Source organism: Bolinopsis microptera, chromosome 5 (assembly GCF_026151205.1).
Source record: "Bolinopsis microptera isolate Bmic1 chromosome 5, MBARI_Bmic_1.0, whole genome shotgun sequence".
NCBI classification, from domain to species: Eukaryota; Metazoa; Ctenophora; class Tentaculata; order Lobata; family Bolinopsidae; genus Bolinopsis; species Bolinopsis microptera.
In genome coordinates this window covers 10,229,352-10,517,709 of record NC_087076.1, presented here as the reverse complement: position 1 = coordinate 10,517,709, position 288,358 = coordinate 10,229,352, and the positions used below count along the sequence as shown (strand labels likewise).

At 39.0% G+C, this 288,358-nt stretch overlaps 15 protein-coding genes and 1 long non-coding RNA gene across 24 annotated transcripts in view; 10 read left to right on the top strand and 6 right to left on the bottom strand.

The window, feature by feature from the left end:
• LOC134815872 (uncharacterized) overlaps positions 1 to 1,223 on the top strand; it is a 1,356-nt gene extending 133 nt beyond the window's left edge. The window contains exons 1-3 of the long non-coding RNA XR_010160320.1: positions 1 to 64; positions 342 to 459; positions 1,161 to 1,223. The exon at positions 1 to 64 is cut by the window's left edge and continues 133 nt beyond it. This is a non-coding gene — a long non-coding RNA (uncharacterized LOC134815872). The remainder of the gene's footprint in view (positions 65 to 341; positions 460 to 1,160) is intronic.
• Positions 1,224 to 16,154: 14,931 nt separating this feature from the next.
• Positions 16,155 to 30,086, top strand: LOC134815108 (cyanocobalamin reductase / alkylcobalamin dealkylase-like). Its single transcript, XM_063823585.1, has 6 exons — positions 16,155 to 16,272; positions 16,746 to 16,863; positions 17,046 to 17,176; positions 26,570 to 26,787; positions 28,617 to 28,774; positions 29,487 to 30,086. Exons 1-6 carry the CDS (start codon positions 16,159 to 16,161, stop codon positions 29,606 to 29,608), a joined length of 861 nt encoding a protein of 286 aa, XP_063679655.1. The 5' UTR covers positions 16,155 to 16,158; the 3' UTR covers positions 29,609 to 30,086.
• An 86-nt stretch (positions 30,087 to 30,172) lies between these two features.
• Positions 30,173 to 40,249, top strand: LOC134815176 (uncharacterized). Its single transcript, XM_063823687.1, has 9 exons — positions 30,173 to 30,311; positions 30,528 to 30,624; positions 30,798 to 30,914; positions 31,313 to 31,452; positions 31,669 to 31,834; positions 36,113 to 36,247; positions 36,619 to 36,783; positions 36,944 to 37,032; positions 38,903 to 40,249. Exons 1-8 carry the CDS (start codon positions 30,183 to 30,185, stop codon positions 36,994 to 36,996), a joined length of 1,002 nt encoding a protein of 333 aa, XP_063679757.1. The 5' UTR covers positions 30,173 to 30,182; the 3' UTR covers positions 36,997 to 37,032; positions 38,903 to 40,249.
• LOC134815275 (uncharacterized) lies at positions 32,171 to 35,255 on the bottom strand. The gene is made up of 3 exons (XM_063823787.1): positions 33,916 to 35,255; positions 32,660 to 32,767; positions 32,171 to 32,495 (listed from the first exon to the last, which is right to left on the bottom strand). Exons 1-3 carry the CDS (start codon positions 34,496 to 34,498, stop codon positions 32,413 to 32,415), a joined length of 774 nt encoding a protein of 257 aa, XP_063679857.1. The 5' UTR covers positions 34,499 to 35,255; the 3' UTR covers positions 32,171 to 32,412.
• A 6,933-nt stretch (positions 40,250 to 47,182) lies between the features above and the next one.
• Positions 47,183 to 48,291, top strand: LOC134815939 (cyclic AMP receptor-like protein A). The gene has a single exon (XM_063824552.1). It carries the CDS (start codon positions 47,192 to 47,194, stop codon positions 48,257 to 48,259), a length of 1,068 nt encoding a protein of 355 aa, XP_063680622.1. The 5' UTR covers positions 47,183 to 47,191; the 3' UTR covers positions 48,260 to 48,291.
• A 7,573-nt stretch (positions 48,292 to 55,864) lies between these two features.
• On the top strand, positions 55,865 to 57,698 carry LOC134815759 (uncharacterized). The gene has a single exon (XM_063824344.1). The coding sequence runs from the start codon at positions 55,877 to 55,879 to the stop codon at positions 56,963 to 56,965; it is 1,089 nt and encodes a 362-aa protein (XP_063680414.1). The 5' UTR covers positions 55,865 to 55,876; the 3' UTR covers positions 56,966 to 57,698.
• Positions 57,699 to 64,580: 6,882 nt separating this feature from the next.
• LOC134815178 (uncharacterized) lies at positions 64,581 to 66,871 on the top strand. Its single transcript, XM_063823689.1, has one exon. It carries the CDS (start codon positions 64,645 to 64,647, stop codon positions 65,653 to 65,655), a length of 1,011 nt encoding a protein of 336 aa, XP_063679759.1. The 5' UTR covers positions 64,581 to 64,644; the 3' UTR covers positions 65,656 to 66,871.
• A 188-nt stretch (positions 66,872 to 67,059) lies between these two features.
• LOC134815756 (transducin beta-like protein 3) lies at positions 67,060 to 69,512 on the top strand. The gene is given in 2 exon segments (XM_063824337.1): positions 67,060 to 67,819; positions 67,822 to 69,512. Coding segments are annotated over 2 exon segments (2,301 nt in total). The 5' UTR covers positions 67,060 to 67,074; the 3' UTR covers positions 69,378 to 69,512.
• Positions 69,513 to 69,702: 190 nt separating this feature from the next.
• On the top strand, positions 69,703 to 75,786 carry LOC134815755 (peptidyl-prolyl cis-trans isomerase FKBP8-like). 3 transcript variants are annotated; one of them, XM_063824335.1, is made up of 9 exons: positions 69,712 to 70,511; positions 70,620 to 71,104; positions 71,439 to 71,580; positions 71,786 to 71,984; positions 72,460 to 72,534; positions 72,905 to 73,008; positions 73,575 to 73,750; positions 73,939 to 74,097; positions 74,773 to 75,786. In XM_063824335.1, the coding sequence occupies exons 1-9, from the start codon at positions 69,713 to 69,715 to the stop codon at positions 74,857 to 74,859; spliced, it is 2,226 nt and encodes a 741-aa protein (XP_063680405.1). In that variant the 5' UTR covers position 69,712; the 3' UTR covers positions 74,860 to 75,786. The 3 variants fall into 3 exon arrangements, with proteins under 3 accessions (XP_063680404.1, XP_063680405.1, XP_063680406.1); XM_063824336.1 differs by having other exon boundaries at positions 69,712 to 70,534; positions 70,643 to 71,104; XM_063824334.1 differs by having other exon boundaries at positions 69,703 to 71,104.
• LOC134815757 (aminoacylase-1-like) lies at positions 75,503 to 112,206 on the bottom strand. 4 transcript variants are annotated; one of them, XM_063824338.1, is made up of 9 exons: positions 112,053 to 112,206; positions 84,745 to 84,826; positions 84,441 to 84,553; positions 84,110 to 84,180; positions 83,604 to 83,787; positions 78,903 to 79,018; positions 78,609 to 78,728; positions 78,036 to 78,190; positions 75,503 to 76,366 (listed from the first exon to the last, which is right to left on the bottom strand). In XM_063824338.1, exons 1-9 carry the CDS (start codon positions 112,200 to 112,202, stop codon positions 76,140 to 76,142), a joined length of 1,218 nt encoding a protein of 405 aa, XP_063680408.1. In that variant the 5' UTR covers positions 112,203 to 112,206; the 3' UTR covers positions 75,503 to 76,139. The 4 variants fall into 4 exon arrangements, with proteins under 4 accessions (XP_063680408.1, XP_063680409.1, XP_063680410.1 ...); XM_063824339.1 differs by lacking the exon at positions 83,604 to 83,787 and adding an exon at positions 82,373 to 82,556; XM_063824340.1 differs by lacking the exon at positions 83,604 to 83,787 and adding an exon at positions 81,518 to 81,701 and having other exon boundaries at positions 75,762 to 76,366.
• On the bottom strand, positions 90,143 to 91,102 carry LOC134815758 (glutathione S-transferase Mu 1-like). The gene has a single exon (XM_063824343.1). The coding sequence runs from the start codon at positions 91,064 to 91,066 to the stop codon at positions 90,365 to 90,367; it is 702 nt and encodes a 233-aa protein (XP_063680413.1). The 5' UTR covers positions 91,067 to 91,102; the 3' UTR covers positions 90,143 to 90,364.
• Positions 112,207 to 116,337: 4,131 nt separating the features above from the next.
• On the bottom strand, positions 116,338 to 134,806 carry LOC134814983 (centrosomal protein of 135 kDa-like). Its single transcript, XM_063823377.1, has 24 exons — positions 134,629 to 134,806; positions 134,316 to 134,414; positions 133,990 to 134,154; positions 133,498 to 133,893; positions 133,214 to 133,303; positions 132,738 to 133,108; positions 132,391 to 132,529; positions 132,145 to 132,270; positions 131,807 to 131,950; positions 131,499 to 131,609; positions 128,398 to 128,629; positions 127,203 to 127,351; positions 126,376 to 126,618; positions 126,112 to 126,252; positions 125,857 to 125,967; positions 119,597 to 119,728; positions 119,268 to 119,375; positions 119,009 to 119,145; positions 118,739 to 118,874; positions 118,370 to 118,560; positions 117,686 to 117,975; positions 117,371 to 117,556; positions 117,051 to 117,169; positions 116,338 to 116,863 (listed from the first exon to the last, which is right to left on the bottom strand). The coding sequence occupies exons 1-24, from the start codon at positions 134,797 to 134,799 to the stop codon at positions 116,783 to 116,785; spliced, it is 4,068 nt and encodes a 1,355-aa protein (XP_063679447.1). The 5' UTR covers positions 134,800 to 134,806; the 3' UTR covers positions 116,338 to 116,782.
• Positions 134,807 to 139,946: 5,140 nt separating this feature from the next.
• Positions 139,947 to 182,873, top strand: LOC134815651 (rap1 GTPase-GDP dissociation stimulator 1-B-like). Its single transcript, XM_063824205.1, has 15 exons — positions 139,947 to 139,977; positions 160,409 to 160,510; positions 160,950 to 161,096; positions 161,780 to 161,938; positions 162,732 to 162,824; positions 163,484 to 163,612; positions 163,783 to 163,860; positions 165,615 to 165,779; positions 166,772 to 166,895; positions 167,185 to 167,315; positions 175,655 to 175,864; positions 179,164 to 179,283; positions 179,777 to 179,869; positions 181,179 to 181,300; positions 181,868 to 182,873. The coding sequence occupies exons 2-15, from the start codon at positions 160,412 to 160,414 to the stop codon at positions 182,004 to 182,006; spliced, it is 1,809 nt and encodes a 602-aa protein (XP_063680275.1). The 5' UTR covers positions 139,947 to 139,977; positions 160,409 to 160,411; the 3' UTR covers positions 182,007 to 182,873.
• LOC134815435 (uncharacterized) lies at positions 147,630 to 149,602 on the bottom strand. The gene is made up of 4 exons (XM_063823969.1): positions 149,158 to 149,602; positions 148,921 to 149,034; positions 147,870 to 148,704; positions 147,630 to 147,633 (listed from the first exon to the last, which is right to left on the bottom strand). The coding sequence occupies exons 1-4, from the start codon at positions 149,600 to 149,602 to the stop codon at positions 147,630 to 147,632; spliced, it is 1,398 nt and encodes a 465-aa protein (XP_063680039.1).
• On the top strand, positions 151,768 to 153,740 carry LOC134815433 (uncharacterized). Its single transcript, XM_063823968.1, has 4 exons — positions 151,768 to 152,212; positions 152,336 to 152,449; positions 152,666 to 153,500; positions 153,737 to 153,740. Exons 1-4 carry the CDS (start codon positions 151,768 to 151,770, stop codon positions 153,738 to 153,740), a joined length of 1,398 nt encoding a protein of 465 aa, XP_063680038.1.
• Positions 182,874 to 199,367: 16,494 nt separating the features above from the next.
• On the bottom strand, positions 199,368 to 286,211 carry LOC134815579 (uncharacterized). 4 transcript variants are annotated; one of them, XM_063824118.1, is made up of 20 exons: positions 286,063 to 286,196; positions 285,768 to 285,787; positions 279,153 to 279,203; positions 277,503 to 277,776; positions 259,868 to 261,189; positions 259,581 to 259,657; positions 259,262 to 259,348; positions 251,139 to 251,246; positions 250,121 to 250,175; positions 246,502 to 246,526; positions 245,491 to 245,614; positions 244,780 to 244,876; positions 227,275 to 227,385; positions 204,598 to 204,656; positions 203,000 to 204,440; positions 202,767 to 202,822; positions 202,431 to 202,640; positions 202,042 to 202,212; positions 200,546 to 200,697; positions 199,368 to 200,311 (listed from the first exon to the last, which is right to left on the bottom strand). In XM_063824118.1, the coding sequence occupies exons 1-20, from the start codon at positions 286,170 to 286,172 to the stop codon at positions 200,155 to 200,157; spliced, it is 4,707 nt and encodes a 1,568-aa protein (XP_063680188.1). In that variant the 5' UTR covers positions 286,173 to 286,196; the 3' UTR covers positions 199,368 to 200,154. The 4 variants fall into 4 exon arrangements, with proteins under 4 accessions (XP_063680188.1, XP_063680189.1, XP_063680190.1 ...); XM_063824119.1 differs by having other exon boundaries at positions 259,581 to 259,654; XM_063824120.1 differs by lacking the exon at positions 285,768 to 285,787 and having other exon boundaries at positions 286,063 to 286,211.
• Positions 286,212 to 288,358: the final 2,147 nt, after the last annotated feature.

Below are 288,358 nucleotides of genomic sequence, written 5' to 3'. Positions count from 1 at the left end.
AGCTCGTTTACGGACAACACTTCCCCTGGAACTGGATCACGATCACGAAAGATAAAACCCGAAGGTGACCTACTCTGATCTTGTTATCTCAGCTTCTCACAAAGTAAATTTATCATAATTTCCGCATACCCCTCTAAGTAAGACAGTGCTAATTTAGTCGTTTACTATTATATGTTTCGATGAAATTTTCGAATTTTTTTAATAGACTCAGTTTCTAATGAAATTAAATCGTGAAATCATTTTCTAATGTCATTTATTGTTAACTTGAATGCAACTTGGTTGTGAAATAAGTTATTTTATTTCTGTGCAAATTTGTAGACTTATAAGTCAACTACTTGCAGGATAAGATTTTCAACAGAACCAAAACTCAAGAGCAGTACCCAAAACAAAGATGTGGTTTGCAAGGGAAGCAGTGGTCAAATATCCTGTTCAAACTAAACAGAATTCTCGTCAGATCCGGTAAAATTATAATGATTTGATAAAATTATCGATGCAAATGACAATCTTTTAGCTTACAAAATCAGTCAAGCAATCTTGACCATATTGTTGCAGATTTTGAACTATACCGCCGCAACCACATATAATGACTTAAAGGAATACTTAAACCAAGTTTGGGAATCACTTCATGTCTAGAACCGATGTAACAAATGTTCCACTTTTGTCCCAATAATCCTCCTGGGTATCCCATATTCAATTTGGCGACCAATTTGGTATTATATTTTCGTTAAAGCTCCTATCAAAATTATGTACAATTAGCACACGTACCTTACCTGAATTCTCTCCAAGAGAAGTGGGCAAATAAAATAATATATTGTTGTAATATTTCATCTTCATGACCGAAATGTTGTAACGAGATGTACACGATCGCTTACTTTGTCATTACTTTATTACAGTAATCTATAAATAATCATACTTTACACACATCCCTTTACACGCTGTAGGGTGAACACTGCACATAGGCGTATCATTCCACTTAAAATTCAACATTAACCATGTACACGCACTAATTGCCCATTTTTGTCGAGAAATGGTACATGAAAATGTAACCATTTATCGACAGAAATACGAACGAATACCAACCTTCCCAATAACACCAGTTTGTATCTAAACATTTGCTCCTAATAGCAACACTAGACTGACGTAATTTGTTATATTTTCAGTTACTGATGGACTGACCTGCCATTGTGTGATACTGATAGTGCGCCGAAGGACCTCTCTGACATGAAAACGGCTATTTCTGGAAGATAATGTACTGCTGCGCTGGGAATAATTTATACTCTATGTTAATGGTCTCCTTCTCCTTAAACTGTAAAACATACACTAATATATAGGTGAGAACATATTAGAATTTTTGGAATATATGGCTTACAAATACAATTTAGTCACACTGCAGTAGGCTTAATATTCAATATTGTAAACAGTCATAATTGTCGGTAAAGTTTTGGTAGTAAAATCAGTAATGCATCATGTCCCAAACCATCTGATATTGATAAACCGAGTTTCAACATCTTTGATCAATTAAAATGAATTACTTTCAGTTACTGCCGAAATATTCTTCTACAAATCCTCTACAATGATGCCGAAGGCTTGAACTTGAAGATTGAGTCTTAATAATAATAAGGAAACAATTCATAGATGTTGCTCCTATCAAAGAAATTAAGATGATATTTCCAGTTCATAATGATACACTGTGTACTCACAGCACTGGATTTAGAAAGATAACCATTATATATTATAATCCGTTGTTTCAATATTTTGTTTTCTTTGTTGATATCACTAACTGATCGATGATCTAATTAGGTTTGATTTCTAACATAAACTGTGATCTGAGAGAAGCCTAATATCAGTGTGTAATGTATTTGCAGTACTGCGCCGTGACGTAATAGGACAAAAAGTACCTGCCACCAATGGTCAACACCAAAAGCGCGGCGTACTGCGCGCGACCAACTATTTCGCCCGTACAATATATGGAACAGATATTTTACGAGTATCACCCGTTAATGCGCTATCCGAATTGGCGCTGTTTATATCTCCGCCAAAAGCATCACATTTTAGCATTAATGCGCGTAGTTTTCTTAACTATTTTCACAGTCGCGCCTTCCTGAAGTTACATTAAACAGCCTCTTTTGCTTTCTAACATACCAGTTTGGAAGCAAAATATTATTTAGATAAGTACCAGAAACCGAATTCGAACTCGGCACATTAATAGCATGGGAGCCGATATTATACTGGAGCGATATTTAGTAGAGAATAAACCGGTATACCTATGGTGTACCGGTACCGGTATACCTATGGGGGCTCGATATTAATACAATTTTGTTAGAACTCCTCCCCACTCCCGTATTATTGAGAATAAATTTACTTTTCCATACAATTGTGCACTTCAGTCTTATAGTAAACCTCAATTGAAGAAATAAACTGTAATGCTGCAGACCATAGCAACCATCTAATGCGCAACGATCCAACGCGAAAATTTAAATTCACATTTGGATATAATGCGCGTGAGTGCTTACAAATTTGCTTTTGTCGGAGATATAAACTGCGCCATCCGAATTTATCTTTTCAATAAAGAAAACGACAAAATTCCGAGATTCGCGAATCTCGGAATCTCTAGTATACTATTATATTTGCATATTATCACAAAAAACATTAGATGTTAGATTTTTATATCATGTTATATGTGTTGTGTTCACTTTATGAGTATAGTGAACACACAATGAGTTACTTTGGGTTTTGACAAAGTGAAACGATTTAAGTAGAGCTAAAGTAGAACTGAAGTCTTCGATATTACAACTTGTTTTAATAATCACAAAATCACTAACGCAACCGCTACGTATATACAAAACAACAATTACTACTAACCACGTGGTTTAAACGCGTGGTCTGATCGGCAGAACTGCTTGTGAAGTAACTGCCGACCTAAAGAGTCTGTTTATAAAATATCGTCTAAACTATAATAGAATACACTACAAACTATACTACAAATATCTTACATACAACATATACTCCCCCCTTTTTTTTTAAGACTGGCCCCCCAGTCGGGAGCGCAGCCGGGAGCTATGTACAGACATACAAATTAAAAAATACACAAACATATAATACAATTCAACTACTTTATAATAAAATAATTTACATTTTAGTATCCATGGAACATAGGCCCCCCCTTTTTTAAACACTGCCTCTGGCGGACCAGGGGTGGCTAGGGCCATTATATGCACGATGAACACTAACATATAACGACAAATACAATCAATCAATAGAAATACAACTATACAATGCAACTATAATATAAATTAAAATTAAAAAATGTTCGAGAGAAATGTCCATATGATATCCCTCGTCTTCGCTCCTTCCGGTTCCTAGAAGTTCATCGTTGTTCTAGGTTGTACGGCCCTTCTCCTTCTACAATCTTCTGCAGTGTGACCGTGTTTTTTGCAGAAGCTGCAAAAGTTCGCCTTCAAATGGTTGGCCATTTTCTCGACTCGTCTTTCCAGTTTCGATAGTCTCTCGGCCATTTGACTATTGGCCGCTGCCATGGTGATGCTTCTACGTGATTTCTTGTGGTGCTTTTTATCTGCCTTTGGTGTTTTTTCTTTTTTTCTTAGTTTTTTCTCTAGTTTCCTCTTTTTTTCTCTAAGTACGGCACAATCGTCTGAGGAGGAGGAGGAGGAGCAGGAGGAGGAGGAGGAGGAAGAAGGGGGCGATCTTCTTAGGTTATTATCGGAGTCGTTGTCAACAGTGACAGATACTACCTGTTCCAGAGGCTGTTTGGATGCGGAACTCATTGTGGTAGATATAGAAAATAGATAGTGATACGAACTTGAAAGTGGAACAGCAGATCTAAGAGTGAAATAGCGATGGACAAGACGGTAAGCGTCTCCTCTGCATGTAAGCATGCTTCACAGAAACTTCTGCTTGTCGGCAGCCTTGTTTCAGTGTGATAGCAGTCATCGCGTGCAGTTATTGAATGACAATATCTTCATTCGGTTGACCACCCTGGGTCTGGAGACTGTTGGGTTGTTCCTGTTCATTATTTGGTGCCCGCAGATACTGATCTTTCAATTGGTGAGTTATGATACAGTAGAGACAAGCGACACTTGCACACAGTATGACTCCTACTGTTACTGTTAACAGGATGCCGTGTACCCAAGAGATAGTTTTCTTCTGAGCTTCCGGTACTACGAGCTGTTCGAGGGATTCTTTTAGTCGTGTTATGTTCTCGACCGAGGTGCTCAGTCGTTTGTCCCAAGAAGTAAGAGCCACGTTTGAGCCATTGTATATGATGTTTGTCGAAATGTAGTTAGGTTCCTCCACGAGTAGTCCCTCCATTTGTATATAAGAAACTCCTCTCCATGGTATGAATTTTGTTCCATACTTGTTAGGTTTTAGGAGTTTCATTCCCTTCTTATTGTCATTCTTTTCGAAGACCTGTATGTCGTGAACCGCGGTGCCTATTAATATGCCGCTAGCATCGTATATGTACTTCGGGGAACATTGTGTTTCTACTACCTTACAACTCGTTAAGTTTGTCAAGCAGCTAGTTTGTTCGCTATTGTCAAATATTTCCGCGAAACACGTTGTGACTGTGTCTGAAACAACACAATTTGTTTCGTCTACGGCATAAAATTTGTCGTTTATAGAATATATCAATTTGGGTATCTCGAACAGTAGGCAAACATGATTTTTAATTATTCCAACTTGACGGGTAATGTACATTGGGAATAGATGTTGAGGTTTGAGCGCTGGATATTCTATAACTTGATGCACATTTAACGTATTGGAATAAATATCGAAGTGTGCTTGTACGACAGAAATAGTAGCAACTTTGTAAAAGTTGTACACGTTTTCGGAGTAAACTGATCCTTTGAGCATTGGGTGTTCTATTAAGACCAGGTTGAGGTCTTCCGGTTTGACAATTTTAGGTGTTAATTGCGATCTCAGACGACCCTTAGTAAGAGGTTTGAACAAATTGTCCAGAGTGTTAACCCATCTGTCCACGTACTGCATTGCAAGCAGATCTCCAGTGGTTTCAAGTATTTGGCACTGTACCATTTGGAATTTTGCGTCAATGTCTTCCTGCGACTTTCCGATCATTGAAATCAGCTGATCGTCCCATTCAATCACGTTTTCATCGAACTGGTGCTGTTTGGTGATAAAATCGCTGAACTTGCTGTCCAGTTTATCAATATGAGGCCCCTTCCAGCCATTGCCACCTGCCACCTAATTTGGCAGGTTTTACATTAAGACTGATAATCAATTTGAAGTCTTAAAATGATTCCTGCAAAATTAACCGAAAACCTGCCTATTTATCGTATTCGTGCAGAGATTTATCTCACGTAATTATTTAATCGAGTTGTTGATTTATAGAAAAGCCTGCAAAATTAACACAAAACCTGCCTCACCTTTCACCTACTCTCGGCAGGTTTGCTCTATTTTGGCAGGTTTTCCGTTAAATATAAAGTCGAATGCTGCAGATTTAACGCAAATCCTGCGTAAGTTGAGATAATTTGAATCAACTTGTGGCGTGATTAAACCTATATTGGCAGGGGTTTTGGATAATTTGAGTGTACAATGTGGAATACTGTAATGATCGTATAACCTTATTACTAGGTAGGGTGTAGGAGTAGTTGAGACTTGGTTTGTGCAAAGCTACAGAAGTACAGAATGCTACATGCCTACATGGCTCTATAGTTTATACTTTTATACATGCAGTCACTAGTCAGTGGCGAAACGACCGCCCGACACTCCGGCAACCCCTGCTATGCGGAAGGGGATGGGGGGGGGTGCAGCTGCGGCCTCTTAGGTACGTTTCGCCACTGCATATTATCCACTGTTACCAACACGGGGTCTATGATAAGTTTGAGTATAAAAGTACAAAAACCGATTATTGGAAAATAACTGTTTGCTTAACTTCAGTTCTTAGGTTGCCATTTTTAGATTAGATTGCTATGTTCTTAAGTAGTGAGGACAGCACTTTTTCAGTTGCAGTGCCTCTACCTGTTCATTGTTCACATTGTAAGATTTAGTGAATGAAGTGATTCTGAAAGAATCTTCAATTACAATTAATATAATAGTTCTAAATATGCAGTTATTTTCAGATTATGAGATATTTGATCGGAAATTTGTCACACGTTAAAGTGACACTTAATAAGTTGGACCTTAATCGAAATTCGTATTCACGAATTGGAAATAGCTCGTACTATAATTTATAGGTTGACCTCCCACATATGCTCTAAGGGGGAGGTCAACCTATAACTCAAATTATTGCTATTTACCAATATTAATTGATCACTGATGTGGCACTTTCAGCGGAAAATTAGTAATAGAAAGCGGACAAACCAGTTTTGGTGAAGGATGTATATCTTATACTCTTATAGTAGTTGTACACTGTACAGCAATGCTAAGGTAATGAGGTAATGCTGTAATGGGACTACTGCGGACCCTCTACCGGCCAAACATATTATCTCATTATTGAAGGGTGTAGACTGTAATATAGATGTAAGAACTTGCTAAATTGGGAGGTGACTGTTTTAAAATGATCAGATGCTTGCTTACTAACTTATTAAGAATGAGAGGTAATAGTGATTTACTTTATCTTGACAGGACAGTTAAGTATTTAAGCTTAAGAAACCACGTGGAGCTAAACGGTGCAAGTGATATAATACTTGAAAATTGACCCCCCCCCCCACGAGCTCGCCATTCACAACGCAGTTGCTTCATGCCTGCCTGCCTAGGTCGAAAATAAACTAGTAGTACACTATGGCTCAGATCATATCTCAAATTGGCAATGTTACGTATTCAAATTAACAGTTCAGATCACGTCTCTAATTGGAAATGTGTTGTATTGAAATCAGATCACAATTTCGGAGAAATGTCGTTTTTTCTGGTACCCTGAGTCGGACAGATGTCGCTGTCGGACAGATGTCGCTGACAGGAGTCGTGTTACCCAGTAACCCTAACCCTGACCCTAACCCTGACCCTGACCCTGACCCTAACCCTAACCCTAACCCTGACCCTGACCCTAACCCTGACCCTAACCCTGACCCTAACCCTGACCCTAACCCTGACCCTAACCCTGACCCTAACCCTGACCCTAACCCTGACCCTAACCCTTACCCTAACCCTGAATTGACCCCAGTGTAATTACATGGGGGGTCAATTGTTGGGGGTAGATTGCATCAGGGGGTCATTTGTCGGAGGGGGGGGGGGGGGGGGGGGGGGGGGGAGGGGGTCAATTGTTGCGGTACCGTACTATATAAGTATATAGCGTACTATACCTCTCATTTGGAGATTCAGTGCCATGGTTTTCAGCTTTTTATCAACTCCGGCCAATTTCTTGACTGCGCTAATCAACTCGGTTTTATTGACTTTTAGTTTTGGTGCCAAATAAGCAAAATTCCAAATAACTTAAGAACTTAAAAGAAAGATAAAAGAAACCTGCCAATTTATAAATTTAACGCTGCCATAATAAGATTATAGCATTATAATCTATTTGGCATGGATTGATAATTTTATAACAAATCCTGCAAAGTTAATGGAAAACCTGCCGATTTAACTTTATCACTGCCGTAATCCATCCGGAAAGGATTGATAATTTTATAGCAAATCCTGCCAAGTTAATAGAAAACCTGCCAAATAACAAATACCTGCGCTGTTGATGCAGGATCACTAGTCAATTAGGCAGGTTTTGACATAAAAAATTAAGAGAAAACCTGCGGATTTAGTGTAATATACTGCTGATCTGGACAGGGTAAATTAGATTACTAGGCAGGAGTGGTAATTTCGCAGTCTTCGCTATTAACTGGGCAGGTTTTAGGTTAAATTCGCAGTGGCAATGGCTGGAAGGGGCCTAATATGGTGTTTTAGGGTTCCGTAACTTATGCCCCCTAGTACTAGATCAACGATACCTAGACCAATGCCAAATGCGAGGATACCTCTTTTGTTTCTATTTGACCTGGTTTCATTTGATTTTGGCATGGGCCGTGCTATGTTGTCGAATAGCTTAACATATTCTAAAGTGGTTTTTCGGATCTCATTGTTGAACTTTTGTTGCACATCGTTTTTACAGTTCAGAAACTGTGACATATTCGGAAGTTTCACTTTTCTGAATAATGATAGCATGTTGTTTGTGCTGAACGTTATGTACCCTTGGGGCTTGAGCATTATTCCATAATTCTCAAGTATTATCGAGTTTGGCATAGTGGCCTCTGCTTTTGGTTTTTCTGCCGTTGCTAGTGATAGCAACATGAACAGTGCTATCCAGATGACAATTTGATGTCGCATGATCGCTTACGTTGTGGGGAGTCGTCACAACTGTGCCGTATTGATTTGTTGCGGATATCGTCACAACTTGCTTTTTATACTTTAGGTTTCTGCTATGAAGCCAACGCGGCTTGGAAAAATTGAGATCAGAAATGACACAATTTGAAATTGTTCTCTATTGATAATAGTGCTATATCGGCGGCGCTTGGCACGTGTTTGTATGCTTTTGTTGTTCACTTATTGTTCACTTTCTTTGATAAGCAGACAAGTACAACCCCCGTGGTTAGTCGATAAGACGCTTATAAGGAACAAGTTCGCTATTAATAGCAAGTAATTGTTACCACGGAGTTGTAGTAAACAAATTTTGTTTTCTTTGTTTCAACACGATTCTGACATGCATTTAACAGTTTGTTTTCGTCTTGTTTTATGTGTGAACTTTGGAGTTCATATGCACTTTTAGTAAACTGTTACCATCGCCTTAATCACAGCAAGCATATTTAGTTGTTGCTAGCCAAGAAGACGTCCATAATTACAACATCCTTTGTTACAATTTTAAAACTTTTAGCAACTTCTTCTTTACTGAACAATTTCTTTTACAGCTATAATACACTTTATGCTGACCACTTTACGTGGTTCCAAGAATTCTGCAGAAGCAGAAGTGGTGACTGTTATTCTCCACAATAATTGACAAAAAGGAGGTTTATAAAAATGACCTAGATAAGGTGACGGAATGTACCAAATCTGCTGCATTCTGGCTGCGCTGGTTCTTGTTCACACCTGACTTCTAAGTCACGGACGGTATGATAAATGTGACTAATAGTAATCGTGGCACAATTTAATTTTGGTTGTCTTCGACTATATATCCTGGGTATCTATCAGGTTGATTTCTTATCCGAACAGGACGTGCGTGATTTTCAGGTTGTGCGGGCAAAACCAAGCCATCAACTTGTATTACCGGTCGTCCATCATCTGGATCTTCAATTTGCCGATTAATGTCATTTTCAGGTAGAGGATTATTCAATTCTTGTAGGTCAGCCTCTTCAGTTTCCATTTCAGGGAACTTGAATTCATGATCCCACTCTAGTTGTTCTGGAGGATCGAAGTTTCGTGTAGCCACGTCTTCACCGTTTGGCTCCAGTCTTAAAAGATCATGTGGCACTATTGGATGTATTCTCGAATTTCCTGTGTCAAGTTTGTAAACGTAATCTCCTACTTTTGACAAGATTCGGAATGGTCCATAAAAGTTGGACATAAAGGCGTGCTGTCCCTTTCTTCTCGGGCGCCACAAGTAAACCCAGTTTCCCGGTTCAAACTGCTTAATGTTCACTCTGTTGTCATACTGTTGCTTTGCAATTTCTCTGCTCTCTTTTAGATGGAGTTCAACCCATCTATAGGTCGATCGGAGCAATTTGTACAATTCGTAAGCATATTCACTTTGTGTCTCAAATTTCTTTTGAGGGAATGTCCCGAAAATGATGTCCGATAATTCTTCAGGTCAGGGTTTAGTTTCTGAGTTTTATTCGAAGTTTTTGGGCGTTTTCCCTCTCCTACCCATTTTCTCACAACTGACAGCACAGGGTCATTTTTCTGCGCTTCCAACAAGACAGTTTTTTCAATGATTTGAAAGCTTGTTGACTGCTCTTTCGGCGTGTTATTTTGAATGTCACTTTCGCTCGGACTGTCTTCGGGAAGTGTTTTCGGACGCTCCTCACCTTCTGGTGTGTTTACATTATGTAATACTGAGTTTATTGCATCACTCTGCGGTACTGGTTCAACTGTGATGTTATTTGCAGTGGTTATATTCTTAGTAGATGTGGCAGGTTTCTCTTCTATTGGAGCGTTTTCAAACTTCACCTTTTTATCGTAGTTTTCAAATTCTTCATCATTTTGCCTTGGTATTCTACTGGGGCAATCTGCAGTATTTTTGCCGCCGCTTATATGTTCGACTACGAACTGGAATTGACTCAGAGTTTGGTACCATCTCCATAGAGGTCCTTCCATGTGTCTTGAGGTTTCCCATGATAATAGTGGTTTATGATCAGTTTGAATGAGAAACGATTTGTTGAGTAAAAATACTCTAAACTTTTCGCAATAGAATTTCATCGCGTAGAACTCTTTTTGCCACACTGACCAATTTATTTGGGATGGCGATAATAAGTTTGAACCGAAAGCTATTGGATGATGGAAACCATCTTCACCCTTTTGCGCTAATATGGCGCCGATGCAATAACTACTTGCGTCTGTTCTGAGTGTAAATTCCTTACTTAAATCTGGGAATTGAAGAATTGGACACTCTACGATTTTCTGCTTCAGAGAATCGAACGCATCTTGTTGTTCGGGACCCCATCTGAATTTTACATGGTTTTTTAACATTTCAGTTAAAGATCTGCTAACTTCGCTGAATGATCTCACGAACTTGCGGTAAAATGAACACATAGATACAAAACTTTTGACTTGCTTCTTAGTTCTTGGTGTACTCATCTTGGTGATCCCTTCGATTTTTTCGGGATTCATTTGCACACCTTTTTCGGATATCTGGTGACCCAACCACATGATTTCTGTTTGACACAATCTTGTTTTCTCAGGTTTCAAAACAAGGCCAACTGAACTTAATCGTTCAAAGATGAGTTCAAGATTTTTAATCATCTCTTCAAATGATTTTGACGCTGTTGCTAGGTCGTCGAGGTATTGAACCAATTTTATCGATTTCAATCCTAGAAACAGATTCTCAATTTCGCCTTGAAAATGGGAGCTTGAGCTTGATAATCCCAATGGAATCCTTTTGTATTGGAACTTCGCCACTCCAGGTATTGAGCTGGATGTTATGTGACGGCTGTCTTCGTGCAATTCTAGTTGGAAATATCCTTGTGACATATCAAGGCTTGACCACAACTTGCAGCCGTGCCACAAACTTGTCGTGGTGTCCATATCTGGTAACGGCTGGAATGATCGTATCACGTGCTTATTGACAAGTCTTAGGTCTGAAATTAAGCGAAATTTGGTGTTGTCATCTTTTGCGCCCTTTTTTGCAATCAAGAAGGCTGGAGAATGATATGGCGAGTTGGATGCTTCAATTATATCTAAGTCCATTAGCCGTTTTATTTCCTTCTCAGCATGTGGTCTTAGTGCCAAGGCTATGGGTCTGAACGGCGCCCTTATAGGCTTGTTAGTATCCAGTATTATCTTGTGCGGTTTTATCTTCGCAGGTTTGATAATTCCTCCTTCATTTATCGCGAATACTTCACGGTATTTAGCAACGAGCTTCTTGAGCTCAGATAATTGTGCTTTCGTGAGGTGATTTATTTCATCTAGTTTAAGCTTCTTAAACAGATCTTGATCATTGTTGTTTTTGATTGGATTATTCTCCTCCGATGTATTGTAGCAATCCGATACATTGTTACATGCTGAATCTGTAATACTTGTAACAAGGTTCACCGTGTTAGTATCAATCGATTTCAAGGAACCAACTGTTTGATTCCTGTATATGATTACCGTGTAATCATTCGGGTTTACAAGGTCGATATGCGTCTTGCCTTTTTTAAGATTCACGAGCGAATCTTTCGAGGATATTTTATACTTCTTTGCGAGAAGACCTTCGCATGGCTCGTATATGCCAGTGTACGAACAGTATTTCTGTTTGTTGGATCGTTTACTCTTCACTCTACAGTGCACGTTATGCACCGTGGTTCTCGCAGGTATCTGTATAGTTTTGCTTAGCAGAACTTTGAGCTCTGGATTTGTCTTGTTCTGAACTTGGAACAAGGGGACCTTAATATCGTCGTCTAATTGAAACGACATTGCTGAAAAATTCAGAATACATCTATTATCTATCATGAAATCTGTACCAATGAGTATGGGCTCTTGCAGGTTCTGCACTACTATTAGAGTAGCGTTGAACGTTTTGTTAGCAATTTGAATTTGCTTCTTTATAGATCCCAAAACATTTAGTTTGGATCCTTCGGCACCAACTATTTGGCCGTTATAATCCTCCATGTTTACTAATTCCTCTTTAGGGACTATTTCGCTCCGTACTAAAGAGAGTGTAGATCCTGAATCTACCAATGCATAAACGTACGTGTTAAATAATTGAGCTTTCACGTACGATCTGTGTTTTGAATTGCATGCTTGTTTTCTAATTGATTTTGCATGCAAACAACTATCATTATTAATAATTCTACAAGAGGTTACTTTATGTTTACTTTTGTTCCTCTTATCTAGCTTGACCGAAAAGGGTTCGTGGTAGGCGCTTGTGGATTTTGAGCTGTCTGGTTTTGAACGTAGCTCTGATTGGTTTGAGTTCTATTTTGATCGGGACTAGGTCTATTGAGATTCCAGCATTTTGCTTCTGTATGACCACTTTTGCCGCAGTATGTGCAGTATGGTCTCTGCTGTGGCTGTGACTGATATTTCATTAGATCCCAACATTCACTTCTGTAATGACCGTATTTTCTGCACTGGTAACATTGAATGTTCCGTTTATCAGTATACTGTCTTCGGTGTTGACGGTCTGAGGTTTGGAAGTAGGGTTGCATTTCTCCCTGTTGTGCTCTGCTATTTGTCGGTAATTGTTGACCGTACGGCGTTTGATCATCCGTATTTTTCATATGCTGCATTACAGGCGGATGGAATTGTTGATTTCTATTTCTCCCCGCAGTCATTACCGCGTTTACAGTGTCTGGATCAGAGCTTTTGTTGTTAGTACAATTGCAATTTGCACACGACACTTGATAGACTTTTTCAAGTACTTGAGCTTCGCTTTCTTTTCTGATGTATCTGCGCGTTTGCAGCGCTTTGCAATGCCTTGCTGCAGCTTCTACTGCGTTAGTTAAGTTATCGAAGTTTTCTTCAAGTAACTTTACCCCTAATTCATCATTTCTTACTCCCATGAGGAAGCTTTGAATCAGTTGTCTGTTTTCTCGAATGTTTTGCTCTTCAGGAAAAGCTTCTAGAGCCATTTTTTCAAGCTCACTAGCGTATTGTTCAACACTTTCACCTTCATGTTGTTTTCTGAATCTCAACATATATTCGGCAGGGATTCTCACGCCTTGTCTGTTCTTGATGGCTGTTCTTACTAACGTTTGTGTTGCGTTATCGAAAAAATCGTTCTTCTGAGCGTTTGTTAAGTTCAGGCTTTCGATAATCGTAAAAGCTTTGTCATCCATGAACGATAAAAATGTTCTGTAAACATTATTTGCATTGATGTTCAATAATTCAGCATAGTTTCGAAACTGTTTTAGCCATGACGCAAAGTTTTTCTTCAGTTGGTACAATTCTGGCGATTTGGCGACATTGGCGACGTTTCTGTTTTGATTTTCTGCCATTATTGTGACGTCTCAGTGCGGAGTTATGATTGTACTGCACTGGTGTAGCACAGCAGATCTCGATTTTAGAGTGTAACTCACACTTTGGTCGTTCTTGTCTGGTTATCGTCAGACTTTTTGACAGGATTATAACTGAGAACGTTTGTCTGGATATCGTCAGACTGTTATCAGTTTTCTCTTATCTGTTGGTCAAACTCGGAGTTCGTCGAGTTCGCGCCAGTTTGTTGTGTTCACTTTATGAGTATAGTGAACACACAATGAGTTACTTTGGGTTTTGACAAAGTGAAACGATTTAAGTAGAGCTAAAGTAGAACTGAAGTCTTCGATATTACAACTTGTTTTAATAATCACAAAATCACTAACGCAACCGCTACGTATATACAAAACAACAATTACTACTAACCACGTGGTTTAAACGCGTGGTCTGATCGGCAGAACTGCTTGTGAAGTAACTGCCGACCTAAAGAGTCTGTTTATAAAATATCGTCTAAACTATAATAGAATACACTACAAACTATACTACAAATATCTTACATACAACAATATGGTTTACAATTTGGAGCACTTCGACGCGCCGCGCATACTAGCATTCTTGCTTCGCATTAATTCGCATCGACGATGGGTTGACTTGTATCACGTTGTGACACCCACGGTCGTTTCACTGACGCATGACGATACAGGGGGAGCCGCGCACTTCGTGCGCGGCGGGTCATACAACGTATGACAAGGGTTGACATGATCGTCAATCAAGTTTACAATATACTGCAAAGGTTGATTGACAATGTCAACCCTTCTAGATCGTTGCTCTGCGCGGAATTGCTACACGTTGTATACCTCTCGTGCACGCGAAGCGTGCACGCCGGCCGGCCGATCAAAAGGGGTTGCAGCGTGTGTCAAGCGCGGAAGCAAAGTAACGATCTCGATGCGAAGCAAGTTCGTACAGTGCATCGAATAAGCGAAGTCCTCCAAGGCAGCAAAAATTTTATCTGATGAGTTTTTAGCAGCACCAAAAGGTTAACAATTTAAATTCAACCCTTAAGCGGGCGTGCTAAATTGTAAATAATCACTATACACTCGATCTTCGAGATTTTTCTAAAAGAGCTCCTGATAGTCGAAACCTCCTCGAACCGATGTATTTTCGAACGCTGATTCCGAATCACCCCCATGATATACGGTTAAAATTCTCCCCTGACGAGATATTGGCAAAATCTTCCAGTGCATCTTCCATCGTTTGCCAATTAGGACCCCAAAACTCCTGATGTTTGCAGGTTTTATTTTACTCCAAAGTCTGTGGAAAACTGGTCATGGTTTTCACTGTAACATAATGAAACTTCTGAGTTGATGGTCATGTGACAAAAACAAAAAAGTTAAAAATTCCATTAATTTATGTTGGAATTCCTTTTCTTAAAAAGTCATTATTTTACTAAAACATGACCTTCATTCATAAAATCAGTGCTGCGAATGCAGATTGCACACAATTATCCCGAGAACAGAGTTTAAACAGTGCTGCAATCAACCTGAGTCAGGATTTTTTCGATCATTTTATAGCTTCATTTTACCGAAATTTAATTTGTGTCTTAAAAAGTGGTAACCTGATCTTGTTGAAATTTTTTAAAATTGACCCAGAGATTTTTTCTATTGAATGAGAGCATTGTTATGGTTATGATACCTTCCGGGAATTATATCCAACAAAAGTCTTGGACACTGAGAGCTGATAATTTGCAGATATATCCCGCAATACAAGGGAAGCGAAGGTATTATCAGCATAGACTCAGACTGGCTGGTGGCAAGTATTAAAACAAATAACACTGGCGTTCTATATATTACACACTATATTGTATGATGCGCACGTATCGGATTACACCCCTTCCAATCAGAACCGGAAAATATTATAATACATAACACCTTGGCAATTTCGTGCCCGCGCGTTCCCTCCAGCAAGTTGTCGGGAATTATCGCGCTCAGCACTCAATAGCCTAGGTATTATTATATTATAACTAGCTGATTTTTACTGCAATTTAAACAAGGATGCTTTAAAAACTCAATTTGAAATCAGTGGCGTTACGTTGCCTGTTGGCGCCCGCCGCCCCTCCTCTTTTGGCGCCCCTCCCTAAAATTGAACAAATTAGATGATTTTAGTGGATACTCCGGTAAAATCTCTAAAAAAGTGTGTTTCTAGAGCAAAACACACAGTTTTGCTAACTTATCGTAGTTAGATTTTTCGAAATCGTCCCACATTCAATGCTTATGATATTGACTTCTAATTAGTTTCTTAAGCTGCTGCCTCTATTGACCGTAGTATTTCTTTAATGTTCCTACACATTATTTTGTTATTTAGTGTCTCAAGTCCTAAAAGTTGTTCATCCTTTAGAATATAATTAGTGTGGATTAATTTTCAGGTTTTCTTGTGTTCTCAATTGTTTTTTTCGTGGCACAGTAGTGCATTTTTAAGTTGTTGTGCCACTATAATGTAAAATTTTGGATTATTATTTGTATTTATTATTTTAATGGAATTAGCTCCTCCCTTGTGACAATGGACAGTAAGTTATAATTATTTTATTTCATAGTTAGCATCATGACACTGCCTGGGTGGATCTACATAGGAATCTTTGTACATGTTATAATAGCCCTTGTGTTCATATCTTCTCTACTCTACTATCACTACAAATCTAATACTGTTGCTGTCCAGGTAATGTTGAACATGATTTATTATATGGAACAATAACAGATTATATAGCCTAGTTTAAAAAATGGAATTATAAGATAGTGACTGGTGCTTTGAGGGTTAGGCAGCACTGTTGCACTGAGTAAAAGTTAAACCAGTCAATTTTGAATGCTCTTATATAATTAAATCAATTAATAGTGGTTTGAATTTAACAAATTAACACTTAAAATTTGTCATAAACCCTTATCAAGTTGCTTTAATCAGTATTTACGTCCTCAGTTTACAAATCAGTGAAACACAAACAAATCAGTGAAACACAAACAAATGTTATAATTCTGATAACTAGATTAGTTCATATTACCTAGTCATATAACCTAGTCAACAACAGTGTCACCTAGTCTAGGGAGTAGCTAAGGATCCATTGGATCTATAGTAAACAAAGTACTATTAACTATTATTAAACTATAGACAAATCCTGGTTATACTATTTATTGCAGATCGCTACTAAAATAGACAAGTATCTAAAAGAGTTTGGTTATGATGCTGCTCCTTTTCTACCAGAATGGTACAACAAGCTCTCAACTATTGTAAAACTGGACTATCCTCCAAATACAGGTTTTATGATATTTTGTTGGTAATGGTTAAAGTTACTTGTTGTCTAGTTAGTTGTAAGTTTGAACAATACATATGTTTGTAGACATCTTTATCCCCTGGGAAGAATGAACAGTCTGGCGAAACTAAAAAATCTCATCAGAATTTTGCATCCATTGAATTTTTCACTGTGCTTATCTTTTCAGTGTGTGTGGTGGTGTTATCAAATGCAGACATGTTTGACAAGACATTACCTTGTTACATCAGTGAACATGATCCAGAACTGAAGAAAGGGACTGATTGTGTTGATTTATGCACCAAGCACTACATGACAAAGGTAAGAGATGTAATCAAGTAGACTATGTTCTTTTGATTTAAGTTGACTGAGTTTTATTAATTACAACTACAATATGGAAATGTCGAAGTTCAACAGCTGAACATAAATAATTATTCTTTTTACCAGCTAATAATATGGATAATGTTATTTATCATTAATACTTGATGGATTGCACCAAAAAATTAATTAATCTTCCAATTGATATCATATAATATTATCACTTTATCATTGGTATAGTGGGTATAGTAAATGACAATCACTTTGATATGCCTCTTTGTGAAAAGTAGTACAAATTGTGGTAGGAACCAAACAACAATGATAGGTAACAAAAGATTTATCGAATTGACACTGTGACAAGACGTTGCTGTTGCTCACTTTGCCGCACTTCAGAGTTTCCCGTTCTTTCAACAGTTGATAAATCTTGTAAGATCAGTGAGGCTCTGCGAATTGTATCGGAGCAGTTGAAAATATTTCCGATTATTGTCCACAAGTAAGACCTAAAGCTGGTCACAGTAAGGGTATAAATATAAAAGTTACTCATGATATTTAGTTGTAGTAAATATTTAAGTACCCTCCAAACTTGAGGACTGATCAAGACTGCTGATTTCTCTGGCGCAAAAGACTCTATAAGCGAGCATATAACATAGGGCATTTGAGAGATGCAGAAAACAGCAGCAGTCAGCAACGCTGTCACTACTCCTTGCCATCTTTCATTCCCATGACCCCTCCGGGAAACTCCCCTTGCTTCAAATAAGGAGTTGAGTGTCGGTATAGTGGTTGCAATAATGGCAACAAGAGGAGCGTACGATGACACTGCCATAGCAAGTGGATGCAACAATCCCCAAACTTCTGATGAAAATCTGTAGGTACATGTGTTTGTGTTATAGTAGTCTGAGGAGATTACTCTGTATTCAAAAGAGATGTCATCCTTTCCTATGAGCAAAAACAAAACTGGGAAGATTAGTAAAGATATTGTCCAGATAATGGTACAATGAATGTGTCCCAAACTGCATGACCACGTTCCTGAACGAAGAGGTTTTTTAAGCAGGAACAACTTACTCGTGATCATTAGACACACAAAAAGGTTGCTTGCTGGAAAGGCTTGGTAAGTCACATAAACTCTAGCGTAACACATGACATGATGTGATGTGAACAAACCCTCAGTGATCCAACTTTCTGTGACCAACGTGACCAAGTTGGGCAGTGACACAAACGTCACCAGAATCAGATCACAGACTGAAATATGCTGGATTATAGACACAAGAACCTTGTTCAGCTTGATTGCGTTGTGTTTTATTGACGCGTACAGTATGATTGTATCCCCGATAACGGAGGATAATATCACAATAGCATGGTAGATTATCCAGAAGTATCGCTCTGTAGAATTCTGTAATCCGTCCAATGAGGAGTCGTTGGAGGTGTTGACCATTTTCATTGTAACAAAACTGATATGAGGAGATTTGTTAGGTAAGTAAATGTAGATAAGGGAGTATCTAATGGTATGCAAAATATGAAATATTTACAGAATATATGTCTAGTGGGGATGCAGATTATAGTTGTGAAGTACTGTACTGCGAATGAACTGTGAATGTACTGTGAATGTACTGTGAACGTACCATTAACACACGATGTTTTCAATACACTAGCTCGACTTCCAAAGGTGCATGCACTGCAAAATCGGTTTACAGAATAATAAAATTTAATTTTGCTGAAGTAGATTAAAGTCATGCAAGTTATTAAATCTATTATATTACAAAACTTCAAAAGAAAACAATAGAAGTAATATTATATAACTTTATCAGATTAAGATTAAAGCTATTAAAGTCACTAAATCATACAACTTCAAAAGAAGACAATAGAAGTAATTTAATATAACTTTATCAGATTAAGATTAAAGCTATTAATTAAAGTCACTAAATCATACAACTTCAAAAGGAGACAATAGAAGTAATATAATATAACTTTATCAGATTAAAGCTATTAAAGTCACTAAATCATACAACTTCAAAAGAAGACAATATACAGCCTAATAATTTTATAATACAATATAACTTATTCATGACTCTTCTTTATCACTGCGCAGTTTTCTATAAGCCCCTCTAACTATTTAAGTTAACTAAAGAGTCAAGTTTGTTCTCATTACAATATTCTATTCCTTCCACGACAGAGCTTAATAAACCTGGATTATATGGACAGTGGACTGTCTCTCCCTACAAGCATGCAATTCGTCAGCATCAAAATTATCTAGAATTATTCTGCTGCTTCTCTCTAAATCACCATGGCGCTCGTATTTAAAGTAACGAACTATGTCATGCTATTATATTACATTATATTATATTATACTAGAAAGGCAGTTATCACAGGGAGGAAACTAATTGTATTCTTTGAAAATAAGATTTTATCGCATTAAAAAAAACGTCCATCCCAACTGAAGATAAAGTCGATTAATTATATATGTAAAACAGTCCACACAACTAAACGTGATAATATGATGTAACAATAAATGTAACAAGAATCATTGCGTGCGCACATAAACCCGAGCTTCTGTTATATTAACAATTTTACCATATGCTGCATATTCGATTTATCCTCACTTCCTCAGTTTAAAATCCAATCTCCAGTGATCGCGCGCATTTGTATTATTAATGAGTCTGATTGTTGGAGTCAACCCTGTAATGGTGATGATATCACAAACTTATGGAGAGATTCCTAGTCATGTTTAGAGAGCAGTGCAACTGATCATGGCACGAGGCACGTACGTGTTTACTACTTTAACATGATTTAAGAAAATGTCACATTTTAACAAACTTTAACATAATTTAACAAACTTCAACATAATTTAAAATTATTTTCAGAATGAAATTAGTAGTTATTGATTAAATCAGCTTTAGGAACGGGCAACAAACAAGAATGAGTTGATTTTAGGGACAGGGTAGCCTATGTACTATGTAGGGCCATGCCAGATCTTTTAAAATATAAAATATCAAGAAAATGTAACTGATCCTATTGTTGTTGGACGGTGGTTCTAATGACCAGTTTACAAAAGTAATGAATATTAAATAATATTAGAACCTTAATAAACTGAAGAATTTAACCTCTTTTGGCGCACTGCACACAAACTTTAAGGGACCAACAAATTGGCTCTTGATAATTTGACTAGACGTAAAAAAATCAACAAAATGTGTAGATAAGCGAGCAATTAACTTAAAACAAACGAAAAAACGGTTTTACACATTAACTTTTCGATAATTTATAATTTATTTAACTACACGATATATAACTCATATATAATATAACTATTATAAGCGTTACAAAGTAAACGATGTTATTGTCCAACTGAATAATAACATCGTTTACTTTGTTACGCTTATAAAAAGCTCCAATAAATGTTAGTAGAGCACTTTGTCGAACACGAGAAACGAACGTGTTATCGGTTATACAATATACACGCACTATATATTATAAATCCTTATATTAATATGTAGGTTTAAACCTTTTTAGTTGCTCGGTAACCCTTGCTGATCACAATGGATATATAATTAAAATATTAAATCATTAGTACTAGCGGTATACCCATCCTATGGACTATTAATCCTGATTTGAAAATTAGCGGCCGTTATGTGACAATAAAAAACAGCGCCTCAGTTCGTAATAAGTAATGGAGAGATAATATATAATAATACACTATTATTATATAAGGTCCGTGCCTAACGTCAAGTGTATGCGAATATGCCTAAACAATACACATACAAGCAGCTATTAAGGAGAAGAAGTGAAACATTCTGTGGTTAATAATAGTAAATAATAGTTAAATGTGCTAATTATCACAGTATATTACATTTTATAGACGAATCCTTTATCATTATGATGTAATACTTCAAACACAAGGATATGTTTTTTAATAATCTTCCGAACCATGATGAAGGGCAGTTTCATTGAAGGAAATAGGATCGGTTAATCCAATCTTACAGTGGCATAACATTACCAAACGCCACCAAATGTCAGAACAAACTGAACACAGCCACCTGCCACAATAATCAAACACCATCACTCACTCTAAAAGTCGAGACGTAAAATATCAAAACACGCTAGTATGATTAATGAGTCTAGGGCTGTATAATAGGGCCTATAATGATTGTGACCGTTAGGAAACCTTCCAGACATATTTAAGGGCACTTTGGGGAAAGATCGGGAATCTGACACGAGTCACGTGTCAACATATTACTATTAGTGAAAGGATAATATGTAAATATAATGGGATACATTGGGATACTAAGATTATGTTTGCGTTTCATTGCTCAACAGCTGTTCGAAGGATCAAATTTAAGAAAGGGATACATTTCTGTGTTTAAACTGGTATTAGTCAGTTGGGCACCATCGTATATTAATCTACGTCTCATTGGCCATATCACAATACCTTTAACATTAATTAAGAGGTATTGTTCCTTGTTGTGGTTGAAATTTATGTTAGCAAATTGCTTGTTAACAATTGTTAACGAAATAAACAAATTGCTTGATAAATTTGTCATTTTGAATCCGTTTCGCGGCATCTTTTCAAAACATATTCCACATTAAATGGAGTGTCTACCATTGAATTATCAATAAGTTTAACTGTATTAATAGGGGCTCAACGTTACCAAGCCCCATCATTACACAAAGACAGCTAAAACGCAAATGAAATCAACTCTAAAGTCATTTTATAAACGAAACCTGCCAACGAAACTCCAAATAGGGGACGAGAAGTTTGAATAAAAACCTCATTCCCATCAATGTGGGAATTAGGACAGGTGTTTTTAAAAGTGGTGATGCTGTTTCCGTTATTATTCTTGATTTGATTTCATCAGTATAACAGACACTTTAGACTAAACATAACCTTGATTTTAAACAAAAAATAACGTTACACAATCGTATTAGTGAAAGGCTATGATTTCTTTATTCTTGGAAAATCACGGTTTTTAATCAAATGACCTCGGCAGGGGGTGAGATGGTCGTAATTTCTACGACAATCTCTTAACATAGTCCTGAACGATTCAAGCTAGCGTAGTAGAATAAGAGATAATAAGGAATCTTATAAATCGAGCGGAACACTACAAGATATTAAACGTCTCAACAGTGACACAACAAACTGAACATAGCCACAACATTTAATTAGCATGTACCAAGACTGTCCTCAACAATACAGTATTCCTATAATATGATATGTGTATATTATGTGTATATTATGTGTTACATATTATAGGAGAAGGTTTCACACATCCCACTCACACGTGTTATTTCAAAGGGCCATAACTTTAGTAACATGCACGACACACGTCTTTAGTATGTAAATATATAGTCGTCTATACTAACTACCCAGTGAACATCTGTTGCTACAAGAGCCCATGCTTTGCCACGGTTTGATAAATGATCTTCTGGTTCTACGGGCCAATCCCTAATAAAAACAAAGACACCCATAAGATACTATCCGCGCTAATGAAGCTTAGGTGATGACAAATTAAAGTACCTGTTCTACCTTTTTGGAAGCTAAATGAGGCTCACAAGTTCAAACTAAAATATCATCAACCTACTTTTAAGAGAGCTCTTGGGCGTGGCTAAAACTAAAGGAAACTAGAGCAAATGTAATGTTTACAAATTACTGAGCTACCAATTAAGTTACTGAAAATATATTATTCCCTTGGAAGAAACTGGCTCCCCTAATTCGTCCTACACAAAATTAGGCACAAGGTACAAATTGGTAATAATGGTTTAATAGTCCTCTAGAGATTGATCACGAAGTATATATAATACTTTGTGATCAATTTCTAGATTGATCTAGAATTAATATATCTTATTAACAATTAAGAGTGCTAAGAAGCTCATTTATTGAAAGGGAAATCTCTAATTAACTGTCCCGATTATTAAATAGGCACAGGGTACAAATTGATAATAATGGTTTAATAATCCTCTAGAAATTGATCACGAAGTATATATACTTTGTGATCAATTTCTAGATTGATCTAGAAATAATATATATTATTAACAATTAAGAGTGCTAAGAAGCTCATTTATTCAAAGGGAAATCTCTAATTAACTGTCCCGATAATTAATTAGTTTTATCGGTTAAAAATACGAGGAAATTCAAATACCGTTATTAATCAAGTAAATAAACGTTAATCGGGGAGAGATTTGGCCAGTCCCACGTATAGTACAGCATAGATTGTCCAATGCTGATCTATTAAATTCACCTAATGAACAAAGTAAAATTTCTGCGAAATCCAGTCATTTCCAGACATTAACAGATAAACAACATTATTTATTGTCAGATTCTTGGTATTTATCCTTTATAACTATATAATAGTGAATCCCTACTTTGTAAAAGATAAATAGGGATCATGCTTAACTTTATAAAGGAGCACGCTTAACTGCAGTTAATTTAAGTGAAGTTGAGAAGTTACTGGAAGTGTCGGCAAATCATACTACAACAATCAAAATATTATGATAATTTAATAATGTAACAATCATATACTACAGTAACGATAGTAAATACTATAACTTCTTAGTTTGTTAACATAAGCCTGTGGTTACCACTACCTCACTACCCGCCTAGCCTGAAACAAGTTCTATTTAAAGTTTTAGAAAACACAGTGCTCAAGTTAACAACAGGCTGTAACATGTTAAACCTGCCCTAGACCTTCATGCTGCCTAACCAGTCACGTCCTTTTATTTATTATATAAATGATCCACAGTAAGTTAAGTAAGTTAAGTACAAGTTTCGTGGAAGAGGTCCTGCCTTATAAAATAACAACGAAACGAAATTTTAAATTTCCTAATGTTAAAAAAACATTTCACACGGTCACCGGTCTGAATAAATTACGGTTTGAAATATTACCAATCTGGCTCTATCAGGTACTAAATTTATAGTGTCACTATAGAATTTGGGCAGTTTCCAAGAAGCCCGACACAGCTCTGTAACATTCCACAGTGTATAATTGAAGTTTCTGAGAAGCCCGACTAAGTGAAATTCTACAGTGGAACTCCATCGAAATATGTCACGATGGAATAATATACCCTAAAATATTCCCTAAACACAACCCTAGTCCCCTGTAATATGCTCCGATGCAATTTTAATGAGCACTTTTGGGCTTCAATTTCTCGATCATGTTTAAACTTTTTCTAGGTTTTTTTTTTACCGTTACCGTACAGATAAAACGGCGAATAAATGAAAAAATAGAGTGAAAAAGGGAACTTTTGAAAAAAGGAAACTTTTATTGAAATACATTTTACCGAGAAAAAGCAATTCGCTGACGCTCGTGTTTATTTTATTATAGGACCACTAAGTTCTGTTTGTGATCTAGTTAGTGTTAAACATTTAATTAATAACTTTAAAGCCTAATGTACGTCAAAATCTGAGGATATAACTTAAACCATCCTTGTTTGCGAGAAAAGCCTTATCTGACAAATTGATACTTTTAGTAAATTCCAATTTCAGCCGTGTGACATATAGCTTATGACGCAGAGCTGAACCATATTAATCAACTTATCAAACTTATCCTTGCTGCTTGGAATGAACTTTTTTTAATTGAAGAGACAGTACTCGGCACTGACGCCTTGAAATGTTTAATTACAATCAATTTACAATTTACAATATATAAATATAACACTATCAAGATATTAAAATAGTTCTTAATATCTTTTAAATTAATTTCGAACAGTGACACAGGGTCTGAAAATGCGCACAGATATTTTATCAAGAAAATGGCAGTGACATTGTAAAAAAGCTTCTCCTCAATACTAATATATAACTAGAATAAAAGGGACAAATAATCTCTAGATTCTACAAAGAAAAAGCCTTTAAAAAACCTCCAAACAACTATAATATTACATTATTAGGGTTACGATCCAGAAAGACGCTTCTAATCACACAAACTCGCCGCTTTTATGAGAATCTATCACAATACAGGAGGTAGTCTTTAGCAAAAGAGACAATAAGAAGTACTAAACAGATGAAAGAGTAAAGACGAGACCAAAATCTGTCAGGGTTATAATACAAATGGGGCAGTGTAATAGCAATTAACAAAAACACGAGAATATATCACTTAAACACGAGAACCGGGCCATTATGGGCTACTCATTACTCAGTAATACAGACAAAAGTTACCAAAGACACGATAATATTATGTTAGTAACACATCCATACTATTTGTTTGAAAACAGTATAGTAACCTAACATGACTTCACTAACGATAAACACTGAAAGAAAATAAAACGGTTTACTCCCTTTATGCCCTTAGCTGAGAGAGATCTGATTTTTAACTGCCTATAACATGTGAATAATGTATCATAATATTGTTAATATGCAATGTGTATATTATAGTATAATATACACTATGTAATTTGTAGTTATACACAATGTATTATGTATAATGGCTTACAGGGAGGGGGTGGAGTCTAAATCGGCCAACATCTTGCTTGCCTAATATAGTAATATGTGATCCACAAGGAACAAACACTCGAAGAAATATAAACAATGCTGCACAGAGTAACCTTATATCTTTATTTAAATCAAATGCAAATTATGTCTATCGCGCTGTTCTTGGTGGCACCTGGTACAAGGTTACGTTACTTTATAACGTAACTATTAAATTAGTTAAATTATTAAATAATTAGCAACTGAACTGCAGATTTGATTATCACGTTGTCTCATAGAGATAAAACTGTGGTTCAGCTGATAAAATCGTAACTGGAAACGCTATTATGTTCGATTACAAGCTCACGGTAGTTTTTGACGCGACTTGTGCTTTTCTGCTAATGTTTTACCCCAATTATGCGGTCCTTAAGACTTTATCTGTAGGTCACGTGTTCGTTTCCCGTTTTATTCTCCACTTGTTATAAATTCTTATTATTTTAACAACTATTTTAAATTCTTAGCCGTTTCTCTAGGTCTTGTTAATTGGATAGTTCAGGACTACGTAAAATTATCTTTAAGTTAGAACAACTAATTTAACGACTATTTAAAGCTTGTTATATAGATAGTGTCAGTATAATATAATAAACGTAAATATTTTCGAGAGTAAAACGTCTACGAAGCTGCTAGCTTAGCAGTGCTGCAAGAAATGAATTATCAAATTATTCCTGGTGTATTTAGAGAGCATCTCACCGGTCATGGTTATCTAACTTGGTCAAACAACTTTATCAAACATTTTTATCAAACAACTGTCATAGTCATACGTCATGACGTATGACAACACCAGCTGGGTTGTGGTTTTGATTTCGATAGACATAAATCCAGAGAGATAGCATGTAATTACATGACAAATCCCGCCTAATTCAAACAATTAAATCTCGAAATCACCAATTAACACAATATTACAAAGTAACTCAATACGAGATGACTAAACAATCTCTCTTCACCAGGCTGTCGAGGAGCTATTCCCCGGAGAAGATGTGGACATTATCTACGACTGGGAGCTCCAAACAAACTCGAGACTACCCAAAATAAACATGTCAACTGCGGGTCACGCGGCGGGACAAGCGTTTTATAACCGGCCTGAGGAGATCTCGACGCCTACTTGGGAGCAGACTAAAAAAATGTTTGGGTGCTCTATTAGTCCTAAATACAGCGGATGGTTTGGGTTAGTCACGATTAAAGATTATTCTCGAGAATACTGGAGATAATTGTATTTTTGAGAATCTGGTAAACTGTTATTGGATGATGGTACAAATTATTGTCCTCAGTCGTCGATGCAATTAAGATTCTAGTATGATCAAAGGATTCAAAATCACACGATGAGAGACAAAACTGCTTAATTCTCATGCAACCAATATGATTGTTATTGCATAATATTGCACTAATGTTCTTTCAAAATATTAAATATTATGCCACGTTGGCATTTAATATCTATATTCTATATTTAAATAACATACAAGGTGTCCCAAAAAACACGAAAAATTGATTTTTGTTAACAATTTTCCAATTAACGGCTTCCCACTCCGCGACGCGAGGCATGTGTTGTCATGTTCCGAAATCTGTGTCAAAGGTAAAAGGCAAAAATCCATCAGGAACCCCCGTTCATTAGGTATACGTAATTGTCTTTGAAATAGAGAACGCTTATAGAGCCGATGTTACCGGTCTTATTCAATCTATTGCACAAAGAAACAAAAACAAACTCGACTACCAATCTTTCAAGATTGTAACTCTTTCATTAGTTTTCCGGCAGCCCGCACAATCAACACGTGACATAAATTCAACGACATTCATGTGAGATTTTCGGATCAACCCGCCCGGCGCCCACTGCCCAGCTTGCTAGGTTACTAGGTTACTAGGTAATCACCTGATCAACTGGACAATAAAAACACGCTACTTGATGGCTAACAGGACAAAAGGATAACGCGGACTAGGTTTAATTCTCAAGCTGTGGTCATCAGATCTATATATCATTAGAATTGACTATGACTGCAGTAGAATTACCATAATATTAATAATTAACATGTTAAACATTCTTATTATACTATTATCATACTATTATTATACTATTATAAGTAAGGTTTGCAGTTGGCCGGCACACCAAATAAAAGAGATAAACCTCTCGAATGACGTTCTGTGCTCCACTAAATAACAGCATATATAATTCACCGGGGTAAGCTTACGGTTATATTCCCTATATTGGTTTCAAACAAATCGCTTTTAGCCCTATAATAAGAAAGTCAAAAGCAATTTTGTTTTTTTTAATGCTGGATTTCTCTACTTTTTAAAACAATTTAAAAGACGGAGTTCTTAACTATAATAAACTACGTACATGAACGCAATATTGTTTGATCCATGACGGATTATAGATTATAAATCTGTAAAGCGAGTAGCCGCGTGTGGCTCTAATAAGCTAATACGAACACTACTATTTATTGTGTCCAGTACATGGTAGCGCGGTTAGGGAGCTACAAGTTGAGTTGGCAATCAATAACTTATTGTTGAACTGAAAGCTGTAGACAAGATGTTTATTGCAGGGTGTTAAAATACCCATACGATAAATAATACCGCAGACAACCTTATTTTGAAGTTCACTCTAGTATCAGCTCATTTCAAAGTCTTTGAAATGCGTTCACTGCAAGAAGTGTGAACTGCACCCCTACTATCAGCAGCAATAAAAGATATGGCTTGCAACCTCTTTAAAGCGAGCCCTTTCTTCGTTTGGCATCACACAATCTTCACTTTGTAAATATAATATAAATAATATTGGACAGTTTAATTTTAAAATTTGTACCACGTCCTTTTAAGATGAACAAGAGGCCTACAACTTTTACATGGCCTCCAAACTCCAAAGGTCATACCCGACACTCGCTGGGAATAATATAAGACATTTCCAAACAATTCTAGAGTTATTTTAAAAAATGACTTGTTCGTGTTTTTTTGGTAGTAGTATATAGCTATATAGTATATAACGACTACAAGTTCCTCTCCTCCCAGTTACCGAGCAGTGTTAGTATTCAAGAACCACCAGGACGACACTATACAATATCTGCCACCCCACGACGCGGTGGAGACACAGGAACAGAAAACTAAGCTCATGGAGTGTTTTAACGGTGACTGGAAGGACCCAGCCTGGAGAGATATCGTGTTTACTGGTCAGTAGTTTCTTATTGTGAGACACTGCTGTGGGGATTATAACTTATCACCACTACTCTAGAGAGAGAGAGAGGCCACTCCTCTATGTCCTTGTTTTGTAGTTTAGCTTTAGAGGCTTGGAACGCATGGGCAACTCTTATCTAAATTACTCTAAGTCAAAATTATACTATCTACCTGCTTTAAACACAATCTGAACTTATACAAAGTGGGATTCCTGCTCATAAAGACTGAACAAAAGGGAGAACCCAGATGATCAGTACTATTATAAATATAAAGCTGGAGTTGTGTGCCGTTATTTTCACTAATCACACTTAAGTTTCTAGCATAAGGTGTTGCTGCTGTATTATAATACAACTACTTTCTCCCTTTGTCTACTGCGATAAGGACAGTAGGATCATTGTAATATTCAAACTCATTCGTCAAACTCGTGCAATATATTATTGAGCAAATATATGTGTCGGTGTTATTAGTTACCGAATCGTACTGCAAGGTCTTGACATTATCATAGACAAGATACCGATGGAACTAATTTGATCCCGAATTTCACGACAGCACAGACCCTAGTAAAAAACGTGATATCTCGGCTTATTTCGATTTAGCTGAAATTGAATGATTACGGGAAATCCACATAATTGACATACACAAGATACATTATACATTATACATTATACACAATATACATTCTTATCCTGCTCTATTAAACTGTTTCAGATAAAAGATACAGTGTAGAGCAGCTGGATTACTTTAATACTCTTCCTGCTGACCGCATCCCTAAAGTAAAGGCTTTAATGGACACATATAACGAAGGTGACGAGTCAAAGAAAGAACTTTAGTCTATACTACGAGAAACTGAGAAAATATAAGTAATATTTTGACAATTATTAACTTTATTTTCGTGCTGTATTTAAATATTAACTTTGTTTTCATGCAGTAGATTTGAATTGTTTTATCTCAGTGGATAAATTATTTTGTAATCAAAATGAAGGAAGATGGATGGCATTGTCTTTATATTTCATGATGTGACAATGTCAAAGTGAGCATGGGAAGGTAGTTGTTTTGACGCGTGAAACCTTGATTCATTGATTGGTCGAATGCTGTCACGAGTTAATATTATACAAATATGTTCCGCCTTCCCAGATGTTTTCAAGAGTGTTATCGTTCGTTCGTAATTTATTTCTTATATTCTCGTTTAAGTGCGTTTTAAGATTTCCCAATTATTCGCATAAAAATAAATGTCTGTCATTTTCCTCTACAGCTATCTAGAAAAGCTTCCAACATGATTTAACTGTTATCACACATATAATTTGCTATAACAACATGTCCTACTTACTAACTAGTTTTTAATAATCCAGATAACCCTAATAATAAATAATAATAACAAATAAAACACATCCTAGTAGTGTAACCATGTCACTGTGCACGTGTGGCGATGTTGGAGTGTACAAGTGTCCCCGGTGTGAGCTCCCCTACTGTTCACTATCTTGCTACAAGGGACATGCTCACACTCAATGTTCAGAGTCCTTCTACAAACAACAGGTTATAGATTAGTTGCAGTATTTATTTCCACCTAGATGTAGCGTTTAGAAATTTGTTTGTTTAACTATATAACTAATAACCCATTACTCGCCAATTTGGATATATAATATTTATAACACTTATTCGTTAAGTAACAATTCAAATAATTTGAACGTATAGTTACATTATAAACCTTATAAACTTACAAAGTTTATAGTTATAACACGTAATTTGTAGGTAGAAGAGGAGTTGAGAGAGAGGTCTGTTACAAAAGAAGAACAAGATAGAATGTTAGAAGTACTACAGAGAGAGCATACCCACTCTTCTGATGAAGGTATCTAGATACTGTATAGAACTATAGAGCACATCTTCGTTTATAAACGAAGATTTCAAAAATATAAATTTTCAAAAGTTTAAATACTTTTGAAACACTGATTGATCATTGATTATGGCAACATTTAAATTTGTTTTCGAAATTTGGGAATGTTTTATAATCTGTATTCTCAGAAGACGAAGTTGATTTGAAGGAACTGCTACAAGGTATGGAGATTAAGAGTGAAGAAGAGTTATGGGGGATGTTAACTGAACAAGAACAACAAGGGTTCATTAAAAGTATCAAGACAGGTACGCACTGCTTTGTAGATATATCTGTTGATTCTAAGTGTTTTAATTCAAATGTTTTCGCCATTAGGAGAAGATTTCTCTGATCATTCATTATTGATGACATCATTATTCACGTTTAGAGACATTTCTCATAAAAATATAAGTAAAATTCATCTTCAGTGAAACAGCTGTCAGTTTTGAACAAATCTGCGAAATCACCAGTTTCCGCGGTTCAGTTCCGGTATGTTTTTGCCATATATCTGGACGCGATCTCCGAACGACATAATTATATAGAAATGGAATTTGTTTTCGCGCTAAAGCATGGTTGATCGCGCACCAGACAACTGCAAGACCGCGTTTTTCAGAAATTTTGCGTTCGTTGTCTATTTTACTCACATGATTTATCTCAATGTCACCAGGATCTATCACAACGTTACTCAAGCCTAAAGAATTCTGGTGGACCAAAGATAATGTTGTGTATAAGCCTACTAAAACAGCAAAATTTGAAGACCTCTGCTCAAAGGAACCCTCCATTCACATGAAATATCTTCTCTTGCACGTGAGCAATCTCATCTTCATGAGCTTCAGAGTCTAACATCTAAATGTTATAATGATTCAATTCTTATGTTTATGAAGATTCAATTCTTATGTCTGTAAAATACATGTTCGCCTCATAACTAATTATTCCGACCTCTCCCCTAAGAGACCATGTAGTCTGAGTAAACACCTCCAAACTAACGACCTCTCCCCGCTATCTCACGTTTATCTGCACCAGGTGATCATGTCGTATGTGCACGTGGAGCTGATACACCCTCTCAGAACAGACCTTGTCCCGGAATATTGGGCTGTTTTCACTCAATTGTGGTATTGGAAGAGTCCTAACGTGTTTATCACTGCCGAGGCTGCGTGCATCGCCCACACTGATATAGCAAACAGTGCTGGTAAGTTCTCTTGTGTGACTTGCTTTCGAGCATATTGTTTCAAAGTAGTATTGAATGATAAAAACTAACTATTACTAGCAAGGTCATATTTACTGCATCGAATATATATTTTTCCATTCTTCGTAATTTAGTATATGTAGATTGAGTCTTGAAGCTTCAATCTCACATGTTCAACTGATTGCCTGGTTGAACGACCACCGAGGATTTGTTACCGAACGGCGACCTAGTTTTAGTCATAGCTATAATTATATTGTGTACAGACCCAGTTGCATCGGTGTCTATATAGTTGTTTCTGGTCATGAATAGACTTTGGATATGTAAAAGTGATTTGTAAGTTCTTGCATGCATTACATCCAGCAATAATCTTTTTTGAAAAAGAAATAAAATTAAACTTGTAATAATAATAATACACAGGAAAAAAATCATCCGCTGCTACCAAGTCATGTTGATGACATAAACCAAAATCGGCAGAGAAAACAATCGTAAAGCTTTATAGTTTATAGTTAATTGAAAAAATATTAAGAACTGATCTTCTTAGACGATAGGCAGCGTAAGCAGATTAATTATTATATTCATGTTCAATCATCGCAAGGCTCGTCATTGTGATTCGATCGTAAATGCTTGATTATACCCCTGGTCAACTTAACGCCGATGAATTCATCTGAAAATTTGAGTGTTAGACCGAGAGGGGTTGCTACTAAAGGTCCTGATGAGATGAATTTATGAATACGTGATCTTATTTACGTACAAAACACGATAAGATACAGGTAATTGAAAAACATTTGAAAGTGAAAACTGTAAATTGTAAAAAAAACATTTACTTACCGAACAAGTCAAAAATATCTCTCTGTTCGCCGCACTCCGCCTTGTTAACATCATGTTTTCTAAAGTGGTCTATAACGTTATCAGTGAGATTCACGCCAACAAACTCATCTGAAACAAGAGAATGTTGCATTGCGACTTGCGTTAGTTAATGACCGACAACTAGGAACCTCTCATTCCGGGCTCCCACAGTTGTCACATCACCCAATCAGTGACGTATCATTTGTGATGTGATCCATATTATAACCATCCTAACAGCCGGACAGCCAAGAACCTGGGTAGGGTTCACAATTCACATGACAGTTTAGTAAGTAGCTGTGTATTGTGAAGTATATTAAGAAGTTTTTGAGCTCTAGGCATGTGTTCACATAACGGCCGTGACTCGTGAGCCAGGTCACGTGTGGCAGTGCAATTGTTTCATATTCTAGCTCAAACTAATTAGATCTCCTTCAAAGTTTTAAGAACAATTTCAAAGTTTGGCACCGGTAGTCTCTTAATAAGTTTCACTTCTTTGTGTTTTCAGTCTCGACATTCCCTCATCGCATCATGACTAATATGCACTGAGTACTATAGGGCTACTGGGGAGGAGTTTGTTGACATACCACCACTATTGTGCACCAAAGAAATATATCCATTATATTGGTTCCGATGTAATGAGGGACAGTCTAAACTTCAAAAGTTTGAGAGTTCAACAGCTGCATTGTGCATAACTATTGTTATGCAGCTGTTACGTACCGACTCAAAAAAGGCTGAATCCCCGCCTAGAAAGAAAACTCATCTCACAGTTTTCTTAGTAACACTAACTGTGTTTTGGAAGAAAATATGACCCACCATACACACAACGTATCTCCAGAGGTTCTTAGTTGTAGGGGATATGTAATGATTGGTTTTTAGTTGTCGGAGCTGATTGGATTTCCCAAGCTTGCATGTCAATGAGTTAACTAGGTATAATTGCCAGGTTCCTAGTTGTCCGTCAGCCTGACGGACAACTAGGAACCTGGCAATTATAGGCTGGATCATTAATTTTTGAGCAACTACTTTTACTTTTGCATAAAAGTTTTGAAACGCATAGGATCCCATTGTCTGTTGCTATAAACGATAATCCAACAGAAACTTAATTACGTTAAAACTGCACTGATTTGGGACTGGCCGGAAAGTGCCAGGCAATGCTTATTGAATAGAAATTGAAAAGAATGTATTATTATTAGAAACATACCTGGTTGAATAATGAATACTTTACAAAGCTACTAAGTACTAACCTAGTAAATCCCAAGATTTACACGAAGACTTCAATTCCTCAAGAAGTTCCTCAGAGAAAACGTTGTTGAAATAGGGCTCAGTATATAGAATATCCCACCTCGTGATGTTGCTGAACTTCCTCGCCCCTTTCAACTGAGATTTAGTGTCTGTTAATTCTGCAGAGCATGTGTTAGATCTGGTGACTTCAGACTCCAGGCTCACTTTAGTTCTTTGTAACTCTTCTTCAGTCCGGTTACATCTGCCGGTTACAGACTCCAGGCTCACTTTAGTCCTACTCAGCTCTTCTTCAGTTCGGTTACGTCTGGTAGTTTCGGAGTCCAGACTAACTCTAGTTCTCTCTAGCACATCTACAGCTCGGTTTAGTCGCCCTGTTACCGTTTGTAACTCTCCCTGTGTGCTATTCAATTCACTGGTGACAACTATGAGCTCATCTTTTGTCCTGTTTAGGTGAGTAGTTACCGTATGTAAATCGTCCTCAGTTGTATTGAGTTTTCCAGTGACTGCATCAAATTCTTCTTTCATCGCATTTAGTTCTTCATTCATTGCATTTAGTTGCACTTCTTTTTCATCGAGCAGCATCATTATGATTTTCCTATATCCTGCATCACACGCAGTTACTTCAACAACAGACCCAGTTCTTGATTTGGCTAGCACATCCTCCCAGCGAAGTTGTCTGCTGCTGATAGTCTCCTCTACTTCGGCACACAAACCACCATCTGCTATTCTTTTTATTGTCTCTGAGCTAAGGATTTTATTATAAAGATTAAATCTGTATAATTGACCACCAAAGATATGACCACTATAGACAGAGTTACCAATTTTACCAAACCACACAGTCCCGCTAGTGTGCAGTTGTCTCCCGGATGAAGTCTGGCCGCTAGCTGCTAGTTCCCCGTCCAGGTAGAGCTGAATAGTCCGTGAGGAGGAGGACCAAGTCAAACAATAATGGAACCATTGTCCGACTGGGTAGTGAACTTACTCTGTGAGTCCTCTAAAACCATATCATCTAGTACTCTGTTGAAACTCCCGTCAGATGCAGTCAGTATCTCGTAATAACTGGAACTTGTCTGGTAACTAAACACGACTGGGTAGGTGGATGAGGTGTACACTCTCTTTATCCATGTACACAGGGTGAAAGAAGTACGGAACGGGGACATGTCGTAGTTAAAGCTTATGTAGTCGTTTGTAGTGGTCCCAAACTGCAAGGCAGTGTACTTTCTATCCACCGCGTTGGTTACGGGAGATACAATGCAGATTGTGAGAACGAAAAGAAGCAGCATTGCGAAAAGTTTCAAGTCAGATATAAAACGTGGGTTGATTTCTCGGGACTACAAGGTTAACAGTAAAATGTAATCTAGAGAATCTGTGGAGCTAGAGTTATTACTGCAAGTGTGAATTTGGACTGAACCGGAAAAGTGTTAGCGTTATATAATCGAGCAGGGTGGCACGACTCCGTCCAGCTGGCATGAACCAGAAACCTGACGATTTATCTTACATATTCTGATATTTATCTTACATATTCTGTATGTTAATACCAGGATTCACCCCAAGTTCAGTAACATGAAATTCTGATAACATTACTCTCGAGTGATTTGTGGACTTCTTATAATTATTATGGTCTAGAATGTTATCTCAGATGCTACTTTACTCGATAAATTAAAGATATTTTGAGTTAAGTGGCGCAGTTCCAACTTTTTCAAAATTAGTTAAAACATATTGCGAAATTTTCAAAATGCGCGTTATTTAGCTAAGGAGAAAAGTGTTAGTAGATGTGCTTTGTGCTATGGTACAAGTCACATGACTTAGGTATCTCATTAGGAGGCTCTAGCTTTGAATTAGTAATCTGACCAGATGAATATCTGACAGGACTTAGATCAGTAAACCCCCGACTTAATATTTACTGCAACACAAGTTGATTTATTAATAGCTACTTAATAAATACATATTTTAGGAATTGCAACTTGCCTCCTAACGAGTCCAGGCTTATCTTCCTCAGCACTCACACTGTAACTGGGCTTCCATGATACAAATGTACAATGTACATGTAGTACAATGTACATTGTACATGGGTAGTAAGTCGCACCCTAGTTTCATGAGTTTCCATGGAGGCCCTTGATAATAAACTATAATAAAATGTGAAGTTGTTCTTGTGAAGGTTTGGTTAAGTTTCCCCTCTCTCTAGATGATAATTTGCAGGGTTACAAGATTTCGTACCGTTGAGTGGAGTGTTCGAGAACACTTGCAAGCTCCTGAGACACGGACCGCTAGCAGTGGAGAGAGTTTGTTGTGAACTTATCAGAATCCTGACTAAAGTCCACAAAACAACTCCTTGTAAGTTAGACTTGTTAGTGTTGATGTTACTAATTTATGTGCATTATATGCACATATGTTGTCTAATAATAAGTGTTAGTACGTTTTGCTTCTACTCCTTGTAGAGCTCTATGTGGTGTACAAATTTCTGAACGAACACTGTTGCTAATAACCACTTACAATGCTAATAGCCACTTACAATGTTTATCAATTTTGTGTGAAGTAGTTCTTACATACTTAGTGCATATTATGTTACACCTTTTGTCATATATCCTCGTTTTTAGTCTTCATTATTTTCGTTAACGTTTGTAATTGTACTTGTATTCGTACAATTATGTGTTGTACAATTGTACAATCGCATTTGTAATTGTATTTGTAATAAATTACTGCAGTAGAAAAGGGAGAATACACGAAGATAAAGAAGAAACTGCAGTTCTATTCCTCCTGGAGTTTATCAAAACACAGCAGTTCTTTAGCTGTACTCGCTCTGGAGTTGCAAGTTTACATCACCAAACTTAACAGTGATACCAGAAAGTTTACCGCAGATCTTGACTCTGGTACGTGTTGCTTCAAACTTTACCGACATTTTCTAAATATTTCGTGACTGCTAACCCCTCTTTTCTCTACAATATGTCTCGCTTTTGTCAATAATTCAATTCTGGAATGCACCGCCCACCGGATTTTGCTGCGGTGAAATTATTTTCTTTGTCTTCTCAGGCTGCAAGGCTGAGAAACATACGAGACCACTGATAGAAGAACTAGAGAGCTGAATCCCAGAGAGAGAGAGAGAGAGAGAGAGCAGCTACGTACGTCTGCTATCCATTATTAACAGCTAGCAGCTGGTACACGTGTTGATTATTACTCGTGCACTGGTTGTTGTAATTACTCCCTCACTGATTGTACTGATTGCTGCTATTTTGTTGGATTTTATCATGTTTGTCTAGTACTTTTCTAGTAGATTTCAAGCACTAACCTAATGAGGGGATGGTAATCAAGAATATTGCTCCTTAGTATTTAGTGGTTACGATTCAGCTGGCTGGCCATTTATGCGACTATTAATTTGTATATAGGTAGGTAGGTAGGTAGAAATCAAAGGAGTATTTATGTATTTATAGAGGTAGGTAGAGTAGAAATCAAAGAAATACAAATTTAAAATTATACCAATTTCTCCCAAATTTTGAATAATTTTGAATACAGATGGCACATAGTGCCATCAACTGAGCTACAACGAGGTTCAAAGCCACAGCTATAAAAAGTGGGGGTAGAACAGTTTTAGAATTTGCTAGCACAGTATTAATCTGAATCATCTTTGTTCCAATATCACGATTCACGTCGTTCTTACCTGCTAAATTACAAACTCACAAAGTCTAGTGAATTGTAAATGTTTTGTGTTAAATATAATTCTACCAGCAATCATGCCATAACAACGATACGTTGCGGGATTGTTTCGACTGTTTCTACTAATTGAATCATGATGAGCATCATATCTTAGACGGATATCCTTTATTATTCCTTTATTATTCTTTTATTCCTTTGTTATTCCTTTATATTTCTATTAATACTACGACATAATATCCTATACTATCCCTGCATTTAAAACGTTATAGTAACTCCTCATGACCTGATAGCTTCTAAAACGGTGTAAAACATAGTGTGTGTGTGTGTGTGTCGTTCTGTCGACTTGTATAAATTATCAATCTTAGTATACACTTGTACTTAGCTATTTTATTCAACGTTTCACGTATAAGTATAATATAGCAGTAACCGTATTACTATTTACTCGTCATAACTCATAACCATACCCCTTGCAACACAGTATTGTGTCATAGAGGTGAACTGTCCTTACAGCTAGTTATCTAGCTAGTTTCTTTGTCTCAACACCTGGTCTCAACACTTTAAGTTCGTCCAGCTTCTTCCTCCGATTATCTTACTCTGATTCCAGTCCGTTGTTAGACTTCTCAGTAGTTAGCGTTTTGTTTTTCAGAATATCCACAATTAGATAACTTAACATCTGGGGAATCATGTGTCTTTTGTTTTACGTCAGTTAACATTACAATATAATATTATAGTTGACGAATATCACAGATTCAACATGAACCACTGTCCGTGTTTCTATAGAAACCGGGTGACTTGCGAATTACCCGCGACAAAAGAAGCTCGTCAAATATTTATTTGGAGAGTATTTGTGAACAGATCGGTGGATTTATTGAGCCGATCTTATACACCTGCTCGTACTAGCATCTGGTCAGTGTTGAGACTAGAATGACATCGTAATTCCCCTTAATGTTGATTTACTGTATTTCTTTCCTTTTATCGTCAAGTTCTCTTATTCTCACTCTTGTATAGGCTCAATTCCATAATATTTCCTGCGTGGTATGTAACGCAGATGTTCGGTCTTTTTTCAACATCTAGCTAACTACCAACATGTCACTATCTGATAGCCGATTGCTCTGTGGTATGATATTCAGGAATATTCCTATAGGCTTGTGTCGTTGTCTGTTTGTAATGTTTAGTTAGTTTATTTTTTATATTTATGATGATGGAGGCGGAGAGGGAGGGGGGGGGGGGCTGAGACTTCATCTCCTCCCCTGAGGTTTGATTTACAAAATTATAGGTCTGTTATACATATTTTATGACACGTATTTAGCTATGTTAATTAAGTTAACTTCCTACCAGGTAAGTAAGTACAATGACTACTGATACCTACTCACTGGAGATGAGAGACAAGTACTCTGTGGACCTTGACGTGACAGCCAGAGTGTTCCTAACCCTGCTCTCAGTCCTCACTGTAATCTGTGGAACTGTGGGCAACTTCCTGGTCTGGTACGGCTCCATATTCCGCTCTGCTATCAGGATGGAGCCGTGTTCCCGGGTCCTGATAACCAATCTGGCCCTCTCTGATATCGTCATCTCCCTGCTCCTCTTCCTCCTCTTGCTATGACCCTGGGGGCCGGTAGGTGGGTTCTGGGGGACTCTCTCTGTCAGTTTCAGGGAGTTGCTATCCAGATAGCCATGTGTCTGGAGATCTTCATCATGATGTCCCTTAACTGTTACAGACTCTGGGCAGTTCGTAAAACACCAGGAGACAGGGACAAGGTTAAAGTTTGGCAGATTTACTGTTACCTGGGGGTGGTGCTGCTGGTTTGTGGCAGTCTCCCTCTGGTTCACACTGCCATTAGTAACGGAGAATTTCGGACTGATTTTGATAATAGAGTGGGGATCTGCCGGCTGTTTCTGGTAAGAGACTACAAGCATAACATCCTCGACATGTGCTATCTAGTTCCTCCTCTAGTCATATCCATTACTGCCAGTAAAGTCCTCAAGTGTATCCTGTGTTACTCTTCACAGAGATCTGGTAGTGGCAACCCAAAAACACAGAGAGCCATATCTCTTGTCTGCTGGGCCATGATTATATCCTATCTTCCTTGCTACATAATTCTGGTTTGGGAGATTGCACAGTCTAGCATTCCTAATGCAGCATACTTGGCCCGGGCCTTTATAATGTCCATCAACCTGATGGTGAATCCTCTAATCTACTTCATATATAGTTCAAGCTTTAACAGCTTTGTGAGGACATTCTTTTCGCTGGACATTAGAAGAGAGCGAGGTCAATTGGCAACTGATTCTGCACAGGTTCCTGAAACTTCCAAAGTGTAGAATATGAAATGGGTTTTGTTCTAATTTTTAATTGTTATTTCATTTATTTATCTAATTTACTAATGTAAAAGTGGTTTTCAGTTGCTCCACAAACGTTTACCTTTCATGATTTATCAAACTATCAAAGAATTGCACCAAGAATTTCGATTTTACCATACCGGTCCATATTAGTTAATTCCTGACTATCCTAATTGCTGATACTAAATACTAATGGATATGTGTCTCCCGGAAGAGAATGAGCACACAAATGTTACGATAAAATCTGATACATATCACATAATATATGCTTAGAGTGTTTTATTAGCTTATTATTAACTTAGCACGCTCGGATCCCGCCTAGCATGAGAAGTGGGCCGGGCTGCGTCTGAACACATGTAATAATAATATCGGGCACGAAGATTTAATTATATTTATAAGGAGAAATCAAACTGAAAACGAATGCGCGCAAAGAGAATGGCGAACTACTCAACTAGGTAAAGTGCAAAGTGAGTCATTGGGAATGGGATCATTTGTTGTTCATCTTTCAGGGAAATTTTACCTACCTGTCACCAAGATGTAACTAGGTCGAAGGGAAAATTATGTCTCACGCAGGAATTAGGTCTCAAGCAGGCGCGGCTTTTAATATATTTATATATATCACGCGCCTGCGTAAGACCTAATTCCTGCGTGAGACCTAATTTCTCCGTTCGACCTTGTACGTTTATAACCTACCAGGACGCGCGCCGAGTTAGACTCGTCGACGGTCCTAAAACAAATATTTTACGAGTATCGTACCCGTTAAAGTTAGACCTAGTTACATCTTGGTGACAGTTAAACACTGCTAAGTTTGACACAATTTGCTCTTCTCGCGCACGGGATTAGGATGTGTCCACTCATAACCCATGTGTCTTCCGAAACAAGCGCGTCACGTAGTTGGTAGTACGCGAAGGCACATGGGTAGAGCATAAAGAAAATGTATGGACAATGGAACGTATAGCAATTTCACATAATTATAACCATGAGTCTTCGTGTACTACGTGGCACGCGAGGGCTCTAGTTATATTAGAGCAATGTAGCAATGCTTTAACTTGCTAAGGGACCATCCACTTGACCATCTAAGCCGAAGTACATGATACAATTGCAATATGTATGTTAATATACTACAGCACAAGGACGTCCGGCAAAAAGTTCACCTAACCATTTGTAGCGCGATGCGTTACTGTGCCGCGCCGCGCACTCAATGAGGCTTCTCACAGCGACATCTCTAGATCGGCGAGATGCACTACTGTACCGCGCCGAGCTGAGATGAATTGATATCGTCAATTAACCTAACCATGTGCTTGGGCGCGCTTGTTTCAATTTCACAACACACACAAGTAAAGGTAGGCGGGCGCATGCTACTGCAAGGGCTCTGGATAGAGCAAGGCAAATAGGGAGGGGTGCATGGTGGTTTTGGAATTTCGGACAGGGGGCTGGGGGAGGTTGTCATACGTTGTATGACCCGCCGCGCACGAGCGCGGCTCCCCCTGTATCGTTGAAACTCTACAGGGGTCTACACTATAGTGAAACGACAATGGGGATCACAGGGGGTGGTTTCTTAAAATCCGGACGTCCAGAAATTTTTTACTGGGCCGCGCTCAGCCTGTCATTCCACCGAATCTCTATTTATGAACATAATAGCCTGAGGTCCCCTTAATTGACGATGTCAATTCATGGCAGCTCGGCGCGGCACAGTAGCGCATCTCGCCGATCTAGCCAGAGAAGCCTTATTAAGTGCGCGGCGCGGCACAGTAACGCATCGCGCTACAAGAGGTCCCCAGGTAAGAAATTTTGGCAGAATAAACGAAAAAGTTAAATTTATTTCAACTTTTTGAATTTTATTTTAACTCTTATAATGTTAAATTTCATTAACTTATGATTAACAATAAATTTGAGTTGGTTTTATTTCAGATTTGTACTCTTATAAGTAGCCTGGAATTAAAATCCAGATGTCCGTGAGAGCGGGTGGTTTTGAAAATTCGGACAGCACAGCTGGAGAAAAGTTCATATAGCCATGTATCCACGATCGTACTGTATGATCGAAGGGCTCTGCCACAGGGGTGCCATAGTTGCTCTAACCAGAGCCCTCTTTGTATCACGTTGCGACCCCCCACGTTTCACCTGACGATACGAGGGGAGCCGCGCACGTCGTGCGCGGTGGGTCATACAACGTATGACAAAGCCCTCTCGCTTGCAGTAGCGCGCGACCGCCGGAGGCGGCAAAGTGAAACAAGCGCGTCAAAGTGAAACAAGCGCGTCACGCAGTACGCGTAGGCACATGGCTATGTGAAGTGCCATAGTCCAATGAAACTGCTGCTGACTCCTGCAAATGGCGCGCGACAGCAGCAGTTAGTAGCAGTTAGCAGCAGTTTCTTTGCACTATGGCACCCTTGTGGCCTCTGTCTGGTTTGTGGTCAGAGCAGGGGTAGGGGTGGTCTAGCTGAAAATTTAGGATTTTGGTGGACGTCCTCAATAGTTAGGTACCTGGGGAGCTCAGGCTATCATGTTCATAAACAACCAAAATATAATAGAGATTAGTCGGAATGACAGGCTGAGCGCGGCCCAGTAACCTAAATTGATGGCCGGGCCCCTAAGCAGCTTCACCGAACTTTAATTGACGGTGTCAATTCTACATTGTAGGTTTACAACCTACCAGGACGCGCGCCGAGTTGGACTCGTCGACGGTCCAATATACGGAACAGATATTTTACGAGTATCACCCGTTAAATTCTACACAGCTCGGCGAGGCCTAGTGGAGCATATTGCCGATCTAACGAAGTGGTTGCGAGAAGCATGGGTCATACGTTGTATGACCCGCCGCGCACGAAGTGCGCGGCTCCCCCTGTATCGTCAGTGAAACGACCGTGAGGGTCGCAACGTGATACAAGAGAAACATTATTGGATTTGCTACACGTTGTATACCTCTCGTGCACGCGAAGCGTGCACGCCGGCCGGCCGCGCGCGCTTCGCGCGCGATCAAAAGGGGTTGCAGCGTGTGTCAATACTGCCGTTTTCTCAGAAAAGGCAGTAAGTCCATATTTGCCATTTCGAGATATTGCGACTTTTGCGTTTATGGTTTTTTCTCCGTTTACTTTTTGCGTAAGATCAAAAGTAAACACGTTGAGTTATCAATAATTAGTCAAATTTTAATTTGTCAAAAAAATTAAAGCTTTGAGCCGTCCATAAGCTTAGATATAACCATTTTTATGCCAAATAATCGAGCTTATTTTTCATACTGGATGGACTTACTGCCTTTTCTGAGAAAACTTGGACTTACTTCCTTTTCTGAGAAAAATCTCTGTTCAATATTTTTCTGAGAAGGAAGTAAGTCCAAGCTTTTTACTAAATTTTTGAGGTTTGGATCTATGTATTTTGGATTATATTGTCAAATATAAACAATTAGGTAAATCTAAATCGCTCCATATCATATAATAAATGTTTTTGAATAGTAGTATGCCCTTATTTAGGCAAACTCGCCAATTTTGAAAGATTTCAGTGCATTAAATGATATCTTATCGATATTTTGATGAAAATGAACTTGATCTAAAAGATATTCCTAAACTAAACATTCTCTGCGATTATAACAGCTCAATAACTGCTCCAATGTTTATGTTTTGCAAATAAAATACATCCGGCGTTTTTGAAAATCGGCCATCAAATTTTTTTTGAGGCCTAAATGAAAATTTTGATCACTTAAGTAAAGTTGAAATGTAATTATACATCGATTCTGAAAATTTCAAGCGAAAATATCAATCGGCAGTAAAGTTATGTTCTTTTTGGGAAATCGCTTTCTAAAATTCCGCTTTTAGCATGCTTTTATAGGAAGTAAGTCCAGCTACTTCTTCCTATCACAGATAATTTATCTCAGAAAAGGCAGTAAGTCCACGGAATTACTTCCTTATCTCAGAAGATTTTCAAGATTTTCTCAGAAAAGGCAGTAAGTCCGGACTTACGTCCTTCTCTCAGAAAATAATTGGCCAAAACCGAACATAATGTTTCTCAACTGGGACTTACTTCCTTAGAAATTGCATGCAACAATGTTTCTATACATTAATATGTAGCTCATGTTGTAGAGAATTTTCCACTGAAATTTTTGATACCAATATTGTCATATTTCGAAAAATTGGACTTACTGCCTTTTCTGAGAAAACGGCAGAATATTGGATGCGTGGCGCGGTCCAGTAACGCATCGCGCTAGTGCAAAGTGAGAGTAGCGAGTAATGGACTAGTTCACATAGCCATGTGTCTATGCGTACTACTACTACGTGAGTTGGACTCGTCGACGGTCTTGGATGTTGCATGTTGGAATATATTTAATATGTTGAATAAATATTTTACGAGTATATTACCCGTTAAACTGCAAACGCGAGGGCTCTAGTTAGATCACCTAAATAGTAAGGGGTCGTTCACAAATATCACACATATTACGTAATCAGCCAATTTAATACGTTGTATGACCCACTGCGCACGAGTGCGCGGCTCCCCCTGTAACGTAGAAACGCTTAGTGAAACGACAATGGGGGTCAAAACGTGATACAACAAATTTCTATTTGAGTTGAGTAATTTATGCAACCTCCATCGCACTGAAAAAAGTGCGAATGCTTGTTCGGAATCAGCGTCCGAAACTACTTCGATTCAAATTGGTTTCAACAGTCGGGGCCCTTTTAGATTAATCTTGAAGACCGAGTGTAGAGTGATTTAGCATGCTTCGTGATCGACTTTGACGAATAATTGGGTATAAATATAATTGGGGATTCGTGACTGAGGATTAAATAAGGAGGCCCTTCTGAAAGATCACGAATTTGACTTTTTGAAATTTGTCCTTTTGAAAGTTGACCTGGTTGAATGTGCAATTTTTAGTAATTGTAATGTATAATTTTGCTCATTCATTCTTCAAATTTTGGTCAACTGCTGGGCAGCGGCCAGCGATGGGTTGGCCCCCAGCCCCAACCCGACCCCAACCAATTATTTCATCCTCTTATTTCGCTCAACAGGGGCCGCCCCAAGCTCCCCCTAAACTGCTGATGTCTATTCACCGATGACTGCATACAATATACCATATTATATATATATATATATAATACCATTACCATAGCAGAGAGTTAATTAATTAATTAAATTATTCCAAAGTACATTACAGTTACACACAGGGCCTCGTGTATGTAATGTATCACAGGCGACAGCAAACAAAAACAAAAACTTATAACATGGGTGAAACAGGACACCACACGTGTACGATCTCAGCTGCGCAGTATCATAGCAGTCAATAGTTCAAATTGCAAGGTGTCCTGGACGATCAAATTATATAAATTACCTGTAGTGGATGCGCTTGATGTGCTTTGTACCGTTTATAATAATTAACTATGTGTTAAAACTGCACGGCTTAGTTGTCAAAACGAGGATTGGACACCCTACAACACAAAATTTCACAAAGATCATGCATGCGCTTACATTCGAACGTTTGAGTGAATAAAGAGCTTTATATTGCCTTTAGATATTTCCGACTACTATTACTAATAACTATTTCTATTTTCAATCACCAGCCATCAGATAATAATTTTAGGGCGTCCACAGACGCCTAGACACCCTCAATAGCCGCCTCTGGGTTACTAACATCTCATTTAACAATTGACACATTGACCCTTATTTAGTGATGTGCCGATAGTTTATCGAAGAGTAGAGACAAGATAATACATAAAGTTGGGAGTAAAAAGTTAATTGTGAAAACAGAATGGTCAATGGTAAGCGAACCTTCTGAATCAATACTGGTTGTAATTTTTGATTATTATAAGTGTTAATATAATGAGACCTGACTAATGAATTTAAAACTATAGTTTAACTTGACAACTTTTTTCAGTGTATTCCTTTGAAGGGGTGGTGGTGTTTATATTATTGGTGATCTGTACTTGTGCATACATTAGAACTGTTCCTAGGCTAAGACAGATATTTCTATCAGAAAAGAATGGAATATTTGGAGCATTATATAAAGGTAAGCACAACTAATAATTAACTGTATTTAAAATCAACTGTCAAATATTATCAAGGAATAAATACAAGATTTCAGTCTTTACTTCATGGCATGTTAAATTGAAATTTTTAAGAATTGGCTTTCATTTTGAGTGTTATTATAACGTAAAAATTTACAGCATCGATTATTGGAACAAGACTACATTGGGGAGTATCTACAGCATGTGTCACTATGGCAGTATATCTTCTGATTCTGAGATAGAGCTCAGGATTACCTAATACATCTCCCATAGACGTCATTTACTCAAGTGCATGTGCATTGTGCATGCTTTTATTCGACATTTAGACATGTTTGCCTTGATTCAGTATTTTTGACGAGTTTTTCGTTTTTAAGGTATTTTCAATAATATAATGACACTCTAAGTCCAATTTTGCACAAAACGTTTAGCCATTTTAGTGCTAAAATTTAAAGTTGATATATACTGTAACTGAACATTACTTTTTTTCTAGATCCAGTATGCATGCGGATTCAAATTTTAGTGAAATCTGATATAATAACTTATTGAATAATTCAAATCACATTTTAATATGAAAAGCTTTGAAAGCTTATGTGTGTAAATATATATTATGATGCTGCCTTATGAATATGTGTGTAATGAAAATGATTCGGTTGTCATTTTTGTTTTTAGTTCCTGCTAACCAGATAATACCTGATTGTAATGTTAAATAGATGGTATCCCTGAATAGATAAGCAGGTGACTTACTAATCATACACTGTTTAATGCATGAATTTAGCTTTAAATAGTAACTACATCAAATCAAAGTAGGTGATAATGCAATTAATTCATTTTAATTTGCTGTCTAGATCTTAGCTTATTACAGCCAATTTTGATTGGTATGGTAAAAATGTATTAAAACGTTTTGGATATTTAAAAATGCAACAATTTGCATGACAATGCTGAATAAACTAACTTGAATTTATAGTTTGGGTTTACAATTGAAATATTTCGAGTTTTCAATTTTACTTGTATCACTGTCTAGTTAGTGTCTATAGACAAAATTGGTGCTCACATAATATTACGTAATCACTTATTGGCCAACCCTCTCCGTAATCAGTTTAAATACATGAATGGCTTTTGTGCTAAAAAGCTAAAATTACAACAGCGTTATCATTCATAAACCCCCTCTCTCCAGATTCCCCTCAGTGATTATATAATTATATGTGAACGCCCCCTTATATTCAAATTGTTAGAATTTTGTGATTTTTATTCAATGTAGTAAATAGGTGATTCATAGTAACTCCACTGCAGGTTAGTTAATGACATGAAAGGAACTGAAGCTCCAAACAATTGGCTCATTGCTTGTGAAAAAGAAGGAGTAAATCAAGCTCACAGCAGCGATCCAAAATGCAGAGCAATTTTTTATGCCAGAACAACTTCAGCTGCCCTCTCAGCACTGGGATGTTTCTTAGTGCTATTTATCATAATAGTGTATAAAAAATACACTCGGTTTACCCAAAGGCTGATAATGTATCTGTTACTTCCTACATTTGTTATCTCTGCCGCTTCAGTGTACCCAAATATAGATGATATCAGTATTCCCTGTGAAGTTGCTGCATTCTTCATGAATTGGGGCACACTCTCTCAGAGGCTCATCATTCTTTGCATTGTAGTTCATTTGCTGGTCTTCACATTTAATCAGACTAGGCCCAAGTGCTTGGAGCTCCTATTTCACGTTGTAACCTGGGGATTGTCATTTTGCTTCAGCATCATACCTATTCCTGGTCATCATTATGGTTCTGCGGGAGTATGGTGCTGGATTAAAGGTGTAACACACTACGAAGATGAGCTAAGGTTAGGTTGCTTCTACATCTGGGTTTGGTGTTGTGTTTCAATTGAAATTGTTTGTTTTACCATTGTTGTAGTTCGTGTTAGGAGGCTGCTCAGACGTTTTCAAGGAATGTCCTCGTCCAATCCAGAAGTAGAAGAAACAAAGAGGCGCTTCAAGAAGTACATTTATCCACTGATGCTCTACCCGCTAGTGAATTTTATTCTAGCTATCCCGGTCACTGCAAATCGCATACAAAACTGGGTCAATGAAGGACACCCTGTATTTGGGCTGTTCTTGTGCCACTCAATTGTTTTCCCCCTGTGGGGCTTCTGCAATGCAATGTTGTACTTCATGAACAAAGAAACCCTCCTGCAACTGCATCCCTGCAATGTCTGGGAAGGTATTATCTCTTGGAGAAGAAGCTCGTCCCAAAAACGTCAAATATCTAGTGCTTCAAATGATCAGGCCCCTGACATTGACTTTGCCTATGCTGGTGGTGCTGTAACCAATCCTTCTGCTCTGCATTCTGCGACAATGGACTCTGAGAGTGACATGGAATGAGGGGAATTCCTAGCCCTATAGTAAGTTCCGGCTATTATTAATTTTGTTCGCTTTATCAATATTATCTGTATGAAAATCATAATTAAAATACAGGCATCTCTTCATGGAGTATGTATTACATTCTTAATAAAATTTTCATTGATTGATATAGACTTGATATAATTGTATTAAGTTTTAACATTTATTAATTATTGTGATCTGATGTTGTGATCAAGCAAAACCTTTATATCTTCATAATATGCTTGAGTGTATCGCACCAAAATTATGTTATTTCTTAATGTCATGATTTTTAGTATGAAGAGTTTTTTTACTTGATTTTCACATTTTTACACTGTTTGTTTGATTTTTAAATTCACATTTTTGCGATGGATACACGATGATTGTTATAACATATTATATATATATAATATATATACAACGGCGTTTCTTTCTCATTTAGCAAAGTGCTCAACTAATGGCTAGGAGCATACTATAAGCGTGTCACTGAAGATTGTTGTTCACACATCCATGAAACTTTTAGTTTGACGATAACATCGTTTACTTTGTTACGCTCATATATATAATAATATATACATATATAATATTTTTTTGGTCAGCCACAACAGTCAGTAAAACAACGTGTTGACTTCAAATGTCAATTCGAACAATTGAAACAAATCAAATTGGCGGGCAAACCATCCGTTTCATGATATGTATAAAACAATACCAATCATCAGTGCCAAATAGAATAATGAATTGTAGCGCTATGACATGTTGCTCCTTTATAAAATAATTTTTATCGATCATGAAACATTTTCAAAATTATCAAAATTTACAACAACAACAAAATTCTAAACAGTTTATTATGTCCGTCCAAAATTTAGAATTGTCTATGAAGTAAGGTAGTAAGACATCTTTGGCTTTTAAAGTTGTATACTGCGTTGGTAGAGAAAAATTTGAGTCGAAGGAGCATAACTAATAAATAGTTGTTGCTTGGTTTCCCAAAAGAGAGTGCTCGACTGCAGTTAAGCAGGAGCATTATAATTCGAACAATTGAAACAAAGCAACAACTATTTATTAGTTATGCTCCTTGGACTCGTCGTTGTTGAGCACTCTCGTTTGATAACCAGAATCAACAATTAACTCCCAAATACGGATCCTAATTCTACCAGCTTCACGGAACTCAGTAAAGAATTTTCCTCTACCACTACACGAAGGCCAACGCAGTATACAACTTTAAAAGCCAAAGATGTCATACTTCCTTACTTCATAGACAATTCTAAATTTTGGACGGACATAATAAACTGTTTAGAATTTTGTTGTTGTTGTAAATTTTGATAATTTTGAAAATGTTTCATGATCGATAAAAATTATTTTATAAAGGAGCAACATGTCATAGCGCTACAATTAATTATTCTATTTGGCACTGATGATTGGTATTGTTTTACACATATCATGAAACGGATCGTTTGCCCGCCAATTTGATTTGTTTCAATTGTTCGAATTATAATGCTCCTGCTTAACTGCAGTCTAACTTGAAAACCATAAATAACTGTCAAAAATTCTGGGGACAAATGGTGAATTACGTCAACGAGTTGACTTCTAGTCCCCACGATTTTTAGTCCCCATTAGTCCCCAAAAGTCTCCATTGGTAGTCATTACCCCCCCCCCCCCCCCCCCATATATATATATAGTCAAGGCGTCAAGGCGTTGTTTTACTGACAGTTGTGGCTGACTAACAATATATAATATATCTATATTATTATATATTATACTAGAAAGCCCGTGGTAACAGGGACGAAGCTAGTAGTATTCTTTGAAAGAAAGTTTTAATCGCATCAAAAAATATCCATCCCAACCAAAGATACAGCCGATTTAAATATAAAACACTTTAAACACAACGTAATTACCACAAAACCGATCAAAATGACGTTAAAACAATCTTTGCACGTGCATGTGTGGATTAAAACACCGTTGCTATGGAACGTTTTGGTTGTTACCTAAATTCCTATTTTTCATCTAATTTGCACCTGGGCGGTCTTACAGACATACAGACATAAATAATTCTCTGAATTATAGTAGAGATATACCTTACTCGGGATTATTATAACCGGGATAAAGTGGTGGGTTTTGGAAGATTCCGCCATATTTTTCCCGGTCAAAAATTTTACCAGTCATAAAAAAACCCGCCGACTCAGATTATGGGGTTCCAAGGGGGTGGTGATCATCATATTTTACCTGAAGTCTCATATGTGGCTAGAGAAGACTTTTGAAGCAGTGGATGGAGGGCTGTAACTTTATTGGCGGATGCTACCATAATTTTGTTATAAAAATCACAATTTGGTTATAGAAATCAGATGTCAGGGTGGACCGTGATTCTCACTTTTCTTGCCCACGAAGTGAGTAAACTGTGCCACTATTTTATGGTCCACGGTGGATTGATTACTGGAGCAGTTGAAGATGCAAAGCCAAGACGTTCCCCAATACCAAGCGGTGGGCAGGAAATTAAGCTCCGGCTGACCTTCAGAGCAGTAGCCCCATTAGCGGACAAAATGAAAGTCTTGTTAAGACAACAATACAACTTCGAATTTGACGGTCAGCAGCAGGGGGATATCAATAATGATAATGGAGGGGACATTAGCGATAATGAGAATGAGAATACACTTTAATGAAGATTTGACTTATTATTGCTATAGATTTATTTTCCTTTAAATACTAGACGTGTCTTTTTTTCTATTTCTGAGTAATATCAGTAACAGTAAATTGAAATAACTTCTTTAACAAGTAACAAAAACAGAAATTTCGGTTGAAAATTTGTTGACATCTGAAAAAAAACCTGAAAGGTCGGCCACCGGTAAATACATGACCGGGATAATTTGGCGGGTTTTGGGAAATTCCGCCATATTTTTCCCGGTTATTAATTTTCCCAGTCATAAATTAACCCGCTATAATATTCCCGAGTAAGGTATATATAATGTGAACTTATACTTTGCATGTTAAATAAGATCATGGTAAATAAATTTTGTTTGGTATTGGCACACATACTGCAGCAGCAGGCTGGGGGGGTACCAATGGCATAAATGGCATAATGGAGAATTGGCCAATAAAAATTTCCATTTATGCCATAAAACGTATGCCATTTATGCCATTTTTGATATAATACATTTCTAGTTTATTTATTTGTCATATGAATCTTTAACGATCATTCCAAGCGTTATAAAGCATGAAACATGTCTCTTATTCAAGTACTAATAATAATTTGCGAATTTAAAGTCAAATATGAAGACCTAAATTCATGGCATAAATGGAGAATTGGCCAATAAAAATTTCCATTTATGCCATAAAACGTATGCCATTTATGCCATTTTATGCCATTGGTACCCCCCCAGCAGGCTGAAAATTCTGAATTTGACTATGTTAGTTGAAAGAAGAATCTGTCGACATTTTATGGAAACCTTTAAAATATTCAGTGGTTTAGTAGAATATAAATATAGCTGCAATATTTTCCATATAAGTATATCAGGTATAAATATTATTATATCAAAGAGTGTTAATAATTTAAAGATAAATCTATAACATTTTAAGAAGAATTGTATCTAAAATTAATGTGTTATGATCAAAATCATTGGAAAGTGTCTGACAAGTAGAATTGGAGGAGATACCTATTTGGAGAACTAGAGTAACCATTATGATTAAATTGATTATCTGTGGTTTCATGGGGGGGGGGGGGGGGGGGGCTCATGTTTTGTGCCCGTTTTTGTCTGTGCAGTCCAAAAAACATGAGCCCCCCCTTTCATCCATATTCAGCATAGAATACATATAGAAGATATACTAGGGCTTTTGGTCCAAATTTGAAATGTCTGATTTATTGAGATTAAACTAATGATACATTTTTGTGAATTTGTAAAAATTTCCTGGCATTTTTCTTAGCGGTTTCTATGTAAATTAGAGTTTGAGAAACTGGAGTATGGTTTGACATGTAACATCAACTTTTTTGGAACATCTGTGATCTGTCATTGAACTTGAAGTTTTTTCCCTGGAAAACACTTTTCTCTACGTTTCATGCTACCCCGATCATTATGAGCCGAAATCATTGTTAAATGCTATGATATCGGGTCAAGCACCTTCCTAACTACTTACTTTAGCAGCCAGATACCCGATCCATTCCTAAATTTGATCACTATCAGAGTGAAATTGAGTGGAATTTGAATTAAAATATTGTCAAATTGTTATTATTCTAGAGGGTAAAAAAGAAAATTTTGATTACGTCATCAACAGCCAACCCCCCCCCCCCCCCGTAATCAACTGTAATCATTTGGGAACCCCTCCCCCTCGGCTGATTACCTTACTCGGGATTATTATAACCGGGATAAAGTGGTGGGTTTTGGAAGATTCCGCCATATTTTTCCCGGTCAAACATTTTACCAGTCATAAAAAAACCCGCCGACTCAGATTATGGGGTTCCAAGGGGGTGGTGATCATCATATTTTACCTGAAGTCTCATATGTGCTAGAGAAGACTTTTGACGCAGTGGATGGAGGGCTGTAACTTTATTGGCGGTTGCTACCATAATTTCGTTATAAAAATCACAATTTGGTTATAGAAATCAGATTTCAGGGTGGACCGTGATTCTCACTTTTCTTGCCCATGAACTTGAAGTGAGTAAACTGTGCCACTATTTCATGGTCCACGGTGGATTGATTACTGGAGCAGTTGAAGATGCAAAGCCAAGACGTTCCCCAATACCAAGCGGTGGGCAGGAAATTAAGCTCCGGCTGACCTTCAGAGCAGTAGCCCCATTAGCGGACAAAATGAAAGTCTTGTTAAGACAACAATACAACTTCGAATTTGACGGTCAGCAGCAGGGGGATATCAATAATGATAATGGAGGGGACATTAGCGATAATGAGAATGAGAATACGCTTTAATGAAGATTTGACTTATTATTGCTATAGATTTATTTTCCTTTAAATACTAGACGTGTCTTTTTTTCTATTTCTGAGTAATATCAGTAACTGTAAATTGAAATAACTTCTTTAACAAGTAACAAAAACAGAAATTTCGGTTGAAAATTTGTTGACCTCTGAAAAAAAACTTGAAAGGTCGGCCACCGGTAAATACATGACCGGGATAATTTGGCGGGTTTTGGGAAATTCCGCCATATTTTTCCCGGTTATTAATTTTCCCAGTCATAAATTAACCCGCTATAATATTCCCGAGTAAGGTATGTAATATATGTGAACGACCCCTTATTGGCCAGCCCCCTCCGTAATCAGTTTAAATGTAACATGAATGGCTATTTTGCTAAAATTACAATAGCGTTATCATTTATAAACCCCCTCTCTCCCCCTCAGTGATTACATAATGTGAACGACCCCTAATCTTTAAATTGTTTAAGTTTATTTAATGCAGTATTAAAATAAAATACCAGTATACATTAATATTACAGTCAGTGTCTGTAGGTGATTCACAGTAACTCCAATGCAGATTTGTTAATGACATGAAAGGAACTGAAGCTCCACACAATTGGCTCATTGATTGTGAAAAAGAAGGAGTAAATCAAGCTCACAGCAGCGATCCAAAATGCAGAGCAATTTTTTATGCCAGAACAACTTCAGCTGCCCTCTCAGCACTGGGGTGTTTCTTAGTGCTATTTATCATAGTAGTATATAAAAAATACACTCGGTTCACCCAAAGGCTGGTAATGTATCTGTTACTTCCTACATTTGTTATCTCTGCCGTTTCAGTGTACCCATATATTAGTGATAGCACTATTTCCTGTGAAGTTGCTGGATTCTTCATGAATTGGGGCCTACTCTCTCAGAGGCTTATCATTCTTTGCATTGTAGTTCATTTGCTGGTCTTCACATTCAATCAGAATAGGCCCAAGTGCTTGGAGCTTCTATTTCACGTTGTAACCTGGGGATTGTCATTTTGCTTCAGTATCATACCTATTCCTGGTCATCATTATGGTTCTGCGGGAGTATGGTGCTGGATTAAAGGTGTAACACACTACGAAAATGAGCTAAGGTTTGGTTGTTTCTACATCTGGGTTTGGTGTTGTGTTTTAATTGAAATTGTTTGTTTTGCCCTTGTGGTAGTTCGTGTTAGAAGGCAGCTCAGACGTTTTCAAGGAACATCGGTGTCCAATCCAGAAGTAGAAGAAACAAAGAGGCGCTTCAAGAAGTACATTTATCCACTGATGCTCTACCCGCTAGTGAATTTTATTCTAGCTATCCCGGTCACTGCAAATCGCATACAAAACTGGGTCAATGAAGGACACCCTGTATTTGGGCTGTTCTTGTGCCACTCAATTGTTTATCCCCTGTGGGGCTTCTGCAATGCAATGATGTACTTCATGAACAAAGAAACCCTCCTGCAACTGCATCCCTACAATGTCTGGGAAGGTATTATCTCTTGGAGAAGGAGTTCGTCCCAAAAACGTCAAATATCTAGTGCTCCAAATAATCAAGCCCCTGACGTTGACCTCGCCTATGCTGGTGGTGCTGTAACCAATCCTGCTGCTCTGTATTCTGCGACGATGGACTCTGAGAGTGACATGGAATGAAGTTGGGAACTCCTAGCCCCAGTCACTTAACTTCTTGATTTTTATCATTCAATAAGTACTGCTAAGTGCTAGATCATACGATTCTATACATATTATACCATAGTACATGTTAAGGCTATTATTGATTTTGTTCGCTTTTATTTATCAATATTATCTGTATGAAAATCATAATTAAAATACAGGCACCTCTTCATGGAGTATGTATTGCATTCTTAATAAAATTTTCATTTATTGATATAGACTTGATATTGTATTAAGTTTTAACATTTACTAATTATTGTGATCAGATGTTGTGATACTAATTATTGTGATCAGATGTTGTGATCAAGCAAAACCTTTATATCTTCATAATATGCTTGAGTGTATCACACCAAACTTATATTATTTCTTAATGTCATGATTTTTTGTATGTAGAGTTTTTTACTTGATTTTCACATTTTTACACTTTTTGTTTGATTTCTAAATTCATATTTTTTGTGTCGGATAATATTTTACATGATGATTTTATTATATAATGTGAACTTTAACTTTGCATGTTAAATAAAATCTGTAAATTAATTTTGTTTGGTATTATCACACATACAGAAGCAGGCTGAAAATTCTGAATTTTACATCAGGTATAAATATTATTATTGTACTTATATCAAAGATTAAGTGCAACATTAAAAGCTTATCTTATTGGAATGCCCTACCAGTGGCTGTTAAGAACCTTTATCACTTATGTTCGTAATTTAAAGTTTAAATGTGAACAAGAGTTTGAGAAACTTGAGTAAGGATTGACATGTAACATCAACTTTTTGGAACATCAGTGATCTGTCATTGAACTTGAAGATTAGTCTATCATGATCTTAAATGATTATTAATTACTTTTGTAGTAACAAAATACCTTTCGTTTTACTCACAAAATGAAGTACCACAAACCAAACAAAATGCAGAGACAAGATCACTTGAACTTTACATAAATATCAGAATAACATAATATTAAGTTAAATGGACTCATAGGTTTGTTTGCTCTCTTCTTACTTCATGCTTTTTTAATTTCAATCCAAAACAGGACTACTAGTGTTAGCATGGCTGAAATTGGAAGGTCTGCAACCTGGCTCACAAACTGCACCAACACAACAAACCCTGCCCATAACAGTGACTACTGGTGTTTTGCTATCTTCTACGGAAGGACTGTTGCTGCCTCTTTGTCCATTGCCGGCTGTTGCCTGGTGCTCTTCGTGATAGTGATCTACAAAAAATACCGGAATTTTACTCACAGAATGATAGTGTATGTACTTCTGCCATCAATTGTTCTGTCCCTGATCTATGTTTACCCTCATCGGCTGGATGACACCAGTCGGTACTGTCAGATAACAGGATACCTTGTCAATACATGTACACTTGCTCAGAGGCTGCTGATTCTCTTCATTGTCATCCATCTACTGGTGTTTACAATCAATGAAAGGAGACCAAGAAACATGGAACATGTTTTCTTATCGCTCGCTTGCATTGTGCCGCTTTTAATCAGTGTTTTTCCCTTCATTGGTGAAAACAGTCACTATGGTTATGCGGGGGATTGGTGCTGGATCAAAGCAGATTCTGGATACGAGAATTTGCTAAGGCTGTTTTGTCTTTACCTTTGGATGCTCTCCTTTATAGTGGTTGAGTTTGTATGTTTCGTAATTGTGATTGTCAAAGTGCGCAGACACCTACAAAGAATCGAAACCACTAGTGAAGATAGCCCTGCAGTTCTACTAAAGATCAGGCAGTACAAAAAGCAAGTTTATCCTCTGCTGTGCTATCCTCTTGTGAACATGATTCTAGTTATTCCCGTTTCTGCCAACCGTATTCAAAACGCGATTGACAAGGAGAATCCAATTTTTGGCTTGTACATGATGCACTGCACGATATACCCTCTCTGGGGTTTTGCCAATGCAATGATGTACTTTGTTAGTAAGGAAACTATCAGAGAGCTACATCCTGGCAGCCTCTGGGAGCAACTGACTACTTGGAGAAGAAGCTCCCGCTCGCGTTCATCACAACAGCGGCTGTTAAGTTCGCCTCAATCACCTCAACCGGAGATAAATAAAATATTCTGCAAGGCTGGCAGCAAGGGAACTATAGGCCGTGAAGCTCTATATTCTGCAACTATGGATTCAAGTGATATGGAGTGACTTTTACAGGACCTTTTACATAATATTATGTACATGTAAAAAGTGTACTTTATTGTGTACAATGTTGTGCTCTTCTAGAAGAACTTGATTGGAAGGACAGTCACAATATTCCTTATTCCTTATTTAATTATTTGACATTAGGATTTTTGTTATTTCTACAATATGGTTTTTAAAGTTATTTTTGATTTTCAAATGATTGAACACCTTCCAAATGATTTCAGCTTTCTTACAAATTATTTTATTTTTGTTTTAAATTTCACAGCTTTTGAGACGAATTTTTACCATACTGTTGATGATTTTTTTACCCGTGATTAAAATTTTTCTTGAACGTTTTGCTGACTTTTTGAGTGATGAATCAATGATAATAAAATATCTTAAAAGATTCGGTTTGCAAATTATTTATTGGACATGATGCCGTTCGCTTCTGCTTCATTCACTTTGCTGTCCTAACTATTTACATGTTGCTAAACAAAAAATGACTGAATTTGAAAGATCTTTTCTTTATTACCACGCTATGGATATTGGATACATGATAGTTATTTTTTATTTTAAATGACTTCACCTTTTTTAAATGATTTCGTGTTTCAGCTGTCTTAAAATGTATTTTTGTTGACTTTTGATAACTTTTTAAAAGACATGACTACTCACCATAATTAACTTTTTCCTTAAACCCTCCTGTGACTTCATAATCATTACTTGCTGTTTAATAAATCAATCTTAATATCCTATCTAAAAATCTAAAAACAAAAAATGAAAAAAAAGATTCGTTTAAATTAATTTTGTTTTATATAGTTTGTAAATTGTATATTGGACATGAATATGATGTCCTTATATGCTTAATTCACTACCTGTCCTAACCATTTACTTAATTAAGTATAGGGGGGGGGGGGGGGGGGGGGGGGGTCCAACCCGATGTCCGATATGAGGGTTGATGAGGCCAAAATCGGAATCGGAAAAATCGGAAAATTGAGAAATTTTAGAGAATCGATCTCTAAAACCTCTCAGAAGTGAGGAAGTGATAAAAAACCCCTAAATATGCTATATTGTTATGAGAAAACGAACTAATTGGACATTCCAATAGTATGTTTTATGTGTTTTTCCACTGCAGGGGCTAGTATGCTCACTACTAGTTGGAGTTGTCATGTACTCCCAGACCCGAGTGCTTTGGCCTCTTGACGTGAGATTGATTGTTTCTGCTCATTAATTTTATCCCTGTTACTTGTTATTATGTATTAGTACAACACTGCCGTTTTCTCAGAAAAGGCAGTAAGTCCATATTTGCCATTTCGAGATATTGCGACTTTTGCGTTTATGGTTTTTTCTCCGTTTACTTTTTGCGTAAGATCAAAAGTAAACACGTTGAGTTATCAATAATTAGTCAAATTTTAATTTGTCAAAAAAATTAAAGCTTTGAGCCGTCCATAAGCTTAGATATAACCATTTTTATGCCAAATAATCGAGCTTATTTTTCATACTGGATGGACTTACTGCCTTTTCTGAGAAAACTTGGACTTACTTCCTTTTCTGAGAAAAATCTCTGTTCAATATTTTTCTGAGAAGGAAGTAAGTCCAAGCTTTTTACTAAATTTTTGAGGTTTGGATCTATGTATTTTGGATTATATTGTCAAATATAAACAATTAGGTAAATCTAAATCGCTCCATATCATATAATAAATGTTTTTGAATAGTAGTATGCCCTTATTTAGGCAAACTCGCCAATTTTGAAAGATTTCAGTGCATTAAATGATATCTTATCGATATTTTGATGAAAATGAACTTGATCTAAAAGATATTCCTAAACTAAACATTCTCTGCGATTATAACAGCTCAATAACTGCTCCAATGTTTATGTTTTGCAAATAAAATACATCCGGCGTTTTTGAAAATCGGCCATCAAATTTTTTTTGATCACTTAAGTAAAATTTAAATGTAATTATACATCGATTCTGAAAATTTCAAGCGAAAATATCAATCGGCAGTAAAGTTATGTTCTTTTTGGGAAATCGCTTTCTAAAATTCCGCTTTTAGCATGCTTTTATAGGAAGTAAGTCCAGCTACTTCTTCCTATCACAGATAATTTATCTCAGAAAAGGCAGTAAGTCCACGGAATTACTTCCTTATCTCAGAAGATTTTCAAGATTTTCTCAGAAAAGGCAGTAAGTCCGGACTTACGTCCTTCTCTCAGAAAATAATTGGCCAAAACCGAACATAATGTTTCTCAACTGGGACTTACTTCCTTAGAAATTGCATGCAACAATGTTTCTATACATTAATATGTAGCTCATGTTGTAGAGAATTTTCCACTGAAAATTTTGATACCAATATTGTCATATTTCGAAAAATTGGACTTACTGCCTTTTCTGAGAAAACGGCAGAACACTAGGGTTATATTTTGTAGTCCGGTCTTTAAACATACCATAATATCACTAGTACACTGCACCTTAAATGTATAGTCAAGTACATTTGTATCGTAACACATGCTTGGCTGGGGGATCATGTTTTGTGTCCGTTCGGTACCCTGTATTTTCAAAACGGACAAAAAGTAGGGCGGACAAAAACAGACAAAACATTTAGATGTCCTCCTCCTCCTAAGTCTTCCTCCTCCTGAGTCCTTCTCCTCCTCAGTCCTCTTCAGTCCTCTTCCTGACTCCTCGTCCTCGTCCTCGTCCTTCTCCCCAGTCCTCCTCACCCTCCTCCTCAATCCCCTTCTCCTCCTCAGTCCTACTCCCAGTCCTCCTCCTTCTCCTTCTCCTCCTCCTCATCCTCATTTCTCCTCCTGATCCTCCTTCTCCTCCCCATCAGTTCTCCTTAGTCCTCCTCATAGTCGTCCTCCTCCTCCTGAGTCCTTCTCATCCTCCTCCACCTCCTGAGTCCACCTCCTGAGTCCTCCTCCTCAGTCCTCATCCTCCTCCTCAGTCATCATCCTCTTCCTCCTGAGTCCTCCCCCAGTCCTCCTCCTCTTTCTCCTCCTCATCCTCCTCCTCCTTCTCCTCCTCATCAGTCCTCATCCTCTGTCCTCCTCATAATCGTCCTCGTCCTCATCCTCGTCCTTAGTCCTCCTCCTCCTTATCCTCCTCCTCAGTCCTCCCCCAGTCCTAATCCTCCTCCTTCTCCTCCTCCTCCTACTCCTCCTCCTCCTTCTCCTCTTTCTTCTCCTCCTAATCATTCCTCCTCCTCAGTCGTCCTCCGCCTCCTCCTCGTCCTTAGTCCTCGTCCTCTTCAGTATTCCTCCTCAGTCCTCATCCTCCTCATCCTCCTCCTCCTCCTCAGTCCTCCTCCTCATCCTCCTCCTTCTCCTCTTCCTTCTCCTCCTAATCAGTCCTCCTCCTCAGTCGTCCTCCTCCTCTTCATTAGCCCTTGTCCTCATCCTCCTAGTCCTCGTCCTTAGTCCTCGTCCTCATCCTCCTCAGTCTTCCTCCTCAGTCCTCATCAGTCTCATCGTCCTCATCCTCCTCCCCAAGTCCTCCTCTTCCTCAGTCCTCCCCCAGTCCTCCTTCTCATCCTCCTCATCCTCTTCAGTCGTCATCTTGTTCCTCCTCAGTCCTCCTCTTCCTCCTACTCGTCAGTCCTCCTCCTCCTCCTTCTCCTCAGTCCTCCTCCTCCTCCGCAGTCCTTCTCCTCCTCGTCAGTCCTCCTCCTCGCCAGTCCTCCTTCTCCTTCTTCTCCTCCTACTCCTAAGTCCTCCTCCTCCTCCTCAGTCCTCCTCCTCCCTCTCATCCTTTTCCTCCTTCTCCTCCTTCTCCTCCTACTCCTAAGTCATCCTCCTGCTCCTCAGTCCTCCCCCAGTCCTCCTCCTCATCAGTCCTCCCCCAGTCCTCCTTCTCCTCCTCCTCATCCTCAGTCCTCCTCCTCATCATCCTCCTCAGTCCTCCTCCTCCTCAGTCCTCCCTAAGTCCTCCTCTTCCTCAGTCCTCCCTAGTCCTCCTTCTCCTCCTCCTCATCCTCAGTCCTCCTCCTCAGTCCTCCTCGTCCTTAGTCCTCCCCCAGTCCTTCTTCTCCTCATCCTCAGTCCTCCTCCTCAGTCCTCGTCCTTCTCCTTTTTAACAGTCCTCCTCCTCAGTCTTCCTCCTCGTCCTCGCTCTCGTCCTCCTCCTTCTCGTCTTCCTCCACACCAATCCTGCTCCTCTTCCTCAGTCCTCCCTCTCCTCTTCAGTCCTCCTCCTCCTCAGGCCTCCTCGGTCCTCCTCTTTCTCCTCAGTCTTCCTCCTTTTCCTCCTCCTCCTCATTTCTCTTCCTCATCCTCCTCCTCCTTCTTCTCTTCCTTCTCCTCCTAATCAGTCCTCCTCCTCAGTCGTCCTCCTCCTCGTCCTTAGTCCTCGTCCTCATCGTCCTTAGTCCTCGTCCTCATCCTCCTAGTCCTCGTCCTCATCCTCCTAGTGCTCGTCCTGGTCCTCCTCAGTCTTCCTCCTCTGTCCTCCTCAGTCCTCCTTCTCCTTCTTCTCCTCCTACTCTTAAGTCCTCCTCCTCCTCCTCAGTCCTCCTCCTCCCTCTCATCCTTTTCCTCCTTCTCCTCCTTCTCCTCCTACTCCTAAGTCATCCTCCTGCTCCTCAGTCCTCCCCCAGTCCTCCTCCTCATCAGTCCTCCCCCAGTCCTCCTTCTCCTCCTCCTCATCCTCAGTCCTCCTCCTCATCATCCTCCTCAGTCCTCCTCCTCCTCAGTCCTCCCTAAGTCCTCCTCTTCCTCAGTCCTCCCTAGTCCTCCTTCTCCTCCTCCTCATCCTCAGTCCTCCTCCTCAGTCCTCCTCGTCCTTAGTCCTCCCCCAGTCCTTCTTCTCCTCATCCTCAGTCCTCCTCCTCAGTCCTCGTCCTTCTCCTTTTTAACAGTCCTCCTCCTCAGTCTTCCTCCTCGTCCTCGCTCTCGTCCTCCTCCTTCTCGTCTTCCTCCACACCAATCCTGCTCCTCTTCCTCAGTCCTCCCTCTCCTCTTCAGTCCTCCTCCTCCTCAGGTCTCCTCGGTCCTCCTCTTTCTCCTCAGTCTTCCTCCTTTTCCTCCTCCTCCTCATTTCTCTTCCTCATCCTCCTCCTCCTTCTTCTCTTCCTATCAGTCCTCCTCCTAATCAGTCCTCCTCCTCAGTCGTCCTCCTCCTCGTCCTTAGTCCTCGTCCTCATCGTCCTTAGTCCTCGTCCTCATCCTCCTAGTCCTCGTCCTCATCCTCCTAGTGCTCGTCCTGGTCCTCCTCAGTCTTCCTCCTCTGTCCTCCTCAGTCCTCCTTCTCCTCAGTCCTCTCCTCCTCCTCATCAGTTTACACAATTTATTGTTACTAAAATGTTTTTAAACGCATTTGAGTCTGTAACATATTGACATGTTACTGTTACTGACTCAAAATGTGCCCGAGAATTTTTTTGTTTAACAGAGTTTTACTCTCCAGTACTATGGAAAAGTTGTTACATGATAAATAAAGATTTTGATAAATAAAGTGATTTTCATCCCTTTTAATGTTATTGAAAATTGTGTAGACTATTCTTTGTATCTAACTGAGGATTGGAAGTTTGAGAAAGGACCATAGTCATTAACCGTGCTACCCATTTCTGCAGATAGCCTGTTACAAATTGTGGAGACAATTTAAATCAAAAGTTACTAAAGCGTTCGCTATTTGTTACGATTGTTATTACCAACCGTACCTCTTTCAATTGTGGACCGGGGTGGATGTTTCTGTCAAACAAGAGTTGGTACGACATTGTGTTGTTTTTCGGACGAAACGATTCTTGTTTGGAACAAGATACCGTTTTGGGGTTCTGGGACCACCACCAATCGATTTCTTGTCATATTTAAGTACAGAAATAGCTACCTATATCGCCTAGAAACCTCAGAGGGAAGATTTAAATTTTCCCGATTTTTCCGATATGAGGGTTGATAAGGCCAAAATCGGGATCGGAATGATCGGAATTGATCGGGTTGGACCCCCCCAGTATAAAATGACTGAAATTGAAAAAACTTGGCTGACAAACTGCACCAACACAACAAACCCAGCCTATTATAATGACTACCGGTGTCTCGCTATCTTCTATGGAAGGACTGTTGCTGCCTCTTTGTCTATTGCTGGTTGTTGCCTGGTGCTCTTCATGATTGTTATCTACAGAAAATACCGGAATTTTACTCACAGAATGATCATATCTGTTTTGTTTCCAACCATTGTGATTTCTTCGGTTTACTCATATCAGAATAACATCAATAGGACAGGAATTTATTGTGAAGTCTCCGGGTTTCTTGACAATTTCTGTACTCTTTCTCAACGTTTACTAATTCTCTGTATTGTTATCCATCTTCTTGTCTTTACCATTTATGAGAAAAGACCGAAACATCTTGAATTGATTTTTCATTCGGTAGTATGGCCGTTCTCGCTATGTATGAGCATCATTCCCATATATGGTCATCACTATGGTGCTGCAGGTACATGGTGCTGGATAAAAAATGAGACACCGTACGAGAATTTGCTGAGGCTCCTTTGCTTTTATTTGTGGCTCATAATGTCTGTCCTCATAGACATCGTGTTCTTTGCTATGGTCATATCCAAGATACACTTGCAGTTAAAGCAATTCCGTTCTGATGGCTACTGTTCCATGATGAGGACTCAAAAGAAACGGCTGTACAGAAAATACGTCTACCCTCTCTTGCTTTACCCTTTAGTAAACTTTGTGGTAGCAGTTCCAGTATCTGTTAACCGGTTCCAAAACTGGATAAGCCCGGATAGTCCAATGTTTGGATTGTACTTCCTTCACTGTACTCTGTATCCACTCTGGGGATTCTGTAATGCTGTCATGTACTTTATGAGCAAGGATACACTGCGCCAGCTTCATCCATGTGCTATTTTGGACGAGATCTTGACCTCCTGGACTAGGAACACAGCATCTCTAGAGCCGTCAAGTACTCAAACAGGGGATTTTCAATATGTTGACGAACATTATGCTGCTGACTCCAATTTGGTAAATGCGAATACTTCCGCTGTACTTTCGGGAGAGATGAACACATCTGAAAGTGATATGGAGTCACTTCACCATTAGCAAAATAATCATTGGTTTTGTTCATAAGATTGTATTTTTATAAAATACTACCAATGTTATAATAACAGACACTACAGCATGAACATTGCATTATACATACCGAGGTGTCTAGTCATAATATTGTGGTGTTAAATTGCCAAAACTATGTTATGTTACACTCGCAGCAAGACTTTTTGTGTGTTAGATGTTTGTCTTTCCTCTGGTCTGCCAATTTAACGGTTTTAAAATGTTTAGTGATTTGTTTTATAACGGGAAGAATTTGATTGTGCTTTTGTATTTTGAACTTAATTAATAGGTTAATACTTTAATATCCAGGTACGGTATCATTAAAATATTATTTTTGCACTATCAGTTGATATTTTGACTTCAGACTAGGTGTGGCATTTGATTAAAACATAAATTTTACAGTTAATTATTTTTGTTTGTACTCTGTAGATTTGATATTTGATACAGTTTTTGATCCTTTTTTTCTTACAATTAGTATTATTCAAATGTCTATAAACGTAAGAAACATAGTGTGCCTTATAATTTGTAAGATAAAATAGCACAGCTGATTCTGCCGCCATTTAATTACATTCAAGGAAGTACTTAATAAATCCTCCCACTCAGGTATATGGCTTCAACAGGAACTTAACCTGACAAAAACCCACTGCTGACTAACAGACTGCTCATTTAAAATGTCGTCGTGGTTGCATCTGTGTACCGACGATAACAAGGACAATGACGATTACCGTTGCTCTGCTATCCGCACAGGCCGTCTGATCGCAGCATCTTTGTCCCTTGTGGGGTGTCTTCTAGCTCTCCTTGTTATTATTGTTTACAAAAAGTTCAGGTTCTTTACCCAGCGTCTCGTCATGTACATGCTTTGCTCTTGTATGCTGATTGCTTTGTTAAGTCTGCACAACCTTGCTGGTGACAGTCCTGGTTGCACAGCTAAAGGTTTCTTTCGGAACTTTGCGGGTGTTTCACAAAATCTGTGGATCATCTGCATTGACATTCATCTCCTTATAGTCATGTTGAAAAATGGGCGGCAACAACACTTGGAGAAAATCTACCACGGCGTTGTATGGGGAGGAGCTTTAGTGCTGAGTATAATTCCTCTGATTGGTAACCACTACGGGCACGCTGGACTCTGGTGCTGGATAAAAGGAGGTAGTGACTACGAGAATGTCCTGAGAGTTATTTGTTACTACCTTTGGTTAATGTTACTCGTGTTCGGTGGGGGAGTTATCTACATCTACATCGTGTACAAGGTCATGAAGAAGATCAACTCATACGACGGAACGTACAATCCAGAAACGGAACGCAGCAAGGCACAGTACAAGAAGAGCATCAGACCGCTGCTGCTCTACCCCATAGTGGATCTAGTGTTAGCGAGCATATCTACTGCTAACAGGATCCAGAACTGGGCTAATCCTGGGAACCCTGTTTTTGAGCTGGCACTTCTCCACTCCATCGTGTCCCCGTTGTGGGGGTTTGTCAACGCGCTTGTCTTCCTTCTTAACAAGGAGACCCTGAAGCAACTCCATCCTGTTACTTTCTGGCAGGAACTGCGACAGTGGACCAGGACAAACTTCACATTCACAAAGTCGGTTGATACTAGAGCTAAAAACCTGGAGTACACGGTGAAGGACGAGAAGCCACCTGTTACGAACGATGCTGAACAGAGTTTCGGAGAGATGGAATAGCTGTATTGGTAAATTTGTGTTCAGAAATCCCCCCGTTTTTATAGAAGAGAAAGATGTAATAATCATTAAAGCATTGCCGGGGACCAAAATAAGAACTTGAATATATTTCAAATTTTGAATTTGTAATTATTATATATTTCACTCGATAAAGGAACAAAAAGCTTCAAGATAATGCATCGTTATTAATATATTTGAAATCCCCAATTTTACTACCTACTTATTTGACTTAGCTTGTAATGAGTGTAAGCCATTATTTCTGAAATTTTGAATTTGATCACCTGTTTACATTATTTTACTGTTAGATAACACTCTTATACAATATACATACATACAATATTATAATATAATACATAGTATGTACCGATTTAAGTTCGAGGCAACATTTTAAACATAATTTCTTTATAGTAAACTTTAGCATATTTTTACCAACCATCTTCGTGGTTTTATTCTAATCCTGTCAATAACGTTTTGTTTGGTTATTCCATGTTTGGTGAGCAACTAAAGCGATCAGAATATAATAGTTCATAATTGCATAAAATGTGGGTTTCGATTATTTCATGTTTAATATCATTAATCAGAACAGACATTTTGTACATAAAATTTGTAGAAAGTTAAATTCTTTGCACTTGATTGTTAAACACCGAACTCTGGACCAAATTAGAACTAAGCTTGATGTAGAACTTATACTGCCGGTTACTGCCGGTAAAAATTACAATTTATATGATTTAGTAAAACTTGGTGAAGTTCGGAGTTTGCCTGCTGTCACGTGCACACGAAATGTATTGTATTTTAATTTCTATTGTCTTATTTTACTTGTTTATTTTGATAGGTGCTGTGTAGTGTATAATGTTTTTAGTACAGTGTTATCAAATTTAAGGTACACTTTGTATTTTTAATCTATTGTATGAACTTAACTTTTAAATCGATCGTCATCATTGATATGGAATGTTGTGTACGTGTTTTCTTACAAAAAGTAGAAACTTTTTACTCACTGCATTATCATGCATGTTCAATCATACATAATTGATCTTAGACGTATTATATTCTGTAAAACTTTAATATTGTGTAATATAATTAGGTTTGAATGTGAATAGTGATATTATATATTATGATGATAATGTTAATGTGATGAAAATATAAACTTTACCCGTAAAACTAATATAATAATCTTATAATGAAATGAGACTATTTGTTAATGAAAAAGTAATATTTTAACTTTTACAAAACATGTCCTTTATTGCTTTCTCGCTTTTTACTAATCTCGAATTATTCGACTATCAGTGAAGAAGCAAACATTTGCATTTTACTACATTTGACATTTTCGTACGATTTAAACGCTCAGCACTCTAGATCTGCAATAATTGATTTCCCGAGGTTGCAATTTAACGAAACATTTCAAACTTCAGGTTCGTTTAAAGGATGGTAAAGGGCAAAATATTCGACGACAGTGGCACGGAGGTGAAAATGAAGAAGAGTTTTAAAATCGACAAGAAACTGGAACCATTTTACACAGGGGGTGGGCTCCACCTCAGTCCGGATCAGGAGTACTTGTTCTGTCACTGTGAAAATCTCGTCAAAGTGGTTGAAATCTCCACCGGGCAAGCTGTTCAGTGTTTTGGTGACGAGGAGGATGCTGCTATCACCATCTGTGGTAATAACGAGCTCTTGTTCACAGCTCACCGAGCCTCGCTGTTGATAAAACAGTGGAAATGGAAGAGTTCTGGAGATGAGGCACTGGTCAGATCGTTTAAAGCTCACCCAGTCCCGGTAACGTCCATGTCTATGGATTCAACATACTCACTGCTGGCTAGTGGAGCTACTGACAGTGTCATCAGAGTATGGGATATAGAGAACAACTACTGTACCCACCAGTTTAAGGGAAGTAAAGGTGTGGTCACCCTCCTACAGTTCCATCCTAACAAACTACATCTCTTTTCCTCATCCGACGACCTACTGGTCAAGATTTGGGATCTGGAGACTTCCACCCTGATTCACGACCTGAAAGGGCACGTTAGTCCAGTCACCTCTCTCGTGTTTCCCAGTGAAACAGCCATGATCTCCGGGGGACGTGACAAGGTCCTTAACACTTGGGACCTAACATCTGGTAAGCTGAAGGAGACACTTCCTGTGTTTGAGGTTATTGAGGGTATGGCTCTGTGTGAGGACTTGTTGTTACAGCTGGTGATAAGGGAGTACTTCGTGCATGGGACAAGGCCAGTAATAAGTGTGTTCAGCAACAGGATCCTCCTGCTTTGAAAAGAGAGTTTGTGAACCTTATTTCGTATAAATCTGGGATACTTGCTGTTACTTTCGATCAGAACATTCTCATCTACAACAAAGAACTTGAGGTCGAGAAGAATTTGATAGGTTACAATGATGAGATAATTGACATTAAGTCAGCATTTGAGGGTCATCTTGCTCTCGCAACAAACTCAGAACAAATAAGAATTGTTAACCAAGACTCCCTCGCTACCAGCATCCTTTCAGGTCACTCCGGAACAGTCCTCTCCATAGACACAAACCCTGAACACAACCTACTCGCCAGCAGCAGCAAGGACTGCTCTGTCATCATCTGGAAGTGTGATGAGGGCAGCTACACTCAAGTAGCTACTCTAACAGGACACACCAGTGCTGTAAGTGGGGTGGCTTGGTCTCATCTTCCTGAAAACATCCTCCTGGTGAGTGTCAGTAGTGATCTTACTCTTAAACTCTGGCAACCAGCCAAAGGTAATGTGGACAAGCTTCATAAGACCAAGTGTGTGTACACCATAAAGGCTCACGAGAAAGACATAAACTGTGTGACTGTGTCGCCCAATGACAAGTTTATCATAACGGGCTCCCTGGACAAAACAGCTAAGGTTTGGTCGTCAGATAAAGGGAACTTGTTGGGTGTTCTGAGGGGTCACAAGAGAGGAATCTGGTCTGTTAGGTTCAGTCCTGTTGATCAATGTGTGTTGACCAGTTCAGGAGACGCCTTGGTCAAGCTGTGGAGGTTATCCGACTTTAGCTGTATCAGAACATACGAAGGACACTCTTCGTCCGTGTTAAACTGTCAGTTCACCTCGTACGGTAGACAGCTAGTATCATGTTGTGCTGATGGTTTGATAAAGGTATGGAACACTCAGACCTCGGAATGTGTCACCACACTGGATGGGCATGCTGATAAATGTTGGGCACTACTGGTAACTGAAGATAGGATTGTTTCAGGGGCTGCAGACTCTTTGTTGTGTTTCTGGAGGGATGTTACTGCCGAAGAAGAGGATGAGGAAATAAAAGAGGAGCAGTTCCAGAGCGAACAGCAACAGGAACTCAGAAACTTACTGTTTGATGGAAAATTGGCTGCTGCATTTTCTTTATCCCTGGCTCTGAATATGCCTTATAAATGCCTAGGTGTGGCACAGAAGATTCTTGAACTTGACGATGGCACCACTCAACTTAGAAATCTTATCGAAAATCTTCAGATGGATCAGATTGAATCTCTTTTAGAATATTTGGCGACTTGGAACACAAATTCCAAGCATACCATAATTGCGCAGAATGTTTTGTTTGCCTTGTTAAGTGGTGGACAAAGTCGCTCTTTTGCGAGTAACCCTAAACTAAGAGTGCATTGGGAAGCTCTCATCCCGTATACTGAACGTCATTTTGAGCGATTAACTAAGCTTCAACAACAATCTACATTTTTACAATATACATGGGATAGGATGAAATTATCTGAGGTTTGAAATTTTTAGATCGAGATTATCCGTGATATATCTGGGTTCTTTTACTAAATTATTTACAGAAAGTCTTAATGTCACTGTGCTGTGAATTTTTATTAATTTATTGACATTCTTACATTTTAACTTTATTCTATCTGGGCTGGTTGTTTTAATCTTTTCTGATTTGAAACCTTATATATTATAGTACACAAAATCGAAGCAATACTCAGCACACTTACTTCAAGGGTGAATAATTTTGTCTGCTTTTGAGAGTAAAAAGGTAAAGCAATAATTTTAATTCAGAGTTATCAAAATTGTATCGATATCATAATATCATAATGTCTAATCTTGTAGGTCGGATGTCCAAGGATGATACAAGCATATCTGTATTAACGTCAGAAGAGCAAGAAAAAGAAACAAAACTGCTAGAAGACATGGAAGGGCCTAGAATCGATGTTGCCTTAGAGAAAGAAGAAGAGAAAGCTGCCAGCGACACAGTTTCAGAATTACAACCTTCTCATCCTGAAAACCATCCAACAAACCCCTCATCATCTACCATGGAATCATTTACCATGGTCGCGGATCAAAACGTAGCTGAGAAACCGCATGATGATGAAAGTGAGGGTGAAGACTTCAAAACACCCAGATCTGCATTATCTCAGGATGAAGCTGAAACGAATATTGTCGAAGAAGTTGCTCCGTCCGCGTCAGATTCACCGTCTATAAATGTCAGTGGAGAAGTGGAGGTTGAAATAGACCCTTCCAACTTTGATGAGGAAGTGCCAAGGTCATCGTCCTCATTTGATATGATTGGGGATGATGAAGTAGAGGACCTTGCTGACGAAGAGCCTGTTCTGCCTGCTTCTCCGGTGCCTGGTGTTAAATTAGGACATGACATTCCTGCAGACTCCAAACAGTTGGCAGACCTTTTCAAGTACAAGCAAGCTGTGATGCATCCTGATGAGTGGTGTCAGTGGTCCACAGCGTCTACCTGCTCTAACGATACCATCGCTCAACAGAGGCTGTTCAGTGAGAGTATTCTGGCTGAAGCAGCTGATGATAATAAATCAGTCAAAGATGACATCGATGAATCGATTGATGAAGGTACTAAAATGGTCGAGGAATCCGTCCCAGAGGCCAACTTCATTGAAGCAATTCCTGAAGTTGAAGCTACCGCTGAAGCTGAAACTAGCCCCGTTGCCGAATCTCCACCTGTTTTCGAAGCTACACCTGTTGCCGAAGCTACACCTGTGGCTGAAGATGCACCTGTGGTTGAAGCTACCACTGAGGCTGAAACTAGCCCTGAGGCCGAATCTATACCTGTAGCTGAAGCTGCCCCTGAGGCCGAATCTGCACCTTTGGTGGAAGCTGCACCTGTGGCTGAAGCTGCACCTGTGGCTGAAGCTACACCTGTGGCTGAAGCTACACCTGTCATCGCTGAAGAATCTCCAACCGGATTTCTGCCTGAATCTGAACCTGTACCAATTGTCGAATCAGAAACATTCTCCATTGTTGAAGCTACACCTTCAACTCCTGCTACCACCGAAGGAGATGTCAAACCAATCGATCCACCTCAGAAAATTGAAGAAGTCCCGGAAGAAAAGGCTGCAACACCAGCTGAAGTTGCAAAACCAGAGGTCCAGGCCCCAGCTGATGAAGAGGAGTCTGTGCCCAATGAGGTGGAGGAGAAGGAAACTACTAAAACAAATGAATGGATAGAAATACTTGGAAATGATTCCCTCAAAAAGAAGGTTGGTCCTTCTTCCTGAGTTCTTTATTTAGAGACCCTTTTGTTATCGTGATGTTGTAGTCGTTTAACGGGCCAATTTACACACTAGTTTCTGGCATTGGATTTACCTATCTTATATAATGCTCAACCTAATATACAATTTGTAGGCATTTGGCTTTAAATAATATAACAGAACAACAGGCTGCGACTGGGCCCGAATATTTCCTGATTTTTCAATATTCATCCTTGTGCAGAACATCATAAAATATAATATTAGAATGCACCAAAACGCAACATTGTGTTGATTCTGGACCCTGAACCTATTACTACCGCATGAAATAACAAATATCGTGCAGATCAAGAAACACGGAACAGGAGAGAACCTGGAAAAGGGCCAGCAAGTGAGGATGAAATACACACTGATGTTGGCAAATGGACAGATGGTGGATGAGGATTTGGAGATCACATTTCAGCTTGGTGACGGGGAGGTCATTGACGGTACGTTTTGTAATCCAGTTATAACGAGTTATGTTTTATAAGAAAGATTATCTACATTTTTGAATTTCGACTTTCCATTTCGACTTTACATTTCTACATCCATTTTTATATAGAATCCGGGACAGCTTAGTGTCATAAAAAGCTTACTTTCTAATTATTAATTGATGTCTATCACTAACATTTTGTAACACCACAATTCTCTCAGCAATCGACCTGACGGCCAACCTGGCTAAAGTAGGAGAAGTGTACGAAGCGCTGGCCAATGCCCGGTTCGGTTACGGAGTACTCGGCAAACCCCCTCACATTGGTTCAAACTCCTCACTCCTCATACTTGTAGAGATAATCCAGGCGGAGGATACTCCTAAAATCAGCAACATGTCGGAACTGGAACGTGTTAATATTGGGTGAGTAACGGCGGAATTGTTTTATTTTTAGACCGTGATATACCAGGTGTTTCGCAGATTCTCGAAAGTGATAGTATTTAACTATTTAAGTCATGTATAATTATAAAGTGTAAATCAATTTCCCAATTTTAACCGGAATAATTAAATAATTTCCTTCCCACGACAGCACTGGTAAATCGGACTTTTGATGTTGCAAATTTTCTGAGTGATTGTATTTATGTGTAAATGTTCCATTGTACAATATACTTGTAAAAGGGTGTAAAAGGAAGTACAACTTGAGTATAAGTAACTTTAGTATGAGTAGAAAAGTTAGAAATATCGGAAATGGTGTTGTAAAGTTTGTTGCAAGATTGTCACATGACCAATTCTACTATAGCAAGTATGGTACTAGTACAACTCAGAGAGAGATTGTAAATATTATTATGAAATGGATCTACAAATGTTCCCTCATCACGTGACTAACTTATCATTACAGTGACCGGAAGAGGAAGATTGGTAACGATCATTTTGCCAGACAAGATTTCGACAGAGCTTCAAAGAATTACACAAGGTACTTACTGCTTACAGTGTTCTCATTTTTAATTGGCCGCTGAGATGAGCATAAATTAATCAATACATAAATCAGATAATATGACAATATTATAGTACCTATTAACCTATTACCGGGGTATGCTTATATTGGTAAATCAATTCTATTATATATAGATATATATACATATTTTCTATAAATAGAAAATGTCACCCACATGAATGAAGGTGAAATTTTCTCATGTGCCTTCTGCGAGTCTACATAAACTGACAGTTAACATTAAATCGTTCAAGTCACGTGACCGTGGCAATGAGCGTGCAATTTAAGTTATTTGATATATTTGAAGACATTCCAATGTATGTGTCAAATTAGTGACATGATATTATTACAGTGCGTGTAAGTACTTAGATCCGCCAAGTTACGAAGTGACGGGAGAGCCTAGTGGTGAAATGAGGGATCTGCAAGCTAAGACGTGGTGCAACCTCGCTCTTTCTGGTATGAGCATAGAACTGTGCAGCAATTATTTATTTTGTATATTATGTATTATGCACTGTGAAAAAAGTATTTATGCATACATTTTTTAGCGCATACTGATATCCTTTTTCTTCATTTCCTTCTACATTATCATCTTTATACGTTACAGTTAACGGAAATGTTCATTATTTTTATATTTTAAAACACACTCATTCTTATCGTTACGATAAATACGATAAATGTATGTCAGTTTGTTTCGTAATGTAACTGCAATAAAAATAATCAGCTTACAGTAGCGACACCATTAATATCAAAAGTCGTTGCCATGTTTATCTAAGTTTGCATTACATAATGTTATGTTTAAAGCGAGTCCCTTGTATTTCTTAAACTTTATCTCATAATATGGGCGGGGTACAAATATCATATTTCATTTCATTTCAAATGTAAATATTTTTAACGTCATAACCAGCATGGCATTCTATTTTTAAGATTCCACTGCTACCACCACTCCTAAAATATTACAATTTGCTCACAAATCAAAAACAAGTCCATGATGAACCACTAAACTATCCCTAACTAACTCACAGAGTTGAAGAAAGGGAACCTAGGAAGCGGAATCCAGGCAGCTAACAGAGCTTTAGAGGTAGACCCCAAGAACACAAAGGCTCTGTACCGTAAGGGGAAACTTCTCGAACAGAAGGGGGAGCTCGAGGAAGCGGAGAAGGCTCTGAAACTGGCTGTTCAGTTGGAACCTAACAGTGTGGTATGTTGCTGGGTTTTTGTTTCGTTTAGCAGTGATGAGAATTTCCTGCTTTGCTCTAAATGTTTGATATAAATAATACAATTATGCAACGAATATGTTTATCTGGATTATAGTTTAGGTGAAGCAGCTGCAGTTTTAAATTAACTTTATATTTGATTTATTTTGTAATAAATTCGCATTTTTATCAGGGTTGTAAGCAGTTCCTTAAAGAATTGACGAAGAAGATAACAAGTCAGAAGAAAAAAGAGCAACAGATGTATAAAAAAATGTTGAATTTGGAGGAGGAAAAGACAGAAAAAGAAAAGAAGGTGACTTCCTTTGGTGAACAAGAGACAACTTGGATGGAGGTAATTATCTTAATAAGGTCACGTTATCATGTACTGTTATGTGTGAGTTAACTAATTTTATGAGGGAGACAAAAGCGATAATCGAAAGTACACATCCACATGCGTGGGACGTTGGTCTAGAAAAAGTGTATAGGACCAAGGCGCGGAATCCCATCGATAATTTTGTTAACAAAAAGCGTTTTTCCAAGTCAGCATTAGTGCTGCGCGTTCCCGAAACGTCATTTTATACGCAAGCGCTTCCTATCTTTGTACGTACAGTGTTGTTGACAGTCTTAGAAATGGCGTACGTAAGATCGTATTGCAATGAACACGATAATATATTGTCTCTACTAGTATCAATAGACGGAAAAACAACATAAAATGGGTTAAGTATAGGCAAGAGTATATTTTGGTACTTGGTGCCAAAACATTGGGAGAGAGAGGTGAAAATGTAATGAAACTCAATGGGTCATCTTAGAAATCACTGTTGCATCTATCATAAGCTATCATAAGCTTAAAATTTTGAAGCATATAATGTGAAAGCTGAGACGATTCACGATGGCGGCAAGAAGCAGTCTAAAAATTTACTTAATCGTTTTTGAGACCATACATTTTATTTACATCTTGTACCCGTTAATTGTTTGTTATCAATATCGCCTGAAAATCGATAAACTCTCCTTATCTTTAAAATTTCAGGGTGCAATACCGATGGTGGCGGGCGCTGTGACGATCGGCGCACTTGCTGTGGCTGCTTACAACGGATTTAGATCCTTCACCGGATAAATCTGTTATGTTGGGCTATCAGAGACCATCTTTGGCAAGAAACTGCAATTTCCTTTGCACTTATTTACTAATTTATTCAAATTCTTTTATGCTTAAAATGTGAGCGTTGATTATTTATCGTAGATGTTTAATAATAACACTTTAAATAACTTTTTTCTAAATGCTGGAAATCGGTTCATTTGTCAGATTCTTTTTGTTACTGTTGTACATTTTTGACGATTTGCTAAAATGAAGAATCGCTATTTTTTACAAAAAGGCCTTCAAATTTATATCGATCCAGATCTAAGTTTTCCAATAAGGACTTAGTTTTACATTTCGTGGATGTAAGCTGTCTCAAATTATATAAATCTTGATTAAAGTACAGGCAAAATTACTCGTTTTTATCGCCGAATTCTCTCATATTATATCAACTGATTTGAACTCAGATTCCAAAACACCCTCATATGAGAAAATATTAGAATGCGTGCTTCTCGAGTTTTGGGGAAAATTGAACACGCGTCCTCATCACTCATGCCCATATTATGTTTTGGTAAAACTAGATGTTTCGGTAAGGACCATGGTCAGGGAACATGTTCGAGGCTTTGGGATCTCACAGTGAGATTCTCACTTAATGTAAATCTCATAATGTAAAATGTAAATCACGTTAATTAAAGTTTGAAAATACAATTCCACAGTTAACTGTATTGAACTTGAAGTTGAAAATGTGCGCTCATAATTTAATAACCAACCAGAATAATGTCCATCCACGTAATGTCCGCCCAAATTAAGTCCGATAAGGAAGTCTGAATGCAGTTATCTGATTCTTAGTGCTTCACAGGTGTTAATATTCCGGCTTATTTGTGAGATTGTTTTTGTTACTGTTGTGATTCTTCGATAATTCGGAAAAAGAAAACCTCTGTTTTCTGTAATAATTAATTTTTTAAACCATTCAGGAATTATCCATTATTCTATCAAAATCGAATTTTAAAATAAATGCCACACGGCTATAAGTATAAATGTGAGTTAAAAAGGTTGAACGATGTCAAATTAATAAAATAATTGCGCGTAGGCCGTAGAGTATAAGTAATATAAAAGTCATAATAGCTATCCAAAAGTATCTCCCTAGTCAAGGGTGGTACTGTCCCATATGTCCCGTGAATTGTGGTATTTATCCCACATGTCCTCAGTACCATGTACTGTTGATATCCGAATCTTCGATTTAAAGTTCTCTGTCATTAGGACAACTCGGACAGAGCTACCGCTTCCCAGAGTACATAGTTCCAGAAACATCAGACTATCTCTTAACCACTAACATTAGCTAAGTCCCGTATCACTGTCCCCAAAATATCAATCCCCCGCATGAACGTGTCCACACCAAGCCACTCGTTATGATCATGGAGAAGGATGGGAGTGTTGTTAATGGGGGAGAACCCGTACGCAGGGATCCCCTGAGCTCTCAAGTACCTGGAGTCTGTTCCGGCCGGGAATATCTCCGGGACCAGTTTGACGGAGTGCTTTTTGCACGCACCTGAAGGATGTATTCTATGGTTAAGGGAGGTGGGGGGGGGGGGGGTGGGGGGAGGATAACTATATTAAAGTATATCGCAGGCGAACAATTTATAATTGCAAAAAACCTAAATTTTAATATACTTTAATATACCCAGAAAAATAAAGATAACCATTATACCCAGAAAAATAAACGTAAACAAAAACTTAGTTGTAGTGAACGCTGAACTTAGTCGTACTGAACGTACGTTCCAATCATTTTGTAGTGAACGTTTGTGAACGTTAGTGAACGTTAGTCAATATTTTGATAAGTTACAGTAAATAGACAATAATGAATAAAAATAAGTCACTAGTAAGTATAGCAAATAGTAATGAAATTATTGCTCCATAATTCGTGAATTGTTCATATAAGACGCAAACTTGCGTTAACATAAATAAGGTCTCGCTGCTTGTCAACTGTGAGGCGGTTTATTTTTTTGTTTATAACCCAGTCGTACAAGCTCCAATTCGTCTCACAGGGTGAGGCTGATGTCGATTGCGACAGCGCTTTCATTGCAAAACTCTGTAGTTCGGGTACCTCACAACCGAAGTTGCTCCACCAAGAGACTGGATCGTCAGAATCTTGGCTAAAACTTGAGGCAGCGTCAGTAGAGAATAAGCCTCTTTTCTCTCGGTAGAACGTGTACTGCGAAATTATCTTCTACTTTGTTGCGCCGTCACACCACGTGTCCATGACATCTAGAAACTCCTTCCAGACATCCTGATTCGTGTGCTGATCATATCCCTGATAAACCGGGTGAGCACAAAACCCTACTGAATGTAGGGGGAATGGAGCTCGAGCCACCTTTTGTTGGCAAGACTAACCATATCACTTTTATGGTTTCTATTGCGGAAAGCAAAATCAAAAATTTGCTAACTTTAAGGTGAACAGATAATATTTGTAATAAATTACACCGATGAAACCAACAGGAATCTTAAGACTATTGTCTGAAAATCTAAGCAAGACTATTATCGGCTCGAGAATTGAGCATAAATAGTCGACTTCTATCCAGAAATGGGGGTCAAACACTAAATCTTTAGCGCACTCAAACAAATTCTTGTAGCATTACTTTTATTGCTAACAGACTCAGTAAGGGTTGGATCAATATAAGTCTTAATCAAAGTATCCTTGGAACCCTTCAGTCTCTCTAACATAATAAACCGGGTGGCAAACCGAGTTTCCCCTGGTTTTAGCAAATTGACATGAATATGGGTTCTTAAAGTTTTTACTTTTAGAATCATGTCATGATTCTTCACATTTGTAACTATATGTTACAATTCGACAATGTCTCCTTGGTCCAGCTCAACTTCCTGACATCCTCGGCAAGTAGATCGAACTGGTGGGTTACACAGCATGATCCTATGATGTGTTCATAATCAGCTTCGATTAAGCGTCGTAGAGATTTATTGACATTTGGATTGTCTGTTACAACGTGGTAAATCCTGTCGGCAAGTGGCAATGGAAACGCTAGTACTTTGCCGGATAATTGGGCTATGTCCAATCCGGCATATCAATTAACGTTCCTTATGTTCCGAACGTTAAAATCTTTTAGCGAACGCGTTCACAAACTATTTTTAGTGAACGTTCCGTACGTTCACTACAACTAAGAACAAAAACATAAAAAAAGATATTCGGGTTTTGAGACACTAACCAGTTATGGCGTTCCACCATTTGTCCTTAGGATCGATTGAGGAGAGTGCGTCATTGTTGGACGAAGCAATGAAGCTCATCTCCCCTCCGCCAGCTTCGTCAATCCAGGATTTAAGCAGGTTCTTGAACTCTTCGAACGCGTACTCGTGACTAACTCTGTGTGAAACATAGCGGTTAAAATTAGTGCTAATAATAATATTTTTCTTACGGCAACTTATTTGAGAGGTGATCTAGCAGTTTAGAATCAAAAGTAGGTTAAATAATAAATTCTTCATGGTCATAGTTCGTCATTACTTTAAATAGACTGTTTACTGCGCTTATATTTATATGCGCTTTTATGAGCTCAGATTCGATGGCCACACTATCAACCGATAACCGGTAATATCTCGATTATTTCTAAACATTTATCGATTATCGTAATATAATATTTTGGACCGAAAATGTAAACCCTGGTTACAGGTCCGTTCTAAGATATCGATCATGGTTATAATTGTTGGTTACAAATAATGAATAATAAAACTACCTACGGAGACGATTTTTCAAGTTTTAATATAAGATAGCATGAAGTATTAACCTGCAGTCTAGAGTGACAGTAAACTCGCTAGGAACCACGTTAGGTGTAGTCCCACCGTGGATCATGGTCACATTTACTGTGGTCACCTCCCCTAAAGTCATACACGCGTCAGCTAGTAACCTGCACGGGGGATGTTGATTAGTTTTATCATATTTAATAAATCGGGAGGAAAACAAAATGAAAAGAGTTGGTTCAACTCCAGATTCTTACTCAAGAATAGTTTGTTAAGAAAACTTCAAGATCATTAAACCGCAGATTTAATTCGACTGTTTTTTAAAAACAGCAGCCATTAACCTCTTCCTCTGATTCTCACGATAGTCCAAGGCTTTGTTGACCAGCTTCCTCATCTTCTCGACGGCCGTGTTCTCGATAAATCGTGAACCGTGACCAGGGTTGCCACTGAACGTCACCTGGAGAGTTGATCAAGCTGTTACATCAAGATAATATATGTATAGTCAACTTTGTGTTACACACGATTGATGGCACATCGATGTTACATGTTTTCTCTTTTGTAGTGGGCCTTGAGATATTTATAATATTAATATTAATAATAATAAATAAGGCTAAAATGTTAGCCTCAAAAACCTATCTTCAGCTTTGTGGATTTTACATATTTTGTCGAATTCACTGCAAAGAAATAAAAATGTGTAGTTTTATCATTCATCTAATATGTAAGAAAATTGTGCTGTTTATATGAAAAATAAATGAAGAAAAATGCTCCAGCTCAATAATATTTCAATTCAAGAAATCAACAGAATACTTTTACATTTAAATTTTTATAAAATAAATGTTCATTCATTTCATTTCATATAAAACAACAGATTGACGACGTATATCATTAAAACAAAAATAGGTTGCAAATATGATAATACAAATAAAAAGAGCAGAGATATAAGTCTTGAGTTATATATTTTAGAAAATTCAGAAAGGAATCATGTTGATCAGGCCGCATTGAAAACTTGAACCACCACTGTATAGCCACTGAAGCTAACACTAACAGCGCTGAGTGATGACCATATGCACTTAAGAAGGCGACTAAAATGAGGCCAATTAAATAGTGATTAGTATGGAGTTGAAGGGTTCGGTGGCCCTAAGCAATACAATACCATGCAACTTTTAGATATTGAATCAAATTGTGATATCCTAGTAGATTTGTAGTTATCATTGATTAGTGACTTTAGAACACCACATATTACACACCAAATTTATCATTGTCGGAGATTTGAGAAAGAAGGACAATCGGAGAAATTGTTGATTGTAAGGCACGGAAAGTTTCGTACAACCTTAAAGCTTAGCTTACTTGAGGCCAGAAGACATGCCTTTCGCCGTAAAACACGGTCATGGCACCATCTTCCCTGGCAAGACCCTCATCCAGTGCTATTTCTATATTCAGAGCCTTCAAGTCATCACTTTCAGTTAACAATTTCATTCCATGTCCTCCACCAACTTCCTCCTCCGGTACAAATGACAGGAATAGAGTCCTCCTGAGATAGCAAGTATGCAAAATATAAGGTTTTAGAGGTCCCACTTTTTACTAATAGTTAGTGTAACCAGCCTAAAATGCACAGTTCGTCCATTACCGAAGCCACGGGATTGAACAAGTGAAGATGACCGTAATTTGTATCCTGAAGATTGCTCGGAACCATCAAATATCCTGTCTGTGTCCAGTACTCACTATACTCAGCAGCCCAGATGTTCTTGTATCTCTGTTTAACATTTAAGTTTCTAGAAAAGCCTATTGATATATCAAATTTTACTGAAAACTTCATGCGCAACATCAAATTAATGTGATGTGCCTCAAAGACAAGACAAACTCCATGTGCTTGTAGCCATGGCTACTGTTAACGACAAGGAGTTGGAGGACCTGCTCGGGAAATGTTCTGCTTGGATACATAGAGCGATGGAACAAGTCGGGTGCACTGCTCCAGTTGACGTTACGTCAGCAGTGTGTAAACGTGCGATGAAGGACGCATTGTTTTATGAATCGTTCCACTTTGTGCGGTTTCAGGCGGAAAAAATGAAACAGCTGAAGGCTAAGCTGAGCTCCATCAAGAGCCAGCTAATCGAGAATCAGACGTGGGTAATCAGTTTACAGGAGCAGATTATCAACAACAAGGACAAGCACATCGACGCAGTAAAGACTGTGACTGGTCAAGTCTTCAGTGGATTGCAACTTGAAAGAACAATTCAAGTCATACAGTGAAGCTGCTGCAGAGAACGTTATGGTCTGCCAGACTGATAGTTTGGCAGATCCGGCTTCACTGAAGCAAGTCCGTTGTCCAGGAGGAGGATCGGAGCAAGAACGTTGTATTATTCGTACTGCCAGAACAGAAGGACGAGAATGTTGAAGAGCAGGTACAGGAGGTATTCCAGGAGACTAAAAGTAAAACCTACTCTGCAGGTTACTAGAATAGGAAAGATTCGTAAAGAGAATTCGAAGCGCCCAGTCTAGGTTTCGTTATCAAGTCACAGCGCTGTCCATCAAGTGCTATGTCAAGTCAAGAAGCTGCGCCACTCAGCGACTTACAACGATGTGTATGTGAGACCAGATCGCTCCGAAGAAGAGCGATCTCAGGACAGGCTCCTGGTTCATGAACTGGTGGGGAAAAGAGAAATGTAACCGGATAAACTGCATTTCATACGATCGGGGACATTTCACTCAAAAGACAATCCAATCGAGTGATGATGTGTGTTGTGGCTGTGGTACGTGTGCGGTTTTTAAAGATGGTGAATGTTTATGCATACCACCTTGCACTAGCTTTTCTCGTTTTCGCTCCATATGAACATACAAAACTTCATGCACCGTCCAGCTTTCAATCAATCATGCGTTAAATGAACCAACATCAAGCAAAGAACACAAAACCAAGCAACAACTTTACAACTCTCAGCAAGTTTTCAAATGATCTCACGTCAGTCCAGTAGCAGTGTCTCTCTGCGTAGAAGACCACCATATCACTGTTCTCTCTGGCCAGGCCCTCATCTACTGCCATACCAACATTCCACGATTTAAACTCCTCACTTTGACACAACAAACCCATACCATGTCCAGTGTACGTCTCTTCGTCCGGCACGAATGATAGGTACAAATTCCTCCTGAGTTTTTAGAATGCAAGGTACGAATACCTCTTGGGCCCTCCTTGAAAGGGGCTAAATAAAAGTTGTGCCTATTTAAGTATTTTAATCAGTTGATAATATCATTCCAAGGCCTGAAGGCCTCCACCTTCACTGGTACAAAGAAAGGTATAGAGTCTTGAACTAAGATAGTAAGTATGCAAAGGGTAATGTTTTAGAGGTCCCGCTTAATGTCAGTGTAACCAGCCAAAGGAACTTGGTTTGCGCACTAAATCACGTAAAACTGTGAAATTTGGAAACAGGGCTTGGTCGGTTACTGAGGGGAAATCAGAAACGACACCTCAAGATAAACATCTCAAGATAGACAGTATTTGGATTAAATGCACAGTTCGTCCATTACCGAAGTCCCCGTGATCACTTGAACAACTAAAAACGACCATCAAATATCCTGTCCTTGTCCAGTACAGCTCTCGCAATATTATCAGCAGCCAAAACATTCTTGTACCCCTGTTTAACTTGTAAATATCAAATTTCACGCTTCAAGATTTCTATTCCAAAAACTTCATGCGTAACAGCACATTAATGTGATGTACCTCAAAGACAACAAAATGTTAAATGAACGAACATCGAGCAAAGAACACAAAACCAAGCAACAGCTTTACAACTCTCAGCAAGTTTTCAAATAATCTCACGTCAGTCCAGTAGCAGTGTCTCTCTGCGTAGAAGACCACCATATCATTGTTCTCTCTGGCCAGGCCCTCATCCACTGCCATACCAACATTCCACGATTTAAACTCCTCACTTTGACACAACAAACCCATACCCAGTCCACTATCTGTTTCTTCATCCGGCACAAATGATAGATACAAATTCCTCCTGAGTTTTTAGAATGAAAGGTACAAATACCTCTCCATTTTATGGAATGATAGGAACAGTTCCTCTCCAAGTGTTTGAAATAATAGGAACTAATTCCTCCCGAACTTTTGAAATGATGGGTATTGTCATAGTGTATACTATACATCCCTATTTTGAATGACTGTCACTCCCCGTCCACTGGCTGATAATCATAAATTTCACATTGGTCACGGAGTGCATTGTAACAGTCAGAAAAATTTAAACATAAAGTCCATAAAATCAACTGGTTTTGAAAAAAATCCGGACAGCCCTCTTGGAATTTTGGAAACAGGTTTTATTTAAAAAACGTTAGAGTTAGATCAAAGTAGCGCCTATTTATTAGCCTTCAAGACCTCACTTTCAGTTAATAATTTCATCCCATGTCCTGCACCAACTCCATCCTCCGGTACAAAAGACAGGAATAGAGTCCTCGGACTGAGATAGCAAGTATGCGAAGGAAGAAAACAAAATTGTTAGTATTTTAACGGTCCCTTCTTTCACTAAGTCAAGTAAGGCAATATTGGGAAACTATTATGCACATAAAAGAGAAAGTACCAGCCGCCTTGTTGATTGTTGATGCTTCAGGTCGTAGAAAGATTTGTGGGTGTTTATGTAGCATTTTAATTTTGTTATCAACATTTCTGAGATTTGGCAGTGCGTTAATGTTTGAAGTATGGATCTATTATACATGACTTTGTCGAACTTTATGGTGACCGTAATGATTTTTGGGGCATGATACAGTCAAATCTTTAAAAAGCTTTGCTTATGCTGTCAGAGCATTATGATTAACGTATTGGCTCTGGAATACGTTATCAATCATACATAGTATTTTTTATCATAGAGGTCGCTCCTAGTCTATCGATCTGAAAACTGACGGGGAAGACGTAGCATTATATCAAACACGTGACGTTGATTCTGAGTTTTTATTAGTCAATGAGGGAAGCTAATCGGCTAATTTCTGTCACGTGTCAGAAACAAAAGTTCACTTCCCTACCAGTATTCAGATCTAAACACTAAAGGAGATCTTACATTTGTCCACTGTTTGTGCCTTTCTCCGTAAAACACGGTCACAGCATCGTCCTCCCTTGCCAAACCCTCATCCAGTGCCAATCCAACATTTAGTTCCTTGAACTCCCCGGACAGTGCGAACAACTGCATCCCGGTCATACCCCCGATCTCCTCGTCCGGCACCAGGGACAGGTACAGGTCTCGCCTGGGGTGAGGAAACTACACTCAATATCTTAATTTATTTACCCCTCATCCCATGATATATGCTCCATTATTCACTACAAAAAAAGGCTCAGCTTCTTGATATAAACCACATTTAACCTGATATCAGCATCAATTTGGGTCCGTGATATTGTGCTCAAGCCAACTTTGTGTTGCACCGGTATCATAATTACTCGACTTTTAAACGCGAACAAAAAATCGCAAAAATCTAAAACCTGTTTCCAAATTTCCGGGTGAAATACAATTTGAAGGTACCTTAGATTGACAGATTGATGATACAGAATATGCAAAATATGTACACTTACCTCAACTTAGTACCAGAATCCTTGATCCGTCGAACAGCCTCTAGATGCTGTATACACACACACTTCATGTCCTGAAAGAAAAAAGTAGTGACAGCGTAATATGGAAAATGAGATGTGACGGTTTAAGAACTTTTAAACTTTTAAAATTTAGAGCTAACCGGCTTCTCGCGGTCAAATAGGACTGCTTAACTTTGTTTTAACTATGAATGGAAACTAAAGTATATAGCTATATTATGAGAAAAAATTAATCAAAGAGTACGGTTAACAAGAAACTACCGTTTCATTTTAAATATGTATGAATTACACTCAAAATAATATTTGCAAATCTTACTTGGGTGCCTCGTCCGTATATCTTTCCATCGTCAGTGATGTGGCCCGAGAAGGCGTCCACAATCCACTTGTCCTGCTCAACTGGCACGACGTCCACGTGGGAGTTCAACAAAACTGCAACCAAAGATATTATAAAGGAGCACAATCGTCTGTTTGCAAGCCATTGATATTATAAAGGAACACAATTTTAAAATAAACATCATAATTCAGAAAAGCAGAAAGAACATTGTGAAAACACTAAACAAGAGAACAAGAAACTTTGGAGAGAAAGTTTCACAATTTCCTCAAATTTATAAGGTACAAACCGGAAGGTAGTTCAGGGTTAGTTCCGGGGAGTTTGACTACGATAACAGGCTTTCCAGGGTGGTACTCCTTGTCAACAACCACCTGGGGCAATGAGGAAGGTTATCAGATGTAGAACAAGTGAATGGAACCGTAGGTTTCTCTAATAACCAAATTCCTTACAACCCAAACAAGAATTGCGCCCGTTGTTTCGTTTTGGCGGACGCTAGATTTCCATTTCACATTTACTATAAATTTAAGTATAAGCTCCAATCAGCTCACTTCAATCTTCATGATAATAATATTGATAAATTATGCATCAAATACGGGAAACACTTGAAATTCAGTTCAATTGCCGTAGAACTTAACTTGTATCTGTAATTCAAGAAATTATCAGCTAAGGTAAACTATACTCGTGTACACATCAATACACTACGCGTGCCACGTACAAATTGGGCGTATTACCTAATAGTAATATTATACATTACATGCATCATATACATTAAAACACAGTCGCGCCGCGCATTCTTAGATCACAGGCTATCTATACATCACATCTCCGCAAGCAATCCTCGCGCGCGCGCAACTTTTTCGTCGCATGGTAACTAACGAAAGGACTGACGACATATTTAAACCCACCTATCTCGTTCTCCAAAATCCACGTTTTTCTGCAAAAACATCCATTCGTAACCTTTCACTATTGCCTTTTTTCAAAAGGGTGAAAAGGAAAAAATCAGATGATTTTCTTAGAAACCCATACTTTGATCTGTTTATTGCAAAGCAGTGTTCTGGAGTGACACACTGTCTCGCCAAGACAATAGTCGGGTATATATATATATATATATATATATATATATATATATATATATATATATATATGTCCGTGGATTATACTGACCAGCACATACAATGGAAAATAATAGGCCGGGTCTGTTCGTGGTTAAAGAACAGCATAATCGATCCGCATTGTGCTGATATCTTCATCAATTTGTTTGATATTGGTGCTAATACGAGGAAGTAGTTGTAGTGTAGTAGGGGGGGGGGGGGGGGGGGGGGGCCTGTAGTAAGAAAAGCTGAGTTCTCAAACTATCTACCATTTCCAACACAATTTCAGTCAGCGAAAGGCGAAATGTAGTAATCTCCTTCTCAAATGATAGGTAATTTTGTTCTTTGTTTCGCTTGCTATGACCGGGCGATTCAGACTACAGTACTTTACCACGGAATTGGGGAAAGGGGCAGCCGCAGTAAATCAGGGTTCGCGGTAAATTGGGTTTTGCTTGTCCATACAAGGTATGTAAAGCTCCGTTTGTAGTAAAGGAAATGGTCCCGGTAAATCGGAAACGCGAGATTTGCTGTCTTACATTTTTTAACTATTTTTTAATGAACAGATTGATTGTACACACAAATCTACGCGAAAAGAATTTTACTACCGACTGGATGTTCAGCGCAGCAGGAACTGAAAATAAAGAGCCGCGCTATGGAACTCGAAACGACGTGAAGCTAAATATGTTGTTATTATGGACTTTAACAGCCTTGCTGACATCGCTCATATGAGACAGCATCATTCTTATAGTTACTTTCAAAACAAAGCTATCAAACTACACAGAATTGTAATCGCAGTTATGCAACATTTGGCGATCTGCGATCTACTTCAGACAGTCTTCGTAGTACTTCCAAAACTCTCGCCTTGATTTTTTTAACGCTGGGTGGTGGGTAAGTTTTTCTGTAATCTCCAGGAATATGTACGCTGGCTTGCTTGTACAGTGACTATCTTGCTAGAAGCCGTTTTAACGACCATGAAGATCATGATAGTAAAGAATCCTTTAAAAACAGGATCCTCGTCTTCAAAATTTGGACACAAGATCTGTACAGCAGTGTGGATCCTTTCTCTGGGTCTACATGCACCATGGTTGATTATGATAATATTAATATGATTACGAGAGGAAAATTTGTCTTTAGTTATTGATATTCTTCCTATATATTGTGTGAATCAAATTATTTGTATTACCTTCCAGAATGGTACTTACATTATCAGGTAATAACTTGTGGTTTCTGTCCCTATAATATCTGTCCCTACAATATCTGTGCACATTATATAGGACAAGCATCTAATGACGAAGAGTTTAAAAACTCTGTTATATCTGAGTTAAAGTAAGTATAAATTAATCCGGGAATCAGGATGTTGACGGATGTTACTGGTCTAAATTTCTTCGAAGTAGCGCGCGCCGCTTTATTCTCGAAATGGCCCGAGGCAAGTGCTACGAGGTACTGTAGCGCGCGCCGGGCTAGTCCATTAACAATGGACAAATCAGTATGGTATTCCTGAGGTCTAGCATTGGGGTTTGGTCGAGGATAAGTCAGTAGTAGGAAAGGGTTGAGGACAGGGAAGAATCAGGGATAAGGAAGAGCCAGGAGTAGGGAAGAGTTGGGGACAGGGAAGAGCCTTAAGGTTTAATTACTCACACTGTGAGCTGGTCACGACTATCTCGAAAACTGAAATATGTCCACTTTCCTTTGAGAGTCGTATAGAATCCCCTTCAACATCACAGAAAAAGGTGTACGTCTGATCTGAGATTTCTAGTCCGTGTGTCACTTGGAGGGTTCCACAGGACTTCTGGTGTTCTTCTTCTTGGTACAGTGACACATCTACATTATTATGACTGCCTTTGCAAGATATGTAGTTGCTCATGGTCTTCACACACCAATTATTGTCGTACAAGTCAGCGTTGTAGAAAACCTGGTAGATCACAATTTTGTGAATGAAGTGACTTTTCCCGAACTCTACTTTGAACCAGACTTCTCCATCGACTGCCTCGGCAGCTGATTCAGTCATTAGATCCCTGTCGACCGCAAAGGTTTCTTTAAACTTCTGATTATTGTCCAACGTCTTCGACTGTGTGACTCTCAGTGCTGATATCTCCCCTGGTGACCATGGTAGAATGTGTTGAACTTGAGTAGTAACTCCAGTTAACTGGCAAGCTGCCAACACCATCATCAAGATGATCCTCATTTTGTCGAATAGGCTGATTCTCTATGTGTGCAGCTGTTGCAGAGATACATACAACATCAAATAGCTTTAAAGAGTAAAAATATATTGTGAGTTTGACTAAATAAAAGAGGACACTAAATCTTTATTCATAAGTAGTAACTGTAAGTACCGACCCCTCCTTGTTCAACTATTCTTACACAATATACGGTAAACTTGGATTAGGAACCGACCGGTCTGGGGTTTCGGCTGCCGGACCGGAAACGACCGGATATCAATTTATTTTCCGGTTTGCCGGATTTTTCCGGACCGGAACCGGGTAATAAGAAGATGGAATTTCAGACTGCTGGAAATCAAAATGCCCATTTCAAGAATTTACTGCGATTTGCGTAACACAAATGTAGATATTGTTCTCGAAGTAAAGCCCAAAATCCAGCTCTCACAAGTTCGTGGCGTCGATATAAGAGAGGATTATGTCCATAGTTGTTTATTAGCACAATGGCCTTTGTTCTAATCCTTGGTATAAGGGGAGTGAGCACCCTCTGCTTGCAATGCTCATGAATAAATTATTATTTTGTCATCAGTCTGGAGTTGTTTATTAGCATAATGGCCTTTGTTCTAATCCTTGGTATAAGGGAAGTGAGCACCCTCTGCTTGCAGTGCTCATGAATAAATTATTGTTTTGTCATCAGTCTGGATACCTGCTTTGACTCTTTTCTTTGTGTTACACAAAATCTTAATTAAACGGGCCTTTAAAATTCGCTGACAGATCATAACTCATTGGGTATAATATGCACTATTCTGTTATACAGGTCCTAAGAGAAAGGTCAGAAAAAAAGTATGTCTTCCATTTTCCAACTCAATTGTAGACGCCAAAAGTAACCGAAGCAGAGCAGCACATGAGCACTCAGCAAATGAATCTATTTGTTATCCTTGCTATAGAAAAATAAACAATAAAAAGTAAAACTACTAGCGGTTATAATCGACCACACGTTTACTAAGTTGGCTAATAACTCATGACACTTAAACAATTTACGGTTGAACTTAAGTTTTAACTTACCTAAGCTATAAGTATAGTTTTTTGCGTTCGATCTGGCTCTATAATAGGGGTATAGGACACGAGGGCGAAGGACACAATGGCGGTAATTTACGAGTTGTAACTGTATAACGTTAGTTTGTGAAACTTAATTTATTTCGAAATAGAAGTTGACCAACAAACTAGGGCCCGTACGCTCCAACATTGGTAGCTTTTGGCCTGTAAATTAGTCAAATATCAATATTTTGAATGAACTTAACTTTGTATGAAAGATAAGCCTAAATTCTACATTCTCTGTGAGTTATAACTCTAATAAGTATATCTATTGAAACGTGGAAAATAAGGCGAAAACAGAAAAGAGCACAAAAATCCAAAAATGAACAAAATTACCTGTATCCTAATTCGCGAAAGTGTTCTCATTAAAATTGAAATACCTCAGCTAGCAAGTAGCATTACCCCACAGTTGCTAAATATTTTCAGTTACAATCAGTCAATTTCTTATTGATCTTCATCTACTGGTTCAGGTACGTTTCTCTCTCCAGTGTAGTCCCAGGCGTAGGCTGGGACTAATGATGGGGAAAATGATATGGTGACCTAAATTTTGGTAGTCCGAAAATATGGTGTTCTTTTCGGAAAACCACCGACTTTTGTACCTTTTAAATATGTCTCGTAAGGTACTCCCTAACAGTAAAAAGTTGTCGACTCTTCCTTAAGCTAATTAAGATAACCCGATTCATCTCATTGCTACGGCCCTTTCAAGAAACCAATGCAAAACCACCTACTGTACCACGTCCACGTCGAGAACTCCATCAAGCCACTTCATCAGGACAGCATATTTATCCCAACCGGGCCCCACATCCAGTCACACAGCAGTCTGACTGCCAGGAAACTTTGGATTTGAGAGGAAATTCGGTGCCAAAAAGGAAATGTGTAGAGGACCTGACCTTTTTAGAGTGGAAATATTGGACTGCGAGAAAATTTGAAATTTTCTGGATGTGGTATCCCAAGTCCCAACCTCATTTCTTAATCTCTTGCTGTCTCGGATTTCACTCTTTCTTAAAGTTTTACAGGCAAACACTTTCATGACCACCCTTATAGGCGTAACAGAGGCGATCTGAATTTGTTCTCACCCAGGAGCGCCCAGTTTAACGGGTAAATCATCTGCTCACAAACCATCAGGTCTCAAGATGCCTCCAACAGATAGCAGGGAAAGTAACATTCCTCCCAAAATTTTCTTGTTATACAGAGTTAACCATTTGTAAATGCCATTTCAACGATATTTCTACGACATTGACTTCTAGAAAATCACAAACGTGGTCAACGTTTTGAAGATATATCTAGAATTTATAATTTTATCTATGTTTCGACAAAACTTTATCGCCAACAAATAAGAATTACGTATCTTGAGTTAATAAGATGTTTTTATAATATACATATAACATTGCTTAAAATTTTACAATCTTTCAACAATATTTGATGATATAATGATGAAAATCTAATTATTATACTTATAGGCTACAATCTTACAATGAGTATTTTAGTAACAAATTTTATGGTCAAATAATCGTTACAATTAGAAAATGGTACAAGAAAAATTACAGTATTTTGGAAATGATCTTTATCATTCTTTCTTTCCGCCATGCCAGGCTGCCATGGGAGCGTTAATGTAGTTCCCTTCTTTGTACTTTTCACTTTCAAACCATTCCTTCAGATTTGGCAGTTCCTCAAACCTCTTCATAAAGGCGAGCACGTTATCATTTCCTTCAAATGTATGGGGCACGAAACTCTTCAGATGATCGAGAAACTCGTACAAGAGAAAGTCCACATAACAAGGTTTGTCTCCGAGCAAGAAGGGCTTGGTCAGGATCTTATTAAACTTGGGAACCCTCTCGCTGACTCGCTGAGCAAATCGACCCTTCAGGAACTCGTGGTCGAACTTGCCTATTTCTGAACCGGGGAAAGGGCCAAAAGCATTGTAAGGGTTGTAACAAGCGCTGCTCATCTTGTTACGCAGGTCGAATAGCTCCTGTTCAACTATCTCAGCAAGGACAATGTCATCCGGGTCAGTTGGAAACATACCAAACTTCCTTCCGAGATACCTCATGATAGTTATGCTCTGAGTTACTTTCTTGCCGTCATCCTCAATGAAAGGCAGGTTTCCAAAAGGCATATCATCCGCATCTCTCATTTTCATCCAGTCCCCAAACCCCTCGTTACTTATTTGTAGGGTGTTCTCCTCCCAGGGCTCGTCTTGGTATCGCAGGATGTGTCTGATAGGTTCAGCCAGGCCTCTAACAGACCAATACGTGAGAGTTATTGTCATGATCTGTAGGATTTGAAGTCAGTCTAAAAGAAATTCAGCATTATTATTAAATGTTCATACCGTTTATATCGATCAAACCATGGAAGAAGGAAACAATTTAACAAGGTTCATGTAACAGCAAAGTGCGTATCAACTTTCGATATTTTATGGTTATAGGCACCAAATATATATTTGGAAAAAAACAACTAGCTACACCCCAACGAATATAGTAGATGCAACTGTCAAGAAAGTGAATATTAAGATATGTGTGACCCTCAGATAAATACGACGACGATCAGAAGAATGACCAGTAAACGAAAGGACGTACGTGTCGTATGTTAAAATCTTCGATCGTAATCAAATTAACATGGCGATAAGTGTGAGGTGATACAATGATTAGGTAGTATGTATGTTATACAAATACTTATTCGGGTATTAAGGGATAGGATGGCCGGATGGGGCATTATATCAAAAGTGAGAGGTCAATAATAAGCTATCTAGAGCTGTCTTGCCAGACGTATATATTTGAAAAATTGTTAAGGGGGGGGGGGCCAATGGATATTTTTTTGTGAAACTTGATTTCGAGATAGTAGTTGACCAACAAACTAAGACCAGTGACCGAACTTTTGAGGGGGTCCCGGACCCCAACCGCCAAACGGTGCGCGCAGGGCAGCCACGCCTATATTTGGTCCAAATTAGGCCCAATTTAGCCAAATACCCTGAACATGCCCAAAACCAAGGTTTATGGTGCTCTACTTGTAGCTAGTGGTCTCCTGAACTCGTATATGAAATTTCATCAAGATTGGACGAAAAATGACTGAGTTATGAGCCAAAAACCATATGCCCATATTTGGGCATACGCACCAAATTTGGTATATTTCGGCCCATAAATTGGTCAAATATCAATATTTTTGAATGAAACTTACTTTATATGAAAGGTAAGCCTAAACTACATATTATCTGTAAGTTATAGCTTTATATCTGTTTAAATGTGGATACTAAGGCGAAAAAACCACAAAAAAGAACTAAATTGCCCATATCTCGGTTCGCGATATTTGCGGAATTGATCTCATTAAAATTGTAACAACTCAATCAGTTTTCAAAATTTTTGCATGAAATTTTCGGAATCGACTCGAAATCGCATTTCCACCTTATTTTAAATACGGATTTTTGATTTAGGCCTCCAAAAAAATTTGGCGGCCAAATTCTGAATTTTTGTGAGATAATTTTGGAATTTGGCCGCCAAATTTTTTTGGAGGCCTAAATCAAAAATCCGTATTTAAAATAAGGTGGAAATGCGATTTCGAGTCGATTCCGAAAATTTCATGCAAAAATTTTGAAAACTGATTGAGTTGTTACAATTTTAATGAGATCAATTCCGCAAATATCGCGAACCGAGATATGGGCAATTTAGTTCATTTTTTGTGGTTTTTTCGCCTTAGTATCCACATTTAAACAGATATAAAGCTATAACTTACAGATAATATGTAGTTTAGGCTTACCTTTCATATAAAGTAAGTTTCATTCAAAAATATTGATATTTGACCAATTTATGGGACGAAATCTACCAAATTTGGTGCGTATGCCCAAATATGGGCATATGGTTTTTGGCTCATAACTCAGTCATTTTTTGTTCAATCTTGATGAAATTTCATATACGAGTTCAGGAGACCACTAGCTACAAGTAGAGCACCATAAATCTTGGTTTTGGGCATGTTCAGGGTATTTGGCTAAATTGGGCCTAATTTGGACCAAATATGGGCGTGGCTGCCATGCGCGCACCGTTTGGCGGTTGGGGTCCGGGACCCCCTCAAAAGTTCGGTCACTGGTCTTACTTTGTTGGTCAATTGCTATCTCGAAATCAAGTTTCACAAAAAAAATACCCATTGGCCCCCCCCCCTTAAGATCACAATTTCAGACGAGAGCTTTCATATTTTGTTCACGAGATTGAAACAAGAATAAAGTTAAGAATAACTGCACCATATCATGAATATATCATGGAATACAAGGTAGGTACCTACTACCTAAGACGTAAGTTGTTTAGACTGACATAATGAAAGTAGTTAACGATACGCACTACCCAAGTATACGCATGATCTACAAATCCTGGCTGGATCAGCCCGTGCAGGAACAAGAGAAAGTCAGCTAGTCAGCTACCCTCACCTAAATAAATAAAACTCAGAAACATGATCTGTAAATACGAACGTGTCAGGTGCGAATCTGTTAAAAGTCTCCCTAGTAATCGAGTTGATATGTGATGTAAGACAATGTGGTACACAGTGCAGCTGTGATAACTGATAACCTACCTACGTGATGCTAGATTTTAATAAAGTAAACTAGATTAAAAAGTAAATTTGAGGACCTGCATCTCAAACAGGCACTCCCTCTTTTCTACGTAAAGACTAAGAATTAGGCCGCTCTAACAAGTAATCTCTAATATATGATACCAACTTATCAACGGACCCAATTAGGCTCCAACAAACAAAGAAGACACTGCCTTAAGTTAGCTTAAGAATTTAAATCTTTACTCATAAGTAGTAAGTACCCACCCCTCCTTGTTCAACTATCCTAGCACAATAATATACGGTAAACTTGGACTAGGAACCGACCGCGACCGGTCTGGGGTTTCGGCTGCTGGACCGGATACAACCGGATATCAATCACCGCACCCCGAGAAACTGAAAATCATGAGCATTCAAACTTAAACCAAATTAGAGAGTTATACCCAGTTTACCTGGGGACCCCAGGTAAACTGAGTTATAACTCTCTAATTTGGTTTGACATAATGAAAGTACTTAACCAGTTAACGAGACCAAAGTATACGCATGATCTACAAAACCTCGCTGGATCAGCCCGTGGAGGAACAAGAAAAAGTTAGCTAGTCAGCTACCCTCACATAAATAAATACAACTCAGAAACATGTCAGGTGCGAATATGTTAAAAGTCTCCCTAGTAATCGAGTTGATATGTGATGTAAGACAATGTGGTACACAGTGCAGCTGTGATAACTGATAACCTATCTTCGTGATGCTAGATTTTAATAAAGTAAACTAGATTAAAAAGTAAATTTGAGGACCTGCATCGACCTGCAACGATTAGGTTAGCGTTATCGTCTATCAAAATTTTAAGGATTAATTTGAGGGAGCAATTGTAATTAGGATTTAAATAACCGCACCCCGAGAAACTGAAAATCATGAGTATTCAAACTTAAACCAAATTGGAGAGTTATAACCGAGTTTACCTGGGGACCCCAGGCTATTATAACCCAGTTTGAGTTAGTCTAGAATTTCAGTTAAACATCCGAGATAAATATGATAAGGTGCTTCTTGGAAATGTGACGTTAAATCAGATTAAATCACTGTCTGTACGTTTAGATTGTGTGTAAGGTGGTGAACATTAAAATTGAACATAGAATTGTAGATAAATATGATACGCTTCTTCTTTAGAATGCGGCGAATCTCAAACCGGCACTCCCTCTTTTCTACGTAAAGAATTAGGCCGCTCTAATTTTTTAGAGAAGAATTAGGCCGCTCTAACAACTAACAAGTAATCTCTAATATGATACCAACTTATCAACGGACCCAAGGCTCCATTGTGGTCCATAAAACGACTATGAAATTATCAATGATTCAAAATTCTCACAAAATGGCAATCCATTTAAGATAATGCAGCAAGATAAGAGTTGTTCGAGTATACTTGGCTTTCTTAATCGAATCAATAAAACTTCCATTCAGACGGCTGTGAGAAATGTTGTCACTGACTCAGACTTTATCATAACCTCAAATAGGCAAATTCTGAAGAATTGAGCCGTTGCAATAAACCTGTGATTCAATGGACCTGCACAGATGAGCTATTTGAACAAACAGTGAACACTTAAACTAAACCTTAGCCAAACAGAATTCAAATGGATACCCAGCAAACTACATTACAAACTATCAAAAAGTTGACATAAGCGTTGACGGGATCGCAAGCTAAACATTGTAAGGTAAACATTTTACAATGTAAACATTGCAAAAGTAAACGGCTCTCACTACTAAACACTGTTTAATAACGCACGTCGCCCACGTACAGGATAAAAACTTATGTATTATCGTATCGACAAACACTCGAACATTCTGAATGATGCGACTTTCTATAGTTTAATAAAAGTTGGCAACTCAAGAATAAGGACTTATCTATCTAGCTGCTGGTACTTTGGAATTTAGTTAAAAGACAACGAGTTAAAAGGAATATTGGAACAAAAACTACGACTAGATAAAACATGCACAAACACAAACAACCTCGGCAAATCTTATTGCCGTCCACCTAAAATATTTCTAATCTTAAAAAGTCAGGCTTTTCCTTTTTCTCACCCCTTGGCAGTAATTTTGCAATAATTGTTTTTCGCGTCAACCGAACTTTCAAGTGAATGGGAATTGGGATAATACACAAATCGGATATTTAAAAAAGCATACCTAACATTCGGAAAAATCCCCACTCCCATGCATAGCGGGGTATCAGGGGCGGTCGTTACGCCACTGGACCGTTCGATCACATATAAAAGCGTAAACAATATAGCAGAATGTAAATTCACATGGAATTTACATCTATTGATCTATAAGTCTCAACTAATAACTGAGGAATGTGTGGATCACTCCAAAGTTTGATGTTACACTCGATGTTCTCAATGATTCATTTATATAATTCATTTATAAAATTTATAACAAATTAGGTTACCTTGTAATTCAGTAAACACATTTTCCTTTCTCAAAACATCATTCTACACTCTTGTTTAAAGCTCGATGTTCTTACTTGCATTTCAGGGCTATTTGTAATATTTTACGGCTTTGAGGCAGTGGCGAAACGTACCTTTGTGCCGTCGATTGAAAGTTCCGGAAAATGCAGTCAATCGATTCACCGTGACGACTGATTTTACCATTTTTATAGAACGATGGACAACTACCTGAAGAATGGAGGAGAAATGTTCGACAAATACTGCTCCACTAACAAACCCATAATGCTCCCCCAGCACCCGATCAAACATATATCGACATATATCCTGACTAGGACCAACTGGGGTGTGGTCCTAGCTTCAGAGACGAACTACAACGTCAGTCTGATTATGCAGCAGAAGTTGTGGCTTATAGGGCTTTGGAAACAGTCAATGGAAATGTTATCGTTCTCCATAATTTTGAGTTCACGCACCATCAGTATCGTTTGTGTGATGGAGGTCAAATTTGGGACAAAAATAAGTGCAGAGGGTGCAAGAATCCATGCAACAGGGAAGGCGAGAGTGATTTCGTTATTCTTGGTGAGGATTTTTGTGTAGTCATCGAAGTGAAAAACATGTCACATGTTGACCCTAAACTGGAAGTGATTGATAAAGCTGCGTGTGACAAACAGTTCCGAGCATTGGTTGGCACGTTTCGAAAGTCACTGGAGCAGAGAAATAAGATAGCTTCTCTGGTAAAATCTATTGATGAGTACGCAACCATTTTGCAGTTCACAGCGTATCCTAACTTCAGTAAACATTTTAAAGGACAATTCCAGTGTATCAAGAAGACGGAATTACATCTAACTGATTGTGAAATATCTACTATTATCTTTAAAGAAGACATTCAGGGTCACAATTACATGCACGATAACTTCTGGGGATCAAGACCTACCGAAACATCGGTTCAACCAAATTGTTTTTCCAGATTTATAGGCTGTTTGTTGGGTGGCAGTGATAGTACAGATAACATCTCAGATAACAGCTCAGATAGGGACATATCTAATTTCAGTGTCTGGTGGAGTTACAACGTAACAAATGCTATAAAATCAGCCAAAAAAGCGCAGGGTGGACCAACAAGAAGCACAGCCATGTCCAGCAAAAATCCTGTTGGCTCCGTGCCAGATAATCATCAAAAAGTTAGAAATATGTTGCTGGCTATCTGGGCTACTGACAAGAATAACTGCGATCAATCGAGATGTAGTTTGGCCAGGTGCATAACAAACATTGATAGGCGTCTTAAGGAGGGACTCATCACTTTTGAATCGAGGGGAGGGAAGAAACGTGCAAAAAATCCAGGAGTTGTTAAGGCTCCAAATGTTATCAAAAACTATCTTGGAGTTCAAAACCTTACAACAGAACAAAACAAGGTGTTTCATTCTAACGAGAACCTCTTGTGGATCAACGGACCCGCAGGGGTGGGAAAAACTGTTATCTTAAGCGGTAAAATGATACAGCTCATACAATCTAACAAGGAAAATAAAGTTGTTTTATTCGGGGTTACTGGAAAAGGAAACAACTCATGGATCTACGAACATGCTTTAGTCAAAGCTGGTGTTAAATACGAAGAGATAATGACAGATAAAGATAATCACACCACAACTGAAGTTTCTTATCTCATATCACAGAGTGTATGTAGGGTGGTCATAGTGATGATAACAGGTTATCTCAACATCACACAGTTTACATGCATGGTCAGTTCAGTTAGAGGTTTTAATTTGTTGATAGACGACATACAGAGAGTGTTATATTATAGTACATCGGAGGAATGTGATGTTTTGATGGAAACGCTGACAGGATTATCAGAGAATTGTAATGTTTGGATAGCTTGTGATATGGTTCAGGCTTCCGGCTTTGTGGACACACGAGATATTATGAACTTAGCCATGGTTATCTCTGAAAAATTACAGATAAATCAGAAGGCTGCATTATCAATGAATCTGAGAAATACGTTTGATATATCTAATATCTTATCTGTGATAAGAGATCGATTCATTACATTGTTTTCAAGTAGAATGGATATTGTAGATATGATTTTACCGCTACAAAAACCTGGACATTTCATACATGGACCAAAGGCTGTTTTGCATGTTTTAGATAATTTTAACGTAGAAATTATTGGCATGATATTGAATGAAGAATTAGACAAATTAGAAGGATTAAATAATTCTAATATAGGTATAATTTATTATAGCACTCCTTACAATGATGTGAAAACATTAATTGAAGAAACTGTTAATAAGCGATCTCCTTACAGTAATGAAAGACGCAAGATTTCACCGTGTAGCATTAAATACAGCTACTCTGCTGAGTGGCCAGCAGTGGTTTTAATACACGAAATGAGAAGTTTCAGTAAATTAGATCTGACTAATCTATATTTGGTGATATCAAGAGCACGTGTTCACTGCTCTGTTATTTTATACCCAAGAGGGGTTGAGACATTACAAACAGAATTCTATGGTGACATGTTAGATCTGTTAGATAAAATGAAAGATTATATGCATGTTGTGCGGCATTAGTTTTAAAACTACGAAGAAATAGTTTTTTGTATCGTTGATTTTTTTGGATTATGTTCTTATCTCTTCTGGATATTCATCACACAAAGTTTCTGTCTTCCGATTAAAAAACAAGAATTTACAAAAGTACGAGACAGTATTTAATATCTTGCCAATACAATTTGTTTTCATATGATCTAGTTTCAGAAATAAAGTTAGAAAGTTATTTTCTTTCATAAGGGTCACGTCGTTCCATCCCGGACAACCGGACTTAACGAGACTTATGCATGCAGAAAGACAACTAAAAGTAATCGGTCCCCAACATTATGGACTGGAATAATAAGACAAACAGTATCCGTTATAAACAAAATGGCTACATTTTGATTCAAAGATATTTCTGCGGTTTTTAATGTTTAATTTATGGAATGCATAACTTCACATGCACGCACATAAAACTTGCACTCTTGCAGTCACATACAAACAAATATGTCAGAATTGGATTTGAAACGAACTGATAAACTTTCTATTATTATGTAAGTTACATTAATTTCAGTATCAGTGTGCAATCAATCCAGTGTGCAATCAATCTCAGTGTGCAATCAATCTCAGTGTGCAATCAATCACAGTGTGCAATCAATCACAGTGTGCAATCAATCTTTCAGTGTGCAATCAATCTTTTCGCTTGTGAGTTGATATCAGTTGTCTCTTATCAGTAAATAGGTAATTGCACTGCCTTTTACTGTGCAGCTTTGCTATACACGAAGTATACACAATATGGAATTTTCGGTCAGTACACTTCACGAACTGGAGAAACAGATTGAGGACTTATCAGACTCGGTTTTAGCGAATCTTAATTGCAGGAAACTAGAGGACCTCACTCATGACTTGTTCAAGCCAAAAGGCGTTACAAAGGATGTAATAACCGAAATAGTTTTGAAGATGGGGTCTATGATATGTAAATCGAGAAATGTTTTGAGATCAGCAGCAGAGACGCTTGACCAACAGAAATCAGAACAGATAAAAACTCAGAACGAGCTCATCCAATGCAAATCTGGTAAACTAGCTTCAGTGAAGGAGACAGTGAAAACAGAAATGAAACTGTTTACAGATGTTGTGAAGAATAACAGCGTAGCTTCTGATATCTCTCCAGCTAAAATCAAAATGGCTGTGAAATCGGCGATTACAGAAGATGATCGGTCGAAAAACTTTATCATCTTCGGGGCCCCAGAACAGCTCGAATGTGAAGAGCAAGAAATGAACGAACGGGATCTCGTGGGTGATATTTGGGGTTTTATGAATTTCATTGGAAGGCCGACTATAACAAACATTGAGAGAGTGGGAGTAAAGAAGTCTGACAGCCCTCGATCACGGCCGATAAAAGTTACTTTGCGAGATCCTGAAATTGTACGTGAATTTCTGAGCAGAGCAAAAGTCTTGAAATCGGTTGATGTGGCAGACTACAATTTCAACTACAACAAACTCTACTTATCTCCAGACAGGTCGCAGGATGAGCGAATCTCTCGCCAAAAGCTCGTACAGGAAATGAAAGAGGGAATCAAGAAGGACCCGAGCAAGAAATATTACATAAAAAACAATAAAGTTTGTGTCGCTGAGTGACTAATTATTTGAGAAAGTCAAGCATTTGTGTATGTGTGTGACGTTAATTTCATGGAGTTAAAACTTTTTGTATAACTGAGAACAGAGGTTAGAGGAACTACTGATAAGAGTATGATTAGACTGTGTTGCGTTATCAGTTGACTTTTTGCATCACTCTTCTAGATTATACGTAATAGGGTAACTTAGTTATAGAATAGGATTTTAGTTGTTGCAAGCATTGCACTAAGGTTTTAAGTTAGGTAAGTAGGCCACGAACTGTTGAGCAAACTGGGCTGGAAGCCCAAGCAATATGCAGTTCTGGTCTTGAGGCTATTTTACAATGTTTTATAACATGTGCTTGCAACTAGATCTTGAATGTCGCGTGCCCCACGGGGATTTGATTTATTCATACAATTTATTATATATTGGTTCCAAAGCCCTTATGGGTACCAGCAAAAACTGGTTTTCAAACAAACAAAAAAAGTATCAATTCCAAATCTAACCTTTATTTGACATTGTCAGCGAGGATCATCATCCTAAATGCTTTGTTACACTAGTCTATAAGCCTCACACGCGGTACACTACATCAAAATATGTTCTGATTTATGAGGTATGAGGTAATAAGACGATCGTTACTCGTTAGTAAATGTAGTTATGGCATTAGTATTCCAAGCTAATGACATGTATTCAGAGCCTCTATGCAGATTTTACTGAACACCACAATTCTTAAATTTGACCTTGACCCTGAACAGATTAAACTGTTTAGGGTCATATTTTGATGTAGTGAAGCGTGCGTGGGAGGCTAGACAAGTGTAATAAAGCCTTCAAGATATGAATAAACGGTAACTCGGTAATCTGCTGATGCACACCTCGGGCACACCTCGGGCACACCTCGGGCACAAACTCGGGCACACCTGGGGCACATCTCGGGCACATCTCGGGCAGAAAGCAAACCTCGGGCACACCTCGGGCAGAACCACCTGGGGCACACCTCGGGCACACCTCGGTATTTAAATACTTAAATATACTTTAATATACTTTAATATACTTATATTATCTCCATTCAAAATGTTGAATCATATTAAAGTATATTAAAATGTAGGTTTTTTCAATTTTGACCCGGGGATATACTTTAATATACTTTAATGTACTTTAATATACTTTAATATACTTTAATGTACTTTAATATACTTTAATATACTTTAATGTACTTTAATATACTTTAATATACTTGTATTATCTCCATTCAAAAATTTTGAACCATATTAAAGTATATTCAAAATTTGGCCGCTTAATTTCTTTCAAGGTCTCTAATGTATAGATTATATTTACCTTTCATGTAAAGTTAGTCTTGTTCAAAGATATTGATCAAGAATAACTTGACCAATTTATGGGCCAAAATATATGAAGTATGAGTTAAGGGAACTAACAACTGGCTTATCTTGTAAATCCTAACGAAAAATATAAATCTACTAATTGTAGGTAGGGTAAAGCACATAATTTTGTCATTTTTTGGCAATTTTCCGACTGTCTGATATAAACCATGGGTTTTAACCTCGTCTGAAATTCCGATTTAGATGAAACCTCCACCATGTTATAGTAGACAGTCTAGGCAGGTTCTAACACAAAAATGATCGAAATTGCTGGGGTTGAAGATGTTCAAAAAAATTATTTTGAAAAAATGACAAAATTAGGTGACTTTACTTAATTTTGTCACCCCGAACCTAATTTTGTCACTTGAAGATTGTGCAAAAAGTAACCGTTTCTCGGTATTTTAGACTACCTGGATGCATCATTCGAGCGCTTTTTCACCAACATTGACCTCAAAAATCCCAAAGATATGATGTTTTCATAGTTTTGTAGCTTGATGAAAAGATGACACTTTTTGGGTATCTAATCTTAGAAAATAGCCCCAAATGCCCCTGAAACCACTGGCATCTTGAAAAACGATTGGTTCTAGGCCTAGGTTGAAATTTTCATGTCTGTAGATAGATCACTTGCTTAGTAATTTCATCAAATATTTTTTTAGTCATTTTAGATTGAAAAAATCAGATTATCCACCTAATATTTCTCGGCGAAAATATGCTATTATAAGTGTTATGCTATTATAAGTGCCTTATACATATCCTATGGGCAAAAAAACTTCAGAATAGTTGTATAAGGCCATTTTAAACACAATCTGTGATTTACAAGAAATTTGAGAAAGGTCGATTTTTTTGACAAAATTAGGTACTTTTGGCAAAATCGAACCTAATTTTGTCACCCTCTGTAACTTGAACAATCATTGCGCTAGAGACTTAAAAATTTGTACGTATACTTCTGCTGTAGAAGATATTTGAAATATGCAATGGCATGAAGCTAGCTCAATTACTTTTGAAATAGCAATAAATCAAAATTTTGAAAATTCCTTAAGAAAACCTTAAGGATCTTATTTATTTTTCGGGTTAACAGTTTCGCCTTCATTTTTGACACAGATGCAAAAGAGCTAGAAACTTAAACTTTGTACGAGCAGTTTCAGCAAAGTCTAAGCTTTCTTTTTATACACAATCCTTTTCTTTCAAGCTGAAATTCCGAGCCGAGGCAGTTTTTCAGAGCAAAATGACAAAATTAGGTACCCTGACAAAATTATGTGCCTTACCCTATATTAAAGTATATTAAAATGTAGGTTTTTTTCCCGATTTTGACCCGGGGATATACTTTAATATGGTGACCCCCCCCCACATTTTTTGGTGTGGAAACGGTGCGCTAGATGGTCACTGAACTTCCTGTGAGGTCATTTGAGTTGGCCAACACAAACCCCTGTTTTGGTGTATGCCCCCTTAACTTACTTTGTGTTAGATTCTTGGCCTAAAGAGTTAAATCTTGCTTTGTGTTAGATTCTTGGCCTAAAGAGTTAAATTTTGCTTTGTGTTAGATTCTTAGCCTAAAGAGTTAAATCTTGCTTTGTCTAGGACCGGGAGCGAACGAAATACGCCGCGAATGTGGTGAATATTCAGATGGTTTTCAAAAAGGGCTGGTGGTTATATTGCAGCAAGTGTTCAGTACAGCCCACTAGTCACAGCGCTGTTCTCGATATATGTAGTAGGTACGAATATTACCCGTGATCTCGCAGTACCTCTTTTTCAATGTTTTATTGGGCAGTGGTTCTTTAAAATATACAGTTAACTCACTATTTTTCTAATAGTTTTTCAGTTTTCACGATACATATTTTCCACTATAGGTGTAACTGTATGGATCAATACTTAGTGCAATTCACATGAGTTTAGACAAGCTTTGGATGGTAATTAGTAAATGGTACTGTGTGAGCGAAGCTCGCTTGGGCCGAGAATAAACTTGCTACATTCTCTAGGAACACTGCCATTAAATTTTATAGGGCTTCGTTTCATTGGTGCGTACGTTTACTAATAGAGGCTTGCCGCCTGCCGGCTCATTTCGTTCTCATAACATAACAACTGATAAATATATTCTATTGGAAATAAGATTAACTGAAATCTTGATACAAGTTGCGTATCCCAAATATCAGAGATATATTCGCGCGCGAAAAGTGGCATGCAACGTATGTCAACTGAAATCAATCGAACGACTTAACCAATTTTTCCAACATAGCACCAAAACAGACGCAGAAACTGCTCCTACAATTTTCTGTTGTTAATTTGTCTTGATCCTTTCATTGTGTTACATCCAACCTTATTTCTTTAGAGAATAAGGCACGGATCAAAAATGGTCGGGGTATGTATTACAGCCCCCGGTATATTGATCAAACAGATTACAGTGTTCTCAGTTATACTGGTTGGATCAGTCCTTGCTGATTGTGAGTACTATACTTTTAACCTTTGTGATTAACCTAGTTAATGATTCCAAAAACAAAATCGGTGTCAAAACAAGATTTGGAAAAAGAAAGATTATCCGTTAAAAAAATTAAGTAAGAGTACGTCAGCCAACTCCTTTAATCAGCGATGTTCTTCAGATGAGTACGAAGTCTCAATACTCACATCCTATCATAGTGATGGTGGCTCCGACTCTGGCTTCTTCTACACTTTTGTGGGAACCGAGGGTTTATCGTCCGAGTATGATGCAAGCACTCCTTATAGACAACGAGGCAAAGTAGATGTGTGGACATTCACTGACAATACTAACATAGGGAAGTTCAAGTGCTTATCTATAAAGATGGTGGGAACTGATGGCTGGTTTTTCAATGTGGTAATTTTGATAAGATTTTAGAATAAGACTTTATTATATTAATGAACTCACCGTAATGCAACACTAGATCACCATTATGGCACTAAAAAATGTTTCCAACGAACTTTGTACACCGATTTCACTTTATTTATTTTTCTGCCACCAAAAGACCATTTTGAAAAAATAACATATTTTGTGACGAGCACAAGAGTAACAATAAGTAGAAAACTACCGACGCTAAAGTCTTTAAAGGATTTTAGAGTCTCTAATAACATTTTCCAGGCTGATATAACGATAGACGGCACCAGAAAACCAACAATTACAAATCCCCTTCTCGGCGGTCTCCTTGATAATGATGTAACTGTAGACCTTTGCATTATTGGTAAGTGCCAACTGGTCTTCCTCTCAGTGAGTTCAGCTTCTAACAGTGCGACTCTGCTTTCAGTTTCACCAATCTTCTTAAATCCAAGCTCAGTCTTCTTAAATCCAAGCTCAGGTTAAAATTATCTGCCTTCAGACCTTAATTAATCGGACAGCTACAATTCTTGAAATATCCGACTTCAGAATGCGCGAGGTTACAATTGGAAGACGGTCTTACGGACGATGCTGTGATTCCGGTCCAGGAAGGAGACGTAATCACCTTCAAATGTAGCAAACTTAAACACCTTAATGGGGCACGGACAGCTACCTGTGTTAGTGACACTGACTATGTGTTCTCTGGAGAAAGTCCAAGATGTGTCAGACCGAGTAAGATAATGTTATAATAAATATTCATATTTTTTATGATGCTGTTGTCTTGGGTTGGAGTCAATGCTAAGCAGTATAATATGGGGATGTTTAGTGTTTAGCATTGATTTCAAAGTTACCAATATGATTTCTTCACAATAATTTGCCTAATTTTTAGATATATCTACTACTGACTAGACTGATAATATCCTGTTAACAATTATTGTCAGAGGAAACATATATAATAGGTAGGGTGGGTGCGGAGTCGCAAAAACAATGAGCCTTCATAAAGTTCCAGAGAAAATTGGCATTTGGCGCTTTTCGGGAAATTTTGGGACTCATAGTTGTATTTTTAGTTGGGAGATTTTGGAACTCGTCACTGCAGAGTGCAGCGTGAAATACCATTTATTGTTTACCATTTATTGTTTCTACACCAGCATATAGTGATAAAATTAATGTAACCATCAAGTCAACAATAAGTTAATTGCTAACACATACAGAACCTGGCATCTTGAAAAGGTGATGTACGTATTGTGATTCACACGAGAAGATTCTTAGCGACTCCCTAGTCCTTTTAATCACATAATGGGCCAAACAATACTACGCTACAAGGAAACGATACAAAAATAGCACAAGTATATTCGACACGTCCTATTGTGAGCCTGGCTCTCTTTACTATCTACTCTGTAGAACTCTGTTCATTAAATTGTTTGTTCTGGCTGAAACTTTTGACGATCAGCACCCGTAGGTTATAGTGCTTCTACCTTTCTAGGGCCAAAATGTGTGTACGGCAAATCGGTCATCCGTCAATGATAACTTTAGTGTCCGGCGTTCGTCCCTTAAACGACCCTTAGTCGACCCCTAAGTTTGCGCTAACCGTGCATTAACAGAGCGACCCTTCAATCACCATCAACGGGATACCAAGATTCCCTAGTCCACTACTTCAACTTTAGACTGTGAAAATGCTTCTAAAATGCTCTGCTAGGGTGCTCTACTTGCATCCCCTCATAACCGTGAGTATAACTCCGTTGACTGTGGAGCACAGAGCTTCATTAGAGAGATTTATGTGTGCCAGCTAACTGTGTCAGAAATGATTATGGTAATTCTAGTGCATTCATAATCAATTCTTATGAGCTAGATAGATCTGCTGAGGATAACTTGGTCCATGTCCTATTGTTCTCTCAGCGAATTGAGGAGCTTGTAGAGTGTAGACGGGCTTGCCATTTGAAAAGGTAAAAATTTATAGTACCCCTCACCAAGTTGAGAGAGCTGCTCTTGCCTATAATGACTGTATCTGCAACCATCCGGCTATTTCTGTGTGAGCTACTTTGCTTTGGTTACAGCGGACCATTTTATGATTTATTGTTAACTTGTCCTGATATGATCTTTTCATTGCGTTATAGACCTGAAAGTGAACATACTTAATCAATATTTGTTTAGAGAATAAGGCACGGATCAAAAATGGTCGGGGTATGTATTACATCCCCCGGTATATTGATCAAACAGATTACAGTGTTCTCAGTCATAATGATTGGATCGGCCCTTGCTAATCGTGAGTACAATACTTTTAATTGCGATTAATTTCTGGAAAACAAGTGTAGAATCCAAAGAATTAACTTGTGATAAATTTTGCAGTGATTCCAAAACACAAAAACAATATCGGTTTCAAAATCTACATTTGGAAAAATAAAGGTTATTATTTTTAATCAACGATGGTCGTCAGATGAGTACAAAGTCTCAATTCTCACATCCGATGTTGAACATGGTGGCTCGGACTCTGACTTCTTCTACACTTTTGTGGGGACCGAGGGCTCATCGTCCGAGTATGAATCAGACATTCCTAATCATGATGATAGACAAAAAGGCAAAATAGATGTGTGGACATTCACTGACAATACTAACATAGGGAAGTTGAAGTGCTTATCGATAAGAATGAAGGGAGAAGATGCATGGTATTTCAAAGAGGTATTAATGATGAGATTTTAGAATACGACAGCATTAAAAACTGAGCTATGCTATATTAATGAAGTCATTGTAAGGCAACCATAATCATGGTGTGGATCACCATTATGGCACTAAAACAACGCCAACGAACGTTATACACCGATTTCAATTTATTTAGATTTCTGTCCACCAAAAATCCATTTGAAAAACTAGTCAGCACTCGTATATTTTGTGACGAGCACAAGAGTAACAATAAGTAGAAAACTACCAATGCTAAAGTTTTCAAAGGATTTTAGAGTCTCTAATAACATTTTCCAGGCTGATATAACGATAGACGGCACCAGAAAACCAACGATAACAAACCCCCTCCCCCACGGTCTCCTTGATGATCATGCAACTGTAGAGCTTTGCATTATTGGTAAGTGCCAACTGGTCTTCTTCTCAGTAAGTTCAGCTTCTAATAGTGTGAATCCACTTTTAGTTTCACTAATCTTCTTAAATCCAAGCTCAGGTTAAAATTATCTGCCTTCAGACCTTAATTAATCGGACAGCTACAATTCTTGAAATATCGGACTTCAGAATGCGCGAGGTTACAATTGGAAGACGGTCTTACGGACGATGCTGTGATTCCGGTCCAGGAAGGAGACGTTATCACCTTCAAATGTAGCAAACTTAAACACCTTAATGTTGGGGCACGGACAGCTACCTGTGTTAGTGGCACTGACTATGTGTTCTCTGGAGAAAGTCCAAGATGTGTCAGACCGAGTAAGATACTGTTTATAATATATATTTATATTTTTTATGATGCTGTTGTCTTGGGTTGGAGTCAATGCTAAGCAGTATAATATGGCAATTTTTAGTGTTTAGCACTGATTTCAAAGTTACCAATATGATTTCTTCACAATAGTTTGCCTAATTTTTAGATATATCGACTACTGACTAGACTGATAATATCCTGTTAACAATTATTGTCAGAGGAAACATATATAATAGATGGGTCCGGGACTCTAGGGCGTAAGACTCTAGGGCGTGAGACTTTAGGGCGGCGCCCTAACCCTAACCATCACCCTAACCCTAACCCTTATCCTAACCCTAACCCTAACCCTAACCCAAACCCAAACCCTAACCCTAACCCTAACCCTAACCCTAACCCTAAGACCCTAGTGTCTTACGCCCTAGAGTGTTACGCCCTATAGTCCAGACCCCATAATAGATAGGGTGGGTGCGGAGTCGCAAAAACAATGAGCCCTCATAAATTTTAAGTTCCAGGGAAAATTGGCATTTGGCGCTTTTCGGGAAATTTTGGGACTCATAGGTGTATTTTTAGTTGGGAGATTTTGGAACTCGTCACTGCAGAGTGCAGCGTGAAATACCATTTATTGTTTACCATTTATTGTTTCTACACCAGCATATATGATCTCAAAACAAGATTTGGAAAAAGAAAGATTATCCGTTAAAAAAATTAAGTAAGAGTACGTCAGCCAACTCCTTTAATCAGCGATGTTCTTCAGATGAGTACGAAGTCTCAATACTCACATCCAATCATAATGATGGTGGCTCCAACTCTGGCTTCTTCTACACTTTTGTGGGAACCGAGGGTTTATCGTCCGAGTATGATGCAGGCTTTCCTTATAGACAACAAGGCAAATTAGATGTGCGGACTTTCACTGACAATACTAACATAGGGAAGTTCAAGTGCTTATCTGTAAGGATGGTGGGAAAAGATGGCTGGTTTTTCAATGAGGTAATCTTGATAAGATTTTAGAATAAGACTTTGTTATATTAATGAACTCACCGACACCGTAATGCAACACTAGATCACCATTATGGCACTAAAAAAATGTTGCCAACGAACTTCGTACACCGATTTCACTTTATTTATTTTTCTGCCACCAAAAGACCATTTTGAAAAAATAACATATTTTGTGACGAGCACAAGAGTAACAATAAGTAGAAAACTACCGACGCTAAAGTCTTTAAAGGATTTTAGAGTCTCTAATAACATTTTCCAGGCTGATATAACGATAGACGGCACCAGAAAACCAACGATTACAAATCCCCTTCCCGACGGTCTCCTTGATACTGATGCAACTGTAGACCTTTGCATTATTGGTAAGTGCCAAATTGTCTTCCTCTCTGTGAGTTCAGCTTCTAATATAGTGCGAATCCACTTTTAGTTTCACTAATCTTCTTAAATCCAAGCTCAGGTTAAAATTATCTGCCTTCAGACCTTAATTAATCGGACAGCTACAATTGTTGAAATATCGGACTTCAGAATGCGCGAGGTTACAATTGGAAGACGGTCTTACGTACGATGCTGTGATTCCGGTCCAGGAAGGAGACGTTATCACCTTCAAATGTAGCAAACTTAAACACCTTAATGTTGGGGCACGGACAGCTACCTGTGTTAGTGGCACTGACTATGTGTTCTCTGGAGAAAGTCCTAGATGTGTCAGACCGAGTAAGATACTGTTTATAATATATTTAGATTTTGTAAATTATTGTAGTCTTGAGTTTGAGTCAATGATAAGCAGTATACCACGAGGCTGGTTATTGTTTAGCATTGATTTCAAAGTTAACAATATTATTCCTCCAAAATAGTTTATCGAATTTATCAAATAAATCCCTTATTTTTGAAGTTCAATCGATACTCTGTGGACCATGAGTGGACCGTGGGTGAAAACTGAACATTAACAAACTGCAGAATTATTAGCAAACGCTATTATTGTTTACTAGTGTAACCCGGCCTTCGGCCGGGATTTCACTGCCGCAGTTAAATAGGGTAGGAGCATTTACCCGTTGAGTCAAAAACCGCATTAGGTGAGCAATTCTAGTCGGAGTGCCCTTACGTATCCAATGGTATCTTAAACAATAGTAATAGTATCTTAAACAATAATCAATAGAAATTAACCCTTAACACCACACCCGCCTATCATTTTTGTGAACACGCATAACATTGTCGTATGAAAGTATGAACTCTCTCTCTGCAGTCCAAACAGTGCCCCCTCCCCTAATAAGATTATAATATAGACAGCGAATCTTACTCGGGTAACTCAATTACACTAATTATGCAGCTACATATGCGAGCCCCGTAACTCTTACCGTTCTGCCCAAGCCATTTTATGTAACATTTGTGGTACAAAACCATCAATTAAACCACTTACCAACGACCGATTTGATGAAAGCAAGCTTCTAAATTCGGGATAGCCTGTGGCAGGCAACGCCCGATTCTAATGCTTCTACAGACCTACACAAGTGTAAGTAAGTAGGTAAATATTTCATGCTAGGCATGTGGCACCCATTACGGTAACCATTCATTGAGTTTTTGCTTTTTCGCTGTACTATATTGCACAGCTCCCCATTTAACCCTCACACACGATTTCTCGAGCATTCGGCTGGGTGGACCGGGAGGGTGCATAAATCCTATGGGATCCTCAGCAGAACGTCGACGACGCTCACCCCAAAAAACCTTTATCATTTAACTTCGTCAGAGTTTTGTCGGCACTTTCTTGAAAAAATCAGTCCCGCAACTCTTACCGTTTTCTTGATTAAGCCGCTCGGAAATTACAAACAGACAGCCAGACAGACAGACAGACAGACAGAAAACACACATTCTGGGATTATTAGTTAGATACTTGCTCTTGTTGAATAATTGAAGATGAAAGGAGACTAGAGGAATTGAGGGGCAGGAGTCTCACACAATAATAATAATATAAAAACACTGACATTCCTGAAATACCAACAGTTGTCACCTTTTGAGAAGAACAATCCCCTTATGAGTGCCAGTTAGCTCATCTTGATAATGTTTCCGATGTTGTAAATTGAATATCATGGGACGAATGCAACCTTACTCCCGCTAGGTTTAACTTACACACAGTATTTATTTACCACCGTTTTCCTCTGATATCAAAATTCGGTTAACAAAATGTTTGCCGCAAATGTTTCAAATAATCACCCGAAATTCGCCAAATTTGTGGCACACAAAGCAATTTTAGGTACGTATGGAATTGCTACTTGTAATTATTTGTGAAGGCCATGAATTTAAGTGCATTTGCTTTCTTGATTCAGTTATTCATGGAATGAGTAAGGAATTACATTGAAATAAACAAACAGCTGAGGAATATCAGATCAAGTGATCTGATCAGACAAGCTGGTTTCACCTGACACACCAGCCAATCACTAGCTTCCAAATTGCAGAGATTCAGGCCAGCTGATCATCAGGTCCGGTCTGACATCTGATAACTGATAACTCCTTGTTGTATCACGTGATCTTATCAAGAAGGGTGGTATAAATGTGAGCAAAAACAATATCAACATTGTCTAATTATTGCTAGCTAATATTTACCACCTCCTTGATTCGAACATAATTCTACAAGAACCTCTAGATAGTTGTACCAGCACCAACTTTCACTTACTCACTTCTTACTTCTATAACTTCACAACCAGTACTTCTGACTTGAACCTACTTCACAGTTTAACAACCCAGAATGTTCCAATATTTCCCACCCATCCTGTCAGGCACCCTCTCCTCTGACCCCACCTCACCTCAAGATGACATGAAGAGTGTGTTCTCGTTCTACATCAGGGAACCCACCAACATCAACCCTTTCAACCCCACCTCCATGTCAACCCCCAGGAAATCTCACCACGTCTCCATGCCTAACCTCCCTGCCAAACCCACTTCAATGAAACTACACAACGTCTCCCTGGATACCAAGAAGAAGAGGAAGAGTGCTCCTCTTGACAAGACCCCATCTCTCCGACCCTTCCTGATCCGAATACAAAGCAGTGCGGGTAACCTCGAGAACACTAAGGATACTCTCAGCAGGAAGGAGTTTACCAAACCCTCTAAAGGGAGAAGATCCACAACCGGGGGTCAAGCAGAGAGAACCAGAGCTGGAAATGTTAGGGGTGGTGTGTTCTGGCTGAAGGGCTGTACTCTGGGTTTGAAGAGAAAGCTGTCCTGCAAACCTGTCACTTCTGATGATTCTGTCATGACGAAACAGCGCGCTTATTACTTTATTTGAATTTTTTGTTAGGTTGAAATTTGAATGTTAAAATGTTGACAAGTTTAGTATTGCTTAGAATGATTTTGTACATTTTTTAATTTAATGTAATTGAGTATATTACACATGTTGTTACCCTAATAATTTGTTTATTTCTGACCAATAACTAAAGTTTATTGTTCCACTTTCTTAAGGCGGGGATTTAAGTTGATGACAAATACTATCAAACCTCTGATTTCAAAAGGGAGAGTATTCAGATCATAACATATAACGGTAAAATATAACAGTAAGCATCTCAAATAAACGCTTACCTCAAGCCCAATATCAGCCACATAGTCCAGCAGCCAGAGTCGAGATTCTTTGTACGCTGGGTCAGGGTGAACAGTTCGTATCTTGAGGAACTCGACAAACTTCTGGACCTCTGGAGAGTGTTCCATCCGAGATTTCTTGGGAGCTGACATGCGGCTATCTGGTGGGTTAGAGTTAGTGGGTTGGTAGACTGATGCGAGCTTCGCTTGTAAGAAATATGTATTGTTTATATAGATTTGTAAACAATTTTCAAATTTACTTTGATAATGATAGATCTGAAAATACATTTTTTCTTTGGAATTCTAGCAGAAGTTTGGAACGGAAAATTACTTGAAGGCGATTCTCAGATCTTTAAAAAATTAAACGATCTGATAGACCCACTCGGCGCTTTCTTGATAACTACCAATACCAACAAGTCACAAAAGTGGTCATATTTTCCGTGGTCGAATAATTGACGGATAAAAGTCACGGTAGAATATTTCAGGCATTTCCCTAAGTAAACTTAAACCATAAAGTTTCAAATAATAGTCCATCGTAATATATAAATATGAGACAACATAATGCATATCATTACTCATTAGTAGCACAAGCCGGTCTTTATAGACTTAGTACCACGTGACCGGAATAAAATAGATTTAGATCCCATTAAACCTGGATCAATTTAACAACCATCCATGTATAATAGGTTTAACCACACAAATCACCATGGCAACCATCAATAATCACTCTCAATATATATCCTGGATGACCTCTCCGTCGTTTGAAAGTAGCCGGATATTTTTCGAGCGTTTTGCTGAGTACAATCGAACAAGCTGCAGTTAATTAAATTGACGTGTCACGTGACTTTAACGAAGCTACAATCACTGGTCCACCTGAAATGTCTCCAGGTAAGAAAGTTATTAAGTTATTACCACGTACCACGAACTGAGTCCGGAAATAACTCTAGAACGTGCACAAGATACTTAGATTCGAGCTAGAAACCGATTGTTCGTTGTAACCGTGTAATTTGACGTTAAAGTGTTCTGACTTTACCAGCTTATTGTCCGTTTCTTAAGTCTAACATCCTCAGTCTAGAATCGGCTGCTTTTCTGTCTTACGATAGTTATTTTCGACTGTTTGGCGTTAGATCTCGAAAGATCAAATTGCGCATGTGAGGTAAACATTTGGGGAGACGATCATGCGGCTGTCCAAAGAATCTCAAATCCTGGACCTAAACACCAAACAACTGAACAGAAGATTGGAGAATGTTCTCGATCAGAAACTGCAGGTCAGCTTTTAATCACAGTTTTGTTATTTGATGCCGTTGTGTACCAGCTAATCAAGGTTTATTGATCTATATGAGGTTCGTGTGGACGTCTTCATACCAATTACATCATCATACGATCGTAAACTTAAAGTGCAAATTATTGTTTGCAGGGTCTTAAATCCCGGACTTCCAGGCCGGACTTTATTTGAACTTAAACAATTATCTTTTAACCTAGTGCGTTTGGTATCCAGAGGTCACCAATATAATGCAGTACAATTATCTGGTTCCAAGACACCAGACGCCGCCAGTAATTGGTTTTAATTATAATGCCTAGAATGACTGGAATGACTAATGACCCCGCCTAGTAAGTGGTCTAAATACTGTTACCCAGGTGTTGGACACACTGAAGGAAGAGCAGAGAAGAGGCCGTGAGAGAACTATGACACAGCTTGTGTTGCGGACTGCCAGATATCATCACAGATTAGAGGTAAGAAACCCATTAAGGTACTGTACCATAAATCTCAAAACGTTTGAATTTGATAATGTGCAGTTTTTCCCCCCGAATATATCATTTGATAACCATCTACATTAAATAAGTAGTAATGAACCAAGTGCCCCTCTTATATCAATCGAGGTAGTGTGGAAGAGCCAATGTAATGTTCACTATATACTGAAATGGCATCGATCAAAATAAGTCACTGAATCCGTTATCATCCAAAATATCCAATAACAAGACCCCCAACAGGAGCTACAAGAACAAGATTTACATGGCCGGTCAGTAAAACCCGGGCTGGGCGTGCTAAAGGAAGATAAGAGCGTAGAGACGACCAAACTGCCGCCCATCCAGCAGCACAGCAGCCTCAAAACCAAGATGATCACCCTCGTTCACACCAAACAGAACCCCCTCTTTCAGCGACATCTCAGATTACCACCTTTGTAATGAGTGTGGTGGTGGACTTGTTCTTATTACGAGTTATAGGAGGCACGTACAATGTACTGCATGACAGAACTGAGTAAAACTGAGTTAAAACTGATTGTTTAAAGAAGAACGGTCGGGCTGTATTCTCACTAACATTGCAGTAACAGCTGTGATGTGTTCACTTCCTTGATTAACACTGTCTGATGAGTAGACGGGTTAAATTAAATACCAACTCTGAGTACTGATGTATATGGTGTACTTTTAGTGTGTACAACTACATGTATTACATGGCGTGACAATAAGATGATAAATAATAATATTACGTTATTTCATATATCTTCATGGAGACACCTTGCACTCTATAATGAAGAATAATGTATATTTATAGTATGCTGAGGATCAGATTCTGTATTATATGCATGAGTTATCTCAAATTCTATCGTATTGAATCAAGAACTATACGGAACTTTTCAAGAAAGCACAAGATGGGTACACGATTACATTTACCTGAATACTGTTTCTTAATAAATCGAACCGTACGAGGTGTTAATATCTGTTGGCATGTCTTTTTATAACTTATAACGCTTACTTAACACAATATTAATATTAATATTAAGGGGACCATTAGTAGTTTAAATATTTAATATGCCCCTAAAACAGTATACAAAACGAAGCAAAAGGAAGTCAAAGCATGCTCTCATTCCACAAGGCACTGTTTAATATTGTTCAGAGGTGATTCTTCCGTGGTGACAATTCACACTTCACATGTGACAGTTGACACTTCACATGTGACAGTTGACACTTCACATGTGACAGTTGACACTTCACATGTGACAGTTCACATTGCATAATATGATGATTGGGCCTCATCAGGGGGAATATTCACGAAATTTCAGAACCATTCAGTATAATCAATAATATTAATTGTAATTCTCCTACTTTAAGTTTACAAGCGTACTCTAGATCTATAAAACGGGGCACCGCTTAGTCTACAATTTTGCTAACTAACAATAGAATACGAGGTTGGTTATGCATCAGATTGTAAAGTAGTTATCATGTTATCCATTGTCTCAATCAGCTCCCAATAAGATTACATAATGACAATGTGAATGTGACTTTTTAGTTAGACCATCATGTCCTTTAAGTCTAATATTATCGTTACTTCTGGCTCACGGAACGTTATCAAATTTCATATGCGACTCAAAGTTGTTCGATAAAAAACTAAATTGAAAGATATCCTGAATTGCAAATTCTATCTTTATGAATATCTTTCTCATCCAGTCGAAGTTCTTTTGTCGAACTTTAGTACGTGTCGAACTAGAGTCCAGGTAGCGCACTCTAGTTCGACAAAGTCGACCTTTAGATTTTGTCGAACTACAGTACGTGTCGAACTAGAGTGCGTGTCGAACTTAAGTACGTGTACCCAGGGGGAAATGTAGTGAGATAGGGTATTACAATAGAAATGTGTGTAGTATATAGTATATTGAGCTATCAAATAAAGGGGAAGTACTGCGCAAAATAATGGCCTGACGCAAAGTATTGAACACTCTTAGCGAGTAATTATCACTTAGAAGATAACGATTTTGTAGTGTTAAAATACATTGTGTGAATAGTTTGTAGGTTACAGCAGAATAAGACAAACAGATTGGAAATGCTGACAATTTGGAATCTATTACATAGACCATAATTCAATTCCCGCTCTCGGCACATCTCACCCTTGCTTTTCACGAAAATGTACTTCCTTACTGCCTTAATCCAGTTAGCTGCATGATTGGACCTCTGACCCAACACAGAGAATTATATAGACCATAATTGTCACTTAGTCACACGTTGGCTTTCGCCACGATTAGTGAAACGACAATGGGGGTCACGACGTGATACAAGACCATAATAAGACATGACAAACTCCTCACAAATTCAAAAGGCTTCAAGAACTGGAAATTTCAAGTTTAAAATGTTTGTTGTGTCAGAAAACACGGCCTTGAAAAGGGTGATTTGGCGGGGAAAGAAAGTAAAAAGGTGGTTAATTACCACCTGTGATTCACAATAATGCGCCGGTTTCTGAGTAAACCCAGAAAATTATGTTAATAATCTCGCATATAAAAGAGTGTAAATTTGATCATGATATAAATTGAATAATTTATTATATTTTACATTATAAATACACTTGAAAAACATTTGTTTTGTCACATTTGGCGTTAAAACATTCAGTAATGAAAAGATGTGGAAATATAATAAGGCAATCGTAATGAAAGTCATTATTACCATAACATGTCATATTGATATCGTAACGAAACCCTTAATAATAATAAATTACAGCCCGCTGTAATACAATCATTAAAGCTCTAATGTGATTACTTCTGACTCTGATAAATAAAAATATCATGCTTTATATTATTGTATCATACTCACTGTACTTAAATTCACGTCTTAACAGCGAGTGTAAGTACATACTGTATGATAATCTGAAACTAAGAAAGCACTATTAAAGTAAAACAAGTTGGTATCCTTAAGATTTGTAGTGAAGAGATTGTTGAAGTAGATTAGGAAGATATCATTAAGAGATACTATCTCTGAGATTGACGGCTTGATCTTTGCGAGGATCTGATAGCTTGATAAACGCTGTCATCTTCATCGCCGTCAAACGTCTGTAAATTGTTAAATATAATGTCATTTTGCAATGTCTTTATTTAAAACTTATTGGGTATATGAGCGGGCACCAATTAAACTGCCACTAATCAACTGATACTATGAAATTAATTAACGTTTAAAATATAGTTCAATCAAAGATGGTTCAATTAGACCGCTGAACATTACACTGTTCCATTTACTCACCGTTTCGCTATGACCGGCATCATCCTCAACAACTATTGAGCTTTGTCTAGAGACATCAGAGGGTTCAGTGGTAGTAGTGGTAGGGGCGGTAAAGGACTTCCTTTCTTCTGTCATCGACGCTACAAATAAGTAACAAAGTAAGTACTTGAATAAGACTTTAATATGAATATTATATCTAAATCAAATTCAAATAGACAATTGGGTTAGCATAAATGTTGATGGACATGTAAAAAAGATAGGGATATCTACCTTAAATCACTGTTACCGATATATCTTATTATGGAACGTAAAATAAACAACTCAAGGTCCCAAAAACTTACTTTTTGTCTTGATGGCGATACTATCCAAGCTAGAGTCAGTAGGACGTTCCAACTCGCTCCTATCAATGGTGGACTGGTCCATGGTGGTTTCAGTGAGGGACGTCATGATGGAGCTAATATTGGAGGCCTGGATACTGATGTTAGAGGGCGCTACTGTGCTCGGTGTTTTGTTTTTCATCGTCCTATCTGGGCAGGAGGTGCGGATTAGTTATAAACAAAATATGGAAACTATTATACTTGTTAATGTAACTGATTAGGAAGGAACATTATTTAATTTTCTTATTTGAAGCTTACAGGAATATGGTGTAAACTTACTTATTTCCTTCATGATCGAATCATCAGTTTCGTCATTCGATGAAATATATCTCTTGGCCCTGGCAGAACGAGACCTTGACCTGACAACACTGGGTGACAGAGTGTGCTCGTAAAACACAGGTTCTGAACGGTACTTGTAGTCAGACTGGATGTCGGGCTGAGGCCTGCTGGGTTCAGATGGTCCTGATTTGGGCTCAAACAGGGCCTCATGTCGAGATGGTGACGGTGGTTTGGGAGTCAGAGATTTGAGCTGATGCTGCAGAATGTTCGATTCGTTCTTTGCTTTCTCCCTGAAATAAGAAGGTGTTACTTTACCAAATCGGAGTTGTACCCAGTGGCGGAACAAAGGGCCCTGCAGACCCCACTACGGAGGGAGAAATTTTAAAACTTGTCTAACTTTGAAACCAGATTCCTCTTTCTCGTAAATCTCAAAGTAATTAGGAAGTCGAAATCTATTATCTAACGTTGATGTTTATCGGTGGTGAAATACTGACTATACTAAGGCGGCAAGATCGATTCGAAATCCGTTGAGAATTCGGCGCGTTTGTTTAATTATTGCGCGAAAAAACGCAGAACTCACAGTGTTTTGCTACCAAGCACACAAACACAAAGTCGCGCGTTACATCAACCTCTAAGTGACCGCCCCATATTTCCGCTCTAAAGTATAAAGCTTTTAATCCAAACCTCTCAAATTGCTCGTTTGTTATTCTCCTCAGAAGATTCTTGTTTTGTTCTTTAAGTCTCTCGTAATCATCGCAGACAACTCTGTACTTCTCACGCACCTCGTGAAGCTCAGTCTCCTTTATTTGAACCTTTGCCTCTAACTGATTTACCCTCATCAGCTTGTCTCCGACTTTTGACTGGTTATCATACTCCTGAAGATATATGTGATGAGTAATGCTTGTAATCAAATTAAGATTGGGTACATTACCAGCCTCCACCACTGCGGGGGTTTTCAGACTATCAAACATGTTAACATTTATAATATACAGTGTCAGACAAAAGAAAAGAGAATGTCCAATTCCCGGGTCGATTAAACGATTTCAACATTACCTGCTGTCGGCCAGTTTTGATGATGAACTCCAAGTTTCTAGCACAATCCTTCTCGGCAGCAACCTGACGTTTTAAACTCTCGCAGTCAGACGTCAGGTTCTCTATTACACGCTGCAGTTGTTCTACTTCTACACTCCTGCGATAAGATTATCACGTGATCTAAATTATGAAACTGTAATTGTAGCTTTGTAGGCTGAGACTGTGACAAAAGTAGGATACTTTCTGCCTTTATACCCCCAATTAAGCATGATAAATAGTTTAGTAACGGACCTGTTAGCTGCTTGTCTAGCATGAGCCTCACGCTGTCCCTCTATCTTGTTGTTGATCTCTCTTACAGTCTCTAAATCAAGTAAAATGTGTTTCCTTTCCTCCTCGTGCTGTTTTACCAGACTCCCGTATTCATTTACCTGAATACCAAATAAGAGAGATTAAACTCTGAGAATACAATTGATGTTACCTATCTTACTGTCTTGTCAACAGACTTCTTAATTTACTTCAAATGGCTGAGAGCGGAATACAGAACAGATACCTGTGACTCCATATCACCAATGTGATTCTCCAAATTCTCGTTGTGAGCCAGAACTTTCTGTATCTCCAGGGTTTGTTCTTTTAGCCGGGCTTCTAGAGCGTTCTTTACCTGACAAAGCAAGGGGTTTATTAGCAACAAGGAGAAAACATTCAGATTTAAAATGTATGGATGAAATATAATGAATTTCTTAATCCCCGAGCTGTTACTATAATATTATGTATAATGATAATTCCCTACAAGTAAAAAGCATATGTCAAGAAACTTAATGATTGCCAGGATTCAGGAATATGTATCCCACTAGTATAAATAAATAAGTAAATTATTCCTACGTCAGCGGTTGCAGCGAGATCCTTCTGCAGGCTGTGGCAGTTCTCGGCACTAATCTTAGCTTCTCGAGCTATTCTATCGCATTCCATGTTCAACTCTCGGTACTTCTCAAATATTTCCTGGTTATCAGCGTCCTGTGAATAATGCGGTTATTTATTTTTATGTTTCATTGTAATGTTTAGTTCGCCGTGATTCCAATTTACTCATCTAGTGGTGGGTTATCGTGATGTATCTCATACCCTGTACTTTCTTTAGGAGCATATTATGGAAATAAATAAAATATCGAATGTCCTATGATATTAAAATAACGTGGATCAGAAACAAAGTTTTAAACTTTACGGAAGGTGAAATTCATAACGTGATTGAAGTTTGGACATTACAATATAGTATATCATAATAAACACTGTCTAACGGGGACATCACGTACGCAGAATTGAAATTTATTCGTGAGTAGCAGGGTCAGTTGTAGCTTCGGGCGGGATATTATTAAAAATCCGGTCATTTACCATGATCGCACGAAATGTTCCTAAAATAGCTGGATCGTAGTGTGCCTGAAAGGCTGTTGTACAGATAAATATGAACTATTTAGTGTATATTTCCTTAATCAGTTAGCACAGGGCCGAATAATTTCAGGCGGAATTAAGCGTAATATTCCATCTATTAATATATGAGAGTGTAATGGTCATTAGTACTTGGGTCTGAATAAATTGAGGATTGAGTAGGGTAAGAGAGAAATAGCTGTTAAGTTAGAGAGTAAATCACAGGTGCTGTTAGAATTAGGTCTCCCTGAACGGAATACGTAGTTACTGGTAATTTAGATATTGTTGATAATGTTGAACTTAGGGAAGTACTTTCCTACGGTTGTAAATACAGGATTCCCACATTTAAATCTCCAGATGAGATATATATGTCAGTTACCGAAGCTGTCGATAAATTTATAAAATCAAAAAGTAGAAAGTACTGTCAAAAAGAAGTAAAGTTCAGCGATTGGAAGGAAAAAGTGTTATCAATAGTTTCCAATCGTATTGAATATTACAAGAAAAACTTTCCTGAAACATTTGAAATAAAAGAAAACACACTGGAAAAAGATGATGTTAAAAGAAGTCTTAAATTGCTGAAAAGTAAATACATTATTTGTAGTATCGACAAAGCTTCTGGTAATTTTTCATTTATTTGTAAAAAGTTTTATGTAAAAACTCTTGTCAATGAAATGGGTTTTGATCCTAATACTCTAGAATGTATAGGTAATGATACATATAAACCCTGTAGCGAAGACGAGACTCATTATGTCAATAAAATATCTGAGAGTCTAAAGGAGAGATTTAATGTACAAGTTGAAGATAAAAACTTGCGACTAGCACGCATCTTCTGGAACCCTAAGCTTCATAAGAACCCTTACAAGGCGAGGTTCATTGCAGGTGCCCGTTTTTGCGTTACGAAACAACTTAACGTCCAAGTTAACTGTTGTCTGAAACTTTTGAGGAAATACTTCAAGAAATACTGCGAGGCAATCTACAACAACAGCGGTATAAACATGTTTTGGAGCATAGATTCCTCAAGTGAATTCCTTGAAGCTATCAAAAATAGCGATGTTTATAATATACAAGTATATGATTTTACTACTCTTTATACCAGATTAGACTTGATTGAAGTAGAGAATATGATTAATGAAGTTGTTGATTTAATATTTTCAGACCGTAATAGATATATTTGTATTTCTAAAAGAGACAGTAATACATGTTTCTTTTCCAATAAAACCTATGATTCTCATGCCTGCTTTAGTCAAGATGACCTAAAAGAGGCTGTTAAATTTATTATTTATAACACTTATGTCGTCTTCGGTGGGATTGTATTCATACAAACCAAGGGTATTCCTATGGGTGGAAATTCAAGTTCCCCTATAGCTGATCTCACTGTTGGCAAAAAGGAATTTAATTATATGAAACGTTTACTTCAGGAAAAGAAAATGGGATTAGCAAAGATATTATCCAATAATAAACGATATGTTGACGATTTATCTATTATTAACTACCTTTACTTTCATAAATTGATTAAAGATATTTATCCTAATTCATTGGAGATGGAGCGAGCTGGTTCCAATAATAAAATCATTAACTACCTTGATTTAAATATTAATATTTCCACAGAAGGACTAGAAATATCAGTGTATAACAAAACTGATGATTTTAATTTTCATGTTGTATCCCTTACATTTCCTCACAGTAACATCCCAACCGAAGTTGGCTACAACGTTTTTTCAAGTCAAGTTCTTAGATATGGTAATGTTTGCACTAGATTGGATATCTTTACCTCCCATCTTCACAAAATATTCAAAATTCTAATTGATAGAGGATATAGCCGTGATAGACTGATTAAAGGCATTAAACGTTGTCTGAGGAAATATGATAACGTTTTCAGGAAGTTCGGTATTCTAGATGACCGTAACATTATTAAAGAACTCCCCTGATATCTTTTGATTTATTGAAACACGAGTACTAACTCTGCTAAACTGAACAAATTCTGAAACTTAGGTGAATAAGTGTACAACGTGCTAAACCGAAGTTCAGACTGACCAGTGAAAATGGGCGAGCGTACCAAGTGTCATTTTAATTAGAAGTTTTAGTCAGTGATTTATTATTGAAGCTTGTAATTACAATATCTAATACTCCTATAAATACTTTAATTAATTGTTTGTCCCGTTATTCTTTTTCCCTCCTCTTTTCCTTGTCATCCCCTTTAGTTTTAAGATTCTTGCTATAAATGGCTACAGCTAACACTATTAATGCTAAGTACCAAACAACAAGTGGGAGGTGGATCGTTGGTACCATTAAATCGATTTAACACCGCAATTCCAGTCGCAAGCCTGGGACCACTACTAGCATAGTCACAACATCTACAAAGCTGCCATATAGCCTGACTGACAATTTTCTCGACTGACTGACAATGTTTCTTCTTTTTCCCCATTTAGAATACAAAGATTAGTACATTTTAGCTTATGATTAATATTATATTTTTACCTATAGTTTACCTAGATTGTATTAAACCATATATTAAATTATGGCCATTCTTCTTCTTAATTAGTCATTTTCGTCACCGAAATAGCTCATTGAAACGAATGAGAAAACTGACTTCTGTATTTGACAAAACTTAGGCGTTAACCTTGCTAGTTCACAGTTCGATATAACCTTATACATAATTAATCATCTGACTATCTTCACACTAGATGGTGGACACAATTAAGCTTAGTTTGGTTACGCAGTGTAGTATGAGATTTATTATTTTGACATTTACTTGACCTCCCTTGCTTTCTTAAATACTTCATCATGTGTACAAGTCCATCATACTGAGCCCACACTTGGGTTGAAGCTAATAAATTAATTGATACAATTTCCAACTTGGTAAAATGTCTGATATCCTACTTTCTAAGCAAGATGACGTACAACTACTCCAACTACACCATGTTTGGTATAAAGAACAAATCAGAGAGGGTCCTCCACGCGGGATGGATAACACTATTCATCACATTCTCTCTCCTCGGAGACTCTACCATACTTATAGCCTCCATCAAGTTCAAAGCATTTCGTATTCATAAGATTATAGTAGCTTTTATCCAGCACATAGCTGCTTGTGACTTGCTTACCTCCGCCGGTCATCTTCTTCCTTGTGTTATATCAATGATCACTAACAGTCCCCCCATGGATAGAGTTCAGATCTACATCAGGTTCTGTCTGAATTACTTTGTAAACACTGTTACGTTACTCCTCACCTGCACCATGGTGTTAAGTAAGCTGATCCTCCTCAAGTACCCGTTTAAGACAAACACCTGGAATTTAAGGTTGGCTCATAAAGCCTGTGCAGGTATTTGGATAGCCTCACTTTATGTTCCGGCTCTACATCTCCTGGTGGATAAAGATGATGTTATCTTTGACTACAGGATCTACGTCTGCACCCACGGTTACTCATCAAGGATATGGAAGATTCTCCTACCAATAAGTGGTGTGTTCACAATAATAGCCCCTAACTTTATACTGGTCTTCTCAACAGTCATGTTGCTGAGAGAGGCACGGAAAGTGGCAGGAAAAGGGGCTGAAAGTCTCAAGTGGCAAGGCATCATTACTGTCGTGCTCACAGCCATAGTTTACAGTGTTTCTCTGTTACCATTCGCAGTGTACTGTATTGCTGAGCCTTGGGTGCCTAAAGATCCCGTAACACCAGGACCATTCCACATGAAGTACTTCCAAGTTGCTTGTGGCATCATTAACTTGAATATTCTAGCTAACTTCTTTATTTATAGCCTGACTGTCAGAAGCTTCAGGGGGTTTCTTGGAACAGAACTTCCTCAAATGGTACTGAGACTCTTCTGCAAAGGTAATAATTCACATTTTTATTTTACTGTTAAAAACAAACAGTACGTACACGATGGTATTTCTTGTTACGTTAGTATATTTGATAATGGTCCACAGTCATTGATGGATTTCAATCACCACAATCTACCTTAATTAATTTACTATTCTCCACTCAGGAGGACCACCTAACGGCAGAAGACAGAACCCCTATCGGACAAATGAACTTCAAGTCAAACCCAGGAGACGACAATTTGATGGGGTGCCCGGTGCTAGGAGAGAACCAGCAGTAAAAATAGTTGCTTAGGTGGATTAAACACTTGAATTAGGTGGATTCTATGCAATTATTTTACCTTGCTGAGGGTAAAAGATAAAAGAGAGAGCCTGATAATTATATGGACTAGTCCAGCTGTTATCTCACACAGACTAACTACGGACTCAGGGCTCATGTTTTATGTTTTGACCACTTGATTCCGCGCACTCCTTACTCGTTAACGCTGTTTTCCTTTGTGAACACCTCTTTCTCATGTGACAAACCTAAAGAAGGCAAAGAACTAGATACTTTCCTGCTGTGGACCTAAAGACTCAGTCCCTCTATAAAAACTAAATAAAAACATCCCCACATGCCCTCTCCACTGCTCATTAAAATACTGAGGGATAACGAGCAGTGGAGAGGAGTGAGTGAGGGCATGTGGGGAGCTGAGGGAGCGATAAGAAATACTACCAGCTAACATAAATACCATCATGTGTGGTTTAATTGCTAGGTTTAATATTATGGCCTTTTCAATCTGTTCGGACTGCGGACATAAACTAGAAGTATTCTAAACTAGAAGTATTAGCTTTACCGAACGTGATAGCTAAATGTATATTATGCTTAATGCACAAAGTTTATTCTAACACTGCACCACCAAATATTATAAGAATGTTCACTGTTTCAAACTTAAACGCACCTAGAAGAGAACCTGAGTTCTTTGCAGTACCATTTAACCGTTTATGTAATTCAGACAAGAGCATTTCTTACATTGGGCCTAAGTTATATAACCAAACAGTCAACATTATTAACAAGGACATAAAATATGTCACCACTTGCCTACAAGACAAATTCCTAAATTCATTCAAGTCTACAGTCAACAAGCATGTGCTTACTGCACAAGCACATAAACCGGATGACAAGGACTGGGACAACTCAAATTTCGTACTTTTAGAAATTTAAATAATTTGGTACAACATACGTTGATCATAATAACGAGCAACAAAACTTTAACCTCATAACAAAATATGACTATCTTCGAGCATTTTTTACAATGCTATCGACACCGCGCAATTTCACTGTCATTTACAACTTTTAAAAGATAAAAATATCACCGCGCATTCTTCAGACCCTGTGTCGCTGTTCTAAATTTATGTCAAGAGATAAGAGTTATTTAAAATTCTTAATAATACTATTTAAATTTGCTAATAGCATAATAATATTTTATACATTATTAATACTTTATACATTGTGTGCATATATTTATATTTGATTGTAATTAAAGATTTTAAGGCGTTAGTGCCGAGTAATGCCTTCGGGTAGTGCTCCTCAATCAATCAATCAATCAATCAATCACTTTCTGTTGTACTTATGGAGAACTACTAAAGACGAGCTCATTATCATTTCCATCACGTACTACATGTGTTCCGTTTTTTTTCTGCGTTACTTTTTATCTGGTAAATTTATAATATTTCCAGTTTCTAGACATTTCAAGTTTCTAGACCATGGTTTTAATAATTTCGTCAGAATACCCAAATTTTCAGGAGTCATCTTCCTACTCAAACGCTACATTCACGAGGTTAAACATGGTAGGGATACCACTTTATAAACAATCACTTTCCCACCTGAACTCTAGTAATATGTATGGTAATTGGTAATTATGGCAAACCTTGAGTCCTATCAGGTGCTCAATACTGTGGAGCTCGTGACTTTTCTCGTTGGAGTCCTTTCTTAGTAGTTGAACCTGTTTCTCAAGACCTCGCATCTCGCTATTCAGCCTCTGAAATTAGTTTTTAAATGTTTATACGAATAGAACTAACTAAATCCATTTGGATAGATACTGTAATTTGTATCTGAACTAAGCTTGAATGGAGCCCCACCCCCCCCCCCCCCGCCCCCGCCGCGCCCGCTCACAGTTACAAACCTGGTTCTCAGAAGTCATGTTAGCAATATCATCGGTTAGTTGTTTGTTGTGTTTCAAGGTTAATTCCTTCACACTTTCTAGTTGTGACAGTTCCTCGATCATCTTGTTCACTTGTTTTCTCAGACTGGCAACTTCCTGGTCCTAGAGGGAAAAATGTTTATTTGTACGGTTCTTACTTAGTCACCAGTTAAAAAACTCTAAAATTACCTTAAGCACTCCTCTGCTATGAACGAAAAAAACCAGACCGAAGTACAAATAACCAACCTTCTGTCCGACAAGTTGTTTCTGCTCAGAGAACTTGTCCTCAAAAGCCTTTATCTCCATGGTCAGCACGTGCAACTCATTATCTTGCTTCATGAACTTCTGGTTTATCTCATGTATCTTCTCCGTTTTCTCGTCCAGCTGTTGTAACAGTGTGTCCTGTTCTTTCTCCTTGTCCACAAGGGTCTGCTTCATCTTGATTGTGCTGTTTTTCTTACCTCGCAGCGAATCTTGTAGCTCTTGCACCTGTCACAGTAACGTTTCATGTGAGACTGATAATGGTATTAGAAGTCTCTGTCTACTTAAAACGCAATTCAATGAAAACTTCTGATTTAAATTTGTAGCCATTGTCATGAAAAGCTTTAAAGTTATGATGTGTTTATTGTTTAAGACTGTTTGAATGATGGTGTTAGAAGTTTCTGGTAAAGTAAAACGTAAACATCCCGATCTGACGAGGTCTTATCATTAGTTCTCGTCGTCGTGACAGGTCTCGTACGATAACTTTAATCATTCCAACAGTTCAATCCTATTAGCGTTTAGCTTAAACGTTGTAAATTGCGCAAGGATATATAATAATTTAAACGGCCAATGATGTAGAAATAGTTTTCATTGTTCTTAATCTTTTGCTTTACAACTTTTAGCTTTGAATACTATAACATGTGTTATCACTGTAATGTTAATTTACCCACTAAATTGACACTCTTCAAATTTCAAATAGTTGTTCATTTCTGTGGCGCAGTTTTTACTTACGATGGCTAACCTGCAAAACCGGTAATTAGAGGAAAATGAATTCACGGGTAATGTCAAGAACCAGCAAATGAAGGGTGTACCTGTTTGTCGAGGAAGTTGTTGCGCTGATTTACCAGCTCCAGTTCCATATTGACCTCTGACAGTTTGTTGTGCAGATCGTCTCTGCTGCGCTGCGCGGCTCCAGCCACCGTCTTAAGATGCATTATCTGCGACTCCGTGTGTGATTTCCCTGGGATTGTAAATTGTTATCAGCTTAATTTGAGTATACTCGCTGTTTTTTGCTGCTATCTTAGGAGGTGGACAATGTTCCTGCTATTTAGTGTTTATGCACTCAATACTTTACGAGGAATTACAGGCAATATCTTCCAGAAAGTTGAAGATAAGAAATCTTCATACAAGTATTATATACATATACTCATTACTCATGAGTCAATGATAACAATACGTCTAGTGAAGACACTTGATCAGGTGATATAAGGTAACACAATCATCTGGTGGTTAGAGACCAGATGAACGCGACGCTTCTATGTATTTGTAAAACTAGGTTTGCAGTTTGACAGCTCATCAATCTATTGACAACAACATGTCATAGCTCATTTTAAGAGCGTGACTAATGATAAAAATTGCCTATGTAAAGCTAGGGTTTCTATGGAGACAATGTCTAGACAATTTACTGGAATTTTTTGTGTTGTCTAGACAACATTTCAAAATTATCTAAACAAAATCCAGATTCAAACTTTTAAGTTTTGAAAATAATATGGCTGGTGATAAGATACCCTACCCTGAGCCTTCATACCGTGAAGGTACTAATATTATGATTTTCCAAGAGTCATTCAGCCAGTATACCGTGTTTGCATTGTCATATATACACTAGTCATCAGGGGTCCTTGCACCCCTATTTGATTAGTAGGGCTAACTAATCGTGTTTAAGAGAGTGCTAGGTCTAATAAGCAGAGTACAGACTAGCCCACCCCCCGCTCCTCAGCTTCAGTATATATAATGACAGTGTTTGTAAAGAGAGGAGCCCAGGTGTTTTGTTAGTTATCATGACTCACATTGCCTCCGCCATCTTGGTCACTTAGGCTGAGTATACTGTAGCTGTCATAACAGTCAGTGCTCTCTTAGATCCTAACTAAACGGTACGTTGCAGCTTTTATAACAACTTTCAAAACAACGCACCTCCCCAAAATAACACCATCTAGGTGCGGGATAGCCTTACCCAGGTCCCGGATTTTACTTTTGAAGATGAATAATACATGTGAGTCCACAATTTACCTGCTTGAGCTGTATAAAGATGAGTAGAAGAAGTGGTGACTAGTTCCTCTAACTTCTTTATAGTCTCCTTAGCATTGCTCGCTTTGTTCTGCAACAAATCTCTCTCCACAGTGAGCGAATGTATCTTACGGTCCTGTTCCCTCACCTTGTCTCCCAATTGTTCTGTCTCCAGCTGGGCGGTCTGTTTGTCTAGCGCTAGTTGCTCTGTCAGGCCTTCTTTGGCTGATAATGCCTGAAAGTAATGTGCTAGCTTGGAGGGTTCGTTAATATTTATCAAGTAATCTTGGTACTTGGAGGGTTAGTTAATGTTTATTTATAAATTTAATGAACCCTCCAACCGTGCCTTAAGAACCGTGCCTTATGTAACCCTTGTGCCTTAACCGTGCCTTTAACTGTGCTTTAACCGTGCCTTAACCGTGCGTTAACCGTGCTTTGCCACACTACCGAATTGCCGAGAGTTCATTAATATTTGGGTAAATTAGGATTGAACTCAAAGGTGTTAGGCCCGATATTTATTAATATGCATGGAAGCTTGTGAGTCAGGACGTGGACTATTGTTCTCTAAAGTTAGGGAAACGTTCCACCTTCCACCCCATACCAAGCCGGTCACATACAGTTAACTTAGTCTGGTATATAAGCTGACCTCTAGCAGTGAGGCTGCATTATGTCATCCCTTCAAATATGTTGAGTGTTTCTCTGGTCTCTAGCTCAAGGCTGTGTTAAAAGTTAGTGACGTCTATGATAACTGAAACCGCTGGAAGTTTGCTTTTTCATTGCTATGGTTATACTTAAATCATAATTGTCTGACCCCCTCTTTCCATAGTAAATGACACGTTCAGTGCTCACCGAAAAGAGCTTATTAAGATGCATGAATTGATAATTAATTCCCATAACGATATACATTAGCCAATTATCTATTAGCTTAATCTGAAAACCATCACTAAATTACTCAGCTAATGTGGTCCTTCTAATACGCTGTGTCGCGGTATCCCTTATTCTAGTACAGACTACCCTTATCCTGCACCTCCGTTAAATAAAGCACCCGTTATAACGGGCTATACGGTATGCCCCAGGGCCCAGTTGAGCACGGATGGCCTCTTAATTTCGAGCTTTTAGTTTAATGTTATTGTAATTTGGAGTATTTAGCGGGAAGCTTTTCCTGGCAGTGCTATAATTATACTACCACTTAACAGTTGCATTGCACTCCTATACTACTATTCTATACAGACGTAGTCCCACAGTTGCATTGCACTGCTAGTACTACTATTCTATACAGACGTAGTCCCACAGTTGCATTGCACTCCTATACTACTAGTCTATATAGACGTAGTCCCACAGTGTATTGCACTGCTAGTACTACTATTCTATACAGACGTAGTCCCACAGTGTATTGCACTCCTATACTACTAGTCTATACAGACGTAGTCCCAGACTCCCACAGTGTATTGCACTCCTATACTACTAAGCTATACAGACGTAGTCCCAGACTCCCACAGTGTATGAACTGACCTCATTGAAACACGTGCAATACTTGCGATCACGTCCAGGAGAAACGTAACTGAAAATAGCTTAGTTCGCTTCTATTCACGCAGCAAAGTCATTTTGTACACATTGTTAGCCTCTAATTGTTTTTAAATAGGCTTTTCTACTATAATTGTGCCTAAAATCTTGGTAAATACGTAGTTAAATATTTTTAGTTAAGTAAGCTGTGCTACAATTACTGTTAAATTGTTTGTGATCACAATATTTGGTATTATCCCCTACTTAATCATTTTGTAGTGCAATTTTCAAGAGTTACACCGTGACTCAATTCAATTCGATTTTTGTTGTTTTTTGTAATTTTAAACATTATCGCTCAATCGTTGATATCTCATTTTTAGCGTTAAGTTTCCGAAGTCAAAGTAATCGTAAAAGCAGGCTGAGCAGAACCAGATACAGAAATGGGACACTGGGTTTCTACAGAGATTCTCTTATTGGTTCTCATGGGGATCTGTTACGCAGGTACGTTTAAACTAAGAACTTCAAGTTAGAATACACTCAAAATATACACATCTTTTGGTTTAAATATAATGACACAGCAATATCAAACCGTAAATATTGATGGAATTTGATCGAAAAGAACATTGAGAGTTCACTTAGTTTCACTTATCAAACATATGTCTCATCTCTCAGGATATACTGAATGGAATGATGTTCCTACGGAGAAGGGGGTTAGACTCGAAGGACCTATTGAAGAAAAGAAATTCCAGATCAAAACTGATGCGATGATTAAACCAGGACATGACATTCGGTTTTTCTTGAATAATGCTTTTGTCACCTTTGAAGCGAGTAAAATCAACGTAAAAAAGTGCGGTCCCTATGTTTTTAAAACGACAGCTGGTTTTCTATCAAGAGGGGGTATTCTGACTTTCCTGAAAACTCAGACCACCCTCAAAATATGGTTTGATGATGAACTTGAAGTAGATTGGGACTTTAGTGAAGTCGCCGATTGCTGGATGAAATACAAGGCAACAAGTATCCAATTCCATCTGGCAAATTTTATGGACACAGCTTCGAAACAATACCGATTTTCAACGGGTAAGAGAAATTTAAATCTCTAATTCTATAACAAAAGTAACCTGTTCTTAAACTCGAATAGTAGTAGAAAATATTCATTTTTAATAAATTTGTCACACTCTTCAGATGACCCCGACCCGTGCACAGCACTACCACAAGACTGGAACTACAGGATCACAGAGGGAACACTTCCAGCTGATCCAGACTCGACACTAACTGTCAAGTGTGCTAGAGGATGGAAACAAGCGGGTGAAGAAGCTACTGTAACCTGTGTGACTGGAACTGAGTTCACATCTGATGTGGACCTTCCAAAGTGCTTCAGTAAGTTGTTTCTTAGATTATTGTAATGAGACTAACTGCAAACAAGTCAAATATTCATTTCTGGGCAATGATTATTTGATTTGTTGGTTGAAATATGCCACTTCATATAAGAAAATTTTGTATTATGTTGGCATACATTTAATTCTATTGTAAATTATTGTTCAATAGTTCACCAAAATAGTAACCAGTAAACCAGTAACATTATGACGAGACAGCTGACTAACCTGTTTTAGCTTGGTGATGGCGTTATCTCGCTCTATCTTGAGAGATGCTCCTGACTCCGCCAGTAACTGATCAGTCTGTTCAGAACGAAGTCTCTTTACTTCATCAGTTGCCTGGTTGAGACACGGTATTAGTACACGTGGTAGGTTTGGAGCATAAAAACAACTAGGAAATTGAGGAAGAAAGAAATGGAGTTACTTACAAAGTTCAGAATAACTTATAGCTTGATTAAAGTAATGGTAAAATTTAAAATGGCAACACTTTAGGTACATGTCTGTCCACAGATTTATAATGTTAAGATTTTAGAAACCTGAAGGTAGAGAGCATCGATGTTGTCTCTCTCCGAGGTAACGAGACGGACATTAGATTTTAGGTTCAGAATCTCACTCTGCAGTTCAGAAACTTGCCGCTTTGCTTTATCTCGTTCAGTTGACAGCTTCTCCAGTTGTGATAGCTAGGAATGAAGGAGATAAGACCAAGGGTGGGAGTTTGTTAAAACTTACAGTATTTTAATTGTGTACAGTGTATTAGCTACATAGACTGGTTTAAATTACATAGTTGTTGATGTATTACATAATATATATTATATATATTCAAGATGATATATTGTGAATAATTATCATCATCTTTCATTAACTAATTACTAACCGGTTCATTCTCCCTTGCAGGTATAGTGTATTTTGAGATAAGGGACTGTAAATTGGAGCACTCTTGTCTGTAATAAATAACTTCTTCTGATTTCAGGTTCAACTCCTTCTGTACATCGTCTACCTCCTGTATTTGGACAGACGTATGATACACCGCAGTGTGCTTATAGAAATTACATTTTTAAAACAAACTTTGGCAGATGATTTAATTAATACTTGAAAGTTTTGTAACTTTTTAAAATTTAACCTTCAAAAGAACTGTAATCTGATTTTTATTAGAGTCCCTCTCATCAGTCAACTTATCAATCTGGTCCTGCCAGTTAGCTTCAGCCATTCCTTTCTGTTGCTCCAAGTTGGTTGTCTTTAACGAGGTGATATGCTCCAAACTGAGATAAATATTAGATTTATTCGACAACTCAGTTAAATCTTTAATTTTAGCAATTAATGAACCGTATCCTATTTAAATTTTACCACAGTAAAAGTATATAATTTGGGAGCATGAATGTGTCATGCCGAATGCAAAAACTTTTCAATTTACAATTCCTGTTAAATTGTGTGATCGAGTAAGAAAAAAACAGATGGTCACTTATTCACCTGTTCACATTCCTCTTCAGCTGTTTATTCTCCTCCCCCAGATCCCTGATCTGTCTGCCCGCCTCCTTCTTATCCTCCTCCAATCTCTTCACCACTAGAGTGAACCTCTCCGTCTCAACATGAGACTCCGTCAGCAACTTCACTAGATCTTTCTTCTCCAGCTTTAGCTCCTCTACCTTCTCTTGTAGAGCAACATGCTGTGCTGCTTTCTCCTCGAACAAGTTCTCTTTGTCTTTTATCTTGTGGAAGATCATGTCAAGCTCTGTTTCGTATGTTCCGAGGCGTGCGTTCTTTTCTAACTTCATCTTTTCTAGCTCTTCTTGAATTTTGTTGTATTTTTGTTGCAGGTCTGTGTTCTTGGTTTGATATGCCTGATAAGGTTTAGAATGAACGAATGATACGGTTTAATGAACACTGCACGGAAAACTTTATTTCTAAAAAGGAAATAACGTGAAATAAAGTGAATGAATAATAACCTTATTTCCCTCCATTTCCTCTCGCTGTTTAGCCAGTGAGGCTCTCAATTTAGCATCCAGTTCTCTGTTGGCTTGTTGTAAATATTCGACCTAGATGAACATAGTTGGTCAATTGCTTAGATCATGTCTAAAGTGAAAAACAACAGAAAGCTTATAATGAGTCTCAATTGCTTAGATCAACCCAAAATTAAAAACAATGTACAGCTTTAGGTAATTTTTATCAAGTCTAGCATTACTTGCTTTTGAATTATTCAAATTCAAGAAGCTGGTTAACAAGTGTTCACCTGGATATTAAGATGAGAGATAACTCTTTCAGTGCTCTCAGCCATCCCATCGTTTATCATGGCCTTAGTAGGTCTGCCACCTTCCAACAAATGTTGTAGCCTATCAATCTCCTTGTCTCTTAAAGTGACCTGCTTTACCAACGTCTCACTCTTCCTTGTAGATGCTGCATTTGCTTCCTCCATGTTTTTGACCTGTCTGTTGAGTTCTGCAATCTGCTGATCTGCAACACGAAGCAGATCACACATGTAGGGATCTGATTGAGGTTTTGTGGGTGTTTGAATGTCGGATCCAGGGGACATGGGCAGTGAAGTGTTCATCTCAAGGACAGGTCTTCTTTGGGCAATGTGGCGTCGTCTGCCACCAGGGGTTTCGACCACTGCATTCATATTTCGTTCCTAAAATAATGTAATATAATATACAAGCAAAAAATATGATATAATTTTAAGGCAAGCATTCAGAGAACAATTTCCTGATTTCCAGATGGAACTTACGTGAAGCTGTTGTATTCTGGTGGATTTAGCTTGATCTTGTTTTTGTAAGGCTTTCAGTTTATGAGCATATTGGGAATTCAAAAACTGCAAATCTGCACATTCATGTTCTGACTTCCTGAGGGCACTTTTCAGATCTTTGACTTTACCATCAGTTTCTTCTTTCACCTGAAGTTTGTGAGCTAAAATTCCTGTATAATTATTCAGTGTTTGTGTTTTGCCTTACAATGTCATTATATAATCTAGACTTTATAATGCATCATGCTGTTCTTATCATTACGATATCTAAATTATCTATTTTTTTCATTTGAATACAAGCTGCATTATACCTTGATAATCTGAATGTGTAGATCATTATTTTCTCTGAGCAGTCGAGTGTTCTCAGCTTTGTATGGATCACCTTGTTGAATGATTGCTTGGCTTTCTTCCTGGAAATATAAGAGTAAAAAACAAGCTTGAACGACCATTTCATTTGATTTTATATATTTTTAAAAATAAATACATGTTGGCCTAAATCGTTGTTCAAAAAAGATGACGTCATGTCAATTTAAACTTTTCTATATTAGTGTTAAAAGTATGTCCGTCATTTATGAAACATATTCCACTGTTCCATCGAGGAATCTAGACAGGATTAATGATCACCTTTAAAGATGCAGTGTGCTGTTTGCTTGCTTTAAAACTCTCTGTTGTGTGCAATAGGTCAGCGAATAACTTTTCGACAAGAGGAACTGATGAGACGTCCAGGGTCTGCCTGTATCCCAGTTGGTCCAGTCTCTTCCGTAAAACATTGTATTTCTCTTCAACCAATCCCATGCAGCTGAACAAACACAATGCAGTATAAGTTTCGATTAAATCTGACATAATCAATGTGACGCAATGAATTATTCTAATTAATGTGTTAGCTTTACTTCTATCAAGTCAGAAAATTATCTTTCAATCATAGGAGCAAAGCTGTTTAACATGAAATTACATTACTACACAAAGCTTTAATCACTGTAATCAACTCACAGCCACAATTTTCTGCAACAATTTCAAAGTAAACATATGCGCCTTGGTAAAATTCTATCACTTTCATTAGTGGCTTGCTTGAAACATAGTGGAAAATCCTAACTCAATCAATTAACTGTATTCATGCTGTGTCATCAGTAAGATCACATCATCTTCAAAGTAAGGTATCTATCTTGTGTAAAAATATGAGCCAAAACTAAAGATTGTTCGGTTATAATGGCTGTTTGAACACAATGGATTCCTTAGATCAACAAAACAACAATTTCAAGAAAACAACATTTAGTATCAATTAAAGCAGACAAAAATATATTTTATATATATAACTAGCACGAACTTTAGACCATATATCTTAGGAGACTTGGAGTAACAAGAGAGTTACTAGAAGGTATTATATATACTAAATATACAGGGTGGGCCAAAAGTCAGTGTGCAAACGTTGGGTCTTATACTAGGGGTGGGCACGGATAGCAATATTTTTGGGTGATGTCATGAATTTTTAAACGGCCCTGTTTTTTGGGTAAAGGGACCTCCAAAATGAAAAAATAACTTGGTTTGGGGTCAAAAAAGCCCAAAATAAATATTTCCCGCCCCGTTTTCGGTTAGCGGGAGGGTCATTTTTGACGTTTTTGACTAAAATTGGCTTTATTTAATTCATTTTCACTTTTTACACCTCATTGTTACCAATGATTGTGAATCATTATTGACAAACCAGTTATACCTCCGCCGTGTTTTATATTTGAGAGCTGTTGCTTTGCAGATGGCATACTGTACTTACTGGTTCGAGGATTCCGTCGTCAAAATTTGAAAATTCGAATATTTTAGACCACGCCCATTCAATATTAAAACACCTATATTTTTTTCTCTGAACATGCTGAACGCCTAATTTTTTCAGAGACGGTAGATTATCAAATGTTGCATATGATCTGAAAACATGAGGCAAAACGGATTAGAAATGACGAAGTTATCAAGCATTTTCTGTATCTCGTTAACAAAATTGACTGGGTGATTATGTGACACCGTAACACGACACCTTAATTGGGCAACCTTAACAATTCCCATAATGTTTAACGGGGTAGTTAACGGGGTCACCTTATCACGTGATTAGGTAAACCAATCACCTGATCACACGTAATGAATAAACTCGTTATGCTTCATATCTCGGTCATCTGAGAAGCTACAGTTCTAATTCTTTCAGGACAAACGTAATTCAAATGGCCAAACACAATTCAATAACATTTAGCTTGATCCGACTATCCAAACTATCAAATAAATGTGAAAATGAACCTCCATTTGAAAAAAATGAACGCAAATATTTTTCGAGTTGACAAATTCCTCGAACCAGTGGTGGTACTAAGTCATACCAGAAGGAAGTATTTCAATTGGACACTCAGTGACTGAGCTATTAAGGCCAACGTTTGCACACTGACTTTTGGCCCACCCTGTATATATATGGACACGTTCATTTGAGTTTGAGGATATTGGTAAATATAAGTGACCCTATTAAAAGGCACAGTGTAGTTGACTTTGTCACACTATGAAATTACTTAAACCCTTGATGGTTAGGATAATCGTCTCATCCTCTAGGCTAACTTTGTCACATAACGATATCTTAATCAGGTGATAAGATATCGCTTAAATACGGCCGGCACGGAAATGGTTACATTGTCACACTATAAACATGTGACGGAGTAAATATGGACCCCTTGCTGCCGTTTTTGACCAAATTTTTGAGTGTCCAGTTAATTGGATGGGTACATATGACCATTACCTACATATTTGACGACTTTTTTCGTTAGATGGTGCATTCAGGTTTACTCTGTCACACATTAAAGAAAATATGTGATTAATGTTTAGGGCACCCTGACAAGCAATGCTGAGTAGTGTAAGTTTATTTGATGGCCTGGAAGTGCTGGGAATTGTTATTATATCATATAGTCGTAAGGAATTAAAACACAGAAGGCACAACCAAGCTTACTTTGTCACATAATCTTGATAATATCTGAACATGTGTGAAATTGAACAAATAATAATATACCAGCTTAAACCCCTTATATTATACGTACTATGGATCAAACAACACTGCTAGTACCATGCACCAGTCACATAAATCATTATCAGGTGGTAATATGTTAACAGTGTCACAATTAAACTACCGCTACATGGTCAAAAATAGGGTAATTTCGTCACAAAAAATTATTATAACTCTGTTAGCTCCTTGCTGGCAAAATAACTAGTTTATCGAAATTTTTTTGATGATAAAGTTACATAGTATTCTAATAGAGGTATAGTTCTTCAAAATAGGGGCAAGACATGTTTACTTTTATTTGTCACATCAGTTATTATAAGAGTTAGGTAATCGTCACCAGATTAAAAGATATTTTTCGTAGTTTGGATCGATTAATACTTTAATATACCTGTAATAAATCCTATGCCAATTTTAACACACTATCTTGATACTGTTGGGGCAGGGAAAGTTAATTTTGTCACATTTTCAATGTCTTTGACAAATTAATCTAAATTTTAAAAATTGAGTTCTTATGTTCTGGACAATATTCTTCCAATCGTTTCTGAAAGAATGTTGAATTCTAATAGAGTTATAGATCTTCAAAATAGGGGCAAGACATGTTTACTTTGTCACATCAGTTATTATAAGTGTTAGGTAATCGTCATCACATAAACATATATTTTTTGTAGTTTGGATTGATTTATATAGGTAATAAAGCAGCCTATGCTAATTTTTACACACTATCTTGAAATTGTTGGGGCATGAAAAGTTAATTTTGTCACATTTTTAGTGACTTTGACAAATTTAACCTAAAATTGTTAAACTTAAGCTCTGATGTTCTGGACAATATTCTAATAGAGGTATAGAATATAGATCTTCAAAATAGGGGCAAGACATGTTTACTTTGTCACATCAGTTATTATAAGAGTTTTTGATTGAAATAAATTTTCGTGCACATACAGAATGAATGGTTAATAATTTAATATATATGTAGACCAAGGTCTGTGCAGTTATTATAAGAGTTATTATAAGAGACTATTTCATTCTATAATCATTGTTTTTAATCTATTTACGATTTCGTATAAATTTTTGTGACAATGTAAACATCAACTGATCTTAACTTGCATCAACTACATTGTCATCATATAAAATTTTCCCGCCTTTCAAACCAAAATCAGATATAAATTATTCGCCCAAGATTTTAAATTTCATATATTGTGACAGAATTAACCTCATTTCCCAATAACCAAGTGCCTGTATTAGCTAACTATTCAAAATAACATATTTTAGGGCTATGCTTGGTAGCGCAACCATAAAATAATGAGTTGAAAGGGTTTTTAGGACAATCACAGTAGAATAGAGGCATGGTATCATGAGTGTGACAAAGTTACCCAAATATTGCCTTGTAACCGTTCGATCCGTGCCCATTAACCAATGTTGTATCATAATTGTTAGATTGACCTAATTTACTATATTTCAGACCAAGGAATGATAATTAGACAACTGCAGTTAACTAAGTCACACAAAATGTGACATTTGAAACATTATAGTGCCTAACAACAATAGATTTTCTTTCTGAGCGGTGCATAAGGGAGTATGGGTTACGTGGCTAATGTTCAGAACTTCTGAACGTGCTAGGTTAATAGATGTCAAAATTAAGCCACTATCGTCAAAAACGCTATTATTTTTGTTTACCAATATCCTCAAACTCAAATGAACGTGTCCATATACCTTTAACAAAAATACGTGGTTGGATTGATGGCACGAGACAAAGCTGCAACCCTCCAATTTCAAATTGTCCATACTATCACCCCACCAAGGACTTACTCTCACTATCAACCCCATTTATCAAAACGTAACATGATCACTGTCATAGGGGATCTGAGATTATTTATCCCACTACAACTTGACTCTTAGTACAACTGAAGAGGAAATCGAATAGTACCATTCTGCATTACCGGTAAGGTACTATTGCAAGATCTTAGTTATTCTGGCTGTGTCTTTCCTCATGTGATTCCCTTTCGTGTTAAACACGGATTGAATAAATAGGTTCAGTAAAGTTGACTTACTTTTTCCTTTGAAATAATCAAACTAAATAATTTCTTTGTTATACTGATATCAGTCTAAAATAGTAAAATGTTGGTAATGCACCAAATTCCAAAAAAAATCTTTAAGCTCTTAAAACAGATTAATGATATGTATAATTTTATCATGCGCAGACCTTGATTCACGATGTCAATCCTTCGCATCTCGCCGATCTGCATACTGTGGTTGCGAGAAGCATTATTTGATGCGCGCGCGACCCAGTAGTGCATCGCGCTACAACGCAGACCTTAACAGCTTAATCGAAACTCTCAAACAAAATTTATTATAAATTGATTTGACAACTTTTAATTAAATATTAATTCTTAGTCCGAAATTTATTTGGCGCGGCGCAGTGCAGCTTTGCAGTAGTTTTCCATGCTACAAGCAAGCTTAATAAGGGTTTAGCACGCACCCCCATGAAAAGTTACCGGCTGGTGGTGGTACTAGAGTTGGTTTAATTTAAACAGACGGCTTGACCTCGCGCGCGACAACAAGCATGATTTGCACGCGTGGCGTATTCCAATGTTCAGGCAGCTACCACGTGACACAATTCAGCCAACCAGAGTACAGGAATCCGCAAAGTTAAAGTTGCAAACTTTTGATCGGCCCGAAAGGGGACTTTTCTGGAGATTTTGATATAACTCAACAATTATTCACCTAACCATGTCCTTTTGCGCCACTGCGGGCGCGCTTGTTTCACAAGTCAAGAGGCGCGTGAGGCGGGCGCGCGCCACTGCAAGCGCAAGGGCTCTGGATAGAGCAACAACAATTACGTTGTCTTGAATTTTCCTCCTGGAGAGGTAACGTTACTTTTAAAAGAGGAACATGTTACAAAAAACCGAAAGTCTCCAACTCTTTTACTTTCAACACTACTATATAACAAATAATTTGAGTTCAGGGATAGCATGTATTAAGGCCCCCCAAGGGGAGACGTAAGTTTTCGTTGTTTTGTTGGCTGTGAAAGCTCTTACTGCATTACCGCTGCACACTTGTGTTTATTTTAGATCATAGATATAGCTGATTTCTACTATGTCTGGTATTGCTAAGAGGCAAGGGAGAAACAAAGCCCTCTCCGCCAGTTCCAGTTCCAGTTCTACACCAGCTCAACATAAAACAAAAACTGCTAAGAAGCACACATCATCATCCCTATCAGAGTTAGATGCTTCTTCAATAGCGCCCCAGCTGGACCTTACACCACACATTGCAATGCCAGCCATCCAGCACTCCCACAGAGATAAGAGGAAATGTCCCTGCGACCAGTCACTGGAATCGTCGTGGAAACTAGACTGTGCCAAGTGTGGACAGTATTGGCATGCGAACTGCGTAGGCCTTAATGGACTAAATAGTAAAATGCTCAATGATCTCACACAATGGCCCTGTCCCTTTTGTTTTGTATCACCTATTGCTACTATATCCACCCAAGTTGACGTCTGTCACGTCTGCAGAAACACTTTATCACTACAGCAGTCAAACCTGGAAGCAGAAACAGCACTCATTTCATCACAACTAGAACCCTTAGCCAATTGTTGCAAGCTCATTAAGGATATTGACTTTGTTCAATTCAGTAACAGAATTGACACACTTGGCCAATTTGACCAACGCCTTAAGCACCTCCTCCTAAAAGACCAGCCCTGGAAATCCTTAGACTCAGATATAAAGCTCCTTTCAGACCAGTTGGCCACTACCCTGGATAAATCACCCACACCACCACTCAACACCACAATTGAAAACCTCACAACTGCCTTACAAACTCATGACAAGACTTTCCACTCACTCACCAACCAACTAAATGAACTCAAACAGCAAGTCACATCCCTATCATCAGACATGACCACCTCACCAACATCAGATCAATCTGACAAGCTCCTTGAACGGGTGTCACAAGAGCTCAGAGAGGTATGCAAGCAGGAGCTGAAGCAATCAACAGCAAATCTGCAGCATTCCGCAGAGCATCCACTGACCATCCCTGGATTACAAGAGCTCAACACCCAGGTTGTAACCCAGCTGCCCCCACACAGTCGCCCGCCTGTCTCTAAACACACTCTCGATTTTATTGATGAGGAGACAGAGAAGGATCTCATAGAACTGCTTGATTCTCGCACATCTGAGTTCAAGAATGAGAATGGACGATCTGTTCTGGCTTTTGGAGAAAGATATCACTACACTGGCACAAAATCATCACCCTCATCCGACCAACTACCAGACCAACTCCAATCACTCATAACACAACTGAACAATGATCATCCAAACTCTCCACCTGTCAACAGCATTCTCATCAATCGGTATGATGGTCACTTAAGCTTCCTTCCACAACACTCAGACAACGAACCCCTCATTCACCCCGACTCATCAGTACACACACTTTCACTAGGTCACCATTGCACAGTCACTTTCAGCAAGACTGGCACCACAGAACCCTATCACAACCAGTCTTGTCCACCACGATCACTATACACTATGACCAGGGCAAGTCAGGATTTGTACGAACACAGAATTGAACCAGGATCTGTCGACTCCGGTGTCCGATACTCTGTGACCCTCAGATCTGTTAGTGCTCTAAACCGTGCTTCTACATGCATCATGGGAGATTCGAACACTGGTGGACTTAAATTTGGACTTGATCCTAAGAGATCCTTTGGAAAGTTCCTTCCTGGAAAACAAGTCTTCGCACCTACTGTAGACCACATTGACCCATACGAATCCTGCGGCTACAAAAACACTGTCATTCTCTGCGGACTCAATGATATTAGGCAGGATAATGTCAAAACTCCATCTGACATCAAACAAGTGTTCAATAAATTTACTAGTAAAATTGCTGAAATTCAAGCTGTCAATAAAAAAACTAATGTTTATATATGTCCGCTGCTGCCAACTAAATGTATTGATTTAAATAGAAGAGTCAATTTCTTTAACTATCTGATTCAAACCCAGCTTCTCCCTTTCAACTTTGGTGTGAGACTGGTAGAAGGGTTTCCAAACTTTGCTGATGAGAACGGGCTATTAAGCCAACACTTGTCAAAAAGGTTGACGAAGTTCCAGAAACCTGATTACTTGCACCTCAATTGGAGGGGGGTTGCAAAGTTAGCAGCAATCATTAAAAATACTATTCTTCTTAGAGTTAATGGTGGTCGAGACAGACGCAGAGCTGGACGAGGGGGGAATCAGGTGGACTCCACATCATTTCGTGATATAACTGCACGCTCTCTTCCTGCTGATAAACGAGTATCTGGTGCTCCTGACGGCTACCAACCGTCATGACTACTCTAACTAAAGAGGTATGTAAACACTGCTGCAAGGGTATCTATGTGGGCCAAGCCATAGTCGAGTGTTCCGAATGTAACCATGCAACTCATCATAAATGCTACAATATTGTCAATACCGATTTATGCGGTAACTTTCTCTGCAATACATGTGTAAATCTTGCTGTCAAACGATACAACCCGTTCAAATATGATATCTCCGACGAAGAAATCGATCTAGACGATACGATAACTAAGCTCTCGCAAATTTTAAACTGTTGTTCTCAGCTTAACAGAAGTCAAATTAATCAAACTCTAGAAACTTTAACCGAAGGTCAAATGTCAATGATGTTTCAAAACATAGACGGTAACAAAAGTAATTTTGATACTACAGGGTGGGCCAAAAGTCAGTACCCATACGTTGGCCTTTATAGCTCAGTCACTGAGTGCCCAATTCAAATACTTCTTTCTGGTATGACTTAGTACCACCACTGGTTCGAGGAATTTGTCAACTCGAAAATTATTCGCGTTCATTTTTTTCAAATGGAGGTTCATTTTTACATTTATTTGATAGTTTGGATAGTCGGATCAAGCTAAATGTTATTGAATTGTGTTTGGCCATTCGAATTACGTTTGTCCTGAAAGAATTAGAACTGTAGCTTCTCAGATGACCGAGATATGAAGCATAACGAGTTTATTCATTACGTGTGATCAGGTGATTGGTTTACCTAATCACGTGATAAGGTGCCCCCGTTAACTACCCCGTTAAACATTATGGGAATTGTTAAGGGTGCCCGATTAAGGTGTCGTGTCACGGTGTCACATAATCACCCAGTCAATTTTGTTAACGAGATACAGAAAATGCTTGATAACTTCGTTATTTCTAATCCGTTTTGCCTCATGTTTTCAGATCATATGCAACATTTGATAATCTACCGTCTCTGAAAAAAATTAGGCGTTCAGCATGTTCAGAGAAAACAATATAGGTGTTTTAATATTGAATGGGCGCGGTCTAAAATATTAGAATTTTCAAATTTTGACGACGGAATCCTCGAACCAGTAAGTACAGTATGCCATCTGCAAAGCAACAGCTCTCAAATATAAAACACGGCGGAGCTATTAAGGCCAACGTATGGGTACTGACTTTTGGCCCACCCTGTATGTGTATAGATCTTCGCCGATATAACAAAAAGTTTTCCATAATTGCACTTGCTGAAACAAATGTAGGACCTGAATTAAGTAGTTTGTATCAATTAACCGAATACAATAGTTTTTACCAAGCAACCTTTCGAGAGAAAAAGAAGGGCACCGGAGTTGCAATTTATATCCACCAGTCACTAAATGCAACAATCGATAATACCCTCTCCTATGTAAGTGAAAACCTAGAAATCCTATTTTTAAGATTCAACAATGGTAACTCAAGCACCTTTGTTGGAGTTTTATACCGCCCTCCGAGTGGCAATTTTGACTTAGCGCTAAGTGAACTAGCCGACACTCTGGACAAAGTCCCCAGACACTCGTATATAGCTGGTGACTTTAACATCAATCTTCACGGCGACAGCAACAAGGTTGCTAAATATGAACACGTTCTTTACAGTCGAGGCTTCTATCCTCTCATATCTGTAATGACCCATGAAAAACCCGGCTGTATTCCTTCATGCATCGATAACATCATTACCAATGATTTAGACAACATTATAACATCTGGCACATTCAAAGACAAAATCACACATCATCACCCCATATTCTTAGCACTCAACACACACCTTGACCAGAACGATTGCAAGATTAAGTATGAACAGTTTTATGACTACTGTAACTCTAACGTAGATAAGTTCACCGACAAACTATCCAATAGTCTTGATAACACTGTAATAAATTGTTTTGATACCTTTGCTGACACATTTAACGTTGCTTTTGACGAATGTTTCAAGTTAGAAACCCCGAAATGTACAAAACGCACTATGCAAAACAATCCATGGATTACACCAGCAATTATAACTTCAATAAATCACTGTCACGAACTATACGAAAACTGGGTCAAAGCTCGCAAAGTCAAGTGCAATCTAGGAGATACTGACACAAAAGGTGGCTTCTGTCACTGCGCAGTATGTAACAAAAAGCGCAGTGAGTACTTAACTTATAAATATTATAGAAAAGAACTCAAAGTTATACGTGAAAAGGCTCAAACTTCGTACAATATGGGTAAATTTAATGAAGTTCAAGGTGACAGTAAGAAAACATGGCAACTAATCAATAAGATACGCGGCAAAGGGAAACGAGAAATTAAACCCCCGTTTGTTATTAATTATGAGAAAATAATGAACCGTAGAATTATAGCTAACGAATTTAATAATTACTTTGTATCTCTTGCCCCTAAGTTGAATGAATCATACAGTACAACCGGTCAAATTAGACTAAGTCCAATTCAATGCTTTACGGACTACTTACCAAGGCCAAATACCTCAAGTATATTTCTCAGCGATTGTACACCAGAAGAAATAGAGAAAATCATTAGCGAACTCAAGAATGGAAAAGCTAGTGACATCCCTATTCACGTCATCAAACGAACGTCTAAGATTATAAGCCCACTCCTGTCAGTATTATTTAATGAACACATGAGAAATGGAACTTTTCCAGACCGACTGAAAATTGGTAAAATTAGCCCTATATACAAAAAAGACGGTACAGAATATCTCGAAAACTATAGGCCAGTATCTACCCTAGCTGTGTTCGGAAAGTTATTTGAGAAAGTAATCTACTCCCGTTTGTACAGTTTTCTTGTGTCGCAGAACGTTTTGTTTGAGAACCAGTTTGGTTTTAGGAAGAGTCACTCAACTAACCACGCCCTTAATTACTCAGTTGACTATGTAAACTCCCATATAAAGGAAAAGCAACATGTATTAGGTATCTTTATCGACTTATCAAAGGCATTTGACACTATCAGTCACGATAAACTTCTCATAAAACTTGACAAATATGGTATAAGAGGTAACGCAAACGAGCTTATTGGAAGTTACCTATCTAACAGACAGCAGTACGTTTCAGTTTTAGGTGAGGAATCTGATAAACTCCCTGTTATTTGTGGAGTACCACAAGGTAGTGTTTTAGGACCGCTACTGTTTATAATTTACATAAACGATATCTATAACTCATCAGACCTAGGAAAATTTATACTTTTCGCTGATGACACCAATATATTTGTAGTCGACAAATCTGTCCAGAATCTCTACCAAAAAGCTAATACTATAATGAATTCTGTTTACAATTATATGAAATGCAATCTTCTCCACATTAACATCAAGAAATGCTGTTACATTCACTTTACACCAGGAAAGAAGGATGTAACTAGTAGTAGTAGTAATGGTAATGATCTTATTTTAACGTTGAATAACACAGTCATTAAACGTGTTGATGAAACTAAATTCCTCGGCGTTATTATAGATAAAAACCTTAACTGGAAACCTCATACTGCATATCTTAGTTCTAAATTAAAGTGTGAAGTCGGTAAACTCTGCCGTATGAGAAGATTTATACCTAAAGAGCTGTATAATGACCTCTACCACACCCTCTTCGAATCTCATCTAGGATATGGGATCTCAGTGTGGGGAGGCATATCGAACAATAGGCTTGAACCAATATTTAAAATTCAAAAAAAGTGCACTCGTATTCTATTTGGTGATCAAGAGGCATACAGTAATAAGTTCAAAACATGTGCTAGAACCCGCCCAATTGGATCCCAAAAACTTGGAGCCGACTTCTATAAACGAGAATCAAGTAAACCCCTTCTCAGCAGAAACAAAATACTCTGCGTGCATAATTTGTATAAGTACCACTGTCTACTTGAAATGTTTAAAATAATCAAACTTCACACTCCAATACCGATGTACAATTTATTTCAAAAGTCACCCCGACGTGATAACTACTTTATTAACCCCGCTGCAACCAATCTGTTTGTATATAAAACCTCGAATATGTGGAATAAATTCCTTAAACCCTCTAGTAAGATTGACTTCTCGTCCCCAATTGCACTTGTTAAAGGTCGCATTAAAACTATGCTACTCAATGCTCAAAAAGCTGGAAACACTGATGAATGGTCAGAACTCAACTTTGATGGAAATGACATGTGCCTATAATTAAGAACACACAAACTAGTCCATATAGATTTCATACTACACACACAAAATGTAAAATCCGGATTGGAGTATTATTTATGAGTCGCATTGTTGTAATGTATTCTGGGTAAAATTATCTTTATCCCGGTTGTTGCGACAAGTAAAAATGCTCTTATTAGGGAAAGGAGATTACTCGACGTTTCAATGTAACTACATCGTATTCATGATCTAAAAACAAGTGTTAAAAATTCAAAACGTAAAAAACATATATCTGAGGCAAAATTTGTGTACATTAATTTATTTTTAATCAATCAACTTTATCCAAAAATTCGATACAAAAAAGTCATAACAAAATTCATAACAAAACTAATTTATACGACGACAAACTTTTATAGTAAATACTGTACATTCCTAAAACTACTACTAAATATACTACACATGATACAGAAGCATGGAGTGCTACAACGGTGAACAGGTGCATGATGTGAAGTGTGTAGGTATGTATCTAGTGTGGAGTGAAAATGGCGGGAATCGTACTGACCAATGAGAAGTGTGAAACGTGGGAGCCTAATATGGTTTGATTGATGTTGTAAGGGTAGTGTGTTGAATAGGAGGCGGAAGTGTGCGTGTGTGAGATGTGGTCCCTGTACTCAGAAAGTAAACAAAACCTATAAATATCACTAAAAATCACTACATATGTGTAGACAATCCCCTGTCTGTAAAGTATAAAATATGTTACACCCTGTTTATTATGTACTTGTTACTAAAAAACGTTTGATTGTTTCTAACTCATCTCTCTTGTTAATGTTAGGTTTGAACTTCAAAATAAGCATTGCTTCTGCAATCTTTCTTCTAGCTGTGTTGCTTTCTGTTTTTAAAATCTCAAATTCTAAATTGGGTTCTGACCCCCTATGTAAACTGTTATAATGAATAGCAAAAGCTTGACTAGTGTTAGAAGGAGTTAAAGGAAATTTAGCATATCTTAGGTGCTCTCCGAGCCTATCATGTGCCCTCCTGCACGTCTCACCAATATAAATATTATTACAGATTTTACAGGTAATCTTATACACAACGTTCTTCACCTCACAATCTTTATTTTCAGTTATTAATAAAGGACAAATTTTACAGGAGTTAATAATACAGGTTCTCTTATCATACGGTCTGTTATTACACACAATATTTCTTAGTTTTCTAGCTGGGGAAAATATAACTTTAATAGGTAAATTGTTCTGTTTAATATGATTCCTAATTCTGTTACTGATACTGTCTGAGATAAAATCTAACTTAAGCACTGTTCTGTTATCCTCCCTATTTCTATTACTAATACTACTACGACGTCTGTTGGAATAATTTCTGGGTGTTTGATACCCGTTTCTAGTCATAAGACGGTCTAAAATGCTGTATGAATGTTCTCTCTCCTGAGGTCCTGACGAGATCTTGTCCGCTTCTTTATACAGGTTGATCACGGTGTTCGTCTTCACAGATTCTGGGTGACATGAATTCTTGTGAAGTGTGATGTCTTTCTGCTGTGGCTTACGGTACAAGCGGCTCGTCACAGTTCCATCAGGTTCCACTCTAAGCTCTGTGTTAAGGAATGGGATGAACTCTTGGTCGTTCTCCGGAAACTCTACCTCCCACTTGAGTTTCTTGTCAGGGTCCTGGTCTGCGATACTCTGAACAAGTGCTAGAGCTTCTTCTCTTGTTACAGCTGTGCTGGTGGCGTCGTCAATGTACCGCTTGTAGAAGTCAGATAAGTAGACCGACAAGTAATGTAAGTCAGTGTAAACCGAGCTTCTCTCAAACTTGTACACTCTGATCACTGCGCAAAATGGTCCCGGTCTCAATCCCATGAAAAGGCCATCCTGCTGTATCCACAGAGTCCCATTATACACAAAGTATGAACTAGTCAGGATGTGCAATAGGATCTCGTGAACATCAGTCAGGTTCAGTCCCATGAGATCAAGTTTTTCCCGGTGCTCAGTGGCCAGTTCTATAACGTCATCAATACAACCTTGGACATTTATGTTGGTATAAAGTGCTGAAATGTCCGCCGAGAAGATTCTCCTGCCAGCTAGCTGTTCTTTCGGAATTGCACGAAGAGTTTCCAGATGTTCAAAGAGATTACCAAGGTGACTGGGTATTTCCTTCAGTAATGGTTTGAGGATGGTTGTCACCAGCCAGCTCAATCTCTCTGTGGGTGAGTCAACACAGCTGATAATGGGTCGTACTTTCACCTGTTCCAGAGGGATGGTGTTTCTGAAACATTCTGGAGAATTCTTGTGAGTCTTGATAAGTACATATAAGACTGGAAGAGAAACATGATCCGGAACTCTGATTTGTCTGAAATAATCATCATCGAGCCCTCGCTGTGTCCATACTTTCTTCCACAATTGATTGGAGCTATCTACCAGTTGAGTGGTCATTCTTTTTATGAGTTGTGAATTCTGGATGGAGGTGGGTTCCGTAACTGTCACTGTCTGACCTCGTACCTTCCTAGTTGGGAGTATCTGCAGGTAAACTGCAGTTTCCTCTAGGTGTTTCTCCGTCAGCGTTCTATGAATATCCTTGGTGGTAACTACGAACTCTCCACACTTGTCTGAAACTGAGACATGTATAGTTCTATCCGTTCTTAGTGAATATAAGCCTTGTTTCTGTGAGCGAGTAAGGTTGTCTTTTGACTGATGGTTATTCACTAAGTTCAGGACAAAACGGTTGAAACATGCGAGTTTATCCTCAAGTTCAGGGCAAGCGGGGTCAGGGGTTCGGGTGAAGGGTGTGGGGAAGGGACAAATCCTCTTGATCTTCTTCGAGGTAGGCTCTTCTGCTTCTTCTGCTTCTTCATGATGTTCTGGAGTATTATTAGGCTGTTCTTCTGAATCCATAGACTGTTCTACTGGTTGTTGTTCAAATGCTTGCTTATGTCTGATCTTAAACACGCATTGTGCAATGTCCATGGAAACTTTGTCCTTGAACTCCTGATTAACATGTGGTGTTACTGCAAAATTAGGCCCAAGTGCAAGAACAGATTTCTGGTTATCTGAAACTGAATCACAGTTGAGTGTAGTCACGCGATCTGCTGCAGGTTGAATAACTGTCGGTGGAGTAGGGGGCGGTGGTGGATAATATTTACTGAGTAGCCAAGTAAACTTGTTCTGCAGGTTCATCTTATACTGTTCTTTAATAGAAATCTGGTTTCTTTCTGATATGGCTATAATTCTATGAAAAACGTGTTGTTCAACTGTATTGTATAGAGTGTTCTTGAACTGTGCAATATGAAGTTTACTGTCTGCGATAATCTGATACTGATAAGAAATATGTTGATTTAATGCTACTGTTCTGAGTCTGTTCCGATGATGTTGTATATTCCTAGATTGACAGATGGGAAATAATGACTGTTGATGTGAAAAACTGTTCAAAATGAAGACTGGAAAAACTTGTCGTCGTTTACATCGTTTTAAGAAATTTAGTTTCTGTTCTGCGATTTTCAACTTTTCTCCAGCTGCAAGAAATGATTTCGCCGTTCCAAAAGTTTCTCGGGACTGAATAAGTTCATGTAAAATCCGGATTGGAGTATTATTTATGAGTCGCATTGTTGTAATGTATTCTGGGTAAAATTATCTTTATCCCGGTTGTTGCGACAAGTAAAAATGCTCTTATTAGGGAAAGGAGATTACTCGACGTTTCAATGTAACTACATCGTATTCATGATCTAAAAACAAGTGTTAAAAATTCAAAACGTAAAAAACATATATCTGAGGCAAAATTTGTGTACATTAATTTATTTTTAATCAATCAACTTTATCCAAAAATTCGATACAAAAAAGTCATAACAAAATTCATAACAAAACTAATTTATACGACGACAAACTTTTATAGTAAATACTGTACATTCCTAAAACTACTACTAAATATACTACACATGATACAGAAGCATGGAGTGCTACAACGGTGAACAGGTGCATGATGTGAAGTGTGTAGGTATGTATCTAGTGTGGAGTGAAAATGGCGGGAATCGTACTGACCAATGAGAAGTGTGAAACGTGGGAGCCTAATATGGTTTGATTGATGTTGTAAGGGTAGTGTGTTGAATAGGAGGCGGAAGTGTGCGTGTGTGAGATGTGGTCCCTGTACTCAGAAAGTAAACAAAACCTATAAATATCACTAAAAATCACTACATATGTGTAGACAATCCCCTGTCTGTAAAGTATAAAATATGTTACACCCTGTTTATTATGTACTTGTTACTAAAAAACGTTTGATTGTTTCTAACTCATCTCTCTTGTTAATGTTAGGTTTGAACTTCAAAATAAGCATTGCTTCTGCAATCTTTCTTCTAGCTGTGTTGCTTTCTGTTTTTAAAATCTCAAATTCTAAATTGGGTTCTGACCCCCTATGTAAACTGTTATAATGAATAGCAAAAGCTTGACTAGTGTTAGAAGGAGTTAAAGGAAATTTAGCATATCTTAGGTGCTCTCCGAGCCTATCATGTGCCCTCCTGCACGTCTCACCAATATAAATATTATTACAGATTTTACAGGTAATCTTATACACAACGTTCTTCACCTCACAATCTTTATTTTCAGTTATTAATAAAGGACAAATTTTACAGGAGTTAATAATACAGGTTCTCTTATCATACGGTCTGTTATTACACACAATATTTCTTAGTTTTCTAGCTGGGGAAAATATAACTTTAATAGGTAAATTGTTCTGTTTAATATGATTCCTAATTCTGTTACTGATACTGTCTGAGATAAAATCTAACTTAAGCACTGTTCTGTTATCCTCCCTATTTCTATTACTAATACTACTACGACGTCTGTTGGAATAATTTCTGGGTGTTTGATACCCGTTTCTAGTCATAAGACGGTCTAAAATGCTGTATGAATGTTCTCTCTCCTGAGGTCCTGACGAGATCTTGTCCGCTTCTTTATACAGGTTGATCACGGTGTTCGTCTTCACAGATTCTGGAACGGCGAAATCATTTCTTGCAGCTGGAGAAAAGTTGAAAATCGCAGAACAGAAACTAAATTTCTTAAAACGATGTAAACGACGACAAGTTTTTCCAGTCTTCATTTTGAACAGTTTTTCACATCAACAGTCATTATTTCCCATCTGTCAATCTAGGAATATACAACATCATCGGAACAGACTCAGAACAGTAGCATTAAATCAACATATTTCTTATCAGTATCAGATTATCGCAGACAGTAAACTTCATATTGCACAGTTCAAGAACACTCTATACAATACAGTTGAACAACACGTTTTTCATAGAATTATAGCCATATCAGAAAGAAACCAGATTTCTATTAAAGAACAGTATAAGATGAACCTGCAGAACAAGTTTACTTGGCTACTCAGTAAATATTATCCACCACCGCCCCCTACTCCACCGACAGTTATTCAACCTGCAGCAGATCGCGTGACTACACTCAACTGTGATTCAGTTTCAGATAACCAGAAATCTGTTCTTGCACTTGGGCCTAATTTTGCAGTAACACCACATGTTAATCAGGAGTTCAAGGACAAAGTTTCCATGGACATTGCACAATGCGTGTTTAAGATCAGACATAAGCAAGCATTTGAACAACAACCAGTAGAACAGTCTATGGATTCAGAAGAACAGCCTAATAATACTCCAGAACATCATGAAGAAGCAGAAGAAGCAGAAGAGCCTACCTCGAAGAAGATCAAGAGGATTTGTCCCTTCCCCACACCCTTCACCCGAACCCCTGACCCCGCTTGCCCTGAACTTGAGGATAAACTCGCATGTTTCAACCGTTTTGTCCTGAACTTAGTGAATAACCATCAGTCAAAAGACAACCTTACTCGCTCACAGAAACAAGGCTTATATTCACTAAGAACGGATAGAACTATACATGTCTCAGTTTCAGACAAGTGTGGAGAGTTCGTAGTTACCACCAAGGATATTCATAGAACGCTGACGGAGAAACACCTAGAGGAAACTGCAGTTTACCTGCAGATACTCCCAACTAGGAAGGTACGAGGTCAGACAGTGACAGTTACGGAACCCACCTCCATCCAGAATTCACAACTCATAAAAAGAATGACCACTCAACTGGTAGATAGCTCCAATCAATTGTGGAAGAAAGTATGGACACAGCGAGGGCTCGATGATGATTATTTCAGACAAATCAGAGTTCCGGATCATGTTTCTCTTCCAGTCTTATATGTACTTATCAAGACTCACAAGAATTCTCCAGAATGTTTCAGAAACACCATCCCTCTGGAACAGGTGAAAGTACGACCCATTATCAGCTGTGTTGACTCACCCACAGAGAGATTGAGCTGGCTGGTGACAACCATCCTCAAACCATTACTGAAGGAAATACCCAGTCACCTTGGTAATCTCTTTGAACATCTGGAAACTCTTCGTGCAATTCCGAAAGAACAGCTAGCTGGCAGGAGAATCTTCTCGGCGGACATTTCAGCACTTTATACCAACATAAATGTCCAAGGTTGTATTGATGACGTTATAGAACTGGCCACTGAGCACCGGGAAAAACTTGATCTCATGGGACTGAACCTGACTGATGTTCACGAGATCCTATTGCACATCCTGACTAGTTCATACTTTGTGTATAATGGGACTCTGTGGATACAGCAGGATGGCCTTTTCATGGGATTGAGACCGGGACCATTTTGCGCAGTGATCAGAGTGTACAAGTTTGAGAGAAGCTCGGTTTACACTGACTTACATTACTTGTCGGTCTACTTATCTGACTTCTACAAGCGGTACATTGACGACGCCACCAGCACAGCTGTAACAAGAGAAGAAGCTCTAGCACTTGTTCAGAGTATCGCAGACCAGGACCCTGACAAGAAACTCAAGTGGGAGGTAGAGTTTCCGGAGAACGACCAAGAGTTCATCCCATTCCTTAACACAGAGCTTAGAGTGGAACCTGATGGAACTGTGACGAGCCGCTTGTACCGTAAGCCACAGCAGAAAGACATCACACTTCACAAGAATTCATGTCACCCAGAATCTGTGAAGACGAACACCGTGATCAACCTGTATAAAGAAGCGGACAAGATCTCGTCAGGACCTCAGGAGAGAGAACATTCATACAGCATTTTAGACCGTCTTATGACTAGAAACGGGTATCAAACACCCAGAAATTATTCCAACAGACGTCGTAGTAGTATTAGTAATAGAAATAGGGAGGATAACAGAACAGTGCTTAAGTTAGATTTTATCTCAGACAGTATCAGTAACAGAATTAGGAATCATATTAAACAGAACAATTTACCTATTAAAGTTATATTTTCCCCAGCTAGAAAACTAAGAAATATTGTGTGTAATAACAGACCGTATGATAAGAGAACCTGTATTATTAACTCCTGTAAAATTTGTCCTTTATTAATAACTGAAAATAAAGATTGTGAGGTGAAGAACGTTGTGTATAAGATTACCTGTAAAATCTGTAATAATATTTATATTGGTGAGACGTGCAGGAGGGCACATGATAGGCTCGGAGAGCACCTAAGATATGCTAAATTTCCTTTAACTCCTTCTAACACTAGTCAAGCTTTTGCTATTCATTATAACAGTTTACATAGGGGGTCAGAACCCAATTTAGAATTTGAGATTTTAAAAACAGAAAGCAACACAGCTAGAAGAAAGATTGCAGAAGCAATGCTTATTTTGAAGTTCAAACCTAACATTAACAAGAGAGATGAGTTAGAAACAATCAAACGTTTTTTAGTAACAAGTACATAATAAACAGGGTGTAACATATTTTATACTTTACAGACAGGGGATTGTCTACACATATGTAGTGATTTTTAGTGATATTTATAGGTTTTGTTTACTTTCTGAGTACAGGGACCACATCTCACACACGCACACTTCCGCCTCCTATTCAACACACTACCCTTACAACATCAATCAAACCATATTAGGCTCCCACGTTTCACACTTCTCATTGGTCAGTACGATTCCCGCCATTTTCACTCCACACTAGATACATACCTACACACTTCACATCATGCACCTGTTCACCGTTGTAGCACTCCATGCTTCTGTATCATGTGTAGTATATTTAGTAGTAGTTTTAGGAATGTACAGTATTTACTATAAAAGTTTGTCGTCGTATAAATTAGTTTTGTTATGAATTTTGTTATGACTTTTTTGTATCGAATTTTTGGATAAAGTTGATTGATTAAAAATAAATTAATGTACACAAATTTTGCCTCAGATATATGTTTTTTACGTTTTGAATTTTTAACACTTGTTTTTAGATCATGAATACGATGTAGTTACATTGAAACGTCGAGTAATCTCCTTTCCCTAATAAGAGCATTTTTACTTGTCGCAACAACCGGGATAAAGATAATTTTACCCAGAATACACACACAAAATAACACACACAATACACACCACAGTCAAACATAGAAACTATATATTCACACATATAACACAGAACACTGATCAGCTCATCCGCTTTACACTAGTGTCTGGACTTGTCTGGAGTGTTCGTCTGGAACGTGGGACGAACTCACAAATATATTGTGTAAACGTAGCGCGCGAAACTTAAATATTGTATAACTCTATCATTTCATTACCCAGCGTGATTTACCGCGCCAGAATACTGAAATGAAGCCGCGCTATATCCGTGAACCTACAGTGACTTATATTTTATATTTTGTATCTCTTACTACGTAAGTGTAACGCGAAATTAAGTTGTATCACACTCCCGGTTTTGGTTTTGGACCCCAATGTTAACCTTGCAGCAACTGTGTCAGCCCAATATACTCTAGAAGTATGATCACACTTATTTTAATGAACAAAAGACCCATAATTAATATAATCAGATACTCGTCAACAGCAGCAGTTTCCTTACGTGTGATGTGTTGTCCTTCTCTTTTCTGTGTCCCCGTCGTTTTGTTCTGTGAAATGTATTGTAGTAGTGTTTTAATATTTAAATCGAACGCAACTCAATAGTTAATAATAAGAAACACAAATACTATTTTAAATAATTGATTAATATCGATTTATATACGAACCAAACATTAATTATTCTTTAATAACCTTTTATATATGTGTTAAACGATCCAGGGCATATCTAAAATTCGATAATGAACTTCATATATTATTAGTGCCGCGTGCTGATAAATATTCTGGGAATCAATCCACCCAATCGTGGCGATAACATATTTTTGTGCTTGGCCGGTTTTAGGTTTGAGTTTGTGCTCCAAAAGTGGTAAATCGGGTGCTAGTAAAGCTCTTGCAGGCAACTGGCTCCTTTTGCCAACTGCTTTTGGTTTAAGCGCTGACTCACATTTGGAACTGGCACTGGTATAATTGTAATATCCTACGAAGTCAGCATGCTATATTATTTTGCAAAACTCGTTTAATATCTTGACAATATTTAAAGTTTATAGTTTTAGGTTTAGGCGCGGCGCACGCACCGCTTATACATGTTATATGTTATAGCTCATTCAGCTTCTGTTTTCAGCGCTGTGTATACACTGTATAGCATGTGGGTCAAGCGCGGTGCCGCGCCTAAACAGCAAAAGAGTTATTTATTTTAAAATTTATTTTTGTATCTCAAAAATGATGTAAAGTTTTTAATATGACGTAGAATTAAAGCTATTTCCGTACAGCCTAAGTGTTACTGGGCCGCGCTCAGCCTGTCATTCCGCCAAATCTATATTCGGTTATGAACATAATAGCCTGGGGTCCTCAGGTAACCTAAGTGCTAAGCATACTCGTTAGAAAAACTATGAACAATGAACATAACATGCTAGCTTTCTTTATTTTTGTAAGTCGCGTCGACTGACATCTTGGGTTGTACTGGATGTAACAAGTTTATTATCGGATGTCTACTTATATTTATTATGATATCATTATTCATTGTAATGGCAATAAAATTTAAATTTTGTTTTACTTAAAATTTTGTTCTACTTAAAGTTAAGTCCCATCCGGTCAGGGTTCCTGGGTGCAGCTGGCTGACACCGAATAGGGTGTTTTGGCCGTTCTAACTTAAGACTTTTAAGAATTAAAGCAGCCGTATTGATCTTCCAAACCTACAACTTTCAAGGGCTAGAATTTGCTGTATTTTGCCGTTAAAACACAACTTGAACTGTTTAACTTCATGATTGGGCCGTAGTTCAAAAGCAAATTGGCAAGAAGTGGTGCTCACGGTCTCACTTAATGCTTAACGTCATTTATCGCTCAGTTAAGAGCGACCATGGTCTTAAGCGACAGACAGCCTGCAGGCATATGATCCGAATACGAAATATCCTTGTGTTCGGCATTTAATAGCCCTAATTGGTTACTTCGTACCCATGAAAAGTTACCGGCTGGTGGTGGTACTAGAGTTGGTTTAATTTAAACAGACGGCTTGACCTCGCGCGCGACAACAAGCATGATTTGCACGCGTGGCGTATTCCAATGTTCAGGCAGCTACCACGTGACACAATTCAGCCAACCAGAGTACAGGAATCCGCAAAGTTAAAGTTGCAAACTTTTGATCGGCCCGAAATGGGACTTTTCTGGAGATTTTGATATAACTCAACATAACAATTACGTTGTCTTGAATTTTCCTCCTGGAGAGGTAACGTTACTTTTAAAAAAGGAACATGTTACAAAAAACCGGAAGTCTCCAACTCTTTTACTTTCAAAGTTAAGCCCCATCCGGTCAGGGTTCCTGGGCCCTTAGCTTTGCTTATTAAATATTATAGCTTTTCATCAATAAATGGTATACAAACAATGTTTTAAAAAAGTAGTACGCAAAGTTGCTCTAACCAGAGCCCTCTCGCTTGCAGTAGCGCGCAACCGCCGAAGGGATATATTCTACTTGTGAAACAAGCGCGTCACGCAGGACGCGTATACACATGGCTATGTGAATACGCAAAGTATTACGCGAACGATTGAACATTTATTTTCAATTTTAAGTTAGTAGCATAAAAGCATTACTGGGCGGCGCTCAGCCTGTCATTCCACCGAATTTCTATTTAGGAGCTGAGTGAATTACGACTTCCATCGCCCTGAAAATAGTGCGGATGCTGATCATTAAATGTTAAAGCGCACATGACCGGACCAGCATTCACACGATCGTTTAGAACCAATTACAGCCGCGCAAGAAATCTTACTGGGCCGCGCTCAGCCTGTCATTCCCAATTCCGCCGAATCTCTATTCGGTTTATGAACATGATAGCCTGAGGTCCCCAGGCCTGGCCAGGTAAAAAATCACGTGCACTCCAATTACCAATTTAATTGGAAAAAGGTGACGTATACGCTACAAGAGCCGCGCGCTGAGTTAGATTGTAAAATCTTGTAGCGCGATGCGCTACTGTGCCGCGCCGAGCTGCCATGAATTGACATCGTCAATTAAGTAAAATCTGATTATTTGACTTTAAAATCGCATAAACGTGCTTGCTTGCGCGTTTTAGAGGGTATAATTACGCCAGGCCAGGCTATGTTTATGAACATAATAGCCTAGTCCTCAGGTAAAAAGCATAAAAATCAAAAGTTTTAAAATTATAAAATTTTTTTAACGTAATTTGTATTAATATTTGATCCTAGGTTCGAATTGTTGTTATATTAGGTTTTAAGTTGCTAGTGTAGCGCGGCAAGTTACATCATACATCACAACTCATCATCAATGTTGTATTTTCATAATACTTGAACAAATTTTGAACAAATTTGGACAAATTTTGGACAAAGTTTTGATATTTACGTAAAAAATTTCAATTTTTAATTTTGTTTCTGCAGTTATAATTTCATAATAAATTTAATAAAAAAAAACATATCGGTTGCAATATGATTTATCAATATTTATTTCTATCATTGAAAAACGCTTATTAAAATAACCGTTGACCTATTGTTCTTTGAAGCCTGCAAACAAGCTTTTTATAAAATATAACAAATAACTTCCCCCACTCATCTTCTAAAATCTAATCAATCTTTTTTAACTAGAAACATATCTACGAGTGATCAAAATCCCTGGTGTTCGAAAACCCTTAACATGGCTTCCATTCAATTCGTATTAATTGCCACAACACCATATCAAACCTTTACAACATTGATAGGGGTCAATATGGAACCCATTTCAAAGAGTACCAAGAGAAGATCGATGGTGCAATAACTACTTCTTCAGGATATGTCTTAAACCTAGTGAGGACGAAAATCATGTCCTAGTTGACTGTTCGCTCTACCTCATAGTTAGGGACAAATTTAACTTCCATCCCCAAAACATCACTGACCTAGCTAGTAAAAAACTCTCCACCCTACCAAATTTACTCGATGAGGTAACTCAATCCCCTTCAACAAATTTAATCCAGTGTTCTCGGCCTACAGGTTCCTCCTATTAAAAAATTTTGATTTTGGTAAATGTGTGCTGACTCCACCACTTATGTATTTAACCTAATATTTAGTGTATTACAGGTAGACATTGACTAAGGTAGGTATTTTTCTCTTAGGTAGATATTAAGAATTTGTTAAATTTCTTAATTGTATGACTATTTCCATTATTGAAACAATTTTAATATTTAATTTGAGAGGGTCTTTTTATAGGACAGGTTCACAGTGTGAACAGATTCCAGATTTATATATTTTTAAACTGATATATTTAATAAATGATTAAAAGAACCAATTTTAAAGTTACCATACTAAAGCCTTTAGGTCCAAAAATAAACCCATTATGCTCACTTAAAAACAACTCTTAATCAGAAGGCTGTCACTCTATTAATACACCACCACTACCTCCACTGCACTAAAAGTTATACAATAAATTCTACAATCCTAATTTTGTATCATGATGGAGACCGGTGTCCATACAAAACATTTACTAGGTTGCCGTTTGGTGTGAGCAATAGCGAACAGCACGTACACTCCTTTGCCCCGTCAACCTATATCTAATCTATTTAAAGAGTGAAAACCATACTACACATTGAATTAGGATTCCTTTAAATATGAAATTGATTTATTGTAAACTTGTTTACTCTGTAATAAATGGCGTAAAATTGAAATTTTTGTTTAACTGAAAATTTTTGTTTTACTGACTTAATTTCTTGCTTCGGAAGGTGAATTTGATTCTGGTCATCGCCAAACTCCTATCCAACAAAGTCCAAGGAAAGCAACTCAACGCTTTTACTTAATGACCTTGGTCTCTCAGTATTGTGGACAAACGAATGTCATCCCAAAATTCCAGAGGCAGTCAGGATTGGACAACCAACAGCACAAAATTTCACAAAGATCATGCGTGCGCTTTCATTCGAACGTTTGAGTGAATAAAAAGCTTTATATTGCGATAAGATATTTCCGAACACTATTACTAATCACTATTTCTATTTTTAAGCACCAGACACCAGATTGGTGTCCACGGACGCCTGGACGCCCTCAATAGCCGCCTCTGCAAAATTCTATTCAAAAATTGGATCCTAACGCTAAGCAATTTAATTTTGGCTCACTGGTTGAAAACGTGATAACAGTTTTACTCCATAGCTCCTCAATATAAGAGGTTCCCCTCCTCATTTAACCCTCAATCTAGTTTCCTATTATTCCGAACAGAAGGCGGAAGCTCTAACCAGGAGGCCACCTTGCCCTCAAAGTAGCTCATGACACTATGTGGTCAGGTTATTGTGCATTCTTAGCAGACTTCATGGATAGTATTCTACATCACTAGTAACCAACAAGATCAAGTTCAGTGATAAAAGTGAAAGAATTGATCCAGTTTATTCAGTACTGCCTTATAGGTCCTTAAGTAGAGGCAGTATCTGAGACATTGGGTTTCATGATCCAGGCATACACTGAAATTTGGCAGTGTTACTTATGCAATTACTTCTTCTTTAAAATTGTAACACGAATATTCGAACTTACTGTGTATTGATTATGGTGTACTACAAAATCGTGATTTGGGTAGCTTTTACCATATTGGCAGGCCGAATAAATTTGTAAATCATGCATGACATTTTTATGAACTAATTGAAGTTTTATCTAGGGCATGCCCGACCCTCAAACGCATAACCAGTTACTAAGAAGACCTTCTATTATTGACCAGCATTTATCTACTCTATTGCAGACTGTCTCAATAGAAGTTGAGGTTTGAAAATTCTATAATATTTATTAATTATTGTTCTCTCAGATACACTTTTTATTCATCTAAATTATGTAAGATTATTTTACAACTGTATTATAATATTACTAATAGTAATATATAATATATTATATTAGACAATATTATAATCTTGTCCTATATTAATCGATTTCTTATTATGGCAGCTACTGCATTATACTGCAACACAAAATATTGCATGCCTAGTAATTAAGTTAGATGTCTATTCTATGTATAATTGTTTAAATGTCTAAGGAGTGAATTATATTAACTTTGTTTAATAAGACATCAATCAGTGAAGATCACTTACTCACAATAGGTGTCATTTATAATTGTCAAATTTCTATACTGCTCATAATATCATCTCATTGACGACTCTACAGTGTACACATAACACACTATCAGTCATTTATTTATTTAATTGCAGGCAGGCTCAGAATTATTGACAGATGGGATTATTGAGAGGCTAGCTGAACTGCTCAGCACGACCTCGGGTCGAGCTGAGCAGGCAGCTGAAATAATCGCAGAGATGGCAAAATCTGAGGATAATAGAATCATCATGGTGCAACAAGCTGTGAGTCCATTTGCAATATTTTGTCCTTTTTTATACAAGTTATTGTCACACTTGAGTTTTTATATATCTGATGTTAGTAAGCACTAAGCATTTACCGTTATCAAAAAGGGGGGCATACAACGGTCATTAATGTCAGTATTATAGAATTTTGCTGAAATATACATATAATACATTAATGCACATTAATGCCCATTAATGCACATTAATGACCGTTGTATCCCCCCCATCAAAAATGTTGAAATACCAATTAGTTTTCTTAAAGTAAAAGTAAAGTCATCAGCCCATTAAACTCTAGAACTATTGAACTCCCAAGCTATTAGTTATCATTAGTTCAAGTCAAGAACACAACTAATGATGATATAATGTATGGTTTGTTTTGACATGGTATGATAATGACACAGGTGTCCACCCCATCCCCATGTGGGCCGTGGGGAGTCTGAACACACAGAACTCTATGTAGCACCTTATCAATGGTTAATAATAATATACACAGCACAGGACCTAACTATAAACAACTACACTTAAAAGTGCTGATTATATGGGTTTCTGGGTGTTTAGTTTTCAGGCCAATTAATTGAAACGACATTTAAACAAATCAGACATTAGATCCAATCAGTGTGAATCAGATTTGTGGGTGAATATGAGGGGTTATTAGTTGTCTTAGTAACATTACATCCACCCAGGTGATACCACCATTAGTTGCAATGGTGCACAACAGTGCCCCACGAGTGCTCCGCCAGGCGTGCCGAGCAATGGGTAACATATGCTTTGAAAGCACATCAGGTAGAGATATAGTGTTGAGTGAGGGAGGAGTCAATGCTCTCGTCAACAGGCTCAATGAGGTAAATTATTCGAATTTTAGATTGAACATTTTATTTTTATTTATTTTTATCTGAACCTGCTGTCATGACTTGAAAATAATTATTTAAAATATGAATATTTCGTTAGTTTGTTAGAATTTAGGCTTTAACCGTTTTGAAGGTGCAATAAGTAAATATTTAAGTACACACGATGTGACTTGTGACTTATTGCTTTATTGGTTATTCAAGCGGGATTCATTTTAATTTATCATGCTTGCTTTGTAAAATAAGAGCAAAGTATTACATTATTGGCAACATGTAACCCTGGGCCCTGGCCTGTTAGTTCATTACTTTATTGTAACAGTGAAGCATAATGAGTATTAATGTTTCCTTACCTATACCGTATAATGATATTATAGTTATATTTCTGTGATGATATTATGACGCAGTGATCCCACCACTTCTATGATATTAACCCCACAACATTACAATGCTGAGCACATCAAATCATGGTACTTTAATTGTGCCAGTAGCTGAACAATGACAAAGCTATTAATACTGTTCATACAATAATAGTTAGTCATTATAATGCTAATTATACTGTAACAACTTTACAGTAGGTACTCTCTAATCCTCATTAATAATAAAACCATTACATTCCTTACACTTCCTCTTAATTACACTGTATAATCCTACACACAGTTACAAATCAACAATATATTCACCGCACAATTGGGATCATTAATGTAACCCACTGTAATACTACTAAACACTTTACTAAAGTTACTAATACCTTACTATTAAAGTAAATAATACTAAAGATCCTTCTCTGCAGCTAATGCCAGAAGAAGCTACTGTTACATCCCAAAATGATGTACACTACATGTTGTGCGGGTCACTGCATACCATCTGTATGGATCACGAGGAGGTTTGTTCAATTAATTAAGTTTGAAAGAATTGGGTTCTGGATCGGCACCGAGCCAATTGTTAGATCCAGGCTAAAAGCCCTAAAAGGTCCTTTACCTGGATCAATCAATAGCGCTTTTCCTATATCCTTTAAATGATCCCGGGATCATCAGCGTCATTTACTTTACATGTTACACAACACATGTTATTTACATGTTACACATGTTATTTAATACATGTTGTAATTAATGTGATATTTTGAACCTGATTCTCAAAGACCGTATGGGTTGAGGATATTCCCTGAGAACAAAAGCACGAATTAGACATAATATAGTGGTGGGTGTATTGTTCGCTCAACCAGTAATGTAGTACAGTGTTACGTGTGAGTCTGATAGTCTCAAATCAAGGGGATATTATTATATAATATTATACAGTGCACCTGCGTCGTACTCTTTGTTTAAAATGGAGTACTATAATAAATACCATAATAGGCTACTGAAATAGAGTTAAGAATTATCCCTCTATTAATCCTACATTATCTTTACCCACTTGACGGAATTACCTGCAATCTGATTCACTGGTATCAATTATCCTTGATTTTATAGGATATAAATGGTTCAAGTACACGTCATTGTGATAAGTTACCTTCTTAACCAATAACATGGTTTTAAAATGTTGCAGGTCCAGAAAGAGGCGATAAAGTTGAAGAGTTTGCCGATACTGGTAGAATACCTGAAATACAGTACAGATGGTACTGTGTTGCGGTTTGTTCTGAATATTATAGCTGCTTTCCTCGACCACGGGGAGGAGGTAAGATGGGGGTAGTAAAATTTTAATTTTAATTCATCAATTTTTTTGGTTATTTTTACTGTTAACATAGTTCTTAAACTTTATGCAATTATTCCGAAATTATTATTATGAAATCTATTTTTAATTTCATTGGAATTTTAGGAATGCTCCCTAAAACATGGCTTTCTCAGATAACAGAAGCAGCTATACAACTGAACCTGGCTCCAATTGCATCAGACATTCTCAAAACACAAAAGGATGACGACACAGTGAGTCAAACTTAATTTCCCGTCTACAGTCTGGTTTGACCTGTGGTATGTGGAGAATGCGGTACATTTCCCAACAGATAATAATATAATACTTTTATAAGTTCTGAGGAAATAACTCAGGTTTTATTGTAAGTTAAATAAGTAGTGTTTTAAGGAAGGACTTGGTAAGACATGTTCAGTGTTCACAACGTTCATTACATTACGTACAGTTATTAAACTGCGGGTGTTAGAAGGCCATCGTACATCTAAAATAACGAATTTCAAATTCCCTATTAATGGTATGACACGTGTCAAGCGATGTAAATTTTAGAGCATGTCAACATCTTATAAGTTTTACTTACAGTAGTGGTTTAATATCCGAACATCCATTACCCACGACAATTGTTGACATTTGGCAAAGAACACATTAACTTTTATAATCGACCACCTTAATAGTTGAACAATGAATCTCGTTCTTTGAACTCCACACTGTGCAATTATTAGCCTATATATATTTTAATATAATAGTATAATGAAATTTATGAGTAATTAATAATTATGATGTAATATATTAAACGTTTAATATTTAATTTATTTAATACAATTTATTATTGAACTTTGTTTTGGGAATTATTATTCAACATGGGAACTGGTTTAAAGAGACAAGGTTTTAAATACAAAATTACTCAAACGCAAACCAGCCTTCATAAGAATCAAACCGATTTTATAAGATGAAATTTACATTTTAGATGTAAATTTACATTTTACAAATTTACTGCACTTATGGCTCAATTTAGAAATTTATTGCTTCGTGACAACAATGATCACCAAAACTTACTTGTTTCGATGTACTTTTCTTCTCATGAACTCCTAAAACAACATTAAATCTTGATTTTGTGGGAAATTGTCAGATGGTTGTGGTGTGTGTAGACTGACCCCTGGTCCTATGATCAGTGGTTACTCCATTATTGCGAACAACTTACCTCTAGCTCTTGCAGTCTGCTCGGAGTTTGAGGCACCTGTAATAGTTTAATTGAAATTTAACAGCTGTAAAACGTGTTTCGTCTCCCCCCTCTAATGTACATTGTACCTGATCACTATTTATCTGACCATTCAACTCTTGAATGATTTATAATTCTTGAAGTCAGCAGCTGTAGGAGATTATTTGTGAAATTTAATTTTTAATTCTACAATTTCACGGAGCTAAGAATTCTGAGATGTCAATTAATTATGATAGAAATGGAATTTGTTTTTATCAATTCTATGATAGATCAAAAATTAGCTTAACCTACAAACTACCATTGTATTTTAATCATTTCTTTAATTCAACTTAAACTTACACACATAATAATATATTGTAGCAACTTATTTATATATGTTTTCAGAGTTCAACATTCTGAAACATTTAAAATTTGTCATTTTAATCATTTAATTAAATCTTTGGTCCAATTATCTAATTATAAGAGAAGGTGTTGGTAAAAGATATTTGCTGTAAAATAATAATATGACACCATCGGGGCGGCACTAATTGGCTCGATCATGGCATAGTATGGTCTGATCGGTTTTTATTGAGGAGTAATCAATGCTGGGATAGCTTGTACCATGTACGGTCTACCCACATCCAGAAACACGGCAGCCTGACCGGCAGTCAGAAGTGAATTTTTTAGGGCATAAGACATTATACTGAGAGGAAATTTAGAACTTTCTGGATGAGGTACGGTTTACCGCAATCTACACTGTGTGTAACTGTACAATTAAAACGAAACTGTTAACAGGTAAAAGAAGCAGTGCTGGACGTGTTGGGAAACTTCAACTTGTTGGAGAAGCCCCTGATACAGATGCAGCTCTACCAGTCAGGGGTGCTGAACCAAATAGTTGAGATTATTAATACCTCTCTGGACGAAACTGACACTGCCGCCATTGAACGGATCGCTAGTGAGGTGGGTTTTTACAAATTTATTGAAGATGTAATTTTATTTTAATAAAGAGATATTCATCACAAGATCATGTCTTTTATGACTGAGTTGAGTTAAGACTGGGGGCATGCACAATGCACATGTGCGGTATGTCATACGATACATAATCAAATAATCTTCTACATAACTTAATGATGATATTATGATGAATTCTGCCAAATATGCGCCCACTGAACACTACTATGCTAACTGAGTTTAGAGGGAGCTACTTATTTGTTAAAATATATCGCCGTGAATTCTGTAAGAAAAGCTCAAGTCCTGATATTCGAGATCTTATGCATTGTCATGCATAACAATTTTTCAGGTAATTATGAGATTGCCCTCGTCAGCTGATATTTGATTTATGTACTGTTTGTACTGTCTTAGTTCTGTCCTACCAAATCCAATTTATAGTGAACTATTTACTCTATTGCAAGTTTAATAGCTTTGTTGGTTATCATGATATAATTGGTTAAGCAAGAAAAGTCAAAATGTTTAAAACTCAAAAATTACTAATATCGATACGATTTATTCAATCAATTATTATTCTCAACTATTATCTCTGAACGTTTTAGCTTCCAAGATCCTAGATTTGAATTCTAATGAGAAGTAGTGTTGCTTTTATTAGAGGTCCTTCGAAGACAACTTAGTTTATCTGTCACGATTTTACCGTGTTTAGTAAATCCTCAAGCATTATTAAGTTTAGTTTCTGTAGTTCATCTGCCACAATCCTGAACGATAGTAAAATGGTCAACAAAAACTGGGACAATATCAAAAGGAGTCACGAAAGGTTGGACAGAAAATTGGAATGATAGAGTTAATGACAGTAGAATGGTTTGTTTCACCTGGTCCCCCACCGTTATCATGAACGGAGATTTTTACTCCCATCACCATCCTCACCTTCCATTATACAATTACATCACTAATTAACCAACTGAATAAACAGTAATTATGTAATTACATTAATTATGTTTCAGATTCTGGTTCTGGTTGTGTCACACGATGGGATAGCCCAGCTTGTGTTTGAAGACACTGCTCTGGATCTCACTAAAGAAGCTATGGACTGGATGAAGGGATACCAGGAGCACTTGAAGGGAACAGGTATTACTATTAGCGACGTAGATTTTCTACTTGGTAGTTTTTCTGACTGGAAACTGGAATTATCGGTTGACGGTTTATCTATATAATATATATGTATTTCATATGTATTTAATATTATGTATTTGATATAATCCATAAGTCTTGCATTGATAATTTTCTTCTAAAAATCGTCGAATGTCGAATGTCGATAGCTCAAAGATAACGTTAAGTCTAAAACACCTCTTTAATCAATATCTTTACCTACAGTATGATCTACATAAACAAACTAAAATAAAGTCTCCCTCAACAGGTGCACTGGTGATAGGTAACCTAGCAACGTCAGACCTACGTAGCTCACTGCTGGTAGATACTCCTGACCTGGTGGAGACCCTGTTCAAAGTGCTGGCATGTGATTATACTTCCGATGAGATGCTCGTTAAGGTTAGTTGGTTGATTTGCTAATTAATTTACCGTAACTTGAGTTAAGAATATAAGTTTTAACTTAGATTGTACTATAGTCCAAGTTCTTATCTTAAATTCTTAAAAGAATATAAGATAAGAACTTGGACTATATACTAGATTTATTTATGTTATTGTCGAGGTACACAATATGAGCAGATCCATCATCCAACTTACTTAACTTTTTTAAATTATCAAGTCGCTTTTAAAATGTTTCTTTCCATATCCAGATCTGTAACCCTGTATTATCACAGCTAATTATTACAACTGATTAGGACTGCTTAGTATTACTTATCGGACCGATGTTATAGTCTCAATACCAGTTATTAACAAAATTACCTTATTAACCTGACTAACGGAATTTCAAGCATTTTGTTACATGCTATGATCACGGAATACTTGATCATTGCCGAAACATTTCCCGGAATTCCTTAAACACGGCCAATTCTTCCAGTCTCTAATACACGGAGTATTAAATTCTTCGGGCTAACTTCATACCTCACATTAGTCCATGGTGTAGTATAATTTTGGATCTTACATTCTTTTAAATTATCACTCAGGATTGTACGCAGTTTACACGCTGCTCTTGTCATTCTCACTGTGCATGATTTCCTTTGCAACAAAGCATGACCATTATAAGTTCATGAATCTACTTATAAAGGAGTCAGCTGAACAAAGAGTGCGGAATTTGATCCAATTCGTATCTTAATTGATCATTAGATTATGGTCTAGAATGCATTCAAGTCTCCAAAATTATATGCATGGCCTCTGAGAGTGTTTCTGGTGAGCGTTGAAGCTTCAAAATCAACAGATGAGCGGAAGACAGCAATAATTTGAAAATATTTTGTTATTATGAACCTGCCAGCTGCCTACAGTGCAGATGTAAATATTCTATGTTCTATGTACTGATAAAGCCAATCTATGGACCAGTTTGTAACATTGAGCAATCCAAAGCAATCAAATACCCGTGTAGATTGTACTCTATACTGCCCTATAAGGCATGTTTCATGGCAGATGGGTAACAGTTAAAAGTCTCTTAACTCTTAGACACAACTTCATTAAACTGTTCTAATACTCAAATATATTATATCCTACCGGTTACAACTTTAAAACTTGTCAAATCGAAGAACATAAAGTTATTATCATCATTACACACATTTCTTTCTGTAGTACGTTTGTCCACTCTTATCTGTATGTAGATAACAGCTAAATTGCATGTGCTTGTGACGTGGACTGTGGTAACTAACTACGACTGACAGACTGAGGCTAGGCGGTACGGGAATCAGAACCGTCCAATTACATAAAGCTGCCACAAACTTTCCAGTAAAGTAAGTTTTTGATAATGGAACCTGAACCAAAACGGCTAGGGGGATTCTCAGCGCTGACCAGCCTAGAGCTAGTCGACAAGCTAGATGAAGATCAGATAATGAGGGAGAGCAACCTTATTTTGAATCCTGAATTTATCAAGAATCTGCCACGTAAAACTCGTAGTAAAAAGGACATTGACGAAGCTCGTGTGGCCCTAAGAGAGCATTTCCAACAATTTATTGGCGAAGAACAAGATTCTTTATTTAACTTGTTATCTAATTGTGTTGAAAACTTAACTGAAATCATTACGAGGCACACGGAGGACGCTAGTAAGCAGTTGAAAGGACTTCAAAAAGACATTGGCCAAACTCTCAGTTCAACAACTACCACAGCTATTCAACCACCCTGCAGCCCTCAGCAGACGCCTATCCCCCCACCGCCCAGCCAACGACTACACAGCCAAGGACTACACGGTAACTCGACAAACTTAGGTACACTACCGTTTGAGACACTTGATGGTGCACATTTTGACACATTTACGAGTTCTGCGCTGAACGATGACGTAACTTATGACCGTACTTTTCCTAATAGACGTGTTGCCTACTATGGTCAGTTCTCATATCGCTATTCCGGCGGTTCCCATCATGCTAGAGACATTTCAAAATCGTCATATTTGAGTGAAATTGCTAATGTTCTTAAGACCGAATATCCAGATCTTAATTTCAACTCAGCCATGGTCACCTCATACGATTCTCCCCGCTCCTGCATTCCACCCCACTCAGACAACGAACCCAGTATCAGTAGGGATAGTAACATCATCACTCTGTCACTCGGCTGTCCTAGAGAAGTGGTATTTCGGAGGAAGATCCCTGGAGAGTACAAGAAGGAGACATTCACAGCTACTCATGGTTCTCTCTATACCATGTCCAGACAAAGCCAGGATGAATGGGATCACTCCGTTCCAGGAATCCCTGAAGAGAAATTTGAGGGGCCCCGATTGAGCATTACCTTCAGACTGCTAGAGGACCCCGGTACAGTCAAGAAGAGCAGACGTCCCCAACGAGGCTCCTTGTCGTCAGGCCTATCATCACCACACAAGGACCACCCAACACCGAAACGACTTCGGCGAGTTCTTATACTGTCTGACTCCAAGAACCGTACATTCGACTGCTCTCTCCTCAAAGAGCCGATCATTGCGTTCAGAGAAGATCTCTTCCATCTGAGAGACTTAGCACAACACCAAGCCTCAATAGAACAATCTGATCTAGTCCTCATCAGTGCCGGAGTGAACGACCTCAGATTCGGTCATGCTGATCCTATGACCCTGCATGACCACCTAAAATATTTCATAAGTCACTCTGGCACTCAATTCATCTTCGACGCCATATCACCAGTCAACTTGAATGCAGACCCTTACCATGAGCTGAATGACAGTATTAACAACCTGAACGAGCTGCTTGTTCATCTCTCACTACGCTCGCCCAACTTTCTTTTGTTTGACAATTTGAATTTCGGTTTGCCCCACCTTGCACGGGATGGCCTACATTTAAATAACACTGGCAAATCTGTTCTCACGACATGCTGGATAAATTTGATTTTACTGAGCTTAGGATTTCGTAAAGGATCACTACCTCTAAGACGTCCATTTTTAGATATATGTAACAACTATATGAATAGTTGCGGTTTCGGCTGAGAGTTAAACACATACAACTACTATGATCAATTTGTAAAAGGACTGATCTGCAATCATATTTCAAATTAAGCCAACGTAGCATAACATTTTCAAAACACGTCGAATACTAATATTATCGCAACTCACTTACACCTGTCACAACATTTCGCCTTATCAGTAATCTCGGCTTTACACTTATCAGTCATTCTAATTACAGTCCCTTAATCGCATCGTTTAATACTCCATTTATAAAACAAAATACGAGGCCTACTGTATATTATTACATCTCATTACATTGTACACATGATACAGAAAACGAAAAATCACATCGACAATCTACCCAACTACCGACTTCTGACAGACTATGACTGATCCACAGTCCGTGCGCCCCTCGCATTAGTCAATCTTTTCTGTTATTTATTATCAAATTCTTTAAGAGAACTAGTTGCATAGCCTGTTGATTTTGAGCAGATAATAATCTGTAGTTTTTAAGTAGTAAATAGGCCCAACCGTCACGATCTTGTCTTGCACACAGAACTGAAAGTTCTTGCAAACGGATCTGACCAGCCTACTGTCTACACCCATCAGATTATTTATTAATATCAATTTTTCTTTATTCAGTTTTTATTTCATTTATTTAATCTGTTTTCAACTCTTACTTTATTCTGTCACTGAAAGTGGAGGGAAGTAATCATAGGCAACACGGCTCACAGCCCAATTGCGACAAATGCTATGTTCGTATCCCTAAAAGTTCTCCTGACCTAATTTGTGACCTATGTGCTGAACGTAAACATTTAAAATGCCAGAAACTATCAAAAAACGATGCCCGGCACATTATAAATTCTGGGAACCCATGGTTCTGCTACGAATGCATAAGCTCAATTCTCCCAATCAATGCCTCTGATGTCCCGACGAATAAAAAAAGTAGTGTTAACAAGACTAATTTTAAAACAAAGTGCATGGCCTGTAACGGGTTTTGTTATTCTAGATTAAACATTAGGTTTTGTCCATGGTGCGATGAGTACATTCATAAAAAGTGTTTTAGAGATAATTTAGGCTGCATAAAGTGCTGTGAGTCGTTAATCCCAGGTTATTATGTGACATCTTATGATCTTTTTATGGACTGTAGCAGCCGAATCACTGCTCTTTTCAATCCATACGACCGCTCACATGGTTTAGATTTGATTGGTAACGCTTTAGATCAGGATAACGATGAAAGTTACCAATACTGGAACGAAATCAGCGATATATTAACCAATTGTAAGTATCAGCAGCCATCGAACATTAAAAGTTCCTCCCGTGATGAACTGAAAGTGTTTTCTCTTAATGTGCGATCATTAGTAAAGAACATCACATACTTCCGTGAAGAAATCGACAGTTATACTAAGTATGACGTTTTGTGTCTTAACGAAACCAATTTGAAGTTAGATAAATTACCAAACGGAATCTCCGACATTAAAATTGAAGGGTTTCACGAGCCTATTGTTCAGGAACCATTACGCAAATCAGGAAAAGGTGGTGGCCTTGTAATTTACATTAATAAGAGGGTTTGTGATCCCGAAAATATAGAAAATCTTAAGGCAACCACAGATCCCGATGACACGTGCGCTGAATTTCAATTAGTTAAGGTGCATAATTGCAAAGGCACAAACCAAACAAAAGTATTGATAAACTTTTACAGGTCCCCATCTAAAGGTACTCAGAACTTCTTAAATTCTTTGGAAAAGGTGCTACGAGGTCTAGATAGACATTCTCGCAAGCATATCATGTTTTTTGGAGACGCGAACATTGATCTTATAAAATTCAAAACTGATATTTCTGGACAGAACCTCATAGACCTCCTTGCCAAGTATGGATTTGTTCAGACGGTTTCAAGGCCGACACGAGTCACCGATCATAGTGCTACCTTAATTGATCATGTCTACACAAATAATATAAGTAACACAATAAGCAGTAACGTTGTAACGGTGGATTTATCGGATCATCTTGCTATCGTTACCACTTTTAAACTAAGTAACTCTTCGCAACAACATCTCAGGCTACCCACTAACACACAACCTAAACTTAGTTATGAAACACGTGTCATAAATGAGGCCAACAATGCTGCTTTTAGGGAACTCATCGATGGGGAAACGTGGGACGAGATATTAAGTACAGACGACGCTAGTCTGCAATACGGAAAACTTGCAGATATATACACCAAGCACTATAACACTGCCTATCCACTAAAAATCAATCATATTCGCCGTGAGCACGAGCGTTCTAATACTAAACCCTGGATACTACCCTGGCTTGAAGAAGCATGTGCGCGGAAACAAGAAAGTTATCATAGTAAAGTACTTGAACCTACAATGAATAATATAGAGGCCTATAAAAAGCTAAAACTTTTCTGTAAAAAACATGTCAACATTGCCAAACAACGATACTATAAAAAACAATTCGAAAAATACCAGGACTGCTCCAAAAAACAATGGCAAATAATCAACGGTTTACTTGGTAGAAGCAGGAAAACTGAGCAGTTAAGACTCAAAGGTTCGGACGGGTCGATTTTGAGTTCTGAAGATACCGTGGCTGAAAGGTTTAATGACTATTTCTCGAACATTGCTACGAACATCAAAACTCAGATAAGTGCCCGTCAGACCTTTGACCCTGGAGGGTTCCAAGAATATCTGCCCACATCCTGTTCTCAATCAATCTATCTCCAGCCTGCCGAAACGATCGAAATTCAAAGAATTATTATTGGTTTGAAGAACAAAGCGACCCTTGACACAAAAATTGAACCACTAAAAGTAGCCAGTTCCAGCGATAGTTTCCTTGCTATATTAGCAAAAGTTATCAACGAATCCTTAAGTACAGGCATATTTCCACAGGCCCTTAAAATTGCCAAAGTAACTCCCATCCATAAAGGAGGCTCTAAACTTGACGTTGAAAATTATAGACCCATATCTCTCTTAGGTTCCTTCTCAAAAATATACGAAAAACTGATGCACCGACGTGTCTTAGAATTTCTTAACAAAAATAGTTCTTTATTCGAAAATCAGTATGGTTTCCGTCCAGGAAGGTCCTGTGAACATGCTCTTCTTAATGCACAAAGTACAATTTTACACTCTCTTAGCAAAAACCAAATTTCACTACTGCTATTATTAGATTACAGTAAAGCGTTTGACGTCCTGGATCATGCTACACTGCTAAATAAATTACAGCACTACGGCATCCGGGGAATAGCTCTAAAGTGGTTTAAGTCATACCTAAGTGATAGAAGCCAATATGTAGCAATAAACAATTCACATTCGTCCCACAAGCCTATTGTGCATGGTGTTCCACAAGGGAGCATACTAGGTCCCTTACTTTTCGTCATATACATCAACGATCTTCCCGGTATTTCTAACATGATGGTAAAATTCATACTTTATGCAGACGATGCAAATATCATTATTAACGGTTCCAATGTCCAAGAACTAATGCTAAGGGTCAATCAATTAACGGAAACATTATCACGGTGGGTTAATAGCAACGGATTAGCACTAAATCTAAAAAAGACGTGTTATATGATTTTCTCTAAAAAGCGCATAGAACCATCATTGATTAAAGTACAAATAGAAAATACAGTATTAGAACGTAAAACCGAAGCCCGGTTTCTTGGTGTAATTGTAGATGAAAAGCTGAACTGGAGTAACCACATAAAAGCACTGAGGAGCAAGATGTCAAGATTTATTGGGGTGATGTACAGGATAAAACATAAATTGCCAATGAAGGCCCGTTTACAGATTTTCCAAAGTTTTGTTCAGTCCCATTTAAACTTCTGCTCACTTGTCTGGGGATTTGCTTCAAAATCTCTTATAGAATCTCTTTTTGCTAAACAAAAACAAGGTATGAGGGCAGTTATGGCCGGAAATGTGAACTACTACTACAAGGACGGAAAACTGCCAGAGCACACAAAACTAGCATTTAAAGAACACGAGGTCTTAACCGTTCAAGGGGTTATCGTTAAAAACGCACTTATTTTACTGCACAAAGTTCGAAATATGTCTAGTTTGTTACCTAAATCGATTTCAGAACTTTTCCCTCCTAACACACCCAAACAAGGAACGACACACGAACAAAACTTAGACTGGTTATCAATTTACTCACAGACTGACCTGAGATCTAGCATCTTTTATAAAGGCCCAATGCTCGCTATTTCAGAGCATAACACTCGCATTACATGCCCATCCAGTATATTTTCTATCAACATATATAAGAATTCGTCAAAAAAAGTACTACTAGACTTGCAAAGTGCTGGCTGCAACGACGAATGGCCACCATTTTTACTCCACAACCTACCTGGATTACGTAAATCACAAAGAACATAGTCAATAATCACTCAAAACCAAACTCAAACAGCTCAAATTAAACAATCTGAATCAGGACAACATTTCAAACCACCTGCCATTCTAACAGCACATTCCACATTTCCTTATTTCACTGCCACATAGCGCATATCTACACTGATAACACACCTAATTGCGGTGAGGCAGCATCATAAAGTTACTAATATCAAATATGTTTGCAGATCAGGGCCAGTCGACTCGACCAATAAAATTTTAATTGAATAGTTTTAATAGATAACATCACAATTATAATCTGCGTGCCCCTCGGGGATGAATATTTTAACTTATTTCAATTATATGTATATTACTTTTGAGTAAACATTGGCTGGTACTACGGACCAGTCCCCCAATCAATCATTAATTTCTACGGTTAGATCTAGTAATTTGACGTCCGATTTCCCAGCTCATGCCCATCAAATTAAATATGCCCAGAAATAAACTGATAGTATTAGTTATACAATATACACCAGATTTTAAGATCGTGTAATATATTCACCTCTGATATACCAGGTACCTAGTGATCACGTGTTACGCTTAGCGCGCTCATTAAACTTGAATTAAAATCAAGGTTACACGGTACAGTAGGTGTTAAGTACCTTGTCAATGTGAGTGTGGTTGTTTAATTTTAGTTCTGTCAACACTAGGTATTTCTATAATTCTCCTGAGCAGTGAGCTGTATGACCTGTTCTGTAGATGACTTTATCGGGATCACGATTTAGATTTATAGATATAGTTTATAAGTTGTGTCAGGACCCTGATGTTTCAGTTCTGTTGGCTCAATATTTAGATCCTTGTGAAATGTGAATATCTATCAATCATTGACTGAAATAATTTTAATAATATTTGCTTGTCAAGACAAGAAATAAAAGATAACACAGACTGAAGAGGATAAAATTTGTCCTCAGTACTAAATTATTAAAGAATGATTAAAAAGTATAACAGTATAATATAACGTCACGCTATACTCGCAGGTAAAACACGCAGCTCTCTCCGCACTACGCAACCTCTCCATATGCGAGGTAGCCAAGCCCCGTATCCGTCCCCACTTGGAGACGTTGCTAGGCTACGTGTCATGTGACATGCCCATGTTGGTGTTTAAGAGTGTGGGGTGTGTCAGGTGCCTGACCAGGGGAGACTCTGAGATTGCTACTGAGCTCGCTGTTAATCTTACACTTTTACAGGTACAGTTTGTTTGCCATGTTTTTAAGGTTTTGTTGATGATGATTTACAGTTTAGTTATGTTTTATTTATTGAGGATACGTTCGTTTAATTGATTTTTGATTTTTTTTGGTTCTTATTGATGTTTGCTATTATAAGTAACATAGTCCTCTTTTAAACTTATTATATACTACACAGACTTTCTGGAGTAAAAATGCTGTCTTGTCTACAAGTACAAGAAAGCAATAATAACTTCTTTGTGGTTCTTAAGAAGCACATTTCATGCAGTGTGGAGCACCAATTATCTAGTAATTATCACCCAATTAGTAACGATACAAGAACCGGAATATAATGGACAGTTTGAGCCACAATACTCCTCTGTAAGATGAAAGATTCTCCTAATAACTGTAAATATTTCGTTATTCTACACTAACTTATATAAAAGTCAATTCCTACACACGCTTTGGCATTAAATAGAAAACGTTGATGTATTTTTCTACACTTGAAACGTTATGTTAATGTATAACTATTACATTGTACAATAGTTGCATTTGGTGTATCTAAATACTAGCTTGAGTAGCACATTTAAATGTAGAATGTAGATAACATTGTTACTCGCCTTAGTTAGGATCTAACCAAGTTAAGAGTCGATCTACTCTACCGCAAGACGTGCCTTCACAGATTGTTCCGTGCCTTCGAATTTAGCTTGAGATTAGTTCGAGATTGGGTCGAGATTAGGTTGATTAGGTTGAGTGTTATCACCAGCAGTAAATAAATTTTAATCTAGTTTATTTCCTGAATCCATTGAACCATTTGTCAGATTACTATGGAATATGGATCGCATAAGACACGATAATCATCAATTTATGCTATACAAAATGTTTATGGAATGACTGCCAGCAGATTTACCTCATGAGTCATGACTAGTTGTGTTACTAAAATCAATGTATTACACATATTTTCATAATAAGTTAGGACTTGCAGTTATAACGAGTAATTACTAACGACTACTAGTTCATTGCTTACTATACGTGTTACAGTGTCAGGTATACACAGCACATAAATAAACACTTCCCTTTATTTTACTGTCACAATTTATATCATTTACTGTTTTATATATCAGTAAAGCCAGTAGCTCATACGTACCATGTAGGAACTGTGAACCCACATGTACAGAAAGACGACGGATCGGCAGATAATCTGCGAGGAAAGTTTTGAGGAAATTTAAAATTAGGTACAAAAGAGATTTTTAGAACATCTGACCTTTTTTATAATTCTTTCTTTTTAAGGGCATAATTTTTATGGAAAAGCACTGATCTGCGAGGAAATTTAAAACGAACCGTTAAATAATCACGCCGCGCTGCACGTGCATGTACTGCTATAATAAGATAACAAAAGGTGGATCTGATTTGTTAAAATAACAATAGTAGGTTGTATCCGGGCGGAACATAGTGTGTACAGTGTACAGTGTGGGTAGCAGCTAGTACAGTTATTTAAATAATAATAACTTAATATATTATACGCATCATGGAAATTGTGGTCGTGTGCAATGAGCATGGAGCTATCGTGGAGACTCGGTTATATGGCAGAAGTTATGAGGTACGACACTTTGTCAAACAGAGCTCATGTATTATATAGTAACGGGTTAAAGGTAACTAGGTATATTAACAATAGGAGCCTTATAGGTAGATAATACAGGATACTGAATTGGTAATAATTAATATAATAGAGGCTAGGGTTAGTGGTGTTCATAGCAGAAAATGCTGTTCCTCCAATACAATGGTTATATTATTATTATCCTGTAGTAGCGCCCTTCAGCCGCTGATTTGCTGATCAGGCCAGTAGAATAGATCAGGCTACTAGTGGAATTCGCTACAGTGAGGGCCCAACTATAAATGTTAGTGTACGATAGTTAGCCAGCTATTTGGGACTCTAATTTAACAAGGAGCTTACAGTTCACGTGGCTGTGCCAGGATAGATCTTAGAATTACAAGAAGATTATTAATATAATACATACATATATAAAAGAATGGAGTATCTTACCTGAGAAGATAATATTTTGTGGAGGCTTTTACATGTTTTAGTTATTCAAATACAAACTGCTGTTTATTCACCTCATTAACATCATTTCACAGGTCATTTATTTCACCACATGTCACAGAAATTAGATACACGAGGTGCTGTGGCCTGTGAGTGGCTATTGAGTTTATGTTTCTGAATTTTCTTAAATAAAGACCTGGAAAGATGGTAGTACGTGGGAAATTTGAGTCTGAGTATATATTCCACGTCCCTGTCTAAATTCTTTTTTGTTGGGGAGTGGCCCGAAGTTCCAGCCAATGTTTACTCAAAATATTGTATATAATATATAATATGACATAATTTATCTATCTTAATATAACGAAACATACCTGAGCGCAGTTAAAGTGGCCTTTAGGATTCTCTCATCTTTGTGATAACTTGTGAAAGATAGAGTGCTAGTGCCTACTATTTAGTACCTACTATTGCTTATTACAGTACCTAATGATATACAGTGCCTAGTATAGAAGTGCCTATTACAGCGCCTACTTGTCTACAATATGTTTCAGTATACACCCACAGTTTACCAAATACTCACGCCTCTAATTCTGAATATATAATCAACTATTCCGTTCTTTTATTAGAACCAGCACATTGCACAATCAGTGCATCTAGATGCATCTCTCATCGGCCTCTTTTGATCTGGTGGTTCTAATTAATTAGCAGAAAATTGCATTTATCATCGCTAAGGTAGCGGTTCAGTTCATTTTCAGGGAAATTTATAGTCTGCTACTGTTATCATATAGATAGCTATAATCGTAGGGCTATTGGTTGCTTTTATACCGCTGGATACTGGAATAGTGGATAATATACAATGAACTGTAAGCGTAGTTAGCAATCAGGAGCGAGAGTTGGTGTTATTTTCAAGATTGTAAGATTGAATTGTGAACCTACAAAGAATTGTAAGCATATTTTACAATCATGGGTTGATGTTATTGTCAATATTGTAAGATTATATGAATTCGTTCAAACATCTGTGCAGATACGAATGCATGTATTACTAGACTCATTTACCCTCAGATTACCCTCGGATTAACACCACTATTAACCACTATTAACCACTATTAACCACTTTAACACCACTATTTACCACTATTTACCACTGTTAACCACTGTTAACCACTGTTAACCACTATTAACCACTATTAACCACTGTTAACCACTTTAACACCACTATTAACCACTATTAACCACTATTAACCACTATTAACCACTATTAACCACTTTAACACCACTATTATTCCAGACTCTAGTTGGACTGGTAGACAAGTACAAGTATCACAACGGTATCCAGGGAGAAGTACCCCGCCTCATCAGTACTCTGATCGTAGAGGGAAAACACAACCCTCAAACTATCACACAAATGGTTACTTTCTCTTTACCTCATTTGTTAATAATAAATCAGTTTTTAACAATTTATTTATCTATTTATTTATATGTCGTAGCTGTTTGAAGTGTCCGACGACAAAAAATGAAAAGGTCAGAATATTTCGCGAGACATTTCTGATGGCGGTTCTTAGATGTGTGATCATTCGCGCGTCACGTTGGGGTCATTAGTATTTAACAATATGATCAGACAACATATGGAACCCAGAAATTACACGATTTCAACATAATATGATGTCATTATGAGATGTTTTGTGTATAATATTACCTTTTAAAGATGCCTAGCATCAATCATCATGTTCATGAGATTTGTTTTGAATTGCGAAAATAAATCATAAAGAATAAATTCGTTAGCTCATGACATTTGAGCATTTGTAGATATTTAATATTTATACATTAATTAAAATGCTAGCCAGAGAGCTTCTTGTTGGCGTAATGTATTTTTGAAAGCATTTACATATTCAATTTTGCAGATTGAATGTAAGATTATGCCGCTAATATTGCAAATGACAACGACTAAAGAATTCCCTCAAATCCAAGTCGAAGGCTGGCTCGCTATTCAAAAGGTAAATGATTGTTCATGTTGTAGGATTGTAATATTATGTTAAATCACATACCACAATACAAATGGTGAATCACTCTAAATTCCTAGCTACCATCTGCATCCATTTAAAACGGGTTCACTTTTCTGAAATGGCCTAATTGCGCGTACGTAACTTTTCGCACCTGTCACATCTCTTTGGAACGTGGTGAGCATGTAATTATAGATTGCAGGTGTTCAGACTCTTTGGAATCTAGTGGGACCACTAATCGTCCAGGGGCGAGATTCAGCGATTCTGGCCAAGAGGCTGAGATTAGTTACTTCCATTCTAACTCTTAGGTTCAGAGTCAAGAACAACTGACCCATGCACCAAACCTGGTGAGAAGAAGAAAGGCAGACCCTGCCAAACTTGTCACCTTGTTAGTGGCAATTCCATGGTCTCCAATAATGGACACTCAGTCAGAACTCAAGGTGGTAACTGTAAGACACGCAACATTGTGTACGGCGCGACATGCAAACTTTGTACTGTTAATAACGTATACGTGGGAAAAACAGTCACCAGCCTCAGCCAACGTGTGAATGGTCATCGCAGTAAATATTATGAGATTTTAGAGGCGAGTAGTAAGGGGAATGTTGAGAGCCACAGAGATTTTGATGACGAGAATGTTTTAGGGGCACATCTTTTTTCAGTTCATAATTTGAGGGAGAGATCTGTTTTCAATGAAAGTTTCCATTTTGATATTTTGTGTTCTACATCCCCAGATAATATTAGAAAGTCAGAACAGTTTTATATTAACAAATTGAAGACACTTTATCCGTTTGGCCTGAACAATGTGAATTCCGTTTCTGGAAGTTAATTTTTCATGGTGTCCCGAATTTTATTTTTAAATCGTCCATTTTTTGTTTATATATGCAGTCTATCAATTTTTGAATTGCGTCTTTTTGATTTAATGAACTACTGCAGACTCCACATTATTATAGTATATGCGATTAATTTTGTTCCGATTTTAAACTATTCCATTTTTACGAGATGCTAAATTAATTTTTTGATAATTTTTTGAGAATTTTTTGAGACTTTACTACATTTTTGATGAGAATTTTTGACATTTTCAAACTAACCATTGATATTCTCAGATTATGTGACTGATTAAATGCTGAAGATAAAAGAAATATATTCATTTTGCTAAGATTATGTTTGCGTTTCATTGCTCAACAGCTGTTCGAAGGATCAAATATAAGATTACCATTCTAATATGAACTGTATAATTGTGATAGGTAGCAATACTACATACTATAAAACAGATCAGATAACCAGATTGTGATTATTACCACAGATAATACACACGCAAGGAGACGGCTCCTCTCTTGTCTCTGAGAAAGTTCTAAAGTTTTGTGAGGGCTCCCTGACCGACGATACTAATCCTAACGTTCGAATACTCGCGCTTAACATCATCAGGTATTAATTAATTATACATAATATTCCCAATATTAAATAAAAACAATTAAAAAGTTAAAATCAGCAGTTGTTTTCAATTGTTTAGTAAGATAGTGTGCCATTCAATTGATTATTTATTATTCTACCTCGGAATCTTAGCTTACGACAAAAAATGTTGTCAGAGTTATCAGTGATGTTTATTTTCAGGAATTCTACATTTTTAGAAAAGGACGATCATATTTATTTTGACATAAATAAATAACGTTTATACCATAAAAACTGAGATATGATAGTAATTTATAAAGTCATTGAAGTGTGATCTACAGCTGGTGTTACCAGACATCCCACAACTATGAACCTATTTAAAAACAACAGATGTTATATCAATCATTAAGTAAAACTGCACGTTATACCACTATTATATCGGTGTGACATTTAATATGTTTAAATATTCCAAATATAATGATATTTTCGTCTCGCAAAATTTGATATTCAGTTCCCGTCACATGTGTCGTGGCGGGGTTTATTTTAACTTTTTAGACTATCCAATTCCATGGAACATGGTGGATTATAAATAACCTCTCTCAGATTGCTGAGTAGCAGTATTACAAAGGAAGAAGATCTGCACGAAATAACAGAACATTTGAACCGACTGGCGGTATCCAACGCCGACCTCCCTGCCAAGCAACTGGCTACGGAAATAAAACAGTCCAAACCGTTCAACTGACATAATCTTCTACATTCTAAACTCTAGGATCATTAACCATTTCAATTTAAAGTGGGCACATTTCGAGGAGTGTTAGTTAAGTGTGGATTGTTTTTTAAGTAAAATTATTTTCTCTCCTTGTAAAAATGCCTGTCCTATCAGTAGTGCATGGCAAGCAATTAGGTCTGGGGTTTAACCATATTGTAATTTTGTTTTGAAAACCTTGACTAGGTGGCGTAAATACTCTTCTAAAAAAGAAGAAATTTTCGTCACCTGTAGTGAACTCTGTCAATCGGGCGATTTTTTACTTAATCCAACATCCATGCCCCAATCAATTATTTCATTTTACACTTTTCGTGAGAATAACTGTCATTGAACAGTCGGCTACTTTGTGTTCCACCCATATTATATTTTGCTGTGCGAGTTGAAGCAGTCTGACTGTCTAACCTTAGCAGTGGGATAGATAATGGATTCTGCTTTAAGATCATTTTAGATATTAACTATGTCAATCAATTTTGTGGCGTGTAGATTTAACGAAGAAATATCATTTTTGTCCTTAGCATTCAAAGTTAATCAATGACTGTACGTTTGATTTTTCATATCACCCGAAATACAGGAATCTTTTTTATTTTTCGGGCTTGATCGATTATTTAAATATTTGTGTGCTATGGATACCAATCTAATGATTGTTTTGGAAAGTTAACTTGATTAAAGATTTATTTTTCTCAAATTAATCGATATTTTACCCTTCTAAATGCTGACTGACGTTCCCTTTTTTCGTGGAATAGTTAAATTATCTACGCGAATTTAGTGCTGCAACTGTAGATTGATTTGGTATTCCGTATTGAGAAGTTTTGATGTATTGTGTAAAATCTTTATTTGTCATAATTTGCTGTGTTCTTTGTTAAGTTGGTTAATTCCCCCTCAGTGGAGCTCTCAGTAACGACCATGCGCACTCCCCCAACTGCAAATAATTTAAAAGTCGACATTCTGATCAAATTGACGAGGAACAAAGCTTCATTCCGTATTGCAGTAAATTATTAAACTTCACGACGAGAACTTGTGGAAATTAAAATGAAAGGGTCTACCGATACCTATATTGGAAGGCGCATTGTCATTTCTGTGATCGTATATGCGCAACTCGCGGTTTATTACGCGCGCGCGCACGCGGCCCAGGCCAGCCGGCGCGCATGGTCGATTCGGCCGGTTATATAATATTACTGGTTAGGACGATCGAATATCGATCTACCTGCTATCGTTTCGACAGGTAAAGCCTTGATTGACGATGCCAACCCTTCCAGATCGTTGCTCGGCGAAGCAGAACATTACGATCTCCTCAGAAGCGAAGCAAGAATGATAGTTCGCGTCGAAGCGGCGACGTCCTCCAAGTTAAGATTTGGAAAAATTGCCAAAAGTTCGCACGTGCATTATGACGCCACGACAGTCTTTAAACCTGGATCAGTGCCATGCCAAGGATTTACACCTGCACGTGCAATTAGGTTGAAGATTCATAAATTAATTTTGGCCGGCCGCCAAAACACAAAATTATTTTGCACGTGCAAGACAGTATAAATACAATGCGTTTAGATCATACCTTTCATTTAAATTTTTTGTAATGCTTTTCGGAAGTAAGGATTGCACAAGCTAGATGGTCAATACCCATATGAGAGAACGGCAGAAAGAGGGTGTGCGCTGGCAGACCGCCGAACGGAACTGTCGGAAGGGAGCAGTGGATGTCGGATGAGTATCAGTGAGCACTTATTAAGCATTGACAGCTTAAGTTATTCAGTTTGAAAGAAGGTTATCCGTTATAGTTGAATAAAGTGTAAGCAGGCAAGACTCAAGAGCAAGCGTCTGTATTCTGTAAAGTATCGAAGGTGAAGAACGGCCAGGTAGCGCAAACGGCCAGGTAGCGCAGTTGGTTAGCCAGCTTTGCAATCGTGAGGTTGCGGGTTCAAATCCTACTGCCTGCCTGGTCGTGGGGTGAGTGTCGTTGACATTCAGCTAAGGATCGTGAGGGGTCTATGCAGCCCCCCGGTGTACTCAGCCGAATACTCGAGAAATCGGGTGTGAGGGTTAAATGAGGAGCTGCACATGTTGCATGCAGCAAAGTCTCGGGCGAAGAAAGTATGGTACACACTACCTTAACCGTCACTGGCTAAAAACAAATCCTTCGGCTTCCTGTAATTGGCTGGTTGCACTTGTGTAACAATATGGCTGTTGGAAATGGAATACTCCGAAGTAAAATAAGTGTCTAGATAAAAAACTCTGGGTATATTGATGTAAATGTAAGGCTTCGCACCCCCTCTAACGGCCCGGCTACGATGTACGAAGAGATGCAGATCGGTCGAGCAGCGTCTGACAATGGAAAAGGTATTGAAGAAAATGTTGAATGATTGGCTTGAAATGGGAAGCAACATAAATCAATGAAAGCTACGACACCCTTATGAAAGCTACGACACCCTTATTAAAGGATGACCCTTGCCAGTGAATTTAACAACGCCAACGCTATTTATAGCGTTGGCGTTGTTAAATTATTATAACGATCACAAAGAAAGAGCCACTAACCACTTTGCACTTATTCGTATTTCTTGGAAGGTATATATAGAAATATAGAACTCCACTAGCTCGACCTTCACCGAGAAGTTTCACAACGAACAGGTGAACAAGCTGTCAAGGAATTAAAGTTAAACAAAGAGCGGAATAAACCTTGTTTCGGATTCTAAAAGAGCACCATAACAAAGGGCAAAGGCACTGCAAAACTTGAGAACATTGAACTGCAGGCAAACATAACCTTCTATTCAGAAACCCAAATTGGAAGTTTCTGCGGCCCGACGGATTGAAAGTCTTTTAGCAACGCCCGTGTGAAAGTCAACAGCAACAAAAAAGGTAAAATCCAGTTTCGTTCTTTAAAAATGCTTTTCTGGTATTGTATTTATACAAGTACAACACGGCCTGTAGCTGTCCTGGCTCATATCCTTTCCACTTTCTTTCTGTATTTTTCCTCCTTATTATATCCGGCTAACCGGCTTAGTGCCTACCTGGCTATTTTCTACAATTCTTTCTGCCTACCTGACTTCGTGCTTAACTGGTTATATTTTCATTTTTATTCCTAATTCCTACTTCACTTCGTGCCTATACAGATATTGATAAGCAGGAAGAAAAGTAAACGTAAATAGAAAGGTATACCTTTCTATTTACGTTTACTTTTCTTCCTGCTTATCAATATCTGTATTCGTGACAACTTTGCACTCTTTATACTTTTCTTCTAAAGCGTGGCCTTTATTTGACTACTCTAATTCCTACTAATTACTTGGCTCTTCTTGTATTTTTCTACCGACTTGTCTTCATGCTTACCCGGTTCATTTAATACTTTTCTTCCTGCATATCTAACTCCTTCAATGTGTCCCTTCCTGTTACATCTGGCTTCGTGCTTACCCATGGCTATAATATTTTCTGATTGTCTTTCCGCCTGCCAGGCTTTCCATGCTTAGGTGGCTCTTTCTAAACTCGTTAATCTGCTTTTCTAACTCCGTCGCGATTTCTTATATTGTTCATCCTGCCTACTTGGTTTCTAACATACTCATCTCCGTTTATATTTACCCTCCTGGTGTTCGTGCTTACCTGGCTACCCTCCTGCCTACCTGGCTCCGTGCCTACCTGGTGTTTCTTTCTTTCTTTTGTTTTCCTGCCTACCTGGCTTCGTGCTTACCTGGCTACCCTCCTGCCTACCTGGCTTCGTGCCTACCTGGTGTTTCTTTCTTTCTTTTGTTTTCCTACCTACCTGGCTTCGTGCTTACCTGGCTACCCTCCTGCCTACCTGGCTTCGTGCCTACCTGGTGTTTCTTTCTTTCTTTTGTTATCCTGCCTACCTGGCTACCCTCCTGCCTACCTGGCTTCGTGCCTACCTGGTGTTTCTTTCTATCTTTTGTTTTCCTGCCTACCTGGCTTCGTGCCTACCTGGTGTTTCTTTCTTTCTATTGTTTTCCTGCCTACCTGGCTACCCTCCTGCCTACCTGGCTTCGTGCCTACCTGGTGTTCCTTTCTTTCTTTTGTTTTCCTACCTACCTGGCTTCGTGCTTACCTGGCTACCCTCCTGCCTACCTGGCTTCGTGCCTACCTGGTGTTTCTTTCTTTCTTTTGTTTTCCTGCCTACTTGCCTACCCTCCTGCCTACCTGGCTTAGTGCCTACCTGGTGTTTCTTTTTTCTTTTGTTTTCCCGCCTACCTGGCTTTGTGCTTACCTGGCTACCCTCCTGCCTACCTGAATTAGTGCCTACCTGGTGTTTCTTTCTTTATTTTGTTTTCCTGCCTAACCTGGCTACCCTCCTGCCTACCTGGTTTCGTGCCTACCTGATGTTTCTTTCTTTCTTTTGTTTTCCTACCTACCTGGCTTCGTGCTTACCTGGCTACCCTCCTGCCTATCTGGCTTCGTGCCTACCTGGTGTTTCTTTCTTTCTTTTGTTTTCCTGGCTACCTGGCTACCCTCCTGCCTACCTGGCTTAGTGCCTACCTGGTGTTTCTTTCTTTCTTTTGTTTTCCCGCCTACCTGGCTTCGTGCTTACCTGGCTACCCTCCTGCCTACCTGGCTTCGTGCCTACCTGGTGTTTCTTTCTTTCTTTTGTTTTCCTGCCTACCTGGCTACCCTCCTGCCTACCTGGCTTCGTGCCTACATGGTGTTTCTTTCTTTCTTTTGTTTTCCTACCTACCTGGCTTCGTGCTTACCTGGCTACCCTCCTGCCTACCTGGCTTCGTGCCTACCTGGTGTTTCTTTCTTTCTTTTGTTATCCTGCCTACCTGGCTACCCTCCTGCCTACCTGGCTTCGTGCCTACCTGGTGTTTCTTTCTATCTTTTGTTTTCCTGCCTACCTGGCTTTGTGCCTACCTGGTGTTTCTTTCTTTCTTTTGTTTTCCTGCCTACTTGCCTACCCTCCTGCCTACCTGGCTTAGTGCCTACCTGGTGTTTCTTTTTTCATTGTCTTCCCGCCTACCTGGCTTCGTGCTAACCTGGCTACCCTCCTGCCTACCTGGCTTAGTGCCTACCTGGTGTTTCTTTTTTCTTTTGTTTTCCTGCATACCCGGCTTCCCTCCTGACTACCTAGCCTGGCTTCGTGCCTACCTGGTGTTTCTTTATTTCTTTTGTTTTCCCGCCTACCTGGCTTCGTGCTTACCTGGCTACCCTCCTGCCTACCTGGCTTCGTGCCTACCTGATGTTTCTTTCTTTCTTTTGTTTTCCTGGCTACCTGGCTACCCTCCTGCCTACCTGGCTTAGTGCCTACCTGTTGTTTCTTTCTTTCTTTTGTTTTCCCGCCTACCTGGCTTTGTTCTTACCTGGCTACCCTCTTGCCTACCTGGCTTCATGCCTACCTGGTGTTTCTTTCTTTCTTTTGTTTTCCTGCCTACCTGGCTACCCTCCTGACTACCTGGTTTCGTGCCTACCTGGTGTTTCTTTATTTCTTTTGTTTTCCCGCCTACCTGGCTTTGTGCTTACCTGGCTACCCTCCTGCCTACCTGGCTTCGTGCCTACCTGGTGTTTCTTTCTTTCTTTTGTTTTCCTGCCTACCTGGCTACCCTCCTGCCTACCTGGCTTCGTGCCTACCTGGTGTTTCTTTCTTTCTTTCGTTTTCCTGCCTACATGGCTTCGTGCCTACCTGGCTACCCTCCTGCCTACCTGGCTTCGTGCCTACCTGGTATTTCTTTCTTTCTTTTGTTTTTCCCGCCTACATGGCTTCGTGCCTACCTAGCTACCCTCCTGCCTACCTGGCTTAGTGCCTACCTGGTGTTTCTTTCTTTCTTTTGTTTTCCTGCCAAACCTGGTTACCCTCCTGCCTACCTGGCTTAGTGCCTACCTGGTGTTTTTTTCTTTCTTTTGTTTTCCCGCCTACCTGGCTTCGTGCTTACCTGGCTACCCTCCTGCCTACCTGGCTTCATGCTTACCTGGTGTTTCTTTCTTTCTTTTGTTTTCTGCCTACCTGGTTACCCTCCTGACTACCTGGCTTCGTGCCTACCTGGTGTTTCTTTCTTTCTTTCGTTTTCCTGCCTACATGGCTTCGTGCCTACCTGGCTACCCTCCTGCCTACCTGGCTTAGTGCCTACCTGGTATTTCTTTCTTTCTTTCGTTTTCCTGCCTACATGGCTTCGTGCCTACCTGGCTACCCTCCTGCCTACCTGGCTTCGTGCCTACCTGGTATTTCTTTCTTTCTTTTGTTTTCCCGCCTACATGGCTTCGTGCCTACCTAGCTACCCTCCTGCCTACCTGGCTTCGTGCCTACCTGGTGTTTCTTTCTTTCTTTTGTTTTACTGCCTGGCTACCCTCCTGCCTACCTGGCTTAGTGCCTACCTGGTGTTTCTTTCTTTCTTTTGTTATCCTGCCTACCTGGCTACCCTCCTGCCTACCTGGCTTCGTGCCTACCTGGTGTTTCTTTCTATTTTTTGTTTTCCCGCCTACCTGGCTTCGTGCCTACCTGGCTACCCTCCTGCCTATCTGGCTTCGTGCCTACCTGGTGTTTCTTTCTTTCTTTTGTTTTCCTGGCTACCTGGCTACCCTCCTGCCTACCTGGCTTAGTGCCTACCTGGTGTTTCTTTCTTTCTTTTGTTTTCCCGCCTACCTGGCTTCGTGCTTACCTGGCTACCCTCCTGCCTACCTGGCTTCGTGCCTACCTGGTGTTTCTTTCTTTCTTTTGTTTTCCTGCCTACCTGGCTACCCTCCTGCCTACCTGGCTTCGTGCCTACCTGGTGTTTCTTTCTTTCTTTTGTTTTCCTACCTACCTGGCTTCGTGCTTACCTGGCTACCCTCCTGCCTACCTGGCTTCGTGCCTACCTGGTGTTTCTTTCTTTCTTTTGTTATCCTGCCTACCTGGCTACCCTCCTGCCTACCTGGCTTCGTGCCTACCTGGTGTTTCTTTCTATCTTTTGTTTTCCTGCCTACCTGGCTTTGTGCCTACCTGGTGTTTCTTTCTTTCTTTTGTTTTCCTGCCTACTTGCCTACCCTCCTGCCTACCTGGCTTAGTGCCTACCTGGTGTTTCTTTTTTCATTGTCTTCCCGCCTACCTGGCTTCGTGCTAACCTGGCTACCCTCCTGCCTACCTGGCTTAGTGCCTACCTGGTGTTTCTTTTTTCTTTTGTTTTCCTGCATACCCGGCTTCCCTCCTGACTACCTAGCCTGGCTTCGTGCCTACCTGGTGTTTCTTTATTTCTTTTGTTTTCCCGCCTACCTGGCTTCGTGCTTACCTGGCTACCCTCCTGCCTACCTGGCTTCGTGCCTACCTGATGTTTCTTTCTTTCTTTTGTTTTCCTGGCTACCTGGCTACCCTCCTGCCTACCTGGCTTAGTGCCTACCTGTTGTTTCTTTCTTTCTTTTGTTTTCCCGCCTACCTGGCTTTGTTCTTACCTGGCTACCCTCTTGCCTACCTGGCTTCATGCCTACCTGGTGTTTCTTTCTTTCTTTTGTTTTCCTGCCTACCTGGCTACCCTCCTGACTACCTGGTTTCGTGCCTACCTGGTGTTTCTTTATTTCTTTTGTTTTCCCGCCTACCTGGCTTTGTGCTTACCTGGCTACCCTCCTGCCTACCTGGCTTCGTGCCTACCTGGTGTTTCTTTCTTTCTTTTGTTTTCCTGCCTACCTGGCTACCCTCCTGCCTACCTGGCTTCGTGCCTACCTGGTGTTTCTTTCTTTCTTTCGTTTTCCTGCCTACATGGCTTCGTGCCTACCTGGCTACCCTCCTGCCTACCTGGCTTCGTGCCTACCTGGTATTTCTTTCTTTCTTTTGTTTTTCCCGCCTACATGGCTTCGTGCCTACCTAGCTACCCTCCTGCCTACCTGGCTTAGTGCCTACCTGGTGTTTCTTTCTTTCTTTTGTTTTCCTGCCAAACCTGGTTACCCTCCTGCCTACCTGGCTTAGTGCCTACCTGGTGTTTTTTTCTTTCTTTTGTTTTCCCGCCTACCTGGCTTCGTGCTTACCTGGCTACCCTCCTGCCTACCTGGCTTCATGCTTACCTGGTGTTTCTTTCTTTCTTTTGTTTTCTGCCTACCTGGTTACCCTCCTGACTACCTGGCTTCGTGCCTACCTGGTGTTTCTTTCTTTCTTTCGTTTTCCTGCCTACATGGCTTCGTGCCTACCTGGCTACCCTCCTGCCTACCTGGCTTCGTGCCTACCTGGTATTTCTTTTTTTCTTTCGTTTTCCTGCCTACATGGCTTCGTGCCTACCTGGCTACCCTCCTGCCTACCTGGCTTCGTGCCTACCTGGTATTTCTTTCTTTCTTTTGTTTTCCCGCCTACATGGCTTCGTGCCTACCTAGCTACCCTCCTGCCTACCTGGCTTCGTGCCTACCTGGTGTTTCTTTCTTTCTTTTGTTTTACTGCCTGGCTACCCTCCTGCCTACCTGGCTTAGTGCCTACCTGGTGTTTCTTTCTTTCTTTTGTTATCCTGCCTACCTGGCTACCCTCCTGCCTACCTGGCTTCGTGCCTACCTGGTGTTTCTTTCTATTTTTTGTTTTCCCGCCTACCTGGCTTCGTGCCTACCTGGTGTTTCTTTCTTTCTTTTGTTTTCCTGCTTACCTGGCTACCCTCATGCCTACCTGGTTTCGTGCCTACCTGGTGTTTCTTTCTTTCTTTTGTTTTCCTGCCTACTTGCCTACCCTCCTGCCTACCTGGCTTAGTGCCTACCTGTTGTTTCTTTTTTTCTTTTGTTTTCCCGCCTACCTGGCTTCGTGCTTACCTGGCTACCCTCCTGCCTACCTGGATTAGTGCCTACCTGGTGTTTCTTTCTTTCTTTTGTTTTCCTGCCTAACCTGGTTACCCTCCTGCCTACCTGGTTTCGTGCCTACCTGATGTTTCTTTCTTTCTTTTGTTTTCCTACCTACCTGGCTTCGTGCTTACCTGGCTACCCTCCTGCCTATCTGGCATCGTGCCTACCTGGTGTTTCTTTCTTTCTTTTGTTTTCCTGGCTACCTGGCTACCCTCCTGCCTACCTGAATTAGTGCCTACCTGGTGTTTCTTTCTTTCTTTTGTTTTCCCGCCTACCTGGCTTCGTGCTTACCTGGCTACCCTCCTGCCTACCTGGTTTCATGCTTACCTGGTGTTTCTTTCTTTCTTTTGTTTTCCCGCCTACATGGCTTCGTGCCTACCTAGCTACCCTCCTGCCTACCTGGCTTCGTGCCTACCTGGTGTTTCTTTCTTTCTTTTGTTTTACTGCCTGGCTACCCTCCTGCCTACCTGGCTAAGTGCCTTCATAGTGTTTATGTCTTTCTTTTGTTTTCCTGCCTACCTGGTTTCGTGCCTACCTGGCTACCCTTCTGCCTACCTCGCTTTGTGCCTACCTGGTGTTTCTTTCTTTATTTTGTTTTCCCGCCTACTTGGCTTCGTGCCTACCTGACTACCCTCCTGCCTACCTGGATTTGTGCCTACCTGGTGTTTCTTTCTTTCATTTGTTTTCCTGGCTACCCTCCTGCCTACCTGGCTTCTTGCCTACCTGGTGTTTCTTTCTTTCTTTTGTTTTCCTACGTACCTGGCTTCGTGCCTACCTGGCTACCCTCCTGCCTACCTGGCTTCGTGCATACCTGGTGTTTCTTTCTTTCATTTGTTTTCCTGGCTACCTGGCTACCCTCCTGCCTACCTGGCTTCGTGCCTACCTGGCTACCCTTCTGCCTAGTGCAAGTGCCTACCTGGCTTCGTGCCTACCTGGCGTTTCTTTCTATTTTTTGTTTTCCCGCCTACCTGGCTTCGTGCCTACCTGGTGTTTCTTTCTTTCTTTTGTTTTCCTGCTTACCTGGCTACCCTCATGCCTACCTGGTTTCGTGCCTACCTGGTGTTTCTTTCTTTCTTTTGTTTTCCTGCCTACTTGCCTACCCTCCTGCCTACCTGGCTTAGTGCCTACCTGTTGTTTCTTTTTTTCTTTTGTTTTCCCGCCTACCTGGCTTCGTGCTTACCTGGCTACCCTCCTGCCTACCTGGATTAGTGCCTACCTGGTGTTTCTTTCTTTCTTTTGTTATCCTGCCTACCTGGCTACCCTCCTGCCTACCTGGCTTCGTGCCTACCTGGTGTTTCTTTCTATTTTTTGTTTTCCCGCCTACCTGGCTTCGTGCCTACCTGGTGTTTCTTTCTTTCTTTTGTTTTCCTGCTTACCTGGCTACCCTCATGCCTACCTGGTTTCGTGCCTACCTGGTGTTTCTTTCTTTCTTTTGTTTTCCTGCCTACTTGCCTACCCTCCTGCCTACCTGGCTTAGTGCCTACCTGTTGTTTCTTTTTTTCTTTTGTTTTCCCGCCTACCTGGCTTCGTGCTTACCTGGCTACCCTCCTGCCTACCTGGATTAGTGCCTACCTGGTGTTTCTTTCTTTCTTTTGTTTTCCTGCCTAACCTGGTTACCCTCCTGCCTACCTGGTTTCTTGCCTACCTGATGTTTCTTTCTTTCTTTTGTTTTCCTACCTACCTGGCTTCGTGCTTACCTGGCTACCCTCCTGCCTATCTGGCATCGTGCCTACCTGGTGTTTCTTTCTTTCTTTTGTTTTCCTGGCTACCTGGCTACCCTCCTGCCTACCTGAATAGTGCCTACCTGGTGTTTCTTTCTTTCTTTTGTTTTCCCGCCTACCTGGCTTCGTGCTTACCTGGCTACCCTCCTGCCTACCTGGTTTCATGCTTACCTGGTGTTTCTTTCTTTCTTTTGTTTTCCCGCCTACATGGCTTCGTGCCTACCTAGCTACCCTCCTGCCTACCTGGCTTCGTGCCTACCTGGTGTTTCTTTCTTTCTTTTGTTTTACTGCCTGGCTACCCTCCTGCCTACCTGGCTAAGTGCCTTCATAGTGTTTATGTCTTTCTTTTGTTTTCCTGCCTACCTGGTTTCGTGCCTACCTGGCTACCCTTCTGCCTACCTCGCTTTGTGCCTACCTGGTGTTTCTTTCTTTATTTTGTTTTCCCGCCTACTTGGCTTCGTGCCTACCTGACTACCCTCCTGCCTACCTGGATTTGTGCCTACCTGGTGTTTCTTTCTTTCATTTGTTTTCCTGGCTACCCTCCTGCCTACCTGGCTTCGTGCCTACCTGGTGTTTCTTTCTTTCTTTTGTTTTCCTACGTACCTGGCTTCGTGCCTACCTGGCTACCCTCCTGCCTACCTGGCTTCGTGCATACCTGGTGTTTCTTTCTTTCATTTGTTTTCCTGGCTACCTGGCTACCCTCCTGCCTACCTGGCTTCGTGCCTACCTGGCTACCCTTCTGCCTAGTGCAAGTGCCTACCTGGCTTCGTGCCTACCTGGCGTTTTTGTCTTTCTTTTGTTTTCCTGCCAACCTTGCTTTCTGCCTACCTGGTGTTTTCTTTCTTTCTTTTGTTTTCCTACGTACCTGGCTTCGTGCTTACCTAGCTACCCTCCTGCCTACCTGGCTTCGTGCATACCTGGTGTTTCTTTCTTTTTGTTTTCCTGCCTACCTGGCTTAGTGCCTACCTGGTGTTTGTTTCTTTCTTTTATTTTCCCGCCTACCTGGCTTCGTGCTTACCTGGCTACCCTACTGCCTACCTGACTTAGTGCCTACCTGGTGTTTATTTCTTTCTTTTGTTTTCCTGCCTACCTGGCTACGTGCCTACCTGGCTACCCTTCTGCCTAGTGCAAGTGCCTACCTGGCTTTGTGCCTACCTGGTGTTTTGTCTTTTTTTTGTTTTCCTGCCTACCTGGCTTCGTGCCTACCTGGCTACCTGGCTACCCTCCTGCCTACCTGGCTTCGTGCCTACCTGGTGTTTTTGTTTTTCTTTTGTTTTCCAGCCAACCTGGCTTCTTGCTTATTTGGTTACCCTCCTGCCTACCTGGCTTCGTGCCTACCTGTTGTCGTTTTCTTTCTTTCTTTTGTCTTCCTGCCTACCTGGCTACCCTCCTGCCTACCTGGCTTCGTGCCTACCTGGTGTTTCTTTCTTTCTTTCGTTTTCCTGCCTACATGGCTTCGTGCCTACCTGGCTACCCTCCTGCCTACCTGGCTTCGTGCCTACCTGGTATTTCTTTCTTTCTTTTGTTTTTCCCGCCTACATGGCTTCGTGCCTACCTAGCTACCCTCCTGCCTACCTGGCTTAGTGCCTACCTGGTGTTTCTTTCTTTCTTTTGTTTTCCTGCCAAACCTGGTTACCCTCCTGCCTACCTGGCTTAGTGCCTACCTGGTGTTTTTTTCTTTCTTTTGTTTTCCCGCCTACCTGGCTTCGTGCTTACCTGGCTACCCTCCTGCCTACCTGGCTTCATGCTTACCTGGTGTTTCTTTCTTTCTTTTGTTTTCTGCCTACCTGGTTACCCTCCTGACTACCTGGCTTCGTGCCTACCTGGTGTTTCTTTCTTTCTTTCGTTTTCCTGCCTACATGGCTTCGTGCCTACCTGGCTACCCTCCTGCCTACCTGGCTTCGTGCCTACCTGGTATTTCTTTTTTTCTTTCGTTTTCCTGCCTACATGGCTTCGTGCCTACCTGGCTACCCTCCTGCCTACCTGGCTTCGTGCCTACCTGGTATTTCTTTCTTTCTTTTGTTTTCCCGCCTACATGGCTTCGTGCCTACCTAGCTACCCTCCTGCCTACCTGGCTTCGTGCCTACCTGGTGTTTCTTTCTTTCTTTTGTTTTACTGCCTGGCTACCCTCCTGCCTACCTGGCTTAGTGCCTACCTGGTGTTTCTTTCTTTCTTTTGTTATCCTGCCTACCTGGCTACCCTCCTGCCTACCTGGCTTCGTGCCTACCTGGTGTTTCTTTCTATTTTTTGTTTTCCCGCCTACCTGGCTTCGTGCCTACCTGGTGTTTCTTTCTTTCTTTTGTTTTCCTGCTTACCTGGCTACCCTCATGCCTACCTGGTTTCGTGCCTACCTGGTGTTTCTTTCTTTCTTTTGTTTTCCTGCCTACTTGCCTACCCTCCTGCCTACCTGGCTTAGTGCCTACCTGTTGTTTCTTTTTTTCTTTTGTTTTCCCGCCTACCTGGCTTCGTGCTTACCTGGCTACCCTCCTGCCTACCTGGATTAGTGCCTACCTGGTGTTTCTTTCTTTCTTTTGTTTTCCTGCCTAACCTGGTTACCCTCCTGCCTACCTGGTTTCGTGCCTACCTGATGTTTCTTTCTTTCTTTTGTTTTCCTACCTACCTGGCTTCGTGCTTACCTGGCTACCCTCCTGCCTATCTGGCATCGTGCCTACCTGGTGTTTCTTTCTTTCTTTTGTTTTCCTGGCTACCTGGCTACCCTCCTGCCTACCTGAATTAGTGCCTACCTGGTGTTTCTTTCTTTCTTTTGTTTTCCCGCCTACCTGGCTTCGTGCTTACCTGGCTACCCTCCTGCCTACCTGGTTTCATGCTTACCTGGTGTTTCTTTCTTTCTTTTGTTTTCCCGCCTACATGGCTTCGTGCCTACCTAGCTACCCTCCTGCCTACCTGGCTTCGTGCCTACCTGGTGTTTCTTTCTTTCTTTTGTTTTACTGCCTGGCTACCCTCCTGCCTACCTGGCTAAGTGCCTTCATAGTGTTTATGTCTTTCTTTTGTTTTCCTGCCTACCTGGTTTCGTGCCTACCTGGCTACCCTTCTGCCTACCTCGCTTTGTGCCTACCTGGTGTTTCTTTCTTTATTTTGTTTTCCCGCCTACTTGGCTTCGTGCCTACCTGACTACCCTCCTGCCTACCTGGATTTGTGCCTACCTGGTGTTTCTTTCTTTCATTTGTTTTCCTGGCTACCCTCCTGCCTACCTGGCTTCTTGCCTACCTGGTGTTTCTTTCTTTCTTTTGTTTTCCTACGTACCTGGCTTCGTGCCTACCTGGCTACCCTCCTGCCTACCTGGCTTCGTGCATACCTGGTGTTTCTTTCTTTCATTTGTTTTCCTGGCTACCTGGCTACCCTCCTGCCTACCTGGCTTCGTGCCTACCTGGCTACCCTTCTGCCTAGTGCAAGTGCCTACCTGGCTTCGTGCCTACCTGGCGTTTCTTTCTATTTTTTGTTTTCCCGCCTACCTGGCTTCGTGCCTACCTGGTGTTTCTTTCTTTCTTTTGTTTTCCTGCTTACCTGGCTACCCTCATGCCTACCTGGTTTCGTGCCTACCTGGTGTTTCTTTCTTTCTTTTGTTTTCCTGCCTACTTGCCTACCCTCCTGCCTACCTGGCTTAGTGCCTACCTGTTGTTTCTTTTTTTCTTTTGTTTTCCCGCCTACCTGGCTTCGTGCTTACCTGGCTACCCTCCTGCCTACCTGGATTAGTGCCTACCTGGTGTTTCTTTCTTTCTTTTGTTTTCCTGCCTAACCTGGTTACCCTCCTGCCTACCTGGTTTCTTGCCTACCTGATGTTTCTTTCTTTCTTTTGTTTTCCTACCTACCTGGCTTCGTGCTTACCTGGCTACCCTCCTGCCTATCTGGCATCGTGCCTACCTGGTGTTTCTTTCTTTCTTTTGTTTTCCTGGCTACCTGGCTACCCTCCTGCCTACCTGAATAGTGCCTACCTGGTGTTTCTTTCTTTCTTTTGTTTTCCCGCCTACCTGGCTTCGTGCTTACCTGGCTACCCTCCTGCCTACCTGGTTTCATGCTTACCTGGTGTTTCTTTCTTTCTTTTGTTTTCCCGCCTACATGGCTTCGTGCCTACCTAGCTACCCTCCTGCCTACCTGGCTTCGTGCCTACCTGGTGTTTCTTTCTTTCTTTTGTTTTACTGCCTGGCTACCCTCCTGCCTACCTGGCTAAGTGCCTTCATAGTGTTTATGTCTTTCTTTTGTTTTCCTGCCTACCTGGTTTCGTGCCTACCTGGCTACCCTTCTGCCTACCTCGCTTTGTGCCTACCTGGTGTTTCTTTCTTTATTTTGTTTTCCCGCCTACTTGGCTTCGTGCCTACCTGACTACCCTCCTGCCTACCTGGATTTGTGCCTACCTGGTGTTTCTTTCTTTCATTTGTTTTCCTGGCTACCCTCCTGCCTACCTGGCTTCGTGCCTACCTGGTGTTTCTTTCTTTCTTTTGTTTTCCTACGTACCTGGCTTCGTGCCTACCTGGCTACCCTCCTGCCTACCTGGCTTCGTGCATACCTGGTGTTTCTTTCTTTCATTTGTTTTCCTGGCTACCTGGCTACCCTCCTGCCTACCTGGCTTCGTGCCTACCTGGCTACCCTTCTGCCTAGTGCAAGTGCCTACCTGGCTTCGTGCCTACCTGGCGTTTTTGTCTTTCTTTTGTTTTCCTGCCAACCTTGCTTTCTGCCTACCTGGTGTTTTCTTTCTTTCTTTTGTTTTCCTACGTACCTGGCTTCGTGCTTACCTAGCTACCCTCCTGCCTACCTGGCTTCGTGCATACCTGGTGTTTCTTTCTTTTTGTTTTCCTGCCTACCTGGCTTAGTGCCTACCTGGTGTTTGTTTCTTTCTTTTATTTTCCCGCCTACCTGGCTTCGTGCTTACCTGGCTACCCTACTGCCTACCTGACTTAGTGCCTACCTGGTGTTTATTTCTTTCTTTTGTTTTCCTGCCTACCTGGCTACGTGCCTACCTGGCTACCCTTCTGCCTAGTGCAAGTGCCTACCTGGCTTTGTGCCTACCTGGTGTTTTGTCTTTTTTTTGTTTTCCTGCCTACCTGGCTTCGTGCCTACCTGGCTACCTGGCTACCCTCCTGCCTACCTGGCTTCGTGCCTACCTGGTGTTTTTGTTTTTCTTTTGTTTTCCAGCCAACCTGGCTTCTTGCTTATTTGGTTACCCTCCTGCCTACCTGGCTTCGTGCCTACCTGTTGTCGTTTTCTTTCTTTCTTTTGTCTTCCTGTCTACCTGGTCTTTATTCTGATAAGGCTACAAGGGATGATTCGAAATTAGTATTGGCAGTTTAAATATATATATTACTTAAATATATATATTACTTTGGACGCCATGGCATCTCTTTTCACGAAATTTTTGATGAGCAAGATATTCGAAGCTTCACTTTTCAGTGTTCAGTAGAACGAAATCTCCTAGCAAAACTTTTTGTACACCTTAACGAAAATTTGGAATGATCCAATCCCTTGACCCTTATGTATTCGAAATATGTGATGCTAATGAAGATTTCTTCCAAAAATTCAGACTTATCAGTTATCAGCCTCGTCAGGTGTTATTAAATCCAACCTTATATCAAAAAGCACTTTCTATCACTCCAAAATCGAAATGACCCTATAATACTTGGTTGTTACGTTACTAATTTATATTATATCTCAAATTCTACATCCGGTACAGCTCTGCACACATAATATCTCTCTGCCATAAAACATGGCTAACCTTTCAAACTATCATTTAAAACTTAACAACCTTAACTAAAACTCAACTGGGCTCTTCTGTGTCACCAAACTATAAAACCAATAAGGCAATAAGTAATTTTATATTATTGTATTTTTCTATATTTTTATAATAAGTGTACTGACGTAGTGGATGGTTAAGGGGGTTTCAAGCATGCACAGGTCACTCTCAAATCCAAAAATATGCAGTGGCCTTCGGCACTTGAAACCTCCTCAAAGTCAAACATCCCCTGATTTATATATTATAATATTGTTTGATTGTGCCGTAAAAATAATTATTTGTTTTATTTTGTAAATTGTTAATAATGTAAATATAATGCAAATGGCATAAATGCTTTAATGGACTAATATAATCCGGCGCGCGCTATACTAGTACTACTTTGAGTTTGATTCGTAGCACTTGCCTCAATGCCTCGGGTATAAATATTTCAAAAAGAAAGTGGCGCGCGCTACTAGACTTCGAAGAAATTTAGACAAGTATCATTCGTCAAGCTGAATTGTCCTCTGGCACTGGCAATCTAAAATAGAAACTGCGGAACTGCAGTATATGGTTTACTTTTTATAAGTATACTAGAAAGCCCGTGGTAACAGGGACGAAGCTAGTACTAGTAGTATTCTTTGAAAGAAAGTTTTAATCGCATCAAAAAATATCCATCTCAACCGAAGTAGATACAGCCGATTTAAATATAAAACACTTAAAACACAACGTAATTACCACAAAACCGATCAAAATGACGTTAAAACAATCTTCGCACGTGCATGTGTGCATTAAAACACCGTTGTTATGGAAGTTTTTGGTTGTTACCTAAATTCCTATTTTTCATCTAATTTGCACGTGGGCGGTCGTACATACATACATACAACAAAAACAATTCTTTGAATTATAGTAGAGATGGCGAATTAACATTTGTAATTGTATCGCCGTGGCTATACTATAGCCTATAGTGATAGTAGTATAGCCACGGCGATACAATTACAAATGTAATACCAGATACCTTTTGTTGTTCTTAATTCTAAGGACTCATTACCATCAGTTTTGTACTCATTAAAGTTATACTTTTACTTTTAGCAGTCCTCAAGAACAGACGGGCAGTTAATATAAGGCATAAAGGTGAATTCCAACACGGGCTATTCTATAGTTCGTAGTTGTAGAAATAATACATCTTCGTACTTGTTTTCCGAATACATAAACAATTTACACTGCAATGTGAAACGTTACATATCGCACTCTTTGCAAAACATGAACAATTTTTGGAAAAATAAAAACTTAAAAGCATAGGATATAATGATCAATATTCAACATGAAATCTTTTCAAACTTCCAGGGTCAGACGTGCATACGACTTTAAAATGCTTAAATGTATTTACAAATGTCTGAGAAACGGTGGATTTTTTAGTTTTACAGATAGCAGGACCGGTGCACTGTGAAAAGCACACCATAATAATGTAAACCCAGGACCCCAGACCAAATAAACAAAAATCACTGCAACGATCGAAAATTCTAGAACGATCGAAGTATCTTATCCCTCAAAGTCTGAGACGAGTGAAGCGGTTTTACTAAGCCTAAATAATAATGCGGATGTTAGGACTTCTCACTCAAAGCGGAAATCTTAATTGCCCAGCTTTTTGTTGAACCTTGTAAAACCAAGTCGTCAAAATAGCGATCAAATGGATAAATACATACAATAAATTTTATTTTAAAACGCGAAGAATTTTAATTAAAAACAATACAAAATACAAAAAGACCCTGTCAAAAGGATGCAGCTATAACGAGTTTCGACAGTTGTGTCAGTTCATAAAGATATTGTCTGATAGTCCATCTTCTCCTTCCTCTCTCTCTCCTGGGGACAGCACGACGCATTGTTTCTATCTCTCAACATGGAGGCAAGACGTCATGAAGACGTCACGTGGGTCTATGACGTCACGCGAGCTAACGCGCGGAGGGTCACGCGCCGATCACACGCGAGTCTGGGGATTTTCTGACTTTTCTTCCGTGATACTGTCGGTGTTGGTGTTGAGGGTTCGCTTGGGACGGTAGCGCGCCCGTTGGGATGAGGACATGGACTGGTCCGACATCAGGGCTGCTTTCAGAACTTTGAATTCTTCATCTAACCTGGTGATTTGTTTTATTAGATCACAATATTACATTAATAATTAAGAGCAGGAAAGGAAATTATCTCACAAAAATTTAAAACAGCATTTTTAATTCAACAGAACTTATAAATCGTCGGCACAAAGTTTTTATAGGGTAATTCTAAAAGCCGTTCCTAACGAAAACACCCAAACACAGATCTACATAGTACAGAACTACACAGATCTACACAGCTCAGCACAGATCTCAACTTACCTAGATATGACAGAGCCCTGTTCCTCCACCTTTTCCTTGAGTTCGGCGTTCTCCCGTTTCAGCTCCTCCATCTCGGCACTCTTCTTCCGACTCTTTTGCAGGACCCACAGAAGGGCGTCTCTCATATTCATCAGCGCGTGAGAGTTGTTTGGCTGAAAGGATTGTATTGTTAGATGGTCGAAATATAATATGTTATGTAGTGCTTTGTAACTACAAGTCTTAGATGTGGCAAAGTTTTTGATTTATTGTGTCAAACAGTTTTGGTCATATTAGAACGATTAAGTTTTAAAGGTCTCATTGTCCTAGCGGTTTTGCTCGACTAATATCCATTGTTGTGTTTCAATTGTGTCTTTATAATAGTGACCAAAGTGCGGCTCGGGTCACACGGCGAGCTACAGAATATTTAGAGAGCTGTGATCTAGTGAACAGTTAGGGCCGTTTTTAACTGCATATTTCACATTCCAACCACCAGCTTCTTCAGAAAATTCAGAGAATTTCAAGAAGCATGCTATATTGTCATGCCAACCGAGGCGTGGTAAACGGTAGATACACACGTGTAATAAACGTACAGTTGGTTTTATTTCAGAATAAAGTGCAACTCTTAAAATATTCCGGAAAATTTCCCACCAACCTAGCCCAGTATGACAATATGTACCGGGATATTTCACCAGTCACTTCTAATAACATTCCCACACCGATGGGGCCAAAAATAGTTTCTATGGCATCTGCAGAACGAGAATCTATACCATGATTTAATCTGTCCCCCTAACTTCAATGATATTAAATCAATAGCAAGTTTGTTTGTTGCGCTAAATTTTCCTCCTAACCCATACCGGGCGCCACGGCCAGTGGCTACCCGGAGCTCAACTGTAATTGATGTAAATATCGACAATGAGCCGATACTTTGATGGGTACTCCGTGCCCAATGGCTTAGCTGGGAAACCTTTACTCGCAAACTAGCACAAAATTTGGTCCAATTACAGACATGTGTGCAGGAAACATATTGAGTCACACACCATCTTGCAGCCGGGGAGAGGAAGCTGCGGCTGCCAACATTTTCTATACCTACATATTTTGAATGGTAGCCGGTAGCGTTACACTCACTTGCATTATTACACTCAGGACAATTCAGAGGGAAAACGAGAAATGGTGAGTATAAAAGAGCTGAGGTGGACATTTTGTGTGACCCACGTCCCACAAATAAAGGAAACTTCTAAGCCGCGGCCCAGAAAGATTAATAATGCAATGTAATTGACACGGATATGTCGCATATTCACACAGTTGGAGTAAGTATTGATGTCTGAGCTTTACTCTGGCCCGAGGGGCGCTAATTTTAATAGATTACTTAGCTACATTCTCATGAGCTCGAATCAGTCTAGCTTTGGGAGCTTTGGTCTTATTCTTAATCGAGCAAGTTTGGAAACGAGGCCGGCAAATAAACATAGTACTAGCTATCAATTTATTTCCAAACTTCAAATCACTTGAACTGTTCTCACCTGATGATGGACGTGTAGAGAATGATCATCTGGAGCGTACCCAGAATCACTGCTCTTCTGTCTGACAGGGTTGTCCTGCAGTGTCTGGTTGGCGGGTAGGGTCTGGTTTATGGCCTGGTTCAGCTCCTCCTTTGACAGACAGGTCGTGTGACGTCGGTTTTCTTCCACTCGCTTCAGGGAAGGGCTGGTTAGTTTTTGTACAAGGTGAAACATGCCCGAGAAAAGAGGCAAGAGTAGAAGTGGAGTTGAAGTGAATATAAACTGGAGGAATCGTACGAGAAATATAGGAAATATGCGTGTGATCCTGAATAATCTTACAGCGACTCCTAAGTCCTAATACGTGCTCACTTTAAAGCTATCACATACGCCTTATCAAAACATTGACTGACCTGTTTCTCAGCTAAGTGAAGGCTGACCGCCCGTCGTGCAGCGGCTCCGGACTTCGGGGTCTGTCGCGGCAAGGGTCGGTTAAACGCGTTCTTGGAAGATGGACCCGCGGTGGGTTTTCGAACCCTGGTTCCCCCGGTGTTCATACTCCTCAGAACGGTCATTAATCGCTCTATATCATCGTCGTCGTAATCAAGAGTTGGATCTTCTTGCTGTAGGGAGGGGTGGGTTACATCAGCTTTAATAAGATCTAAAGAGAACACAGTGTAACAAGTTCAATTAGTAGTGGACCGGAGGTATGGAATAAAATATTTCGGTAATAAGCCCGTTTGACTTACCAAGTAATCATCGTGATGCTCCTCGATATCTTCCAACGCTAAATGTCGGGTCGAATCTGAAAAAAATATGAAATTCAAGATCTGGACTCCTTAATCGAATAATCAATAATTTAATGTAATAGAACTCAAAACTTCTTTTGCGAGGGAGATGCAAAGAAAACACCCTGATTACTCGGGGACAAAAGATCAAACAAAAAAACAAGATCTTAACTGCCGAATAAAAACAAACATACCAGGAGTAGTTATGCTGGAAGTTTCCGCGGATACCATCAGATCGGTCACACTATCACTATCAAACGAGACGGAAGGGTCCCGCTCGCTCGCCGCAATATCGATATCACTCTCCTCGGAGTCGTCGTATCGCTCGTCTGAGCTGAGACCGTTAGAAACCGTCTGATCAACATCGTCCTCGTCAGCCAGCGTCGTGGCCTCTGTTAAAAGCCTCATCCAGGTATCCTTTTTGTCCGCCGTGTCCGCGGAAAATCGATACAAAGTGGGACTGATTTTTGTTATTGATTCTTGAGGAGAATCTGGTTTTCTCCCAGAGTTACTGATCAACATGAAACCTAGTTTTTCTAAACTGTCATTTTTGACGAGGCAGCTCTTGACCTTGATAGCCGGGCACTGCGTGTCGTCGAAATTAAGAATGAGTTTATTGTCTTTTTCCTTGAGCAAAAGAATATAGTCACTGAAAAGGAAGAGCTGGTGGCGGTGCTTAGTGTCCTTGCTACCAGTCTTGGTTGAATGAAGTGTCACTTGATCACGGTGTATAAGTCTCCGTTTATCTGAAGTTAGATCAAATCGTTTCAATTCTCTACTACATCGACCCTTCACTTCGAACCTATCATTACACATTTTAAGCTCAGTTCGCTCATTTTCGCGTCTCACACAATTGTCAATATAGTGGAGAGCTTCTTCAATTACTGATATGGCCTCACTGAGGCTATTATAATCGGGATGGGAAACGGGGGTATGTTTGAAGAGATTCTTCAGCAGTGGGGGGTATTTGGTTAATCTGGTTGTCACAGCCAGTAAGAAATCTGCATAGGTCCTTCGCTTGCATACCTTTTTTGATTCAAGGCTATCCATCAGCGATTTAAAAGCTTTATCCTTGCTTTTTTCACGATAATATTTGACAGCAATGAGCTGTTTAGCACCTAATCGAGCATACGCACCTCTGATACAACGTCCGGCTTCAGTATTACAACTAAAGTTATCGATGAGGATGCTGCCGATGTTATGTCTGGAATGTGGGGAATCTATTTCTTCCTCCATGTGCTCCTTCAACTGGGTGTACAACTTACTACACGAATCTAACAAGTCATCCAGAGCAGGGAACAACTGGTCACACTCCGGCTCGTTTATGAACCTCTTCTCTTGAAGCTTGTACTTGAATATCCTGATCAGGATCTTCAGATCCCTGATGTGGTTCTTCTCAGTGTTGATCAGCTCGAAGATGCCGTGGAGACGTTCCTCGTCGTCCTTGTTCATGAGGATCCGGACATCAGAGTTAACACTGTCCCTCCAGCTCTCCGAGTCGGAATCGTCTGAGAAGTAGTCCTCGTCCGACTCGACAGGGGAGGAGGGTCGGAGGAAGATGTGGCTGTCTGTAACACTCACTCGACGGTGTAGTGTTTGTTCAGTGTCACGTGAGTGCTGACGTTTTGGAACTCCCTGGAGGTGGTTGCATGTGTTACAGGTGTGCGGGAAGTAAGATTAGGGCAGTTCAAGTTACAGATTCTGACATTCAGCAAAGCAAATAGGTTTAAAACTGATGAAGATAAGAGCCATTACAATGGTACGTTTGGTACGTTGATATTGTGGTACTTACATTTTGATGGCTAATGTCTCGTACTTCGTGGTTTGAAGGTCTCTTGTTCAATAGAGCAACTGAAATGGAATAAAATTTAGAAAATGTGTACAAAAAGGGTTAAGATCTGAAAACAGTATTTTAGATGCGATCAGATATTACCGAATCATAAACTTAGACAACAACATGACAACTTTACCACAGGTTACAAACAAACAGACGGTTTAAAGATTGTAGGGGGGGGGGGGGGGGATTATGACTGATCGATGATCGATGAGTCCTATGAGCATGCGCATTTATACGTGTGTGATTATCCAGTTTTAAAATTTCTTCCAAATCTCTTCCGAACTTACATATATTTCTATGAGTCTGATCAGGAGGGCGCTCTCCTTTCCACAAATGTACTTCATTAAACATGATTAAATCTAATAAGTGATATGATGAGTAAAACTGCAATGTAACAAAGCAAAAACACGATGTCAATATACCAGGTTAACGACCAAAATCAGAGAGACCAAAATCAGAGAGAAAAAAGCACAAATGTAGAACACTACACAAATAAACTGCACAAAACAGTACTAAACTGTAATCTCATTTATCATACGCCGAACAAGCATGCGTATAATATACGAGCCCTTTGTAACAGTTTGTGGCAATCAAGCAAAGGATAATCTCTATCTCAACTTCACATAGACTGCATCTTCTCTGAGAGAGCTGCTGTTAAAACACTCCTCCTTCTAAAACTGTCCTCCTTTTAACAAAACACAGCGGGGCACGTGAACGCAAAGTCGACAGTGGCGCGCCACGTTACAACATGTCGACTGTGTGAGCTGTGTTAAAATACCAGTGTAGAGAAAGTATGCATGTGTTCAGATAACATTTCTACAGAGTTTTCCTCAGAGGGGGAGGGACGGCAGAGTTTAAATGAGGTTGCAAGTGTGTAGGATGTTTGTCAAGGGGACGTGTCGTGCCGTGCGTGGGCTCACTGTACCAGCTCCCACTGAGAGTAGTCTCATACTGTTATTAGTAATAACAGTAATAATATTACTACATTTGAACAACCTCGAGCTCATGTAGTGACCATATACAGTCATCACGTGACTGAATACACTGATGACTGCCAAGTATGGAGAAGACGTGATAGGCACGAGCACTGATGAGCAGTTAGGAGGTAGATCACCTACTGGAACTTCCTACTGGGTGTAGACACGCTACTGGCACAGTGCACTTTGAGGGTGGAAGCCGGGAATCATGAGGAAAACCTGCTGATGTGGCTTTAAGACTCGGAGATTCTGAGTATGACCGTATTTGGGCATACACGTGACACAAGTGTCTGACATTCCGAGGTAGCAGACTGTGGGTAAGAAGGAAGCGACGGGTACGATAACCAGTACCTGAACGGAGAATCTAGACCAAATCAACAAGTTACGGATACAACAATCATTAGTAAACGCAGCTGATCTGGGAACAATAACTGCTCTAACTTGAAACCCAGCTACGAGCGGGAGATGATACTCAATTAAACAGAGGATATAACTCGGAACTAATGGAAATACACACGCCCTCATTTCAACCCGTACCAGGTACCAGAGTCCCTTCCCACAGCTATTAACTCAAGATAATGAGGTATAAGACAGTGTGTACTATAAGTTATACCCTTTCCGAACAGCACTTAACACCATATATTCAATCCGGAAACTAGTAACTGTGTTGTGAGCAAGAAGCGCCGCCCTGCCGTATAAACTTGCTGGGTTGAGAGTCTCAACACTAGAAGTGCAGCCCACTCTCAGTCTCAACTTGAGACTGAGAGTGTGTTCTAATGAGAGATCAGAAAGAAGGCCGAGTTTTGAGGTGACTCGTCGAAAGACTACAACTCAGTTGAGATTGTCAACTGCTAATGGAAATACGAACTGTGGTTATTATTGAGTGGAGTTAAGAGCTTTAGAGTGCACAGAGTTCTATCGGAGTCAGATTGACAGGATAAGTGGTGGGTAGTTCGTTGGATTTGGAGCAATCATGACTTCTGATAAAACCAGTTTCTGAGAACCATGACAATCTACAGGACCATAAAAGGTGTTCCTAATAGTAATAAAAGGTGCTAAAACTATTTGCGGCTGGCAACCAAATACATCAGTATATACTTAGCCATTAAAGGTATCAATTAGAAGACATCACAGCAATTTACGGGGCCAAAACCATTACCAATACCACTTACCAGCCCTGGCCTTTTGGCAAGCGTACAAACTCAAGCGAGTGAAACTATAGGAGAATCTAACGAGTATATGTTAGACGGAGGTGTTTTGACTGGATAGAAATCGTGGAAAGATAGAGTCGATTAATTCCAGACAAATCATACCAGCAGCTCCAGTCCACCAAGACGAAAATTAATTCGAGCTAATTGAATTATGTGCTAAATTTTCACGACGAATACTACTTGCACAAGTCTTGCAAATATTTACAACAATAAACTGGACCAGCAAATTACTTTCCATAACAAGATATTAATAAGACAAGCAACAGAGCAGCAGCAGCTCCTCAAGCCAGACAGAGAGAGAGAGAGAGAGGTAGCCGAGTTATTATCAGCCGGATATTACCAGGTTGCAAGTAGCCATCAGTAGCCATCAGTAGCCATCTCTCTCTCTCCGACCACTCACTCTCAACACAATCAGACAGTTGGAAATGTCTGGTCATGTGACCCGCTCTCTGAGACTCAACTCGGGGAGGTACCAGAGAGAGAGAGAGAGAGAGAGAGAGAGAGAGAGGGGGAAATGGTCGAGTTATAAAATGAGAGCAGAGGATACAGCTGTAAAAGTATGATTTTTATTAAAGAATCGTTTTTATGGAGTTAAAATTCTAGTTTACAGAGGTGGTGGTGACAGGTTTTTAGAGCGCTCCTGACAGGTGGAGAGAGAATATTGCAATATCAGTCGGGACGGTACCCTGATGGTACTGAGATGGTACTCTCAACTGGTTATTGAGCAGAGGAAGGAGATGAGCTGATCGGCGGAGTCATGTGGTCGAGAATGCTGGAGCAAGCAACAAGGCCTTTATATAGGGGCCTATCGTCTATCGCTTATCGATTAAGTTCAAATTATGACGCAAGAAAATGGCATAGCAATGAAACACAACACTGCAAAACATACTACTGCTGCGTATCTGTTGCAACAATTTGCAGATCGCAAGCAACGATTCCGAGCTATTACTTCATTCAGACTAAGGTTGTGCAATAATATGCAGTAACACTAGTGCAGGCTTATCGCAATGTACTAACAAGTATTGTTACTCAGTATCAAACTTCTGATTATATCTTATCTACAAACTATGTACTTATACACAACGTATTAAGAAAGAGAAATTTGCAACCAAAGCTAAAACACCAAAACATAGACTAAAGCGTTGAGAAGCATCTAAAACCCAAGACCAGGAAACGAGGATATGTAGCAGGAAACAAATTAAATTCCGTGCAGAAAATACAGGACTCCCTGCGTCTCTTCGATAGGGTGGGAACTACTAAGTGACAAGGAAATGCGTGCTGGGATACATGTCCATATTTGATGGAGGTCGCATACCATGTGCGTATTAAAGTGCCGCACGACGCGGACAAGTGACGAAAGCAACAGCTGCACTGCACTGCACTGCACTGAGCAGGCATATATGGGTATGCAGTACTATAACGGGACATTTCACACATCCTCCGGCTGCTACATAAAACTGATACTCCTGCCCGGAAGAGAAGGAAGGAATAGAAGGAATTTTTTCTCCTTTTTTCTCCGGCCCTACCATCCGGTATAAGTACAGTTAATTTTAGAGGGATGATTTAATATTCCAGCAACAAAGCTAACTATATCAAGGCTTCCGATAAATACGTGTGTATCGACTTTTGATATGGGAAACGCAGTGAAGTGCAGGATTTCCTTGGACTAACGAGGTGAAAATATTGCAAAAAAAACGTAAACATCATCAAGCAGTAATTCCTTGATAAGAGCCATATATTTTGGTGATTTAATCACTAAACAGGCCTTACTCACCAGTTGACCTGATGTCACTAAACGATTTCGATCGTTTGTCTTTTTCCAGTTTCTTGAACGAAAACTTCCTGCTGTCCCCAGTTGAAGATTGTCTAAAAGCAGGTCGTCTCTGTCGACTCAGAGCCCGGAACACCGTAGATTGCTCCTTATCGAAATATAGCAAAGGTCTGGGATCCAAAGCTGCCATGTTAACCTGGTATCGTCTCATTAACGGATCCGTCATGGTCTAAACAACTCCTACTAACAAGCGGCAGAAAACAATAAAAATAACGTACTAAGCTGACCAGTATGTGTGCAGCGTGTGGATGGTTACTACGGAGCTACGGAGAGTGGCGGAGAATGAGAGAAGCCGTGTCCAGTGGGAGAAAACGCAATTAGCAAGATGACGCAGCACACTTATAACGGTTAGCAGTGTGCTGCTGCTGGGTGGTGGTGTGTGAGTTAATAATAACCGTCCTGGGTTGCTACTTCCTATCGTGGCCTGTTGTTTACATTGGTGGGAGTGTTTACATTCAACCCTACATTCCACCACATATAGTAGCAGGGGAGGAGGAGAGGGGGAGGCTGAACCAACTGATCGGAGGTGATTCTAGAAGGAGCTTGGAGAGGAGGTAGAAGGGGCTGTCTACTGGGCCGGTGTGGTAGATTACTGGTAAAAGGTAGGGCTTCTAATACGAGGTGTTACCAGCTCGACTGCAGATCACAGGCTTCACACCTCTCTCCAGAGATATATATCTCGTACTGACGTAAACTTTATTGGAGAACTTCAGGTAAAGTTCAAAATTCACTAGAGTCAGGGGTCTTGACTCTGGAACAAGGAACAGGACACTTCAACTTCAGGGTTAGATACTGGAGCTTGACGGGCAGATCTAGATACAGGAGGGCTGTATCCGGGAGAATCTGTAGAATAACTGGACAAGTTCATGATGAGGTGCTGGGAGGGGGAAGGTGCTGGAGGTGCTGCAAGTAGATATCACGTGCAGAAGAGGTACAGATTAGGAGGAGTAGCGGGCTCTCTCTCCATCACTCTCTCTATCTCTTAAACATGTTCCTTATTACTGAAACATCCTGACTGGGTCTCAACAATGCAGTTCAACTTAGCAGTTCTCGATATAGCATCACACAAACCGATTAAACTGGCTGCAGACTCCAATAATTCTACTGGAGTAGGCGCTATCTCAACCCGTTTAACTCCCGGAACTTGCACGGAACGGAAATCGAAAGTCTATATGAAATACTCTAGACACCTTTCAAGGAAATACGTCAAGAACCCTTTCATAAGTATTCTTTTGTAAATGTTTCTGTTCGTATCAAATCATAGACTCGAACATGGGAAGGGGCCACAGTTCTATACGAATTATGACTTTTCCTTTTCTTTGGAAAAGGATACACATGACCAGTATCCATGCCAATATTGGGTGTCATGAGTACGTTGTTTCAGAGCATCAGAGAGTGGCTAAACCAAGAGGAGAGAGAGGAAGCGTTTATACCGGAACTGGCTGCTTTCCAAAGGAAGTGGCTGCCCTCCATAACCAACAGCTCCCATTGGTTATAGAACAAGCAGCTGGCAGCCATCCAGAGATCAGGTCAAACCGCACACAGTATGTTTGATAGGCTATGTGTGAGTACACATACTTAGGACAATTATATCAGCTAACATATACTCATATAATATTATAAAGAAGATATAATATAACACATAATATTATCATATTTAGTGTGCCAGAAGAGCCGAGAGTCAACACCCTATAAAACAAAGTCCATACATGTCTAAAAATCTGATTATTAAGCTGCAGAGCTTCTCTGGGCTGCAGATCAAGAGCTACAAGTTAATGCAACTATAACAAAGCACAACCCAGGTGTGGGACCCAACCGTGAAATCCCTCCCCAGCAATAGCTGAACTGCTAAGGTTTACCGTTCAAATTAGCAGTGATTTAACCTGCACGCCCTACATGTTACACTGAGGGAATGTAGCACTTTGCGCGGCGGCACGTGAACGTTGAAAAGGGCCGTTGCGTAACAGCTCAGCGTAACCTAGCGTGGAATGTACGCGGCCCAAGCTAATTTTACCGTTACACGACCACAGTTGTAACACATATTCTGAGATCACCCAGAATTAGATGATGATCTCAAGGTATTCCGCCTCAAATTAGTAAGCAGATGCTTATCAATTGAGATTTGACGGCCGTGATTCGTGGAGCGTAAAATTCTTCTAAAATTAGATGCAAAATTTGTGACACACATAGATCAAAGAAGTAAGAACTCTAACCAGCTGTAAATTCGGCAATTTGGGAAACGTGGGGCGTCTAGCCGCACGGGCAAGGACACACAGACAATCATATCTCCGTTTGAGGGTTTTGTAGATAACAAGACGTGTTAATTTTACAGTACAATTTGCTGGATTTGACTGAAGAAAAACGCCCTCCCTCGTGCCTTAAATATGATTGGAGAGTATTTTATACGTTGATATATTCATCGATATATATATATATATGTTATGTAAAATTCTAAGAATGCTAACTTAACGAGGAATTTTACATTTCCGTGCCAGGCACAACAAATTGATCAAAGAGAGTCAGTTTGATAGGAAACATTTTAATGTGAAAATGACAGAGATTTTATTTGAGTGGCATGATAATCCGTAACGGATAACGTCTCATTTTATATGTGACATTTATGGAACTTCCTCCCGGGTGAAGATTGGCATATTCAGGGATATTAGACCATTGAAAAACCAATTCGATATATTGATAAGCGACTAAAAGTCCCCGAAAGGTGTCTGGCCAAAGTGGAGTACCAAACAGAGGTGAAGCTCTACATTAATATAATATATATTATATGGGTTATTATTATTGTATTACTAATATGGGTTATTAGTGGCGGTTAACTTTGCCTCACGTTGACGTATTCTAGAATGTAAATGATGGTGCAATGTCCCCCCCCCCTCCTGCTCCCTTTAACCCCGACACCTCTTTGTCCCTAATTAGCGAAAATACCCTCATTGTCCCAATGGCCAATTTTCAAGAAAATTTTCCAACCCCTAGTATGTTGTGAACCAAGATAAGCAACACATCGACAGTTTCAAGATTACCATTTAAACAAACCCAGTAAGAGATGAAAAACAAAAATAAAGAACTAAAATCATTTAACTCCTAAATTAGTAGTTTTCGGATTGAAAATGTAAAGATTTCATTGAAAATGTTTACCTGTACGGGCAACATTAGACGGCATGCTGGGGAGAGAGTACCTCCGACCCCTGATCTGTCCATTAGCTTGAGTCGGCATCCTTCTCAGAGAACGTACAGCAAATACGGCTCTCTCAAGGGTGGTACTAATATCTGGATAATATCCGCTGTGTGATCTTCAGGTCGGTAGTGTTGTGATCTGGTCTTTAGAGAGGGTGCAGTGTTGTTGTAGTTGGGTGGTTGGAGAGAAGGGGAGTTGCTGACATTTGGTTCTTCTCTTTTACTTATGTTAGGGCTAGTAGGGAGACATATAAGTAAGATAATATTTACTCTATTATCGAACTCAGTATAAAGGTACCAGAAGTGAGCATAATATCTCAGCTATCACCATAGTGTTGTCAGATGGTATTGGCCCTTAAATAAAAGTGCACCCTCTTCTAATTTTTTTCGGGTGCATTTGAAGTGGGTGCTAGAGCTTCATGTTGGATTCAGGAACCTATTTAATTTGGCAACACTATAGTCATCGCTATCAATAAAATAAGATTAAACGGTTATGGTATCGCGAATCAATAAAAACGGCTGATGAAGAGTTATTAGTTGACTAAATTGTAGTGTGCGAATAACCAAACCATCACGCATCAATTAAATTATACTTTCGTCAAGTATCCAGCTACGTCAAGAAAGTTCAACAGAACAGAAAAAACTGCCCTGCCTAAAGATTTAAAGCACAGCACGTATTGTAACGAGAGATCTAGAGAATGTAAGCTATAATATAGTCAAGAAACGTTCAAATTACGAGGAATTAGTTTAGGTAAGGCACGTACTCCGTGACTGTCTGACAGGCTGATGAAACCCGCTATATGAAAGTAAAGATATATCGTATTATATATTCTGAATAACTTAGAAGAGGAGGAAGCCTCATTTTTTGGAATATACGGCGAAAAATTGAAGGTTTGGCGCTTACTCCGAGTAGGAGAGTAATAATGACTTCGTTCGTGGGTCGAAAAAGCAGGAAAAAGTGGGATGTAAAGGGTTACAAGCACTCACTAAATGCTTTACGATAAATCTTACACCACCATTAACCGTGCGTGCACCAATGGGCACCCAGAATTACGTAAATCGGGATATAATTATGTGTAAATGCATAAAACATAAGGAATTTCAGGAATCTGAAAGAAAGCTGAATTAAACAACAAATTTAAAACGGAAGAGGGAACGGAAACCTTACCCCTGCCAGGACAATGTTTGATATAAATTAAAAATGCTTTATTTAAATTCCAGTCTCGGTGAGGAGAGAGAGTTTTAAGTTCTAGTGCAGGAAAATCTGTAAGAGATAGATAAAATAGAAACATAAAGTAGAAACATCATAGACGATAATTTAAATGAGAAAAACGAGAAGTAGCCAGTTTATAGAAGGATAGGTGATAAAAAGATAATGTTCCGCTGACAAGGAGCTACATGTGTCTGCTGGGAGGAGGAGGAGGGGATGGAGTGATTTAGATCGTGGGAAAAATAAGCCAACTAGAATGTTAAAATTTCATTTTAAACTTGAAACTAAAATCAAATTAAATATCAAATTATTATGAGCAGAACAGCATGGTTCAATAATGTTCACAACAACTCGTCAGACTCAGAGAGGCCCACAACTACTAAAGAGAAACTGAATCAATGGGGGAGTAAGTACCTTGACCAAGATTAGGAGTGATAATTTAATCCATCTGGCACAGCATGCGAGTAGGAGCAGCTGACTCAGTATGAGCAGATTAATGTGGTATTAATTCAGCGGTAATGCGGCAATAATACCACCTAATCATCAACTCACAAGTCAAACGGCCGGGGGAGGGTAAAACTAGCGAGGAGGGTTAAAATATCCAGTTAACATGTTAACTAGAGCGGAATGTTTACTACTATACAGGTCACAGGTCACATACTAGAAGTAGGTAAACAGGTAGCCCCGGATTAAGTGACGGAGAGAGGACCATGTTCGCTATATCCAGGTTCACTATTAGGTTCTGTTGTTTTCTGTTAGGTTCCCAATTAGGTTCCGTTAGGTTCTCTATTACTGCGTGGGAAGGTAACACTGTCGGTCCCTGGGACTAACACACAGTAACAGGCACAAAGGTTATCACAAACATGAGAACTGCAGGTACAACTACCTAGAAACGGGGAACTGCAGGTACAACTACCTAGAAACGGGGATTTCGGAAGAGCAGGTACAACTACTTAGAAACGGGGAACTGCAGGTACAACTACCTAGAAACGGGGATTTCGGAAGAGCAGGTACAAACTGCCCTAGTACTACTCGTACCCAATCTCCAAGCCTGGAATTGTTGATTGGCACAGTGGGTTCTGGACGGAGGAGTCTAAATTAGCGGGAACTTTATACTAGAACAGAGATCAGGGTGGGTTGAAAGTGCGCACTGTACAGTGGGAGGTGCAGTAAAGGCACGTGACGACACCACGTGACCTTGATAGGTTCACACGTGACCTCGATAGGTTCCAATGCTGGATTTAGAATCTAGAGGATACTCAAGATTATTATTAGAGTTGCAAAGGGAAACGAATAAATGTCATTTTTGACAACAACCGACTAATATCTGAGCTGAGATTCACCTGTACTGCATGAGTTAAAAAGTCAAAAAAGCCAACCAAGTCAAAGACGGAAAAACTATTTAGTACTTTGAATTTTTGCGTATCAAAAGAAATTCCTTGTAATTGAATCCAAGAGTAAATTGGGATAAAATTACAGCAGCAAGCTAAAGCAACTAGATGTCGTGGTACGACCCGGTACGTCCATGAAGATTTTAAGAAAGTCAGGACAAATTCAGCCCGTTTGCAGTCAATTTGGGCAGATATAAATAATAAAGGGCTTTCTGGTCGCCCCTGCACGATATAACCTTTGTGATTAAATTAACATGATAGTTGAGAGAGGTTTTTCAAAGAAGATTCAGAAATAATTCGGCCTACTTGCAATCAATTTGGCCCTATTAAAGAATTTCATGGGTCGTTTCGGCCGTTTTCTAAATCGTTTATAATAGCTAAATGACATTTCAGGATATCTTTCCGATAAATATTCTGGAATTATCATGGGATAATTTCCATAGCAAATTGACCAGCAGAAATATAGAAAATGCAAGTCTGAAACGAGCCCTCGATACACGTACACTCAGTCACAACGCCCTCCGAGCCTGGCGGCTCCCTCCAAACCACAAACCACAACATAACCGGAGCCAGCCCACAGTGTACGTGAATGTGATAACTCACACTTACAACACCACTCACAGAACGAGAGAGGAGCACGTCCCGGGGCCGTGTGTCCCGTACAGACGCCGGCCGGGGAACACCTGTGCTCACTACAATCACACCGAGCCCTGCTATAGTGGCGGTAACAGAGCCCTGGTGGTACACGTTATAACACGCCGGCCTCTGTAATTGAGTTTAGAAGAGTGGGCATCTGGTTAGCAGGATGTCATGGGACCGGATATGTTGTGAACAATAGATAATGTGAATAAAATCTAATTTAACACACCAGTTATGACCATATTCCACTATTTAATAGATCCCCTGGATGCTGAGGACTCCTCAGTGAGGGGTATGAAACAAATCAAACGAAAACAGAGAAAGGGCGGATGTAAACAGCCGGTTGAGATTTAAGGAGTAGTGTTGAGTTGCAGGATTAGAATTAGATGTAGTTATTGTCCGGCATACAAAGGATACGATGACAACTATTTGTGGTTCTAAGTATGCTGAGGTCGGAACATAGTAAACAAGGAAGTAAACTAAGTGTTTGTGGTTGTCAGGACTGCGTTAAAGATACAGGAATTGGATCCTTGAAAAGTTGTCATCGAAATTAAAGTTTTAAGTTGAGGGGAGTTGTGCTATAAATATTCGTGGTTCGGGTGTTTTATGTTGAAACACTACGTGGGTGGCGGTATCAAAATCTAATATTTGAGGAAGTCAATTTTTAATGCATGGTACTGCGAAATGAAGGAAGGAACCACTAGCTTTAGGTTTAATTATAAAATAGGGGAAGTGAACCTTGATGTATGGTTGTCAGAACTAACTTAAAGGAAGTAAACCCTTGAATTAAAGCTGTGGTGTGAGGCTAACATGGTCCTCAGAGAATTGTGCAGGTTATTCTGAGTATTCTTCTGGAAAATTAGAGAGACGATCCTACTTGAAAACAGGGCTCGTTAATCGGGAGACGACTCGAACAATGCATATATATAGGTTTAACAATCACTGAATATAATGCTCCGCTAAACACAGAATCATACTCGGTACCTTAACTCGTTACATAAACCGTTATTTAAAGTGGGCCGAAAGTGCAGGGTTTTAAAGGGGGAAGCTGCGGAATTTGGTTACCAATAATACCGCTATTTATATATCATGTGTCCGCGCATCTTGACAGTCCTGCCGTCTCCAGCATCAAATTAGCCCGGATTTGACGGCTTATATTAAGGAGGGAGGGAGAGACAATACCCCAAAAATAATAACGTTATTAGGTGAAGGTATTAGATCATGGTATCTAGGTAGTTTGTGTATGCTGGTGAACCATGACCTAACAACGGAGCAATCATCTGAATAATTTTATTTTCATAACTTTGTGATGTACTTGAGAAATTTGATAGGTTGCGAGTAGCTGCTAGCTGTGCTGTAACAATTTTACAAATGCATAACGTAGGTGATTTTAGACGAAGAATTAGGCCATGAAAATTACAATAATTCAATGCCAATCTATCCTTGTCATAAATAAAAGATCATCGACCAATAGAAATGTAAAATATGCTCGGTTTCCTTAGAGTCAAAACTCCGGGATTCAAACTTTAGAATACAGATATGGAGGTTATTTGGAGGCTGGAGCCCGCAATATTAACCTCTGATTTGAAACACACGACTACGAATGACAGGATCCGAGAAAAATGAAAAATTGGATACAGGGACAAGGTAAGAAAAGACAGAGATTCGGAAATAAAATACGGGAAAACATGGTATGTAGCTGATGATCAGAATTAGTTGCACACGAGGAGAGGACCGTCAGACATCCGGACAGATCTTTGGTAACTCGGGGGTAACGAACTTAGAAACTATTCTAAATACTGAGATAAAATACCAGATCAAATACCAGATCAAACGGAACTAACTCCAGAAACTAATGGAAATTAATGTCTGTCACGCGTGTCTTGGAGGCTGGGGAGACTGAATCAATTGTTTCAGGTGTCTAACCTCATTTCAACTATACTGATGAGATTACATCGGTCAAAAAGAGGAGGTGACGCAACATAAGGACATCAGCTGCAATCGAATTGCAACATAATAAGATAGAGATATATTACGGTGTAAAAGTTGCAGAGTTGCAGCTTGACGGCAGCCACTTCTGAGGAGCCAATCACGATCGCAGTGACATGACAAAAGGGTCGGGGGACATGAAGGAGAATGAAGGAAGGGCCCCATTATCATATATTGCCGTCTGAAATGTCAAAGTGCATATATTTTTCTATCTTTGCAAAGAAGCTTAAGATTTTAGCTTTCGAGAACATTATTATGACACATCAAAGAGGAGGGTTATACGTGTTTAAAAAAAGCGGACCCTCACGGACCCTCACTTACTTTACTTACAGGAGATACTAGGTGTAGCAAAGTTTAATACTGATTTAAGGCCTGACTCTGAGTTACGTTATCAGATGTAGTGGTAATCTTATAGTACTCGACAAATACAGGTGAACTGATCGCTCATCACGTGTGAGCTTGGAGCACGGAGATGACAAAACGATAAAAAGAGAAGAAAGGATACTGCACCGAGAACAAGCTAAAGCAGTGGAGCGTATACCGGTACTATAAAGCACGGGGTAATACTCACCGCTTGAAAGAAAGAGAACTGGACAACTGACAATATAAATTAGTTTAAATTATCGCCCGACCCAGTCACACATGTCTACAGTAATGCTGGAAGTGTATGGAGAACTTGGTTACAGTGGACAAAGAGAGAGGTGAGAGAGTCGGTAAATGAAGCGCAGCCTAGGGGGAGAAAAGAGGGAGGGGGTAAGAGGCGGGGCTTCACTTACAGTTAAATTAGGGCTCAAAAAGTAATCTAATTCCAAAAGTCGTCAACCGTGCGGTGCCGGTCTGTGAGCCTTCCAGAAAGTTAGGATATAATATTCAGGACATAAATCGTAGGTTTATGGAAAAGATTACGGACTGAACACGGTCGAGGAATTCAGTAATATTCTCTCTCCGGACCGGTGTCTTAAATCCAATTATATAATAGAGGCGCTTATCATGTGTTGAGAGCTTTGTAATGAGTTAGAAGTTATAAGTTAGATAAACACATGTAATGTTACAAAAAGTGTGTCCCGGTTGAGGGCTGTTTCTACTTGAGCTGGTGGAGGTGGTAAGTTCAAGCAGCGTGGAGCTGGGTTACACCGTATTATGTAGCGAGTACTTTAAGGGATTGTGGATATCAGATACCGGATATTTACAGGGTTTAGCTTGAGTATCGTACTTATACTCAGACTTACTTAGTCAAGAAGAGAAGGTACCGGATATTTTCATGTCAGGAATAAACCCAGACTTATACTTAGAATAACAATTTACAACTGAATTACTGAAGGAGAGATTAAAATTTAAAAGTCACAACAAAAGGCGAGGACCTTTGATCGCGAAAGGCCGGACAAAACACTAAAGCAAAGTGAGCGAAATGGAAAATCTCTGAGAGTCACCAGCTCTGATGTAGTAACTTCGCAGACAGACAATTAAATTTAACCTGGCGTGGTACACGCGGCTCCGCCGTAAAGGCCGGCAGCAACCCCACAACCACAGCTGACTGGCTCGCTGACTGGTACTGACACACTCATACGGAGGTGTATGTACACGCACCAGGGTAGCAGCTTCCAGACTCACCAGAGTTAACTGCATGTAATGTAACCAATCTATCCGCCACAAGCAAGCCAGCCAGCCAGCCAGAGAGAGGGAGAGAGAGAGAGGGACTGCTGACGGAATAGTTTCAGAAGTAAGAACAAACGCCATTAATCTACAGGTCCGGAGAGTGACGCATTATAATGTTCATTAAATGTAGCTAAATGAGCCGGTGTAGTGAGGCAGAGCGCGGCTCAAAGAACGATGGAGGTGATCTAATCAAGTCAAAGAATGCGTGAATGCCTAATGAATTCATCAAATATGCATGATTCATGTAGCCTTCCAAGTTGGTGACGTTCAAAGTTGTTAATTTGAAAATCAGGACGCCACAAAAACGCAGAAAGTTCTGGTTTCGATCAGTTATTTGATCGGGCTTTATAACAGGTACAAATTATCACTAGATTTAAAAAGATAACTTCAAGCCTTAAAGGTACGGATGAAGTAACAAAAACAAAGGCAAGCACAAGTTGAGACTCGACACTGAAGTTCTTTATCAGACAAATCTCATCCGGCATCTTGTGACTGTTTTTTTCCGCGATAAAAACAAAAAAATACAACAATTTTGCAATTGCCAGGTTGTTGGCGGTCCTGTAGGTTGATAAGAAGCCAGGCAGACACCATGGTTACAGTGAATGGTTTTTATCGGCTTTATCATTAGTAGCCATATACAAATAATGCAGGAATTAGATTACTTCAAACCGCTTTAAACGGTATTCTATTTAAAGATAAAAATATGCAGAAATGTGATTACTTGAGTGAGGGTTCCAGAGAACGGGATACCAGGAGCTGAGGAAGAGAAAACTAGGGTCATCACAACAAAAGGGTGTTAATATTCACAAGACTTTGAGGACTGAGTTAAGCTGAGAAATGAGTCGTTAGAAACCGCACGATAGTCAGTGAAACTACTCGGATATGTAGCCACAGGCGGGACGGGTGAGGGAGGGCGCGATAAAATAGGACAGAAATAAGCAAAGAAGGAAATACTAGGAGGAGGGTCAACGAGGACTAAAGAGAAAGAAATAGGCAGAGAAGGAAATTATGACGGCCAAAGCAGAGGTTGGCAGTAGCTTATAATGAGAAACAAGCAATTAAGGAAAAAGGAAGGCAGGAAACAGCAGCCACCAAATAACTTCCAGTACCAGAGGTTGTATGGTTCGCGGTGAAGGAGTGCTGATTGAATGTACACACTGGACGGACCGGGGCTGGGTACGTGACGACCACTAGGTAACGAGTGCTAGCTGGGAATGTAAGGAACTATGGGCATGTAACGAGTGTGTACATAACTCCACACGTATCTACACGCTCCACCACCCCATCAACATTATATGTGATCAACACAAAGTGAAGTTAATATGATCTGCGTCTTAGCTACGTCGAATTAACTTACAGCAGGGCTTCGCACCAAGATTCAATAGATTGAATCGATTGAAGTCATTTCGGGTCCAGAGTAGGGCTATAAGTCGGAGTTTATGAGGGACGAGACGCCATGATGCACCAGCAACACTGAGAAAAATCTGCAGAGAGTCGCACAAAGAGGATCCAAACTGCTCTCTAGAGACAAAAATAGCAATAGGGCATACAAAAATAGAATTTTCATGAAAAGATTGCATTTTATAAAAAGAGCGTTCGTTCGAAAAGACGGTTGGCTCCTTTTACTGATCGGTGGGCACTGGGCACGTACACCTCCCTTAACAATATGACTCACAGACAAGTGGAACAAGTACCATTATTTTGTTCGGATGATCTGAGCTGCAGCATGGAATGAGGCCGCCACCGAGACTAATTATCCCCGTTAGGGACATTTCTTGTGAACAAATTGCCACAACGATACTCATCACTCGAAGGTAATCACTTATAGTCCCTCTAATACGTGCTCATTCGTGTGACAGTACTTGAATTGTTATAAGTAAGTGAGAACCGGCAGTACTGACCATGAGTTCTCCACAGAAAAGCTTGTAACGGTGAATCAAACTTTGATTTTTTTTGCATTCTGGAAATTCAACATTTTCCACCTTTGATTCAAAGGTGGAAAATGTTGAATTTCCAGAATGCAAAAGTCGCGTGATCCAGATTGTTTCCGCAAGCAAGCTGGACCAAGAAAGAGATTTACGATTTGTAAGCGTCAGAGACAACCGCACACTAAATATTAAAGGCCGCACACGTATTAAAGGCACTGATTAGGCAGGGCTACCAAACCGCAGGGTAAATTAGCTCGATACGGCTAATGGAACCCAAATGTAATGAAGGATATCCAGAGAAAATATCCAGTGATGCAGTAAAAGTGAGGATATAATAATAGCTGCTCACTGATATAGATTCATATCTATGTAGTTGGTGGTATCTACCTAACCAGATGTTTAAAATACTGGGCCGCACATCCCTGCGTATAATTCTAGTCAGCCCTCACTCAGACAACACGGTCTACCTGTCCAGGCTACTGCTAGTGTTTCATCAGCACCAGACCGTCACATACCACAGGGTGACCACTCTACCAGGATCCTGTACACATTCCTCAGGGTTCCTACCGGAGAGGGAGCCTCAGGAATGTGTGGCCAGGAGCAGGGGAGGGAGAGAGGGAAAGGGGGAGGGGTGTCCGAGGAGCTGCATTACACCACCGCTGTGAAACTCTACTAGTAGTAGAGACTATAGAGTTGCAGCACCAGTCAGCAGAACATGCTCCAGTGAGTTCTGGTACCTTGGTACACAACTTCACCGTGCCACCATGTGTTTTACGTAAGGCTTGCTGGCACATGCACTGCAGGGAATTAACTGGGAAGTGAAAGAGAGAGAGAGAGAGAGAGAGAGAGAGAGAGAGAGAGAGAGAGAGAGAGAGAGAGAGAGAGAGAGAGAGAGAGAGAGAGAGAGAGAGAGAGTGTGTGTGAAACGTCTGGGAACTTCATTCAGGCACAGACAGAGCGGAAAATCGCTTTACATTATCATAATTATAACCGGGGTGTCTTTAAGATAACGAAATATATATTGAGAGAAAATGATTACTTAAATCGGAGGTGACTGGACTGATCGACTGGAGAGCTACTAAGTGGATTTTTATCCAAACTGACGGCCACATTTTATCACATATTACACAAATCTATATTAGTCTTGGGGAGACGGACATCAAATTATCAACTAAATTTCACCAGCGATTACAAATTAGTAGAGACGACGGTTAAGCTGGGCAGGGGAAATGTTACTCCGGTAAGGTGGGATAGCTCAGTGTACGCAGGGGGTAAGCATGCATGAGTCATACACTTCTTGTACTACATATTACTATATCATGATAGTATAACTATAACCTCGTTCTATATATTTTGGGCTGACTGAAATTATTATTACTTCCCTTACTACAGTTGTATTTAAACATGGCTAGACTTCGAAATCTTACTTGAAACACTAACTTTTGGAAGGGTGCCGAGTCAGACTCTTTCTGGAAACACTTACTTTTGGCAAGGTGCCAATCTGAGGCCCGGTCAAGCTGCCCAGCTCTCTCGGAGTGTACGTGTCAAAGAGAGAGAGAGAGAGAGAGAGAGAGAGAGAGAGAGAGAGAGAGAGAGAGAGAGAGAGAGAGAGAGAGAGAGAGAGAGAGAGAGAGAGAGAGAGAGAGAGAGAGAGAGAGAGAGAGAGAGAGAGAGAGAGAGAGAGAGAGAGAGAGAGAGAGAGAGAGAGAGAGAGAGAGAGAGAGAGAGAGAGAGAGAGAGAGAGAGAGAGAGAGAGAGAGAGAGAGAGAGAGAGAGAGAGAGAGAGAGAGAGAGAGAGAGAGAGAGAGAGAGAGAGAGAGAGAGAGAGAGAGAGAGAGAGAGAGAGAGAGAGAGAGAGAGAGAGAGAGAGAGAGAGAGAGAGAGAGAGAGAGAGAGCGGATAATGAGGCGCTAAGTAGCGCTCCACCGCTCGTTTCAGGTAAGGATCCCGTGACAAAGGAGGTCGAGAGGAGAGAGGACTTTGGAGAATGTCATGACAGGAATGTGGCAGAATAGTTGACAGGGAATTTGTCGATATGGGAACATGCTTTGTAATAATAAGGGAGATTGGGAGACCGCACCGTCATTTTGGCCGATGTGATCGTGCATGGTGGACTAAGGATTAGGGTTTAGTTCTGGGGTCTTAGGGTGCTGTTTGTTGACCTCTTGTTATAGCCGTCTTTCAGAAAACTTACAAATGATCCAATAACGCCTAACATACACGATAAGCGCAAGTTTTTAAAAATTTGGTGTGCAAGCTAATAGGACAAGCCGGGATGTCCGAGTGATCGTAAGGGAGAGAGATGATTATATTGTGGAATTATTCTAAATTGGGCAGTTTTAAAAACTCGTGCAGAGGCTCAAGTACGTCCAACGTCGCATCAAGTTTTAAAATTAAAGATCGAAAATTCGATCTCACAAATATGCGAATAAAACATGGCGACAATCTGGAATATATCCGGTGAATTTACTGACTAACACTATTTACTTTTATGGAAAATATAGGAATTAACGACAAATGAGCGAAATCAAGTTATGCTAACCATAATTGAGGTAAACGGAAAAATAAGAATCATACACCCGGAGTTGGAGAACGAGGCTTGGCTAAATTGTAACTTTTGATTGAATCATGGATTGTTCATGCCTCTGTGTAACTGTAACGTTATAACTTAGGTGAATTAATCAACAAAAAGTATCTAATATGTTCAATGGTAAACAAAGACTTCCTAATTTTAATAAAATACGGCGAACGAACAGTAATTGTGAGATCGGGGTAATACCCGTGGATATTGATTATTATTGGGGTATCAGTCGCCAAATCCTAGAATATTCTCCAGGTTGCCATATCCGAGCCGTTTATCTGGTATCAAAAAAACCTGTCAATAATAATATCGGAGCAAAATGTTAAATATTCTAATTTTAATCATGACTGAGCCGCTCTATTGATAGCAATGAATTGGCTACTTCTCCTATTCCAACCGCAACAAAATAATCGTTCTATCCACACCACTCTGACTGGTATCGATTGTTGCAACATCAAACGTGAAAAAATTAAACTGTTGAAAAGAAAGAGAACTGCTTACACCTAGTCCGCTTGTAACAGCTCGATATTTAATGGAGTATGATTGGAGTAGACGATCACGACGCAATCAACCCACTATCCAGGTGGCAACAAGTATACGATAGTGATTGACTCAAAGTGATTTGATGCATGCACGGACACACAAGAACTAATTATGCGCGGAAGAAATTAAAGGAGTTTTGTGCCGCGAGGTTTTTCCTTGAACAGAAGGCAGGTCACTACAAAGGGAAAACTACAGACAAGAAAATATTTTGAATGGAAGCGAATAATGTGGCTATAGGTGGGTTAATGCGAGTTGAAAGCTCTTATCTTTTATCAGCACTTCTCTTCCCAGGAATTCTAAATAAGCTGACCAACATATCTCTTTTGTGGATTGTGTTTCGCCGGGTATTGACTTATTGAAACACCATGGTCCGCGACGCAAGTTAAGAATGCTAGCGAGATTAGATAGCTTTCAGACGGCTAACCTCAAAGAAAACAGAGAACTCCAAAGACAAATGTCGTCAGAAAACGTAACCCAAGAATCTTCAGAAATAAAATCACAGTTCCTTGTGCGTGTAGGGTAAAAGAACTCCAGGACACAGAACAAGATATTATGATAAGCAAGAAATTACGAGAAGCAAATTTTAAAAGCAACCACTCACGCGCTGGACTAAAAATGGAGTGAAACTGCTCGCGAGTTTGGATCCAGTGAGATCACCATTCTCTCGGCGATATGTTACGCAGAAAATATACACGATTTAGGGAGCTCAACAACAGATTCTCGCTAATCTAATCTGGACTAGATCCGGCGAGTTACCTTGACATGCATGATCAGGGAGGAGAGAGAGGGCACTGGGGACAAGAATAGCTTCTTAAATCATAGACCCCTGTAAAAAGGTGTCAGTGACCACGAGAGATCTTGAGCAGATCTCGAGATGTATCGTGTTTTAATGAGTTCCAGTGTATGGGATATGACTCTAAATAGTTAATAAGGCCGTATAAGTTATCATAAGTGGATTGGAAGTCAGATAACACGCAGCTATAGCTCACGTTGGATGTAATAAAGTGGATCGGATTAAAGGGAATAAATCCGCAGAAGTGCGTCTCAAGACAGCGCGGCGAGGAGTTTGTCTAGCAGTGAAGAGTTAAGGAAGGGTACAAATAGTGAGAGTCGGAGTTAATGTACGTGATAAATATAAAATGAAGGATCAAGTCATAGAGACAAAGTATAGCTCTGTGTTGAGCATTTATCGATAAAAATAATGAAAACCACGTCGAAAGGGGTGCATTTTATATAAACAAGACGACGAAAATTTACTTACATTATTCAGAGCAATTATTGTTTATATAATAGTTTATTATAGTTTGTTAAAGCCATACAAACAAATAATAATTATCATAATATAATATTTTATTTAAAGTTAAGGTGTGGCCAATCGAAGTTTTTATTTGTTGAATAAAATACCAATTGGTAGGAGCCACCAAAAAAAAACCCCGGAGAGGAATGAGAAATCGAGGGAATAAAATTAGAAAGGACCTCAGAAGTCACGAACATCTCGCCTGTTATCTGGAAAGTAATTTTTCCATGAGATTCATAGTCACGTTCATTGGTCATTAGTCCAATTCCAAATAGCGGGCTCTTCAAAAGAAGGAATAATGAACTTGATATGTTTCTGAACACATTATGAACTCAGCAGGATTTAGTAATAATGATTAAATGAGCAGGAACCTAATTGAAATACCACGAAAAACCAGATCAAAACAAAAAGCGGACAAAGAATCGTGGAGATGAGGAATAGAGGGTGGAGCCAGGGGAGTGGAGAAACCTCTCCTTCTCCCTGATCAAATCAGGATTATTGTCCGGTTAACAGAAACACTTGTTCCGTCCTACATCTCCGATAATGCGAGGCTGACATCGTTAATTTCACTGTCAGAAGTCCGAGATCATTGACAGGAAGGAGGGGAACGCGAGTTTTTAGAGGAGTAAATACATTAATAGAAGGTTGTAGAAGGTTATAATATGTCAATAAAAGGTTGTAGAATTGGTAAAGAAGGTCAGACTGGCACCATTGAACTAACGCTAAAGGTGGGGGTTGAGTAGGTGATAATTTAAGAGTGTTAATTAGATACAGTGATCTTAGGATGAGGTCGATATGATGATGCTAACACTTATGTAGCGCGCGCATGGAGAGTTAATTAAAGAATTAATGAGGCCTAAGTTTTAAATGAGTAATCGCATATAAAAATCAATATACCTAGTGGCGCCTAACGATTAACAAGTCCCGTTATTTTGGGGGTATAATTTTAGTTAATATTATTGTCCCTATCATAAGTACAGAAATTAAAATCTAGACATCGAATCAAGGAAACTAGACTTGGTCTGGCATTCTAGCCTACAAAAATAATTATTTAAACGATAAGACAAATAACCGATAACAAGAGAATTATAAACATAATGGGCAGTCTTAAGAGAAAATTATGCGCACTGATAATAAACATACCACTGAATAACACAACAAGTGGCTCATAATTCCAGAATAATAATCCTGGACGTGAAATACGACACTGTATTTCCCATGGCTCTATTTTCGTACCAACTGACGCATTATTATATAAGGTGCATAAAATGTAGATAACATGATGCGATGATACTAAATTAAAAAAATATCAAACATGATTTCAGTTTTACGTAGGATAAAACGGCAAGAAACTGGAAACTTAAGCAGTACGGAGAAGCGTAACCTATCTGTTGTTAGGAGAAATTGGAAATACTCATAATTCGGCGGGAAAAGTTTATTTCCATTTCCATGAAATGTTTGATGTCAAAAATAAAGGTTGTGAAGGTTATTAATTAAAGTTTCGGTTACAACGGCAGGCAAACAAGGAGTATGGAGGTGGCAAAAGGATAGTCAATAAATATTAAAGGAGAAACACACGTACATAGTGTGCTCAACACGGTCCAGAACACTACAGCATTAGTTTAATAATGTGATTGTATCACATGGGAGCAGCTCATTATAATGTTGCAATGTGTTCTATATTGTTAACATCTATACCAGCTATAATCATTATTATAATCTTGAAAATATTAGACTAGTTATTTTTAGAAATTAGAGTATAGTTACAGTAGAAGTTCTTTGCAAACATTGTTTAAAGCAACACGGTAGAATTGCTCGCATCGCACCTGTTAGTTCCCACCTTCCACAAATTTCAGCCCTGGGGCCTAATTAGACCAAACCCTTCAGGTTAACCAGTAACCACCCACCAAACCCTGACCCATCAAATGATAGACCACAATATCCAATTATATCTTTGACGACAAGAACAACTGACAAAATATACACATTATCTGACAGAATAAAGCAACATCTCGATAAAAATTATGTGGTTGTTGCCTCCCTTTTATTTGATATAAACCCCCATAATAAGCTGCTAAGAAGGTTGAATTAACAGTCTAGTACAGCAACAAACAAACAGACGAAAATAACTGAAATTCCAACAAACTAGGGAGACAGACACAAACAGACAGACATACAAGTACTACATACCTGGGTTGTGTGAGCTCCAGTTGAGTTTCTTGTGCGGTTTCTTATCTCGGGGTGGAGGGCTGGCCTCCAGTGTCTGCATACTGCACGTTTTGTGGACCAGGTACTCGCAGTCTGGGGAGAGAGGAGGTTAGATTTGAGGGTGAGTTGTAAATGTGAGACAATTCTCGGAGGTTAAATATGAGGTTAAATGTTATAACCAGACTTTGGGTGGATCTTAAATTAGGGTAAATAGTAGGGAAAAATGTCTTGTCACAATGTTGTCACAATGCAGTGTCACTGTTTTTAACAATCTAGTGAGAGGTGTTTCAGGCGTGTTGTTACTCGGAGTATTACTACTCCTACTACTAACATACTAACAAGCCTCCTTCTTCAGGCGTGGTGGTACTATAACTACTAACAGTCTGTCTTATTAAACATCAGCCCTTCTCCGAGAACAGGGTGTGTAAGATACTTAGATTCCTATATAGAGCAGGGTGGGTGAGCTATGGAGTTTTGTCAGGTCTGTAAATAGGTAAAAGTCTGGGTCTTCGGAGAGGGATTTTTAACACTTCATTAAGACGGATCAGACTTGTCTTTTGTGTGTTAAAATTCCAGTCAAATAGCTGTCATAATTCCTTAACAATTTCATGTTATTGATTATTATTACACTCACACAAACACAATAGGAGAGCCAATGGTCCCTCCCATTCGTAACGTTAACATACCCTTCACGGCGCTCGAAATAAATAAAATGTAAAAAATGTTTCCTCCCATGGATAAAGTTTAAATGTACTGCAAAATTACGACAGTAAGTTAGGGTTACAATGAAGGTGTGATGAAGGTGTCACTCTCACCGGTCTGCAAGCTTCCTTTGCGCTGGTCCGCCTTCCTTATCGAGAAGATGCATTCCAGGGACTGGGCTCGGTTTCGTTTCTTTATGAAGGTCATGGCGCTGTACGGCGAGAATTCAACGCTCATCAAGCATATACGTGTACTGTGCTAGTGATATTTTCTTCAGAATACAAAAATAATGACGAATATGATTTTGTCTTGTGACGATGATATTTTCTGTACAATACAGTAGCTAAAGTTGGGGAGATCATGCCAACAATCAGCTGCAGAACACAACAAGATAACACAACTAAATTTGCGAGCTAGCAATATAATAATCTGGAGAAGAAGAAGCAATAACGAGGTTACAATAGCAGGTCGGGTGCCCACTTTGCAACACAAAGGGCCCATTATTTCATGTATTAGACCTTGTTGGTGGTGTGCAGGTGGCGGCTACAGACACCTCATCTCTACCAGGTCACAAGGAAGTATACCGAGAGTAGAAAGGTGGTCAGGTGTTCAGATCTAGGCGGCTTATAGCGGGTTGTTACGAGAATTATAATGATACATCATCTCCAGACTTGTAATGAGCTATAATTAGAAGATAGAACTACGATAAAACAAATATAAACGATAAGGTATTTTCTGACTATATAACAGTTGGGACTATTAAACAGTTTTGCTGCAGAATTTCAGGCTACAATCAGTAATTTTAATGAATAGCCCATGTTGCAGGCTTGAATTAAATGTCACAATGTCATCCTCGTGTCTAAAATAATTAGGCTGACCACGAGGCTGAGACCAGCTATAAAAAGAAATCAATTTACGTCCATGGCAGGATTACTTCCAATCTAAAAATAGCATCAAAGCGAGAGCTGGGAGTCATGTCGGGACCTATTAAATTATATATTATACTACACGTGGTAAAATCAACGGCATAACCACAAACGGCGCCAACATACAACAATTAAACGTTATGAGACTTATAGTCACGGCGAGCGTTGCGTAACATGACCACTTCGGAGAGCATTCCTGCTCTGTGAATTTGTGACTCTGTGGCTTTGTGAAACCCGAGTCAATCAGCGGACGTGGCTGCCACTTAAGCAAGTACACTATATATATGTGATTGGAAGGTAATTAGACGAAATAAACTGGTTTTGAGATTGTAACAGGATTATTCAGTGCATATAGTAGAGACAATGACGCTGCAGATTACTGTAACTAGACAGGAACCAGGGCACAGGGAGCATTCTAACAGAGGCGGCTCGAGATCTGTATTTAGAATGATTCTAAATACAGATCTCGAGTCCCCCGACGAAGGCCCAACATCAGAAGCATGACCACTGATGACTGAAATACCCTGCCAGACTCCCAAAAACCGATTTTCAAAGAATTTCCGACGTGCGTAAGTGCGTAGGAGTAAAAAGTTAAGAATAGACAGTATAATATGTAACGACATGAGAATATCAGGTTTCGGTTGGAACAGCAGTACAAAGACTGAAACGATTACCAAAAACAGCACACACACAGGGACATCTTGCACATGGTTTGGTTGTGGTTTGAGTAGTCTGAGGAAAATAAAGCCTGCAGAAGAATCAATAAAATGATAATAAAACCCGGCAGTAAAATTGTAAAAAACGGTTGAGCAAGCTAGATGGAGCACATAGCCTACTTCAAAATAAATATAATAATAGATACGTAGGAGCCAAAAAACCACAACGAACCGTGAGTAACTAAGCAGTTTGTGGCGGTGTTTTGTACAGCACCACCCGGATAATAAATCTCACCAAACAAGGTCACCACACGCCTAATTGTATGAGGTGCAGGGGAGAAGTTGTTAGCTGAGGTAGTGTTGAAGATGATCGCTGGCGGAAATCGGTTGCACAGCTCGAATCGTCAACATCTGCCGCTTCACGGATACTAGCACAAACCTCACAGGAATAATGAGGTGATGATGTAATTTGCAGGATGGAAGCTGGTTAAAACCACTGCAGAACAATACAAGAATCGGATTACACTGTGAAGCGGGGTCTTGTAGTGGTGGTGGTATGCACGGAATGTGGAACAGATGGCACGTGGACCGGAACTCTGAACAGGATAAGGATCCTCAGGTCACCAGCCGTCACCAATTGTCCCTTCCTGGTTCCAGGCCACGTTCCCCCGGAACACCGTGTTTCACATGGAGCCCTGTGTTTTACCCGGAGCCCTGCGTTTTACCCGGAGCCCTGTGAGCAGACCTGGGCCCCGTGAGAATTACAGGGGGCAGCTAAATGGTCTGATGTCCTGATAATGGGATAAGAGCCGTACGTGCAGCAGATAAGAGGGTATTTCAGGAGGTGACCTAGGACGTGCGAATTGGCGGTGTATTATCGCTACTCAGCCCGGAGTTTGGGAGTAATTGTTTAATTCTTACTTCTAGAAAATCCTTTCAACACTGAAGCCAATATGTCAGAGCAAGTGAGCTCAGGGAACAGTGAGAACACAGCAGAAAAGATGAAGAGATGGTCTGAGAGACGTAATTCTGGTGCCTACTCAACGTTCTGGTATTCAGTTCTCACAATTATAAATATTTTCAGACGCTCGTGTCCGTGAAGATTGTGAAATGAAATTTTTTGGGGTTCCATTGATGGAAGGTAATGATCATGAGTCTGGTCAAAATGACGAATTTACGACAGTGAACTTGGCAGCCGCGTCCTGACTAATTGACATCAACGATGATAAGAAGCTAATCGTAATATTATGATTGTTACACAAGACCTTTGTAATTTGTAACAGTGCTGACAAAGTAAAAAACCATTGTTCTGCTGAGTACAAGAATTTGTAAAATGATATCCGGATATCATTGGTATCGAGTAATTTGTATCGAGTAATTGGTATCGAGTAATTTGTATCGAGTAATTTGTTGGGAGTAATTTGTTGGGAGTACCAGACGGTACTCAGACTGGGACTGACTGCAGCCAAGAAAAAGAAAAAATAAGAAACCCGTGCAGAACAAGTCACTCAACTATAAATTACACTCCAAAAAACTACAAATTACACTCGCAAATGACCTTCTAGTACAGAGTTTAAGCTTCAAGTAGCTTTGCTTAATTCCAGTACGAATTGGGAAAGCACCACCTGTGCAAATTAGTGGTGCGTGTTACGGAGGGTAGTAAAGTAAACCCAAATATAATATACTACACAAAATGACAAATTACAAACTGCTCTCAGTAAGACCTTGTAGCAAAGTTTTACCTATAAAACCAGTAATGTCTACAAAGCTACAACGTATAACTTCAATGCGAATTGCGAAACCAGCTGTGAATATCAGTGGTATGTGTAATAGGTGTGGCTTGAGTAACTTCAAAAACGCCGATCATTAGCAAGAACGGTAATGAAGAGCTTTGAAGATGGTATGCCACCGAAACTTAATATGAGCATTGAGCAGGATAGGTGCTCACGCTTAAAGTTTAACGGCAAATTGAAGTGAGGGGAGTATTCTGTATCGTGGGTGGGCTGAGTCACATGTATTCACATAGTATACTGGTTACCTCCACTAAAATGACACGGGTATAGTCAACTCGACATGGATAGGAGGTCAACAGATGATCATTACGGGGTTTGCTTAACCTAGAACATTTCTCAAGCCCCTCTGACCACCAACCATGTCATTAATTAATTGAAAAACGACGGCTGCGGGGCCACATGATCCATTCTGTGGGCCTAAGCATAAAAGCCTATTCGAGCAAATTTTACACGGCTTTAACTAATCATAACTTTGTATAACTCCAAACAAAAGCTGTAAAATCACAGACGAATCATCAATCATGGGGTTAGCGCGACAACTTTATGTTGAGGACAACCTGGTCAGAACAAGGGAAGCAGCCTGCAACACCCACCAGGCCACCAACTACACGGGCCGGGGATACCAGCAGGTATATCTGATAGACCAGCTATCACGTGACGCAACCAGCTGGGTAATAACTGGATAAAACCTCTTGTGTAGTGTAGCTTTCCACGGCCGGTACAAGGACCAGCCGGTGAGAAAATTTTGGGGGACACTAATTATAAAGGTCCGGTCCTCGGACTGGTGTAGACAGGATCGGATGCATGGTATTAATAATCGAGAGTTTTTGGGTAAATGGATTCCATTTGTATGCATGTCGTGACCAATATGTTTACATTACCAGATTTATAGAAAAGAGACGGAGCACTCAATGTCCATGTACTATACGATTCTGAACGGGAATTAAAGGGTTTTTTGGAGAACTAGACATTAAACAAACATGGAAGATCTTCGATTCGTTAAGTAAAACCCTCCAATCAATAACCTTGAGGATGTAAATAGATGCTAAGAAAAGTTTTGTAGCTGAAGTCTAAGGAGTGGGGTCGAGGAGAACGATTTTCTTATTTCTACATTAAAATTGGGCTGCGGCGGCCTTTTAATACTAATGGGATTCCTTGAATCCCAGATTAGTACATAATAGCATGACCCTTGAAAGAAGGCAGGACTAAAACTCAGAGCGTAATTGTCCAGCGTATTTAGGAACTGCTTCAAAACAAATTACCCTGCGTGGTAATGAAGAAGAACGAGTTTCAATTCATCATGCAGGGCGCATTTTTAATTCATTTTTAAAATGAGGCAAGTACGGTTGTGACCCTACTTTCAATCATATCATTCCCGGTAACAATCAAGAGAAGAATATTTCTTCTTATTATTATGAATAATGTTGAAGCTAGAAAACTGGACGCCTGTGAATATTTAATATAGGTAATGAAAATGTTCGTTGAACACTGAAAAATCCTTGGTTTGAAGATCACTGTAAAGCTAAAAAACCATGCATACCAGTCTGTAGCGAGTAACTTCACGAAGTAGCTGTAAGTGTAAACAAGAGCACCATGGCGGACAGGTCAAGAATGACATTCTAGGAATTTCGCCAAATCATGGCAGGATTCCCAGGAACCTCATTATATACAAAGTGGCAATACTACAACAAATTATACAAGGAACATGTAATAAGACACCATGCACAGTGCACCGTCAAATCAAATTTAAATCTTTGACGTGTATCACAGATATCAAGGCAGACTTGTGAATATAATCTTGAGATAAGATTCATAATTCACCTAATCACTGTGTGAATAAACTCCGGATATAACACCAAATTCTTGGTTTTTGATAATTTATGTGTTCCGGTTCCCACCAAATCACTATTTTACAACTCATTCTCAATCCAAGAGGTGAAACAGTAGATGAAGGATAATTTCATTAGTCGTTGGGCCCAACATTGGAGAGGATGTTGTTGCTGACAGCATAATATCCACGACCAATGACATGTGTTACAGGAAACTGTAACACAGAGCTGTCCAGAGCTTGGAAATTAATGAAAAGGTGTAATTTATTACAGTGACAGTGAGTTGTGAGATTACGTCTTTCTCTGTGAAATTGAAGACAACTGTACAGGTGCGGAAAGTTCTAGATGTAGGTTATAAGAGTGTAATATTATTCTGTTTCTTTTGTAGATCACAGATGAAGATTGGAATTCAGAGGGATTTTAGAGTTGAGGTCTGGCAAGATTTTTAAATTTGTAAATATGTTAATATGTATATAAAAATATTTACTGAATTATATACCCAGAGCTCAGAGGTTAACATTCAAATCAATCCGGAAAGTGGTTTAGTGACGATTTAAAGGGAATGCCAAAAATGCCAAATTGATGAATTTCGATTTACGAATGACAAATTCTGATTGTGTTTTGTCAAAAAAAGTTAAAATATTGAATATTATGGATAACGGAAAGACCACAGAGAATCTGTGTTGACAAATTGATTCACATGGGGCCGTTAAATTCGTACTATATTCTACAAGTTCCGGCCGCGGAAATTTCGTTCCGTTGCGGTTAGTGGTGAAGATTTGTCGATAGCATTGGGGAAATCAAGCTGTTTGTAATGAGGGATACTTTACATATCACTTTGGTAACGCTGGGAACTTAATACAATTTATAGCATAAACAATAATTACTATTGCATAAAATATTATATCCTCCAATGAATTGTCAATTGTATTGATTTATCAAATAGGTTCAAGTTACCTAAAATAGATCATTTTTCTTAATCCCAACCTTGGCCTAAGATTTCAGGAGCCCGAGATATGAAGTAAGCCTGAAAGAGACATCGCATATGATTAACTATAGTCTTTTAAATAATGCATGGCTACTCATCGGAAAGAAATCCAGGTGATTTCTTTTCTTCATTAGAATAGCGATAAAACACACATCCCAGAAATTTCAGTAGTTATTTCTTAGTGAAATTATTACATGCTGACATCCTCAAATTTGAATTTCTGCTTACGAATTCTGAAATGCCAAATTCATATTATTGCTGTATTGTTTATATAAATATGTAATATATACTATTTGCGAGAGTTTCCAATCAAATAAAATCAACTACTCGAACTTAATTATATTCCCTAAGACGTGATCTATATATATCATGTAGTGACAGCTACAGTATGTGACACTGTGAGTGTGATAGTATGTGACACTGTGAGTGTGACAGTATGTGACACTGTGAGTGTGACAGTATGTGACACTGTGAGTGTGACAGTATGTGACACTGTGAGTGTGACAGTTGCAGTATGTGACACTGAGTGTGACAGTATGTGACACTGTGAGTGGGACAGTATGTGACACTGTGAGTGGGACAGTATGTGACACTGTGAGTGAGACAGTATGTGACCAGTGAGTGTGACAGTATGCGACGCTGTGAGTGTGATACTATGTGACTCTGTGAGTGTGACAGTATGTGACATTATGTGACAGTATGTGACCATGTGAGTGAGACAGCATGTGACACTGTGACAGATATTTACGGATAATTTGATTAGTACAAGCTGTTAGTTATAAGAAATACGGGTAACCCTTTCTAGTCTTTATAAAAAGTCTTTATTACAGGAGGTGTTTAAAAAGTCATCATTCTAACACATGGTTGAATAGCTAGAATTAGGTTATTAAGGGTTTGACGTATGCTATAACTACAAGAAGGGCTGGTGCAGTGATTACCTATCTGCTAAGAATCTGGCTCGGTTAATTCAAGGGTTAAAGAGATGGATTATACTATTATAGCATAGAGGTATGCACACAGACTACTAAGTACTTAGGATCTGGATGCGAAAGAGAAATAATTGCAGGGGGGATTAATGCACGTTGAATTTGTTTGGGGATTTTAATTTAAAAATTGATCTTACTAGTGTGCAAATTTAATTTCTGGCGAATCTATATAAATTGCAAGTAGAGTTTCAAAAAGAGATAAAAAGGGGAGGGCGATTGAGCAGGCAATCAACTAAAACATTTCACGACAGGAGCGAATTGGTGGGTCTCACTACTTCAGAACCGTGGCAATTGTGGTACACAAAGTTTAATCCACATTCATTCAATTCGAGGTCAAGCTCTTTCGAGAACTAAAACAAAGTCATGATTAAATTGCCCTGGATAACTTGCCCAACCGCGCTGAAGGGAAGTTTGAGGCAACTTACTTTGTTTGTGATTCGAAGGGTAAAAGTGTTGTTACTTTTTATGGTCACAAAACCAGACCACAAAACAATGCAATAAATCGGTTTGAAACAACACTTCTGATGCAACGACACTAGTGTCCAGCTGGACCAATTAATATCCCCGAAACTAGGTGGTTTTGGTGGAGCAACAAACAGGTCACCAGAGAGCAGGTGGACAGATGATGTAAGAAACAAAACCGAAATTAAAAGCGAAGCGCCATAACCCTAATATGTACAGGCATGATTTAACGAAAAAACCCACAAAAACGATCATAACACCATATAATGCTGCTTGTTATCTGAAATATGCGACGAATGATCGGGTACCAAAACCAAAACTACGTTCATCACAGCACGTTTCCACTTTCCAGAAAATGCACCAGGAGCGCGGAACACTGTGACGATGAAACCACCTCTGGCGATCAATAAAGTGAAATTGATTTGACAACTCGCAAGCTGTTCATTATTTCTTCTTGAAATTAAGTTACTGTGATCCGTGCAGAGATTCTCGAGAAGTGACAGGATGCTGGTTATTGTGATGAATTTATAGTAGCTGCACATTGTGCATAGTGGTTGCGTTTTTAGAAACATCACGTTAATATTAATGAATATTGAATATATTTTAACGAGTTTATAGAGATCAGAAGACAGGCAATTATCAGGTGGCCCAAAAGTAACTACCCACACGCAACCCTTTAATAACTGACGTTATTCTTCTTAGAATTGCACAGAAATTTCAGAGATTATAGATATGGGTCAAACTTAGATTTCCTGAAAGTTTCGTCAAATTTAATTTATTAGGGGGGGGGCCAAGTGGATATTTGTAGATATTTGTAGATTAATGTAGAATGGATAATCCACGAAAAAAGTGGATGACATTCTACAAATATCTACATTAATCTCCAAAAATTCAGTAGAATTTCTGGGCATTAACTTCAATTTCATCACGTTTTATATATGCTAAGTGATTTAATGATATTATCTGACTACTTGCACAGTTCTTCTATGTTTATTTGAGTGTATTTACATGGAGATTATGGTCCATAAACACTATCATATAGAGAAAAGCAATGATCTAAAAGGGTGGAACTATCTAATTTAATGTTGCATATTATGGGCGGGGGGGGGGGACTAAAGTTCTGATCTCTACCGGTGCTGTCAGTCTGAACTTCCAACCATGCCATCCGCCTGACTAGGGAGAGATAAAAGAGGTACTGTTAAATATGGCAAAATAAAATTGTCACAAGGTGGAATGAGGAGGAGGTGGAAGAGGAGGCTAGGAGGACTGTGGAGAAGGAGGGGACTGAGGAGAAGGAAGAGGAGAACTGAGGAGGAGGACTGAGGAGAAGGAGGAAGAGGATGAGGACTGAGAAGGAAGAGGAGGAGGAGGATGAGGACTGGGGAGGAGGAGGAGGACTAAGGAGGAATATTGAGGAGGATGAGGATCACTGATCGGCTTAGGGCGAGGCCGAGGGGTACTTTTTTAGCTTAATAGCCGAGGCCGAGGAGTGCCATCTTAGTTAAGACCGAGGCCGAGGGAAGCCGTGGGGTGCTTTTTTGACCGAGGCAGAGGTCTATCCTAGTATATGCCCTTTGAATAAACGCCATCATGTAATTAGGAAAAAAATTAGGAATACTGTTTTCAGAAATGAGAAATGAGAATGTGTCGTACATATAAGGACTGAGGAGGAAGAGGATGACTGAGGAGGAGGAGGACTGAGGAAAAAGAGGACTGAGAAAGAGGTGGAGGAGGTTGAGGAGGACTGAGGAAGAGGAGGACGGAAGAGGACTGAAGAGGAAAAACACTCTAGAGGATCAGTAGGACTGAAAAGGAGAGGACTGAGGAGGAAAAGAGGAGGAGAATGACTGGGGAGGAAGAGTTAGGAGGGGGACTGAGGAGGAAGAATCAGAAGGAGGGGGACTGAGGAGGAAGTGTTAGGAGGAGGGGGACTGAGGAGGAAGATTAAGGAGGAGGTGGACTGAGGAGGAAGTTAGGAAGAGGAAGACTGAGGAGGAAGAGTTAGGAGGATCAGGAGGGGGACTGAGGAGAAGGACTTAGGAGAAGGAGGATTGAGGAGGAGGATGAGGGGAAGGAGGAAGAGAAGGAAGAGTAGGGGAGAAGGAAGCATCTAAATTTTATTTCCGTAACAGTTTTTGTCCGTTTTTGTCCATTTTTGTCCGCTTGCGGATGGGGAGACGGAGGACTGAGAAGAAACTGTACAAGCGAGGACTGAGGAGAACTGAGGAGGAAAAGGATAACTGAGGAGGAGGACTGAGGAAGAAGAGGACTGAAGGTGAGGTGGAGGGGGAGGAGGTTGAGGAGGACTGAGGAAGAGGAGGAGGAAAAATACTCAGGAGGATCAGTAGGACTGAGAAGGAGAGGACTGAGGAGGAGGAGGACTGAGGAGAAGGAGAATGACTGGGAAGAAGGAGGACTGAGGAGGGGACTGAGGAGGAGGACTTAGGAGGAGGTGGAGGACTGAGGAGGATGATGGGGGAAGGAGGAGGAGTGGAGAAGGAGGAGGAGGAAGCATCTAAATGTTATTTCCGTGAGAGTTTTTGTCCGTTTGTATCCGTTTATGTCCGTTTTTGTCCGCTTTCTGAGGAAGAGGATGCGGATGGGGAGACGGAGGACTGAGAAGGAACTGTACATGCGATGACTGAGGAGGACTGAGGAGGAGGAGTTTGAGGAGGACTGAGTAGGAGGGAAGGAGGTTGAGGAGGACTGTGAAGAGAAGGACTGAGGAGGAAGAGTTAGGAGGAGGACTGAGGAGGAAGAGTTAGGAGGAGGGAGACTGAGGAGGAAGAGTTAGGAGGAGGGGGACTGAGGAGGAAGACTTAGGAGGAGGAGGCCTGTAAAAATGTCCGCTTTCTGAGGAGGAGGATGCGGATGGGGAGACGGAGGACTGAGAAGGAACTGTACAATGTACATGCGATGACTGAGGAGGACTGAGGAGGGAAGGATGACTGAGGAAGAGGACTGAGGAAGAGGAGGACTGAGGATAAGGTGGAAGAGGGTGAGGAGGACGGAGGAAGAGGAGGTCTGAGGAGGATGATAAGGAGGAGGATGTCAGGATGAGGAAGAGGATGAGTAGGAACACTGAGAAGGATGAGAAGGAGGATGAACCATCTAAATGTCATTTCCGTAACAGTTTTTGTTCACTCCGGACTGCGGAGGAGGATGATTGAAGAGGAGGAGGAGGAGGTTGAGGAGGACTGAGAAGGAGAAGGACTGAGGAGGAGAAGGACTGAGGAGGAGAAGGACTGAGGAGGAGGAGGAGGTGTAGGAGGACTGAGGAGGAGGAGGAGGAGGAGGAGGAGGAGGAGGAGGAGGAGGATAAGGAGGTGGAAGACTTGGGAGGAGGAAGAGGACCAAGGAGGAGAAGGAGCAGTGTGGTTGACTATTTCGTAATCACCTCATGGGCAAGAGATCATTGCTTTGTGAAATTAGTATGAATTTATCTTGAGCCGTCCTGCAGGACATGCAAACTTTGCTGGAGTATAGTTTTGCGAAACAAACTTAACCCGACCCTTGGAAATCATGACATTTGAACTCCCTCAGCTTCGCTTTCTTGATCGAAAGCTGATGCTAAAATCCCCCCCCCCCCTCCTGAAGAAGAGGAGGTCTGAGGAGGATGATAAGGAGGAGGATGTCAGGATGAGGAAGAGGATGAGTAGGAACACTGAGAAGGATGAGAAGGAGGATGAACCATCTAAATGTTATTTCTGTAACAGTTTTTGTTCGCTCCGAACAAATCATGAACATTTGAACTCTCTCAGCTCCGCTTTCTTGATCGAATGCTGATGCTAAAATCCCCAAAATTAGTTTTTCCCCCGTTCAGCAACAGAGTTTCTGCCGATCTTATGTCGATCGTTCCGAAGAGGGTTGTGCTGACCTCAGTTGCTGCCTCCGAATCTGCTTCCTCCGATTCTAACATATTATAAGTATCATCAGTGCAAGTGGGACAGTCCACTTCATCATTCTCACACTCAGTCAACTCTGCAGGGTCATTTATATCCTCCTCTCATTCAATCGGATGATGTTTTCATCTTCAAATATTTGCAGGAAAGGTAACTTGAACTTCTTACCATCGTCCACGACAGCCTTGGTACCTCGTTCCATGGCTTTCTTCAAGCTATCTATTTTGATGTCACTTGAACTCAAATCGTGGACCTCCTTCGTATCATTCTTCCATGTCTCGTGTGGTAGTGGAACTTCTTCCCTGAAAATACTGCGTCCACGGGAATGGGCATAGGCTGTCATGTCATCTGCAAGAGCGAGCTCTGAGCGAAGATTTCTTTTCTCGCAGCCGTATGCTAAAGTTATGGCATCGAGATTTGTGCGGCGACCAGCAAAGATACCAGTTCGAATCCAAGCAAAGAGTTGTTCATTAGCATCAGATCCTAGTAGGTATGTTGTTACTTTTGCAGAAAAAGGAGATAGAGAATGAGTCCATCGCAAGTACATTTCAGATCTTTAAACGTCTGCCAAGTTATAAACTGACAACTATCAGTTATATTAGATTTCCAGAGAACAAAAAAAGACTTGCAGTACCAAGCCTTTTCTACTCTCTGCTCTGGACTAAAATCCTTGTCTAAGAAAGCCTCAGCTAGAAAATGGATACTCTTCAGAAAAAGTCCTGTGGCTGAATATCCTTCTCTCAAAAAATACTAGTATAAGCAGGACAGATCCAGAACAAGTGAAGGATCTTGACGGTCAGTCGGATTCAAAGCACTGAGAGAAGTATAGGCAAGCATATAGGGGTTGTCCTTGATGAAATTATAGATGAGTGGTAACATCAAATATGGAACCTAATTCAGGTATTTAATGACATGTATGATTACTGGAAGCTTTCTGGAATCCAATAGATAAAACATGTAATGGATAAGAAATCACACAAATTTCTATACATTTTTTGTAGATAAATGTAGATATTTGTAGATTATTGTCAATGGATAATTCACGAAAAAAGTGGATGACATTCTACAAATATCTACAAATATCCACTTGGCCCCCCCCCCCCTTATTACAGTGGGTTTGGCACGCCACTCCCTCTTTTTCGCTATTGTCACCATAAAGTGATAACGCTTTCACTTTCAGCTAGGAACTTCAAAATTTTGATAATTGAAGTGCTTTCCCAAAATTTCAAGTTGATTGTTCACAATTTAAGCGAGTTATGACCCTTTTAAGATATTGCAGATACGTGATCTCGTCACTTAATCAGTGATATCTTTACTTAATCAATACCCTGATTGGTTGGAGACTGCTTATAGGACAGCAACTGAAGCGCTATAACACGAATTTCTTCGGTTTTAAGGAACGTCACTATCAGTATTCACTCAAAGTGATCAGATCGTCATCCACCAACATGCTCGTTACCGCCTAATGAGGCTTATTGTTGCTCGCTAGCGAATAGCTCCCGATGAGATTACTGATTGAGTGACGAAATCACGTATCTGCAATATCTTAAAAGGGTCATAACTTGCTTAAAGTTAAATTGTGAACAATCAACTTGAAATTTTTGGAAAGCACTTCAATTATCAAACCAAATGTTCCTAGCTGAAAGCATTATCACGTTATGGTGACAATAGCGAAAAAGAGGGAGTGGCGTGCCACACCCACTGTAATAAATTAAATTTGACGAAACTTTCAGGAAATCTAAGTTTGACCCATATCTATAATCTCTAAAATTTCTGTGCAATTCTAAGAAGAATTACGTGAGTTATTAAAGGGTTGCGTGTGGGTAGTTACTTTTGGGCCACTGTATCACTGTGTTTACTTCTTGGCAGGATTTCTATACTAGCATAGCTGTAGTAGTACCGCAATCTTGATCTTAGTTACTTCTTGGATGTAAATGTAAGTAACATCTGTTCTCGACTATGTATTCGCTTTTTACCATTCAGTGTCGATCAACTGTTAAATAATCAGCCACGAGTTTATCAGCTGATATCATAATTTTATTTGTTTCGACTTGCTGAATTTTATCACTCGGTAATTTATTAAGCTTGTTTCACCAAAATAACACTTATATTGATGATTGATCCGCTCAGATGACTAATATGCTATATTAGAAACATCACGTTAATATTAATGAATATTGAATATATTTTAACGAGTTTATAGAGATCAGAAGACAGGCAATTATCAGGTTGCCAGGCAACTGACAGACAACTATCACTGTGTTTACTTCTTGGCAGGATTTCTTTACAAATCTGATGGTATCGCGGATCGCCCTGTCGCATCACATAATGCGACAGGGCGCTTCGTAAGCTAATACGATGATGCAAAGCCTAAGTACAAACTGTGACCTGACATATATAAGTTATTCTCAGCCTCCCTGTATAATATCTCCGCGGCTTTGACTTGCAGCCAATATAAAATAATTGCAACATTTGATTTAATATTTAATACTAAGAGCTCCAGGTGTTATAGTTTGATGTACGAGTTTTATCAAAACCAAAATGAGTCCTCATATGTAATATATCAATAAAATACAATGTACAACAAATCACGGTGGCAAATAATGTGGTAATCAACTGCAAAATGTGCACAAATAGTGGCACATTAAGGAATAAGACCAAATCTGTTGGTTGAGCAGCTAACAGCCCCAAAGGGTGCATGATATTTGATCCGCTGAACACATGTACAAAGTCGCACTGTTTAAAGAGAGAGTTTAAAGATCAGGTGGCTGGTAATGGGCCATTAGAATCGCTAATACAACCCCGAACCCCGGTATTATTCTATAGAAACTTTCTAATGGCCCCAATGTAATACTCTCATAACGAATGTGATGCCCTGATTAGGCAAGTAATGAACTAATTAAATTTAAATGGGTATTGCAGGCAAAGAGCATGGATTAATTTCCGTGCATTATTCCTGGGAGGGCGACGGGCGTGGCCTGAGAGTAGGTACAAATCTAACAACAATCCACGGTGAATGAAATAGTATATAGGTGATCGTTAATGTTATAAAACTTACATCCTTATCTCAAATTACACTATATTGATTACTCAGAATGAATGTCACAGATTTGCATTTATTACCAAATACAATGTAACTACAACGGTTGTACTGTTTTCAGCTGCATGTCTTCTATTTTATTCAGGTCTAGAATTCTTGAATTATGCATGATATAAAGTTATAATCGACGAAGATTTTAAATCAAATACTGAATAGCATTAAAGCAACGAGAGAATCTAGTCAGTCCACGAACTGCTGATAAACATCATACAACCTCCCCCGCCCTTCCTGTCTTCCATCGATATCTCCTAAGTTACCTACATCTTAAAGATAGGCTGTAGCGTACCTACTTAAAATCGAATCAGACTTAATTTTATTAAATAAGTTTATCTGAGCAGTCATGATTTCCACAAAAAGGAGTATTAAGTTGCTGTATTGATAATATCTGCCCAAACAGAGTCTGTCTAGACTGGTCAGCACGAGTAGTTAGGTTATTCATAGCAATATGAACTATCATTTTTGACCACAAGCACCTGGCAACAGCACTATCACGTACACTACAGTTATTAATCCACGTTATTAATCCATGGAAGATTGCATGTATCCCAGAGTCGATGAACCTTTTAATAAAATAAGGACCTAGCGTTGGGTTTTAGATGTCAGCGACTTCAAATGCAGAAACAACTCTCAGCATTAGCGCTATTCGAGATACTTGAACTGAATTATAACTGAGACTGAACAGTGAACGAAACACCGCCCATCAGCATTCAGCATCTAACAGTCAAATTTCAAGCATGATCTTACGCAACTTCTCAGCTCAAAGCTGTCATTCGGACAAAACATCGTGCACTCAGTGCAAGACTGCAAGTTTACCAGGATGAGATCAAAGAAAATGACGTTGAAACAGCTGAAAAGAAGAACGTGATATCTGTCAAAAAAGGCAGTTCAGACAAAGGGTACACCGAGTTCTTATTAACTGTACCAACAAAGTGGTGATACCCTGGCAGTGCCGAGCTTGACACCCCATCCTCCTAACCTACATGACATCATAACACAGGGGGTCGTCACTTGTACGGGTTTTAACCACCAGATATACTTTAATAAAACTGATTGTTGTGGGGTATTATGATTAGCAGGGTTGTTCTAATTAGTCAGAGATACGGGAGATGGCAGCTATCCTCCTGAAACCATTCTGGAGGGTATATAGGGGCATCTTGACAGTTAATTTGCTATTATTGGGCGTTATTTCTGGGAGATACCCGAGATAAGATTGGATTTCCTGGTACCATGTGCACCATGGATCCTCTGCAACGAGTTTTGGGACTTGCGGGGCGACTCACAAAAGGTAACAGAAAGTTGCGGGAAGACTCAAAATAGATAACGAAAATTGTTTATTCATGTAAAAATATTTCTATTTAATTTGAAACAGTTAGAGATTAAATCTCACCGCCCGCTGACTACGGGATGAAACCCGAATCTAAATAAAGAAAAAAGAGCTGCTAAACTATATTCTGAGCCTCAGATGCATGCGGTGCCAACCTTTGCCAGCAGAGACTCCTATGTTTGGTAGTGCTAAATTTACCAAGTAGTTGGCAGTCGGTGTTTGTACCGTCTTCTCAACTTCCACCCTACTTTTTATTTACTTCTTTAACGCTTCTATTCACACTGCATGCCGCACGCAGCCTTTCATAAAGGTGCCGCTTTATCAAAACTAAAGTTTCCACCTTTAGGGAAGCCATGTTACAACTTTTGCCATCTTTTGAGTTTTGCCGGGAAGATGCGCATGAAAAGTAAACTGTCTTTGGGTCAGCTGACTGTTTACTTTAATGTAACAGAGATAATCCAGGACAGAATTATATCCTTCAAACCCCTTCTACTTCAAACGTACGGAGATTTTAGTTGGGTATGAGAGTTGGGTTGAAAATTGGCCACCAGTCTCAAGGTACAGTCGATGAAATTGTCAAGTCTTGTTTATCTGTAATCGACAATCTGTCATTCAAGTCTAAATCTAAACAAGCTGTCAGTCGGCTCCTCTCAGAATATTATTATATCCGTCTTCCTCAAAGTTACAAATTTTCATACATTATGTTGGCGAGAAATATTCAAAAAATGGAGCTCGAAAGTCGCCAAATAAAAGTAACAAATCGCATGTCTAGAATATTTGAATAATAATAATAATAACCGCATAATTTATGCAACTTACGGGTACAGCGCATAAAAGCGAGTTCAGGTGTTTCAGCTCTGCACTCCTCGCACTCCAGCTCGTGTTTGTTTATCATAGACACGAAGTGGTGGGGCGGCTGAAAATAACGAAACTTCTCAAAACTCTCCATCAGAACAGTATAATTATCAAACACAAACTCGGAACATTGATAGGTCAGCTCGGGGTGGAACTAGTTGGCTTGTCAACGGAGATAGCTAATGAGCGACAATTGGGTGAGGCAGTGGCCGGGTGCTGTCATGTCCTTGTTGGGTTTACGGGATATTCGGGCAGTCCCAATTAACACTTGGAGAGGAGAATTGTAGCTGATTGTTGGCACACCCACCTTTATAAAGCAATTACAAGGCACAGAGTTCCATTTGTATTAGTAATACTAATGGGTACAATAGCTACTGTCTTATATGGGCAAGACATGGGGTATTGTCATATATTCTTATATGGGCACGAGGGTTTTAGAAATAGAATAGTAGTCGCGTATATAATGGGCACCAGTTCTGTACGCTGTTTTGTCAATTCATCACGAGAAAGTAGGGTGGAGTATTAGAAGTTAGAGACAGCAGAGTATTATTAATATGCTTCCACAGACAACAATATTGAAGATTAATCCAAATTAATACGCTAAATTAAGGAAAAAACCCGTTATTTTTAAAAAGGTTGACAAATAAAAGGATTTACTGGGCAATTCATACTCACACATCGCATTTTCTTCTTTAAAACGGACTTTTTGTTGAACCCTATCATGTTCCTCGTTACCATGGAGATAGACCGGGATCTCGACAATCGCGTCCTCGAGTCCCTTTCTTCGCTGTCCGACGAACTGAAATCATTGCAAACCATTTCAAATCATGCAACAGAAAATTTAACACTTGTAAGTACTTGTCGAGCTCGCTCTAGACAAATATTTTGACCGTCAGGTACTGTGCAAACCAGAAGTGAGCGTGAGGAGAGAAGATCTAGAATTCTACAGCGTGCATCGTTAGGAGGTACTCTTTTAAAGATCACTAGTGGATAGTAGTCCTGGAGAGTGGCTGCCAATAAAGCTGTAGAAAAACATCACGTTCTCATTATTACAATCACGGGGTAACGGTTTTGAGCAAGTGAAATTGTGAGATTTAGTTTGAAACATTATTATTTAGGGATCACAGCAGCTAGGGGGTGGTTGATCTAAAAATAGCGACTGACAAGCTTTAGTCTGTCTGCATTTGATATGATAGTTGGAGGAAAATTAGTCGGCTGACTTTCTGATTGAAAAGGGAGGACATTTACGAGCTTTTAAGCGAAGATGCTATGCGCTCTTCGTAACTTTATCATTCATTCCTTAACTTTTAAGATATTCTACATTAATTTTGGTGGTCTAGACTGTCATTTAACTGATTAATAACTCAATCGTCCAAGACGGGTCTTGGGCCGAAGACGGGAGAAATCATGCATATGCTACAAAGAAAACATGCCATTTAGGTATAGCCGTCAAACTGAATCATATTCATTTAACTAATATTGTTCAATGTTTTACTTCAAGTTATTCGTTGTTTAAAAATGTAGATTTAATTCACAAGCATGTCCTAGAATAACTCGTTTACTGACAACCACTCAACCATGTATCCAGATTGCATAAGTAAAGCTAGTTAACGAGTTCAAGATCCATGTGGGATCGGAATATTAATTACAACATGCAAAATCAACCCCGAAGTCAGCAGTACTTACAACTCGTTCGAGGAGTCATTCTTGCCTGAAGAAGAGGGGGAGTTCATGGGAGGAACAACACGTGATCAAACGAACAAAAACAACGATCAACATAACCATGTCACTCACACACAAACTTAAAACACAACACAACAAATACAAACGACCACTGAAAGTGAGATTTAGTTAATGTAAAATTATCTGGACGAAGATAAGGAAGAGTGTGTGTGTGTGTGTGTGTGTGCGGGTGAGTGGTGTTCATAGCTGATCTTTATCACTTTTATCGCTTCGCAAGTAGAAAATCGATCTGCATATCATAAAGGCGTGTTAAAGAGTTGACGATGTAATTTTGATAATTGTCCAAGAATATTCCTAAACTTTTAATGGTCAATGGTGCCCGGCCGTGCGGGTCTGGTAATTTGTAGGAGCTATTGCAAGCAACAGGACACTTTCGCACAACAAAAAATAGGTGTGAAATTTGCAAAAAATTTGATGATAATAAGCAAGCTTTTTAAATTCTATAAATCACAAATAGTTGAACAAACAAATAGTTTATGTCTAATCTGTTCACTTACCAAAGTCAGGGAAGTCCAAGTCAAGCCCCTCAATAATTGGACTCATCGGTGTGGTCTTTTTCGATCTCACTAAGCTTCCGTAGGATCCGTGGTAAGGCATGTGGCCCAATGGGTCCGTACTCGGATGGCTATGAATTCGAGGTCTATAGGTTAGTCTATGAATCTGATCGTCGTCGAAATCCAAAGAATACTCATGGCTAGGATCATGGGCTGAGACTCCACTTTTGTGAGTTAGTTTGTGGATCTGATCCTTACAAAACTGTAGTGGATTCTCATGACTGTGACTATGGACTGAGCCTCCACTTGTATTTTTATGAGTAAATTTATGGATCCGATCCTTTATAAAATGAAATGGATTCTCATGATTATGATCATTGGCTAAGACACTTTTATGACCAGCTACTTCGTAGGTATGATCCTTACCAAACTCCAGTGGATCCTTATGGTTGTGGTCATGGGCTGAGACTCCACTTTTATGGGTAAATTTATGGATTTGATCCTTACAAAACTGCAGTGGGTTCCCATGGCTATGATCATGGGCTGGGACTCCAATTTTATGGGTCACTTCGTGGATATGATCCTTACAAAACTCCAGTGGATCCTTATGGCTAGGATCATGATCATTGGTCGAAATATCACCTTCATAGGTCAACTCGTAAGTCTTATTCTTCCAGGAATCCAAAGAATTCCCAGAAATCAAGTGGCTCAAAGACCTAGTTCGGCGGATCACTCTCTTGACTGGATTCATACGAACGGTCGAACAATTCTCTTGACTATGATCAAGGGCTAAGATTTCACTTTTAAAGGTCAGTCGGTATGGCTGATCCTTCAAGGAATCCGTAGAATAAGAACTCTCGTGGCTAACATCTTTAGGTGATTTTCTAGAAATCAAGTGGCTGAAAGACCTACTTCGGGAGATCACTCTCTTGACTGGATTCAGACGAACGGTAGAGCAATTCTTATGACTATGATCATGGCCTGAGGTTCCACTTTTATGGGCAAATTTGTGGATTTGATCCTCACAAAACTCTAGCGGATCCTTATGGCCATGATCAAGAGCTGAGATTATACTTTCATAGGCCAATTCGTAAGTCTGATCCTTCTGTGAATTCATAGAACTCTCTTCACTGTCATCTTGGTTATAGTTCTCAGAAATCAAGTGGCTCAAAGACCTACTTCGGTGGATCACTCTCTGGACTGGATTCATACGAACGGTCATACAAACGAACAGTACGGAAAGCGAAGAAATGGATCAATGACAATGAGTCGAAAATATATAGATCATGATGTGAACTTGTTTGCAAACCTGATTAACGAACACTATAAACAAGATTTGAGTAATTGGGAGAACTCAGCAAGTTCTATGATAATTAGATAAAAACTCCGTTCACTCTTTTATAAAAGATGAATCTACATATAATAACAAAGGACGGATGGGCTACACAGGGCCACACAATCTGTCAAAAAATGGTAAATACTACCCGAATAAAGTAATAATACTTATAGTGCTTGGACAAGTATAATTATATGGCAGCTCAATATAATCTGAATTCAACGGAATGCTAAACTATTTCAAGGGATCTACCAACAGTAGGCCAAAGTTACTTTGATACTTAAATTATGGTCCTAATATCCGCACAGGGAATACAAGCTGTGAAACAGTGATGACACAAAATATAAATACCTTACATATCTCAGTATATGGTACAAAATAAGGCGGATCAATTATACAGGCATCTGAATCTGATTTTCTCAGTAATTCTTCTACCTTATACAGCTATACGTGCATTAACAAGTTATACGATTTGTACACGAAAGAATCTGCCCTGCCATGGCCTGTCAAGTCTACGAATACTTTACAGTAAAACACGAAGTAAAAACGATGTTTTAAGCCGGGCAAGAGAAACTATTAATTATGCTGGATCAAATTTAATTAACGTAAGGAACGTATGTTAGAGTAATGTTTTATTATTATGCAATGCGGTCACATACGATCACGGGAAGTGCAAAGGAACCGGCCTATAGTAATCTCTAATCAAAGGTTGTTTTGCAAATTACAGATTTGATAGCGCTTCCCTAGATCCTAATTACCGGGTGTCATCCGCTAAACAGAAGCTACGTCGTTATTTGTTATTTAACCGATATAACATACTGCTAAATAACTTAAGTTTTAAACATAACTTATAATTACGTATAACAAGGTATTACGTATACTATACAGTATAAGGCACCACACAGTACGACATTAGTATTATATTATGTAAGCAACAAATCCACTGTAGACGCTACAACACATGACGACATGTTATACTGACTAAGCTGGTGGTGGCGAGTGTTTAGTTGATTGGATTACAGTAAAGATGATGACTCCAACTGAAGTAGATAGACAAGCATCTCATCAATAATCTTATGTATCAACAGTGGTGTTCAGTGTATATAGTGTTCAGTAGTCAGTACATAGTGTACTAGACATTTAGGTTGTAGAAATCGACCGGAAATTTATATCTACCCAAATATCTGGTGAAGTGAATTGCTACGCTGCCTTGGAATTCACTTGCCTGACAATCAAGACAAAAGAAACGAAGACAGAGCCAAGAAGAACCGGTTAGCCGGTGTCTTGAAGCTGGAGCTATTTCTACAAAGTGGATAAAACAAGAAGACGCTACTAAAGTAGTACTTGTAAAGCTGCTACTAGTAAAGACGCTACTAAAGTACAACCAGTCGGAATAGGTACACTGAGTGTGTCTCGTACTTTGAACCGCGGAGAGTTGACATACCAACACGTTATGCAGTCTACTCCAACAACTCGGAACAAACACTTCCCACTCTCAAGTAAAGTACAAGTAAGTACTGAGAAGACATGACATGGCGTCTGTACAAGTATAGATAAAATACTTTTAACACACATTTGAGGAGACGCGTAATAACAGAACAATGAACATATTTTGTAACGGAAGAACAAAATAAAAACCGTGAGCTTATCACTACGCTGGTAAACAATGGCACACGACGTGCCGTTACCTGGTTAGACCGTGATCGTGGCCGGGCAGGTAACCGAATCTTACCTTCAGTGGAGTAGCTTGATTTCCGGGACTCGTCCACCTCCATGTCAGTTCTAGCCTGCGAATAATAAACGTGTTGGTCCGTGGTGGTGTGCAACATTCCTGATAATATTATATAGAAACGTGGTTATCACACGTATAATATGATACATGATAAGGGTCGAGCTCTACATAATAAATCATATATAAATTATTTGGGAGAGATGAGCTGCACAGGTAGACGGTGTCGGTCATTATCTCCGCAGAACCTATTCATAGCATTCTAGCACCCCCGGCAACAGAGAAATGTTTTCCAGATTAAAATTCCTCTAAAATGAATGATCCCAGTTAAGTTCAGGGCTCCTGTTTGATAATTGGTGCTGTATTCTTCTTTGCCGGAGAGACCATGTTAAACGATGATAAGATTGGGTTTGAGTAGCTGTAAAACGGGTAGGATAATGAATTGCTGCAGGGCTCCTGGTACCCTTTAGTGTTCGTTGTGGGGTACCCTGCTGGAGCTGGGTGAGATAATACTAATTCTGAGCAGGAGTCTCTCTCCGTGTCATCATGGCTCAATCTAGCATGCTGACTGTGTTTACTAACAATGATGGTTTGGTAATGGGATTAGTTCTCTCTCTCTCTCTAGTCTCTCTCTGGGATTAGTTATAGCTCTCCCTTAAACCAGGAAACTATATCCTTGACAGGTGAAGTGTACCTGGAATATACACGTACCAGTTGGTAGAGAGAAACATGAGCTGGACAAATGGTGGGGACGGTAATTTCATTTGTCAAATCTAATTGCAACACAGGATATGGAAGTGCAAGTGATCGTGCTCGTTACAAATGGTGCAGAGGGATATCAGTGGAGGTATCCGGGGTGCCACACTTCATACCAAGACAGTTAGTCGGCTTCTGAATACAGTTCCAGGAAAAGAGAAAAAACGGTTAATTTTACGTTGATATGAAAATGACGGGGAGATTGATGGACAAGGTGTTAAGAGGCATAAAGGAATTAGATAATTCATAAACAAATCAAACTAACCCGAGTTAAGTTCTCACAACTCTGATGTAGAGGTCCGACACCGTCAGGAGACAGAAGTCGCTCGGAACTGTTGAACCGTTTTGGAATTTCTGCTATCTTCCGCAGATCCTGATGAGGTGATGGTTCAGAAATCATAATTTATAAACTTGGCAAAAGGAAACTATTGCAAGAAACAGTTTAAATAATCAAAAACCCTGATAAACCTTTATTTATAATAGCAGATGTTCATTTTAAAGAAATTGTTAATATACAAAGTTTTCGCGGATTTTCGATGATGCATTTTAAAGATTGAAACGCAAAATTGTATTTTCAGGCAGAATAGGAGGTATAATTAAATCCAGGCACCCTTAATACGATCGAACAACGGTGTCTAATCAGTACCTATTCAATATTGATGGTGACCAATACTCACGGGTTTATAATGAAATGAACGAAGCACTACGGAATCCGTGGTCGATTCGAACTACTAATGTCGCAATGGCTTTAGATCAATGAATCTAAACGAGGCAATATGAAATCCAACATATTCTAGCAACTTATGTTGCAGGCCAAGAACATGTCTAAGTTGAGTCTAATTCTATTCAATTGCCGATTAATTATATCGACGTAAGGGACATATTTAAACGTCTATAATGCGGGGGCGAAAATGGTCGATCATTAAAAATAACAAAATTAAATTCTATCACCGATTCACTGAGCTACTGTAGTAGAATGTGTGCAGAAAATTCCGATTAATTATCGGCTGAATTTTAATCGAACGTTTGAAGGAGCCGAGATTTGCAAGGATTATTGACAAAAAACATTACTACGGATTTTATCACAACTGGGATTCTTGTATATTGAAACGCTGCAGTGCAGTCGTAAGCTTAGAGGACCGCAAAACAATTTAGTCAGTGTCATATTCAAAAGAAAGTTGTGTCGAAAACGAGAAACCATCCAGAGAAATGTTATTTAATCGTGATCAGCGATCAGTCATATTAAACTGCAGCAAAGTTTTGACTATAGTTTAATCTTGTGTCACCACACTGGCATCTTTCGTTAATTGTATAATATTTCGTGGGCTTTCGGTTGATTAGCAGCTAACTATGCGTCGAGTCGTTTTACATACGCTACTCGTTTCATGTAGTTTCTAGTCACGCTAGTAGAAGTATTTTCTGCCAATTGCTGGCACAATGCGGAACGGGAAGTCAAGCGGAGTTTCGTTATCAAAGGGAAATTAAAATATCGTTTATTACAGACCAGATTTCGAGTTTCAATGTACGTGATCACGTTTAGTAAATTAGCAAAAGTATGATCTGATAAAGAATGCTGCTCCTAAAACATGTGCTCCAGGGTACACCGCCGCATTCTCCCCCGAAGACAGGCAAATACCGGCGGTTCAGGTAGAAACATGGGGAATTTTTGAATATTTTGGTAATTTCAGCAGCCTATTATAACCTACCCTCAAAGAGGATGATTTCCGCCTGATGCCTTTGTTGCGTTTCATCGGGGGTAGATCTACACGGTCTAGTGATGTCAGATTGAGATACTCAATTTTGAACGAAATGAAGCACCGCTAAAAACCTTTATAGAAAAGACGGTAAATTCACACGACTCGTAAAAAGTACGACAAAAAAAAGTATAACAAGATTATTACCATACATGATTCCTAGTTTTTGCGTGACTTATAGCCAGTACTGATAAGGGTTAGCAATACGATACTATGAGGTGTTAGCCTAACACTGTTAGTCTTATTGAATGTAAGGTTCTATAACACATAAGTGACACAGCTCTCTCTCTCTCTCTCTCTCCCTGGACCCTGAGCATGCTTCTTTGCCGTCTACGAAAACCATCTAAGGATAATTTTAAAGTTTGAGTATGGATATACTGTAAATTCTGAGGCATTGTTGGAAAGGCTTCTTAACATAATATATATAAGGCATAGAATATAACCCATAATTCAGGACAGCCTAGAAATTTAGATTCCGGGACGAAATTCGATTAATACGCGAGTTCTTTAACGCGATTAATTTACATTGGTCCAGAAGTCTAATTATTGTGAATTTGAAGTACTTAACTTCAAAGCTGATAAGGGCCCCTTATATATGGTCAGAGCAGTAATATTATATCCCAATAACTAAGGTCTTAGATAATCCATCTCGCTAAACGAAAAGAAAGGGCCCGTAATTGACTTGGTGGCAACATTTTTCAAATTCTTTTAGATCATCATGTGACTTACAGAAACCAAAGTACGCCGCGAACTCAGGGAATTCTATTCAGGGAGTACGGCGTTCTAAGACATCTCGTTATCCAATTGTTACGATCACCATTTAACCCAAATTGTTACGATCATTTTCTAATGATTGTAAACATGAAAATTAAGCACTTTTATTTAGCATTGTCGGGGTTAAGCTAAGGCGTGAGAACGCAACGTTTAAGGTTTCTCCCGTAAATCTAGGCGCAGCTTACCTTATCTGACTTACCCAATTTAGGGCCAATTTGTCTGAATGGAATCAATCAGACGCCTGAATTCTTATCTCAAGTATGCGGAATGTTTTTAATAAGAGCCAGCTGGTGTTCAACTAAATTATATCATTTATTATTAGATGACTTTTCGTTATCTGAATTATTGCCGGTGGCTGTACCGATTGGGAAAAAGGACACAACTTAGAAATTCTTGCAATCACTAGCATGGTAGAGGAAGACTAAAATTTGACTCGGAGAAATCAAACTTGAAACATTCAATAAAGTCTCATAATCTTACTTACTTACTTTGAGTGCCTAAACAATTAAAACAATTTGCATAACTGTCACCACTATATAACAAAACAAACCATATCAATAAAGTTTATTTTATTAAACCGTGATTGTATGACAGCTGCTTCCTTGGAGAACCGTTTGATAGGGTGGTGCAACCTTGTGGTGGTGCAGGATTAAGCGACAAAGAATATGTCAACTGTATTAACTAAACATTTGGGTGCATCATCGACAATTTTGCAATAAACTTTTGAGAATTTCTGGAATACGAACGAAGAATAAATGATCAATTTTGCTCGCCATTTTCGCCTTTCCAGCCATTGATATTTGACTTTGAGTACCGGCCCTTCTTACAAGATGGAAATGCCTAACAGATGAATAAATATTATCACATATTATAACAAATATTACATCGATGCATATTATAAATTTCAGCATCTCGTAAAAACTTGAGATACAGTAAACTTCCAATACACACAGACCTTGTTAAATGTCAACTTGACAGCCGATACTTTACATTACCTCTATATGTTCGGTATGCCTGATATTTTTGCGAAAAAAAGACAAAGAGTCAAACGGCCACACCCCATCAACTGTAAATTGTATTTACCTGATAATATTGCAGGTCTCTCCCAGGGAATCTAAAATATTATAATATCCTTTGACGCAAACAACGCGTACATAGTTCTACATAGTTCACAAACTACATACCGATCAATTTTCTGCGACTTATGACCAGAGATCAGCACTGCAGACCTCTGAGAGCAGTGGTGATGACTCAATAATTGACGGGGTTGGAGCTGGCATGAACCGCTAATTATCAGTCCTCGTAAGGCTACTTAACAGGTAAAAATAGAGTACACCCAGTACTTTCAAGCAGTTTCTTTGTGGAGGACCATGTCTTTGTGATTAGTATTACTAATTACTTAAGATGTAAGAGCGCTAAATAGATTGTTGCGGAGTAGTAAAAACTCGATCGCACCAAATGCTGATATGAAGAAATCAGTATGTCACCTTTTTTCTCCATTATGAGACTACAAACACGGTATGGAGATTTCTTAAGGCTAAAGATTTAACAATTTCAAACATTTCGATCGGCATCCCACCAGGATTCCCACTACAGATTCCTTGATGTGCCACGTGCCAACGCTCTAAACTTTCACTTCAAGTCTTTACAGGAAGGATAAATCAGGATCTGGATGTTGGCCTACCTATTGAACTATTTTATGGAGACGATTTGGAGTGCGATATATTCTGCAGCAAGGACGGTTTCAACTTGGAAAATGAAACGTGAGGCTGATAAAAATGCAAGAAAGAACCCGTTCAAGGTAGGTAAGTTCCGTCAAGTTATTTGATTTAAAATTCATAAATTGTAAAAATTGTGCCTAGACTTCTGGCCTAACAAAAAGTACAGATACGTTTACGACCAAATTCAAAGCATATTTTAATGTCAGAAATTTTGTTGTTTAAATCTTGGCGGCACCTATAATTGCTTTGAAACAATCTAACACGCAGTCCCACTATTATAGGAGTGTTGGAAGCCATTAAACTTATTGTCACGCTTTCCTGGTAACGCCTACCTTGAAATTAAACGCCCACGTTAACGGTAACTTGGCACCGGTAACCAGGTAACGGTTACCGGCGGTAACCGTTACTTGGCACCGGTTACTGCAGTTAACGGTAATCCAGTTACGGTCACTTGGTAGCGGATAACTGGTCATCGGTAAGTTTACACTTATAACCGACGAAGGCTATCAGGTTAAGTTTACCTTGTAAAACCCACCTGGTAACATCACCAGATAACTTCTGATTTAAACCTAACAATACCCACCTTGTCAACTGCAGGATCATAAGAGACAGATCGGGACAGGCTGAAACGACGTGGTCCATACAAAATGGTAGGTTTCATCATTACTTTGTTACGTTTCTCTCAACAACACCACGTGACAGTGTGTTTTATATCACCATCCGCTGGTGTGAGTTAGGGGGAATTAAAGACATACTAGGGAGGAAGCAACAAAGAGAGACCGATATCAGAGCAAAACAATACGACTGCTTCGAGAAACTGCCTTGTTGTACTACGGCGAATTTAGCTGTCGGATCACAATCGAAAGTCATAACGGGCTTCTGTGAAGCCTCAAATCATGACATAGCACGTCAACAAGAAACTGAAATGGATTGGTAAATCGGCGGCTTTCTGCAACAGCTGGGGACTCGACAAAGACCCCCAAAGGAATCTGCTCTGCTAAGACACTATAAGACAGCGACAGGTCACAGGAGGCAAGGAATGAGTATTTGAAGGGAAGATAAAAAGGTGTTAATAGGAGGAGGTAATGATGGAACAAATGGCACCCATATCAGCTAGGCTAACTACATGTTCCGGTTATATGATGCAAACAGCGGCACAAATTCTAGGAACGGGAACAATCTTCTCTTATACAGGTTCTGGATCCGCTCGAGTCTATTGGCTCTCATTCCGGTCATATTATCTGAATACCAGCGGTGACTGCGTGTTCAGAGGGATAGACCAGTCAGGGGAGGGGAAGGAGTCATGTGATCCCCAATATAGTTGTGACGTCATCTAATTTTAGCAATAGGACTTTGAGACAATTAGAAATAACAACTCAAATTATAACGGGACGGGGTCTTTGACTGGAAAGAGAGATTAAAAAGAGAAAAATCAAGTTCACGTGATGGTAGTCAAAACGAGTCGTGGCATAAACTAATTCAATGAGATTGCTGAGAAAATATTTACATGGGAAATGTCATATTTTTCAAGTGAGAGGCTCGCCCTCGTGCATACAAATATCATCACAATATCGACCGCAGTAAAAGCCAAAGTAGCACAGCAAGCTGTGACGAAGTCTTGCCAATGAAATCAGAGTAGTGTCAACATTAAGTCAAGATTAAGTCAGAACGAAATAACGCGGACCCTATAACTCCGTTCCTTCCTCCATTCCTAACCGCAACAAATACTGAGGTGGCTCTTATTAATCGGATTAAACCGTGATTCTTTTCCACCGACAATGATCGATTGACGGGAATTTAGAATTTAGATCCATGAGCAGAACTTACAAGGATTAAAGTTCAAGAGGATCAACGTGTTGAAAGTTGAAATTCTAAAGCAAAGTATGGGCAGAAAAGCCGATATAACATGTAACAACGCGTAACATTTAATTTAGTTGATAGTATGTTTATCAAATATTTCAAACATTGCTATGATACTAGCTACGGTGCCAGAGGAATTTATTTAATTTATCTATTTAATTGTTTTAATGCCAAAGTATAGACACTGGTTCACACCCTTATTAATTACGAATTTTTTAGGTTTGGCGAAGCCTTTTTTCAACCATTTTCTTGTCGGCAACCTAGCTTATTACAGCAAATTAAGTTATTTTTTAACCAATCAAAAAGCCCTTCCCCAAACTACCGAGACACCAGTACTATTCAGGTTGCCGATCGGTAACTTTCAAACTTTTCATGGTACCAGCAACGGAAACAACATGCTTTATATAAATATTTAATAAACCCTCTCGGAGATGAGTTGGTTAAAGCACAGAATATTTTTGTATTTTTGTGTCAACTTGATGATGGTTTTATAATTCCGAACAATTACAGTTCATCACATCGTCAAGAATTCTGTCCAATATTAAAAATAAAGAAGGGGAGATCGTAAGAAAAGTAATTCGTAACTTTTCATGGGACATGGAAAGTCTCACACTTGTAAGCTGTTGGTGAAATGTTGTGTTAAAAGACACACCTTGAATAGAATTATAACATCGAACACCGAACAGTTGTAGTTTTTATCACTTTGACAAGGTTGTGGCGTATTATACTAGAAGAATGAATATTGTAATTGAGTGATGGGGTTAAATCCAGATGGATGAATTGTTTGTGAATTTTATCATGTGGTTATGGTGTGTAACTTCTAACTTGTGGCCAGAATCCTTTTGATAGATAGTTCAGCAAGCAAATCTGCATACTTTGATCGAATTATTTTCCAAGTTTTCATATGGGTTACAAGGGTACAAGTACTGTACTATAGGTCTTCTGATTAAAATCTGAATTCTGGACACCAGTTCCGAATAAACAATAATCCGTGTTATAAAATTTATAAATTGGGTATTACGGTGCATGCAGCATGATAAGACCGTCGAATAACATTGTACAAGATATTCCATGCTGTCGACTGTATCTAAGCTTCTTTTAAAGTTTTAAGAAGGGCCATGAAAGATCTTGTGAGACAGCTTACAAATGCTTACTTTCAAGGTCAAGGCCAGGATTTGAGAAGGATCGGGCACGTTTAACACATATTGAACACATATTGAACACAGATTTAACACATATTTAACACAGATTTAACACAGGTTTTAGACAGGATAATAAGCAATAAAAAGTTCTGGAATGCTCCGGACAGTTCCAGTTTAATATGTTAAACTGTAAGAGATTTGACAGGAACTTAACACTTGTCAGGTTGTAACTAGTTTAATGTAGCTGGGAACCAGTAGACTATGCTAAATTAAAGTAGGATATTTACATGGGTCACCGAGCAATATAACCCTTTTGAAAGGTGCTCTAATGTTCAGAAGCACCCAAGACACAGCAATTGAGGTTTTTATATCCTTCAACCACGCTCTTAAAAAATCATTTCTCAACGCCTCATGGAGAACGAGAGATTCAAATTTGATCGTTGAATTTAAAACATATGAACATAAATTTGACACTTTGACGGTCCTTATTAAAATTAAAGGTCGTAAACCTGTCGACACAGACGGTTATAAAATATAGAGGGACAAATATGGGAAGACACGTGTAAAATAACAACATTATAATTAAACGAACACGTTATTTCATGATTCATGATAAATCATCTTTTTGAGCACCAATGGTAAAGCATCTTAAGGTTGAAGATGTTCAAATGAGCGGAATTCGAATGATAGGTCGCCTAATTGATTAAGGAGTTAATAATTCACGGGGTCGTCCAACTTGAATCATGGATGACATGCTATGTCACATAGCGTTTCTAGAATTTTTAATAATGTCAAGAATGTTATTCTGACTTCAGAGCACTCACAAGATTTAGGCTATCAACGAATCCAGCGTTTCAACTGGCCCAAAAATGATTCCTGCAATTTACTTCACAAGATCAGCCATGATATTTAAAATTTTCAAATTTTGCGATCTTGAAAGGGGTTATCCGGCCAACAGCGGCAAGAAACAACAAAATCTTCCCTAAGTTACAATTTTTAAAACGTGCGAAACAATTTGCCACTACCTGAGCAGCAGCCTAACAGACAGTACAAAGTGCAAATGTCTAGTTTTAAGTCAACGAAAACTGAATAATGTAAATCACTAATCAGCATTAAAGTTAAACATGCAGAACTAACGTTAGGGTTTTGGGTTGTGAGATTGTTGAGCGACATACACCGCTTGTCGTTCCGCAGCTCAGACAAGGGATCCGCTAAGTCCATGCCCTGTGATCCGGAGGAATTAACAAAAAATAGAGGTTAAATTTCAGGGAATCGGGGGATTCTTAAGAAATCAATACTTCAGGCATGTTTACTGTTTCCTGTTATAAAGTATTATTCGATTTTTCATTGAAGAACAACGTCGTCGTCGATTATGTGAGAAAAGGCAAAGGAAAATATTATCTCCGGGGAATGAGCACCCAAAGAATTTAAAACGTGCAAGGAATTTATAACAAACCGTTAGAGAGGTGCCAAGCCTTTTTCTCGGTAATGGAGTGTGAATATCGAGTTCATTATCTGAGCCGTCGTAGTCTGCTGAAATAGTAGCTATTAAATTTAGAAACTTAAACGTTCCTAATTCATGACAAATATGAGACATTAACAATTTAACACAAATTTGCGATAAAAGTTTCAGTGAAAGTTTGCTTCGGTTCAAGTAAACACCGATCACACACAGTACACACCACAGTAAAATGACCACACACAAATAAAAACAATGAATCCATCACGAACAAAGTCACATACCTTCTTTTGGGCTGGTTTTCATGATCATGGGCCTCGACAACTTCTTGTTTGCCAGCAACTGAGCCTTGTTTTTCATTGAAAAGGAGAAAGATCGACCTACAGTTTTCTTGGGAGGAGGGGCGCCGAGCAGCGCGGGAGCGGTCGCTGTTTTGATAATAGGCATGACAACAGGCTCTTCGATCAAGGTGTTGTCTTCGGATGCCATCTGAGTAACATGATGCAGGTTGTTCTGAACTATGGACCCAAGTCTACCACTGATAAACATAATAGCCAGGCCTATCTTAGATTTCCTGGCCATTGAAGGCACATCCCAGATGCTTGCCTTGGTTTCTTCAACGGTCTTGATCTCCCGCTCGGTAATTGTTTGGGAACTACTCCGTTTTAACTTGCCCGGAGCATCGTCCAGTTCCTCCTTGATATGCTTGCTTAGCTCCTCTAATCTCTCTAGACCCTCTGGAAGGCCTCCCTGGCTGTCAGCACGCATTTTCTTAACATGCTCAATGAAATCCTCAGAGATTTCTGTCAGGTCGCCGCAAGACTTAGATTTTCTCAGCATGATAGTTCCATTTATTTCAAGTTTGCTGATGCTAGGGGGAGTGACCACTGACATTCTCCCTCTTCGAGGAGCAACTACAGTGAGCCTCCTGGGCTCTTCTACGAAGGTGTCGTCTTCTTCGTCATCTGAGGGACACGAATCTGAGTCTGAGGGACATGAGTCATCAGACGGACATGAGTCATCTGAGGGGCAGGAATCTGAGGAGTGGGAGAGGACTATCTGTGGGGGACCTCCTGAAATTCTTCTAATGTCTGAATCATTCTGATCAGGACGGAATGTTGACGACACGGAAACATTCCGAGGGGTATCTGAACCTGAGGAAGTCCTACGATCAGGGAAACCAACCCCGTCTAACCTGCTGTCAAACACTCCATCATCTTCATCACTCTGTCGCACCACTGCCTTATAAGAATCGTATTCTGTGGCGGAACTACCTGCAGAACTAATGGAATCGGTGCTACGACCGTTAACCTCGTGAATCCGTCTGGCTCTGTCACAGTCAAGGTCGGGGACACTAGCGTTATCACTTACACTGGCCGCGTACCTCCTCAGACTGCCATCCTTCACGTCCCTGTCATCCATGCTCACGATACGCAAGCTCATGGCAGAGACCGTTCGTTTTAGAGGCCGGAAGTTTTTGGAAAGTTCAAGAATTTCAGATATGAGGTTGCTTGTCGCTGTTGAGGGTGAGACGCAGTTGACAGCTCGTTTTTCTTCAGCCTGACGCAGAGACCTTGATCTGCTGAGCTTGACTTCTTGTCTTAAACTGAGGTAAATAACGGATTAGAATCTAAGAACGGTTTCAAAGTGACAGATTTACAAAATAAATCGCAATTCTTAATCTAATTTCATGATGCCAGCAATCGAGATAGAATATCTTTATTTTTTTAGGCCATGATTAAGACCAGTATTTAAGACGTTAATCCAAAAACTTTAATCAAGTCCTATATTTACAGGCTGAAACATAGTTAGTGGTTTAACGGAAGCATATAAACTTATAAAACAATTTCAAAGTTGCAAATCAGCTGAAAATATGAAACAACTAAATACAGAAAACTACGATAAGGAATAAACTACTCTCAATATTCCAAATCGCATACTGCACGCTCTTTAGTCTTAACTGTAATTTAGTACTCGTTAACGGCGACATAACGGCTGTACAAGAATAATTAAATATGTAACAAATCACAACGTAACTTAGTTATAACTATATAATACAACACGTTAGGATAACAAAGTACCAAAAAGATATATCAACTTAACGAGAACAAATTTATAGTCTACAGTAAAAAAAGAAACTTGAGTACGGGTTCGGTGTTACAAACAAAAAAGTAGACTCAGACTGTAAGTGTATGCGCAAACAAAGAAGAAATTAAGCTTTGGTGACGGAGCTGATTAGAAAGGATGAAATGAGAAAGCTTCAAAACTTTGAGCGATTAATGTCTAAATATCTTTACTATTTGGCAAACCCAACTAAAGAATGCCCACACATCCACGCACGGAGCTGCTTTGGGGAATGCCATGTGGACTGTAGAGCTCCTCTCTTGTTGAGAAACTAACCCGCGACAATGAGGGACATGAGTCCGGGTGGAGTCTTAACGGAATTATATCTAAACTTTCAGGCACGTTGACCCGAAAAAGTTACGTTATCGTGTTACCCCTAACAAAGTTTGAACGAGATTGCCTTTCATCAATTTGCTTCCAGTAAATATTTAATTCTATTCCGACGAAACATGCTAACCAGTATCTTGATTGTGCAAGGTTACGCTGATTCGGCATTGTCAAGTTTGGGATATTACATCATCCGCGGTTAGTCTCACAGCGAGAAAAGCAGGGAAACAGCACTTCCCTACCTATCAAAGGACAAAATCATTTAAACATCAACAACCCCCATTAATAGCTTTAAATTTCAAACGGAGTCAGGTGGTTCTTTGATGTCAAATCTTTGATTGCAATCAAGACAGTTTGGTTAACTGCCCTGTCGGTTTAATAATACTATCAAGATTAAGAAGTCACGTCATTGAGTGAACTCTGGATTAGAATCTAAGATTCTGCAAACAAATGGAGCACACTACAACCGTAAAATGGTGGATTTAAATCTGAGCCCGATCAATGCAGCGCAGCACTATAAAAAGTATCTCACAACACCCCGGGTACCGAGATTGCAGAGCCGAACAAATAATTGCCGGAAAGTTACAGCTGCCAATTCAGGGGGCCCGCTGTTCTAGACAGTAATGGGCCACTGTAACGATTCGAAGAAAACAAAAGTTCCCGGCGAAATGGTTCCGAGAGTGCAATACAGTTTCCCACACAAATGTTAGAGCTTGTCAAGGGTGTCTTGCTGTGCGTCATTGTCAGCTTTATCTTGATACGGTGAACACACGAATCAATCATGCAAAAAAAAAGGCAAACTAGTGACCGGAAAAAAGCACACTGACGGAAAAATCAAGCCGGCCGTGATGAAATGAAGCAAAAATTAATTAAATACTATAATTATATAAACAGGATAAGCGCTATAATATGGCAAATATGGCAGAATAAGACCCGATACTTCGTCCGAAACTGCAGTTAGCTTATAAGGCCCTTTGAAGTTTAACCAGCCGGAAATGTTTAAAGGCACATGAACGGAGAATTTATTCATTAATTAACAGGAGTACTTAACGAACTAAACGAACAAACTTTTAACAAAATATATGAATAGCCATAACGGCATCGTCAGAATGAAGAATCCATTCAGTGCATTGAATAGGAAAACAAGCATAAAATTATCCCTTCCACTTTGTTCCATCCTTAGCAAATTAATCCTTTAAATTGTCTAAACTGAGATCCCTAATTTTTTCTAACCAGACTTGATAGTGGTAAAAAAAATAACGATCTATCTCTTCTGCAGAAAAATTACAGTAGATATCTGATAAAAATTCGTGAAAAAGTCAAAGCTGGTGGCTTGTAAGTTATATAAGACCATAACTATCAAGGGATCTAGATTCATTTCACCACATTACACAAAAGGACGGAATCACATTGTAGTTAATAGGACTTGAAGTAAAACGCCACGCGTGAAAGATTTACGAAGCTAATCAAGGAGTCAAGTTTTCTGGAAAGTTCCGTTTTTTGCCGAAATAAAGAATCAACTTGTACGTCACAGTCTCAGCAAAAGACATTACGGAGGATAACTAAATATTATGCACTCGAAGAAAAAACACGAACCAAAGAATGATTACGCAAAGATGACCTTAGACTAAGGACGAGTGTTAAATTATATGTTGGAAAGATCACGAAAGAACAATCACGAAACATTTTTTGGGCACCCTCCAAACGTACATTTCAGTTAGGAGAACTAACAATAGTCTCTGAGGTAGCCTTAATTTTCCATGGATATTGACAAAACGATGGCAACTCAATCTAGCCTCCTACTTAAACTATAGACTACGTTTTATATCTCCCACACCTAGACTTTCGTGCGTATCCTGATTCCATTTGAGCTGAAATGAGCAAAAATAACTGTTGATTCAACCAGGAAACAAGGTAAACCATGTCAAAAAGCAGACACTATAATGGAGTGCGAACCAGCATTGCAGCAGAGGAGTGAGGTGTGAATGAAGTCTGAGGAGGAGTATACTCCTGAAGAGTACCGCTAAACATATACGATAGACAAAGCAACGGTAGTTAAAATCAGGAAAACAGCTGCCATGATATTATAGTGGACTAACTGTTTTAGGATTAAGCTGGATTAAATCTTAACACCTGTACATACTCACATAACACGTCTATTAAATGTTGCGTCAGACTCTTATTTACTGATTTAATTGGGGGACATGTTAACTGAAGCTATTTATAGGCATAGAGGTTTTTAGGCGTATAGTGTGTATAACTTCGGTTCTTAACAGTCTTATTTTCATAGCACTTAGGTTGCAAAACCATTCTTTAGCGGGCTGCTGAACGATTAAAACTCTTTCAATAATTCTGAGGAAAACAAACTAATTCAGAGTTTAAGTAACACAATCTACCAATATACTAGCTAGCCAAAATAATAAACATAGGAAAAACTAAAAATTAAACCGTTTAAATTTAAATACTCGAGATGCGTGATGATAACATGAATCGAGCTCATTATCCAAATTATGAATTTGTGTCGCCAAAATCCCAGACAATAATCTCAACCGAAATCCACGACAAACTGCATACCACAACTAACTTAGTTAAACTGATAATAGTGAAACCATGAAACCAAGTTATTCATTCCAATCTAAAATCAGTGCCATCTGAGTTCCTGCTAACCGAGTTTCTGAAATCAAAATCCGACCAACCACAACAAATACATTCCTGAAGATGAACCATTGACTAAGGAATGTTCACTTGATCCAGCACAATTCCATCAGTTATAGACGAGAAACAGAAACATCAAAACACGTCAAAATCAAATGTCTAAACTCGTTCTGTGAGTTTAGACACAAATCGGGGCACATATCATATTACCTCCGGATTCAATGGGTTGAATAGACGAACAGAGTCCTTGATTAAAACGATGAACAGCACAGGGAATCAGCGGTATAGAAGTAACATGTGATTAACTTAAAGAGATCAAGTATAATCGTCAATAGGATTTTTTTTTCAATTCGTTTAAACGGTAGGCTAATCCGTAATTCGATTCCAGGGAACTTCAGTTTGGGCTCGGAAAGGGTCTAAATTCTAGAATCTCGAAGTATGGAATTATCGCTAATCAATTTTCTCTAGAGCTTCGTTATAAAAAAGAACAATAGGTACCATATCAAATTGCAAGATTAATCGTGTGTCTGAGAGAAATGAACGGACCTACTAAAAGTCACACTGCTGATTGGAAACCTATGGAGTATGATTCATAGCCCATTAACTATAGTTATGAGAATGAAGAATAGCGGAAAAAGAGCAACAGTAGGACAAATTGTAACGCTTTACAATTGAGTGCGGGTGGGCAGGGTATAATAATAGTTATGACCCGCGGAGGGTCAATAACATAACCAGATGCTCGCTCGATCAGTGAACGGTACTTATCAACCGACAAAGCAGTAAAGAGAGACTAGAATTGGCACAAAAGACCAGGTAATTGATTTATGAGGATAACTGTCATATAAAGAGTCGTCCTCCACTTCACTAATCAACTAAAACCAGGGACCAGCAGCAAGAGGAGCAGGAGGAACAGGAGGAACAGGAGGAGCGGCTTCAAGAACAGTTGACTGTTATGTGCGTGATGTAGTAACGTGTATTATAATGTGAATGAGTACCGAGGGTGTTGCGGGCTACCTAACATAAATTAGATTAAAATCAGGTCATTTGAATGCTCATATTTCGAATTGTAACAGCTCTCTCTCTCTCTCTCTGAAGCTCTCTCTCTCTCTCTCTGAAGATCCGGTCAATATGTTGAACAGATTGGGCATCATCTTCCTAAGTAAAGCCTAAAAATAACTTTTTTCTATAGTGATAACTTGGTATGATCAGGATTTAGGTTTATTAAAGCAAAATCGAAATAAAATGCTATTTTGTTATTCTCGAAATATTCTTTAGAAAAGTTTTGTTTTCTAATAATTGCTATTTTCTTAAGTAAGGGAGTGAAATGTAGAATGAACTGGGCGAAAACTTGATAAGATCGCACCAAAACTTCTTAGTCGGCTTTGTAATTCTCGAAAATATTCTTCGGAAACGTATTTTTAAAAGCAAATAATAACCATTGGCATGCGTAAAAAGCATGACAACGGATTTTCAACCTTTGAAAACAGCATAGTCGGAGCATCAAACTACTCAACAAAACCAGTTCGTCTCAGGAAAGCTCTTTGATGATGTGAAAGTGATAAACCCAACGATTAACTATCATCCGCCTCGGCAAAATTAAATCTCGGCTCAAATAAAATAAATGACCGATTATTAAATTGGTACCTCGAAAAGTTACCCTAGGAAGGTTTAACAAAGGTTTAACAAAAACTTTACCATAACAGCATCCCATGATCTAAAGTCTAATAAAGTCACGTAGCGTGACTCAGATTGTCGCAACCTTTAAGTAGGCATGCAGTGAAAAACAACCCCTATAAAAATTAGACTGAACGGCTGCGGAGTAACTCCTTGTAAGACCTATCCCCAGGAATGTAGTGTGGTTGTCAGGTGGGAGGGAGGAATGGAGGGAGGGAGGTACAGGTTACATCCTTTAGCCTTGTTGCGGTCCAATAAAGCTGAGAAAACCAACGAATATAGAAAACTTTAGTCTGATTATCATATGGACCGCGTATAACTATAACAGGTATGCTAGGTATATTAAAATCGTGACACTGATGAGGCGGGTTTAAGAGTGGTTCAGTGACTGTAGCGACCTCACCAGGCAAATTAGCTCTGATGGTATTCTGAGTAGCGAGCAGGGGGATTATAGCTGTGTAAACCTTTAAAACTCACAAATCTGTGAAATATGTTGAAGTGAGGAAGTGAGAACAAGCGGAATGGGCTTGTTCTCATCTGATTATGGGAAAGCTGTCGACGATTCGCAGCATTGTCGACGTTTCGTAGCATTGCTTCGACACGACTCGGTCCACTGCGACTGGTGTTTACATGTTCATATAATAAGAGAATAAGGTTTTACTTGTTCTGGTGAAAACCTTATTATCTAAATATCCCAAAAGTCGCTATGCAAGGCTTCATAAATTCTTATTATAACGGGTTTGTTCTCCCTGCCATATGATTTGCTCTCGGACTACAAAATTGGATAAACGTTTAATTAGCAAGATGAATTGGGGGTTCTAGCAAAGGTATTTATATCTGCGCTTCTACAATAGTTGTTGTACATTACAAACTGTGAAATTTATGGATTACTGACGACAATCTACCGAAATCAAATCCCTTCGCAGGGAATAAGTCTACCAAAGATTAAATACTGTGTGGAACCATATAATGGTCACTGCAGCTCCTAGCATAAAACCCCACAATAAAATAATTATGCTGCTCCAGTTTTTGAATAATCCGATCCAGAGGTCGGTGTGTTTCACTGCACGGTGTCTAGAGGCCTACTGTAGAGCAAGCTGAAAACTCATGAACTGCACCACGAGGGGGAGGTTACAAATTTAATGTTCAATAATGGCTTCATTATTAAGGGATTCAATAACGGCCATATTATAAACTGATATGATTAGAAGGATCTTGTTATTCAATATCCATTTTATGGAGTTTTCTTGTAGGTCTGCATAAATCTAGGGGGAGGGGGGTTCATCACCATTATCACTATAATCGACATTTGAAAATGTGTAGCGAAAAATTCACTGAATTATCTCTTCAGTCAGGAAAGCGGGCGAGAGGTTGATATATGGAGCATCACGGCTCTCAAAAATTCTTCTTAAATAGCGGACAAAATGAAACACTAACAGGACATATTATAGCATGGTGAGAACTGAGAAGGAGTTATTAAAATTAAAAATAGTACAACTAACGTTCCGGCACTATATTTGACACTATATTTGACCTGTAGCACTGTATCGGACCTTAAAGTTACAAGGGTGTAGTAAACTTACTAAGTTTACCGCTTACTGGTAACAGGACAGCAAGTGCCGAAACGTCGGTTGTACTATTTTATTTACTCGTTCATTATCATACCAGTTAGCGTTACTGGCCATGTTTCATATTGCCCGCTTTTGAAAGAATTTTCGAGAGATGTTCCCCATCAAAACTTACAATGAATTAGCTCTACATATCTCGACATTTTTGGCATGGCGACAATATGAATTAGTTTAGAATATATGGCGAGTGGTAATGACGCCTCACCAACCCCCCCCTCTCTATGGCGAGTGGTAATGACGCCTCCCCAACCCCTCCCTCTCTCTCAAAACAAACAATCGTTTATAAATCATAACCGACAAAGCGTTAAACTAAACTGTTCCCCTTTTTAATCACTTTCTATAGCCTTGCCGTGCAAATTAAGAAGAGTAATTTCGACGTTTAGGAAGACATAACATTTAACCGCTGCAACTGCATAAATTCAAAAAACATATTAAACTTGTTGGAATGGGAATAATTGTCATTATCACATTACATTTTTTGTGATTTCTCGGATATAATAAAGAGTAAAAATTGCGAAACTAAGGGCCATGTTCTACCATTCCCGCTATTTTTTTTCACGAAAATGACTAGAAAACTCTCGCCAATTTCAGCACTGCAGTTTCATGTTGAAGATCTTGAGAATACTACAATTTCACGCACTCTTTGCAAGTTCTAACATGGCTAAATGAACAATGTCTGGAATGATCGGCGAAAGATAAACTATAAAGTGACCCCGGTCCCATCCCCATACTAACTAAACTACTTTCTGGCTTTGTGTGAAACCAAAAGCCAATTTAGTTACATCTTTATAAGAATAACTTTTGATCTTGCACAGAATACAATGCTGTAATACAGCTTAATTTTTACTCGCGTTACTCATAATGTGTGATTAATGAGGTCCTGGTTGAGACTTGATGTGATTTGTGGGCCATCAAACGGGGTGAAAGCATGGAGCTGACTGCAATTTGGAGGTTCTAGTTCCACTCACTCAAAAGAAATGGGCAGAGTCTTTTAATCATAAAATCGCTCCTCTAATAACTATTATAACTATCAAATGTCAATTCCAATACATTAGCGGAAGATTAACTTGAGGCGATACCACCCCAGCCTGACAGCCTGACAGTCAATTCACGAATATGGCACTTGTCACGAGGACCAAACGTCTAAAGAAGTACTTTATCCAAGCGAGTCACGTTAAAATTTCAGTGCAGCTACCAGATGATTCACTTGGTGAGGAGCCGGCGAGAAGTCCTTCAGAATTCAGATCAAGACTTCAGATTAATCGCAGAAAACGGCGACAATTCACGAAGGAGAAGAATGCAGCTGGCAACAACATAAAATTATCTGATATTTGTGAGTTATATCATAGGGATATATAAATAGTTTATTAAATTTTCAAACCTAAAGGAACTCAAATAGATCAGAGTCTTGACTTACTTGTAACTTTGTAATTAGGAACGATGAAAAATAAACTCTCTAAAGAGTTATGAGCAGATTCATTAATATGAGCACATAAATGTCTGGTACAAAAGACTTTGGTTAAGGAGCGTGGGAGTGTGGCGAGATAAATCATCGCTAAAAACTTAAAGGGTGATACTCGTAAAATATCTGTTCCAACTCGGCGCGCGTCCTGGTAGGTTGTAAACCTACAACTAAAAACAACCACATTTTCCAAAGTTTTTCATAGTTTTGAAATGTCTAACATCAAAGTCGAAATTGGCAAGAATAGCAAACCTGTCTAACTAGGAAACGTCCGAAATTGCGGGACAGTTCGGCAAGAATTCTACTGAACCTTATCGGTAATAAGGCGGTAATAAAATTTGCATTTTCTCGTAGCTAGGCTGCTAGGGTTTCATTTTCGACTATGACATCACCTTCACCATTAAAAAGCCACTTCGATCATCCAGATTTATTCTAAGTCAAATCCAGCACTGTAGTCAAATGAATAGTACAAATGTTAATCATTCACTATGAAAAAACCAGGCACAATGATTGTTGAAGCTGTAGCCTATCATATCAAAAAAAGTTCACAAAATGTGCTCTTTGATGGCAGCCAAAGTTCAGTCGCCTATAACGACAACAAATACGACAAAATCTGCGCCATTGCAAATATTTGAGAGAGAGATGGAAAATAACCCTGGACAAATTTGAAATGGGAATGACCACCACTCAAGCTCCCGTTTCATTATTTCTAGTTAATATATCGCTGATCTAACCGACTAAACTATATTCCTGTTATTCCGCGAACTTTAATTAATCTAAGACCTAAGTAAATACCGGCGGGTTGTTTTAGGTAATATCACTCATGTTATCCATCAAACGATTAATAATGTTCGAGAGATCATGGAATTGGAATCTGTCAGCAACGTCTGTGCCATCAAACGGATTAAAGGATTGGAGTCGATGATTTCGGAGGTTCTATAGTTCCGGCAAAAAACAAGATCATCAATTTATGTGATGTATCATGAAATCCCAATTTTCTTAATTATCCCCATTTATTTAGGAAGATTGCGATCAAAATATTATTTCAAGATGCAACTTGTAATTTATTAAATACTGCTGTGATTGCAGTTGTTAAATCGCTCTAAGTTGATCGTATATTTTCATAAGATACTGGCTCGGTATTAATGAGCTCGCATAAACAGCATTGAATTGTTTCAAAAATTTTGTCTCGCCTTGTTCTTAACGGTTTGTGTTACTGTCCCATTTCGGTTGGCTCAACATTTTAGTGCAACTATTGGATTACTGAATAATTTTAGACTGGTATGAGTCTCATATACATAGCCGGAAGAGGACGTGACGAATCTTAATATAAATCTTAATCTTAATCGAGGCTAGAGGAGCTATAGGAGCTATTTAGACAAGAATAAACATAACTGAAATGAAAAGATACATCAGCGAATTACTCGTGATAGTTACGAGGAAGCAGAGAGTCATTTCATGGAAATATTTACCGATGCAACAGGAAAGTAAATATTTACGGCTCTACTATCGGGATGTCGATAAAAATAAAGTCGGTAGACTTGAACAAAGCTCTCTAAAAAGCTTGGGATTATAATAATTATCGGAAAACAAACGTCTGGGATCACTTGACATGAAACCAGGGTTTTAAACACAACGTGGCAAGTATATACAGCTGACGAACGTCTGTCGGCATACTTGTGATTTAAGATTTATCAAAAACAAGGATCTGTGTGATCGGCAGAGATCGTTTTAGGACCGACGTGTCGCCAGCTGGACAATATGTAATATATATTCGATATAACGCAATTCATGTCTAACTGTCAGATGGTATACTAGTTTCTGACAAGGTTTAAGTTTTGTCAGGATTCATCTGTAAGGGCAGCTGTTCTGATAATTAACAGGAGGTTGATTAGTGATGGGAGAGGCGTGCAGGATGTTTTGGAGCTCATCTGAGTGATGAGATTATATTTAAAGCAAACTCAACAAGTGAGCCGCAGGGAGAGAAAGAGAAATAGAAAGAGAAATAGAAAGAGAAAGAGAAAGAGAAAGAGAAAGAGAAAGAGAAAGAGAAAGAGAAAGAGAAAGAGAAAGAGAAAGAGAAAGAGAAAGAGAAAGAGAAAGAGGAAGTATCTACAATGAGGCAACAGTATGATTTGTGAAGGTTAGGAAAACATTAATGAAACTCAACACTACCATCGTCAGGCTGCAGCTGGAGTGAGAAACATTAGTAATATCTATTTCGGTTAACCAAAAAACGGCGGTTAAATCATGATGACATTGGTGCCCTACATAAAATACAGAATTGAAATCATTTATAAATTATCAAAAAATTGATAAAAACGTGTAAGATACCTTTGCACTACTACTACTCCGCAGACATACACAACATAACAAAGATACAACTATAGAAATATAGGAGACTCTAGAGACATGGATAAACAGGGATAGGCACCAGGAAGGGGAGGGAAAATGGAGAGTAGATGGAGGCGACGGTGAGATTTAAATGAAGTTAAGTTGAGGTTTCAGTGAGGTCAGTGTGAGATTAGGATGAATATACTGCTCGAGAGAAAGGCTAACGGAGATCCGGGAAACGGCAGGTAGTAAGCACTTCTCCCGGAGACACAACACAGCAACAGCCGCTATACGATGAAAGGTAAATGGTCTGCTACCCGGGTAAACATGCACGATGATACCACCGGTAAGGAATGGAGGTTTAAAAAAGATGGACTACGTCGGTTACATGACAGGAAAGAATTAAAAGATTTAAGCCAGGTAGACAGTCGGTATAATTTCACATTTTAACTGGTTAAAACATCTGCGATTCTGCGTGCGGAGGGGTTGTAAGATTAATCCGATTAATGACGAGAACTATATTATGTAGTCGCGATCGGTAGAGCAGATTTCAGGGATAAACTGTCTGGCGTTGGAGCGAGCTAGAAGAATGCAGACAAAGCTTTCATACATGATATGATGGAACATTTCAAGTTTCAAATCATTAGGTAGTGATGAGACCGGAGGTATGGGATCTGAATTATACGGTATCAGGTGCTGAATGCTGATGAAGGAGCGGACCAGGACCAGTGTGGGATCTGGAGCAGACGTTGTCAGACCAGCCCACAGAACATATGCCACTGCCAGGCAATATTAATATAACCCTCCGAGTAATAAGTGGGGACTGGATCCCACAGACAAGTGCCTACGTCAGTGATTCGTTAATGTTAGAATCAAGTGAAAAGTGAATCAACAATTTATACTGGTTGCATTCAGCACTAAATTCCCAAATAAAGCGTTCAGCTCAAATCCAGATTCCCTCGTAATATCACTCCAAACGTCATACTGGCTGAGATTTTTCGCTTCCAATGAACAATTTAGCAGGTAACTAAAGTCTAAACGAACTCATGCAGCTCTGCACAGATATTGTCCAGCTATAACAAGGGAGTAACTTGTGAACCTCAACCGTGGTCAAGGTGGCTCACACAGACTCATGCACATGATGTAATGTGGCATGAAATTGCGGGCACATCTTCATAAACCTGACTAGTCTCAGACTCAGAATCACTTTGCGTTAAATAACAGAACCCTTCGTGGCTTCGTTGGTCACGTGATGGTTGACGAGGAAGGGGATTGGTCCGGGAATATAATAATGAAAGCAGATTCGTGATCAGAGAAAGTTAACATGACAGAACACGGTACTGTAGATTAAATTACTCGGTCAACGAGGCAACGATCAATCCTACCGACGAGGCGATATATGTGTCACTTACCAGGGGGAACATTCCTGCCAGGCAAATTAATATCAACACAATATATTCCGTGGAAATAATCATGATATATCACAACGACAATAAATGAATCATATCGGAAATACGAAGCATAAAGGACCGGGAAAGGAGAAAGAACTCGGTGTATTCCCGGACGTACGTGTCCACAATGCGGAACGTTTGTTCTTTAGAAATGGGAGATCGTTTCAAAGAACCTCTCACTTTTCTGAATACTTTTTGATCTAAACGGTAATTCCGACAGCTTATTTTCCGACAGTCACTTTCTTCAAACTTGAAGCTAACCTCTAAATTTCAAACCCCTCACAAACACCTCAATCTCAACTCTAACATCAAGAAGAAGCTCATATATTTTCAACAAACGTCACTTTTCTAAGCACCATTAATCTAAACCTCTAAACATCAAAGGTATAATTATTATATCTGTTTTACAAGCAAGACAGTAAACAGAAGTAAAAGTATAAGTGTTATCGTCACGTTTTAAGAATTTATCAGACTGTGTGTGGAGGTGGCGCGTTAGTCAATCATATAGTTATCAGGTAGATTAGTTAGGGTAGTGAAGTTACCCTGATTTACTTCTGTCGGAGCTTGGTGGTTATCAAGCTGGCAAATCTCGGGGTAAGAAGCGACGTTACGTTTCAGATTTAAAGATACGAACAAGCACCATACCAAGAGGGAGAGATAGAGAATATGAGCAGTTGAAATCTACCAGCTAAATCGTACGAATCAGCGATTTATAGTTCCGAATTAGACTTCATGACAGGATCAGCTCATGTGATCTGTTGGTTCTATCTCCTTCTCCCGTGATGACAGAACCAATTAATATAACAGAGTCTTGGTCGTTATCTAATTTGTTATTTTACATACAGCTCAGAATACAAGGCAGCTAATTCCTTTCGTTATATACTATTGCTTATTCTAGAGTGGCTGTATCGCATGGCCTGATAAAACAGTATAACGAGCAGCAACGGACGACTAAATACTAATGCAATAAGTGAACGAGTTTGAGGAACCGCTAACTCTAAGTAGTAAACAGATACTTATAGAAAAGCCACGCAGCGGTTAAATGAGATTTGAACGATTGAAAGGTCAGAACAGTTTCAGAAAATTTCGGAGAAAGGTGCGCGACGTAAATAGAGCAAAGTATTAAATCTTATAATCTATAAAGCTATAAGTATAATTCGATCGAACGGAGTCGTAATTTGAGGTTTCAGAATTAGTATTACCTAATACCTAAGATTATTGATGGCGATAAAATTATTCTGAAAAATATATAATCGCAAAAACCTCACGCATGTAAAACGTGAACTTCTCGAACATGTAAATTTAAAATTCCCTGATAATTATATGGCTGAACTTGAAGAATACCGCATTAAAGAAATTATTATGGAATATTATGGCAAACCGCACTGTCGCCACAAGTAAAACATGGCACCAAGACTAATGTGAATGGTTCCTTAACGACCCAGAGCTACGGGCTATAACATCTTAAATCTAAAAAGTTGGTTCCAATGAGCATCTGCACCTGGAATACTAAACACAAAGACATATTGATACATAATACATGAAGGAAAGAAGAGGAGGACCAGGTGAAGCTGATCCATTGTCCGCACGAGCTGAGTAGCGATGAGGATAGAGTACTACAGCAGTCAAACTGGGGCCTTCATGTACATGGAGTCACTGTGAACTTGATACATGTGACTGTATAATCAATTTTTAATCTTTAATCAATAACAAGCTTGCGTTCATCATAATATCTAGATTTAAAAATTGCCTTTGATTTATGTTATCGCTTACCTCGATCATGCATAGAGAATTGTGAATATAACAATTCGCACAAGATCGCACTTAATTTAACAACTGATCTCAATCGCATGATTTCGCGGAAAAAGATGGAATGAAAGCTCGCAACGAAGGACCAAGTGAAGGTCGGCCCCTGAGCCCCATATTGCGCAGAGTATGAGGTCGGTACACCATACGCAGGGACGTGTAGTGATGATGACCAGATGAGGTGCACTACTCTGCCATCCGAGCATTTATATCCAAAACAAGCAAAGAACGCGCTGTAAAGAGCTCATGATACAATGAAACTGTATACATGTACGGGGGCCCTCAACAATGCACTGATTGGAAACATATTGTGAGGAGTGAGAGCTTTATATTTTGAGGTTCGAACTATAACAAGTATTTACACTACACTCAAATCAAATCAAATCGCTCAGGGGAGATATCACGGGTTACCAGGGTTAAGAAAACATCGCAGCTTGCAATTAAACGGATTGCTTTGGTACCGAGCTCAGTATAGTAGACCCCGGCAATGTTTGACAAATAAGTGAGATCTCGTTTACAGCAATACTACTTATCACAGAAACCGTAAAACATAACAGGACGCATGTGACAGAAAACATGCGATGTGGCGAACAAGGATCAAGCGGAAACAAAATAACAAGACCTCGACAAGTCTAGATAACGGTACGGATAGACCGAGATCCGATCATGTTATAGTGTCGCAGTCTGGCTGGCCGAACTGTGGCTACCAGATTGTAGCGAAGAACTGGTAACTTGATCTGATGCGACTAATGATAGTGGGCTAGTTGGCTATTCCGATTGTAATGGGATGTTAACCGATTTAGAACAGGCAAACTCGATAAAAAATGAGCAAAATGTTTCATAAAAACCGGGACGGATAAACAGCGGGGACAAATTGGTCATGCACAATGCACATGGCCGATCGATAATAAATGTTCGGACCTGAATAGTGTTCGGCCTCTTCAAATGTTGGAGTATTACTCATTCAATGAGTAACTCATTTCTCGAAGGTCTCCTTTGACCCTTAGTATTTATTTGTTGCACATCAAAACCAAACAATGTTCGCACACAGCTCTATATCAGGATAATCTCATTACAAGCAACCATTTCCTCGAAACCCGAGCAGGCCCTATAAAAACACGTCCTCCACAAAACGATCAGGGTCATTTAAAATCAAAATTAGCTTATGTTATAAGTTAGTAGGATCATTATTCCGATTTTAAATTAAATCAGAAGATCTTTTAACCCGTAACCCTTAAATCAACAACTAAGACGATCCGTGTTATTAACAATTGCCGACAATTTTGTAAGTGCATAATTTAATAAGAGTTGTAAGATTTAATTTGGTCAGCCTTTAAAATCTACAGTGAGCGTTGTATTTAATTCGTTGGATGTTACTTTAAACATTTCCCATAGTGAGTTAACTTTAAATTAAAGTTAAGTCACTTTGGGCAATGTCCTCATTACTGATTACTGTTAATATAAGAAATTAGAAATTAGAAAATGACAATGGTTCAATTAAGTGGATAAAGTGATAATTCGTCCCGAAAAATGTTTGGCTACTCGCACATTACATCCTCCTCCATTTCTTCAAAAACATTAAATATAGACCGATAAACATAGCAGATCGATATTGTAATGAAAAATAAAGTACCTTCAACATGCACCATACTAAACAGAATTGGAAGAAGAGCACAACACTTTTAGAGAGAGTAAGAAATAAACACGAAATAACGTCCCAAACTCCAATACTAAAACCAGACATCACAACCAGCTGTACTCCAAAACAAAGCAGCATCACACTAACAACAACAATACCCCCAGTCCCCACTCCTAAAGCCGATCGTCTGAAGTGCCCGATCTATCTTACGCTCCCGGCGCCGTGTAATTAGTATGTCTGAGCTACCAGACCCCTCACAATTGGAGGGACACACGATCAGGTGAGAGAGGTAGGTTCCCTCGGTGTGGGAGTATACGATGTGTAATTCAACATGTGCCTTGTACATCAACTAAATTCTGAATTACCCGGTAATGTGACGTCACGAGTCGGATAATTCTTAAAATGCTCACTAAAGTTCACTTCAAGGTACACGGGGGATCGTGGTTTGGAACAAAAATAACAGTTTGAAGTCTGGAAACAGTATTGGAGAGTTCAGGTACGATCGAAGGACAACGTGACTCGAGTTAATAAAGGTAACGATTGAGGGAACACCGTGGTTAAGAGCCAAACCTAACAAATTATTGTCAGAAGATACGACAAAAAATTTAAACGGTCGTTTAAAATATTCAACATATTATATTATTCACGAGCTCCATGTTAAATAATAATGAACAAAAGGATTAAGGAAAGTATCTGATATATCACATCTTCCACCCCACACACAATTAAAAGGGAATTAACAGTTAACATCGATACCAAAATTTGGGAGAATTATATCCGTTTTTATAGAACGATACCCTGACATTAATTGTATCCTACCTAGACAAGTCCCCGACATCCTCCTCAGCCTCTGTATCCTTGTTCCGGGTAGTGTTGAACATTCTCAGGTTGTCAGCGTACTGCTGTGATGACGTCATGATGTCTGGTGATGACGTAATCATCGGGGACTCAATCTCGCTCTTCATCTTGTCATGTTTCTCCTCCGTATCTGTCTCCTCCTCGCCATCATCATCATCTGTATCGCTGCTGAGGTCGTAACCTAGCAGATCCTGTCGGGACTTCTTGTTTCCCATCCTCTCTCGTCTGCTTACGTCTAGAGGAATTTGTAACGGTCAGTGGTATGTCCGGCATTTTTCCGAACCATGAGATTTGAAAGTTCTCAAACCAGCAGCCCAACCCCGGACTTTACGCCGTGGATACATTAAATTCTAATTTACAGTTGTGGTACCCAGACGCGCGCTTATAGTGGTAAACAGTGTTATGTCACTAGTCACACAAGTCACAGCTGACAACAGATGTTTTAAATATTTTGGGTTGAAGTAGTACGAATACCGAACCCCCATGTAGCCGATTAGTTATGTTCCACGATAGCACACGATTACAATATAACCCTGAATTGTCGAGCTCACAAAGTTTCCTTCAGATAAGTCCTACCTACTTCTGGAGGAGGACCACAAGCTCTCGGCCTAACTCAGGCTACCACGATAAACTTATTTTATTGCCGGAAGTCTTGTTCCTAAGTACATCAACCATGAACCAAGTGGCTAAGTAAAGTTGAACATGTCAAAATACTGAAAACATTCCTCCACCTCCTAAAGAACCGTCCTTTATAGCATATTAATCGTGGGGCGTTAACATCTATTTTTAGATCTCTTTAAACAGAACTTTATTATTGTTGGTCCTCTCACGTAGTGCGATGGTCTCTTTATGACGACAAGGCGGCTTTATGACGACAAGCATGTGTCATAGTAAAATGAATCATTGTTAAAAACCATGCATATCTTCTTTGTGCCAGGATTAGCAGGGATATAGAGGCAGATAGGCAAAATCAATCTGCGGAGTAATTATATGCAGCAAGATGGACAGATAGGGTGACTATTGTTATCCCTGTTACGTAGCTGAATATTTACTACTTAGCTGTCTGGACCTGGTCATATACTGGTCACATACTGGTTCACTTAGTGAGAACCGACTGAGCCTGGTCACATGGTACTGTGACGTCATCATACGCGACCACCCGGTACTCCTCAAAAGATGTTAACTACTTAATGGTCGAATATTAATCGGATCAAATATCAAAATATACGTCATAATACCACGTAGTTTTATTCCAATCTCGAACAAAACTGTAACTGTAAGAGCTGAGCAGCTGATCACAGCGGCAGTGGTGTGATAGTCACAGAAGTTTCTAGGAGGCTACATTACTATTTCAGAGACTAGAATACATGGTATATCAGTGTAGTAGTAGTAGTGTTATGTAATCTCCCTGTTTAATATGGTTTGTAAGGTGTGCCTCATGAAGAGTGGTTCTTTCTTTACCTACTGCCGGCCCCCAACGGGTATTAATTAATTAAACACTATAAATAGGGGAAACAGAAACCTGTTACAAAGCAAGGCGTGGCATGTAGAGGTTAATTATATAATTATATAATTAATTATATAAAAACAGTAGATAAAAGGAGGACTCACATAAGGTTGAGTCAGAGTCGGACTCTTCGTTTGCTGAGACATCTCCTGGCCCTGAAAAAGTTCATTAATTAAGCTTATTTCTTGAGATTAATTCCCATTGTAAGCTACAAAGTTAATCTATCCAAGGTTAGAAATATTCGTAGATGCAATTCTTTACAACGCAACAAGGTTTGTGTGTAATAACCAAAGTTTTTTCTCGCATGAGTTACAAAATATGTAAAAGCTTGTCGAATAAACGAAACTAAAAAGATTAAAAATTACACATTTTTTGGTTGGGAGCAAACGAAGATTAAAGAGAAAAGGACGATAACGAAAAGGTGAAAAGTACGTGACTTCTCGTTTCCACACGACGTCCTAAATCTTTTAATTCCCGATCAGAGCATAAAAACAAAGGAGCCTCATTAACTCATAAACAACACCACTGACTCGGAACAAGATAAAAATAATATCAGTCATCCAACATAACTCCCCGGGGTATGAATTTGACCCGTTACTAAGGTTAATAAATGCCGGGTGAATGTATTCTGATCGAATTCTGCGCATAGAGGGGGTAACCATGCACCACTCTCCGCCACCAGATGACAAAAACCCGATAAAATAATGAGTGAGATCACGCACACAGATGTCAGAGTTGAGGCTGAGAAACTTCTCCGACTTGCTACACCCACAAACTATACCAGAGTTACAACTAAACGAGGAATAAAGTTTGGAAGTACCTACTACTCTGCTACATGATGACACAGGTGCACTGTGCAGACTGCAGGTACACTACAGTTAGCTTCACACATTCTCACAGTTCTTGAATTGGCCTGGAAGCACGTTTTGTTTTGGCTTTTAAAAGGCTATCATGGTGACATGTGTATTTGGCGACATGATGCGTTGGATTCTGAGGAAAACTCAGATATCAGTAATTATCCGACATAATTATAAAATATATCCAGTGAATATCCAGCGAGCCCTGTCATGTCTAATTATCGCTACAGCTGCATTACTACGATTAAGATAGTACACTGAAACTGAAACATTTTAAAAGTACGCTGACAAAGCTATATACTGATCACCGTAATGCAATCAGACGGATACGACAGGGCTACGAGCCCTTGGAGACACAGACTCTGTTGCCCTTGGAGACACAGACTCTGTTGCCCTTGGAGACACAGACTCTTTTTCCCTTGGAGACACATCTACTCTGTTGAAACTCGGTAGTAGGTGGTTAGTGGGAACATGGTTACTACCGATGAGTTGTTGGTAAGTCCGCTCACTGCCCAGAGACTGGCTTTTACGTGAACAACTTCCATCATAGCTCAGTGTTTAAACTTTGATCAGACTAATTGAATTATAAAAGCAGAAGTTCGTGTCAGCACGTATACTGAATTCTGATAAATAAACTTATGACCGTCGAGGAGTGAATGTACGGAGGGAGAGAGAAAGAGAGTTTCTCATAATCTCATATTATGACTGTTACAACATAAAATGGTCCTGATGCCGGACCTCTTAATTCAGGAGCCCAACTTCAAAGAGCCTGGAATGATTTTCCTGATTGGAAAGTTGTTACGATCAAATTTCAAGTTTGAGCCGACCCATTTTAGTGCCTTATAGGTTTCATTGAAGCATGCTAAAATCCAATAACATGCAGCAGGATTTCTATTAAAAGTAGAGTTCTCTAAAAGTCTGCAAAAAGGGTTTTATAACAATTCCTAGGAGGTACCATGACCATGGTATTACAACAAGTCTCACGTGACTAAGCCACGTGTCCACTCTGACCACCTGCAACACGAGCAAAGAAGCACTGAGTTCCAACTAAATAAACTTGAGAATATTATGTAATTTTAAGCAACCTACAAACACACATTACATTTTATACTCTTATGTACAACTGGAACGCATCAGCTCGTGTACCAAGGGGCCGGGGGTGACCGTTTTAGTTAATTTTTCAGGAGAAAAGTGGTCTCCCCCTCATTGAGGTCCAGGAGATGAGTTATCTTACATAACAACTGTACAATATACGCCTCACTGATAAAACTTGTTCCTGCACATCTGTTGTTGTAGTAAGGTATGGTTGTTATGTACCGGGTGTTACACTATATCACTATAATATGGGAGTGACTAAAGTCGGGACTCTAGGACGAAGGTCGGGGTCTCATGTCTAGAGGAGGCGCTCTATCAAAATCAGACAAAGTTTAACAGATAAGTACGTATGTGAATATTATTGATCCGGACCCTCTCAAAGGTAAACCAACAAACAGCAAGTTAAACTTCAGGGTGAAGAGAATAACAATTCATGAAGTAGAGAAACATTAAACCGTTGTGATCGCTCAATAATGATCCGATTAGATATTCTCTTGCATACATTTTTTAAACAGATTCAAACAATGGTCACATACCGGGTGCTATTCACTGAATCATACTTTCAAAGATTTCCGAATAATTGCCAATTTTCACCTCTACTCCTGCTCTTTTGGTGCTGCCTAAAAAGGATGGTATTTTGAAAGCGTCCCAGGTATTTCTATTTTCGCGTAGTATTATGACTGGAATTTTAAGTAGGTGACTAAAACAGAACCAACTTGAAACTTCAAAGGTTACAAATGTCTGAGGATGGAGAGAATTGAAGTCGCTCAGCTGCAAACCAAAACTCGCCTCATGAGAGGAGGATAGTCGACAACTTTCAAGAGAAAGATGTCAAGTAAAGCAATAACACATTGCTTCAGACATGCAATCATCAAAGAAAACAAATATAAGGGGTACAATTTACAAGCACGCAAAGTGACCCAATAACATGTGGAAACCTATTTGTGCAATGTGCAAACACTCCGCCAACAGAAATGCTTGATGGGTCACTGAGTCATATAAAATTGTACATCCTTTGTTCACCAAAAAAGTCCCTCGTGGAAATTCATACACACAAAAATGGATGGTGGATGGTTTCTAAAGGCTCGCATTATGCCACCGAATGTACAAAATATGTCAACATATTCAATATTCATAATGACAGTAGCAGTTTCAGTTCCTTGTGCAACTGGACAGTGTTAACTAAACATCCTTCCGAGCTTATTAAATGTCATGAGAACGAACCATCTCGTACCATTTTCAGAACCACGTACTTCCTGACCAGTTTTTAAGATATTTTTATGGATCGTAGGAAATGAGGTTACGTTTCAGTGGCCGATCCAGTTATTAAATTCTACATAGTTCAACTGCAGGGCATGTGTGAGTACTTAATCTCATTTTCGTAGTGAGTTTTGATCGCATTCCTTAGCTACGAGTTCAATGGTAACTGTAGGTAACAATAATGAACGTCAACATTCAGGACTGTGAATTTGGTGGTAAATAAAATAATCCAATGCCAGAAACCTTATATTCATGTCTCGTTCCTGAACATAATTTAAGGCCATCTGGTTCACTTGGGAGCACTGAAATAGATGATTTCCGAACTGTTTCTTGAACCCAAAACTGTACACTGGAATCTAATGTTAAATTTGATGAAATCAGTTGGACAGTGTCCACTTCCTCATATTTTATGCATGATCCGGAAGTTCTCAAGATCGTGATAGCTCATTCACTGGTACAGCGTGATCGTTCCATTAAAATTGTTGGCCAGCGTCCAAATACGGAAGTTTCAGTTTCCAAGATTTCAATAGTGCATCAGCTGATACTCCATTGGGGTGCCATATGTTTTGGTCATTTCTGATAATGACAATACACAAACAGTGTCAAACCATTAATATAATACACTGTACGTGAACGGTGAGAACTTCTTGGTTCTCGTGAACAATTTGGCTAACCATGCCCTCTTTCGGCCAACGTTAAGCGTCATCTAGCTCCCAGCCAACTTCTTGAACCAAGAATCTTGTTCCATGTTTGATCAAATGGTATCCAATCGTGAAGTCACAAAATATACGAAGCATGACCATGATCGTGTTACCTCGTGGGAAAATTCCAAAATGGAGCAAAATAAATTATCTATCTACGCCGCGCAAATAGTGTTGCAGTAGATGGTCAAAATGACATGCTGTACAGCTTAATTCGCTCGCGCGTCACGTTTACGACCAAATCCTTTGAACATCTCCGAAATGTTACAACGTGTTTTACAATTCGCCTCGCCTTTTATTTTAAAAGCTGTGACTTGCAAACTGTGTCACAACCATGCATTTAAATTAATATATAGGTCCAGATATAGGTCACATTTCATTGCATTAACTAGAAATACCTTACCTCCACCATACATTTAGAACGAGCAGAAGTTTAACTTTTGACAGTCTCAGACCACAATTAACACAAGTCATAGCCGGTACGCTCGATTCCTCTGGCATGATGAATATATCACATATACATGGGAATATTTGTGTGCGAGCTCGATAATGATACATGACAGTAACTCTCCCAAAATTTAGATCCAACCGTGAACTTACTTAATAACAGCAGTTACCAAGTCCAATCGCTCCTGAACGAGTTATATCAGTCGAGAAGGGACGATCAATGACCAGTCTCAGACAAAATTACATTTTATGGACAATATGGCAAATTTGGGAGGGAAAAAACTGACGTTGATTCCCATTAAGCCATTACCGACTTTGTGTTGATTGATTGGCATAGTTTTAGAGGACGTTTCCGTCACGAAAGGGAGTTAGCAAAATCCCGTACCAACCAATCTTGGAATTCCTTGAAGTGCTATGCAGGGATTTCAGCAGTGCACAGTCCGAGTTGGTATGCATAACCAATTACAGTTCAGATAAGGAGCCGTGATTGTTCAAGCTATTTCCCATTAGTATAGCCGCATATGGAGGTTCAAAGTTAACAACTAGGCACCCAGCCACGCAGGGACAGTTCAAAGATTCTTTCGCCGTACGAATATTCGAGCCATGCATGGGATGTTACAGAAGGGTTACTGCAGGTCGATTATAATATGTGATTATATACCATTGAAGCATTGAACAGGCCATAGAGTGATAGAGCATCGCAAATTAAGTGTGAATTTAATTTGAAGTAAAATTTCCAGGTCTTCTTTGCAATGTAATTGATCCAAGAATTGTGATGGACTTTTAAGCGGCCATTACGATGAAAGGGCGAGACTTTTAAAAATAGAAAATGAAGCTGTGGCTCTTATTTTAGGACTGATCTGTTACACCAACCAACCGACGAAAATAGAAAATCAGCGTACCCAAATGTGATTCCCGATGACATGAATCCTGACAGAGTATTATACCCAAGGTCCACAATCCACGATCCATGTCCACACAAATATTTGCCGCGCATTCAGCACAGTAAGATCGCGGAATATTTGTGTAAATAGCTGAAATTCATGGAACACTTGGCAACAGGCAATGCCACCACCCCCACTGTGAGGGAGATTGAGCGGCCACTCTAACAAAATGAGACCTCGTACACCAAAGGGAGGTGACGGATCAGTCAGTCAATATGCATTTGAAGGGCAGCAAGGTATTTGCAACAGATGACATGTGGTACACCCCGTGAAGTCATAACCCGGGGAGTACCCGCTACACACAACAGTGTATACACTCTACATTTGATTACATCCATGTAAAAGAGCTCGGAATCCCTAAATCAAGTTAACACTCAGACAGTTTGATTATTAAGAACTTTAAGAAAGTGCTTAGCTTAAAAGCCCGAATTTTACATCCGCAGGAACCCTCGGGAATCTATCACAAAAGAGTATCAAACAATTAGGAAAAGTATGGCCAATTAGGGATCACTAGAGAGGATGTTTGGAAGGGTCGGGGCAGTTTGGAAGGTGACTGGTGGAGTTACTACGGCTGTGCAGCTGGTTACACTAAGTGGTAACACTAAAAGTTGTAACACTAAAAGTGGTAACACTAATTGGTCTGGTAACTGGTTTGTGGTAACATGTCTGAGAGTAACTGGGCTCACTTATGAACTTGTTTTGAAGTGACAGAATACAGATTGTAGTTAATCACTAACAGTAACAGAGGAGAGCCAGAGGCTCAGAGGTGGGGTTCAACTGTACGCCTCTACGGTTTGAGGAGCTAAAACAAGAGGCTGCGCATAACAAAAGGGGGACACGATACAAATTATAATTTTGCTCCGGGTCTAAAAAAAGGCAGAATAAACTTAGAACGGCGACATTTTAAGTTAAACATACTGACATGCAGAAATTACCATAATCTTACCGTGCGGTACCGTGCAAGTTACAATCAAAGTTACCATAAAAGAATAATTAGACATATGCAAACAATCTCTTGAGTTACAACAATTTAAGGTCAAAGGTATCAACAACTACCTGCAGACAATTAGTGTCAAAAACAAACCATCAGGTCTGAACGAGGGGATTCTAGCATAGTAGCATACAGCCTAGCTGGAGTGAAACTTGAAAATACCACATATTTCTTACAAAAGATTTGTCTGGTAGACCAGGTCCATATTTCTACCTGTCTTCGCAGAAAACATTCCTATAGTCAAGTAACGGCACTTCAGGTTTCCAACAGATAGCACTAAGTACTACGAAAGTTTTTCAACAAATCAAATTGAGGGATGAAATATAATGGTGTACGAGTAGCGTTAAATAAGAACATGCACGATGCGCACATGCACTGGATACCTTGCAGGTCACATACATTATAAATATCACATGAAACATACCTGAGACTACTATGACTAGACTAGATCAGGGTGAAAAATTGGGTAAGAAAAAGAGTCATACGATTGGAACCAAATTAAGATACAAATAGTAGATAAAATGTAAGAGTTAAGAAAGTATAATGTTCGGGCCCGTAAGTTATATTAGGCAGATAATTGAGAATAGAAATCTGTCAAATGCTCAAATGTGCCAAAAGTTACGAATAGCAATCATAAAAGGTAAGTTTTTCAAAAACAGATCATTTGGTAAAGATAAAATTGGAAGGTTTCATGCAAAAAACAGAAGTGTTAGACTGACCGAGGTAGTTTCCCCACAGGCCCGAGGTGGAGTCCTTCAACTCCTCCTCTGTCTCCTCCATCTGTCTCCACCTGTCTCCCTCTGTCTCCTCCGTCATCAGGGCTCTTCATCTCTCCATGTCCTACCTTATAATATATATTTATTTAGTAACATGTTATACGATACCATTACTTGAACGCTTAAACTTTATTATTTAAGTGTTTATTTTTGACAATTATTATCAATATTAACAATACTCCATAGGCATAATCTGCACAACAAGTTGTGTCATTATTGGTTTTAAGTTTTTCTGTCACACTAACTAACAAGCAAAAAACTGTAGCAAACAAGAGTGCAATATACTAATAATGTGCAGATTAATAATGTTATGATGATTACCAATGAACTTTCATGCTTCAATAGCTTAAACGTCTGTACATACAGTACATTTTAAAATATTATAATATATTGTCGTGTAAAATGTGTTAGAATTTACTTACTTATAAATATTTGCAGCACTCGATGCTGCTGTCAAATTTTATAACACATAAGCTTAAAGCTCTTCGCGAGTGGTTAACTTGCGTGGTGTTAAGTGTTTTATAATACTTCAGATAGTGTCCAATAGAATAGACAAATCGTTATTTGTTTAAATAATATATACGTTCGTTTAAGAGGAATGCAACGACAAAATTTGACAAATTTTGGCTTCAACTGAATTGACATTTTTGAGTAATTCTAAGACGCTACAAATACTTTTCGATTAAATTTGATGACTAATGACTATAAGTTAGTGACTATAACGTAACAGTGATTTAGTTGGTGTTTAACTCGATGCACCTGATTTTCTCATTTATTATAAAACTTCAATAAGAAGCGTGTAAACAAACCGTCACAAGCTTTTTTTAAAAACATCATAATACTATAATATTGCACGATATGCTGATAGATTCTTTCCTGTCATACTAGTAAACAAGCATTAAAGTGTAGCAAACAATTGCAACATACTCATCATGTTTTAATACTTTCAGTATTACTATATATGGACACGTTCATTTGAAGTTGAGGATATTGGCACAAATAAAAAATGGGGTTTTTGACGTTTATCAACCAAGTATTGTCAGAAGTTCTGAAATTGGTGTGGACTGATAAATATCCCCCCCCCCCCCCCCCCCCTGTATTTATCGATTGCAGCCACAATAAGAATTGGTGCTGCCTGTGAACAAAACATTTGGTCAAATACGGCAGCAAGTGACAATGTAAACATTGCCGTGCCGGCCGAATTTAGGCGATTTCATCGCCTGATTAGGATATGGTTATGTGACAAAGTTTGCCTAAAGGATAAAACATCAACTTGGGGTGATTTACTTTCAGTGTGACGATGTCAGCTACACCGTGCCTTCTGATAGGGTAACAAATATTGTGCCAATATATCCTCAAGGCTCAACTTCAAATAAACATGTGCAAATATAACAAATAATGTACGGTAGCGTTTTGGTACTAATGTAATGTACTGCGAGGTGGTCCAGACACAATCGTTGGTTTATTACAATAACCCTGTCTAGTCTCTGGCTATTGGAGATGTGATGATGATTGTTTTTATTACGTTTCATAACATCAAGTCATGGTTCAATAGCTCAAAATATGTTGAAATGAACATTCGTATGTATTTCAATATTTGTGTGTAATATGCATTACCTTACTCGGGATTATTACGACGGGTTTATTAACGCCCGGTTAAAATATGGTTCGGGAAAAATATGGCGAAATTGCTCAAAACCCACCACATTTTCCCGGTCGCCATTTTACCGGTGTCCAACCTTTCAATTTTAGATTCAAAAATTTTGTCTCAGATGTAAATTTCCTTATTAGAGATAAGCAAGTTTAGAAATTTTCGCATTGCTAAAACTTGTGAAACAAGTCGAATTATCAATAATTGTTGAAAGTAGACAGAAATAATGACTCGTGGTTAATCAAACTAGATGGAAAATAATTTTTAACATTTGAAGCGTAACAACCAGATCGATATTAAGATAAAGGGAGAGCTGTTTAGTCTTCCAATAAGTTGTAATCATCATCGTTATCTTCATCTGGATCATCCCTTTCATCAGTTTTAATTAATTCAAGTTTTAATTTAACTGTTACTTTTACTTTGAGTCCTATTTCATTATGTAGAGATAGTCAATACCTAATAAATTAAAAATTGGCCTATTTAAATCAAATTTGACAATAAGGATATATGACAAGAATTGGGCAAAAAGGTAAATTTTTTGCAATTTTAGCCAAATGAAGTCGAAAAACCTACAACAAGTGTCCCAAT

Excerpts from the sequence above, each read along its gene's own strand:
- LOC134815108 (XM_063823585.1), top strand. The coding sequence starts at position 16,159 with ATGACACTGCCTGGGTGGATCTACATAGGAATCTTTGTACATGTTATA. Across the intron at positions 17,177-26,569 it reads CCAAGCACTACATGACAAAG|GCTGTCGAGGAGCTATTCCC; the intron begins GTAAGAGATGTA and ends TCTCTTCACCAG. Across the intron at positions 28,775-29,486 it reads GAGAGATATCGTGTTTACTG|ATAAAAGATACAGTGTAGAG; the intron begins GTCAGTAGTTTC and ends AAACTGTTTCAG.
- LOC134815755 (XM_063824334.1), top strand. The coding sequence starts at position 69,713 with ATGTCCAAGGATGATACAAGCATATCTGTATTAACGTCAGAAGAGCAA. Across the intron at positions 73,751-73,938 it reads AGTTGGAACCTAACAGTGTG|GGTTGTAAGCAGTTCCTTAA; the intron begins GTATGTTGCTGG and ends CATTTTTATCAG. Across the intron at positions 74,098-74,772 it reads AAGAGACAACTTGGATGGAG|GGTGCAATACCGATGGTGGC; the intron begins GTAATTATCTTA and ends TTAAAATTTCAG.
- LOC134815758 (XM_063824343.1), bottom strand. The coding sequence starts at position 91,066 with ATGACAATAACTCTCACGTATTGGTCTGTTAGAGGCCTGGCTGAACCT.
- LOC134814983 (XM_063823377.1), bottom strand. The coding sequence starts at position 134,799 with ATGGGATTGGTTGAAGAGAAATACAATGTTTTACGGAAGAGACTGGAC. Across the intron at positions 126,619-127,202 it reads ACAACTTCCTCGACAAACAG|GTGCAAGAGCTACAAGATTC; the intron begins GTACACCCTTCA and ends TTACTGTGACAG. Across the intron at positions 119,376-119,596 it reads ATCTCGCTGCAACCGCTGAC|GTAAAGAACGCTCTAGAAGC; the intron begins GTAGGAATAATT and ends TTGCTTTGTCAG.
- LOC134815433 (XM_063823968.1), top strand. The coding sequence starts at position 151,768 with ATGAACCTGCAGAACAAGTTTACTTGGCTACTCAGTAAATATTATCCA. Across the intron at positions 152,213-152,335 it reads ACTTGAGGATAAACTCGCAT|ACAAGTGTGGAGAGTTCGTA; the intron begins GTTTCAACCGTT and ends TCTCAGTTTCAG. Across the intron at positions 152,450-152,665 it reads CCCAACTAGGAAGGTACGAG|AATGTTTCAGAAACACCATC; the intron begins GTCAGACAGTGA and ends AGAATTCTCCAG.
- LOC134815651 (XM_063824205.1), top strand. The coding sequence starts at position 160,412 with ATGCCCGACCCTCAAACGCATAACCAGTTACTAAGAAGACCTTCTATT. Across the intron at positions 179,870-181,178 it reads GCTGGCTCGCTATTCAAAAG|ATAATACACACGCAAGGAGA; the intron begins GTAAATGATTGT and ends TTATTACCACAG. Across the intron at positions 181,301-181,867 it reads CTCGCGCTTAACATCATCAG|ATTGCTGAGTAGCAGTATTA; the intron begins GTATTAATTAAT and ends AACCTCTCTCAG.
- LOC134815759 (XM_063824344.1), top strand. The coding sequence starts at position 55,877 with ATGGCTGAAATTGGAAGGTCTGCAACCTGGCTCACAAACTGCACCAAC.
- LOC134815176 (XM_063823687.1), top strand. The coding sequence starts at position 30,183 with ATGTCACTGTGCACGTGTGGCGATGTTGGAGTGTACAAGTGTCCCCGG. Across the intron at positions 31,835-36,112 it reads TGATATAGCAAACAGTGCTG|GGTTACAAGATTTCGTACCG; the intron begins GTAAGTTCTCTT and ends GATAATTTGCAG. Across the intron at positions 36,248-36,618 it reads AGTCCACAAAACAACTCCTT|TAGAAAAGGGAGAATACACG; the intron begins GTAAGTTAGACT and ends AAATTACTGCAG.
- LOC134815275 (XM_063823787.1), bottom strand. The coding sequence starts at position 34,498 with ATGATGCTGCTCGATGAAAAAGAAGTGCAACTAAATGCAATGAATGAA. Across the intron at positions 32,768-33,915 it reads TAAATCTTGGGATTTACTAG|ATGAGTTTGTTGGCGTGAAT; the intron begins GTTAGTACTTAG and ends CTCTTGTTTCAG. Across the intron at positions 32,496-32,659 it reads AGATATTTTTGACTTGTTCG|ATGAATTCATCGGCGTTAAG; the intron begins GTAAGTAAATGT and ends TCAAATTTTCAG.
- LOC134815435 (XM_063823969.1), bottom strand. The coding sequence starts at position 149,602 with ATGAACCTGCAGAACAAGTTTACTTGGCTACTCAGTAAATATTATCCA. Across the intron at positions 149,035-149,157 it reads ACTTGAGGATAAACTCGCAT|ACAAGTGTGGAGAGTTCGTA; the intron begins GTTTCAACCGTT and ends TCTCAGTTTCAG. Across the intron at positions 148,705-148,920 it reads CCCAACTAGGAAGGTACGAG|AATGTTTCAGAAACACCATC; the intron begins GTCAGACAGTGA and ends AGAATTCTCCAG.
- LOC134815757 (XM_063824338.1), bottom strand. The coding sequence starts at position 112,202 with ATGTCAGCTCCCAAGAAATCTCGGATGGAACACTCTCCAGAGGTCCAG. Across the intron at positions 84,181-84,440 it reads TATACGGACGAGGCACCCAA|GACATGAAGTGTGTGTGTAT; the intron begins GTAAGATTTGCA and ends TTTTTCTTTCAG. Across the intron at positions 78,729-78,902 it reads CGTGAGAATCAGAGGAAGAG|GTTACTAGCTGACGCGTGTA; the intron begins GTTAATGGCTGC and ends TCCCCCGTGCAG.
- LOC134815178 (XM_063823689.1), top strand. The coding sequence starts at position 64,645 with ATGTCGTCGTGGTTGCATCTGTGTACCGACGATAACAAGGACAATGAC.
- LOC134815939 (XM_063824552.1), top strand. The coding sequence starts at position 47,192 with ATGAAAGGAACTGAAGCTCCAAACAATTGGCTCATTGCTTGTGAAAAA.
- LOC134815579 (XM_063824118.1), bottom strand. The coding sequence starts at position 286,172 with ATGAAGAGCCCTGATGACGGAGGAGACAGAGGGAGACAGGTGGAGACA. Across the intron at positions 277,777-279,152 it reads CGACTCTGACTCAACCTTAT|ACGTAAGCAGACGAGAGAGG; the intron begins GTGAGTCCTCCT and ends AAATTCCTCTAG. Across the intron at positions 200,698-202,041 it reads CTCTACACGTCCATCATCAG|CCAAACAACTCTCACGCGCT; the intron begins GTGAGAACAGTT and ends CAATCCTTTCAG.